The sequence below is a fragment of the Cuculus canorus genome, chromosome 5 (assembly GCF_017976375.1).
Source record: "Cuculus canorus isolate bCucCan1 chromosome 5, bCucCan1.pri, whole genome shotgun sequence".
NCBI classification, from domain to species: domain Eukaryota; kingdom Metazoa; phylum Chordata; class Aves; order Cuculiformes; family Cuculidae; genus Cuculus; species Cuculus canorus.
The window spans coordinates 7,578,931-7,866,828 of NC_071405.1; the positions used below are offsets into that span (position 1 = coordinate 7,578,931).

The 287,898-nt window shown below is 41.3% G+C and overlaps 2 protein-coding genes across 9 annotated transcripts; one reads left to right on the forward strand and one right to left on the reverse strand.

Moving 5' to 3' along the window:
• Window positions 1-38,523: 38,523 nt before the first annotated feature.
• ESR2 (estrogen receptor 2) lies at window positions 38,524-76,118 on the forward strand. 8 transcript variants are annotated; one of them, XM_054066772.1, is made up of 13 exons: window positions 38,524-38,757; window positions 40,209-40,403; window positions 42,429-42,537; window positions 43,016-43,488; window positions 49,422-49,597; window positions 52,349-52,465; window positions 59,768-60,067; window positions 62,504-62,642; window positions 64,958-65,091; window positions 66,744-66,918; window positions 67,810-71,433; window positions 72,037-72,234; window positions 75,982-76,118. In XM_054066772.1, exons 4-11 carry the CDS (start codon window positions 43,055-43,057, stop codon window positions 67,997-67,999), a joined length of 1,665 nt encoding a protein of 554 aa, XP_053922747.1. In that variant the 5' UTR covers window positions 38,524-38,757; window positions 40,209-40,403; window positions 42,429-42,537; window positions 43,016-43,054; the 3' UTR covers window positions 68,000-71,433; window positions 72,037-72,234; window positions 75,982-76,118. The 8 variants fall into 8 exon arrangements, with proteins under 8 accessions (XP_053922747.1, XP_053922743.1, XP_053922744.1 ...); XM_054066768.1 differs by lacking the exon at window positions 42,429-42,537 and having other exon boundaries at window positions 67,810-70,857; window positions 71,351-71,433; XM_054066769.1 differs by lacking the exon at window positions 42,429-42,537 and having other exon boundaries at window positions 67,810-70,216; window positions 70,460-71,433.
• Window positions 76,119-78,365: 2,247 nt separating this feature from the next.
• On the reverse strand, window positions 78,366-233,284 carry SYNE2 (spectrin repeat containing nuclear envelope protein 2). Its single transcript, XM_054066775.1, has 116 exons — window positions 233,191-233,284; window positions 225,311-225,372; window positions 224,254-224,349; window positions 223,907-223,984; window positions 223,722-223,814; window positions 223,113-223,294; window positions 221,394-221,590; window positions 220,838-220,938; window positions 219,962-220,063; window positions 219,327-219,464; window positions 218,367-218,531; window positions 216,409-216,521; window positions 215,562-215,718; window positions 213,756-213,852; window positions 213,413-213,600; window positions 213,083-213,247; window positions 211,616-211,789; window positions 209,558-209,716; window positions 209,111-209,284; window positions 208,087-208,230; window positions 207,773-207,928; window positions 206,275-206,486; window positions 205,919-205,994; window positions 204,915-205,027; window positions 204,209-204,332; window positions 203,188-203,345; window positions 202,578-202,725; window positions 200,994-201,592; window positions 200,063-200,242; window positions 198,946-199,096; window positions 196,383-196,541; window positions 195,525-195,686; window positions 193,073-193,174; window positions 191,534-191,734; window positions 190,189-190,354; window positions 189,303-189,415; window positions 188,340-188,542; window positions 187,850-187,969; window positions 187,464-187,752; window positions 186,509-186,678; window positions 184,481-184,793; window positions 183,580-183,744; window positions 182,359-182,715; window positions 181,662-181,823; window positions 180,699-180,860; window positions 179,189-179,335; window positions 178,680-178,835; window positions 178,042-178,307; window positions 174,706-176,815; window positions 173,208-173,530; window positions 172,090-172,234; window positions 171,145-171,360; window positions 170,523-170,788; window positions 169,591-169,747; window positions 167,063-167,218; window positions 164,135-164,275; window positions 163,530-163,712; window positions 162,882-163,019; window positions 161,584-161,769; window positions 161,074-161,196; window positions 159,599-159,781; window positions 155,594-155,719; window positions 153,044-153,238; window positions 152,389-152,463; window positions 150,898-151,017; window positions 149,844-149,951; window positions 148,923-149,147; window positions 146,456-146,623; window positions 144,808-144,920; window positions 144,011-144,152; window positions 142,970-143,101; window positions 142,253-142,405; window positions 141,793-142,002; window positions 140,736-140,837; window positions 139,958-140,077; window positions 139,591-139,791; window positions 138,703-138,876; window positions 138,001-138,132; window positions 136,427-136,623; window positions 135,283-135,415; window positions 134,201-134,383; window positions 133,606-133,752; window positions 131,737-131,913; window positions 129,830-129,985; window positions 128,531-128,680; window positions 126,036-126,206; window positions 124,016-124,149; window positions 123,509-123,713; window positions 121,369-121,548; window positions 120,921-121,049; window positions 120,200-120,354; window positions 119,715-119,862; window positions 118,819-118,913; window positions 117,260-117,494; window positions 115,631-115,825; window positions 114,740-114,865; window positions 112,621-112,776; window positions 108,704-108,862; window positions 107,513-107,679; window positions 96,586-96,748; window positions 93,100-93,287; window positions 92,794-92,944; window positions 92,151-92,333; window positions 90,733-90,870; window positions 90,009-90,203; window positions 88,877-89,159; window positions 88,481-88,549; window positions 87,530-87,666; window positions 86,474-86,603; window positions 85,459-85,670; window positions 82,517-82,717; window positions 82,012-82,140; window positions 81,321-81,509; window positions 80,550-80,639; window positions 80,294-80,340; window positions 78,366-78,591 (listed from the first exon to the last, which is right to left on the reverse strand). The coding sequence occupies exons 1-116, from the start codon at window positions 233,267-233,269 to the stop codon at window positions 78,366-78,368; spliced, it is 20,946 nt and encodes a 6,981-aa protein (XP_053922750.1). The 5' UTR covers window positions 233,270-233,284.
• Between the last annotated feature and the right edge of the window lie 54,614 nt (window positions 233,285-287,898).

Genomic DNA, 287,898 nt, shown 5'->3' on the forward strand with positions numbered 1-287,898 from the left:
ATAATGGTGTCTGCATGAAAATACGATTAGTTCTTCTGGCAAATGAGGCAGAAACCTTCAAATACAGCTGCTTGTGTCCTCGCTGTTTTAGATCACCTGCATTTCCAGTAACTCAACTCTTGTATTTGAAGGCAAGCCGTGACTCCTTCCTCCTGTTATATGTATTGCACCTGCTTACTTAAACAGTCAGATGCTTTATTTCCCCTTACGATTTTGGCTTTTCTGCAGTCTGGACATATTCTTGCTAGGTATGAAGCTACATCAAGATCAGATGGACAATTTCAGATCTTGTCTCCCAGATGAAGTTTGTGTATCATTGCTTATGTCAGAACTTTACTGATTTTCTTTCTGGCTAGCTGGTTGGCTCCTCTGTTAGATCAGCTTATTTTAAAAGATCAGGGGTAGCAGATTTGTTTTTGAAACTGAGAGCTTCTGTAATCTGAGAGACCAGTATAGCTCTTTAAGCCAATCGTTTGCAACTGCTCATTTTGCCCCTGGCAAGTGCTTCTTGAAAGATTTTATCAGAGTGGTTAAGGCTGGTGTGACTCAGCCAGACCGGATACATAAATAGTAATGACTTTAGGATACGTAGTAAATGATGAAAGCCACTCTGTTATGGTATGACACTAGTCAACTTCATCCAAAAAAGCAGCCAGGAAATAACTGGGAGTGACTGATTGGATCTTGGATTCAGTAATATGCTACAACAGACTAAAATTCCAAAATATTTGCAGTAGTGCTGGCAGATTCATACTACATGAGTTATAAAATAGATAAGAAGTAGTACTTTGTTACCTGGAGACTGCACGAAGCACAACAAACCTGCGTAGATTGAAACTCGTTATCTTTCACTCCGATGATTGCACCAAGAGGACAGCAAATAATTGATGGTAAGGAAAACATCTACCAAAGTTCATATTTAGAGAACTGGACAAGAAAGACACTCATGCCTGTACCTAATCATAGTTTCTCAAAGGACTTTTTAAAAATGAAGGTCTGTTTAGTCTAAAGTACCTACTTCTGACACCTGTTTCCATGAGAACAGGAGCAGCAGCTAGAAATCACGTCATTTGAGTTCTTGTTGGTTGCACAGACACAGGAATCTGCAGATATTGCATCTACAAGCGTTATGACCACTCAGCATACAGGAAGATTTTATGGTGCTTTAAAATCTCTTAATATATTTATAGGAACTCCTTACAGCTAATATTGCTGATATTTTTTATTTTTTTTTTAAAAAAGATTTTTAAAGGTAATTTCCAATTTAAAGCTAAAACAAATAGTAAAGTAAATTTTGTTTCGGAAAACTGCACCTCTCAAGCAGCTAATGACATGAGGCTTGAAAAGGAGAAACTAAGTGTCAATGCATTAATTTATTATTCTGTACCTGCAAAACTGCCTGTTAAGCACTTATTTGCCCTATATAATGGTATTCCATGACATCTAATTTTAATATATGCTAGCAAAACTTCTTTTAATGTATTGCTGAATCACATATTTTCTTGGAGAGAGTTATGAAGAGCAGTTCTAGTTTTCTGTGTGATTTGCCTAAATATTTCCTTGACCCAGAAGTGTTTCACAATGGAAAATTGAGGAACAAATTCCTACTTAGTTGGGCAATACTGTAAAATCTGGAAAGGAACATAACCAGCATGAGTACTACTGTACTTCTGTGAAAGTTGTCATTCAGGTGTATCTCATGTAAAATGCAGGTGTGGCCATTTGGGCACAGTTTATTATTCAGTCATGGGCAGAGGAAAACATAACCCTCTATGCAGTCAGGACCTCAGTGACTGCAGCTACAGGTACAAGTTCTGCATCAAACCATCAAAACTTACCTGATTTCAACTTTGATTATGAACTGCAAAATCTCTGAATGTTTGCAAAACCGCAGATTTGAGCAGCCTTGGACCAAGTGTGACAGCTTCCTACTTCTTTCCCAAGTTTCCTAAGAAATGCAGATAATTCCTGCATCCAGAAAGCATGTTAACCCCCCATAATTTATGATTTTCAATGACTCAACTCCTATGAATTAATGCACAGTTTAGAAATAATTTCTACTGACATCAATACCTTGTTTCTACTTCTGGTCAGTGGTTGATGTTCAGGAAAAAGTATAAGGAAAGGCTCATGTATGGAGTGATTCTTCCTTGATGTGACTACTTCTGGCAGTCAGTAATGTAAGTTTAAATTTTGTGTGAAGTTATAACCCCCCTTTTCCTGTATCTGGATACAGACACTGAATTGTGCAATCTGTTTTATTAAGCTCTTTATTCCATAAGCTGTTGCATGCCGTGTTCAACAGTATTTAGTTATGTGTGCTGAGCCTATCTAAAGGCAACTTTTCTTCCCAAAGGAAAAACTCAGAAGAAAACAAGGAACAAAGCTTGGAGCTGCAGGTAACCCATATGCATGTTGCTTTTTCAGGGAGAAGTTGAACAGCTTGTAATTGATGCAATTTCTTGCAATAACAAAATGTTCCTGACCTTTTGTTGATCACAAACCAAATGTACTTTTAGTATGTCAAGTAAAATCAAATATTGCTGCTATTCCTCTCCTGCTAGTTCTCAAGGATGGTGTTATATACTAGGCTGCTTAATAAGAAATTTGAACTAAGTAGATTAGAACAGAATGTTATATTTGAAAACCTTAATGGCCACCAAACAGCTACCTCAATTTTCCTATTTCAGTATTTCTCCTGTTTACATGCATGTATGTATGTGTGTGAGAGCAAGGTTGCTGTCAGCATGACATTAAAGAACATAACAATTTAATGTAGGAAGATATTTGCAGAATACAGACATAGGAAATGGTTCACCACCAATTCTTTTTGTCGACTGCCAGTCAGATCCCACAATAAATATTAGTGGCCCTGTCAAGAAACAATACTGCCGCTACAAGAATTAAATTCTTCATTCTGCTAATTAGCACCTGGGGATTCTTGTTAAGCAAAGCACAGCTTTACAAGATACAAAACCAGTGACAAGTCCTCAGCTTTAGCATAAAGGAGCTTGGCAAGGGGAAGAGGTCAAAGGAGGGAGGAGCAAGAAGGACATGGTACCTTATGGTAGATATCATTCCTACTCCATGCTGCCTTTTGACCTAAGGGTTCAACACAATTACAACCGTTATCAGAGAATTGTTCTTTTCTTCTTCAACTATGATATGTCTCCTGTGGACTCCTCACATGAAAAGGAGGATATAGCTGTGAGCAAGCTAAATCAGCTTTATTCCAAACATAAATTATTTAGCTTGAGCCAGAACCTGGGCAATGATTACATACAGAACTAAACAATTGATTAACCTGTATTTGTGGTGTGCTCTAAAATAGTTGCTACTTAAATTTGCCTACTTACATTTGGGAGCACCACACTATAATAGTGCTGCAGTGTTGGAGAGCCACTGAATATCTCAGTTTTGCCTACTGGTTCTTTCAGATCACCTTACTTGGCCAGTATAGAAGGTATTTTAAAAAGTACTGACTTTTGCAGCTGTCACATATAATTGGGGTATAATTTTCCTTCTGTTCTTTCAATTAGCATTACACAAGCATAGCAATATCCAACAGAAAACATTTATCAATTCTGAGTTGCCTTTTCTTTTCAGTTTACAGGTATTATGTGAAGTTGACTGTAAGATAGCTCAGCATTCTGTGTGAAGGGAACAAGGCAAACAGCAGGATGATAGCCCTGGACGTCAAAAAAAGCAGATTTTGGCCTCTTCAGGGGATTTACTTGGAAGGCTCCTATACCATATGATCAATCATCGAAAGAAGAAGAGCCCAGGAGACCTGGCTGATTTTCAAAGATCACAAAAATGATCCATCACCATATGCAGTGAATCAAGCAAAGGTGCAGGAGGCCAGCACAGATAAACAAGGAGCTTCTGAGTGAACTCAGATGTGGAAAGGTCATGTAAAGAGATGGAAGCAGGAATAAGCTACCTGGGAGAAATACAGAGACACTATCAAGTGTACAGAAATGGAGTTAGGAAAGCCATACCCCACATGGAATTGAATTTGACATAAGCAGAGCACAAGAAATCCAGGAGGTTCCTGCAATGTGCTAAGATAACTTCCTTCTCTAAGTGACAGAGAAGCCAACAAGGAGAGGTGCTATGCTAGATTTTTTTCTCACCGACACCAAGGGTGCTGGTGGGGAATTTGAAGCTCAAGTGGATCCTAGTGGACAGAAAGCTGGCCATGAGCTAGAAATGTTCTCCTGGCAGCAAAAAAGGCCAATAGGACTCTGGGCTGCCTTGGGAGAATTACTGCCAGCAAGGCAAGGAAGGTGATCCTTCCAGTCTCCTCAGCAATGGTGAAGCAACATCTCGAGTGCTGGGTCAGTGATGTTAACCCTAGCACAGGTGACATAAACACACTGGAGTGAGTCCATTGAAGGAACTGGAGCATCTGCCAAGTGAGGAAAGGCTGAGAGAGCTGGGACTGTTTAGCAGTGTCAAGGAAAGTGTTGGGAGGGATCTTATTAATGTATACCAATCACAGAACCTCATAATCATAGAATCATTTAGGCCCGAAAAGACCTTTGAGGTCATTAAGTGCAACTGTTAACGTAACACTGCCAAGTCCACCAGTAGACCTTGTCCCTAAGCACCACATCTACATATTTTTTAAATACCTCTAGGGATGGTGACTTCACCACTTCCCTGGGCAGCCTGTTCCAATCCTTGACAACGCTTTCAGTGAGGAAGATTTTCCCTAATATCCAATCTAAACCTCCTCTCCTGCAACTTGAAGCCATTTCCTCTCGTCCTATCCCTTGTTACTTGGTAGATGAGACCAACACCCACCTTGCTACAACCTTCTTTCAGGTAGTTGTAGACAGTGATAAGGTCTCCCCTCAACCTTCTTTTCTCCAGACTAAACAACCCTAGTTCCTTTAGCTGCTTCTCATAAGCCCTGTGCTCCAGCCCCTTCACGGACACACTCCAGCCTCTCAATGTCTTTCTTATAGTGAGGGTCCCAAAATTGAGAACAGGATTTGAGGTGCAGCCTCACCAGTGGTGAGTACAAGGGGGCAGTCACTTCCCTAGTCCTTCTGGCTGCACTGTTTCTGATACAAGCTGGGATGCTGTTGGCCTTCTTGGCCACTTGTGCAGACTGCTGGCTTGTATTCAGACAGCTATTGACTGGCACCTTCAGGTGTCGTTCCACTAGGCAGCTATCCAGCCACTGTTCCCCAAGCCTGTAGCACTGCATGGGATTCTTGTGACCCAAGTGCAGGACTTGGCATTTAGCCTTCTTGAACCCCATACAATTGGCTTCAGCCCATTGATCCAGCATGTGCAGATTCCTCTGCAGAGCCTCCGTACCCTCAGGCAGACCAACACTCCCACCCAACTTGGTGTCATCTGAAAGCTTACTGAGAATGAAGTGAATGCCCTTGTCCAGTTCATTTAATAAAGATATTAAACAGAATTGGATAATAAAAATAGTTACCTGATGGGAGAGTGTAAGGGCAGAACCAGGCTCTTCTTGCTGCTGCTCATTGAAGAGACGAAGCAATGAGCACAAACTGAAATACAGGAAATTCCACTTAAACATAAGAAGAACTTTTTTAACTGTGAGGGTGTTCAAACACAGAAAAAGGTTGCTCAGATGGGTTGTGCAGTCACCATCTCTCAAAACTCAACTGGAGTTTGCTCTGAGCAGCCTGCTCTTGCTGATCTTTGAGTAGGGGGTATGGGTTAGTTTATCTTCAGAGGTCTCTTCCAGCTTCAATCATTCTGTGATTCTGTCTCTTGCAAGTACAGGTACTTCTCTTTTTGTACAATTTTTTTCTGTGGTGTGGCTTCTCTCAAGCCAGCTGGTAACCAGAGTCACCTTTGCAAGGAATGAAGTCAGAATTAGGAGTCTACAAAAAAAAGAGATCATTCTTGGCAGTCATCTCACATTCAGTCCTTGAAAACTCATGTCAAGTAGCTGAAAGAAATTACTGCCTCTGGAACCACAGTAAAGTCAAATATCAGTATTTATACTCTCAGTGGGGAGAACTAAGTGAAAGAGTGTGAGAATTGAAAAAGTGTCTGAAGTAGCATTGCAAATCCTTTTCAAAAGTGTCAGTTTTACAGCTATTATCGTTGTTAACAATTTCACTGTGACAGTGGTGACAAGTGATGCTTTCAATGAGAGGAAGCCATGATAACCTATCTGGATCCAGCACACCCATGATGTACCTCTGTCAGGAGTTAGGAGAGAGTTCAGGCGTCCATCAGCCATAGCATATATGTTATGGGACTTTATAGAGTGGCTAAATGGTGTGCAGGATGATGGCATTTAGGATATTGTTACTCCAGAAGTAGCAAGATGTAGATTGTCCAGGCTTTCCCTGTGATTACTGGCTTGAATGCCATAAGTAAAAACTATAATCAGTGACATTTTTGTTCTTTCATGCTAGACCGCGACACAGTGTCACTAAGTAGATTTCAGAGTGGGTAGTGGTCATTGGAGGGTCTCTTTCAGTAGGAGTGTGGGGCTCTTCCTGAGGACTTCATTCTGCATTGGAGATTGCACTAGGTCTGGGGGCACTGAAACTCTTCCATTCTCCTCGTGGTACAGAATTCTTTACGTGATCACAACCTTCCTTGATGGCTTCCCTGCTCCTGGAGTGGTGGGTCGACACAAATAATGCTGGCATCCTCTGAACAGCAGGACACATGAAGAGACGTTATGACAAGGTAGTACTCATTAGAGTCAGGCTAAGCCATGCAAATTAGCACAGGTGGCATAAAAGAATACTCTTCCAAATGCTGTCGGAGTATGTTACATAATTTCTGTCATTGATTGCTATCATATGCATTTAAGAAGTATGATACTACCACAGTATCAGTGGGTTGCCTCTCACTAATAGTAGCGACTCAGGGAACAGTATATGAGCAATGTAATTTACGGCTTCCTCTGAGGAGATGCAATTTGAACAACAATGTTAAAATCTTGATACTACACTGAAGCTATATCCTAACATGCATTTTTGAATATTTCAATAGGAAAACAATCTGTAAGACTGTCATATATAGTCTTTGTGTCCAAAAAATAAGAGCATTCATTGTCTTTGTGAAAATCGGGTTGGAAAGATATTTAGCCCTCACATATAAACTATGCTGCAGCTCATTATAAACAGAAGTAACTATTCCTTGTGAAATTTAGTAGCTTAACTATCAATTAGGTAAGTTGTGATACGCAACTGTGAATGATGTTCTGGTAAAATCACAGGTGAATTTAAGGTCTCATGCTCCAGCTTTGTCCTAATGCTCAATAATCATATCCATAGTCAGTAACAGCTGCATGGTTAATAAATGAAATAAAAAGTAAAATAATTGCTCTTAATCATCTCTCAACTATTAGTACTGACTTCCACCTGAGACCAGTACTTTCTAAAAGTGCACAAGTGGATTTAGCTGTAGGCTAGCCTACCAATCCTTTGGTACGTGCATTGTAGCAGCAAATATGCTGTGTCTGGAACCGAGACCTCGGTGAATGTGATGAGAACCCTCTAAGGGAAAGAGTTTCTCCTCTAAGAGAAACCAGTAGTATCTCCTCAATAAAGTTGGAGCAGTTTGTTTCTCCATTCCTGCCTGAGGCGAACTTGAGCTAAAAAAGATAGAGCAGTGTTGGCAGAGCACAGACAGTACAATTTTTTGTGCTAAAAGAAAAAGTTCTAGGGAGACCGAGTGCTCTCTTTGAAGCATTGTGTACTTGGATTCCTCACTGTAACCAACGTAATCCTCTTCAGCAGTTTCCAACTGGTGAAATGTCCATAGAAGAACAATCCTCACCAGCTGCTCCAGGTCAGAGTAATCAATAACATATCAGAGGTTCAAAATAACTCCTTTGTAGACTTGCTGTTCATTTGGTATATCCACAAGCACATTAAAGGTTTATATAAATAATGAAAGGTGTTCGTTGTTGAATGACACTGGTGTTCACATCTTGCATTATGCTATGTTCACTATTACTTTCTTTCCCTGACTTGAGCCCTAAGTAGGATAGTAAAATATATTTGTTTGAGCATCTGCCTTTTCTAACTCCATCATTCACTATATCTTGGAAGAACATTCGCTGGGGAGGATCAGCACTGCAAAAGGCATTGACTGCTCAGGAACTTAAATTTAAAATTAGCAGGGAAGATAAAGGGACTTTGAGAAATGCAGTAAAGGAAACAAGCAGCAGCAGCTGGCTTCATTGAACAACAAGTGATACCAAGAGAAGGTAGGAAAATCTTATTTACCTCTCCTGTTAACTATCAGTTGGTTAGCATCACTGTGAAGAGCTGTGCTACTTAGCATTAAAGGAAAGCTAGATGCCCTTTTTACCTTATGACAAAAATAGCATTAGTTTATGGTACCTCTAAGTGATACCTGTTGATTCTAAAGGAAGTACTTGCCCAAGACATAGTACTTGCTGTTGTCAAGTTCAACAGTAGTTCCCTTTCCCTTTTTTACCTAGGCTTTAGTGCCTAGGTATTCCCTGGTTACAGTTATGGGGGTACTGAATGATGCAGGAAGCTCCTGAAACTAACTCTGCTGTAAAGAGCACAAAGTACATGCCTCAAGCACGAGCAAAACATTCTGCTTTTGTCCTATATATTAAAAAAAAGTCAGATGGTAGAGTTTTAATCTTTTTTGGAGATGTTTAACTTGCAAGGAAAGGGGTTATCTTCCTATGAAAATTGCATTATGGGAGTATTGGTGTATTTAGGCAACATAAAAAGATTTAGCAGCAGATGCAACAAAGTCACAATCTTTCTTATAAAACTGCAGTAATATACAATTAATAGGCAGGAGAAAATGATTGCTGTTTTCCTGAGTGAAGTTGGTGTGAGTTAATTGTGACTGTGAAGCAATGCCTTGATGTAATTTGTGTTTTGGGTTGAGAGACATGAGGCTCATGTCGGTGAGTAACACCGAAAGGAACAATAATATTTCCTAGAGACAGCCAAAATATTTGCCAAGGTCTAATTCCACAAACTTCCACATAAAGAGGGAAAAAAAAAGCATTGAGTTAAAACTCTGTTTGCCTCGAAGGACAAGAGTAAAGCTACCCGGAGCCTACCTCAGCTGGTTGCACTCCTGAGCAACAGCTCCATGACTGACCAAGACAAAACTAGCCAAAACCTGATATCATAAATCTGTGGCAATGAAGATTCCAGAAATGTGCAATTTAATTTAAATTGCCATCTCTTTTAGGATCTGTAGTAGATCTTCAAACATAGAGCTTTTTTCCTTCATTTTAACACCGAATACATTGCTTTTCTGGAATCCTGCAGTATAAATTATTTCTGATAGGAAGATTTGAAGTGCTGCAGTTTACATCACTTGGCAAAATATGGCATAGAGAACCGCATGTGTTTTTCCAAAAAAGTCCTTGTTTCTGTTTCCTGCTTTACTTCAGCATTATGAAAATCCACAAACTTTTGGGCATATTGAGGCTGCTTTTTAGCCCTGTGCTTTTGAGTAAATCTAAAGGGAAGGTTTGAGTAGAATATGTGAGGTTTAATTCAGTGAAGCTTTCTTCCTTTATTAGTCCTTTATTCCCTTATACTTGCTACAGCACTTCTGTTATTTACTTTTACTCCATGTGTGAGATTCAGATGGAACATAATGACTCTACATAGATGTGGCAGACGTCCCTGCTGCTTTTCAGACTTTCTGATAAAACTGAAAGCAATTATCCTGTATGATCCGTGATTCTGTTGAAAACTGCTTCGTCTCCAGATATCTGCTATATTAGTTTTTGGATTAACCCAGAGTGACAATGGGCTGAATTAGTCTATAGTGAAACTTAACGGGTTACGAAGACAAAGTAGTATGGATGAGTTTTCCCTGAAAATTTCTTGCTGAAATTATTACAATAAATCAGTGTGACTTGGACATATACCTCCACTATCTCTACTTTAGACAAAGCATAAAAGCTCTAACCAGTGTAATTTATAGCAAAGTATTAATACAAAATTTCCAAAGACACCTGTAGCCTCTACCAAATATTTTTGTGTAAGTTAGTTGTATTATGGGAAGAAGTCTTGTTTTAAAGATGTTCTCTTTTCATCAGTAGATACTTCCAGCAGAGAGAAGAGTGTGAGTTTTTTCTGAGCATAAGTATTTTTTTTTGATCTGCTCTGGAGATCTGTAGAATCCCTTTCTATTGTCTTTGATAACTGAGCCCAAATCTGACTATGAGTTCACAGAGCCAAAGAGTTCAAGCCATCTCTGTCCATTTTGTTTCTGTGCTCTCGTATCCACAGAGTTTTGATAGAAGTATGTCACACAACCCTGCTCTCCCACACAGCCACAACACCACCTCTTGGCAGGCTCTTCTTCCATGTGCACCATTTGCACGGGTAGTCCTTGCAAGCCTTATAACTCCTCCTTAAATTTGCTGTCCAAGCAAACTGCTTTGTCCCAATGGCAGAGACCAGACTTGGAGACACTCATTCTTGAGGGGTGAGGAAGTGGAGGGCTGAACATTTCCTTAGCCCTTACTCTTGCCTACTTCCCAGAGCAATACGGGTTTTCTGTCGGGAAGTATGCTTGCTCTTTTTCCCAGCATGACACGACAGGTACAACAGATCAGCTTCCTGAGAAAGAATAGGGATCACTGTGGCAGGTGCAGCAGCAAGATACATCACAAACTCAACCGATAATACATGTTCCTTCATGGTCCCACCTGTGATCTGAATTCCCTCAGTTTGCTCTTACGCAGGAAATTATTCTGTCTTCTTGCTTCTTCCAGGAAGGCAGGAAATGTACTTTCTCTCCCTTCATACCATTAATCTTTCCTCTTCTGTTGCATCCTCCAGAAAATACCTTATTCCCCTTCCCTGCATAATAGGTTTTCACTAAAAACAGTTTGTGGATGTGATCATAGGATCATTACATGGGATCCTGTGTTTAGTCACAAAACCCCATGTTTCTTACATAAAGGAAGGGATAAATATAAAGATGTAATGGGATCAGTTTACTTTAAATGATGAATGTGCTTCTAAAAAATATTTTACTTTGTGTCTAGAATAATAAATTTCACAGTAAAATGTCATTGATTTTATTTTAGTTCTATTAAACTGTGAAGAGATCCCTTTATTAATTATATTGTTCCTGAAAGTACTTAAATAACATTTTTCTCAATGCTTTGGGAGACTTTTTTCTCCTCTTCCCCACTGCACTATAAAAGAAGCAGATGAGTAATTATAGAATGTAATTTTCATGGAACCATACTAGAGTTAATAAGAGCTTTAGCAATATATTTGCCATTTAATCTATTGCATTTACTCTTGTTCTTAAAAAAATTTCAAATTAAAAACAAACTCATTGCCGGTTTTCTGTGAAATTTTAAAATAAAATGCACTCCTACACAAATTAACAGCATCTGCTGTCACTTAATAAAAAATAATTATGCAGCATTCAGAATTTACAATGTAAGTTGCTGGTAACCAGGAAGATATGAGCCATACTGTTTAATATTAGACACCTAGGCTGAAACATTATGGATGATTTTATTTTCCTCAGTGTTTGTCTACATTGCAGATGGCAGCTTCATATAGACCAATCTAATGTTACTACAGGGGATCCTGCTTTGAGCAGTGGAGTTGGACCAGATGATATGACTTATTCAGTTATCCTAAAAAATTCCATTGCTAACTTGTTCTTTGAGTAGTAGCACAATCCCTGCCGTGAGATTCTGAGGAAATCAGAGATGTACTTCAAAAATTTGGAACACTTGGAAAAGAAAGCTTGTGGAGGAAAATATGTATACAGAGAGAAGACGATTAAAAAGAAAGAATAGTGGACCTTGTTAAAGCCACTGTCTAATTCTTGCAGCTCCGACCTCCTGCTGACTAATTTTGACTGCATTTAGCCTTGATGAAGCGGCAACATTAGGTATAAAGCAGACCAGCCCTTAAAGCACTGGCAACCCTTATACTCCACAGGGCTTTTAAAACACTCAACACTTCCAGAGAGAAGTGGCAGATTTTGACAAGGTGAAAGAAGAGCCCAGTGAGGAAGGAACTGGAAACTCTGTTACATCTTCCCTTCACTGTCTCCAATTATATACATCCATTTCTTCTACCGTGTAACACGTGAATCTATGAGATGATAAGGGGTATATATATGTGGTAGTCCCGGTGATTTTAAGATCCTTCTGCCTGCATCCATCTTCTCTGTTCCCTTTGCTGCTGTGCAGAGTATAAAGGAACATCTGATTATATTCTTTGTGTGTAGGTACATCTCTTAACTCAATTTGACTGAGTAATCAAGTAGAATCAAGGTATTTCAATTTCTATAGTGGTACTTCAGGGTTAAGGCTTTGATGAGATTTCTTACAGATACAGTAGACTATGTCAGTGTCTTTGCATAAAATCTGTTTGAGAAAATACGCCTTAAAGACAAGGGGATTAAAAAAAGAAGGAAAATGCTAAACAGATTCCTAAAAGAGAATACTAACTGATTTCTTAGTAACCTCAGCTACAACAATGGTAAATTTAATGTTGGTTACTGTCATGTTTTTTGTATAACACACATGGAAGAAAGGTGATGGATGCTGATGATATGGGAGTTTAGTTTAACAGAGATCTTGATTCTTACTGAGCTCTTGGAGAAAGTGGAGCAGCTCAATGAAAAAGGCCGGTCTGCCTCTGTCAGTGCAAACTGCACATCTAACCTGCCAGGAAAGTCAGTCAATTTTCCATTTTACGTGCCAAATCCAGTCCAATTGATTCCCCCTGTCTTAGGGTGGTGAGTCAATATTACCAGGCTGTGCTAGTCTTGCATCTGTTGCTGTGATTCCACGGTAAAGCATGTAGCTACTGAACAAGATGAAACATAATACATTTAGGACTGGGTTATGAATCTAATGAATAGTCATTAGTTACAACAAAAAATAGAAAAATATATTCCCCTTTCAATTACAAGCCCTTCCTACAAGCTCCAGAAATCTGTAATTTCAGTCTGCAAGTAGTTCAGATACACTACTGGGTTCCAAAGTACTACTAAAAAGGCAACAATATGTTCTAAGTATTAAGGAAAGTTTTCTTGAAGCAAACTTCAGATTAAAAGTCTGATCAGTAGAGTTGAAAAAGGAACATCTCTTTGATAATCTTATTGGAGAGTAGGGAGGGAGTATATCACACATGGATCTCACACAGGGTTTTGGCAATATTTTTCCTGATGAGTCTCATCATGGAGGAAAGTTGAATCTTCTTTTGCACAAGAGGAACAGACTGCTTTTCTCCCTCAGAGACTGCTAGAGCAACAGGACATTTTCAGTGCTTAGAAACAATTCTAGTTTACTTCCCAAGTTTCATCTAAGCCATGAAACGTTACTAAACCAGTACATTCTTAAATGCATGAAAGCAGTTTGGAATAACATTATACCTATGTTGAGAAGCAACTGTGTCACCCTGTCCTTTCACTCAAACCTGCTCATCAGGTTGTCTTTGTTTTAGGAGAAAGTTGTCTAATGTTAACAGGAGGAGTTCAGGTTTTTCATAGCACATGCTGAATAAAAATAATTCTCATAATATGGGTAAGATTTCCAAGGGGGAAGACGAGAATAAATGTGCAGAACAGCAGATAAACAAATACAAGTTGAGGTTTAAGCAGCCTGAGAAAGATGAAGGGCAAGAAGTTTGTTTGAATGCTGAAAGTTTCTCAGAACCTCAAAACTCATGACTGCGCTGAGAAACTTCAGGAATAGCTCAGTGAAAAGAAAACGCCAAATCAACAGCTACAGTTTCAATTTACAACATTAAGTACAGCAATCCTATTTTACTGACCAGGCAGAGGACATTGCTGCAGATTACTTACACGGTAGCATCAACACAGACAATTTTAGGCAGCTCTTTTCAGATCAGATTACTGAGCACACTGTTACCCAAGTTACAGCAGTGAGCAAAAGTGATCAGCTGATGCATTTTTATCATTTTAACTCAAATCTGTATCAGCTGGAACAAGATATCTCCACTTGATCACAGCCGATTCAAGCAAATCAGTAGGTACGTGTCTGTTTCTTCTAGGACCTACATATTTCTTAAAATTTAGATAATCATTTGAAGATGTGCCTTGTCTTATTCTTCCACCTTAAACCACTTATTGGATTAATTACACCACAGATGTGTCTGATAAAGCTGCTAGTTTGGGGAGTTTGGCTCCTTGTTCACGGTTTGAATGCTTGAATACAATTTCAGATTTATTTTCTGTCTTTATGAAATCTATTTCATAGGAAAATAATCACAGAGCCCTAAATATTTTGGAAGAATTTCAGAAGACTAAAGAAGAAGAAGTATCTGGATAGGTGGTGAGTTTGAAAACAGAACAAGTCTCCAGAGTATGCAACAGAGAAGGATGAAGACAGCGTATGCTGGAAGGAGTCACTAATGAGCTGCACTCAGCCCAAAGAGCACTTGAAGAAATAACAAGATGAGAAAAAAAGAGCCAGGTACTTTATTTTCTCTATATTGCCATTAAAGCAAAGAATTAAGGTTTCTTAAAGAGACTCTTAAAAAGCTTATTAAACAGGTTTTGGGTGCTCTAATTAACGTAAGTTGACTCTCTGTTCGTATGCTGGTAGCTTAAGGAGTTTTTAAGAGACTTCTTCAGCAGCCTGAAAGAATGATTTTTTTTTTCACAAAGATATACAATACATCACAGAAGAAAAGTGTTGTTTGTAAGAGAAGAGTCACAAGAACTGTATTGTTCCTCTAAAGGCAATCAGGAGTTGGTTTATCCAAGTTTGCAAAAAATTAACAAATAACAATTTTTGAGGTTTAATTTAAAGCAATTGTGATCTTTTATCGTAAAAATCATTCTAATAGTCTGATTGCTTTCGTACTAGTACTATTATTAGCACATTGCTTTGAAAGTAATCACATTCACCGGTTCACTACAGCTTGCTGACTTCACAGGACAAGGTACAAAGATGGTATACATTGGTTGTATCAGCTGTAAACATTAGATAAGCAGAGTAGCTGCTGAAGTTACTTAAAGAATGAATGAGAACTTTCATAATGTTGTGTATTTTAGCACCAGAACAACCTGGATGTCAGGAAATACGTTGAATAAAATCAGAATTGAGATGATAGGAGCGCTAGTTTCAAGTGATCAAAATACGATACTGGAGTCCATACACAAGACACAGAGTAGCTTACTTTCCCATTCCCTTTCTATTTATTGAGATTGCAGATGTTTAAGATATCATGGACATTTTAAGCTAATGACAAAACAGGTTCTTTTCCTATGTAATATGGAGTGAAGACTAACCAAAGGTTCAGGTAATAGGTACACCTTATAAGTGGGATTATTAGAATGTTTCTATAAATTATGTTTGTCTATCTTAATCAACTCTCATCTCACTGTTCTGACTCAGTTCAGCCTTCAATTTTTCTATACCAACAATCATTACTATGACATCTTTCTAACATTCATCCTTCTCACAACGTATAGGGGAGTTAAAGATATCTTGTAAGTGTGGTCAAGAAAATAAACCTAGAGAAAAAAATATAATAAAATAAATAGGTGTAGTTGTGGATCTGATCAGAAAAAATGCTGTAGGGTATCAGACAAGGGAACTCAAAAGGAGAAGAAGTAATTGCACCATCTTTTTTTACTAAACTTTTCCTTCTGCCTGACTACCAAGATCTAATTTTTAAGAGAGAATTCAAACTGCAGGTACCAACAGCAACGGTACTATGATCCACATCAATGTCATCTCAAAGTCTACCAGCTTTCTTTAAAATTGCCAGGGAGTCAGTGAGGTTCATTCCTCTTGCTGTTGAGTCTGAATACCTTACAGAGGAAGAAAAAGAATATATCAATGGCTGCCAAGACTGAAAAAAATATATCTTAAAATCTTAGTGGTTAATTTCATCTCATATGTTTTCATTGTTCTTGCGTAAGCCTTTAAGAGAGGAATTATCATCAGGACCTCTGAATTCTAATTACATTCCAGTTAACTCTCTTGACACTATACTTCACTGATCAGTTATCTTGCAGAAAGCCTACAGTTCTGTTGCACTTCCATCTCAGAAACGTATTTTAGGTAGACTCCATGCTACTTTGAGTTCTGTGGTCTCTGACTCAAATATTTGGAGCAAATTAGGCATTTTTGAGGACTTAGGATTATATGTCTTCAATAGCTGCAGTGATGGGCAACACAGATCATAGCATAGAAGCTATTAGTTCTTCCGTATTTTTGTGATTAGATTATTTTGATACAGGGTACTACAAGCAAGTCAATGTCAAATTTCATGAAAGAACATATGGTTGCTAAGTTTTCCATCATTTAAATGGTGTAATGAATGGATAGCCTTTGGACTACTAGCAGTTCCTGGTGGACTTCAGTCCGGCAGGCCAGCTTAAAGTAATGTATTCATTAATAATTGCATTATTTCCACTTATGACTAATTAAAATTAGTCATAATTTTAAAATTAAAAAATATCAAATTCAAAGCATATTACCAAAACAAAATGTTTATTTTCCTTAAGCCATTTCAAATATAAAATGTGAGAAGGATGGTTGTTTGATAGCACTTTTAAAATCGCAATGCTTATCTCAGCTAGGGGTAGATTCAGAGATTTATTTTAAAGTCCTTTTACTTACTTGCTTATTGAATTTAGTCCCCTAATTGAGTTCTTACAATGCCATCCTTCCTTTGGGAGGCTGGATGTTAAAAATGCAAGCAGTACTCAGGAAAACCCCTTATCCTCTCGCCTATTTATCTGCAAATTTTCATGATTCCCGCTCCATTGTGTCTGAACAGGAGGCAGAAGAAGAAATTGTCAGAAGTGACCAGCTGCTGATCCAAAAGCTCTGAGAAACATCTAGCTGGATGTCTTTTATTTTGTTCTTGGAGAGCTATACTTAGAATGAAATATTGAACTATATGTAGAAGAAAGCAAAAAAAATACATATATATGTGTGTGTATATACATACATCTACACACATACATTTAATTTTATGCCTCAAGCAGCCTTATTGTTAAGTGGGGTTCATCTTCAGGTACAGGTGGATAATGATGATTCTAAGGAATTGATGCAAAGTAGTTCCAAATATTCAGGAGGAAAATTTTCTTTCCCATTATAAGAAATAAAACAATCAGTAACTCTCTCTTTTCTGCCTCACTGCTCTTCATGATAATTCTGGGAAAATACCTGTTTGGATTAAAAACCTCCAGGTACTGTAATTGTAAATGTACCAAAGAAGTTCAAATTTATCAGGAGAAGAAAGAAAAGATAGGAAGTATTAAACTAAGGACAGGTTCCCATGTATTACTGACAGCTATCATCTTCTTATCCACTGGAAAAGCATCTGTATTAAGGAACGTGCATCAGGCTTTTCATGAGAGAAACCTAGAGATTACAAATTAGGTGGAATATTTTAGGATCACTTACAAGGCAGGAAGCAAACACAATTTAGAAAGTCATCTAAACAAACTTGTGCCTAAATTAAACAGATCATAGAGGAAGTATTCAAAGTGTGCTTTTCCAGTTAAGGTTGTATAAATTGTCCTAGTAGTCTAATCCACTTTTCACAGTATGGGAAATTAGAAGCAACTAAAATGAAGTCAAAATCAAAATGAATGCAAGTGGAAGTCGGGAGATAATTAGGTTTCTTACACTTAGAGGTCTAATACATGTATTTTTTCTTCCTCAAAATCCAACTCACGAAAAGTAGGCAAGTCCAGCCTTACTGCATGCTTCATCATGGTAAAACAGTGTTTCCCCAAAGCTCTGAAACGTGACTTCTGGGGAAAAATATTTTGCCACCTTTGAATCACCTTTAAGCTGATATGTTTTTGATTACATGTTAGTAGTGCATCCCAGCTCTGGAATACATGTCTAATCAAGGCTGTTTCACTACTGAGAGTGGCATTGGGCATAACAGTGCTCCACGTGTGAGCTGCTTGCCCTCTGACACAAGCAGAACTTGTCAAGTGGGCGCAGTGAAGGGAAAGAAGATGGTTGGCACTGCTGGGATTACTTCTAGAAGCTCTCTAGCATCTCTGAGGTGATTTTAGTTTCCCTGAGGCACAGCAGTAGTCTACAAGCAGCCTTCAAATCAAAGTTTCTTATTTAAAACCTTACTTGTTTTAGTGAGCTCGGCTAACTGGCATCAGGACACTAGATGCCAGGAACCTGAATATGCTGTTTGTGCTTGCCCTTCTTTGGTTATTTTTGACACAGGATGCAAGTAAAGCCTAGTCAGTGAAGTGTGGGGATTATTCTGGATTTTGAATGCTAATTTTGCATGCTAATTTTGCTGCAGTTTAATCCCATATAGAAGTAGAGATTTTGGCCCCGGTGAATCCAACAGCATGACTTCCACTGACTTCAGCAAGGACAGAACTTCTCAGAGAGACCATGCCCTTCCACCAGAGACAGTTTCAGATAGCTAAGAATTTGGAGACAGGTCATAAAATTATCTAGAAAGGAGGTTGCATTCCCAGAAAGAAATCAGTGAAATAGTTTTGAAAATTATTTTCTAATGCTAATAAAGAAAATGTAATAGACCATTTTATGTTCCTGTCCTTAGGCTATGCCTTATACCACGATCAATATAAAAGAAAATTATATTTCCTTGATTACTCATTCAAGCAGAAAATGAGTTCTATTACCTGAAATTTTAGAAGTTCCCTGAGTAATTGGATAGCCTTTGTAGATCCTCAATTTTTGATGTTATTGGGTAGTTTATGTTATTTACTAAGATGTTTTAGCCTAATCATTTTTTTGACAGTATAAAATATCACTATTACAGTGGGAACATTCTCCTGACAGAGGAAACCATTTAACAAATTAGATGCTGAATATAATTCACTGGTCAGTGATGCAGAATATACAATGCATGTGCAAGAAGTAGTTTAAATATCAACCAGAAACTAACTATGTAAATTACTCAAAAGCATCCTTCATTGTCCTGGCTTTATCTTTTTTTCTAAGACTGTAGAAGGCGTTGGCAGAAATAATTTGAATGTCACAAATATGTTGTATAGAAATCTGTCTGCTTCAGGATTACAGGCTCTTCTTTTAGTGCTGAGCCCACTTCATCAAAAAAAATATCTAGTTTTAAGACTCAGAGGAGAGAAGATTAACCAGCAGTATTCACTCAATTCCTCATAGTACTTCTGCAATAATCATCAGCCTTGAGGGGGGGCTAACAATGATAGGCTCGTAACTTCCAAAGCATCCATAGGAAACATCTGCTGCCGTGGCCTGTGAGAGCTGGTGCCAAAGAAAGATCTTCTGGTTCTTGCACCTGCTAAAGTTTCAGTTGTGAGCACAGAGGCAAATCAGATCGGGAGTAAAGCACTTTTGTATTTGAATCTCAGCAACTGACTGAATGCCATGATCTTCCATCAAACACAGTGTTGGCTTGAAGTAGATATTCACACGGTAAAGATGCGACAGGACACAGATTACCGTTATTTCTAATTTTCACTTGTGGTCCTAGGAGATGGATGACTGTCACTGAGTCAGAGATATACAAGTAGCTGCAGCTAACTGCTCTTCAGTTCTATAACATGAAAAATGTGCTGGAAAGTATGAGAGAGAATAGTTTCCCTCCTGCCTCCCTCTTCTCTATAAATCCACTTCAGTTGTCCTAAATGCAATCACTATTAAAATTTTACGGCTCCTAGGAGCTTTGTTGAGACATTTTGAGCATATATACTTCCAAAAGTTAAAGGACCTAGTGTGTTCAAGTTTAATTTCTCAAAAAAACTCATGCATGCTGGTAAATATTGCTAGTTCGGCAATGCTGTTATAGATTGTGGCCCTCTCTTGTCATCCTGTGGGAGATGAAACTGAGGTGGAGATCATTAAATGCAGATCTCTACATGCCTTTTGCTTCTTGCTGGGAAGGTATAAAGTTTCCTTTGCTCTCATCTCGCATGGACTGCCCTTGCGAGAACTGACTGAAACTCTCTTCTGCTTCGTGGTGGGCTCTGCAAATGCGCAGGATCATTCTGCGTCAGTGGAGTAAAAAGTGGGCTGTGGAGAAGCCCAAATTTTTCTAATATTAAAAAGCTGGGATTATGTGGTAAATTCTAAGTAAAGAATCATAGAATCGCTAGGTTGGAAAAGACCTTTGAGATCATTGAGTCCAACCATACCTGTTCACTACTAATCCATATCCCTAAGCACTTAATCTACCAGTCTTTTAAATACCTCCAGGGATGGTGACTCCACCACCTCCCTGGGCAGCCTCTGCCAGTGCCTCATAACCCTTTCAGCGAAGAAATTTTTCCTGATGTCCAACCTGAACCTCCCCTGGTGCAACTTGATGCCGTTCCCTCTCATCCTGTCACTTGGGAGAAGAGACCAGCTCCTAGCTCCCTGCAGCCTCCAGTCAGACAGTTGTAAAGAGTGATAAGGTCTCTGCAGGTAGGGACAGGGGAGACAGGAGAAGTAAAGAGAGTTTTTTTCTCTAGTCCATGCAGAGAATCACAAAGAAAATGCAACCCCTCGAGTATCTATGCCTTTTAGCTGTATATTTCTTCTCCTAATCCATTTCTCATGTTTTACCTTCTTCTTCAGGCAGTGGTCTTTGGTATTGTCTTCTTGGCAGTTTCCCTCTTAGTCCTAGGCTGGATGCATTTTTATATGTTGTTTCTTTTAACTGCGTCTTTGTATATACACACTTCTGACTTTTTTCTCTAAATCTCTCAAAAGAGATGAACTAGCCAGATGTCTTTGGTTTGCATGTTACAAAGGTTTCGTCTGTATGGAATAATTGGACAGACCAATTATTTTATGTGTTAAATTTGTTCAGGCATGGACCTGTATTATAAGGTCTATTCTATTCCTTCCTAACTCCATAATGCTGCCCAGGCATAGACTAACAAGATAGGAAATTATTGGTGAAATGTCTCTAACATTCAGAAATTTTTTGACTGTTGAAGAAAAAATAACTTTGAGAGATATGTAGGAATGCTGTTTGCACTCAGGTAGAGCCGCTCTTGCTTGTCTCTAACACCACCTTTATTACATTCATAACTGGTGCAGCAGATGTAAATGACTGCAGTCTCTTCTGTTTTCAGTGTTCACAATCCTGTGGATTTTACAAACGTCCTTTCCTATATTTCTTCCTACCTCCTGGTTTTATATGAGGACCTCTCCATTCTGTGTCCTTCATCTTGTTGATACAGAAACCGACAGAAAAAGATTAAGGTTAAAATGTCAGGTTTCTTTCAATTTTGAGTGCTGGTTTTATGAGTCTGAGCCTTGATTCCTTCAAGTGCACGCTGCGTTATTGGGCTTTTAGATGGAAGCTGCCCTTTGAAAATGAACCATTGTTGCTTCTTGCTTTTCACATCCTTCAAGGCTGGCTAAAAATCTCCTTGAAGCTGATAGGTCTGCTAGCTGCTTTCCATTCTGGCTGAAAGTGGGAAAGACGATGAACCCATTTGTTTAACAATAATTGGAACATGGGAAGCTGCTTCTGAGTCCTCGCTGAATGCAAGTACAAGCTGGGAGGTTTTGATCTGCTTGTGGGAAGGTGTGTTCAAAAGTAAGCGACGAAAGAGGCAATTAGAAAGAGAAGGGCTTGTAGTACGATCTTGAAAGAAAACCAAAACCTGCTTTGGAGATATCTGGGCAGAATATTTCAGGAAGAGTGAAAACAACTTCTGGTTGATTGCTACCCTGATTGGAGAAGCAGTGGTTTGTGCCTTTCAGTACTTAAAGGAGGGCTACGGGAAAGCTGGGGAGGGGCTCTTTATCAAGGAGTGCATGGATAGGGTGAGGGCTAAAAGATTTAAGCTGAAAGAGGGGAAATTTAGAGTAGATGTTAAAAAGAAGTTTTTTTACCGTGAGCGTGGTGAGACACTGGCACAGATTGCCGCAAGAAGTCGTGGCTGCCCCATACCTGGAGGTATTCAAGACCAGGTTGGATGGGGCTATGAGTAACCTGATCCAGTGGAAAGTGTCACTTCCCATGGCAGGGGGGGTTGGAACTGGATGACCTTTAAGGTGCCTTCCAACCCAAACCATTCTATGATTCTATGAAATAAATAATCAATGAGAAATGCCTGCAGACTTCACACAGTATAAAAGCATGGACTTAGAAGTAAACACAACAAAATTGGTTAATGAGCACTTAGATTATGAACATTAGGTGTGTGGTAGTCTGGAAATCCTGCAGCCGAGTTCAGCAGGACAGTCTTCACTTAGGTGCTGTGTAACTTCTCTATTTAACTTCCTACTGCTGTACCGAACCACAAGGCCCTTTCCCTGAACTGTGTTCTGGGAATGAATACAGGAGGAGTGCTGAAAGATGCAGTTCCCTTGACTGTCTGGTCTCATATCTTACTGAGTTAATATGCTAAAGCGTAAGAAACAGGCTACTTCTGGAAAAAAGGATGAAGCAGTTAATAGAAATGACACTGAATATTAGATTTTATTTTGCCAATGTATTATGTAGCACTAAGCATCTTTTAAGACGGAGTCGTCCAGTTGCTTATCTGTTTCCATTCTCTTTCCCCATTGCTATCCCCGCTCTAGTAGGGAACCTAAGTTTAGTCCTTCCAGCTTTGAGAAACTAGGCAACAGGCAGGACAGAGTTTGACAAAGCAAGTGTGAAAGCACAGTCAGTCACACTCAGCTGATTATTCTTGCTGATCCCCTGAACTGGATAACCAGAAATTTTGAGATTATATCTTTTTGTTTCCGCTTGAAGGTTTGTAATGCAACAGTTCAAGCAAATCAGACTCTGCCACTTCCCTTTCCCCCATCACGTTTGCTTGAGCAAGGCAATAAGTGGAAAGAACTTGTTCTGTGCTAATACACAGCAAGCAGATTTTCTCTAACTTCTATTACATTTAAAGGCTATTTACATTTAAGATGTTGCCTAAATCCCTAGTGATTCTGGATAAAGAGGAAAGCTGGTTAGTCTTGGAGTATACTAGGTCCTCTGTCCCTCAAGAATTACCTTGGTTGAAAATCTGGATAAGATGCAGAAGTCATATCAGCACTGTAGGGATTTAACCCTTTCCAAGATGTTCTGTCTCTGCATCACAGCACCTCAGCTTTAGAGAGAACTTCTCAGTGAAACAACAATGTATGTAAGACGCTGTTGTTTCATGACTCCACAGACTATGTTTGTGTTTTATCTTTACATTTATTATGGAGAACTGTTTTACATTAGAATTCTTCTCTTTGTAGTTTTCTAGAGAAACTGATGGCTTTTTTCTTTCTTCATTTTGATTTTTTCCTACTATGTAAATTTTAATCTGGATCACTTCTCTGTGCTACTTGGCAATGGGAATAGAAGAAGGAAAACACTTCTTTCGGGATGGTGGATGGAGGTCATGGATAAGCTGGCTAGAAAGGAAAGGGATGTGGTTTGAGCCATGGAAAAGGCTGCTGTAGAGTGAAACTGAAGTGTAGTAAATGAAGGACTGCGCTGAGAAGAACAACCCACTGGCATCATATGGCAACAGGACCTTCAAGATCCAGAGAATACCCTAAAGCTGTTTTTGATGCACTTCATGCTGGCTTCTGCCGCCTGTCACGCTGCTCACTTGCTGAATCTTATTTGAAGCTTTACTTTTCTGGATGGCAAAAGAGGGTTTGCTTTGCTTGGGGAGCAAGGATAGGACAGATACCTGATAAGACACCTCAATGAGTCAGGGCAGGGGCTGACTCCTCCACAGTTTGAGATGAAGGGGGAAGAGGAGTGCATACAGGATGTGTGTCCTGCCTTGAATCTAATTTTATCCTCTAATTTTAGCCAGTCAGTGCCTCAGCCATAGCTAGAAGTCCTCCTTGCAGGAAGAAAGGAACTGATTGGATCTAACAGTTTGCAGTCAGGTAAAGGAGCAGTCTTCCCTCCCCTGCTGGTGCAGCCCTGCCTTTCTCTTGATTTGCTGTTTGTCTGACCTCTCAAGGAGCAGGTTCATCTTGTGAGCCCAGCAGCAAGGTGAAAAAAAAAGAGAGAAAAACTCTCTCTCCCTCTCTCTCCTTTTGCTGACATAGGTTTTTATGAAGTTTCCAAGCTGAAGTGACTTCTCCGTAGTCAGGTGAGCTCCAGAGCCAGCACGAGGGACACGGGGGGAACACATGATCCTACAGAAGAGAGACACAGCTGCTGGTGGTGGCAGTGAGCTGTCAGGCAAGAGAAGATGACCCAATCTGACCTCAGCCAGGAGCTGCTGCTATTGAAGACTGATGATTTTTGAAGGGGAAGTTGAACTAAACTGACTGCAAAATGAGGTCTGAATCAAAAAAATGGGTATTAAAAAGATATGTGAGAAGAGTCACCATTTTTTAATCTACTTCTTTGTGGTGACATTAAGAAGAGAAATAGGAGTTTTCACCACTATGGTGCTTGTAGTGGTTTGTTTTCTTTTTAAACAGACTCCTTAAAGGGTAAGTTGTTTTTGAGTGTCTGCATAGATCAAATAAAGCTCAGTTGCTTCAATTGTTCTAAGTACTTTGGGAATCTTTTGCTACTTCAGGTGGCTTTGTAACTCTCTTCTCCTGTTCTTCCACTGGCATTATCTTCTGCATCTTGAACTTTGCTTTTCTAGTTAGATTCAGGTTGTCTGCTGAGGAAAGAAAATATATTGCAGTTTGCTTGAGTATATTAGTTCTACGGTAAGAGGGACTCTGATTTATGAACAGGTGTTCTTGATGTCTGCTGAAAAACTGTTGAAGAGTAGTGGGTGTGACCAATGACATTTCATCCCCATATCAAAGCCACTCCATTAGTGATTGCTTTGAGCTGGCAAGCCTGCTTTATCTTGCTCAACCATTCTTCCCCCTTCCATTGCCTCCTTTCTTATAAAATCACAGCAAAAAAGGAGGTAGCAATCATTTGCTAGCTCAGATTGAGTACATCTAATAAACAGGTGTTTGAAATCAGTCATGACCTTCATACCGGTTGTTATCTTCATTAATTGCATGGTTCGCATTTTACATTACCTGCCCAGTATATGTAAGGTAGTTAACTCTGCTGATTCTTTGTGCCTTTCTGGAAAGCATCTTTCTCCAAGGACTCCTATGCTGTAATGATTAGATGGGGGGGGATTGGTTTTGTTTTTCTGAACTTGTTGAGTGAACTAAATGTAAATAGATTAAATGAAGAGGCATTGCTAAGGCAAAAGAGAGTTTCAGCTAGTGTAACTGTAGGGAGGGTAATGAATTCATTGCCTTTAGCCCTGCAGTGCATAGAGAGGAATTCCTTCAGGGAAGATTTAGCAAGTTGGGGCCCTAGAGAGCATAGAAAGTAGGTGAAAAGGAGGGGAGGAGATGGACATTTGTCTTCAAGACAGCAAGAAACAAAATCCTGCCCCCGTAACCTGCCTGTGGCTGTGTATTGGCAAGAAAGAGCTTGTGCTATGGAAAGAACTCTGTTTCTGTCATCTCTAGGGGCCAGCTTCTCTGGAAGCAGAAGGGCTGGAGAAATAAGGTCTATTTTTGGTTTTGGGGGAGCAGAGTTGCCTCCTTCATAATACCAGTCAATAAGCTAGGACCTCAGAAGGAAATTGATATTTATTTCTAATAATGTAATTGCTGCTTCAGGACATATGAGTCTTAACAGACATGTCCTACTATAGCAGTATATTCAAGGTCAAGGGGTCCAAGGGAAGATAATGAAATATGCTGCAAGACCACGAGCAATGGCTAGGAGCTGTACCTGGGAAAAAACAGGAGTAAAATGGAGTTTGAGCTGTGGCAGTAGGGGAAATCCTTTGGACCCAACAGACTGAACATCCTATTTAGTAATATCCTATACTCTAAGTGGGATATGGAGACTGCTTGCTTTTTTCATGTATGATTTATACTAAAGTTTTGAGTCCATGTTGAGTATGTGGAAACTCAGGTTTCCTACATTTAAAAACCAAGTTGAATTCAAAATCACCTATGTTGAACCCGTAAATCGGAGCAAGAGAGAATTCTGTTTTGCACAGAATAAAAAACCACAAGTTCCACGTGTTCAGCTAGTGACTTTCAGCCTTTGACCTCAGTTTTCTGCTGCCAAGGTGCAGATAATTGAAAAGATAATAAAATACCAGAGCAATCTTGAATAGTCACATATGTTGCAATAATTTAATTTGTAACATTTAAACCAGTAGGATTTTCTTTCTTCTTTCTTTCTAAAGGATGAACTTGGGGGCTCTATTTAAAGCTGGTAATTACTCAGAGAAGCTTTTCTGTATGTAATGCAAATAAGCCTTCCCTTGTGATATTGACTTTTCTTTTGGACATACTTAGGGAATGAAGTGTATGATGCTGGGGTGGAAGCTGTGGTAACAAAGCAAGGTATTCACCCACTGGATACTTGCAGGTCATGAGGAGAATATACCTTTGTCCAAGAGACGGGGGTCAGCAGAACTGCCACCTCGGACATTGGGAGGGCAGACTTTGGACTGTTTAGAAGGGTGGCTGATAAAGTTCCTTGGGAGACAGTCCTGAAGGGCAAAGGAGCCCAAGAGGACTGGGTGCTCTTCAAGAAGGTAATGCTGGCTGTGCAAGAGCAGGCCATCCCTGTGTGCTGGAAAATGAGCTGGCAGGGAAGACAACCGGCTTGGCTGAGAAGAGAGCTTTGGGTGGATCTCATTAAAAAGAGGAAAATATATGTTCTTCGGAAGAAGAAGCAGGCATCTTAAGGGGATTTCAAGGATGAAGTGAGATCGTGCAGAGAGAAAACCAGGAAGGCTGAAGCCCACGTAGAACTTAAATTGACCGATTCTGTGAAAGATAATAAAAATTGTTTCTACATTAATAACAGGAGGGCCAAGGAGTATCTCCATCCTGGATGCAGGGAGAACAATATTGACAAAGGATGATGATAAGTCTGGGGTACTTAATGCTTTCTTTGCCTCAGCCTTTAATAGTAAGGTAAGATGTTCTCTGGGTACTCCGCCTCCTGAGCCAGAAGACAGGGAGGGAGAGCAGAACAAAGCCTCACTGATCCAAGAGGAAATGGTTAGAGACCTGCTCGGCTGATTAGACATCCACAGGTCTATGGGGCTGGATGGGATCTGCCCAAGGATATTGAGGAAACTGGCAGAGGTCCGTGCCAAACCCCTTTCCATCATCTAGCAGTACTCCTGGCTGACTGGGGAAGTTCCACTTGACTGGAAGTTGGCAGATGATACACCAGTTTACAAAAAGAGTTGCAGGGAGAATCCAGGGAACTACAGGCTTGTTAGTCTGACCTCGGTGCTGAGGAAAGTCATGGAGCAGGGATATTGTTTAGTAGTGGACAGGTATGTTTGGACTCAATGATCTCAAAGGTCTTTTCCAACCAAGCAATTCTATGATAATACAGACGTGGGTAGTTTCCTTCAAATTATTTTAAGTATTGTTGTGGTATTTAATTCTGCAAATTTAATATTACATGCTTCTTTTCCTTAAAGTTTACTTCTTTTTATGGATATGTGAGATATTGTGATGAAATTATGTAGCTTTTTTTCCCACAGCTATCAGCATGTGTCCTTAAGGAGATTACCACAGCAATAAAATAATAGGCATGCAACAGCATGAAATCACTGATGAATACTGTCCAAAAAGATTCCTTCTGCCGTTCTGTTCTGGCCCTTTTTCTCCACTATTGCTTCAGTGTGATCCTTTTATTACAACACCTTTAAAACTTGTGGGAGGTGGGAAAAAGGTTCTTTGTTAGGTGATTCCTCAAGTCAAACCACTCTTCAAATTGCTTATATAGCATGGATTTGCCAGAAAGCTAAGTCGTGACTGTGAGGCCTGGGGGGCTAAATATAGTGGAATGCTGAGGAGAAAAGTTGGTGTTTTATTGGCAGAGGATACAGACAGTATCCAACATGCAATTGGTGTGGCGATTCCTGTGGTCCTAGGATCTGCGCAGCCTTGAATAATTTTAGGTAGCAATGATAATACGTAACTATTTGTGTCTGGGACAAAACAAACTTTATCTGGTCATCAGTGATGGGTCTGGGTTGCCAATTAGGTAAATTTATCCATTTTATTCTCTACAACACCTTTGTCTAAAGGAACTGCTTTTTGAATTTATTGACACTAATGCATTCCCCTTCATGCACTTCTATACACAGGGGAGTGTAACATCATGAGCTGAGTCTTATCTGGATTATTTTTGCCTGGTGTGTTGTCTCAAGGCTCCTTGTAACTCCTCCACAGGTCTACTAGACGAGTACTGCTCCAGTTACAAAACGCTGTAGCTCGGATCTAGTCATCCCTTTCTATGCATGGAACTTCCTGTCTTGATGCTCACCCCCCAAAAAACTTACAAGGAAAATACACGAGGAAAATACATTAATTAAAGTTCTTCCCATTTTATGTTTTTTTTTTTTTTTATATTAATATGTATTATATATATAAAAGAGAGAGAAAAAAGCTTGACTTATTTTTCTTTGTTGACTGCCAGCCTGTTCCTGATCACTTCTCTGGTTAATCTTTATTCCAACTGGTTATCTAACACTTAACATCCTTAATTAATTCATCTTAATTTGCTTTGTTTGAAGGTTTTTGCTTATATTACCCAAAATAGCTGTGGCTCCTAAGTAAGAGAATATTTGAATGGGAGGGAGAGGGGGAAGATGCAATTTTCAGGTAACTACTTAATGCTGCTCCTGGTGCTTATTGGGTGTCCATAGTCCTATTCACCTTCACCTCATTAGATCTTCATTTACGGACACTTCTGTAGAAGTGCACATGTATTATTCTAATCATAGCCAGGGCTGTCTGCCGAACAGAACACGTTCATTAGCTCTTAGATATGCCTGTGACAACACCTTTTGGAATTAGTGAAGGTACCCAAATAAAGAACAGTTTTCTTCTGCAGAAACCTAATGTGCTGCAATGTGACCGATGACAGGGACTGCTGTAGTTTCTGGTAGATTTAGCCCTGAAGATTCAGGTGTCTTTTACTGGATCTCATGAGGAGAAGTCGGTCATAAAGATCTCTTGGCCCCACTGTTATCCTCAAACATCTAACTTACAGTGACGACTATGGAAATCATGACTTTTGCCACTCCTGGTTTTGAAAGGTTTTTGCCATCCATTTGGAAAACAAGAGGCTCTTTTGCTTTGGAGTCTGGGGCTGTTTTGGGAAAGGGGCAGGGGGACAGCTGCTAAAAATAGAGGAGATCTTTGGCCGGGGGTAGGTATTTAGAATAAAGGGACTTGCACGATCAGAGTGTGGTATAGATGGTTTGGGGCAACGCCAGGACGTGAGGGGAAAGCAGTCATTATACACGTGAACAACTAAGGTGCTCTTCTGTAGTATTTAGCAGTAAACTTTTACATTCCTATCTCATTATTATTGAGGACAGTAGGGAGCATGACTTTGCTCTTAAACAAGTGCTTAAGCTTTACCACAAACATAAAAAGGATTGGGTAGACACAGGTCCACCTCCAAGTAAGAACTAATCATCAAAAATTCCTGGCAGCAGAAGTTTAAGCCACCCATAGCTTGCAAAAATCTCTATCTGTTCGAACAAAAGGAACTTCAGATTAAAAGCAGCTGTATTTGGACCTGCGAAATAGTAATGAGAGGAGATGGAGGGGCTTAGAACATAGAAACAAGGTAGAAAGGCAAATCTCATGCTGATAAAAATCGTATTAACATAAAGTAATTATGGGAATGGCTGATTGAGTGGATAGTAATACTGTCTTGGTTTGGTCCTGGCTGTGCATGCAGAGAAGCTGTTGAGAGCGAAGGGGGCAGGACTATTTCAGCTGCATGGGTCGACAACAGTCAAATCTCTTAATTCAGGCAAGAGATTTCAGAAGATTGTATAGACTTTGAGGTATTTTGGGATCTAAAATACAAGAATAAATAGCACGAAGCTTTATCCAAGCAAGTTCACAAGCAAGTCAGCTTCCCTAGAGTAAATTAGATTAATGCTGTGCAACTAATCAGGCATTTTAAAAGCAATACCAATGTATAATTGAGAATTGAACCTTGCTGAATGTCTTCAATTATTACTATTTATTAAATAAATGTTAACTCGGTAAAATAAAGATATTACCTTAAATAACTTCCAGTTAATTTGCTGTGTTTGAAAAAGAATTTAAAAAACCCCAAACCCCTCATCTGTGTTTATGCATCTGGTGTTTAACAACAATGCTGAAATAGTTCATTAATTGCGTTGCCAAAAATGTCTAAGAGGAGTACATTGCTGGTTCAAAGCAAATGTTAATTATGGTTCAGGTTTTCCTGTGACAGAGATATAAAAAGTTTGATTTAGCTAATTAAAATCTCGGTATTTGCTCCCAGAATTGCTGGTTACTTAATCATTCATATTTCTGTGCTAAATATGAGAATGCGTGTCTTATAAAATGATTCAGTTGTGTAAGAGCTTTAACTGCAGTGAACAACAAATTCAGAAGCTTGTTATGTCAGAAAGGAGGAGGAGGAACTTCTGTTTAGGTCTTGCCTTCACAGGGAAAGGAAACACTGATAGTATCTGTGTAATCTTGCACTGATGAGCGGGCATCACATTGCTTTGAAAAGATTGATATTTGAGATCTGATGACTAAGTGGTGGTGGGCACAGCTGCTTTACAATCAGAGATAAAGGAAAGAAGGAAAACAAATCCAGAATTGCTATGTGAAAACCTTGCTGACATATAGTGCTGTCAGAACGTTTATAAAGAGCAGAAACCTTTTTCAGTGTCAATCAGGTACGTGCTATATTGAATGAAATATTAATTATTTTAAGTATTGCCAAAGCTATGCAGTTGATAGCCTCTGGGTTTATGAACAATTACCTCTATAAGTGAAATGAGATAGTTAAATTATCAAGACATTGTGTTTTGATTCCAGTGCAAATTTTTCTTGAAGTCTAACAGTTTATGCAGATTAAATGATCTTTCAACAGGTTGGTGTTTTAAAAAATTCTTCAAGGATTCACAGAAAATTGTGGAAGTTTGCTATGTTTTTAGGGCTGTGGCTTATGAATCTAATTAGAATAGGATTGCTGCACTAAAAGTAGAAGGAGTATTTTTGAACAAACATTAAGGGTTTGTGATTTTTTTAAGGTTTTTGGAAAACAGCGTAAATGAATATGATAATAAAAGGCATAAGCCACTTCCTAGCATCCTAGTGGGGTTTTTTTTCAGTACCTGATCCAAAATAGATGGGAGTTATAGGAATTTTTCTGATTGACATCGAGGCTTTGGATCAGGCTTTTAAAATTCCAGGTCTCACACTGATAAATGTCTGAGGTTTTGTTCTTGCAGTTGCTGTGTCTACCTAATTAGTTTTCCCATAGTAAAGCTGGTGGTACAGGTTGACCTTCTTTTAAAGAAAACTTCAGTTTTGAAAAGGATCAACTTCTTATTTTCTTGTTTCTTAAGTTTGCTTTTGGCAGTGCACGTATATATGTTTAACAATAACTACAGATTGGACAGCACGTGTATAATTCTGCATCGAACCAATCAGAACCTCTGCTTGAACACTAGCTAAAACTTTTGGCTAGCAATGCTGAGAGTGATCTGATATTTTATCTGTGAGATTTTATAGGTGAGGTTTTATTAGGGAAAATAAAAATTTAATCTGGAAAGAGTATGGCATAAACAGCAAATTGTGCAATTTTGACCTTGTAATGACTTGTAAGGGTGCTATTTCTTTTTGGGAAACAGTTCAGCCTCGTCATATGGAGGATGATGCACAATTACCATTTATGTGCAGAGGAAGTTTCAGTGTGATTATAAGTTGCCTGAGAAGCCATTTTTGAACATAAAGTTATGTAGCATTTGATTCTAATGTGCTGAGTATTACCAGCAATCTGTTTCCTCATCCGTATCCTTGAAATTCCTTGCTCATCTGTTGTCGCCCCAAGAGGGAGTGAAATCTAAGACCAAGGTATGATGCCTTTACTGAAGAAACAAATACATTTTATATTTCTAACTTAAAGCTTTGGAACTTTTATTCTCTATTTCAGAACTTTATCAGAATTTCTCTTTATGTTTGTGAATAAAATTTAGACATGGAATCACCCCTCTGTCACTATCCTCCTTTTTTTTTTTCTTCCCTTTCTTAACTTTCCTGTATTGTTTAAAATAATATGTAACTTATGTTGTGCAGACACAGTGACTGTAACACAGTGTTAGGGAAAGACAGCAGTAGCGTCTCCATTCTCAGGCTGGTGACTCTGTGTGTGAGTGAACAGTTCAGCTTCCTCAGACTTTCAGAGAAGAACAATAAAAATAGACCTGAAGAAATGGAATAAACCTGAGGCTTCTTTATAGTAGATCTTCTGAGTGCTGTTTGTTATGTGAATCAGTAAACGGAGCTTCAAGTATTGCTGGAGAAAGTGGATTCAAAAAAATTATTTTATATCCCGATAAATTTGTATGTTGGTAACCTAAAAAGCTTAGAATATCACAGAAAGAAAATACCTGTAGTTTTAGAGATGATCTTAACATGTTGCAATTGCAGATTGCCTTCAATAACAGGCAGCCACTGTGAGTGCCTGTGATGATATTCTGGTAAAGAATGGGTTAAAAGGCATTAATTAAAACCACTGTAAAGCCTCATTAGTATATAATCTCTTTAAATACACTTACTTTTTAGTTCTGGTTCTTGAATATTGATTAAAAGGTAAAAGTAGCAAAGAGCTTACAGTGAAAAGGAATGGTGATCCAGGAAGCTGAATAGATTTTATATCCACTATGTTATTGTGCTCTTCTTTGCTCATCTGCGTCATGCCTTTGCTACCACCAAGGATTCTGGCTAACTCAGCTGAGACATGATTTTGCCCGCAGTAAAGGACAGGTTTTCACATCCAGGTTAACGATGAGAAAAATCTAGAATAGCTTTCTTTGCTTAAGGGACTAGAACATGTACACAAACTTTTGCTACTTGTAGATGATGTTAAATATACCTGACTGGGGGTTTCGTGTGGCATTATAAGAGTGTTTCATAGCTTGAAAGGCAAGAATAAGCAACACCATGGGTTTTGTGTCATTTCAGTGAATTGGTGATGGTGAGGGAAAAGTTACAGCATAATTACTAATTTGACAGGCAGTTGTAAGTCTTTCAAGTCATCAAAATTGGGTACAAATTAACTATCTTGCAAACTTTTTTTTTAAAGAAGTTAAAATAAAATTGCAGTACAAAAATATTTAGTCTTGACTTTTCTGTTAATGTGAAGATGCATAGCAAAATGAATAGAAGTGAAACAGTATTTTTCATAAATTCCAATAAGGAAACAAATTGACCTACAGCTGGATCCAGAAAAGCAGTTAAGACTGTACTGCCTTTCATACATATTCATACATAGATTTCGTGTCCATCCAATTGAAGAAAAGGTTATTTATTCGAGTTTATGACTAAACAAACAAAAGATTGCTATGTGCAGGAAACAATAAGGGATAGTAGATGAAGCAGTGAGGTATTTGTGAAGTGTGTTGTTTAGATACTGAGTAGGGCAAGATGCAAACCGGATACTCCTTGCTGTCATAGTCACACAAATGAAGAAATTCTCTCAGTGTGTCCCAAAGCACAGTTCAGCTCCACAGGTTTAGTGCCCGCCTGAGTGGCAGTGATGGACATGGTTTAGGGAGTGTTAGGAATGGTTGGACTCGATGATCCAATGGGTCCTTTCCAACCTTGTGATTCTGTGATTCTGTGATGGAAAGGGCATCTTGCATGAAGCATGTTTTTCTTGGACAGACACACTGGGTTGTCTTGAAAACAGTGTTGACAAGTGGTATTAGTTAAAGAGGGTTTGGTCTTGTTGCTTATTAGGACCACTAGTTGGTTAAACAGAGTCTTTCGTTACATGAATTAATCTGACAGTATACATAATTTAGATAGCAAAGACATTGTCTGGAAAAAATGCAGTAAATAAGGTAGTTTTATTTGGGGGAAAAGAGAGTGAAATAAGGGATATTGCACACTGGTCTGACAGGAAAAAAGTCTGCTGCTTTTTCTCCACCCTTCAGGTCATCTGTCTCTGAAAAAATGATTCCCTGACAGCATGCTTCTAAGGAGTTTTCTTATGCCAAACCAGCTATGGTTACCACTGTTTCTTCTTAGCCTCGTAAAGCAAGAGGTCATTTGAGGAGCCTAAGGCATGGCAAGCTCAAGGGAACAGCCAATTCACCATGTGTGCTTAGCCAGGAGGAACTAAATCCTGCATTCACTAACATACATGCCAAGCAGAAACTCCCCCTAATGTTTCAGAGCTACGGCAGGTCAGATCTTGCAGAAATATACAGCATGTCCTGCAGAAATAAATTAGTTTGTACTCTCTAGGGAGATACCCTGTTGGTCTACTCGTCCCTCTAATCTCGCTGTCTGTAGGTTGCCGGGAGCTGTAGGCTTTAGGGGCAGTTCTGACCTTACCTTATTGCCCATTGGCCAAAGGGCTCTTAATGTCATCACAAGATTTTACGCCTAGGGATGGGCAGCTGCTGCCAGGGGGGGAAATCTCCCATCTTTTCTTTCCTCAGAAAGCAAGACAGACAGTCTTTCCCTGAGAGAATAGGAAGTTTCAATTCCTGCTGTTCCTATTTCCCGATTTACTTGTTTTTCTTCAGATATTGACTTTTACCCCCTCCTTTTTCTCTCTTAAATTCCTGTCTGTTCTGAGCGCATTGCTGCCAGCACTGCTCTGTGTGTGTGTCTGCTGTGTACCCTCACAGACCTGCGTGGAGGAACTGCTGTGGGAACAGGGTTTAGAGCCAATATTATTTTCAGTCCCCAATTTATTTCTAATGCAGGAGGTGCTGAGTTGTTATAAGACTAAATAGAATTAATTTGACTTGAGTCGAAGAATCTCAGCCCCTGCGCCAGCTTGTGTCTTACCCCATGCCAATAACTAAGAGACATTATTCAGTCATCCTTCAAGCTGTGTGAAAGACCTTCTAGGCAAAATGAGGCTGTTTAACCATATATATTTGCCCTTTTTAATCTCAAATGTTAGAGCACTGCATTCTGTTTCTTATCAGAGTAATACAAATTAAAGATGTCCCTCAATACAGGCTTTTTAATGACTAGAAAGTAACGTGGTGGGGGATGGCGCCTATGTGCTCGTTTTAGGGCAATGTCATAGCTTCAGAAACTGTCAGCCTCTGGCCTGGACAGGCGCACACTCTCTTGGGCTGAAAACTGGTTGGATGGCCCAGAGAGTGGTGGTAAATGGAGTTAACTCCAGCTGGAGGCCAGTTACAAGTGGGGTTCCTCAGGGCTCGGTACTGGGTCCAGCCCTGTTCAATGTCTTTATCAATGACCTGAATGAAGGCATTGAGTGCACCCTTGGTGAGTTTGCAGATGACACTAAGCTGGGTGGAAGTGTGGATCTGCTGGAGGGTAGGGAGACTCTGCAAAGGGATCTGAACAGGCTGAGACCAATGGCATGAGGTTCAACAACGCCAAATGCCGGGTCCTGCACTTGGGGCACAACAACCCTGTGCAGTGCTACAGACTGGGGGAAGAGTGGCTGGAGAGCTGCACAGAGGAGAAGGCCCTGGGGGTAGTGGTTGACAGCCGACTGAACATGAGCCAGCAGTGTGCCCAGGTGGCCAAGAAGGCCAATGGCATCTTGGCTTGTATCAGAAACGGTGTGACCAGCAGGTCCAGGGAGGTTATTATCCCTCTGTACTCAGCACTGGTGAGACCGCACCTCGAGTACTGTGTTCAGTTCTGGGCCCCTCACCACAAGAAGGATGTTGAGGCTCTGGAGCATGTCCAGAGAAGAGCAACGAAGCTGGTGAGGGGCTGGAGAACAAGTCTTATGAGGAGGGGCTGAGAGAGCTGGGATTGTTTAGCCTGGAGAAGAGGAGGCTGAGGGGAGACCTTATTACTCTCTACAGCTACCTGAAAGGAGGTTGTGGAGAGGAGGGAGCTGGGCTCTTCTCCCAAGTGACAGAGGACAGGACAAGAGGGAATGACCTGAAGCTCCGCCAGGGGAGGTTCAGGCTGGATATCAGAAAAAAATTCTTCACAGAAAGAGTCATTGGGCACTGGCAGAGGCTGCCCAGGGAGGTGGTCGAGTCGCCTTCCCTGGAGGTGTTTAAGGGATGGATTGATGAAGTGCTTAGGGACATGGTTTAAGGGAGTGTTAGGAATGGTTGGACTCGATGATCCAGTGGGTCCTTTCCAACCTGGTGATTCTATGATTCTACGACTAAGGGAGAAATGGTGGTTGAAGGAGTTAATTCCTCCTGGATCCAAGGAACTGGTGTATTCCCTCTTGTTGCCACAGAGGGATGTTCTGATCATCAAACCAAGAATTAACTTCTCAGAATTAGCTTAAGAATTACCTTAATTAATTAATTAGCATGTGCTGAAAGACCCAAGTGTGCTGGATACAGATGCACATGCCAATCCCATGAAAATCTGAGTTCCAGGCATAGGCGAGCCTGTACCACTCTTCCATGCCCTTCCTTGCATCAGTGCAAGACGCTTTCTTTTAATAATTAAGTTCTTACCAGACAACACTGATATTCCATGGACTGATTTCTGCCACAGTACTGCAGTGGATTGAAGTGTGATTACAAACTCCTTGGCTAGATCCTAGCAATTGCTATTTGTGTAGTAGTTTTAATAGATATTTATTTTCTAATGGAATGTGCTAAAATCTCCATGCTGAAAATCATATATTCATTATGATTAAGTGTGCACTGAGCATCCACGGTGTACTTCAAAGTAATGACATGGAGCATAAAGGAGCTGAAATCTCTCAGTTTGCCTTTGTATTCTCGAGCAGGACAATGGCTCTTCATTTCTGGTCTCTGAATCCCTAAATCTATGAAACTTAACTAAGAAATGCAAATCAGAGAAAGCTTAAATTCATTCTGAGGGCTGACAACAATTTTAAAGGGCTACAAATTGAAAGGCTAAAAACAACCGCAGTCAAACTTAACTCTAGTTTGACTTGATATCTGAAAATATTTCCCAATTCTATGCATGCCTTCTAGTGCACTAATCCCATTGCAATATATGCAAGACAGCAGTCTTTGTGTACGATAAAGTATTGAATGCTGGCTGTCTTTGGGCAAGACCCACAGCTCTTACCTTCTTAAACAAAGGTGACAAGGAGGCCAATGTCTGGGCTAACTAACGATCTTTTGAAATGCTTTCACTTTATTCGAGCACAGGTAAAATCGAATTTCCTCTGCTATGAATACCTCCAGTAGTGGATGAACACAGTCATAAAAATATTCTGGTGGGAAGGGACATCTGGAGAGCAACTCCTCTGTCATCCTGCTCAGAGCAGGTCAGGCTGCTCAAGGGCCTTTTCAGTTATGTTTTTTTAATACCTCCAAGGATGGAGATTTCACAGCCTTTCTGGGTATCCTGTTCCTGCATTCAATTCTCACTGTGGAGAAGTTTTTCATATGTTCAGCTGGAATTTCCCTTGCACTGAAGTGTGACTATAATTTCTTCTCCTGTTTTCTGCACTTCTTCTGAGGATTCTGGCCTTGTTGCCTTTGTGACTGTGCTCCACGGAGTAGAAGGCTGCAGTTTGACCCTCCCGCATTCTCAAGTTCCTCTGGTGGAACAAACCCAATTCCCTTGGTGCCACAATGTAGGTTGTATCATTGATCCCTGAAATATATTTATGATTGTTTAGAATGACCTAGAAGTTGCCAGTGTCCTCAATAACACAAATAAGATAGGTCAGAAAGAGTGCTTCTTTTGCTTAAGCGTTTCAAAGTATTCTTGCCCGTGTGCTTTTTATCTGGAATATTTTCTTCAGAGGAGGTCTTGATCTCATTGAGAACAGGCTATTCGTTTCACAGGAATGAGTATATCATCTGAGGTCTGGTCAGATAGCTTTTTTTTTTTCATTTTGCTTCCCTATCTGTCCCCTACTTTTTGAATCTAGTCCTTCTCAGGTAATAATAAACTTGCTTACTTATATGCCTTTTGTTGGCAGTATCTGGCACTGCTGTGTTTAATGAGTAATAAGGTTTTCACAAAACTTGAAGCACAAGTGCTATTTTATGCATCAGGAATTACTTGCCTTTAATAATCAGGTTTTGAGAAAATGATTCAGTTTATTACTGCATTGAGTTGTATTTATTATTTAACTTAGCAGAATATTAATAGAATGTTCTGCAAGATGACTGAGGTGCTTAGGCTGTTGGGGTAGTGGAATGTATGCTTGCTGAATCACCCTTAGTAGAACAAAAGGAAGAATCATTGCACTTTAAATGTATCAGAGAAAAAGGTCCTTAATTCTCCACTGCAAAAAATGATTTTACACAAAATATATGACTTGTCTAGAAAATTCTAAGCATATTGTCAGGTATGCTGATGGAAATGTGCCTGAGGACAACCATCACTCTACTGGTTTTTGCAGACTGTTGTGTTTTTCTAGAAAAAGCTATTGTATCACGTTTCCAAGCAGACTCTAAACCATGGGAGCCTGCCCTCTCTACCTATTTTTTCCCCTTCCCAAAGCTAAAAACACTAAAATAGTTATTTCACCTAAAACTTTTAAAAATAATGTAATGTGCAATAACTGGCTTTTGAGTTTGTTCAAACAGGTCAGATGGCTTAATTATTTACCCGTGTATCTGTTTGACTATGACATCTAAATCAGTTCTTATGCCTGATCTGGCATGTCTTGCATGGTCACTCAAGATACTTTGAGTTTAGTATATAGAACAGTTTAAAGACAGGACAACTAAATTAATTGGGTTTTTTTTTTGGTGGAGAACATTCATACCATTACATTTTCCTGCATCCTCATGGATAGCGGTAATATCTTTCTGGTAATGGAGCCGATGGAACTGTTTTCTTTTATGCCAGACGTGAACCCTGCCAGTAGTGTCTTAGATTTGTGAATGGTAAGTGTTACTCAAGGAACTGTACAGAATGGCTGTTTACTTAATAATGGAATTTCAGTGGTTGAGTATCTTGTTAAGCTAAACTGACTTCAGTGGTCTGAAACATTTGCAGTCTCCCACAAGACTGTAGGATAAAAATAATGGGTACCTGTTTTATTTCTGTGTCTGATAAAGATCTACTGCAGAACTGATAGACAAGACCTAAATAATGTACTTTATAGTTGAATCTTGCTTTTTAAAATCTTTCTTCAGAGACTGAAGGAGTCTTGGGACAGGAATTCATTTTACATAGATTATTTCTGCTTAATGAATGGTGCTTAAGATATGAGGACATTATAGCAGGATAGAACAAATTTATCAGTCTGTTGCACTATGTGTTTTAATCCTCGGCTTAAATGTCGTTTTGCTTCTTTCTGAGCTATTGGTCTTAGTGGAGTTTGGTTTTTTTTAACCTTAAATATTAAGATCTGGTTCCCTTGATATGCTGTCCCTCTTAAGACTTAGAACTTCACAGTTCAGCAGTCAGATTTTAGGACCTTCTGGGAAATACTGGATAATTCCAGCAGCTTCACTTTATTTGTGAGGTTCAGGGTTTCCCATTCTAAATTCTCTGTGTATAAGGAAATGTGAACAACATGATCTTATATAGATCCATAGTCTACTGTGGCTGAACTATTTCTGCTAGCCAAGTTAATTATCTTAAGCCAATGTTGTTATTTTTTCACTATATTGCAGTCTGCTGAAGACCATGAGCACAGTTTTATTTAACCTTTTGGAACCCAAAGTCCTTTCTCTTGTAAACAAGTCATGAGCAGTCTGTTTTTGAGGAAGGCTCTGACTTTTCATGCTTGCGTGGACTCCTCCCTCTCAAACAAACTTCACTCTTGCTTCTCAGAAATTCTGTGTGTGTTTCTAAACATTGTGTGTTGCCTTGTGGAGACAATAGACTTCTACTAAATACGCAGTTATCCAGAAAAACATGACTTAAAGCTCAGCTGATTCCGTTAAATTGTGTAGTACCAGCTCTGTGTTCTCTCTGCTTCTACATTGTATGTGCATATATTTTCCAAATGTCCAAGGGAAACTACATAAGGAATTGCCTGCTTCAAAACTATCAAAGTATCAGAGCAGAATGTCTCTACCTGACTATAGCAGAGTTTAGGTTGGAAGTGGCCTTAAAGATCATCTAATTCCACCCACCCTGGTGTGGGCAGGAACACATCTCACCAGACCAGGCTGCCCAAGAGCCATCCAGCCTGGCCTGGAACCCCTCCAGGAAGGGGACAGCCACAACTGTCCTGCACAACCTGTTCCAGTGTTTTGCCACTCTTGTCATAAAGAATTTCTTCCTAATGTCTAATCTAAATCTGCCCCTCTCCAGTTTATAGCCATCCCCCCTTGTCCTATCAGTACAAGCCTTTGCAAACAGTCCCTCTCCAGCTTTCTTGCAGCCTCCTTTAGGTACTGGAAGGTCACTATAAGGTCTCCTTGGAGCCTTCTGTTCTCCAGGCTGAACAAGCCCAACTCACTCAGCCTGGGAGGTGCTCCAGCCCTCCGATCATCTTTGTAGCCCTCCTCTGGACCTGTTCCAACAACTCCATATCCTTCATATGTTGAAGATTCCAGAACTGGAGACAGTACTCCAGGTAGGTCTCACAAAAGTGGAGTAGAGGGGAGGAACATCTTCCTCACTCTCTTTTTTTGATGCAGCCCAGGACACGGTTTGCCTTCTGGACTACAAGCGCACATCGCCAGCTCATGTTGAGTTTCTCATAAATTAGCACCCCCAAGTCCTTCTCTGCAAGGCAGCTCTCCATGACATCATCCCCATCCTGTATTGGAACCATGGATTGCCCTGGTCCAGGTGTGGGACCTTGCATTTGGCCTTGTTGAACCTCATGAGGTTCTCACAAGCCCGCTTCTCCAGCTTGTCCAGGTCCCTCTGGGCGGCATCCAGTCCTTCTGGCATGACAACTGCACCGCTCAGCTTGGTTTCATCTGCAGACTTGCACGCGAGGGTGCACTCCATCTCACTGTCTGTATCATCGATGAAAATACTAAGCCGCACTGGTCTCAGTGCTGACCAGTACTGAGGGACACCACTTGTCATGGATCTCCATCTGGACTTCAAGCCATCGACCACTACTCTATGAATATGACCATCCAACCAATTCCTTATCCACCAAACAGTCCACCTATCAAATCCATGTCTCTCCAATTTAGAGAAAAGGATGTTGTGGGGGACCGTGGCAAAGGTTTTACAGAAGTCACATCCATCTCTTTCCTGCGTCCTCTGATGCGGTCACCCCCATCACAGAAAACCACTCAACTGGTCATACAGGACTTGCCCTTGGTGAAGCCATGCTGGCTGTCTCAAATCCCCTCCCTCTCCTCCACGTGCTTTAGCATAGTGTAGTTGTAATAATGCTTCTCAGGTCCACACCTCTGGAAATAGTGTTTAATATCATTTCATTGTTCCATCATTTACTGTTTAAAAATTATTCAGGCTATCCACCCCTTAACACGGGAGTGAAAGCACCTCTGGGATTTTCAGTGCCGTTTGCAGTGCAGATGATGCTTGGCTTCTCTCAGCGGTGGCTGTGAAGCATCTGGCTCAGACAAACGAAGCGTGTAGATTGTGTGAGGAGTGAAGTCAGATTCTCCTGCTTTGGCTGCAGTGGAGTTCCAGCGCAACAACTCCTGGACAAAAACAGCTGCAGAGATAGTTCATTTTCCTGTTTCCCACAAAGGAAAAAACAGCAGCTGGGTTTGCAGTGTCTGAGATTATTTAAATGAGTTCCTGGTTATTTCTACAGATGTCTTTAGTTTCATTGAGTGCAAAGTGAGAAGAAAGGACGGACCCTAAACTATCCATTTTACTTTAAAAAACATGTTTTTAACATATTTTTTTTGATGCTTCTGCCCTCCATCCTGGCCCTAGAGAAGAAAAATGCCCCAAGATGGCATACTAGAAATACCAGCTGGCTGAGAATTTTGGGGAGAGGGAGGTTGCTGTTAAGTCAGCAAATCTGTGCTTGAATCTTTCTCGTCTTGCTTTATGGTCATGTGAGATGAAAAAAGGTAAGACTATTTAGCAGCAATACTTTGGCCACTTCTGGGAAAGCAAAGCTATGGGTGACTTTTTAATTATCTTGTGATTTTTCATGTTAATATATTATTACCATCTGTAAAAAGTATAGTGCGATGTCAGTTCGGGGGGCTGGGACTTGCTGTTTTGGAAGCAGAATTGTTGTGGATTACAAGCTATAAGAGGGCTACATGTCTGTCTTCAAAGATGGAATGAATTGCAGATGAAACTCTTAGTGAAGAATAAAAAAGAAATATTTTTAAATGCTACTGTAGAACTAATGTGTCCAGGACAGGGGTTATGTCTCAGGAGGATGATCGTTGTGGGCTTACTTTATTTTTCTTTTCTATTATTTTTAACCTTTATTTAGGATTATCCAGAATATTAACTCTGGGCAAATTAAGGTCTCTGTTTTGATAGTTGATTCAGATGGAAGGAAGGATAAAGCGTAGTTGGAATGGGGATGAAGAGTTGCAGGAAATTTTTAAAGTTCTGTACCTTATAAAAATCCTTGATTTCTGTGTTGTCAGCTTTGGAAATATTTGCATTTTGTGACTTTTAGTTTAATAATGGCTCTGTTCAGAGGGGCCGTATTCAGGGACCTCTTGGTGATGAAGTTGCATTGCTTACTGCATCCATCACGTCTTCCACCTCTGTGAAGGGGTTGTGCAGTGGAGTTCTGGTTTTGGAAGGTAAAGGAGATGTGTGTGAGTGTGTTTTCAAAATATCTGCTGTTATATATTTGTGTTGATAAAGGGAACACTGAAGTAGTACACTTGCAGCAGGGGAGGGAGCTGGTGAGTTTTTACAAAAGGAAGTGGTTTCTCAGGGTACTCTCTCCATAGTTGTGGACCAGGGGACAATCTTCCCTCTGTCACAGAGTGGTTTTACCCTGGTTGTAATGAGTTACTTCTGTGAAGACCCAGGTTGTCACTCATACCATCGTTTCAGGCTTTAAGAGCTTAATTTTTTTAATTTGTTATTATTTTTTAAGGAGTCTGAACTCAACGTGTCGCCTGACTGTTTTAAGTGCATTTGGCATGTAATCTGCTTTAACAGGATATTTTTCATATTTTCAGTTTTACAGATACATTCCTGCTTTTATAGAAAAGACTTCATACAGAACTTCCTGACTTTTTAATTCTACTTTTTTATACTTTACTGTCTTAGGATGAATACTTAAACCCCAATCTTCAGTTGTGCTTCAAAATGTCCCTGTGTGCATCTTCTCACAAGGACTTTTCTCAGTTGCTGCCACTTCAAGATATTGGCTGCAATAAAACAGAAATTAAAAGCTCACCCGCTGGTATCATCTCTCCAGTTCCCAACAGCTGTAATCAGCCCACGTTGACAGCGGAACACAGTCCAGTCTATCTCCCTTCGTCTTACATGGAAAACAGACATGAATATTCTGCAATGGCATTCTACAGTCCCGCTGTGATGAATTACAATATTGCCAGCAATTTTGGTGATTCAGAGATTGCATCTGTGAGGCAAACATCAAGCCCCAGTGTTTTATGGTCTGCTCCTGGCCATCTCTCCCCTCTGACACTTCATTGTCAGTCGTCACTTCTGTATGCAGAGCAGCCAAAGAGTCCATGGTGTGAAGCAAGACCGATGGAGCCAGTGCTACCTGTGACCAGGTCAGTGCCGCTCATTTCTTTAAAACTTTGCTAAAAATTATTTGCAATATCTTTTTCTTTTTTTTTTTTTGCATTTGATTGCTGTGTGTTGGTCTCTCTGAAACACAAAACAAAGCAAAACAAAAACAAAAGCAAAAAAATCCCTATGAAACACCAAATCAGTCCTGATTTTCTTTTCTTTTTATTTTTAAAATTTAACTTCTGAAATAGGTTTTGGGTTTTTTTTTCAATAGCTCCTCAGAGGAATTTACACCAAAAGCACTACAAATGCCTTGAAAGTGGGCACTGTTTACTGCTATAAACAAGAGTGCAAGACTGCTAGGTACTACTTTGTGTAATAAAAATGAATTTTTCTCTAGCAAATTAAGTCATTTGAGTGAAAGAAGTAAAGGGTCATTCTTTTTCCTTCTTCATAAAATGTTGTTTGAATTCGATTTTATCTGGATTTTTTTTTTTAGCTGCATCTAGTAGTTGTGGAGGCTTTTAATGAACTTAGAATTTAAGGAAAATATATTCTTTGGGGTTTTCTTTTGTTTTAATATTAACAGTCATGCGGCAGCATGCATCATGTCAAAAGGGTGCTGCTACTGAAAAGGTCTGACACTGCTTCTTGTTGCTGTTCCCAACTAATACCATAAAGCTGTTGTGAAGAGCAGATTCACAGGCTAAAGTTTCACTTGTAAAAAAACTGTGTTTGCAAAAATGTGTTCCCGTTCTGCGTATTTGCTGATATTATGAACCATATGCAGGGTGTAGATCATCAGCTGATGGTATTATTCCACTTATGGGCACAACAGCTGTTGGCTGGATAAAGCACAGGGTCTTCCAGGGCTGTTCCTGTTTTACAGCTGTATGTTTAATCATAGGAATCCTTATTTAATTTCAGCAGTCGTTGTCAGTATGAAAAAGTGTGTCCTGGCAACAGTTTTAGTACAATTGTTAATAAAGGATTTGTGCTATTTTTGACATTACCCATGTTCCCTCTGCAATGTTGACTGCACAGGACTAAGGTGTGAGATCTAAATCTACTTCAGACTTGTAGGCTGCACAGATCTTCAGCCTGGCCACCTGACTTGTCTCTATCTGGAGTCAGCAGAGAGCAGCAGGTAGTTCTGGAGTGCAAATCCGCTTTAAGTGTAGATGTGTGGACTGGGAGAAACCATTTGGGTGACACTGATAGATAGAAGAATTCCCCACCCATGTCTGATGTGAATAGGGCTGACGTCCAAACTCTTCCCACCTCGGTTAAGGTTTCAAAACTTTGATAGCCCTGGGAAGGTTACTGTAGGTTGGTGTTTGAAGCTGTGCAGATGATGCGACAGCAGCTGGAACAACCCAAGAGCAAGAACATCCTATCTGATGCTCTGCATCATAGACAGAAGGGAAACCAAACCTGCTGCGCCGGAGTTAAGGTCAATAAGTCTTCTGCCATTTGTGTAGAGTCATGCAGACTATTGCCCGTGTAACTGGTGATGATCTGACTTGGAGGAGAAATCAATGAAATCTGCAGTCTAAATTTATATATCATCTTTGTTATACTGTGCTGCTTGGTAGCTGGACCTTCTCAGTGGTTTAATTGTCTCAGCATGATGCACTGTAACCCCTGTTTTGGTACAGAAGTTGTAAAAAGAAACAACTGTAAAGGAGCTGTAGTTCCCTTATTGTGGATATCTATCCTGAAATAAGAATGTAAAGAAAAGAAACCCTGTGTTTCCTTTTGCTTTATCCTTTGGCGAGGTCTGCAATTAATGTCATGAACATTGTATTAATTGCCCTGGGAACAATAACTGTGACGCTACAGATTCATAGATTATATCTTGAAGGAAGAGGTCTTGGGACTGAAATGTAAAGAAATAGCTCTGAAGGAAAGGCGAGACTACTGCTGTAAACTCTGAGTAATTTTAAACCGTGTTGTAATTTGAGCAAAGGGATTTTGTTTGAAAGATGGGTAAGAAAGCACTACTACATATTTAGACCTCTTACACAGTTTATTTTTAAAATAAAGCAAGATTCTCACTGTAAGAGGAATTACTTTCCTTGGGTGTAAATTTTCATTAAAATTCGCTCAACCAATGTGGTTCACTTTGCTAAAGCTGATCACTGAAATGTGAATCTGAAATATTCACATTGAAATTAGGAACCTGAATTCTTGGCATTCCCTTTCCTCAAAAATAGGTGCATTGTATGAATACAGAAGAAATTTAACTTTGTTGAATAGTTCAACAAAAAGGAATTGTATTCCATATAAAAATAGATGTGACCTTTTAGAGGTTTTTTTTTTTTTTATTAAATGGCAATAATTTGGTGATAATCTGCAAGAATTATTTGCATTATAGGTCCTGTACCTAGTGAAGACAATAGAAAGTCTCATAAATTTTATTGATGCAGAATCACTCAATTTACATTAAAATAACAGGAAGAGAAAAGGAATGCAACAGTGTAATTTTATTACATTTTAAAGTAATTTGATTTTTGTCTTCATCCCCTAAATAAAAGGATTTGAATTAAAGAAAAAAGATATATTTTCAAAATGAACAGATATATTGCTTTCTAAAGTGTATTAGAAAATGTTAATGAAGTTGCCAGAGTGATCTTTCTCGAACTTAATTTTTTCTTCTTTTCTATTATTTTCTTTGTGGTTCTGATAAATTGCAGGTGAAGACTGTAAGTAAAGGGGTTTGGATATACAGGCTGGCAACACTTGCTTAATTGAAAACTATTTAGTAGCTTTATCATATTTATACATTGCTGAAATTCTGCTCTAGAGCCGTAATTATTAGCATTATTCTATTTTTTTATTGTGCTCATTTTGCATTTTATACAGCGTTTTGTAGACATTAAGCAAAAATATATCTCCTAATTTTGAGAGATCTATGACATGATTTTCATCATAATAATCAATGTTTGGGGTGTAGCAAAACCCGTGCTTTAGAGATATAAATATCAACAGTTGTGTGGTATTAACAATTCCAGACTTTAGAGTGGAGAGAGTCTCTAGAAAATGAGGAAGACAAAGACTGAAAAGTATTCTTCATCTGATTATCCATCATCTTGCACACATTCTGGGAAAGAAAGGAAGAGCCTTCTTCATCCTGTAGTTTAGGCTCATATTGTATCGAATTATCTCCAGATACTGAATGAGCCGGTGGCCTGTGGGAGAGCAGGAAGAATTATAAGACATTATAAAATCTGGGCTATTAATTTTTAACATAATGTGGGTTTTCCTTAATTTTCTCTTTTTTTTTTTTTTCCCCCCCCCTCTTTGTAAAGTACAATAGTTTATGTTTTAAAAGACGTGACAACAAATAACGTGAACAAACCTTGCTACCGTCTAGGTCACCTTCTTGCCACCCATCTTCATACTTAATAAAAGGTTGAATTTAGGTTCAAGTTTTCTAGGTGTGGTGTATGCATCAAACACATGGTGGGGTAAAACTAGAGATAATTAGGAAACTCAATAGATACTGAATAATCTTAATAGTCTTATGAATTCTGTCTCCTTTAACGTAATCATCTTGTCGTTGTTCGTGCGTAGTAGGAAATCACTGACTTGTTACTTTCGAAAAAATCTCAATCCTTTTTATGGAAATATAATGTCTCTTTATAAAAACCATGGTCATAAAATAGAGAGGAGTAGTAGGAGGTGTAAAGTGATAAATCTTTGTCCATGTGGTTCCTGGGTAGCAGCAAGGATAGATCCCCCATTTTCCTGCATCCTTCTGTGCAGGAGCATTGTGGGCATCCAGCCAGCTGCTGCCAGTTCTTCTGAAGGACCTGGTAGTTCATTCATCTGCTGAACATGTTGGAGTACACCAGTCCCAAGAGTGCTGGGAGGTGACCTCTAACCACATGTGGGACTAACCTCTCCCCGTTTGCCGTTTGTGTGGATAAACTGTCTGATCACGAGGTCCTCAGGGTAACGAACGGATCTTTTAATACTCTTGACTCTTTCCTAGTCCTGTTGTCCTTAAAGACAACTCTAACTAAACGATTGGGTTTGAACCTCCTGCTGCACAGCTGCAGCTATCACAGATGAGCAGCTTTGTTGCCCGTTTGGCGTGCAGGAGGAATCCATTACAGATTGGTGCTCTGTGTGCAAGCTGTTTGCCAGTCTGTGGAAATCACACAGCTTGCATGTGTGTGTGGGGTGGCTGTCGTTAAATTTTTAAGCAAGGAAAGAAAAAGTGGTTTTTAAAAAACATTTGGCATGATTGGAATGAAAAAAACCAACACACCTGAGTGAGATGTTATGGTGTGTGCTTTTTCTTTATTTTCATCCATAATATCTCAGTGCTTTTGCGAGGGCAATAAACATCGCTCTCTACAGCTTATCAGTCAGTCAAGGAGGTGCTCTCCGTTGATTTTGATTCACTGCTGACTCGCACAAGTAGATCGTGATTCCCAAGCATAGCTCTGAAATATCTCTTCTACTAATGTGAAATGCCAAATTACTTTTTCTTCCAAATACAGAGAAACAGGGAAGAATAGCAATGCTTTTTCCTCCATGTGTTAGGAGCATACCAGGCATCTGTGATACAGTCCCTGTGTTCCAAGGGAGAGTTCCAACGCGCAGGTCTTCCCAGTATGGCAGAAGGGGAAATAATGCAGCTATCCAGCCACCATTAATGGAAGGGCTGAGTGTAATCAAAACCTGCTAAACATTTGAACGCCTTTGTGCCCTGCAATATCTGAATGAGTTAACATTTTTTTAACGCTTAGGGTAACTCAATTGTACAACAAATTCTTTAATTATTCTGTTTTGGTATTTGCTCCAAGAGCCTTCTGTTTTCCTTTCCAAATTTTCTGCTAGGAAGTCAGAGCAAGTTCTTCTCAAATACTTACAAACTTGATGGGTTTTAGTTGGCATGTGGGTGTGTTTTTCCTTACCTCCTGTCATGATACCAGTACAAAGTCTACTTTTAATATGTTTGATACAGCCTCTTTGACAGCACTTTCAAGCATGGTTCCACTGTTCTATTTCAACTCGCTCTTGTTCACCTCCTTAATCCTGCTGTAAGGTGGGATGAGAAAAATTCAGTGCTTAAAGAGTTCTGTGCTGAAGTTTATATGTATAAGTTGACTGCAAAGATTTCCTTTTGTCAAACTGCTGCTGAGAGTTTGCACGACACTGTTTTCTCTCTGTCTAAAAATTATACCTACCGTGAAGGTAAGACATGCTAAAACAACCAAGAAAATGAGGTCCAGAGAAAAAGTACACAACAAATGTGCTTCCTATACCTAAAAAACCACTTTACTGATAATCTAAGTTCCTTTTGTCTTGTTGTTTGTTTCCAGGATCTTGGTATCAGGAATTGGCTGTTATTTAATGGTTTCATCCTGTTCTAATTTTAACCCAGTCACTACAAATAGTTCCAGTAAGTTGGAACTATTTGCAGCGGTTCAGGAATGCATTTTTCTTGTTATTTTTTTATGGAGTAATAATTTTTTTTAATGTATGAATGTATTTTACTAATTGTGTTTCTCCACTCTTCTAGTATTCAGGCTTCCTTTAATTTAACATTAGTGTCAGTCTGAGCTGCCTGAGTTTGAATTTTCCATGCTAAGCTTCCCAAAGCCAAAGTCCACTTGGTTCACAAGGTCCTGAACTTGTACATTTCCAAGAATCCTTCGAGATCCATCAGCATTCCTTGTGATTTTCCAGGAATTCATGCGAACACATGTCAGCAGTCCATTTTTTTGCCTTGGAGTGTTTTAAAACCTGATAATTGTCATCGTTGAAAGGTCTGGGATTAGATTATATGCTTTAAATAACCTTGTCAGAAAAAGTCGCAGCAGTGTTTCATATTATTACTGCATTCAGTAATAAGAAGATTCTAGGGAGAAAGAATAGAAGACAAGGGAAAATAATGAAAATCTTCACAATGTAGATTAATTTTTCCTCTTTTATAACAGATACTTTTCTTTTCTATCAGAGAGACGTTAAAAAGAAAAACTAACGGCAGTGACTGTACAAGCCCAATTGCAAATAATCCTGGCTCAAAAAGGGATGCCCACTTCTGTGCAGTCTGCAGTGACTATGCTTCAGGATACCACTATGGGGTCTGGTCATGTGAAGGCTGCAAGGCGTTCTTTAAAAGAAGTATTCAAGGTAGGAGGATCAGCATTTGATAACTTTGCTCAAATAAGTTGTTTCTTATGATCCTGGGCTGCAACAGTTGATCTACTAATGGGTTGATCTAGAATCCTGGTGTATGGTGCTGCACGCCGAAAACAGAGCAACGCGTGATTTGATTTCTTTATCTTTTGACTGTTGTGTTATCAAGATCTGGAAACATTGCACAATGAGCAAATGGTTTTGTTAGCGAAGAGGTGGAATACATAGCATGGGAAGGCCCTGCAGCGGAGGCCTCAGTGGGATGGCACTGCAGACCTGTGAATGGGATTGCAGTTTGTGTCCCAGAGTAGACACAGTAAATGTGAATTTGTTATAACAGACACAGCTGGAGTAGTTAAATGTCTGGAGAATTAGCTTGCCAGGAACTGTGCTTGGCAAGAGGTATTGCCTGGAGCTGTTGAGTCATAGCATATAATATCTATACAGTATATAGCATATAAAAATACGTGCAGCAAGTTCTAGGTACAAACCTCATTATTACTATTATTATTATTTCTCAGCCTATCACCACCCCTACTTCCCTCTGCAACCTCTCCCCCCTGACCCCTGAACCTACGTTGCAGTATTTCTTACTCTGCCAGATCTCACTATCTAAGATTTCCACTGTGGTGTTTAAATTCTGAAATATTTGCTACCTAGTTCATAATTGCTGAGTGGCTGCAGTATGAAGTAAATGTAGGTCTTCATGCTTGCTATTGCAGCCTCTGAACAATAACCTGTGTACCATGTTGCAGCTTTGGACCACTTCATCTCTTTAACCTTGGCTCTATCATGTTCTTTGACCTCATCTGAGGACTCTTGGTGGATACCTAATTGGATTGACATTGAATACTACATGCAGATAGAAGCACAGAAATTCCTGTCATTTTTCTGTCCTCTTCAGCCTGCAAAGACTTTAGCAGTCTTTCCTTCTAGATCAATACGGCAGAGTTGGTGTCACCATTGAAATCAAATTTAATTCCAAACTTGTTGCCTTTTCAATTTAATGTGCAAGCCTTGCATGGGTGAATAACAATTTCTATAAACTGGTGCAAGTTATTTTGGTGTATAAAATAATTAAAAAGAATATTGTCTCCACTTTGTCACAAATGGAGACTGAATTGGATCTCAAAATGTTTCCTGTCAGGAAAATGCTCTGCATTGCTCACATGTGCTTTGGCTGTGAACAGGTTACCAATCGTGACCTGTTGTATACCTTAATGTACCCTTTCAGGTAACATTTTTTTTGTAATTCAAATAAATGAGAGTAAGCTCTTGGCATAAAACACTACCAAGAACTCAGTTGCAACTGCTGTTGTGGAAGATATTGCTTATAAAAATAAAAAGCTTCTGGGACTACCATACAGCAAAATGTTGGGCTGATGTACAATTAAAATTAGATAGTAGGACTGAGCAACCGTGTGTGGTCTCCTCTGCTTGTCCAAGTTTGTAGTGTAGTATATTCATCCCACATCTTTGAACATCTGCCTACAAGCTAAATTATCCCAAGGCCACAGTAGTTTTAAACTGCTTTATACTTCTGCGTGCTTGGGTTATAGTGCAACAGAGAGCTTCCTCCTCCTTCCCCCCCATGTTGTGTGAAGAGTGATAAACAGTAATTTGTTTTTCAGCCGTATCTGCCAGTAGGAAATGGAACAAACTGTAGCCTGATCTCTTCTCTTTAAAATTGTTGGTTCAAAAATTCAAGGTTAGAATTATTTTAATTTTGCAAGGAAATAGTCACAATGGTTTAGTTAAATAATTACTCTCGGGGACACGAACTTTTGGACTTGCATCAAGTAAAGAAAACTCTAGTAGCTGTATCTTTGTATCTTAAAGCTTGAAAAAATAACTTAAAAAAAACCCTGAGAGAAAATGCATGAAGAAATGTAAATGAATGAATATTTTTTACATCCTCTGGTAACTGCTTCACGAAAGATTTCCAGCATTTGACAGGAGATGATTTGACTGCATTTGTACCAAGAGTATACTCAAGTCTAGTTTTCAGTAATAAACCTTTGGACCCGATTATTGATTAATGAAATAATGTAAAATGGGTTGGGTGGGGGTGAGGTGGGAGAGAAGGAGACAAGAACAGAAGAGGTTGTAGTGGAAACTGGTGAAAATAAGATAAACAGTTGTACAGAATAACTAAAAGTTGCACCCTCTGCTGTGCTTTTCTTTGTACTATACAATATGCATTATTTGATACTAGTTGTCTTTCCCCCTTGGACAGCTTTTATTTTTATTAACTTTGGTCCAGGGTCAATCCTTCAAAGGCTTCTTCATTCCTGGGACACACCACGTCAGAGAGTTCAGTAAAGAGAGCTGTAGTTTACTTAAATCTTTGCAAGGTTGAAGCTGTGTGCACTGCTGTTTTCAACTCTGCTCAGGAAAAAAATAATTCTACTATCTTCCATCTGTAGAGTCCCAATATACAGTAAGAAGTTGGAGGTTGGGAGCAAATTTCCACAGGAGCATATGTCCCATTTTCAAAACTGGTTTGGGATTAGAAGGTGATTGGTTATCAAGCAGTCACAGCTAAAAGCTGGTCTATGTTGTCTGGACACTTTTTCAGCAACAGGTAAATGTTTTCAGTATAGGATAAATAGGCATTTTTACATCAGTTCAAATAATGGAGCTTATGAAAAAATTGAGATGTTTAAAATCGAGAAAGTTCTGGTTGGGAAATGACCAAGAAAGACTGCTGGAGATGTTGAATTTTCTCTTCTTACTCTGCTGCAGGACACAATGATTACATCTGCCCAGCTACCAATCAATGCACGATAGACAAAAACAGGCGCAAAAGCTGCCAGGCGTGCCGGCTACGGAAATGTTATGAAGTGGGAATGATGAAATGTGGTGAGTTTTGCATGTCTCTGTTGTTTGCTTGGGTTTTGCTGGCTTTTTTTTTCCCCCATTCAGTCAATTCTTTATAGATTTTTTTTTTTCTTCTTTTCCCTTGAGATCCTAAAAAGGTTCAACAGGGAATTAGAGCAAGGTTTAAGATGGTTTTATAGGAAGGAATATCAGAGAAAGGTTTGGGTTGGAAAGGACATTAAAGATCATCTAGTTCCAACTCGGCTTCCATGGGATGAGACATCTACCACAGGATCAGGTTACTCAAAGCCTTTATCCAACCTGGCCTTGAACACCTCCAGGGATGGGGCATCCATAATTTCTTAAGGCAACCTGTTTCTGTGTCTCACCATCCTCACAGTAAAAAAATTTCTTCCAGATATCTAATCTAAATCTACCCTCTTTCAGCTTAAAACCATTTCTTAAAGCAGAGGACTACTTTAACTTTCAAAAGAAAACCTGTGGGACAGAGTAAGGTGTAGGTTAAGCACGTGAAATCCATAGTACTTCCACAGAGTTCTGTGAAGTCAGTTTACTTGCATGCTGTGTTCTGCAGAATGGGAATCCAAGACCTGCTGATACTTGAGCCTCAAACCAAACAGAAATCCCTTCTAATATGGGTGAACGAGCCTGTACTCTTCTCTGCTGGTTGAATGTAATGGAAGAGCAGCAGTGCCCCATCAAAGCAGCGGTTAATTAACCCAGTATCCTGCTCCGACAGTGGCAGGAGTGAATGCCTCAGGAGGAGCATAAGAATGAGACTAACACCTAAGTGAAACTATTGCTGACAACAATCATCTTCCAAAAATTAGGAGTTGGGGACTTCTGATCTGGAAGAGGGTTCTTTTGTATTTAATAGGTCCTAATAGATTAAAAGAATGACAACTTTTCCATCGTCCCTCTTTTTAATCTTGTGAAGTCAGCATCTATGACATCCCACAGCATCTCAGCCACCTTTCACGTGAAGAAACTCCTCTCTGGAGGAGCCTTTTCTGTAGATCTTGGGTGGGGTAGTGAGGGGAAGGCAGTAGGCTGGCTGCTCTTTTTTTGAACAGGAGATTTTCACATGGTGCCTTCCAGCTTTTCTGTCAAAAGAAGCAGCTAACAGTCACTATTCATGTCTCCACCATTTGGAATTATCCAGCCTTTTCTCTTATTCCTATCTTGTACTTACAGTGATGTGACTTTACTGTAGTTATATATCTATAGAGGGTATTGTAGAGGTTACTTCTAAAAAAGAAAATAACATAAAAGATATTGAAATATCTAATGTATTTTCACAGAAGAGGTTTGTTGTTTCTTATAGATCCCCTAATGTACGTGATAGGAATAAGCTAGGAAAACATCACACAGGAACATTAGAGAGGAAAGAAGGAGGTCACTGTGCTTGGTCCTCTGTGATTTGCAGGCGTGCATCTCATTTCATCCATTTAATGTAGATGCCTGTTTCTATTTTAAGGCAAGGCAGCATTTTTATCCTTCCATTGATTTGATCTGAAGGCTGAATATTATTTCTTTCTTTAGGAACGTTCTTCAGAATTCCAGCTTGCAATTAGTGCAGGACAATTAATACCCATTTGTTCTTGTGGCAATATTTTCTTGTAGCTTAGAGGCTTCTCTTCTCTTTATTGTTTACAAGCTGTTTGTATTTAATCCCCTCACAGCCTTTAAACCAAATGGACAAAAAAAATCTCCTCGTCTTGCAAAATAAGAAAGAAAAAAAAGTAGAATCACAGAATCACCAGGTTGGAAAGGACCCATTGGATCATCGAGTCCAACCATTCCTAACACTCCCTTCAACCATGTCCCTAAGCACTTCATCCACCCTTTCCTTAAACACCTCCAGGGAAGGCGACTCGACCCCCTCCCTGGGCAGCCTCTGCCAGTGCCCAATGACTCTTTCTGTGAAGAATTTTTTTCTGATATCCAGCCTGAACCTCCCCTGACGGAGCTTCAGGCCATTCCCCCTTGTCCTGTCCCATGTCACTTGGGAGAAGAGCCCAGCTCCATCCTCTCCACAACCTCCTTTCAGGTAGTTGTAGAGAGCAATAAGGTCTCCCCTCAGGCTCCTCTTCTCCAGGCTAAACAACCCCAGCTCTCTCAGCCACTCCTCATAAGACTTGTTCTCCAGCCCCCTCACCAGCTTCATTGCTCTCCTCTGGACACGCTCCAGAGCCTCAACATCCTTCTTGTGGTGAGGGGCCCAGAACTGAACACAGTATTCGAGGTGCGGTCTCACCAGTGCCAGAATCTGGAAGTAGTCAAGGTAGCTTGTCCCTTGGTCTGCTCCAGGCTGAAATAATCCATTTTGTACTTAGAAGACCAGAATTGCGGACAGTATCCCTGTGAACTCTACCCAATGTAGTAGCATTAATACATACCTGTTTCTGTGGGAGCTTTTCTCTACATACAGCCAGGATCCTATTTTCCTCTTTCATGATTGCATCACGCCGGCAGTTCATAATCACCGTATGACCTGTGATGATTGCAGCTTTCTTGTTCATTTGTAGCTGATGAATCTTTTTATTCTATTTGTCCAGGAAGTCCTGGTTTGTGATCAGACCTTACAGGAACTATGGTATTGCAAGCAATAAGTAATGATAATATGTACTTGCGTCTTAGCCTGTATTCCTTTCACTCTTGTCATATATTCAAAAACTTCTTTTCTTACAATAAGGAATGTTTATAGAACATTAACGACTATGCCAGATCAAAACTGACACTTTGAAATTATAACAGGAAAAGATCAGGAACTGTGTTTTTAAAAGATTAATTTTTTTAAATAGTAGCACGGAAATTTGAGACTTGAGAATTTAATTTGAGAATCTTAACAATACATTTCCAGAAAAAGGAATATAAAAATTACTCAGAATTGTCTGAGTTGCCTGGTGAGTTAAGAGGCACCTGTGAGTAAAGCTGATGCATGGACACATGGTGACAGACATTTAAACAAGACAGATTTTAAGCCTTTATTTCTTGCATGAAACTTAAATGCCATTTCCTGCAGACCAGAGTGATTATATTTCAAAGTTTTCCTTGTTAGAGAGGTGCTTTAATACCAGTTTTTTAATGTATAAAGCCATAAAAGAGTATGTTTTCTTTTTAATGAAGGCCTTTCCCCATCTCTACACTTTTTCCAGGTCACTTATTGAATGCATTGATTCACATCTGCTAAAACCCTGGATAGTATAGAATGGTTTGTAAGTGCATTTTTTTTGGTGGAGACTTGTTGTCCAGCAGAATTGATAAAAGAACCTCAGTTACCACTTTGTAGTTTATGAAAGGTCCTCCTCATAAAAACTCCGCACAGTTTACATCAAATCTTTTGATCCTCAATTTTGCATATTGTCACTGGACAACTTGAGAAAAAAGTGCACACAATTGAGTGTATGATATAATACGTAATATACAATAATATATAATATACATTTCTGTGTGTAAATGAGATCAGGCAATACATATCATCTTTAAAAGAGCAGAAAGTAGTAGGAATGTGTTCTTTGGAGTTTCCTGGTCTGAAATTCTGTTGGGTATCATCACATTGACAGACTTCGAGAAGAGAACCCAACAAGCTCTGGGTGTTTCAGTGGAGGATACGTTGGGAGTGCTTCATGACAATGGATTAAGGAGACAATGGATTTTCATTGTCAAGATAGTATATCTTACAAGATATACTATCATTGCCAAAAGCACAACGGGGGGCTTAGTGCATCTGCAAATGTCTCCGTAGGAAGTCTGTGTTGTCTACTGTTCCAAACAAGAAAGCAACTGCAAACATTTGGCACTAGGACTACTAGCAATGGTAGAAAAATAACTGCAAAGCGCTGTCACCAGAAACAAAGAAAATAGGAATACTGCAGTAAAATGCCCACCAAATGCAAATAAAACAGATCAGGATAAAATAGATCTTCTCTTGGAGGTTTCCAGTGTTCACCTGGGGAGGCTGAAATGGACTGAGCTGTTTGCCAAAGGCAGTAAAAAAGAGGGGAGTTGCTTCATCACTTGGCTTTAGCCACTGTGGGAGCAGCTTTGCTCATACTTTTCTTTTTTTTGCTTCCTGAGGCTCAAATAGACTTTCTTCCACAAGATTTTTTTGGTTTCCCTATTGAAGTAGACTTACCTCTTATTCCCTCTGCCCTGCTCTCTTTCTCCCCATTTATCTGTTCTCCGTACGTTGAAAATGTTCCAGAGATAAAGCTCCTTTTTGCCCACTTCCCCCCCTGAGAGAGGAGGATGAAGGGCCATATGATGGAGGGCCACTGCCCTCGAACACTGGCATCATTCCACAAGATTGCAGAAAGAAAAATAGACTTGTCAGTGGGCTGATACAGTTCAGGATTTGGCTCTTTATTTCCTCCTGTGCTTGGCTGCTGCATGCAGTTTCTGGATAGCACTTGGAAATACAGCAAATTACTTCTCATAGAGAAAGTAAGTGGAGAAAAAATATTTCATGGCATTCTCTGGACATCAGATATATCAATTGTATTTTCACTGTTATAAAAACTACCGTATTTTCAGCTCATGTTCTCATATGCGTATGGCAGATGGTACCTTCTTTGTCAGTAGGACTGCTCTGTAAATACAGACATACTCACCAGAACATTTGCATTTTCTTTCAAAGGTGACTGGAGTGACAATGTATACTTGAGCAAGTTTTAAGCTCAAACACTTACAAAACCAGATTAATATATACTCAGTGGCAGAATCTGCTGTTGCTGCTGAACTGGTCGGTTACATCGGCAGCTGCCAAGGACCAAAATCAATATTAAGAGCAACTGCACGCCATATCGGACAATAGAGGCATTTGTAATTTTCAAATAATTTGTAAAGCAGAAGTTGCTTTAAATATAGCATATTTCACTGCCAGTAATACCTACTGTGGCTTGTTCACGGGTTGGTGTACAACAGGCTCATTTTAATGACTTTTTTTCCAGAGTGTCTTATTACTTATATTCTTGTGATCATTTACCCATGTGGTCTATGGTACTCTAGCTTGAAGTCTTGCCCTTGGTCCAGCATTCTCAGCTGAATACAGCTATTTCCTTGCCCAAAGAATAGCTCTAAATAAGGAGAGTGCTGTAGGAAGAACGAAGGATTTGATTATCTTGTACACTTCTCCAGTTGCCTAAATTACTTTTATATGAATTAATATTAGGTATGAAGTATAGTTAGGGAGTTTATGGTAAAGTCAGCAATAGTCCCTAATCTGGGAAGCTGTAAGTATTTTATTGCTGTGCCTTTACTCTGTTTGACCAACATCTCTGTATCTTGTTAAGTCAAATATTTAGATGGTCTATAATTATTTATAATACATACAACTTGATAAGAACTTGTAAATGTTTATTGGTTGCCAGTAGACGTACGGGTTGGCATAGTGACACAGTCAACCACGTATATCAGCACAGATATAGCCCTCATGAGAACACAGGCAGTGGGGAAATATCTGCATTTAAACAACATGGATCTTTCCAGTAGCTGGGTTTAGACTCTCAGGCTGTGGAATATTTGGCCTGTGGATCCCCATAGCTTGCCCTCTGACAGCCTCTGGGCCTGCAGCCTCACCTCAGTTGCCTGTGCTCAGACCTTCTCCAATACAAGCGGTCACAGAAACGCATATGTGCTCTGGATCCTTCCAGTAACTGGCTTTTGAAAGTCAATGTTAACCAGTAGCTGGCCCTTGGATCCTCTGTTCTTCCAGATACCTTGTGCACAAGCTGTCTTGCAAATGCACACATAAACAGACACAAATAGGTCTCTGGCAGTTCGTCAAACCTATGGTATATGACAGCAGCTCCTCTGTTCTTTATAGAAGAAGACTTGGAATGTCTGCTCTCTCCAGGTGAAAAGAAAACCCTTTCTTGTTGACTTGTCTTCTGGGTGTCATGCCCAGGACACAGGCTGGACATTCTCCTTTGATAGCCCTGAGAGTAACCCGGTCAGTCTGCTTGTTGTCACTGATTATTCGGTTCTTGGGCTTCTTCCATCTCCATTTTCCCCTGCTTCTTTGTTTTCACACACCCTACACAGCCTTTAATCAGACAATGAAGAAGAACCAGCATCTATGACTGTGGCAAGAAGTCTTTAGGTGACACATAAAAAAAGACTTCATTAATGTAGCAATGTCAAGAAAGTAGCAGAAAGGATGCTTTTGTCAAATTTGTTCTGGGACTGAAACCAAAAGAGACAACTTATTATGCTCTAGAACTCCATGGTCTCTATGTATGCAATATTAAATGTTGGTCTGGTATAGATTTATGCTAACACAGTCATTATTAGATCTTTGAAAATTCAACCTTCGAGTATAATATGTGAGTAGAAGTATGGATGACTAGCACAAAAGATTAAATTCTAAAAGATTCAGAGAACAACTCAGCTCTGCTATTAGAAATGTTAAGTGCTGCAGGGTTCCAGTCTAAGGATCTCTTAATGACTTAATATTTTTAAATATCCTGATTTTTAAGATGGTAAAATCTTGCACATTAGTTACTGCCAAGGATTATTTGTAATCCTTGTAGAAGGCGTGGCTGAATGTTCTAACAAATGTCCATACCAAGTTTTTGGAGACACCATTAGACCCTTTCCATGGTAGCTATGCAAGAACAGATAACTGTGGTTCCACCAGTAACACTGACAGAGAGTTGGAGATTGGTTGGTGTTGTCAGTATGAACAATAAATTAAATCCAGGAATTTATTACTGCTCTTTGCAACAAAAATGGTGTTCTGCATGCAGAACTCCAACCAGAGGGCTTTCTTCTCCTAGTTGTAGATATCTGAATTTGCTTTGGGGAAACACCTGCTGGCTTAATGGGATGTAGAGAGAAAATGAGGTGCAACTCAGTAAGTCCCAAACTGAACACCCACCTGGCAGTGAGGCCCAGCTGTGCGTCTGGCTCAACTATTTGCTCTGTATCATGGTCCAGACTTTCAGAAGTCTTTTCTTCTCCACTCTACATCTAAAATAGAATTTATAAACAGCTATTTTTATTTGCATTAAAGACCTGATTTATCTCTTTTTGATGTCAATGGAATTTTCCCATGGACTTTTAAAGTCAGTTAACTGAAGTTCAAAGAGAAATATTTTCTAACATTATTTTTTTGCTTAGTAGAATAAACAAAATCCTCAGCTGAAGTCAGTGGAAAGAAATGTAAGGTCGATGCTGAACACTCTAGATAATTCTGAAACTTGATGTTCAATATTAGAACATCCAAGAGAGGTTTTGCCCTTCTTCTTGAACATTTGGATTTACATAGTGCAACACTGAAAGAAAAAATACTTCAATTCAGTTGTGTTCCTCTCATACCAGGCTCCAGAAGAGAACGTTGTGGATATCGGATTCTGCGTCGCCATCGTAATTCAGAAGATCAGGTGCATTGCATTAGCAAAGCTAAGAAATACAGTGAGACAGCAACTCGCGTAAAAGAGATCCTGCTCAGCACAGTCAGTCCAGAGCAGTTTGTTTTAACCCTACTGGAAGCGGAGCCTCCAAATGTGTTGGTCAGTCGTCCCAGCAAACCATTCACGGAGGCTTCCATGATGATGTCCCTGACAAAACTGGCAGACAAAGAGCTGGTTCACATGATTGGTTGGGCCAAAAAAATTCCTGGTAAGAATTTCAATCTTCTTGTTTGTTGATTTTGTTCAATGTAGGAAGAGAATTGTGAAGGAAACCAGAAAACATCTTAGAAAATAACTTCATTTTAAGTAATATTTGAATGAGGAACACCCCCATGCACACCCCAAATAGTATTTGCTGTATTTTGATTGTTCAAAATGTCTATTTTTTTATACTATGTTAGTTTTTTTTAAAAAAAAACCCTAACCCAAGATCTCAGCCAGTTGAGATTAATCTTTAGATTTTTTATAAAAGGCCAGTTTCCCAACCAACCCCAATTTTGGCATTGATAACCTTTAGTTTATTTTCTGCATCTGTCAGAATGAAAAACTTTTTCTTTGCAAGAGAGAAGTGTATGAAGCAAATCCACTGAAGCAATCAAACCCCTTCAAAACTGTTCCACTTTATCTTACTTGTTTGTTTTTTCTGTTCACACCTGTTACACGGAACAGAAGTGAACACCATTTTAGAACAATGCCCAAAATAAATGCGATGTTTAATATGAGCCTTATTATAAATAATATTCCCATATTACATGGCAGATAAAGCATTTACTTGAATATGGATTTATTTATTTATTTTTTTCCATTATGATAACTGTGATGACTAGAGCTTAGGACATAGAATTTTGTTTTCAGGAATTCTTGCCTAAAGTTAATCATTCAGATCCGTGCTCTGCTTCCTGGAGGAAGTTAAAAAAAAGTAGAGTTCTTGAATAATGGACCAGTGAACAGTAATTTTATTTTATGTAAAGCTGAATATTTGCTTTTGTGTATCTGGCTAAGTCCATTTGCACCTCTAAATTATTATTACATGTTGTTTCAACACCAAAAGCGAAGGAAAATCTTTTTATTTTTCCTTATAGATGTTCATGTTAACAGTAACATTTTGCCTGAATAAGAAAGATAAATCTTTGGGTTGGTTGTTTTTATTTTTATTATGTTTAATGACCATCTTTTGTTACGAGGCTTGCTGTGTGACTGTATTTTTGTCTGTACTTTCAGCTTAATGGATTGTATTTTTGTTGTTGCTCAGTAAAATAGCAGCTGACGCCTGGATTTTTTCCTTCTGAATTCTAAGTATTTTAATTCTGAGTTGTCAGACAGCAGAACAGAACTTCCATAATTGCCTTTTACCTTGTTGACCTAGTCTAAGAGGGTTGAACATGGTTCAGTAATGAACTTATGTTGCTAATCAATAGGATGTTGTCATAATATTGAAATTTGGATTCATTATGCAATGTAGCGTGTGGCTACCAGAGCAGCATGGTTACTGCACATCCAGCGTGAGGGGTTTTTTGTCTGTCTTAGTAATTTATAATTAAATGATTAGGCAAAGCACACATGATTTAAAGGACATGTACTACAGCCATAGAAAAATAGGTAGTTTAATGTACTCTGCAGCAAATAAAATGGCCCTTCTGATACTGCAATAGAAGCTGCGGTGGTGATGTGCTGTCATTGATCTTTAAAGCATAAGACTTTTAGGAAAAGGAAAGGTACAGTCCTTCTAATAGCTCAATGGTCATAAACCATACTGCTGGTGCAGATAACGTGAATTTGGCAGATGACATTTGGAATAAATCTGGATCTCTATCTGTAGATCAAATGCCGGGACTCAGTCTGACATCCAGCTCAACTGAGGTGATGTTTAAAACCTGTAACTGCTCGGTCGTGCGGGAGCAATCAGCACGTGCCTGTGTAAATGTTTCTTGAAATATAAACTTCAGAAATGTCTTTGGGCCATTGTTTCCCAGGAAACTGCCACTCTCAGTTTATACTATTTGCTCTTACATGATTATTTTTCTAAAAGTACTTTTAAAACGATGAGTGCATCTCTGGCAGATAATCTGTTGTTGGCTGTGAATTCTGCAGTAAATTCTGTGACAGTGAAATCTAGGAGGGAAGGTACCACTCATAGGCTCCTATTACCCTTCTTATAACAAAAGGAGCAAGGCTATTGATTTTGTAAGGCAGCACTTTTAGCAGTGATAAGCAAGAGCGCATATTATTCCTTTTATATCAGCCTCGGGCTGTCACTGACTGTATTCCAGCCCAGCAGGTTATTAAGACTAAAAAATATGGAGCATTTGTATAAATTAGTGACAGCAGATTCTGCAAAAGCACAAACACACTTTGTGTATTTTAAGACCTCAGACAACTGGGAAGAGGTATAGGAAACCTGTCTCCCATGGCCAGGCACTTTACTCTATGCAGTCTCTGCTTTCTTTCAAAGGTTTGATAGGAACAAATATCTATGTTCCTATTTGACAGGGCAGCATGGTCCTTCTGATGTCAGTGCCCTGTTTTCTGGCTTTCTTCACAACCCGTGATTCTTTCTGTTTCTTTTTGTTGCTCAGGTACTCAGTCTTGTTTATCACAACAGAGAATTAGACAGATTTATTTTATGATCTTTTCATCATTTTAGGCTTCATTGATCTCAGCCTCTACGACCAAGTGAGACTCTTAGAGAGCTGCTGGATGGAAGTTTTAATGGTTGGTTTGATGTGGAGATCAATCGACCATCCTGGGAAACTAATTTTTGCACCAGACCTTGTACTAGACAGGTAAGAGAAAGAAACTTTTTGAGAACGTTTTGTATTGGCATGTTTGGAGGTAGGGTCAAAGGAAGAGAACCAAGTATGGAAGATGCTATCGATAATTTATCTAACAATATCCTTTACTCTTGTTTGTTAAAAATATCATCTTGTAATGTAAACCCATTACAGGGGTTTAAGGAATGCTTAGCATAAACAGTATTGTTGAACTTTCTAGTTCCTTAATTCCTGTAGCACAGGACAGTGTAAAGTTTCTCTGTATTTTTCACATCTTTTTTTGGTTTCGTTCTTTTTGGCTCTGATCTCTGGATGCTGAAACTGTAGACATGTCAACCCTATGCACTACATTGTCAAACAGTTTCTTCCAACTGATAGGTTTTCTGCCTCCACCCCTCAAAAAAAGCAGACACCGTGTCAGGCCATATTTTAATTATTTAAGTAGCTTTTCTACTTGTTTTTTTTTTCCTGCTCGTAATGCAGACTTCATAAATAGCTATATTAATGAACATTACAGCAGTAGCCAAAAGGGATTAAATAACCTCTAGGTTGCTTTTCAGTACTGAGTGGTTTTTTTCAAGGTACAGCAGCATGCTTGCAAGATTAAAAATTATTTCTCCGTAACATCATGTACCAACAGCATATGGATTAGTAAGGGTATTTTTCTACATGACCTAAGCAGGAACTGACCTGGGCTTCACATTGGTAAAAAGTCAGAGAAACAATCTACTCTCTTGGGTTGGCTTAAAATGTCTCAGCCTTTTCAACCTGGGGAAATTCAGCTCTGTACCAGTTCCATGACTTAAGCTCAATAACAATTATCATTTTAGAAACAGAAAGTGAAACAGGTTAGTAAGAGAAAGAAATTTAATTTATAAAAGGTATGAAATAAATTATTATCTGCTCATATAAATGCTATGCAAGGACACACTGCATTGTTCAATGCAATGATAGGAAATTGCTGAAAATGTATGATACATTTGGTTCCTTGGAACTAAAATGTGCTGAATAGAGTGAGCTTATTTGATGCACTCCTTAATCTCCACAAGATAAAGCAGAGTGGGAGCTAACAAGCATCTGGTCATGCTGTGATTTTATTTTTTTAAGGCACGTGTATATGAAACTGGTCTGTAATTTGATTGTTTTTAACTTAGCTCAGCTTCAGATGCATTTCCCATATAATCTTTGTAGACAAGTACTTCTCTGATGCTTGTCTATTGGTTTCGAACCTTGTAGCTGCCTGTCCTTCTCCAAAGCTAAAAATTCTTCTTTGCTACGAGGAACACAGGAAAATAGGCAGTATTCATGCAGCTGTCTTTCTGGAAGCAGTACTCACTGTGCCTGGTTGGTGTTTTCTGGCTGTGCCTGCCTCTCAGCCCAAAGGCTCACCACCTTCCTTGAGGGATCCAGTGGAGGAGTAAAGGTCTTTAATTCTCCTGCACTGCTATGCTTAAATCTGTTTTAAAAGCATTAAAGAAGAAAAAAAAAAGTCTCATTTTACAGACAGTATAAGAAGCACTGAATACTGTGACCTTAACTGCTCTTTCAGTCCAGTTCATTCGAAAAAGCTAATCAGAAAAGTGGAACAGTAACTTCAGTTACTGTTCAGTGGCTTTGAAATTTGCTGCTGCTTAATTTTGAACCCATTGAAATGGCTTAGAGTTGTTTGGTTGTTTTTTTTTTTTTTCACATCAGAAGATGGGACTATTTCTAATATCCAAAATAGAGAAACTTACATTCAGCAAACACTTGCAAACATAAAAATAACAGACCCAAACACTCCATAACTCTATCTACATTTAAACACCTTCAAAGAAGAAGGTGCTGGAGGATGGGAGTAGAGGCCGTTTTGTTCTTTAAAAATGCCTTATTGCTACAAAAAACTTATTTTAATGAGTCTACCTTATTCACCAAGTCCTGAGGCCTCCATCAGGTACAAATAGTGATGTCACCAGCTGCGTTATTAATTCCTTGTGAAACGAATCTGGAAGATGATTTAAAGTGGTACTGCACCCCACGCTTCAGTTTCAAACTGATTATTGTGAATTATAAGGGCTGTGACACTAAAGCCTCTTACAGAAATACGGTCATGCTTAACTGCAGTCAGTCCTGCATGTGCTTTAAAGAGGAGATCAGTTTCTTAGAGGTGCTGACCTTTTATATCACTGTAATTCTCAATTTAGATTTCATGATAGAACCTTCTGAATTCTCCCAGAGATGAGCTGGTAAGTCTTTTGTAGAATCCTTCATGCTCTGACTTTTATCTGGCTGAGTCAGACTTCCTTAATTCTACTTCTTTTGGTAATGTTTTAAATGTGTTTCCATAGGGATGAGGGGAAATGCGTAGAGGGAATTTTGGAGATCTTTGATATGCTCCTGGCCATGACCTCAAGGTTCCGAGAGCTGAAACTGCAGCACAAGGAGTATTTGTGTGTCAAGGCGATGATCCTCCTCAATTCCAGTGAGTATGCAGTTGACTCTCACACTCACCCAATTGTACATTTTATTTCGAGGGTGGCTGGGAAATCGGCCTCTAAAAATGGTGGAAATATCAAATGAACTAAAGCTGCTGAAAGAGAGCAAGGGGAAAGGACTTCTAACTGTCGGATTGTATGGATTTTTGCTGAAGAAACTTCTGAGCTGCATAGTTTGTGGATTTAGAGTTTATGTCCTATTGTAAGATCTACACGAATAGCCCAAAGTCTGAAAGCTTCTCACAAGTTAGGGCTCATGGCCCAGGCTGTCCAGGATATATTCTTTTTAATGAGAACTTTTGCTCATTTCTCCGCGGATCCTGGTCATGTGTAGAGTTGCTGTACAGCTCTACAAAACTGTACTTCATTCTTTATTCTAGTAAAACTAGATGCTCAACTGAGTGATGATTAATTCAGCTTAAATGATCCTATTTAATGGTAATTAATTGATAGAAATGATTGAAAGTGCTGAACAGTTCTGCAAGTTTAATTTCAAGATAGGAGCTTTGCCTTGCAGCCTTTTACACAGGACAAATAAGAGTGTGTGTTTGCTAGTTTAGAGTAGTCGCCAGTAAATTAAGATTATTCCCAAGAACGCTTTGTAATTAATGTTGTCACCGAAAAAAAAAAACCCTAACAACAAAGTAACAGCTACGTATCTTTACTCTTTTCAGCAAGGACCTGCTGGTAATTCTCAGCCCAGTTCTGAAAGGGCTACTGTTACCCTACTCGTTTGTAAATGGATAAAATTATTCCAATAGACAAAAAAAGTTGTTTCTGTTTTCTTAAAAATAAACCAACCAGCCAGCCAAGCAAAAGAAACCAACAAAACACCGTGTTCATCAACTGTATTTTCTTCAAACCCTCACCTCCGAGAAAAACCTCTCCTTTTGTCCCTCCCTGCTCTTCTTTCTTGTCCAAGTTTATCTTTTACTCCTAATCTTTGAGTTTTTCTGGATCTCTGTCCTTCCATAAATATATTTGGAAGGATTTCTCGCTTGCCCCACCCCATCTCTTCTGTTCTGTCAGTAATGTCACTGTGTGTTTCCAGACCTTCCTAGTGGTGATTTCTTCCCTCTCCATAATCCCAACCTCATTTTTTTTGGCTTTTGCTTACTTTTAAGGTTTCCCAATGTAGAGAAGTCCTCTTTTATGGCACCCTCTGAGCTACAGGGAGGCCAGGACAGTGTCAGCCTATGAGCAGTGTCTCTCACCATCTTCTTCTCCCTTCCTAGGATATACTCAGAGAAAAAAGGAAGGGAAGGGATTAGAGCAATTACGTAATTCATAATTGTTACTGAACTACAAAGTGCGGAGTCATTCAAAGGAAAAATGCTCTGGTTAATGGAGAGCATGTCCGTTCTCTTTACTGAAGGGTCTATGTTCAACATGTTGTCTTGGGAGGATTTGGGAGAATTACTCAGTTTGCCAATGATGCAGTCAGCAAATTTTGGCAAACAAATGTATGTTGAAGCGTCGCGCGACAGATGGAGCATCATTTGTACAGTCTTAAGCTGAGGTGTCAGGAAATGCATCTTTTCTAATCCTATTGAAATATTACATCAGAAAAAAAATGTACAGTCATAGCTTTTCTTTCTTCCTTATGGGCAGGGAGTAATTTTTTTTCTTCTCTGTTTAGGCATGTTTCCCTTGTCAGCAGAAGAACCTGAAAGCAACAGGAAATTGCATCACCTGCTTAATGTAGTCACAGATGCACTGGTGTGGGTTATTGCAAAAAGCGGAATCCCCTCACAGCAGCAGACAACTCGTCTGGCCAATTTGTTGATGCTCCTTTCTCACGTCAGACACGCAAGGTAAATCTGTGTGTGCAACACATAAGGTTTGTTTATTATGGCGACTAAACAAGTGTTGATCTCTGGAGGACTCCTGAGAGAATACGGCTCTTCATCTCTGTTCATTGTAAGGCTTTCCATCCTAGCACGACTAAATAAGCATTATACTCGAGTGCTTGCTGGCACTCAAAAATGTGTTGATATTAAAATGCCGTCTCAACTGGATTATATTAAATTGTTGGTTTTACATCTGCCTGAAATGTTTAACAACAAGAACACAAAGTTGGCACCAAAAACTTGAGTGCGTCTGAAATGCACATATGTGTAACTGCAATGGCAGTAGCCATCTCCTGTTAGTCCCAATCGTGGTACTGCCACAGAGCACTCAAGTTAACAAGGTGTCATTGTATCTTACTGTATAACAAAAAAAAAAAAAAGACTTTCAATGCCTGTAGCCAACTGCAAGATCTGACAACGGACATGCAGAGAGGAAACAAACTGTTTGATGTCAGCCAGGGTAGTTTGGTCTTCCTAGTTAACCATGTAGGAGAGGTTAGTCACTAGAGCTATAAACTGTAAATTCCCCTTTTGTACAAAGCACCCATATTTCCAGCATCAAAGAGATTTTTCTTTTTGATTTCAATAAGGTCAGTACATCTGAATTATTTTTGAAGCCAGTTCGTATGGTGTAAAACAAATCTCAGTTCTCTAAATGCTAAAACACTTGGCCCATAAGTATGTTGGGATGTTGTTACTGTTGATAGTGGTAAGTAGTCTGATGGACTTCAGCAGTTAAATCCTCTTAATTCCTAATAAAAAAAAAAAAAAGGACTTTCTTGAAGTCATGAGTGTGTTTTCCTCTCTGCATTGTTGGACCCTGACTGCTGACTTATTTTCTGTTCTCCTTCACAGCAACAAAGGAATGGAGCATCTCCTGAGCATGAAGTGTAAAAATGTGGTCCCAGTGTATGATTTGCTGCTGGAGATGTTGAATGCACACACTCTCCGAGGGCAAAGGAAGTCCCCAGTCACACATCCCGAATTTGGCTCGTTAGAACAAATGGAGATTGGAGACAGTCTGCGAAATGGGGCAGCCCAGTAATTCTGCTGAAACACAGAAATGTGAAGCTTCATAAAGCTATGGGAGACAACAAAAGTACTGTGATGGGACTGCTGGAGCGGAACCAAGTGTGAGTCCTCATCTCTTCTAGATTTGCACGTGGCTATCTTGGGAAAGGCCTGTGGGACACACACCTCTGGTTTTCTGACATTACAATACCTGCACTTTTACAGTGCCTTTTCTGAGACTCTTCAAAAGCACCTTAAGAAATTAAGCCTCCGAATAGTACTATGAGAGAGGGAATTACTGCCTCTCCTGAGACAGAGATAAATTAATTACTGAGACAGAGGGATAAGAGTCCTGGTTTAAGATGACAAAAGTCTGTGTCAGGGCCAGGAGTGAGCACCTAGCTCTGCATCTCCCAGACCAAGGCTTTTAAGCACTGAGTAGACAATCTCTTCTTTCAGCATGAGAATGTATGAAATGTAGAGCAGCATCATTTGGGACAGATTCACTTACCTGTGTCCGCTGGTCCCTGGGGAATACCTGCTTTGCAGCTGATCTAGATAAAGTGCCGAGATATGTACAGTGTAAAGAGTTTCTTCTATTCTTAAATATGCAATGGCTGCAAGGGCCTTCATTTGAAGGTCATTCAGAATAGCTTCTAGGCTGGTTCAGAGCCTCTTCAGAAATGTTAAACCAAGCTGGAGATTATATTGTGTGAGCCTGTTCTTAACTTTCGTGTTATTATCCATGTATAATTCTTCAGTGCTTTAAACAATGACCAAATTGCCTGGATATTTCAGTTAATGCTGATCTTCTAAATGTGTTTTTGTCTGTGAAATTAACATGTTGTTTTATATATTTATTAATGATGTTAAATCTATTACAATATTTAGGTACAAGAGGTTGCTCTTAATATTAACTGTTTGCAGTTGTATATGATCTGTTAATCGGGGCTTGTGAAAGCAGCTGGAAACAAAACATCTTCCCTCTCGTTTTGACTCCCGTGTGGAATCCTGTCCACCTGAAACCTCTTGCAGGTGATGAGGCAGTGGATGGGAGCTGCTTGCTGCCTGCAGGATTGCTGCTTGCTTGTTTTCAAAGTGCATGGCACCTTATGCAGTTGTTTTTATATCTTGTATGGGGTCCCTCCAAGAGCAGGGGAGGGCAGGGGGTGATGATGATGATGATGATGATGATGATGATGGTGATGTTTCTGGCTATTATTTTGCCTTGCAAGTGTGATGACTTGTTTGAATTTCACCAAAGATGTGGATTTAAACTTCCCTGTCGTGCTGGTTCCTGGGGGCGTTTAAAACAAGCAGAGGAACTAGCCTGGCCGATGACTTCAGTGAAGAGCAGGATGGCATCATTTGTTCTGGCAACTGCCCTTATCTCATGTTGCTGTGAGCTAAAATTGCAGTCACTCTAAATGGATGTATTTAAATGTAATGCATGTATATTCTGGGCATTTCGGGTATGGTGGAATTTAATTGGGATTACACCAGAAGTCTGTTTTGAGGCACAAAATGTTCTGGATTAGGGACTTGAATCATGATGTCATTTACGTACTTTCAGTATTAGTCAAGCCTTCGATCTTGGTGGTTTTTCAAAGCCAAGGAGAATATTTTTTATAGGAGATGCATAAAGAGTTTTCAGTGAGTTAAACAAATCTATTGTCTTGTTTTACCAGATGCTGCTGATTGTCCATATTTTTACTAGCTACCTTTTTATTGTCTTTAAGAAACTGTAATATATAGTAGTGCCCTTCTAAATAAGTGAATATTTACTGCAAGAAAAGGGAAAACATATGAGTGCAGTCTGGAATTCATTGGTACTTTCATTTGGAAGAAACTTTTCTGTGAAACAGATGTGTTTCAGTGCTTCTTGAGCTTGAACACCTTTTGGCCTCAATGCCTGTTGTATTATTCTTCTGATTTTCCTTATCCTGTGCAATTGTTTTGTTTAATACAGTTTTTTCAAAGAAATGTGTAAGTGATATTTTGTTTTGGTTGGTTGGTTTGCTTTAGAAGTGGCAAACTTATAAGCAAGTTTGAAACAAACGTCTTAAAAGGAAAATGGGAAAGAGCATGTAAAAATCGTAAAATTAACTTCTCCTTGGAAATATGCTCCTGACTGACTTTGTAAAAGAACAATGCCGCAGACCTGTGCTACATTTTGTGATCTATATGTGCTGTTACTAGCACAGTGCAACCAGGAAAATGATGTGATTTTTGCAGATACTTTTTGTCGCAGGTAATAATTTGTTGAATATCATTTTATTAAAAATTACTACTGATGTTTTAAAATGGGCAAAAGCCAATAGCTATCGGCTCTCTGGATTAATGTAGCTGTATTCCTCTTTGGATAAGGGGAGGGCGCACATCTCTAAAACAGCTGAGTTTATTAAACAGGGAGGTATGAGACAAAATGACTAAAAAAGGGTGTCTTCATCTCTTGAACGAAATTTTGGGCTTATCATGGGTTTGTATCCCACAGACTCTCTCTGATGCTGCATTCCTGGTGTGAAGCAAGTCCATGTAGCCGTGAAGAGAGTTACTTGGGTCTGTTGGTGAATAAGAATCTCGACATGAGCTGACAGTGTGTGCTTGCATCTCAGAAAGCCGATCGTATCCCAGGCTGCATCAAAAGAAGTGTGAGCAGCAGGTCAGGGGAGGCGATTCTGCTCCTCTTCTCTGCTCCCTTGAGACCCTGTGTGGAGTCCTGTGTTCATTCTGGAGTCCTCAACACAGTAAGAACATGGATCTGTTAAAGCGAGTCCAGAAGAGGCCATGAAGATGATCCAAGGGCTGAAGCACCTCCCATGAGAAGACAGACTGAGAGGTTTGGGGCTGTTCAGCCTGGAGAAGAGAATGCTGCAGGGAGACCTTGGAGCAGTACTGAAAGGGAGCCAACGGGAAAGCTGGGGAGGGGATCTTTATCAGGGAGAGCAGTGGCAGGACCAGAGGCAACAATTTAAGGTTGAAAGAGGGAAGATTTAGAGTAGATATTAGAAAGAAGTTTTTCTTCCTGTGAGGGTGATGAGGCTCTGGCACAGGTTGCCCTGAGAAGTTGTGGCTGCCCCATCCCTGGAGGAGTTCAAGGCCAGGTTGGATGAGGCTTTGAGCGACCTGATCCAGTGGGATGTCCCTACCTGTGCCAGGGGGGTTGGAACTGGATGGTCTTTATGGTCCCTTCCAACTCAAACCATTCTATGATTCTATGTTCCTGCCAGGCTTGAGCAGAGCTGCCGCGCTGCTTTTCAGTTTAGAACTTGGGGGGCTTTTCCAGTTTGAGCATGAATGAATGAATGAATGCTGAGGAGCTGTGAGGAGGGGAGGAGAGCATGGCTGGTTCATGGCTTTCCTTCACTGCCCTGCTGTACCTCAGCTTCTGCTGCTGAGCTGGGACTTGACCAGAGGTGGCTGTTTCTCCTGGACGAAATTATGCTGCAGTCTGGAATATTCACAGAGGTGAGCAAACCTTGCTTATGCAAGAGTGCCCGTTGCCATGGATTTAAAAGGGAGAGGGAGGAAGGAAGGATGGAAAGAAGGAAAAGGAAGGAAGGAAGGAGAAGGAAGGAAGGAAGGAAAAGAAAGAAAAAGAAAGAAAGAGAGAAAGAGAGAAAGAAAGAAAGAAAGAAAGAGCGAAAGAAAGACAAACCCCCAATGTATTCCTTATGTATGCTGCTAAAAATATGCTGAGGCTCCCCTCAAGTCTGGAACTTGAACCAAATGTTAAAACAGCCTTAATATTTTTTTTAAGAAGTGTGGTGCATCTTGGAGCATTTCAGGTAGGTAAAATGTTTCGTCTCCAGGAACATTAGAACTTTTCCACACCGCTGTCTTCTTGCAAATTACCTGGTTTTAATGCTGTCATATTGCCAGAGAAGAGAAAATGGGGAAAATATGTATTGGAACATTCTCCCTTGAGACGGTGCCTGACAGGCTGGGTGCTGCTATCAAATGTGTAGCAACCTCAGGCAGGTAGCACTTTTAAGATCTTTTTTTTTCGGTAAATATGCATATCTCCATAATATGTTAATTCCTTGCTGACTGAATAATGAATCTACACAGGGATCATTGTGATGAAAGGAGGACATCCTTTTAAATGCTGGAACTTCTTTTCCTCGTGATGACTTGTGAAGTATTGAAGACAGTTGCTGTATTTGCATCATTACAGTGGTTTAACAGAGCCTAAAAATGAAGAAAGCCCCAAGAAAGCTGCCGATTAGTTCTATTCAAGCTGCCACCAGGGATCAGCCCTCTTCTGAGGTAAGAATTTTTGTCTTGTTTTGTCATTGTTTAGCCTCACACAGCTAAATTCCAGAAACTAAAAAACGTGCAGCTCAGTTTCCTAAAAACCTTCACCCTACCTCCAACCCTCATTGAAAAGAGAGAGGGAAATGAGAAGAAAAAGTCTCATGGGTTGGAAACTAAAACTGCAGCTTCAATGAAATGATAATGATAATAATGAAAATAGTTAGAAAGTAATAAAAATATACAAACATCTGAGATCACTCCCCCGGCCTATCCTTCGATGGCTATACATCACCATAAATACTTCAGAGCAGACACGAGGGAGTGGGTCCATGGCTAGGAGGGAGCTGGACTTGGGTACTGGATTCAGAATCTCACAGATCTGGGATCAGAAGCAACCAGACAGATGAGGGCCTCACTGGATGTCAGCCATCACAGCGGAGAGCGAGACACTCGTGATCTCTCAGTGTCATATTGAGTATGACATATATGGGATGGAATACACTGTTGGTCAGTTTAGGGTCACCTCCCCTCTTCACCCCTCTTCCCAGGTTCAGCCCCTTTCATGCCAGCTTGAGGAAGGCGTTGGTTAAATATAAGCATTGGCCTTTTTGCATCAATGCCCTGTGTTACCATTTTAGAGGAGAACACTGTCTCAAAAAAACGCAGTTAGTTTTCAGAGAGATGAAATTACTTACAGCAACTCAGTCACAAAACTGACTCTAACTTATGCCAAACTACAACATGTTTAAACTTTATAGGATGGTTTAGTTTGGAAGGAACCTTAATGACCATCCAGTTCCACCCCTCCTGCCATGGGCAGGGACATCTTCCACTGGATCAGGTTGCTCAAAGTCCCATCCAATCTGGCCTTGAACACCTCCAGGGATGGGGCAGCCTCGGCTTCTCAGGGCAACCTGGGCCACTGCCTCACCACCCTCACAGTAAAAAACTTATTTCTAATATCTACTCTAAATCTTTCCTCTCTCAGCTGAAAACCATTGGCACCAGTCCTATCCCTGCACTCCCTGATAAAGAGCCCCTCCCCAGCTTTCCTGGAGCCCCCTTTAAGTACTGGAAGGCTGCTATAAAGTCTCCCTGGAGCCTTCTCTTCTCCAGGCTGAATTGCCCCAGCTCTCTCAGCCTGGGAGATGCTCCAGCCCTCAGATCATCTTCATGGCCTCTTCTGGACTCGCTTTAACAGATCCACCAGGCTGCGTGATCACTGCAGCCCAGGCTACCTGCAATCTTAACCTCTCCAATTAGTTCTTCTGCGCTAGTGACAACAGGTCCAGCAGTGCCTCTCCTCTGGTCGGGCTCTCCACCATCTGTACTTGCACTGCTTGTGGTTCGCTGTGCTGCTTTTCTAGCAGATGTTTGGGTGGTTGAAGTTCCCCTATAAGGATCAGGTCCTGCACATGTAATTTAGACTTGCTTGCAGAAGATTCATAATACATATGTTTAAAAGGGCACAAAAGTGTGACATGGAAGCTCAGCCTGAGCATGCTGACTATCTAATGGCCATGGCCATGACCAAGGTCTTGCAAAGGACAATGCTGCTGCTGCCCCCCAGAGACTGCTTTTATGTATCCGAGGTTGTTCCTTTGTCTGAACAGTAGAAAATAGTTGTGCACTTATGAAATAGCTGCTCTTCCCTAGAATGTGCTTTAACCCACATATATCAAAGATAGGATCATGATTATGGATCTATTTTGATCCTAGGACAACGAGCACACGGCAAAAACAGACAGCACTCTTCCCCTTCCCTGCACTTCCCCACCAAGATAAGCACCTGCGGGAGACCGGTTGCTCTTACCTTGAGACCCGAGATTAAAAAAAGAGAATGGATTTGCATGGCGTCGTCTGAAGTGCCCTAAAGCATGCACAGCCTAAGGCCCTGTCACAGGAATTACTGTTTTATCAGGCTGAGTACCAAACCCATATATGTTCAATATATACATATACATCTCGATAGATTCTGTCCCGGGTGGCAGGGTAGCTGATAACTCCTGACTGCTGTGAGCTAGAACAGCTGAGGGCAGTCACCACCATGGCAGCTTTTAGTGTCAGTCCAGCTGTAGGCTGCACCATTTCTTTGAGTAGTGCACTGTCTGGTGACCCTTCCATGCACTCAGCTGGAAGCCATGGAAATGCCTTTGCCATCATCACCACTCTTCTCAAATTAAATCATTTGATGTTATTTATGTCCTGTGAAATCATGATTCAGCAAAACAGTTAAGGATGTGCTGATCCACTGCCTAAGCTAATTCTAAAGAAGATGATGTAAGCAGGAATAGGAAAAGCAAGCGGATTACTAAAATATAGAAAACAGCTATTATTTACATTCATTTTTCCCGGTGTTTTACTACTGAAGTGAAATGTGTTGAGTTAAATGGCAGTTTCATAGTTAAAGCTTTGTCTTACTTATGATCATGATGCTTTTTAACTCCTTCCATCTTCACATGTGTCACCTATACTCCTTCTGGGTTGTTGAGTGCCAGTCAATTTCAGTTTAAGTGCATGTAAAAAAAGAAGATTGCTTTGCCATAGAAATGCCAGCCTCTGCCACTACTGCCTGAACAGACAAAACCTCCTTCACTCCCCACATGTACCAAGGAGCTGGCATAGCCATTAACAGTGGCTACTGCACTTTTCCCATGTCCATTTTCCCCAGAATTTTCTGAGTTCTACTTTATATGTGGTTCTAGTGTCAATGTTTCACCCTCACTGCAAATGTGTGATGGAAATGTCTGAAGATGGTGCCTTTTAAAGGACTATATATGTTATACCAATATGAAAAAAACCCCAACCCCTCCTTTTCCCTGAGCTGCTTTTCAGTTCTGTGGACTTGCAGTATTTGTCTAGCGATATGCACTTCATTCAGGTGTAGATTTTTGTGGCTGAAAAACAGGTATCATGAAACCTATACACCTTTTTCATCACTTCTTTCCTGTAGCTGAGCTCCGCCTGGTTTCACGAGTGCATGATCATGATGTCTGCAAGTAAGCGTCTCATCCTTACCACCACAGTCACTCCACAACACGTAGGTTGATTTCCTTTGCCAGGTACTTGAGTTCTTGGGATGTTTCCAAGCACCTGGTGACTACACAAGTTGCAGGTTGTGACCTAGTGTTTCAGAGACCAACAAATTTAACTGGAGCAGGGGAGGAAGTCGTAGGAACAGCACAGTTCTCTTCCCCATGCTAGCAGAATTGTTGCCGACTCTGGGGGTGTGGTGACCAGATTAACAGATTGAGGCCCCCCTCTCCTCACCAAATAGGACTTCACCTCAAATTAGTTCTAGCCTGGTTTCCCTCCTACATACAATGCACGTGCAAAACCATGCGCACGTCTGCATGCTCTCGCTATTGCTCTTGCCTACCTGCTTTAATCCTATTTTTGTCCCCATCACTGAACATGAACAACCCAGTCTTGAGCGAGAAGACACCACTAAGAAATCGGTGGTTATACAAGACTTGTTTGAAGCAGGCTTCAGTGTCAGCCTACAGCGCAATGGTCATAATCACCTTGAAGTAAAACTATTTAAAATAGATTTTGGGAAAAAAGGATGTAAGTTACTTTCCCAGACTTTTTTTTTTTTTTTTTGGTGACAATTTGAGATAATTTCATAAAAGCTCTTCATTTTATAGATTACATCAGCTCAACAATTTGATATAACTGTACATAATGAAAGGAAATTGCAGGCTATGAAATTTTCTTTCGAACTTTGACATTGTTCATTTCCTCTCTTCTCCTGCACAGGTTCTTTAATGGCAGAAGGACTGAATATCATGTCAGCAGCTGACTATTATTTTTTGGCAGAAAGGTTTGCATGGGCACTTGTGACAACCTGGCAATGAAATAATGGTTAGAGTTGGCCGACTTCTACACAGACAGAAACTTAAATGAGCTCCATCTGAAAGTAACTGCTTTCAAAACCCAAAATACCGATGGCAGAGGAAGAGAGCGTTTGTCTGTCTGTGCGAGGTGAGGAGGATTCATCATTGATCTCTGGATACAGTACGAGTGTGAGAGCTGTATCTGTTTAATTGGTAGCTGTAGCTCAAGTCTGGCCCCACAGCCACAGAGCAGCTTGCTGGTTTAGAGGCTCTGACTGCTGTCAGGTTTGGAAGCACTGCTAGATCCTCGTCTTCAGCAGGATGTAGCCTGGGCATTGCTACTCGAGAATGAACTTGACACATCACTCTGGAGCTGGTGTGTCTTGAGCCATACGTGAGCACAGAGGGTGGGTGTAAAGTACTGTACAGTACCACTACTAAAAGTGCCAAATCATAAACTTTGACTTTCCTGAACCACATTGGAAACTTTGCAATATTAACTGCATCACAGCTAATGTATTAGTCTAGCTTAACATCCTGCAAATAAACCATACTATTTTTAGCCACCGTGGTTGGGAAAAAGGCTGTTGGTTTTCTCTAGGAACCATCTTTGAACATAAGAACACAAAGCAACTTGCTTCATAAATCCCCGCCAGACAACGGGGAATATGCAACTACCAGTGGTGGCAAGCGTAGAAAAGGTGGGACAATTCTTACAGGCTGATCACAAATCCCATTTCCTCTAGGTAAGCATTGCAGAAACGGGCTCACTGCCCAATGATTTTCCCCTGTAACCAAACACAAAAATTCTTAATGCTCAGCCAAACTCCATGTGATTGCACTGAGCTCTCCTCGACCTGCACTTCCCCCTCCCCGGCATTGCCACAACTCCCAGGTTAGAAAATCAGTTCCAAGGTGGGGAAACATTTCAATCCGGCAACGAGCACTGGCTGGATCAGCTTTGTGTTCTTCCTTTTAGAAATTACAGGCAGTTGCAAAGGAAAGAATTTGTGCCGCTGAACACAAGGCTCCACTTCTGAATTTGTAAATGCCTGCTCTGGCGAGTGGTTACACTGCTCCCAACACTGCTGTGTTAGCAGGCAATACGGTGACCCATACAGGAGTGGAAGGGTCAGCACTCTTGGAACAGGGGAGGTTTACATTGGATGTAAGAAAAAATTTCTCCACTGATAGACTGCTGAGGCATTGGAGCAGGCTGCCCAGGTCAGTGCTGGGCTCACCACCCCTGGAGGCGTTCAAAAACCACATCGATGTGGCTCTTTGGAACACGGTTTAGTAGGCATGTTGGTATTGGGCTGATAGTTGGACTGGATGATCTTGGAGGTCTTTCCCAACCCTAATGATTCCATGATTCTACATGGATGGTTGCCCTCCCTCAACTCCCAACACCCCGACAGTACCTGCAGACATTGGCAAAATTTTAATGACAGCACTCGCACTGTACAGTCAAGAAGCAGCGGCGACGCTGACTGTACACAGTGTTTCCCAGCCCTTGCCCAAGTGTCAGTTTCATTTTAAAGACAAACTTATAAAAACGCACAATTTTCTTCCAAGATACTGTACATTATTCAGCAGGTTAAAAACTGAAAAAGTCTTTCATTAAAAAAGTCCTTACATTATCTGTATACACCAGGGACAGTCTACATAACCATGTTCATCTAGAAAATATGCGCATTATACACCGTTTCCATGCAATGCAGCAACTTCTTATCTCAAAAGTGGTATAAAAAGACAACACAGCAGTCCTAACCACTAGAACACCTCATGGAAAACAAAACAAATGTGCATCCTGTTACTCAATGTGGTGGATGAATAACATACAATGACAACGATTCAAAAATACATAGTTGTTTTTTTTTTTCCATCATGTGACTACAGAAGCAAAAGCTACAGGTAATGTGAAGGGTGTGCAGTGATTTCAGGCCAAGTGCCTCTTCAACTGCTTGTTTGTCGTGCTAACCTGAGACAGACTGCTGTGTTTAAGAAGACTGTGATGTAGTTTCTATATCTAATAACTCAGCATTCAATCTCCTTGCAAGCTTAAGAGCACTGTCCCTATAAAACAGTGCATCTATTGCATCAGAGTATAAGGTGTGCTGCTGCTTACAGTTTAAAAATCTATAGAAAAAGTTTTCCGTACAAAAATGTTGAATTTTGTCAAGATATATACTTTGAGATGTGAAATCTAACACATTCCCTGCCACAGAGAAAGGAGGCTATTAAAAAGCATGAAAAAGCACCACAGAGTGTGTGTTTTGGTATATTTGAAGATCCCTGGGCTGCTTTCTAAGTTGGTGGAGGCCCGTTGGGGTATTGCAGCATGAGATGGAAAGAATGCATGACGTTGTTTTTCTTGGTGCAGCTGTAGTCTTCCTCACAAGATGGAACCATGCAAGCCAGAAGTAAAAGCAGTAGAAAGAACAACTGAAATGGTAAAGCTGCTCGTAATACACGTCGGAAGAAGGGGGGAGATTGAGATGTTGCTCGATTAGGTTGTAGACAGCTTTCACCTCTGAAATAGAGAAAAAAGAAAAACAAAATAAGAAAAAGGCACTTCGGAGTTTGAAGTAAACAAGTCATTTTAACTCCCTTTCTAGGGTTCCCTAGAACATTAAGGTGCTGGAGCATGTCCAGAGAAGAGCAAAGACAAGCTGAAGTTGCACATCGGAGCAGAGGCCTAGGAGCCAGAGTGCTAAAGGAAAACCATTCACTAAGGTGCAACACAGAGCTGGCAGAGAAAGGAGACACTATAGGCAGGCAGAAATCACATCCACCTGCATGTCACCCAGAGGAACAGCTGCTCAGGTTACTGCTGGCACTCAGCTCGCCTCTGCTGTTTTCACTGTCCTTCAAGAGTTCAGGCTAACAAAAGTAGAATCATAGAATCATAGAATAGTTTAGGTGGAAGGGACCTTAAAGACCATTTAGTTCCAACCCTCCTGCCATGGGCAGGGACACCTCCCACCAGCCCAGGCTGTCCAAGGCCCCAACCAACCTGGTCTTGAACACCTCCAATGTGGCCACAGCTTCCCTGGGCAACCTGTGCCAGTGTCTCACCACTCTCATGGTGAAGAAATTCTTCTTTATGTCTAGTCTAAATCTGCCCCTCTCCAGTTTATACCCACTGCCCCTCCTCCTATCACTACAAGCCTTTGTAAACAAATAGTCCCTCCCCAGCTTTCTTGCAGCTCCCCCAGTGCATGATCACTGCAGCCCAGGCTGTCTCCGATCCTAATGTCACTGATGAGTTCACTTGTATTAGTGACCATCAGGTTCCCTCGGGTGGGGGGGGGTCTCTATTAGCTGGATTAAGAAATTATCTTCAATGCTCTCCAGGAGTCTCTTGGATTGCCTACAGCTTGCCGTGCTACTTTTCCAGCATATGTCAGAGTGGTTGAAGTCCTCGAGTAGGATGAGAGCTTGCAAGCATGAAGCCTCCTGTAGCTGGAGGAAGCTTCACTGGTTGGCACTCCTTGATCAAGTGGCCTGTAGTATACACCAACCACAAGGTTCCCATTGGTTCCTCTGTCTTCAATTCTGACCCACGAGCTTTCAACCTGTTCATGGCTACTCTTCAACAACACCTCTTCACATTCTAGTCCTTTCCTGAGATACAGGGCAACACCTCCACCTCTCCTTCCCGGTCTGTCCCTTCTGAACAACCTGTAGCCATCGATAGTCACACCAAGTTTCTGTGATGGCAACTAGATCATAGCTTTCTAGCAGCACAGTAGCTTCCAGCTCCTTCTGCTTGTGGCCCAAGCTTCGTGTGTTGTATAGAGGCACTTCAGCTGGGCTGCTGGTTGCACCACCTTCTTAGCAGACCCTTTAATACCTATAAGGTGTTTCAGAGAAGTATCCTCCCTGATACCTACTAACTCAGGAGCTTCCCACTCATCTCCACAGGACTTCAGCCGCATCACGGCATCCCCAGCATGCCCCTTGACAGCAAGAGGAGGGCCCAGACCAGTACTCCATTCCTCCAACCCTTGGCTGTCCTCCCACCACTTGTCATAGGCTAGCCTGATATTATCCCCCTCGCCCTTCACATCTACTTTAAAGCCCTATCTACAAGCTCTGCAAGCTCCTGGGCAAAGACTCTCCTCCCGCTCTGAGAAAGGTGGCTCCCATCGGATACTTGTAATCCTGGTGCCATGTAGGCCATCCCATTGTTGAAAAATTCTAGGTTGTTGCGGTGACACCAGCCACAATACCTTGTGCTGCTGCTGTTGCTGCCATCTGTGGTTCCCCTTTCGGTGATCTGTTGAGAGAAACAGGTTTTAGTACCCAGGCTGCAGAATCTAAAAGGAATTTCTCTTTCTCTGAAAACACAGTTGTAGATTTCAAAGTCCTGTTGTGAATTCTGTAATAAGGTATACATGCATATATATTACATTTGAGGAACTTTCAGGCTAGATATGTTAAAATATGCTATATGCAAACAGCAAAATATTAGAAAAAAATCCTTGCCTTCTTTACAGCAGGGCTGGATTTCTCTGCGGCTGGATTATAAGCTCCTGAGTCCAAGTCATCTGGAACTAGCAGGAATCTTCTGCTATCCTAAAACGTAACCACACCTTTCGCTTTAAAATGCGTATTTAAAACTCAAACAGATGAAGCGCAAAAAGCCATCTTTCATTGCCCCTCTGTAGGTGCACAGCCCATTGCCTCTTTAGATGTGCATAACCAGCGGCAGATGGATGTTGCAGTTCTCCAGCTTAAAGAAATGTTTCACTATGCACAATCCAAAGGAATTATGATGGAACAGGTGCAAACAGGTATTTGCTTGAAAATACCTTTGTCTGACAGCTCTCATTGAGTTTCAACGTATTGCTGTGTACTCCTGTGCATTCGTTACACGCTCCTAGCCTGCTCCTTGCTACAAATCATAAAATAATTCAGGTTGGCAGGGACTTCAGAAAGTTCACCTAGTTCAACCTCCTGCTCAGAGTAAGGTCAGCTATAAGACCACACCAAAAGCCTTACTCGAGGCTTTATCCTGTCTACTCTTCAAACCCTTCAAGGATGGAGACTGCACAAACCCTCTGGGCCATCTCTTTCCATGCTGTACTAGCCTCACGGTGCAAAAGTTTTTTCCTACAGACAGACTTAATTATTCTTTTTTTCAGCTTATGAGGTACTTAAGTTTTAAGTCAGTCTTCTATAAATACCTTTACTCTTAATACATTATTACTTTTCAGCAAGAAAGACCCATGAACAAGTATGTAAACTCCAACTCACCAGATTTCTTTGCATTGTTTTTAAGTCACAGGAAACTTGTTCAATAAGCTGTTTCAGTTTCCTTGCAGTTATGTGGACCTTCTCATCAACTTCACTGAAATCACCAGGTGATTTAAGAAGCAGGTGAGCAGTGAGTTCTTGAAGTGAGTTCACCTTAAGCTGTTGTTCCAGCAGCTCTTTCTCCAGTTGCTTAGAACGCGCAAATAAAAAACACAACAGACTGTTACTCTCAACTTGAAGGATGTTCTCATAAAAGGAGGAACTCTGGAAGGCTTTAAAGAGCAGCTCAACCTGCCTGAGAATCTGCAGGACGTAGGAATGGCTATTACAGCCACATACCAAAGGAAGTTCTCTTGAAGAGACTGGTTGTACCTCCTTGAACTAACATCTAGAAATAGTTCTAGCAGTAATTAATCTACATGGAAGAGACATTATATCTTGGAAACAGGAAGTTCTACTCCAGCATAAAGACTGCTCATGAGGAACTTAATTCTGATGCATAATTACAGAAAAAATGCCTCATATAGGCAATCTCTTAGTCTATTTCAGAAAGCAGCCATGTGCCTGCATACAGCAGGTTTGAGGACAGGTTGCAAACATCTTGAGAAATAAAGATACTGCTCTTCATTTTGTGGTAAGAGCTACTGACTCGCTGGAAGACCTGAGGTGCTGTGGTTAAGACTACACTTACCATTAACTCCTTTTGGCATTCCTGTATTGTACTGAGGTCAGCATTTGGATCTGTGACTTGCGCTGCTTTCCTTCGGCTATCAGCACTTGCTACCCACAGGATTAGCTTTTGGCTCTGATCATGGAAGTCCTAGAGAAACAGAAGAATCACATGTAAGAGAAAAAAAAAAACCACTTTTGCAGTGTTTTCACCTGGCTTTGCCTACAAACAAAATGACCAGCCCACGTTACACAGAGCCAACAATAAACTGATGATTAGTGAGGCTACAGCAACCTAGTTAAACTACGCCATGATGTAATAAGAGGGTATTATCCAGCTCACAGATGTTTTACCAAACCTTTTAAACTCAACAGAGTCAAGTTCATGAGAAAATTGAATGTCTTGGATTCAGAGCAACCACTCCACTAACGTGCAGGAATTACCCCTTTGCTCTCTCCCATTATCTATCCCCCTAGTAGCGCTCTAAAGAGGGATTTTCTCGTATAAGCTGGCATGTGGTATGCACCTGGCAATGCAGTAGGGCTTGTTGCAACTTTTTCCTCCAGTTGTTCAGTGCATGAGTTGCTTTGTCCCAATGCAAGTCCACCTTCCAAAGCCTGTTCTGAAGCTCTTTGAACTCTGTGCTATCTGCTTTCTGGAATTCCTTGCTGTTCAGGTTAATGGAAAGGACCACTGTCTTGTAGTTATCAAATGCTTTAAGCAAGTCCTAGGAGGAAAAAAGGATTAGGAGCTTCTAGGAATGATGAAAACCATGTTATTTATAAGAAAACCATGCCCTCAAAAGAGCCACAGGCACTGGGGAAAGCTGTTCGAGTCTGGTGGCTGTTCAGATACTGCTAAGGAACATATTGAGACAGGTGGCCTTTTTGCATAGAATCATGGAATCCCTGGCTTGGAAAGGACTTTTGAGATCATCAAGTCCAACCGTACCGTTTGGCGTTTTTTTAAAGCAAAACACTTCACTTTGAAGAAAACAAATGTGGTTGGGCCTGTGCTAAGTTACAAGCATTACAGCTTAATCCACATCTGCTCTTCACTCCTCTGCCATGTCTCCGTCCTTGGCACTTGGACAAACATTTCCATACGTCATCACGGTATTTCCTCTTGATTTATAAAGACTTTGCAGCTTCAGAATCCTAAAAAAATGCTGAAAGGAACATCTGGACATCTCTACTCCATCCTCCTGCTTCAAGGAGAGACAACTTTAAATGCAGAGCAGGCAGCTCAGGGCCTCACCCAGTCAAATCTCGAGTACCTTGTGGGATGGGGATTCTCCTTCCTCTCTGAGCCACTGGTCCTGCATCAGGCTGCCCTGTTGTGATAAGTTCTTTTCCTTCTCTCTATTCAGAGTTTCCGTCAGCCCATTTCTCTTACTTGTCAAGGTCCTTCCTGAATGGCATTCCTGCCTGCTTTCCTCCTCTCCCTTATAACTGCAGGGGGAATTAGTATGGAATCTGCAAAGTCCTGGCTGTGTCATCTAACCACCTTTACGTGAAGGCAGAGCCTCTATTTTTGAAGGAGTTTTAAAAAATTGAATGCCGAACAGTATCTTGCGTGCTCAAGAACTTTCTAGATTCGATCAAGGATACTCAGTCTTTTTCAAGTTGTGGGCTCTTACGACAGAAAAGTAAGAGCTGCAAGATGAGTCCTGCAATCAACACAGCTCAGAATGCTTTTCTTTGCAGCCTTTGTAACAACGAGTGTCAGTTTATATAGTCTCAAGATCTGTGTCCCACTCATCGGAAAATGCTGGTCTAAATTACATTTTGCCCAAAGAAACTTGTCTCCCTCCTTCAAGCAACAAAGTTTCTTTCAATATCAGACAATGCAAACTGTTTAGAACAGATTTCTAAACACCAGTAAGCCAGTCTGCAGCCAGACTGGCTTTATCCTTATGCAGGGCAATTGGGATGTCCTGGCATCTCATGAAATACACATCTTAGTGTGTGCTGGCTCTTTTAGAAACCCATAGAAAGCCAAACTGTCTGAAAAGGGGAATTTCAGCCAGGTGGACCCTACTTGAGAAAATGCAGAAGAGAGAAGTAGTTAAGCTCTGCTCCTTCAAGAAGTCAGACACTCCAGCCTGTACAGGAGTGTGTCCTACCACTTGCAAGGCATCACTGAACCCTTCCTAGCGCTTGGTCCCTAAGCCAGGATGGCTAATGGAATCAGAATCGTTCTTACTGGAGTCACACCATGAAGCTGAGTCATTCTCCCTGGCCTAGTGGACTACTCGAGGACACTTAGTCTTGAATATACTCTCAGCATCCCTAAGAAATCCCTCCTCTGTCCCGCAGCATGTCTTGTTTGTGAGAATCATCCTGAGTGTGACATCAAACTGGTCAGTAACCTTGAGATCTGGCAGACTCCATGCAAGGCTGCTGGCAGAACGGTGAGCACACAGGGATTCTGCACTCCCCCGAGTGTTAGGAACACTTGCTCTTTCAGAGTTCAACCTGATGCATTTTGTTACATAGGTCCTAAGGATCTAGCACTTATCTGTAACCCTGGCAACCTTCTGGTTCAATTGCAGGCCTGCCTTGGCCCTAATTTAGGGAAGCTGAGAGTCATAGCACGCAACATAACACGACCTCACATGCTGACAGGTGTTCATGTTACTGTCTCTCTAAGTGGTCTATTATTTGACTGCAGATTAGCAAGGACAATTTATTTTGTTTCTCATTTTTAACTAATACATTCTATTTGATGAGAAGTCTGTGTTTGCTAAGTGAAAAAATGCAACTGCACGTTTTGAAATGCTATGTCCCTCACCTAAAGGTGAGGTGCTATTTATAACAGATTTTTTGGAAAACACTATACTGCTAAAACCCACAGCTTTAGAGCAGACCTTTCTCCGTCTCTGTTGGAGCTACAAATGCCCCTCTCTTCTGCCTCTTGCCATTAATTCAATTAAAAGACAGCCTAGATTTTGCAGCCCATAAAGCCAGATAATTTTCCATCTACTTGTGGTTGGCATAGGAGGGAATGGCAAAGAACAAGACAAAAATGCAGGTATCACTGCTCAGGAGACCCAGCCTCCACGACAGGGCCTGACCCTACATGTCTGCAGAGTCTAAGATTTCAATATTTAGCTTCGTTCTGTGTTTGTTTTCTAAATGAAAAGGCCTAAAAAGAGAAATGTAGGGCTGAATGTTTTATATGAGAGAAAATGAAATGTCTCTGCAAGAAAACAGAAAAGGAGAGGTTTTTATTTCAGCCTGGCTGCCTGTTGGAGCCACACCTATTGCCTGCCTTCTGCACCTGAAGACAGAAGCACCTTGCTTAACTACCCCCTCTTTAGTCTTCTTAACTGAACAGCTTAACTCCTTTGCAGCATATCCACATGGTAATTAGCACTCACGGTGCCAGCAGATCCTAGGAGCACAGAGACAATGATAAAGACCACGAGCATCTTGAAAACCCACATTGCAACATGCCGTAACTTACTTTCAATTTCTTGACGCTTTGTTCCAATGCCTCCATGCTGGGTGGAGGTTTCACTTTTTGCAGCTCTTCCAGTTCTTTCTCAGTTTTATCAAGCCAAGCAGAGATGTCACTAAGATCCGAGTTCAGCTGCTGCCACTGCTGCAATTTCTGTTTCATTCTGAGTTTGTTTCTGAGGTCTTGAGCTTGGATGAGCTCCCACCTTTCCATAATTCCTACGATAGAACAACAGACACTTGAATCTTCTGTAAGGTGAAGAGTATGTAAAACAGATGCAAGGAGTTTTACAAGTAAATTACTCCCCAATTTGCTCAAGGCCAAATAATTGCTACTATGTAGTGCTGTTACCCAAATACATTTTCTTCTTGAGATTCTGCAGTCTGTAACTGGCCACACTATCCACATAGTAACACTACAGAGGATTTTAATTACATTAATTGCAGACATTTTAATTCACCTGTGAGAACAGAGCAAATCTAAGAAGATGAAATGCAATGAATCCAGTTGTGATTTGGTCAACATGAAAATTCATTGTGGGATAAAGTATGATCCAGCAGTTAGGACCTGGGTTTATGTTTCATCAATTCACTTCTAAAGGAGAATGGAGATGCCATCTGTGTGATCACTAACACTATTTTTGAAAGCACACCAAAGCCCTTCTCAGCAGCTTTCCCATTCATCCCATGTATGGGAGTCAGCCCTCATCTAGCTGTGAGATCAGAGACATAAACTAAGTAAGCTGGTGAAGTCTTCTTTTTATCACGATTCAGTTTTGCAACTGCAGCACAGCTGTATTCTTATGACAATCTCAAACACCTGGTAAACAGGAATGAGGTCCTAAAAGGTTAAGAGAACTGGTTTGTTGGCCTCTTTGGAAGAAAGGACCACAGTGAACACAGTGAAGAACAGAATACACTACCAGCGCTGATAAAATATTTCTGTAAATGGGAGCTATAGCATCTTGTTATATGTTGAAAACAAACACCACAGAACTAAAGTCACTCCCAGTGCTCTGTACCTGACTGCTTCTCTGCAGCTGCTATATTCACAAGCTCTTGGTCATCTTGCGGTTCTTCATCGCTCATGGTAGCAGATGTACTTTTCTCCTTGTTGACGCTGCTGCTGCTTGCAGAGCTGAGCTGCTTCATCTGCAATGACATTTCGGTGGGTGAGCTCTGCACAGTTAACAAGCCATCAGAGGTCAGATTTCATTTGTGTTAGTTTGGGGTGGTTGGGCTGCTACTGAGCTCTTGCACATCAGCACTGGGGTTCTGCATCTTTCCTAACAGTTCATACTGTCTCTCTGCACCTTCTCAGTAAACAAACTCATACCACAGTGACGCTAATTATTACAAGAGTGGACATGGCAATTTAATTGCTTCTGCACCACATGCACCAGACAACGTACATTTGCAGACGGTCTTTGCAGGATGCTGGGTATTGGCAATATTGACTCTAAGGCTCTATGACTCGATTAATGATGACAAAAGCAGGCAGACACCAGCAGCATCTTGTGCTGAGAAGACAGCTGAAAACCGGTTGAGATCCACGGAGCCTGGCAGCTGCAGGGGAAGGCATGGCTGGCGACCAGCCACCAAGGTGGAGGTATCAATGCACAAAAGCTGTTTTGGCACATTTTTTTAGTGCCCAGAAGCAGATTAAGTAGCCACTTACATGCTAGAAAAGTACCTTTCAAATCTTAGGAGAGGGAGATATGCCAGTAAGTATCAAGGGAGGGTATTCACACCCTCTCCCTTGGTGGGGTGTGGAGTTAAATTCCCCAAGACTTCTCCTATGACAACAGAGGAAGTATGGTCCTCCAGACACTGCTGCTGATCAGGAGCCTAACAGGGTTGTTGCCAATTGGTTTAAAGAAGCTTTTCTAGTGAGTGGATGGAGACTCTCACTGGCTACCTGAGCCACCAGAAATAATGTCTAAGTTTGCATAAAGTCAACATTCTCCCCATGACTAATCTTTTTCTTCTTCCAGGAGGAGGGAAGAGGATGGAATTATGGACGGATAGCAAACAGTCTATGTAGTACAAGTTCTGTGCCCATAGAGACTCCAACTCACATAGTCTGGCTTATAGGGAGTACTTGTCTCTGGACCAGACAACGCATTTCCATCCATCTCTGCCTGTTTGCTTGGGTGTTTCCTGCAGACCGGGCTACCTGGAGAATGCCAAGGATGACCTTCTGAAGCAGACTTTCCTAAAAAAAATAAAACCAAACCAATATGCCATGAGTGCAAAATCCCACCTCCATAAGGAAGCTGTTGCTTTGTATTCGGTTAGAAAGCACTCTGAATAAAATGGCATCAAGTTATGGCATAAAAATGACAGTTTTGCAGCTTTCCTTGCAAAGCATGCATATTTGCAAAACACCAACAGTGTTTCAAAGGTAATGAAATGAGAGCCATGCAGTTATGAGACATTCTGTTTTCTTCTTCTGGAAAATGCTTGAATACAGGAATGAGTATTCAGGGAAAAAAAAAAAAAGGAAAGAAAGAAAAGGCTGCATCACTGTGCTTTTGGAAAGTTTGCATCCCAACACTAATATCACACATCCACAATGCATTTCAGTAGGGACAAGTGTAGACATGTCCTGATTTGGAGACTGTCTGTTCTGGATTTAACAGACAGGACACAGACACTTCTGTGATGCACCAAAAAAATACAGAGTTGGAACTGCTGCCTTCGGTAATTGTGCAATCAAAATGGGAAACGACTGAAAAAGTGATACTACCCAGAGCAAACCACCAAGCAAGTACCAAAAGACTTTCAGTCAATACAACGAAATGCACATTAACCACCTTGGCATTTACCAGGCAAAATTTAAACGGTATGTTCTTGACTGCTTTGTAATGTACATGTGAATACTGCGGCGTAAGAACACCATGACAGGGTGAGACATGGTGCCCGCACAAGGCAGGCAGGCAGACAGTACATATGAGAGAGGCTGAGGAATATAGCGTGCAGTGCAGGGAGATTGCCATGTTCAGACACATGCACTAGCAGGTGCCTACCAGAAGATGCTTTCAAAGTTTTTGTGGTCATTTTAAGATATGCCTCAGGATTTTCAGTGATTTCTACATCTGGAAAAAGAATAATGTCATTTTCCTCGCTCTTCAATGTTTTCCAACTATTAAAAACAACTGAAACAATTAGGGACAGCAAAAGCAAAGAAAAAGTTACTAGCACTATTTTCATCAAACATTCTTAAAAATCTTATGTTTCTGAAAATATAAGCTTGATTTAAACAATACCATTCCCTTCCTCATGACATCCAAGAGATGAGACTGCTCACATCTATTATTAGCACTTCAAAACCAACCGGCAACATGGGAGCAAGACTTCAATCCCCCTCCCTTCCCACACAGGGACATACTGCAGTTGTCCATGTCTGAACAAATAGTTCTCACCTGAAAGTGCACTGTAGTATGTTGCTTCTTCTTCGTCTTCATGAGAGGAAGAACCTCCCACATCACCTGTGTGATCCCACTCAAGCGGGATGGAGTCAACACTGACAGGGGTTTCACAGCCTGATCTTTCATGGCGTTGAGTAGGGGGCACAAGGTGGCAAAGAGACTGGGTTGAAGAGGGCCCATCGTTGATGGCCTTCTTATGCCAAGGATCATTCTGGATTTCTCTGGAGTCTTCTGGATCTGTCTCATTTTCAGAGGTCTCTTTTTCATCATCCAATCCCTAAAAATAAATAATAATTATTGCATATTAATAAGATTTACGAGAGATCTACACTGCTTAATGAGCTAATCATTAAGCCACAAAGTACTACTGGGGACTGTTTTGTGGTCAGCTGCAGTAATCAAAGACCATGTGCCCCAAATTAAAGGGAAGCATCATTTCTGCCTCCTTCCTCTTCTGCCAAAAAAATTCTCATAGCGGCAGCCTCCTCCCTTCTTTTCAAGACACTCAACCACCACCATAACATCTCTCTCTAGTTTGCAGGGAGGGGTGGCCTGTTCAAAATAGACTGCACAGGTTAGCAATGAAATGATGCTCAGGCAGAGGTGAAGAGCCAATTGTAGATGTTCATTTTATATTCTCTAGCTGGCTTTTTATACATATTCTTTCTTTATCATCCAAAGCAAACTGAGAATCATCTCACTGTTCACAGTGAAAGGTAAAGAATTACTGTTCCCTATTCAGGCTTCTCACAAGAAAGTGGAGAGATGGAGCCTCACAAACAAATCCATAAAGAAATATTATAACCATATTATTGAAATCTAAAGAAAACAAAGTGATATTAAAAACACCAGAAAAGCTTTTGAAGCCCTCAAACTGCTGATATCTAACTATTAACCCTGTGAAATACTTCCATGCTATTATCCCAATTCCACAGACGGAATCCCAACGAAAGAGGTATGAGATGACTGGCCACAAAGGTTTAGCAAAGCTGGCACAACTACTGAGGACCTCCTGACCTCTCTGAGTCAAACCACTCAGTCAGGCTACTACTAGAGATATGGAATGAGCACTGCAGTTCCAACAGCAAAATGCTGCCAAAGCATCAAAACAACTGTTGCTTCTTACAGGATGTCTCGAAGTCAGTCGTTGATGGAACCGGGCGACTCGCCCAAACACTTCCTGACAGTATCGATGAAGTTCTTCCAATTCGTCTTCAATCAGGATAGCATCTAAAGGCTCACTCTTCTGAATCAACTGCTCCCCAAAAACGATTAACTGATCAATCTTATTGGTGTTTAGTGTTATTTCCTGCTGGAAACCCTACAAGAACATACAAGAAAAATAACTACTTCTGCAACGCAAGGTAGCAGGTAGCAAAGTAGTACTAAGGTTTTAGAAACATTGCTTACGCCTGTACACCTGCTGTCTTAGTTCTGTTTCAAAGTCCCAGCTACAAACAATGCACTCAGAGGAAAGATGTCACCCATTTTTTTCAGAAAAATTATCAGCAGACAAATTAAGCCTGAATTTAGGAATGTAGCTTTATACTGTTAACCTGCATATGCTCCTTTCCAGCCCAGGTATCAATGTCACTGAGACTCAGTGTTAGAAGAAAACGGCAGGATAGAACTGAGCTGGAACGCTGAATCTGAATTTAAATATTCTACAGTTTAGTCTTGATTCAGAGGATAAGTCTGGACAATTTACTGGTGTCTTAAAACAAATATAGCCCTACAGACATCTGCTGGCTTTTGTGAAGTTCCACAAAAGCTGGTGATTCTGTCAAGAGAGGGCAGCCTAACACGATCTGCCAGTGTATAATAATTAACTGCTTTACAAGGATACGTACGTTTAACTGGCGCATTTTGTCATCAAAGTTACTTTTTGAGAAGTGCTCCACATTGGTCAGCTGGAGGTCCATTTCTGTGAGCCAAACAACAATGCTTTCCCTCGTCCCCTCGAACTCATCTCTCCTGTTGGTGAAGTGCTGCATAGGAAGAAGGAAACCAAAGTGTTACAAGACTTCAGCTACTAAAAAAAATGGTCACAGGAGCCCTCTGAAAACAGTGTTTTCTTTCAGAACTGCTGTTCACCTTAAAGGCCTTCAGGGCACAAATGGCAGCATGCCATGTATAAAAAATGTCCCTTTCCTGTAGCAATGCTGGAACAAAGTGTCATATGTTAGTACACTACTCGTATGGGAGAGGGAATAAAACTTCAGCACTGCCAGATGCTTCAATAAAATTCTATTCTTGCTTCCACACTGCATGCCTTCTCCCACGTCACACCACTGCAACAGTTACTGAGGTTTAACACCTAACTTGTTCTAAATTTAGGAGACAGACAGACAAAGGAAGCAAGCACCATCTCTAATCAAAGTAATTAAAACTACAACATTAAAATCAGTAAATAATGCAGAAGCTGGATCATGGATGACCACAACAGTGTAATTAGTGCATGATTTTGGATGGAAGCCTAGAGGAGCTCTCTCTGCTGTCATTTCCAGCAGATGATGCTAACAGACACACAGCTTGCCATGCCCCTCTTCTCCTAAACAGATTTAGTGTTCAGAAAGTGGATCACATAACATTCCAAACACAACACCTCCTAACTTTTGGGATCTGATAACTTTCCCTGTCAACTGCCTGCAGCACTACTGTATTAAAAACTGGGCAGTGACAAGTTTTCTCCAGGGCACAGCACAGACTATCTGCCCAGAGATCAGTTTAATTTGATAAGCAGGACACTTTTTTGTGAGTCACAAATACACTCTCTGACAATATTTCCTTATCAGGCAGAGAGCACTGCAGGAGCTGGTGACAGCAGCATATCTCTCCATCATGTCTCCGCATTTTAAGCCTTACAAGATGAACCCTAATTTGGCATAAAGCAGGGCTTTGTTCTGAACTCCAAGACACTGCCCTGGGGCCCTTTTGTCTCTCTACCTCTTATTTACGAAAACAAGCAAGTACACATCCACCCATGGCGAGACTGGGTAAGAGAGGGAGACAGGAGCAGTAAGGTCTGCAACACACCTTCCAAAATTTGCACCCATTCTTCCCTTCTGCTTCTTCAGCTACCAAGAACTCATCTACCAAGGACGTGTTTATACCATGCACGTCATGTCCTTTCCAGAGCTGTTCCCCTTCACTGGTAAGTCAAGACACAAAGCAATACAACATAGTAGCTCCAGTATGTTTTGCTCTTGGGTAATTCCTACAGAAACTTGAAACTGCTTCTCACTCTCTTGCCCCATCGTGCAATTACCTTGAGTCTCCTCAAAATGGCAGCAACTCGCTTCTGCAGATTATCCCAGCGCTGGTTGCCTTCATGTACCATCTGCTTCAATTTGCTGGCTGAGTCGGTGCGGTTTTCGCGGGCAAGGCGCCTGTACTGCTTATTGATCAGCTCCAACTGAGTGAGTCGTTCATGAATGTGCCGTTGGAATGCCTGCAAGGCAGATCAAGGAAGTCAGTTTCTTTGCCAATAAGAAGGAAGATCTGGATGACATAGTCCATCAAGAGAGATGACGTTGCCCTCCTTAAAATTAGACCTCCCAGCTGCAAAATTAAATTCAGAGGACTGATATTTGAATTGTCTGCCGAAACTTAAATCATTAGGAAAAGAAAGGACAAAAAAAAAAATCAACCCACAAAGATCTGCTGCCTACAAGAAGCTAAGTGTTGATTCAGTTCAGACCATTGGATTCTCCACATTAAAAAACAAATCCAGTCAAAAAATCAGATACCTAGCAGCCATCTAATGGCCAAATTATTTATGTACTCTATACCGCCACTGCCAACCTGGTGTTTTGCAGTGATCCAGGCATTTCACACAGACAAGAAGTATTTAGCAGTCTGACCATTTAGCCGACTGCTGAGCATAAAAAAAATGAATTTAAAAAATTCACCTCAAATTTCTTCAACTCCTCCTTTGCGTGTGTGTACAAAACCTCTGAAGAATTAGGCCTAGCTGCAATGATTTCAGATGATTTTAACCAATCTTCAAAGCGAGAATAGTCGTCCAAAAACCTCTGCCACAAGCGCCAGGTTTCCTCGATTCTGAAAAGGAGGTGCAAAAATGGAAAGGTTTTATCACAAACTAACTATCCATTTTGGATTTTTTTTTTTTTCAAAGTTCAGCTGGTGGCAAAAGCTACAGCATTTCTTTAAAATGCTGCCACAGGCTTCCTTAGGAGGAGTAAAGAGAGACTTACTTCATTCGCCTTTCCATAGACATGGCACAAATGTTTCTCCACCGTCTGTCCAAACTCCTTCTAGTTTGCTGGATGGAATCACACTCTGTCTCATTAGCACACGCATCCGAGTCGTGGAGCAGGACTTCACAAATATTAAACACTGATTCCACCCGTTCCGTTTGCTGCTCTATGTCTCGTTGTAGATCCTGCCATTGGCAAAAGAATAGCTTGAGTAGAAGGAAACGTGTGGCTGGACTTCAGACATACCCTTTGCAGAGGATGTTGCAGAGTTGCAGAGGATGGGGAAAGAGCAATTTGTATGTCAGGAAAAGGTTATTTAGCTTTAGAAAACAGACTGGCAAGATGAGCTGTGCAGATGACAGGCTGACAGGTCAGGACAGAACTGTCAACACAAAAAAAGGACTGTCCAGCTTTAGTTTTCAATGAAACCTCAAACTTCTCATTAACAGCCTGGACAATTATAATATGCACTCAAAATCCAAGCCTTACACATACCATAAACACTTACTAATTCTGACAGTAGAAGATGACGGTGTCACTCCTACTGCACTATAACACTTAACACAGAACTCGTAGTGCAGTTCATGTACTTTAGTGACTGTGTGATTACAGGCTGATCTTACCAAACACAGAAACACAGCACACAGGTAGCTGGTGTTACACTACATGTCTTATTCCTTCCTGCAGAGCTCCTGTTTTGGCACATTATTTTAATGGGTCTGGCAAAGTCCCTTTGTCTAATCTATACTACGTGTTTTACCTCCAGAGCCTGCATCTCCTTTATAGTCTGGCGCCTCATTCAGTACCTATAACCGCTCCTAAAGTCAACATAACTGAATAACAGAAAACGAAAGCCTCATCTAAATAGTTCTCATTGAAAAGGCAGCTCTGTACAGTGCTACCAACAGGAAATGTTAATGAAATGACAATGTGCACTACACTCGCACTTTTTCAACCCATTTCTGGCTTTCCTAATGAAAGATACAGAGACTTTTGCTTGAATAACACTACAATAACAACAAACACAAATATTTTACTGACAATAGAAAGGGGAACTCCCATTAAATGGTATTACTGATTTTAGTGAACAAATCAAGCAGAACTGGTTTTGCTCTAGACTTACAGAGCCAAAATCAAAGAAAAGAAACAAAAAAGCCCCCAAAGAGACAGCTTGTAGCAAATCCAAAAGGAGGTGAAGGAAGATCTTCCCAGAAGTCAACAACTGGCAAGGAGCCGTGTGTCACCCAGTTGCAGTCTTCAATAGTGCCGTATGCGCATCTGAAAGGGCTGAGCCATAAATGGTCAACATTTGGCTTGTGGGATTTGTGGTAATGTGCAACATTAAGGATTGCAAGAAGCCAAACCTTTACATAGCTGACAGACTGCCAGAAGCAGACCCAACATAATTTCTGACAGCTTGTTAATGATTCAAAGCTGTTTTCTGAGCAAGAGGCAGCAGTGTCTCTTTAACATAGGCTTTACACTTGAGAGTAGGCTCTGCCCATCGACTGGTACTTGGAGGAACTCTTCTGCATTCCTTAAATTACACTGGATTTACTGCTGTATTAGTGAGAATGAGAACTACAGATTACAAATCCATTCTACTTGCACTACGGAAATGTTGCTGATGCGATCTCATTACTTTCAGTCATGCCATGCAATAATCCTAGACAGAATCCTTGCTGTTTTCCAAGCTGTTATTCAAAATGACCTGCCTGCATTATGGCGAGAGAAACACAACAATATAAGTAATGGGGCCAAGAACATACACGAAGCCCCAAAAGTACTTTTAGGTTCTTTTCTTCCAACTCTGCGCAGCATTGCCCAGAGAGCTTAAACAGACTACGTGCTGTTAGACTTCTGCACTAGTGAAACAGTTTGTTCTTGATTTTCTTTTACTGTGGCTCTTTTAGTCAGCATGGTCTTCACACTAAATTTACAGCAGAAACAGTCTAGACTTGCCCAGAGGTCTGCGTTTGAAACAGAATCCAAACAACAAAGCGATAAGTAGCTCTGAAGAGCAAGTGATGGCTCTTAAAGTGGGATGAAGCTTGAATGCTTATCATAAAAATTAATCAGTTTGGACACAATTCCTTCGTGTCCTATGTTCTTCTCGGGCCAGCAATTTATCACAGCATTTAAGAATGGAAAAGTCTGGATGCGGAGAAAATGTTTCCTTGTTGTTTAGATGACCATTCACAATGCAGATGAGACCATTAGAGGCAGTGGCCAGTGCTTCTGGTGTTTGACCAACTCCTGCAGTGGAGCAGGTGAGGGCCATTCCCAGTTCTATGGCAGGGTAGCTGACCCTTCCCGCAACATCTGGGACATGAGTGGATGGAGAGACATATCGACCAGCAGAGAATGCTCCCCAGGTGTGAGTCACTCAGGATCTTCCGTTGGACATGAAAGCAACAGTCAGAGAGAGAGAAGATGAGAAGGATGGTAAGAGACCTATAAGTGTTCTTAAAGGCAGATGCCATAAAGCTTCCGCGCTTGACAGCTTAATTCTTGATCTTCACTTTTAGGGCAAATATTATCACAAAGGCCAGATAATGACAGCCATGGTCATTCTCAGCCTTCCCAGAAAGGGAGGCACTTTGAACCTGGTCAGACTTATAACACAGCCATCAGCAAACGCTGACTCCACCAGCAAGTCCGTTGCTTTGGAGAGGTCCCTCTACCTTCCCTGGCTGCTGGAGACCGAAATTTACTCTAGGACTATGCAACTCACATCACACTTCCCCTTGGCTGGGATAGCTGGCATGTTCAGCTGTGCCCAATCCTTGCCACCTCCAGCACTTAAAACTAGCACAGAACTTTACGCTCCCCCTGGCAAGCCACTGTCTCAGATAAATGCCTACACGCACGCAACCAACATCCAATGGTGCATCCTCAGCAGGTTTCACACACCACCTCACCCAGCCCTGAGGGGATCTTCAGAACCGGCCTACTGGATCAGGCCTTGGTCAAAGGTGTGTTTGCCCAAGCCCACCCTCCCCTGGGAGGGTTCAAACAACCTTCGTGCCGAGCTTGCTCTGTTGTCTGCAAGAAGGGGAACAGAACCGAGTAGTGAGGGCAATACATCAAATCCCAGCACTCAAAACTGCCTCAGCCAGTTTGCAGGATACTTGGCAGCCTAAGCCATCCTCATGGATTTCGCCCATGGTCTGTGCCCTGCCTTGCCCTTAGGAAGCCTCTGTTTGACCAAGCAAACTAGTAAACGCAAAAATGCTTTTGTTTGCATTGTGCGTGTTCTCCTTGGGTGCAGTGAGGAAAGGAGAAGTGAAGGTAAGTCAACACAATATTGAAAACACAGCAAGCAAATAAAAATTTCTATGTAACACATCTTGGCAGGAACAAGCCAGAAAAGCAAACAGTTAGAAGGCCTTGCTAAAGAAAAGAAATCGGTCATTTTAAAGCAGGACTAATTGTAATCAGCAGCCTTTTAGCTCATTTACTCTGGCTGCTGCTCTTTCCCACCTGCTGCTCTGCCAGTCTCTTCTGGATTTCCTGGTCATCGCAGATGTCATATACAACAGGCTTAGAAAGCTCAGACTCAATCCGGGCCAACCAGGTGCGAAGGTTACTCATGTTTTTGTCCAAAAGTTGTATAAAAGCCAGTGTTTCCTTCAGTTTCTTCACCCTAAGCAAACCAGGAAGAATATTTTGTTACCAAGATCTGCAATCAGTGGAAATGATGTTAGCACAAGGTGATGACAAGCGTGGCTTTAAGAAGTGCTTGCTGTCACATCAAGCTGTTGCTTGTAAATCAGAGCCATGTTTTAGTTAAATACTACCTAAATAGCCTCAGCAGGCGCCTGCTCTACAGCTACAGGAAGGTCTTGTGTGAATTCTTTAATGAAACTATATGAGCAGAGGGAATTTTTGTACCCTCATTCATCTGCTAGTGAGGTCTTCAGTCAGTTCTTGGATGTTTGTCTAAGTGGGAGTTTGTACCACAACATGCTGCAGCTGAACTAAAATGGGTATCTATGGTTTGAGTTCTCTGCTGCAAATTACATTCAGTGTTGTCTTCAGCAACCAACAGGCTCACCCTTATCAGCAAGACACCGCTCTGCCAGTGGAAGTAGAATGTGCCCAAAGCACAGGTTCAACAGCCCAGGCAAATGCATGCTGACAGGAGAGGAGAAGAGGTTTCAACAACGGCCACTGTAGATCCCACAGTGCTCCGACACTAAAAGCTCTTCTAAACAACACGCTGAAATGTGCGGAGATGGGCCAGACCCCCTGGTGGGTGAAAATGGAAAAAACAGCCCTGAAGAGGGAGAATATCTGACAGCTAGAGTTGTGCAGCAGACAAACCATCGAGACCATTTACTTTTCTTATAGCTGTTTGCAGCACAACTCTCAAACTGCAGACAACCTTTTCTTTATTTCCAGCCTTTACAGTGTATTGCCATGTCAAAACCCTTACCAGTCCCTCAAGTTATCCAAGTGGCATGTTTATACATTTTGGCTAATCTGTCCCCATGTGCTACAGGAGCACCTGTTGAACTACCTCAATGCTCTTAATTTTTTCTTGAAATTCTCTTTTATTGCAATTCTCAACAAAAATTACTAAAAAGCGCAACACTGGAGCAACACTAATCTCTTCTGATTTCAGACTGATATCAGAGCTTACCAGATAGACCTTGGTAGTCATTGAAGAAGAAAAAAAGCCAGCTAGATCGTGATTTCCATCAGACTCATCTTAAGCATCCAGATCACAAGGTAAGATGAACTGTACCAAAACGTACGTATTTCTCTCCATGACCTGCAATGGTCTGCCCTGTAGTACTATAAACATCCACACTGCAGATGTTAAAGTCATGTGAAATTTCTCCAACCCTGTAGCAGTGCAAACCCACTTCCTAGCCAGCACTGCTTCCCTGTGCTGTGTTCCTGGCAGTTTCCATCCCTCTGATGTCTAGTTCTGTCCCTGTGCCTTTGGATGAATTTTTGGAGCCTGCATGTTAACTTTAAAATGCAAATTTATTAATTAAACCCTAAGTTACTGCCTAGTCCAGCAACTGCCCAGATGAGCCTCATTAGCTAAGTCAAGCGTAGTAACAAAAGTTTAAGTATGCATTGTGAAAAGGCCAAAACATTCCCCACTCATGAGCCACCATGACTGGAAACTGTCACCAGCTAAACAAAACCAGCAGCTGAGACTGGAAGGACAACTTATACGAAGGGATCACTGCATGTCCCAAAATGCAGGGGACTGTCGAAAGGTCTGAGATGAACCCTATTGTACTTGGCAACACCAGCACTGTGCAAGTTAGGACAGGGGCAAGGTAGGGGGGGGGATGTAATTTCACCTAGTACAGGCAGGGACAGATTACAGCAAGACAGAAGTGCCCTGACAGGGTACCTGGATGCTGGCTTCGTTCAAAGGATCTGCCCTTCCATACAAGAAAAAGGAGGAGTTCCAGACTTTCCTGGCCCACCATCCCACCTGCTGCCAAACTATCCTAATCGGTTTTAGAGTAGAGAGTCCAAACTGCCTGTAACTCAGTGGCTTTTGTAGTTGCCTGTTGCAGCATAGGATAAAATGAAGGAAGATATTCAGGACAGCTAATCCATAATGAATATAACACTCTCTAAGCAACAACTGATCTTATTAGCAAACCTCAGGCAATCATATCATATCAGAGGATATGTATGTCAGCTAGACACTTGATTTAAGGTAAAGTACTTATGGAGGAGATGTGGGAATGATCTTGCTGCATTTGTTCAGACTTATTGGTTACTGTGAAGGTACAGAGTAAAGTCAGCAAATTTGCGAGTCATATGGATTAGCAACATGACAAGCACCTTCTCCTACCTCTTGCTCCCAAAAGAACCAGGCAGTACTTTCAGCTCTTTTACACAGAGGGCAAGAAAAGCATAGCCCTACACTAGGACTCCAGGCAGGCAGTTGCAACTCTGCACTCTCCAAAATGTAAGATTAGTAGTCTTGCCTGGTTGATGCAACCCTGCAAGTCAGCGTGAAAGATTTGGCCCAAGTCCATGGTCCGCCTTGCACCCACAAAGCCATGGATACTGGTGTCAGGTGCGAAGGAGCTGCCTCTGCCACTTTGCACTGACACTGCTTTCACCTGCCGCAGCTGACAGAGAGAAAGCCAGCGGATGACAAAAGCATTTACCTACTCCCGCTTTCCTTAACAAGCCCTTTTCAGAGCTCTGCTCCTAAGTGCAACCCTGGATGCAGAAGGCACTTGGCTCCCAAGCAAAAATCTTCCTGCTCCCGATTCTACTCCTATTAAGTGGTACTCAATGAATGTCATACTCTGGTAACTGTATAGCATTTTCTTGCCATCATGGGCTGGCAGTAATTTACCCAGGAGACCTAATTCTCCCTTCATCCTATCCCCAGCTTTTATCCCACCACTCAATCTGGATCCAGTTGGTTATGATGCTCAGCAGGGCCTGTGACTCCCCAAAATGTGTGGCCCCTCAAAGACAGGTGACTCAGGTCCCTTCTCCCTGGAGAGATGGGATGATACAGGCTCTGTGTCGAGCACCAAAGGGAAGAATCACTAAAAAAGCCAGGCTGTAGGAAAAGTCTATGCCAAACATCTATGCTGTTGCATTGTTAACTCTGTATGACTTCAGGCCAGTCAGGAGGAAAGCAAAGCTCAATTGCTGCACTGTCACTGACTGTATCTCCATTGGTCATTTCTTCTCTACGTATTCTATGACTTTTCCTACCAGTGTTTTGGAAATGCATCTCTGGCAACTTAGAATAGAATTGTAGAATGACAGAATAGTTTGGATTGGAAGGGACCATAAAGATCTTCTAGTTCCAACCCTCTGCCATGGACAGGGACATCCCACTAGATTAGGCTGTCCAAGGCCCCATCCAACCTGGCCTTGAAGACCTCCAGGGATGGGGCAGCCACAACTTCCCTGGGCAACCTGTGCCAGTGCCTCACCACTCTCATGGTGAAGAAATTCTCCCTATATCAGGCCTAAATTTGCCCCTGTCCAGTTTGTACCCGTTTCCCCTTCTCCTATCACCACGAGCCTTTATGAGTAGTCCCTCTCCAGCTTTCCTGTAGGCCCCTTCCAGGTACTGGAAGGCAGCTATGAGGTCTCCTCGGAGCCTTCTCTTCTCCAGGCTGAATAACCCCAACTCTCTCAGCCTGTCCTCATAGGGAAGGTGCTCCAGCCCTCTCATCATCTTTGTAGCCCTCCTCTGGACCCGTTCCAACAGTTCTGTATCCTTCTTATGTTGAGGATCCCAGAACTGGACACAACACTCCAGATGAGGTCTCACAAGAGAGGAACAGAGGGGCAGAATCACCTCCCTCGCCCTGCTGGCCACACTGCTTTTGATGCAGCCCAGGATATGTTTGGCCTTCTGGGCTGTCAGCACAGAAGAAGTGCTCTTGTTGGGACCATCAATGTCGTACTGCAAGTTTGTATTTACTTTCTAGCAATTGCCATCACAGGCAAACCATTATAATTAAGTAATTTAATCTGTTGCATATTCTGGATAGAATATGGCATTTGTCAGACGCTTAATTACTCTTAATACTCTAAATAATTTATCTCAAGCTTGAGCTAAGCAGTCAGAGAAGTTTAAAAACCAAACAGAAGTTCACGCTAGTGCAGGGTGTAAATAGGAAAGCAGCCTTGTCCAGATGCTCACATTGGCTAATCTGTTCCTGTTGCAGTCAGCAGACACAGAGCCCAAGGTAAAGGGTAGGGTCCAATATTGCAGCAACAGGGGAAACGATGAAAAACTTGAGAATACTCCTTGAGCACCCTCAGCTTGCACAGAAGTCACTGGGATCTGCCATTTCTCTGGCTACAGCTCACAGAAAAAAGTAAAATAGACTATTACAACCACAGAAGTCTGACATTTGCAACAACTATTTTCAGATGCATTCCTGCACACTGCAAGTATTCTTGCAAATTATCTGCTCTTTCCATGAAAGTAACCTCAAGAATTCTTTTGAAAAGCATCCTGAAGGGACTATTTGTCCTGGAAATCAGGCCTAGGCCTCCTGGGAGCTGGGTGGAGGGCACAGTGCAAGCCACGAAGCCTGGGGGCAATTGCTCCCCCTATGTCCAGGTGACCAATCAACCAACACAGAGTGAATTGACAGCAATAAAAGTTCAAGTGCAGGAGGGGGAATGAGCTCCTCCCAGTTACCCAGAAAGTGGAAGAGGCTGCCACTACTGTTGACTGACTTCTTCTTCTACAAAGTCCAATTCTCAAGTTATTTGGTCAAACAGGGGAAACTTACTGTTTACTGAATAAATGCCTACCTATCCACAATTCACTTCTGAATGAGAACCCACCTGCCACCATTTAACATGCCCCCAAAAGCATAAAAAATAGTAATAATTTTAAAATCCCACAAATATCATAGTTAATCTAAAAAAATCCCAACAAACTCAAACATCTTTTCTTCTTTGCAGTTGGCCCAGCTTAAAAGATATACGGATTCAAAACAGCACTCAGACAGAGGCATAAGATGCCTGGGATAGGACAAACCAAGCCAAAACAGAATGGCAGAAAAAGAACAAAAGTAGTAGATTATAACTAAAAGCTGGCTGGAAATGTGAACAGAAGGACTAACTGACCTGACTCGAGATTGGATTTAGGTCTTAATACCCTCAAAGTAGTTGCCAGCATTGGGTTACAAAAGAAATGCTTTAAGCTGTTTCAGGCTGAATCATTGCACAGCCCCACATATACAGAGAATATTTTGTAGTAACTACTCAGGAAACCTCTAGCAGTAGAAAGCACTTCTAGGTTGCTGAGACGTATTCACACAAAGAATTGCAAAATGCCTGCCAGTTGCATTGCATTAGCTGTCAAAAAGCTACAAGGAAAGGTACAGGGAAGCTCAAATAAGGTCAAAAGTAAGGTTTAAATTTTAGTGTCTGAACGAACATCCTGACATATATTTGGAATTCTCCTTCACAAGCACAAATGTCATCAGAAAAAGATACCAGATACAGTAATTTCTAACCGATGAGGAGCTGACATCACCCTGCCAGCTGATAGGATCATTTACCACTCTGTAAAGCAAATGAGATGCACAGCCCAGGAAACCTTTGTTCAGTAAGCACAGGGTGAGCTTAACCATGTGAGGGACGAAAGACTCGATTTAGAGAGGTGTTGTCAAAGGCAAATTTTAGGCCTCTGTATAAAAGGCCAGGACATTTCTCTGTACAGCGCCCAGCCCTGGCACAATGACAGGAACCCTGTGTTGGTGGGCAGAGCACAGGGCGGGTGCGCCGGAGGAGGCTTTTCTCATATTACCCTACTGGTGACTCCGAAAGGTTGTTGTTGCAGATCTCCACCGTCTTGGGTGCAAAGCCTCAAACCCCAGCTGAATTTAATTGAGAGAACCCTGAGCACTATGCCTCCTGCTACCGTGCTGCGTCTCCCACCCATCCACTCGTCCAAGGCAAATCGCAGGGAGCCACTGCTGCGGCGGTGCCCTTCCCCCCCTTGCCGCCTCGGCTGGACCCGCTGCGCCAGCGATGCCTGCGCCAGCAAAACCCACCACCACCAAACCCACAGCCGCTTACCAACATGGCACTTACGGTTCACAAGACAAAACCATTCCTCAGCTTGCAAATCCCAAGCTGCGACCACGGCAGGCATGGAAAGGGAAACCCCTCCTCCACAGATGCCCTATTTATTCGCTGCTTTAGCATCCTGCATAGCGGGGGGTGAGCTTTGCCCGTCTTCCGTCCTCCTCTCCAACCCCAACCCCGGGCTGAGGAGCCACTACAGCTCTCCCCAGTTTTAATCTCTATGTTTTGAATAGCTATTTTACCTGGCAAACGGCCGCATCCCTCCTCAAAACAAAATCACGAGAGCTTTATTCTGACACAAGAGAATTAGCACGCGAAGAAGCACACGGTGAGCGGCTGCCGGTGCCTGGTGACAAAAAGGTTGCAGGGTGGTGGCTTCAGCATGGAAAAAGGTAGATGCATAGCTCGTTCCTTGTGCAAAAAAAGGACTGGAGGCTCAGCCCCAGATGATTTGCAGCAGAGTCAATTTGAAGTGAATCCAAAAAAAAAAAAAAAAAAAGGAGAAAATGTACATCCACGCACCATGCACACAGATGTATCCTTACTTTCCCTGCATTCTTCTTTCTCGCCTTTACCATTATGTCCTAGGTATTTAAGTACGAATTAAATCTCCCACACACTAACCTGTCCTCTCTTTAACCTTTCAGTGCAGGCGGAAGGCCTTCAATGTTACACTGGACGACAAAATAACCCCTAATCTTCATTCCTGGTATCATTCCTTTGTGGAAAAATACAGTATCATGGTTTCTGTGTGTTACGGCTGCCAGAGATCACAGGGTGAGAAAAGAAGGCGGAATTAAAAGTCATTCCCCACCCAGCCAATATCAGGACAAAAATAAAGTTATGATAATCCTACCAAAAATGCAAGGAATGGTTTTGAAATTAATTTTTTTTTTCAGTATTCAGGTAATCTCCTGCAGACTTGTATTGGCTTGCCAATTGCTCACATTCAATACATGGCAAGATAAAAGTGCCTGGGAAGACAGCGCTCACCATCAGAGGGCTTCAGACACTTGCAGGGGTAAATCACGCCCAGTCACTGCGACAGCTCAACCTGGTTACAGTCCAAGAGGGGTTCACAAATGCATTTGAAACGGTAGGTCTGAGAAAATGAGGAAATTTAGCCTCCCAGCTTGACAGGCAGACAATGGGAATAGCAACAGCATACAGAAGATAGAGACTCCCCTTGCACTGCCAGCTCCTCCCCACTCCCAGCACACCGTGGCACATATTGCATAACCAAACTAAGCCCAACCATCCTGCCTGATACGATAATGAACTCTGTCACAGCTTTTGCACCAAAGAGAAGCGTAATCCCTAAAGGACAGGGTACCCAGAGAACAGGGAAAGAAAGCAGGCACTTTGCGAGTGACATTTCAACTGTCCAGATTGGTTTTTGCATCAAAGTCATTACAGAGAAAGAGATTTTACAGTGATACTGCCACAAACCAGTATAATTCTGCTGAAATTGGCTCTACCGTTTACACAGGCGCCTCACTGCGGCATACTTTGCTTCCTTTGCCACGCAATACCAATCCACAGCAATTTAAAAAGACCTTTGAACTCGAAGTGCACTCACGCTGACTGTGGGCTGCTCGGCCACAGCTGCAACAGGGTAGGACAGCACACCAGCGCCTGGTGCCTGATGGTCTGCCCTGCCAAAGGGCAAGCAACGTGGTGGAAAATAAACAGAGACCAGCTGAGAGGCGATATGAACTCACTTGCTCCCCATATCTACCAAGCTGCAGACACTCAGCTGCAGCGAGGATTCAGGGAGAAAGGGGAAGCACAGACCAGTGGCTCACTTGGAGCTCCACAATAAAACCTCCACGGAGTCCCTGCAGAGCACAAGGTGGTGTCACCGGAGGGTTTCAACTCCCTCGTGTTTTACTGCTACCTGAGCAGTTTTGGGGTGTTTGGGAATTTCACCCAGGATATGCAGGAAATCAGCTGGAAGCACCTTGAACCTCCCAAGTCTGATGTGGGAAGGAAGGAGCTCACTTTGGCTGTGGGAGTTTAAGATTCCTGGACCCCACAATAAGGGCTGTCACCTTGCAAAAGCAGGTAAAAGATCTAGTTGCCAAGGTTTCAATTTAAAAGAATGAGATTGCACATTTGGCCTTGCTAGCTCACCTGTATTTTCTTGTTCACAATCAAGAGTCATTTGAACCCATTCCTGCTACATGCATGAAAAATGTGCCTTTCTCCACAAGGCTGAAAACACGGACCAGACCCACCAAGTAAGGAAACAGATCACAGTGTGTCCTCAGCCAGGGATGCTAGCATCCCCCTTCCGCAGCCTAGCAGCAGTGAGAAAGGCTGCAGGATGCCCAGAGGTATGGAAATGCAACATTTGTTATTGTAGGCACAAGACTGCAGACTAAAACTCCCAGAGGCAGCTCCTGATGAAGCTGCTGGCTTAAATGAAGGCTCAAGCACCATCCTAACACTTTGCACAACCCCAGGCAGCACAGACACCCTCCCAGGACACTAGGGTGCTCCTTCAGTCTGTCAGCAGACACTTTGCAAACAGCAGTGCAGAAGGCAGACACTTTCCCGCTGGGCTGGGAAGCAAAGCATGGAGTTAATATCAGTGGTGGATGGGCCAGGAAGGACACTGAGGAACATGACTGTGCACAACACAGTTCTTGAGCAATTATTGCCAGTTAGTACATGGCTGGGGAGTGCTGTTCTAGAGTGTGCCATAGATGCAAATCCCACTCCACAGATTTTTGGCTGTCTACCACCTGTGTGCAGCCTGTGCACTCCTCCGACCCTTTCAGGCCTTCCCTTGGGTGTATGTGCAAGAATGCAATGGTTTCGCCTGGCAGACTGCAGCTTTGAGGCTGGTGACAAGAGAGTAAAAGCAAGAGACGTTCCATGTCCATTTCTACAGTCAGCACAACGCTCCCTTTCTGCCTGCTAGCATGTTTGCATTCCCCCCTCTATCAGCACGAAAACCTCCACTGGTAAGACTATCTTCAAGGTGAACAGAAATTCACTTGTTCTTTCCAGGCATTCTAATCTCTTGATGGTTACGTTGTCCCATGAGAATTAACATTTTGAGACTTTTCCAAGTTTACACCAGGCCACTGTCCAGCTGCAACGTAAGCACCAAAGCTTTTGTCACCACACAAGCCAAGCAGAGGACCATAATCAAACTGTTAAATCCTACAAGTGCAGCCATATGGCAGATCTGAGCTTGTCACCACGAAGTAAGAGAATCACTTCAAGGACTAACTGGAGAGCTCACCTAATTTGCCCATCTGTCCCAGGACGCTTATTGGTTTAAAAATGTGAAATAAGCTATCAGGAGCAATGCTCCGTGTGATACACTGGCTCGAGACCGGTTTGATTTCATGTTGGTATAACACAGACATACACTGCACTACAGAAAAGATAAAACATTGCAGGGTCAGCCACGGAGACATTAGAAACCACAGAACTGATACTGCCTATAAATATTGATTAGACTCCCCTTTGGATACAAGTTACTTTATAGTCTTTAACCACATGACCATAAAGTGCTTGCCTACTAGAAAGATTCAGTGCCCAGAATGCAGGATTGGCTTCAAATATTTTAATCTGCAATCAAAACTTGCTGCAATTCAAAACTGACACACAGCAGAACACCAATGATCACACGTGCTTTAAAAATGGCTTTCTGCCATAGGAAAGAAACAGATAAAAATGCTGTTCTAAAAGTGAAGCTTTCTTTCCTACACCAAATCAAATACAGAGACATCTGGAGACGAACCACTGCAAGACTATCTGCAAAGCCTTAGACCTTAAGAAGGCAGCTTCTGCTTAATTATCCAGGGCTCGTGTGTCACTGTTAATTCAGACCTCACTCCTGATTAAGGTCCAGCACACTTAGCGCTACACTTTCACAGCACAACCACCGCCTTATCTGTCCCAAATGTTGGCTGAGGAGGAGAGCTTCTGCAGGCCCAGAGAGGGGTGAAACAAAACCTTGGGAGAGAAGTTTAGATCCAGACTAATTTGGTGTTAGCCTTATTATTTCTGGATTACTAATAAACATGGGCAAACGGTGGGGCCAGTCCAGCACCCTCCTTCCAAGCTATGGCAGAAACTCAAGAGATAATAGTGAAATGGGATCATCTCAATAAGGCTAATACTAAAATGATCCTGATGTTCTTAACTCTGTCAAGTATAATAAAGGTGTTTAATCCACTAAGAAGAGGTCATCGCCTAGATTTTGCAAGTTTTTGGGTTTTTTTAAATTTTAACCATCACCATTTCACCATCATGCAGAAGATCTTGAATATCAAAAATAAACTCATGATATGGTCTTCCATTTGTTTTAAGGGAAGAGACAGAGTAAAGAAATACTGCTAGTATTAAATGAAATTTCACACACTTTTGAAAGTAAAAAAGGAACACTATCATTATATATATGTGACTGCCTACAGAGACAGGCCAGGAATCTCTTCTCAAATTCTATGCATTCAGACACATAGTGAAATAGAGGATTGTCTTAAAAGAGGAGGCTTTCTGGAAGAGCCCAAATTAGCTCCCATCACGCTGCCTTAAAATTAGCTTGTAATTCAACACATACAACAGAAACATTACCTTGACTCTTACCTAGTTCCCAGGATTAAAATTGTATTTTACATTAATTCCTACACCCTGCCCTCTGTCACTAGGTAAACTGAGACATTTGATACAGCAAAAAGTCATAACAAAAAAGGATTAACTTCAGTTTGACTCTCAACACTAGATTTCCACAGAACTGAAAACTCATGTCAGTCTGTTCTCGACTGACAAGGACACTAGCCTCTGACTTTTATGTCACATAAAACTTTGAAAGTCATTTTCTTACCGTGCTCCAATGGCATCCAAGAGATGTTGCCAGCGATCATTGATTTTGTTGAGTTTATCATCTATTTCGGCAACTCGGCTCTCGTTGCTAGCTTTTCTTAGCTGATCACCCATTTGCTTCAAGTGAAGCTTATTTTCACTAAATAGGTTTATTTCTTCCATGCAATCCTGATAAATATACACAAACATTGTTAATTCCTGGGCAAACCAAATGAAAACAAAAACAAGAAACCCAAAACAAAACTATCTGTTTCTTTTCCCGTGTGTGTGTGTGTGTGTGACGTGACATCAGGTTTGGTTTGTGATTGCTGATGTTTCTGCATTAGCGTGTAGAACTCTCACTCAAAACAAAACAAAAAAACCTCAGTGGAAAAGCAGACTCACGATGAAGCCACTATGAAAAAAATAAGCAGCTTAAAGACTTGCAAATGCCATGAGTAAGTACTCCTAAAAATAGCAGTTTAATGTCCTAATTTTATCTCTGCTTTCGCAATTTAATATAGTTTTTCAATCAGGCTACCTCAAAAGAACCCAAATTCAAGCCCAGGATGGCTTTATTTTGGTGGTATTCTTATCCAGAGGAGATCTGGGATTAGATATCAAGACCTTTAAGCCTCGGGAGCAACGCTGCAGCAAAATAATGGTCCTGTGTAAAAACAAGCTAATACAGAAGGATTAGAAAGCTCTAACTGCATTGGCTACCAAGGAGAAGAAGTAAAATTAGGTTCTATTTTTCATTATGGTAACTTCTTGTTTACCTGGCATAAGACCTACCCTGCCCTCCAATCTTTCTCTGTCCTCTGATTACCAGTTTTGCATCTACTGACATGACTGGAGGTGGTGAGAGCAGTGAGATGCTCCCAAGACACCACTGATTCCCAGCAGGGAAAGCTCTGAGCGGTGCTGCATGTGCGCCCAACAAGGCAGACCCCCATCACTGCAGCTCACATACGTCACGTTCCATGCCTCGATGCAGGCAGGTGGCATTTCTGGTTTGCAATGTGCTCCAAGTCTGACCACCAAGAAGAAGACAAAAGCTGACACTCGAAAAGCTCAACTTCTCACAAAAGCCTCCCGTACGTGTTCATTTCACAACACATATTACTTCCGAGACGCGAGGAAGAAACGAGGAATGGTGTCCCTATAACGACCTATCAGACTGCGATTGAAAAGAAGTGGCGTTACTACTTACCTTCTGCAATTTGTCTATCATGTCTTCGACGCTAACATCTGCAGTCTGTAATACTTTGCTTTCCATTTGCACCAGCCAGGAACACAGGTCCTTATTCTTCGCATCGAACGCAACCCAGGCATTGAGTCTCTCCTCGATCTCCTGCTTACGCAGAGACACCTATGGATAAGCACGCACATTAACCGCTGGCAACATCTTTCTCAGGAAAGAAACTAGCCATTAAGAGCCCTCTAATTTCTAGCCTGCATTTGATCATATTCCATCTTGCAGGAGCAGTTATTAAATATCTCTAGCTTTCTTTTCAAAGCCAGCAAGCAGATTGCTATTATGTCTTATTTCAGATAGCAGGGCCAAAAGTTGACTAGCGAACACCAGATTCTCTCCCTCAGAAGAATTAAACTGACAGCTTTATAAATAATGGGCTTATATAACAATTCAAATGTTACTCAGTGAAAGTCTGAGAAAGCCAAACAAATAAGGAATATAAAAGATATAGTTACTACATCCTGTTCAGGAGGGTCTCACATAGTACATGAGAGAAATAACACCTAGGTAAGTTCTTTTTCTACGACTCTTAAGAGAAACTCTGCAACTACTGACAGTAATTATTTTATCTCCATAAAAACCTCCCTCTTTTCATTTGCTCACCAGTTCTTGAAGAACTTGCAGGAAAATCAGCATCGAGAATCTATCCTTTTTATTGAAAACTATAGACTTTTTCCTCAAAACTACATTTGCCAGGATGGATAAACAAATTGCTTAGACAGGGGAATTAAGTTCTGATGCTGCCTGAACGAGTGAAGCTGATATCACTGCTCCAACCTCTCAGGAAGAAGCAGGGTCACTCTTCTACTCACAAATAATACTTATTATACTTAATATATATTATAATATACTTAATATATATTATATATTATACTTAAATATATATATTTAAGATCCCTAGGCTACTCACAAATAATACTTATTTGTGAGTAGCCTAGGGATCTTAAATATATATATTTGTATTCATTTACCTACTTTGATGGATTCCTGTACTAAGATGAAAGGACCAAAGAAAGTGAAAAATGGTACAAATGCTACTAAAACAAAACAAGACAAACAACTGACCCTTCAGCCTCACCAATAAACTTTGTGTTAAGGCTGAGCATAGCATTTTGCTTGCCTTGGCTGCAAATGGCCACTCAAAATATCATCCCATGGCATGAAACGTTCCCTCTTCACATCTAACATGCACCTTATATAGCATATGACTCCTCAGAATGCCATTACTGATTCTCCTAGACTAATCTCTAACACTGCTTTGTACCTCAGAGAGAAGCTTCAGCATGTAGTGCAGAAGCAAAACCAGACTAAGGTCAAAATAGTAGGCACCAAGTGATCTCCCACTATATTGTTTTTGTCCTTTAAATTCTGACTTATTTAAAGGAGGGGATGGGAGGTGAAAGTGATTTAGAAATCCTTCATGCTGATGTAAGCAAAGAGATGAGGCTGAAAGTACTCTCTTGGGACACAAGGAAACAACCTCCAAAATACTCAATGGCAAGAAGTCTCCTGGAGACCTCAGTCTCCCTAAGAGGGCCTCTGGTCTGGGATGCTCCTTATACCATCAGCCTCAGAGACATGGAGGGTAAATCTGTCATGCTCCCTCTACCACTTCCAGCACCTCCTGTGTGCAGAGACGAGTTAACTTGGTCAGTGGAAGAAGAGGCTATACATTTCAGCAAAACCATCCATAATCCCGAAATGATCTGGACTCCATTTTTGCCAGCTAAGCACAGGGTAAGTCAGGATTTTAAGAGCAGGAAGCACCTTGTAGCTGGCTAAACAATACAGATTTGGGGTAAAACACGAATGAGATGAAAAATCCCAGACAACCTTCTAGGAAAATGACCCCTTAAAGCCATTGCTTTGAGCACTATCTCCTTAGACCAACTGCCCTGGCACCAGCTTCATTTTGCATCCACGATGCACGAGCCATCTGAACATTCTCAAGGGAATATCAAAAGAATAGCAAGGCCCACACATCCAACCCACATGGTAGCATTCATTAGGACAGGATACTCTCTGATATGGATAGTTCCATCTTTGACCTACATCTACCTTGCAAAGACAGCTATGTAAACGCTAATCCCTTGAGTGCATCTGCTTACTGAGTGTGTTTGTATCCCTGCCCCTTCCAGCACAGGCATCTGGCTGCCTTGCTCCCATGGCCGTGACAGCTGCAGCCGCGTCTCGCTCCTAAAAGGCTTTCACCTCTCTGCATTTATACTGAAGATTCTTTCATTCCAAACAATACATCTTAACTCCTCTAATTTGTTAGCCAAAATAAAGCAGCTGGGCGAGCAGCTGATCAAGTCTGCTCTCCTACCCCATGACCAGCGCTGAGCATCAGTGCGGGGCTTTCTGGGGGCCGAGGGGTGCTGTGTAAACACTGCAACGTGCGTGTCCCTCCCTGCAGCGCTGAACACATTCCTCCCTCCACAGACTTGTAACAGTCACATTAATGTCACCCCTTCCTTCTCTCCAAAACAGACTCACCTAAACTTTCCTCCCTGAGGAAACTACAGTAGAAATTTTGAATAAAATCTGAACTTGGAGGGAATTACTACTTGGAGAGACTGTAGTGGAGCACATACAAAGGATAGCTTAATTCTCAGAGCTTGAAACAGCAGTTGAAACAGCAGCCATCAGCAGTTCACCAAAAAACTAAAACCAACAATGTTCTCTCATTTAGAGGCTTAACTGCAGATTTCCATTGGGAAAAGGGTTCAGGCATTCTGATTTAAAAAGAATGGCCTGTATTTCTCAGGAGGGGGGAGGGTGTCTCTGGAATTATTTTCAGAGTTTGGAAACAATAACAGAGAAAATGCTGGTTGTAGATTAACCATTCAGTTTAAAGCAAAGATACTAAATTCTTCTTTCTTGTAAGAGTGCAAAAAATAAACCCAAATAACTATTTCATCACACCAAAGTTTGTAAAATAAGCACAGCTGTTCATTACTTTGGCAATCTTCCCACCAGGATGGCTTTACCTTTGCCTGAGTAAGGGATAGACACAAAATACTAACTTGCCTCAATACTTCTTTACAAACTGTAAAATAAAAGCTATTGACCTGTGAGTAAAGAGAGGCAAGAGCTTGGCTTGCTGGCACATAGAGCCATCCAGAGTAACTTAGGACCCCCAAGTATTTTACTTCTCCCAATCCTGTTAGCAGGGCAAAGTAAACACACACTCAAAATGCACAAAAAAACCCAAGTGAATCAAGTTCATGTGACTTTGACGGTAAATGCTCCCCTGCTATTTTACAGGCAGCAGTGAATTAAGCGTAATATAGCAACGAGCCACAAAGAATGCAAATGCTTCTCAGTCTTTTACTGCTGCAGGAAAGATAAGTCAGTTCTTAATGTGTTTAAACCCAAGGGAGTCAGTATTTAAAGGCATGTAACTTTTCTTTATCTTTTAACATCAGACTGCAAAGGCCTCCTCCTTCTTCCTTTCCCTACTTTGTGCCCTCAGGCAGCTCCTGTATTGATCCCTTCCCTTTGCCCACCCTTGGCAGCTCTGAGCAAAGCCACCTATTTCAGTACAGAGCTGCGTTGCAGTACAGAGCTGCACTGCTGCCCACAGCTGCATTTCAGGACACAGCTGCATTTCAGTCCACAGCTGCATTTCTGTCCACAGCTGCATTTCAGCTTCGTGCTGAAGTTTGGGCACTCACCAGTTACAACGGGGTTGCAAAACACCCCACAGCCGGCTGTGTCCAAAAGGCAAACTGCTCCCCTGCACTGGGAGAAGCCCCATCCCCACGTAAGGCTGGAAAAGTGACAAATCCCACCTGCTAACCCGCTCCCCTTTATCTGCCAGGCCAGAGGAATATCCCGCTATAAAAACCCAGAGGAGGCGGAACACTTACTCGCAAGCAGAGCTCTTCCCACTGTCTGTGCAGATGTTCAACTTGTTCCTGGAGCACCATCATGTCCTCCGCAAGGATGTAGTGAGCCACCTCCACCTTCATGGCCTGCAGCTCCTTCATGCTGTGAGCCCAGTCTGCCAGCGACTGCTCCAGCTCCTGCATGGAAACGCACCCACAACAAGCCTTGGCACTAAGCTCCTCTGGTTTCCAAACCTGCTCGTTAATCCCCGGCTTGGCCTGTGGGGGAGGAGAGGAAGGGAATGCGTGGCCACTTGTGTGGCGCTCTCTGGCTGGACGGCACTGGGTTCCTGGCTCAGGGCCTGACTGGGAGCCCACTGGAGCCGAGGGCAGAGCTGCTGCTCGTTTACTGTTTCTCCAGTGCATCCCAAAGTGTCGAAATGCTGCCCGACCCCCTGCTGCTCCCACGCTCCAGGGCAGCGCTTGAGCTTTCATATCCGGGAAGAAACCTGCCAAATTCTTTGGCTTTTCTTTTTTTTTTTTTAATTATTTTGGCCAAACTGCTTTCCACCAGCATTTGTTCCATTTGCAGGTTAGTTGTTTAAATGCTAAAAAGAAATAAAATCTGTTCCCTTCTCTAATGAACTGTTTTGCAGGCACCTCAGAAACCTGGAGCCTTTAAACTGCTCATTCACAGGAACACGGTCTCTCTCTGCTGCTCCATTCCTCCATCTCCCTTTGGCCTTTATAACAAGTTTAGGCATTTTCCTTCTCGGTGCTAAAATTATGACCTAAAGAACAGACACCACTGCATGCAGCTGGGAAACAAAATACTCCACACACGAGGAACCAGGTCCCATTTTGCAAGGCTGTTGCTGGGAAGTGTCATGGGCTTCTCTAACAAAGAAAGCTCTTACAGGGGATCCAATATATCTCATTTTAAAGGGAAAAACACTGTGAATGTTTGTCAGAAGTGTACTAGGTCGGAGCCCTGCAAGCATTTTCACTGGTCTTTTGATTCAGTCACTTATCTAAAACATTAAAAAAAAAATCTTACCTGCTTCAACACTGGAGGAAAGAAACCTAAACAATTTACCTGAGCTCACCACAAATTGCTCCCTACAGATATGCAAATATGCATTTACCTATCTTAACAGTGGTTGAATCCCTGCATTAATGGAGCTAACAATGGAATTGCATGGGATTTTGCTAACCTTGTATAAGGTCCCAGCCTGACAGAAAAATAAATTTATTCTATAGAGGAGTGAAATGCAGGGAGAGGAAAGAAAGTCCCTTCTCTTCTCCCCCATGCCATTCTGGTCCTTTATTTTGTTATACAGTGACACCAAAAGCAGCATCTGCACTGGCACTGTCTGACCCTGATTCAGCCTTTGGGGCTGAATTTCCCTTAATGCAATACGAGGCAGGAGCTATGGACTGTCATCTCACAAATAATTCAGGGCTACAGCAAGACTGCTGCCATAGGAAAGGCAGCCAGCACTCACAAAGAAGATTTCAGACAGCTGATCATGAGTTCAAAGGCTTTGCCTGTTAATAAGCTTATTTGTTCCCACTACACAGGTCAACAATACACTTCATAAAAGGATGATGAAAGACTGACCAGTCCAGACAAAATGTCTCCTATCCTTTGGAAATGCTTTCCTTGCTAGTTAATTTTCATGGTGCACTATGGGCTGCAAGGGCTTTTGCCACTCCCTTACTCTTAATTTTCCTTCTCTTTAATTATTCTCGGATCCCATAGGTGTGTGTTGTGCTTTGCAGACTTACAAGGTGTCTCGCCTGAGGAGCTCCCTGTACAAAATGGATTGGAAAAAAAAAAAAAAAGAGAGATTCAGCCGCTAGGACAGAGGCCAGTTTAGCTGAGACCAGGGAAATTTTCCCTTTTGTTTGAGGAACCGCTTATTTCATAAAGTCAGACTGTGGAAAGGGAGCAGAAGCAGGAAAAATAAATCCAAATGTTTCTACTCTTCCTGTAATCTTCTTGGTCAGCTGGACTCTGCAGACTGACAGCAATGAGGATGGTATAAAGGACAGAAATTTGGTGTCACTGAAGAGCAGGTGAGAAGGAAAATTGATTTCACAGGGATCAGGTGTTGTGCAAAGACTACATCTATTTAAATGCAGTATGGCTGTTCAATACCTTAATGCGTTCCTTAGCTTTATAGAGCTCTTCATGTTCAACTGGAAGTGGATCTTTTACTTTCTCCTTCAGCTCTCGTAGCCTGCTTTCCAATTCCTTGATTTGCTTTTCACAGCAGTCCCAAGTCTGCTCAAGGACACCCAAGAAAGATATAAAAGTTTAAGATATTTTACCGTGACATATTGAACCTTATGGACGTGCTAGAAAATAGCAGCTTCAACCCACTGCAATAAATAATCATGTGCTCTGGTTACTTGGATTTTCCCACCAACAAGAACCGGGTGCATGGATTTACAGAACTTGAACCCTCTCTTGTGTTTAAGGTTTGCCTTACAGAACATTTCGGCTCCTTTTGTTTTGTCCAATCCGAGAGTCTTTAAGCATTGTTTATGGGCTGGAGACTGTATTGATGACACTATTCAATTTTAAGACACACCTTATGTGCTCTCCAGCCATGAAAGAAAATTCATTGCTCTAAGGAAAGAAACATAACCTACCCGTCTGTTTAGAGGTGCAACACAAGCAGAGCAACACTACCTCCCCTCTGAGCTAAATATCGCCTAAGCCCTCACAGCCCAAAACAGAAGAATGCTCCAGGCCATGGGGAGCATGAGGATAACCTGAACAGGAAAATATTCATTGTAGCAACAAGTGGATGCTCACTCCTTCTTCCATTGAAGAATCAGGGGACCACAGTCTTAGCTTCTCACAAGCCCTGATGGCACAAGACAAGCACTTCCCTCAGAGCCCTTCTGCCGTGAGCAGACGCTCAGCACCTGCCTTGTTGCTACAGAGCTCAGACTTGGGGACAGTGAGGTGGGGAAGCTCTGCTCTTGAGACCCAGCACCAGAGAAGCAGAAGCTGCTTCTGCCTGGCAAGGGCAGCACCTACCTGTAGTGCATTGCTGAGTTGCGTCTTTGTCTTCTCCAGCAGGACCCAGGTGTCCCCCCAACTCTGCTCTAACTGTCTGAGGTCCTCCTGGAGAACGGCGCTGGTCTCAGGATTGGAGACAGTGCGTAACTTGCCTCCAACGTCAATGGTTAAGGAGTATGTGGCTTGCCACCTCTGAAGAATCACCGCCTTACTCTTTAAAAGAAAAATAATATGCTTCTAACGTGTTCTTAGCGAGCTTTAGCGTTTCACTAGGAAACATTCCTAGCGTTTCACTAGGAAACAAGTCACAACCCACAAAGGGAGTTACAAAGCACTAGTTTGTTCACACCCATGAAAGAATAATGAATAGGTCTTCTCCCATCTGCCTTTTTAATTTCAGGAAAATCAGTTTCTTTCTGCTCTATAAAACTCTACAATAACTTTTTACAGGCTGAATCTACAGATAGACTGAAAGTACAGCAGGTACAAAAAGATGGAATTCAGTTGTCTGAGATATTCTGAATAATAAAAAAAAACAGTTTAAGTTTTCCTAGCACCTCTAGCATCAACAACTAAGAGAAATTTTTCAGAGATAACAGTTCTGTCTATCGTGACATACTCCAAGCAAAGTAAACCATCAGCAATAATTTGCCTACAACACAAATTGACCTATAACACAAGCAGATACAATCATTGTTTCTTTCTTTAAAACAACAGCAGGAGGGAAGGGCAATTTGGAGTAGGAGGGAGAAGACTTTCTGGCTTTTCTCACCAAGGAAAAGCATGAGCACTAACTCGTAAAATCTACGGAAAAATCATCTTTACACAGCAGGTAAAAATAAAGACGGAATAAATTGGGCAAGCGCCAAATGCAATACTGGTGATGTGTTAATCCACCAACATCAGCTGGGTGAGAATACAGTAAATATTGGACTGTGCAAATAGAATTCAGTCATGTATTCTTGAAAGGTTTTACACTGCCTGAAGCAACCATCAAGTTTCCTGCTTGTTTTTACTGTCTTATAAAACAAAGAGATGCATAATTAAATGGGAAACCCAGATTTCTCAAATTAACATAGGACAGTATTTTTTTCCACTGCACATAAAATGTGGAACTCGGTGCCCTGAAGAATTGCTGCCCAGGTGTGGCAGCTCCAAGGACAGACCTCCTTGCAAGTGCTTTATCCTCTGTTCTTGGCATCTCCTGCCCTTCCCTGCACACATGAGGTCCACATCACCTGCCTTCCTACATATGTGCCTCCTTCCTTCAGGCAAACTGCAAGGCCTGCATTCAGCAGCCATGTCAGTAAGATGCATGCAGACCTAGAGGGTACCCGTCGGCCAGGATTCTTGCCTGATGTCCCTGGCACCTGGCATTTCCATGTTCATATCAACAATATATTTAAAGCATACAAAGCTATTGAATGACAGTGATGTCCAGGAAGTTTCCTGGTATAATGTGCCTTACACAATGTCATTGGTTTCTCATCTGTACTCAGCTTTATGAAAAAGAGTCAGTTTTTCCCCAAAAAATTGTTTTCCCCCAAAAAGCAGGTGATTTTAAAGCATTTTTTCTTATGGACAGTACTTGTTTCAGTCTGAGAAGAAACCCACAGATTTTACATTTAGGAATAATAGGTACAGTACCTTGAAATCATGAATTAGATTTCTAAGCTGGGAAACGCTATTGCAGTCCTGGCTTCTCACAGCTACGAGGAAGCTGTTTGTATCAGCAAGCAAACTGAAGAGACTCTGCAGGGAACTCCTAAAGAGCCGCCACTGGCTCACAAGTCCATCAATATCTTTCTTCCTCTGCTGAACCATTCGTGTAACATTCTGCCACTGCTCTTTCAGCAAAGTGAGCTTGGAAATAAAGTCTTTTCTGAAAATGACAAGTGTTGACTGTTAATGTATTTTGACCTCAAGGCAGCTTTTTACAATAATCGTGATGGATGTGTATTTGCAATATTGTATTCCAATTACAATACCGAACTATACAAAAAGCTCTATGCAGCCCTAAGCTCAGCCCTGCTCTCTGTATTCCATCTTTTAAGCAATCATAAAACCTTTTGCACAATACAAGAATGGATGATGCAAGTCGTTCTTGCTATTGTGGTATAGCAACATGTATAACACAGCCATCACAGAAATGCGCTAAACGCTTCTCTGAAGAACAAGGAGGTGAATGTGAGACAAAGGTCTCTAATTATGCTTAAAAACTGATCTGTGCTTTTACCAGGCTGTAAGTGGGAGTTCAACTATTGTTTTGTCCTAGAGCATCGGGACCTAACTGCAAAGTGAAAAGGCTCTGTGTTGTTACTGAACCTGTTCAAGCAGGGTTTTTGGCCTCTCCTACAACATGGTTAGATGATCCAGCAGATCTAGCTGGAGTGGTTAAGAGAACCCTCACCTATCAATTCTGCTCCTCTGTGGGAGGCCACGACCCCCTGATCAGCTCTTATAAAAACACTTGTGTTTGAGGGGCTACCTTCAACACAAAAATCCAGCAGCTTTGCTTAGCTTAGGCTTGCCTTCCCTGGCAGCTTTAAGCCAAGCTATGAACTTCATCCTGAAGTGGCTGAGGCAAGTACACGCACTGTCCTGCCAACCCTCTGGAAGCAGCAAGCTCTAGAAGAGAGTGGTAACATCTTCACAGCAAAAACACCTGAGGCAGGTGAACCTCTGCTCACAAACATTACTTGCTGCTTCTCACTCTATGTTGACTAAGAGAAAAGCATAAGATCATAGTGATAAAAAACAGGTTTAGCTACCGTATATTTTGGGTTGATTGGCCAATGACCTACCATGTGTGCCAGGGGCAACCTGGATAGTCTCACATCTCTGCCCTTTGAAAAGCAGAGAGGTCTAGGAAGTGAGGAAGGATCCTTCGTATGCAGGATCCTGATTACCCACTCTGAGAAGGTAGCTTCTCAGCCACAGATACGGTTCAAACAACTGCAGGGTACCAGTAGACAAGGAAGCCTCCTGCCCAGGAGCAATGACTTTTGTTAGCCACAACATCCAGTTATTATCCAAAATGCAGGCTGGCCAAGGCGCCTGTGTTTCTCCTTATTGCACTCCTCACACTTCTGCAAAATGTGTCAAGGGGTACTGAAAGAGTGAACCTAGTCAAGAATTACCAGCTCAAGGAAGAGAGCACATTCGCTCTCTTACCAAGATCTTAGGGATCAAAACAAATAGATTACCTTTGCTCTGCTTCTCCAGATTCGAAGGAGAGTAGAACTTTTGCTATAATAGAGTTAAATGTCTGCTGATTTATGGAAATCTCAGTTTGCAGCATCTGAAAAAAACCAAGAGAGCAACAGTTTTAACCATTCACTGAACAACCTTCACCGTAAAAGCTGGTTCTGCTCCTCCTGACTGTCAGCATTTATTCAGTTTTAAATGCTGAAAGCTCTATTATTTTCAAGGGCTAGTGTGAAATGCAACCTAAAAGATTCCACATCTTTTGGATACCAGGAAGAATTTGCACATATGTCACATCAGAACCCACCAGGAGCTGTATGTAATACACAATCTGAAGCCTGAAGTTTGTGGGACTCATTCCAGAGAAATGCGATCTAGACATACACCCACAGGAAAGCAATAAAAAAGCTCTCTATCACAACAAGCACAAGTTTGTTCTGTACATAAGTTCATTGCAATGAAGGAATTGGAGAGTTCTAAGTGAAAATGAGAAACTAAAATTCTGTGGATCCTAATGAACATCACTTAGCATGCAGAAACCTAACACCCCACGAAAGTTGGTGGGGTCCCGAGTCCTGAGTTGGAAGAGGCCTACAAGGATCATCAAGAACAACTCCTGCCCCTGCACAGGACAACCCCCAAATCTATACCACACAACACTTGAGGATGCACTCCTAAACATCTTTTCCCTACAAAAAGCAATCCATTCATTTTGGAAAAGGATTTTCACATTTCCAGGTTTTCCTCTGAATAAATACAAGGCCACATTTCAAAAGAGTGAAAAGCTCTGTAAAACTCTTTCCAGATCTAATTTCAAAAAACATAGTATTTTCTAGTCATTTCTCCCCTCTTTCACTATTCAAGAAGATGCTTCTATTTTTAGAGATAGCTTTACCTCATATACTCTCTGCTGATCCTGCAGTTCTTCCAACTGTCCTGCAATATCTGCTTTTAACGCTTCTTTCATTTTTTCTAGGAATTTCATCCAGTTTTCACATTTCTGAAAGAATTTCTTTTCATCGTTCTGATTTCCCTGCAACTCACTGGAAAACAAAAGAAATCATCAGAAACTACAGTGCTGGTCGTTGTTTTCCTGGATAAGTTTGCATACGGTGTAACGTGGCCATTAGTAACACTAACATAGCAGGGTATTGCTCGGCATTTTGCTACCTTCTTCACCTATGAACATCCAGATTTCTGCTTCAAGTGACTTGGTATACAAATAGTCACTGAATAATCTGGAGTAAGTTGAAAGGGCAAGAATTCAACATGAAAAGCCGCTGAGAACAGATTGCAAGGCTTCCCATGCTTTAATCTGATATTCAGTTTCCTCGCAGAAAAGGAAATGGTTAGTGGTAACGTTTTGTTTGCATTACAGACCTGCAGCGTTCCAGAGCAGCTGCTGTTTTCTGACTCCACTGCCAAGTCAGGGTCTGAATTTTCTTCAGGGCAAAGTCACTGAGTGGCACCTTAACGCTTGCTTCATTCAAACTCTCTATGCTTGGAGAAAGTGCAGCAAGCTCCAGTGTGTAAGCCTGGAAGTAAAAAAAAAAATAAATTAACTGAAAAAAAATACAGCCTTTCTTTCATTTACAAGAAATATAGATACCTCTTCTGTAGGAAGCCTCTGAACATTATGCATCCAAAATGCTAACTGGACACCGCCCCCCCCCCCCCCCCCAACATTTCTGTGTCAACTTCAAAGAATATAAGAAGCAGAAAAGTCACAATTCCCTTACACGGGGCCCTTTTTCCAACAGTACTGAACAGACACTCAAGAGCTCTACTAGCAAAATTACTTTGTACCCTACATTGAGGGCAACTGGGTAGCTCCAAAGCAAAGCCGGGGAAAAAGATCTCCCCTCAACCCCAAATCTATGTGATTTTCCTCCCCTCCATGCAACCATTTGGCCTGCAATGTGTACCTAGAGATTTTATGAACTTAAATCATTGGGGTTTATGAGATTATAGCTACTCTGATGGAAGCATTGTAACTACAATACTTAGGACAGAAAGAGTTTCTTGAAGTAGACAAGAGCTGGTATCCTACAGACACAAAACCTGAGTATGTATCTTTTTGTACTTGGGAAACCAAACATACCACAAGCAATTCTGAGTTGTCTGTTTCTCCTTCTAGGCAGCAACTATCGAAGTTGTCAGTGCAGTTCTTGACACGACCCTCCAGCACTTCAAGGGAGCTCTGGAAATCCTCCAGTTGTAAAAGATTGCACTAGGGTGAATATTGCATACTTATGTTAATTATTATTTAATATAAATAGTCAGTATACAAAACAGAGCAATAAGCTGTATCATCAGGAAAACAACAGTTGTTAAATGCAAACTGCAGGCTTGCTAGAGCAACACAAACAGGTAGGAAGGTTGAAACCCTTCCTTCCCCTGTCCCTCTGGCCTCATGTATTACTTCCTTACATAGTTGATCAGACTGTCAAGCTTCATTTTCTGAAATTTCATTTCAATTCAACAACTCCAGGGCCCTAGTGAAGAAGCCACCTCAAACTGACAGCTAATTTAATATTAAAAAAAAATACCTCAAATTCATTTATCTTCCTCTGCAACATCTCTTTCAAATAGGATGCTTTCTGGAGTGGCTGGAGCTTCTCCAACAGAAAGGACCACGCAGCTGTCCCAGCCTGCTGTTTTATGCAATCAGCCTGTGAAGAAATCTCAGTACGAAATACTAGTGTGTCTACAAGGCCATGCTGTAAATTCTGACGAGAGAAGGGGAAAGAAAAAAAGTCAGCAAATGAACCAGATCATAGTTCTTGTGCCACTTTCATTTAATAGCTTTTGTTGCTGTAACTAAGCTCAGCTATAGTGAAAGCTTTGGTCTTTTACTTGGAGGATAATGGGAACTGGATCCATTGACTCCAGTGCTGAGAAAAGCACACTGCAAAGTTCAGTGGAGCACCCATGACTTCATGCAGTAGGATAGTACTGCTACAGAGGAGATTAGGGAGAGAAATCTCACTATCTCTGTCTATGGAACAGATTTACACTAGCAGATGGAGAAACTGGCCCGTGCTGCAGTTGAGAAATGAAATTATGCTACAAACATACCACTTAGTGACTGAGAACTATGGTTTTGTTTTCATTTGTTCCCCTTTACTGCAGAAATGATGCTATAAAATTAAACTCTGGAGGCAGTACAAGAACAAGAGAGTAATTTTATACTCGTTCAGTATACCTGTTTTTTTTCTTATTTTTGACCTGAACAAGGCACAGCAAGATGTCATCTTGAATGGTAGCTATTTCTAGAACGGTCATCTACTTTTAGCCATGAAACGCCCTGAAATTTGCTGTTGTATATTGTCTGTGAGTAATGAACAAAGACTTCTGATTAGGAGAAGTTTCCCTAAAAAGTAAAATGGATCTTAGTTCCGGATCCTCGTCTTTGGAAGGTATCGTACTGTAAACTGCCTCTTCAGTCACTGAGTAAATAACCCATTTAGATTTCTTACTCTCTATAGGGGACTCTATTTTTATTTATTGTGGTGACAGAGTTCCGTAAGCCTATAAAATTTCCTAATACACACTAGAGGAAAAGATTAGAGAGGTTAAAATACAGGTTAAAATACATAATGCAAATGTATCTTCAGACACATGTAACTCATATACCCTGTCACTGATCCTCATTCTTCTAACTCACTGCTTTCAAAAAACACATTAAATTTCACATGTCCTATACACACCCACCAGGACAGGATCTACAGTGCCAACAGCACTCTAGTGGTCATGTCTTGCTTAGTAGGTGCAAAGCTCTTCCCCAAAAAATTCCAGAAAATGTGATGCTTTTTTGCTGACATACTGATGAATTTATGCTATAGCCATTAAGAGTTCAGAAGAAAGTGAAAATGTTCTGGTGTAAGTTTTGCTGTTAGTTTTTCTGACATGGGAAGAAAAATATATGAGTTCTCTTTCCCATAATGTAAAGTTTCTTAATTGGCCACATGCATACTGTGGACTTCTTCCAACACGTGGCTAGAGGTTCATAAAGCGTGATGAATCTTTGCTCTGGCCTGAAAGAAGGATTATTATATTTCTTTACTACAGACTGAAGAAACCAAAAACGACAGAACCTAATGACAGCTTTGCTGCCGAGAGTCAAATGTACCCTGTGGCCCCAGCATGAGATCTCATTTGCCTAATGTCAGAAGTATTTAGAATAACCTAATGAGCTCAAAAGTGTGTGAACTTATCGGGCCAGGCCAAAAAAAGTACCAAACCCAAATAAAATCAATTTGAGGACCATAGAAGACCTTGAGACGGTCCTGTGTTCTGGGAAACTGGTCTTTTTCCCACAGCTATTTTTCTTGTAGATATTACCTCTCCCTCGAAGCAGTGCCCCATGAAGTATATAGTTTTTGGTTTAACAGTTCCTCCCAGAACAGGCCTGATTCTCTGTATAGAGCAGAAAGGGGCAGAGATGGAATACGATTGCTCCCTTGTGCTCTTTTCTCCTCCTGTGCTAACTCTAGCTTGGTTTGGTCTCAGGACCTGGTCAAAGTATTTAAAGGAAATACAAAGGTTTCTGTTAATGGAAGAAAAACACAGATCTCATGTTTTCCACTGACTGGTTTGGGGGAGAGGAGAGGGAGAAGGCATTCTTTTGATTTGTTCCTCAACAATAAATCTTGATTTGTACCAGGCAGCAGAAAGGTATTCATTTACCTTTAGATCCTGTATCCTCCGTTTCAGGGTTTCTATAGTGTCTTCCTGAGGCACACGAGCATCCAAGAGCCGAGTGCATTGCTCTTCGAGCTGTCTTAACTTGGCTGCTGCCTCAGTGCATGAAGTATCAAGGGGCTCCAAAAGCTGTAGGGTTGCTTGGGCTGCCCGCAGTTGATCTGTGAGATCTTCATTTACCAAGTTCCACCTGCCAGCATATCAAGGGATAGAAACATTTTCCTTGTAGATTCTCCTCCAGAATATGATTTCATGTAGCATTCCTCTGGTAGTTTCTTTGTGTTCATACACATGTTAGTGAAATCCCACTGGCACAGCACCATTTTGTGCTCCACAATCATCACAAAACAGGTAGCATCAGCTACTCCTCACACGGGCGAGGTGTATTAATAATTAATACCGATTGAAAAGCGTGACAGACTTTCAAGTCCTGCCTCAGCAACATCTTTTTTTAAATACTAATAACTGGGGGCCTTTTTTTTGCAAGCTTACCTAGCGTGTGCCTCTGTGCACTTCTGTTGAATAATCTCTGCAAAGGAGGGTGAGCAGTTCTTCTTCAGCTTACTGGCAGCAGCATGGAGTTTGGCCCAACTTTCTTCACTGACCTCAGATTCATCTTGAAGAGACTGCAAAATAGATTACGGCAATTGGGTGTGGAGATGAATGACCTAAGTACAGCTTCCCCTATAGACTGGTAGGGAGAGGGTAGCAAGAATGCAGTACAGATTAAAATGTTTGTGAATAATGCAACACCTGATCTTAAAAATTTGGAAGCTAAAAGAGAGGAGAAACGGCCCAAGTTAAAAAAAACCATTCAAGAGGCCCATTTTAAACTGAGGTCATTTATTTGTTCTTAAAGAAACATTACATTTAACCAACCCATAGCCTCAAACTGTTTAAACTAGTTCACTAGAAACCAAAAATGTGTTCATTTTAAGTCACTGATTCAGGCACATTTCTACTGGCAGCAAAGCTGGCTTGACAACTCCTGTCTCTGGCTGAGCGTCCTTCCTCCCAATACAGGCAGAACTGCAGAACCCTGCCATGGATCATATCTATGAACTGATCCAGATTAAAAATAAACAGGGTGATGGAAGGAGGGAGGTAAAAGGTGCTCCAGTTCCTTCCATTTATTACGTGTCCCCATGTGAGGGTGCAAAGCGCTTACTCAGGCTTTACTGCTGAGAAATACGTAGCTGGCAATCACAGCCTCAGTCTGGCCTGTACCATTAGCAATAAAACTTGAAAATAAACCAAAATAGACCTTATTTAAACTGAAACAGGGAGTGTTTACACCGCATTCAACACTTGCTTACAATCAGGTAAAGCGATTTTAGGTGTATCTGTGAAACATTCAGACCTAGGGCCAGCCTGCCTACTCTAGATGCTCCACTTAAACTCTGTAATAGCCAAGCAGGGTAGCAGGACAATCCAGAGCTTTTATGCCATAGATTTATGCCCAGCCTCACTCTGAGGCTGTGCAGGAAACTCCAGCTCTCCGGAGGGCGACTGTACAGCTGACTTTGCATTGGAGCAATTGGAAACGTCAGCCTCAGGGATCCCTCTGCTCTGACCTAGGGCTGCCGCACTCATCCAACCCAAGCCACAGCTTTTGGGAAGGGCTATCCTGGGTCCTGGACCTTCTCTTCCATGCTCTTTGGAGATGGAAAGATGCTTTAATGCAAATAAGACTTAAATGCAAGACACATCAGTGGTCACTGGCACAGCGGCTGGGCCATAGTACCCCAAGTGGAGCATTTGCATCACAGGTCTGGAGACATGATCCCTTCGTTAATTTTCTCCCAGGTCTCATTCATTTCTGCATTCAGTCCCAGAATCGATGCACTGTCATCTCCTTCCAGGTTATGCTACAGCATTTCCCTGGGAAGCAGAAGTGAAGGGTCAAAAGGAAATTTGCTCAACAAGTCACGAACCAGTCTTTCACCTGAACAGTGAGTAACCTTTAGCAAACACATACAGCGACGGCATTAGCTTTTCCTTTGCCAGCTGCATTTTCAGCCCAAATTCCTGCCATCCACGTGGATTAGACACGAACTGAGTAGACATTAGCACAAGGCATGGTGGTGGAGTGCAGGTGCCCATCTGGACTCAGTAGTGCAAGGGAGCACGAGGACCTGCTCATTCATATGGCGATGCCTTCCAGCACGTGCAGAAGAGTAAAAGGTCAAAGGATTTTTGTGATCCAAAATGAGGGGCCTGCTAGTCCGCACTAAGGCAGACATGGTAGCAGCTGACCTGTGCTTCTCTCTTGAACCTAGGTACCTAAATTGCACAAAAGAACTTATGTGCCAAATTAAGAAAGAAGTTTAACAACAGTCCTCAGTACCTCTGCAGACTGGAAAAAATTCCCATTCCACTGACTTCAGTGGCACTATAATGAAGAGGAAGTTGCTGAAATAAATTATTCTGTTATTTTTTTTCATTGGAGTTTGTTTGTTTGCTTAAAAGCGCAGGAGGAAGTACACAAAAAAGACCACTTCAGTAGACTTACCTGAAGAGTTTTGACCTGGTTTTTCAAAGTGTCCACTGACACCACAGAAGGTTTGCACTGCTCTATGCAGTACAAATACCTTGTTGTCATCAGGCTGACTTCCATATAAATTTCATCATACGCTCTCCATTGCTCCAGTATTGACTGCATTGATGTCTTTAATTGTGCAACCTGCAAACAAACCACATAATTCACCTTTAAAATTGACTTCAAAATCAGAGCTCAATGCTCACTCCATGACAATCCACAAGAATTTCACAAGTTGGGAGTATTTTGCTGTTTGGTAAGGAATTACGCAGGTTTCAATTCAAGCCATAAACAGTATTTAGAGTGAAGTACAAGAATTTGCTTGAAATAAAAATGTAACCAGAACTCCAGGTAGCACTGTTCTGTCAGCCACAACTCCAGAACCTCCCTAAAAGTAAGAAGTACTGAAATAATGAACTGCTAACTCCTTCCTGCCAAAATCAATCTGAAATGGGAGAAAGTTGAGAGACTTAATCTTCTTAGGAAGCAGACAGTTTGATCCAGAGACTACCTTTCCTTTTAATGAAAATCTGAACAGAAATCATTTTGTATGGAAGAAGATGCCACCACAATACTCTGGAGGAGCTATCATCCTCCTTATAACATCGTGCCCTAATAATGCAGGTCCACCTGAATCGCAGTCAAGGAACTTCATGATTGTCATATAAAATTAAATGACGGATATCCTCTTTGATTTCTACATTTCTTTCACTATTACAGTTGTTCAATCTATCCTGGGGCAAGCACAGTTCCCATTTGTCACACGCCCCTACACATCACAAATACATAACCACGGTCCTCCTTTGTGGGAGATGTCATTTGTATCCTTCTGTATCAGATAGTACCTAAGGTCTGTCCTGGGTTAAACAAAACATTAATCTACTTCAGTATCTATTTTCAGTCATGCCAGTACCAGATGCTTTGAGAAGAGCATGAAAACCAGGCAGGCAAACAAGCACGTCTCCATGGCACCTGGTACAACCAAAAGCCAGGTCTCAGTTCCGACTGTGTTTCCACACAGTGGAAGATGAAGGCTTTTCTACACCATGGTGCATGCTAAAGACACTGCATGGATAATTGTATCCTTGTATCCTAGTTCCAGGCATGCAGCAGTAGAAGGATTAGTCATCCCTATTCTTAGTTGAGTCATGGTATAGGTGGGAGGAATCTCTAATTGCATTTTGCAGCCTGTGGCTAATTACCGCCCACACAAGGAAGATGGAAAGACATTGTGCTTGTGAAAAGTTTCTCGGCCACAGACTCACAGCCTTGAGATCAACCTACGGACAATATACTCAAAGATTCACATCTCCTTAGACCTGTATTTGAAATCACAGCCTGGCTCTGCTGACAGGAGTCACCCACGGGAGGAAAGCTGCGTTTGGTGTTTCATTGCACATGCAGACAACCAGGCTCAAAGAACATTCTGCTGCTCCCAAGTTCCATACTTAAGTCACAAAAATACTAAAACTAATGTGATCCATGGCACGGTGCCTGCAAGAAGAAAAAAGCACTAGGCTGTCAATCCTGCCAACTTAAATCTTCAGCTCCACAGTGGAAGGAAAACCTCTCATCCTGTACACACATAAAAATGCCTCTGCTTTCTTAGAAACGGCCGCATTGTTTCTGTTGAAACCTAAACCAAGAAGCAGCAGACCCATCCTGGACCCACACCTAGTGTGGAAGAGTGCAAGCAAAAGGGTGCAGGTTTCACAAACTTCTGAGGAACAAAAGCAAGGTGTTTATAATAGAAAGTGTAAGGGAATCTTAATTATAAAAACAATCACTGTATCACGTACAATCCTCTACGATATATGGCTACTTATTACCACAAATTCAAATCCATAAATGTACTCATTACTATATCTTCTGCACCTATCACTTATGTCGAGATAAAAAAGATCAAGATAATTTAACTATATATGCAATCTCCCGGGGAGCCAATTTGCATGAGAAACCAATCTACCAGACTCTCCTGGAAGCAATTAGAAACTACATAGGATTTCAGGACAGTGAAAGCCATACAGGTGTGGGGACTAAAAAGTAATTGGGAGATGGAAAATATACAGTGAGAAAAGGGCAGGAATAGGCAGCTTCCATCAGTGTACTATAGGGGAGAAAGACCAGTGCAGGAAAGAGAAGCACATCGAGTAAAATAGTTTCCATTTGCAGCTTGACAGAGTAGCAGCGCTCGTTCTTTATTTCCTAAACTGCAGATGGGGGACTGTTCCTCCTCCCCTTCAAACTACTTTGACATTAGACCGTGTTTTCTCTCTCAACCTTGGAAATACATTAATTTACATTATGGTACAGACTTAAAAGGTAAGTTCTTGGGAAGGTTAAGATTAAGAGTAAGGAATACTTTGCATCATTCTTGTACTGGTTCCTGCCATCCCAAGAAGAGAATTAATAACACTTCTGGTAAGAATAGGGACTGGAGGAAATCTGAATGCAAACTAAGCTTTTACCTGGCTTACAGTGCTGTCCATCATCTCACACAGCTCAGCTATCCTGGGAGGCAGAGCTTCTGGCGTTTGTTCCGCACTAACATTCAAAGCCAAACTCTGTTTGAGCTCATCAAGAGTTTTGGATTTAGCGGTGAGTTGATTTTCTAGCTCCTAAATGAAAAAAAAGTAAAAAAAAAAAAAATAAGATAAATAAGAGATTTTAATGAAACCACAGAAATAAAACTGTGTGAGGAGCTTAAAACCAATTCTGTGTAATTCTTAAGCCTTGCAACACCACCATCTCAACTCTGATACAGAACAGCTGTTTTATATGAGCTCAAAACGACAGTGGCTGCTTTAGACAGTCTCCTGCAGGGAGAGATAGAATCAGTCCATTTAGTGTCAGCACGAGCACTGGACATTGCGCTTGGGAAGGAAATCATCAGGGGCTAATTCCTCAGCCACCATGTACCTCTCCAGCTACAAAAAGTTCTACTAATGCAGCTGAACTTTTCCTTGGGTGGGTTAGCGTTCGAGTCCACCTTTGCCCCAGCAGACAACAGTAAGACAGGAACTGGTTTTGCAACACGAGAGTCCCTGACATCCTAACTAACTCTAGAAACTTCTGCAACTTGGTGTGTAACAGAGCACTCTAGGCAATAAAAGCAGAGTCCTACAGGAGAGGGCTTATAATCATGGCAATAAAAGAACAAATATTCCATGTTAAAAAATCGAGAGGGAACACCGTACTGAATGAAAACGGCAGACTGTCAGAGTAATAGAAGCTGATTATTAGCTGTCTGCACCTGTACTAATTTTGAGGGAGCTGATGCCTACAAAAGCACAACAAAGCCAAAGTACACCCAGATTCTAGAGGCTGGTGCACGGAGAATACATTCTAGGGCACAAGTATATTGCAGATGCTATTTTTCCAATTTGCACCACATGGCCAGCACAGAGCTCTTCACACTAATAGAACTGATAGCTTTTGCCATGGCTCTGCTGAACTGAGAACTACTTTTGGAGGCATCTCAGAATAAAATCTACAATACTGCTGCACAATACTCTAAATACCACAGAACAACAGCAGTTGCATCTTCAGTTGGATGAAAAATCATAAAATGGCAATTCACATTAGAGGCGATCTAGCTCTTTATCACTTGAACCTAACATGCTTTAACTGAAATTACACTGTAGTATTTTTCTATGAAATGGCAAATTCCTTTACTTTTTTTTCCTGTTAAAAATCAGTGTAGTTCTTCAGTCTGGATTCAGCAAGGTGCTAAATATGTTTTGTACGAAAATATCACAATGCTTTACCTTGCAATCATCTAATGTGTTCTGTGCAGAGATCAGACTTGCCGGGGTTTGTAGAGGTCTCAGTCGATCACTCTGAGCTTCCAACCAGTTGCATAGAGTCTGTGCTTTGTTCTCATTTTCAGTAATATCCTCAAAAATGTGTTCCAGGTCTTGTATCTGAAAGTTACAGAACTATTTTAACTTATTTAAACCTAGAGGTGGGCAGAAACAGGGCTCCTCTTTCCACAACAAAATCTGAGATTACGAGATTTACATTGAAACTATTATTTAGAGAAAATACTTCTAGAGGAAAAGCTAAGGATTTACTAGCTCTTTAGGATCTGACCTTTCTCTGGGAAAGAAACAAGGCAGTGGGGGTTCTGGAGCAGGCAAACTGCAGACCTGACAGTGTGGGGGACTCTAGGCTACATGAGCACATTCATTTGGAGTCTGAAAACCTCATTCTCCCTAAAACCTACCAACAAAATTACTAATAAGAAAGGGACGTCAAGTCACCTATCTTCCATTTCAGCCCTGGGGATCCATTACATCCTAGAATATGGTTTCTTGAAAATGGTTAGAAAAGACAACTTTTTTCCCCCATAAAGCTGAAATTTCGTAATAATAGAAATTTCCAGTTGCGTAGGAAGGGAATTTTCTGCTTGAAAACATTTCTAGAAGACTTTCTGAGTCAGAAAATTTGGGAATTTTCCATTTGATCAGTGGTCTTCGTATCTGGATTCAGAGAGGGCAGCTTCTCTCAATGCCCTGTAAGTTTGGGAGAGGAACAATGAAGGAGGAATGTTCTAGTGGAAGGATTCATTGCAGCAATCCTGTAGTTGCATTTTGGGAGGCTAACCTTTCACCGGTCTTTTCCATATCATGAGTCACACTAGCTATTGCGGGCAAGCACCAGCATCTAAATCTGGATGCATGGATTATTTCTAGTCTCACTAAAGTAACTCTGAGGCACTGCCCAAAACACGTTTTATACACAGAAAAACAGAAGATGTCCTGGTCTAGTTCGTCTACATGTACAATTTGCCAGTCAGCTGCTGATCTCCAAAGCACTCCACTGAGAAAGGAGATTTCGTTACTGTAGAAGGAGGATGCAGAGACAGAGTAACTTATTTCCAGTGACCCAGGAGGGCTGGAGCAGGGCTGGGAATGGAATCCTGCTATGCATTTTTCAGCAGGGTCATACATCCCCATCTGAATACGGCTGTCAACACTACGTACTTAATAACTGCATTTTTGGCAAATCCAACTGCTACAACAGGAAAATGTTTGGAGGCCGGATATGTCCCTCTTTCTCATTCCCATCATGTACCACGTGGAGGGGCTCTTTGTTTTATTCGTACTCTGCTTGCTGAGCAGGGCCAGACTGTTTGTACCAAGCAGTGTAGCACCTCTCCTTTCCACAATGCATTCAGTGTTTTCTCCCATTAAGTTTTAAATGCTTAAACTTTCACAGTACCCCAAAGCTTCAAAAGATTTCACTAACAGGTTCTCCTGCAGACACTACCCTGAATTCTTCTTCTTTCACAGGTCTTTGGTGACATGTCACTGACTGTATTTATTTCATACAAGGATTTACCTACTACAGTCAATTAGGGTAAATCCCGGGCTGTCATGAAGAGCAGATTTTGCCTGTTTTCCCTCCCTGCAAGTTACAGGAGAGTTTACGCTCCCAGAACTTGCTGAGCTTTGGGTGCTTGCCCACCACCTGATATCTGATGTGCTACAAGACCTGTCCACAGGCTGCCCACGAGACAGCAGGATGGACAGACAGCACAGAGCACAGGGAGTCTCATTGCTGTGTTCAGTGGTGTTTTCAGACTCGAGGAGAAAGGCTGCTTGCAAAATACAGAGAACTGTCACAGGTAAGATCAAAGTTGTGAGAGACAGTAATAAGGACTCAATCAAACCTTTCTGTTCAGAGATGCCTGCAGTCTGTGCCATCGCAGGTTCATCTCTCCAAGACACTCGGCAAATTCTGTCCTTTCGTAACGCTTGCTTTCCACATCACAAGTGCTCATCTGCAAGAGTGACTGGTTAACAAAATCTACCATCGTCTGTTTAAAGTTCATTTCCATCATATATTCCTGGAAGGGAGGAGGGGAACAAAAAAAGAAGAAAACATAAACCCATTAGTTTGGCAGTTTTAATCTGATCAGTTTCAGTGACACTTCAAGGCAGAGTTATGGGCCATTCACAGCATATTCAGAACCATCTGAAAGAGACCTGGCTGTAGCAATAATTCTCAAGTTTTTACCCTTTTATATCTGTGGAACTACTTCTATCCACTGAAACTTTTGCAGAAAATCACTATCATTCCGTGGGTAGCCCAAGGTAAGAACAGGCTAGTGCCAGAGCAGGGAATAAAACCTAGGGCTACCAGACCTTGTATTTTATCCGTTGGACAATACCACCACACTGCCGTGAGCCCGGAGCAGGCTTCCACCAAGGCCTTCCAACACTCCTGCGACTCACAGAGAAGCACAGACAAGAGCTTGTGCTCCTTCATCAAAATTGCTGCCATCAGAACAGAAAATCAGAATACGTGGGAGGAAAAAAGTGTCCTCTAGCACAAATGTTCTTGCCCACAGACAGGAGGGAGAAGCTACACATAAGAGAATGCCTTATTGCTTTAGAAGGTCATAGAAGAAGAGGGGAGGAAAGGGATTTTCAATGTATCTTGTAGTGCCCAGAAAAAAAAACATCAGGGCATACCACAGTAGAGGTCCCAAAGGCTAGCTGCATCCCCGTAGGAATTCATGACCCTCATCCCGGCTTTCTTCTCAACATAAACAGCTGGTGCTGCTGGCAAGCACACAGGGCACACGTACAAACTAATCTCTAAAGATCCGAAGGGTTAAAAATAGCACCTCACCTACATGTTCCAACTTCCAAATCCAACTGATATAGATCAACATGTTATAGACCTGCTTTACTAAGGCACTCTGAAAGGAATGCTTATGTTGACACTTCCCTGACATGCAGTACCGAAGTGCCTGAGAAGCGCAGCTGCAGACTGAGAACTGTTGTCCTGTCTGAGCCCAGAGCACTGTTCGGTAGCTCTGCAATGGTAAAGCAAAATATGACTCTGCATATGATTCGTGCCCTGAGGTTGGGCTCCCTGGAATCTACAGAGGTATGAGCATGGCTTGAATCCTTCCTGTGGCTGGGACAATCGGCCTTTGCCATTGGCGCTTCAGCCACTGAAGAGAGGCAACAGTCTACTGCAGCCTCTCTTTCTGCAGGGACATTCATCTTGTCCCTCCCTCCTAGCAGGTTATCTCTTTTGGTGAATCACAACATTGAAAAGCCCCGTTTTCTAGTTAAATGGATCCTGCCTACGGAGCTCCAAAATTCCTTGTTGAGAAAGCTGACTAAAACCAAGCACAAACACAGAGTCTATCTACTTAAGGAAGTAAAGCTTTCCTGCTCAACACATTTTATAATTTCAAAGAATCACAGAATCACCAGGTTGGAAAAGACCTCTGAGATCATCGAATCCAATTTGAATGTAGGAGAGAGAGAGAGCACAAGTGAGACAGACAGGACAACATGAGCAAAAGCAGATTACAGCAGAGCAAGGAGTGGCGGTATTGCAGGACAGGCAGTGTGTTCTGAGGCATGGGAGCAAAAGGTTTTTATAAAGGAAGATATTAAGGCATCTTTGAGAAACACTCTTGAGAGCAAGGAGAACAAAATGACAGTGCCTGTGAGGCTCTTCCATCCTTGCTGCAGCCAAACACCTCACAGAAGGCATGGACTTACAGCTTTCCATTTACCTTGTACTTCTCAAGGAGGCTCCTGACTTGGGCAGCACTACATTGTGGATTTATCGGCTCCTCATGTCCATGCTGTTGTTCCACATGGTCCAGCCAGGTCAGTAGTTCAGCAATAGCTTCCCGTGATGAAAGTTTTTCCATCTGAAGCTGTGGGTAAAGCACATAATGAATCCTCTACACTCTGCTTGTTAGAAATACCAAGGTAGATGACATCTTTGTTTTTAGAAAGGCTCAGGCACTATAACTGCAATTACTGGAGTACGAACTTGAAAGCGCGTCCTGTGCTCCAGGGGACTGTGTAACTTAAATTAAGAAAAGTTCAAGGATTCAGAAATTTGAAATAAAATCATCTCTAATTGCAACAAACTTCGATATAAAATTGTAAAGCTTATAGTTATGTGCAAAACAGCCAGGAAGAACACCGCAATAATTAACTGCAGTACAATACTGGAGATATTCTGAAAGCAAGACGGACAGCTAATTAGGAAAGAAGTGTTTTGGGAGCATTATGGAGCAGCCAACTGAATCCCAGTAGCAACATTTTAAAATAATTATTTAGCTTGGACCGAGAGATGGCAGCAGAGGTTCTCCTCACCTGATGAAGTTTTTCTTGGATGGCTGGGAGCTGTGTAATCAGCTCTCCCCATTTTTGTTCAATCTTTGCCAAGGATGACCTAAGTGCTGCGGTATCAGCTCGCTTCACGTGAAAGAGCTGGTTGGCAGTGCTCACCACAGATGACTTCAAGGAAGATTTTTCATCAGCTTCCTTACAAAATGTCTGAGGTGCATGGCAGAAATGTAAGAAAGGGTAAATATATATCTCCTTCAATAAAGAAGGCAAACCAGATTCTAATCACAGGCTGTAACACCCCAACAAACAAATTTTAGCGAGTTGGTAAAGTTCAGAAAACCTAAACTCAACGTGTTTATACAATGCTGAATACCAGCTTTTGCTCCACAAAGATCAGGAATATCCTCATCCCCACTTTGCGCAGTGGTCCAAGGAGCAACCCCAATCCTTAATTCTCTGGCCAGCTCACATCTACCAGTCCAATTTCATGATGCTTTGTTTTCCCCTCTCTGCAAGACTCCTTCCCTCTGCCAGGCCTCACACTGGGGCTGAACCTCCTGGCTAGTCATGCAAGGGGTGATGCAAGGGGTGCACAGCACCCAGAGCAGGCAAAGACATGAAGCGCAATTCAGCAGGTTTCTCTTCCCTCTTCTCTGGCTCACCATCTTCACAGCCCCACTGTCTTCACCTCTGCTCCCTGAGCCCACGTTCCAGATTCAGTTGGTAAGTGGCCCATCAGCTGGGCTGAACTGCTCTACTTAGTACTTGGCATCAGGAGCAAGACAGAAACCATGCTATTACGCTGTAGGTGCATAAGAGATCGTGACTGGGCTGTGATGTGTTGCAGTTGGGAGCTCGTTACAAGAGGATTCCACTCTGATTGATTCACTCTGACTGGCCTCACGATCTGAAGGAAGGTCTTTGGTGGCCTCCCATCCTCATGGCTCCCCACAGAGGTTGTAGTGTGCCTTTGCAGCACACACCCATTCAGTCTTATATTATGTGGGCAGATTTTGGGTCATGGCAAACACAGAAATGGCTCAAAGGGGTCATTCTCACTGTTAGTCACAATGTCTTATCAAATCCTGGCAGAAGAAATGACTTACAAACAAACTGTTAATGTTATCCCTGATGGTGGGAAGATCCTGTGATACATTGAGAGACTGCTCCTTCCAAAAGTTCATTCTCTGCCGAGCAGAATCCAGCCATTTCATTAATTCCTCTGAGTCTCTCTTGTAGCTACAAAGAGAAAACAAAACACACAAATCTACATCTCCTAGCTGTGCCCAGGATATGTTTCTCACCTCCCCAGTTGTCCGTGAGGAGGCATGTGCTATTCTGGCACCTTTGCTTCTCCATAACCCTGCAGAAGCATGGCTACACCACAGATCGATGTGCACACAAGACTGCTCCTGTCAGCTCTTTTCAGCTGCTCTGCTCTCCCTGAAAACATCCTCTTCCTGTATCCACCCAGCACTTGCCTGGACAAGCTGACATGGGTGAAAAAGAGCTTTGCTGGAGGTCAAAACCACCAGAGCAGGTTGTGCACAGTGAGAGATACAACACAGAATGCACAGCAGAGGTAAATAACTCTGAAACAACTGGCATGGCTCTGTCCACACTTACTGGTCCAAAGAGCCTGAGCTCAGACCGCACAGACCATGTGCAGGGAGAGCTGAGCTTCCTCCATCAGCTGGTGGAATGGGCCCCAAACTGCATCTGCCTGACTGCCAGGACAGCATTGACAGTTGCCTTGAGGCACGTGAAAGCATTGAGCATCCTTGGGTCCTCCCCCTTTGGAGAGCTCCAAAACACAATTTGAGGTGGCACGTCAGCCTTGCACGTTTGTAAGGTGAGCAGTGCATGTGCCCAGACAGGAGTATTATGCCTTTGCATGGCAATCGAGGCTAGCTTGCATTTGTACCAGGCCAAAACGCTCGGGGCAGCAGGATCAGAGCTTCTGGTAACACTGCCAACACGATGCAGCTAACGCTCACCTAGATGGTTTTTGCAATAGCAGCAATCAAAATACTTTTCCTGCAAAAGTAAGCGGGAAGTGAAGTCTATGCAGTAGGAGAAGATCAGCTGCATAGTAAAGGCACACTTTACCACTACTTTATTTCCTTTTTCTCATTTCTAAGTTAAGGGACCTATGTTTTTTATTAATTAACGGTCATATCTCAGAAAATACATTGATAGGGAGTGTAATTGCTAGCTGATATCTCTAATTGCTTTCTGAGTTATACCCACCTGACCAAGAGTTTCAGTAAGGTCTGAAGTCGGTGTAGTTCATGGCCAACCTTTTTGGTTAAAGACAACCACTGCTCTTCTAGCTTCCCAATCTGGCTTCTTATTTCTGGACAGCTCACAGCAGTCAGCAATTTCTTCCCTTCTTTCACCATCTGGTACAGCCTGGCATGCTTTTCATCAACACTGCTTTTCATTTGCTATGAGAGTATGGGAAGTTTGCAAAATAAGAATACTTTAAAAACCGAGAACACAGCTAGAAAAATGCATGTTATTTGTCATAACTTCTTGATCTCACATTTCCTCTGTCATGCTTTTCCTTTTTCAAACAGAAGGAACTTGTACTTCATTACATGCAAAGGCAACAGAGGTTATTGTTTTTGTTTCCTCTGGAAAGCTCAAGACAGATCGATCCCAATATAATTTATACATTATCAGAGTGACGGGTTATGATTTATGGGCTTTTTTGACACATGTAACCTCAAGCAGTGGACAAACACCCTCTATCAGACCTGGCTGCACTGTCCAAACCTATGATTGTCCCCAGCAGAAAGTCAGAATCATAGAATGGTTTGGGTTGGAAGGAACCTTAAAGATCATCCAGTTCCAACTGTCCTGCCCTATCCAAGAGATACCTTGCACTGGATCAGGTTGCTCAAAGACCCATCCAAACTGGCTTTGAACACCTCCAGGCATGGGGCATCCACAACTTTTCTGGGCAACCTCACAGTAAAAAAAAAAATCTTCCTAATATCTCAGGCACATCTGCCCTCTTTTAGCTTAAAATCATTACCCCTCATCCTATTGCTGCACTCCCTGATAAAGAGACCCTCCCCAGCTTTCCCATAGGCCCCCTCTAAGGACTGGAAGGCTGCTAGAAGGTCTCCCCAGAGCCTTCACTTCTTCACAGGTCAAACCTGTGAGGAATGCAGAGCACTCTCTGACAATACATAATGAAGTTAATTGAACAGTATTTCTTCTAAATTTTATATAGAACAACCATAAAGGCTGTTTCATGTCCTAATATACAAATGTGTTGTAAACATACATAAAATGGTGAAGCTCTGCCATCAGATGCAGCTGGGAACAAACCAGGAGCATATTTGCCATTCTGTACAAAAGGAATTCTCTCCTCTTTGGTCAGACAGAAATCAGACCATCTTATTTTGAATTCTCAGAATTTTGAAAGGAGCTGATAAACCTTCAGACTTCCTATTGCAGCCAGCGGTTCAAATATTTGAAGGTGCTGGGTTGATTCTCCTCTTCCACAGGGTTTTAATTCATGGCATCAAAATCATTCCTGAGTTACAGAGAAGTAGCTCTGTGTTCACTCCAAGGCTTCTTGGGATGCAGGCAGCCTGCACACTACCTTCTCTCAAATATTTGTATTTGAAGACGAAGTTCTGAAGTAGCTATTGTCATTACTATAAATGAATTTATAGCCCTTGGCTGAGATCAGCTATCATTAGCTGAAATGATTACTCTTAAAAGTGTTCAGCTTGCATCCACACACAGACAAGGACTCAAAGCTTTACAGACTCACAAAGAAAACCAGTCAGAGAGACAGACAGAAATACCTGTAGAACTGCAATCCTATCCACTAATCGGTCTTCAGTTTCTTCAACCAAATTCACAGAAGGCAATGAAGAGGCAAGTGCCTCTAACTCCTTATTGAAAACCAGACATTCATCATCAAATTCCATCCATCCCTGAAAAATATATTCTATCATTAACATAGCACACAGCTACCTACAGTTTTGATACACCAGAATGAGGTCTTAATATTTATTCTAGCATCAGCAGCTGTTACTTTAACAAAACAGAACATGAAAATAGGTGAATAATACAGAAATATTAAAGCAAGACATGGTTTCACCACAGGTGAATGCATTAATTTCTTTCCTCATAACTTCAAGGTTTCCTATTTTAAAGTAGTATACTTAACTTTTTATTCTCTAGGAGTCTTTTAAAGTTTTAGGTTTTATTTTAAAGTGTTACTGGTATTTTTGTGCCTCAAATGGCTCTTCTGTCAGTCCAGGCACTCCAAAATTACAGCAAAAAGTCATAAATTCCCACCCATGTCAGAGTCATGCGTTGAAATGTACACTTCCAGGGGGTTTCAAGGAAGAAAGACGGTTTACTGACACACACAGACCAAGTAATAGACTGTTACTGTCCAATGGAGACAGAAAAGGATATCTACTAGCCAAAGAATCACTAGTGTGGAAACTATTCTTCTTCCCTCTAGCTTTTACTCTGGGTTTCTTTTGTCTCATTACCTGTAACAGGCTCTCTAAGTGAAAACCATACTGGCAGGCCTTCTGCTCCAGCAACTTGACTTCATTCACCAGCTCTGTCCAGAATTCCTCTCTTTTTTGCAGGATGGAGGGGGCCACTTTCTTGGAAATCGCTTGCATGAAAACCATGTGGGCCATGAGGTTGTGGAAAAAGGCCTGAAAAATGAAGTTAAAGCTTGGTCTCTAAGAGAGATCACACACTTACAGCAGGAATATGAAGAAGACAGATAAGACTCACTGAGAAGAGCAGCCAGTTTCAGGGTCCCTCAAAGCTGGATTCAGGAATCTTCTACCCAAATTCTGCATTATCCCGAGATGCACACTTATTGATGTGATGGCAGGACAGTGAGGATGCAGTGGCATTCTCAGCCATCTCCCATCAAGCATGTAGCAGCTGGGTACAGGGGAAACTGGGCTGCCTAAGGGAGGATCTAAATTATTCTCCCTTTGGAAAAGGAGCTGGTAGGGGTAAGTTACCTCCAGCAGATTACAGCGGCACAGAACTCTGAAAGCAAAGGCTCAACTCCCAATTGCTAGGCAGCACCTTCAGGAACCTCACTGCTGATTTATTACCACTAATTAGAAGGATGTGCTTTTCTCACATATCAATATGTTCTGAGGTGAGCCAAAGTAGAGCTAGACTGACAAATCTGAAATCCTGACCTTAATTTATCACCAAAACTGTAATAACAACTTCTCTTCCATATTTTAGTGGGTCCTATGGAAAAACTCTGCTCTGTTTTCTGCACGTACTCCAGTCCCTCCACTACGCTATGAGCTGATCATCCTTCTCCACAATACCAGGGAGAAACCAGTTACAGAAAACAGTGCTATGCTGATCTCAGCAGTGCTGTTATAAGCATCTTATACCTTGTGATTTTCCAGGTGAGACTGTAGGCCTGCTCTGCTTTTTGTTAGCTCCTTTGGATCTTGTGCAACCTTCTCTTGTCCAATAGCTACCAGCTCTGCAAATCCACGAAGTAAGTCCTCGTACTGGTTCTCACTGATGGAAGGAGAGTTCAGCTCCATGTACTTTGCTTTCAGAATACCCCACATGTCATCCAAAACATCCTATAATATGAATGCAGTCCAGTGACTCATGGATAGAAATGACTCCTACAAGAACACATGCACATTCCCAGGACCCAAAATAACCATCAGCCTTTTGATTCTAAAAATCCCTTGCTTAGAAGAAACAAACCTTGCTAAGTAAGCAGGAATTGTATTGTGCTCTTACCTCTAATTTATAAGCTTGCTGGATTAAAGTGGTAGGTAACTGAAATCTTTCCCCATGTCCTCTCAATTTTGCTACTTGGTTTTCAAAGTCTTGTAGCTCCAAAGCACAGGCATCTGTTTTCTGAATTAAGGACAAAATAAGCTATTAGGAAGAGTTCTGTTCCATTAAACTTTCGATTTTCACTAGTACTGCAGCAGGGCCAGGATGCACTAGTACTGCCTAAGTTCACAACGAGACCCTGAGATCCGATGAGCTTACAAGCATTCTTTGCTTCACCAACAAGTAGATGGCCAATGACCATTCTGGTGAGGATATCTGGCAGTCTATTAATTTTTACGTCTCCAGTAATCCCTAAGAAGGTCAAAGAAAATAGCTTATCTGGTCAAATGTCATATGATAAAGTACTTCTAAAACATGAAGGATGAGATATAAATACTGGAATCTTATTCCCACTAAGAAGTTATTTTTCTGTATCAAAAGATGTAATGTGTGAAGCACTGTACTTTGGGTAGCTCTTTCTCTTCCCTGCCATACTGTAGGGTCTATCTGCTCTGACTGGTTGTGGAGAGACTGGTTCCTCCACGCCACTTACTGAAAGGACTGGAATTAGGTCTGACTATGGACTGGGGTGGCAAATATTGAACTCTCTCTTTCCCCCATTCTGCAAACCTAAGTGAGACTCAAACTTTAGAAAACTGGAACATAATAGATTGCAGAAAACTGGAAATAATAACTAATGCTGAGAGTTTTTCCTCTCCTTTCCTTCAAATGAAATCACCTGATACTGTTCAGAGACGTTATATCCACATATTGCATTCAAGCATTGTTGCAGAGTAGCTTTTTTCTTAGTTAACTGATCATAGAGCAGCCTGATTTCATTCTGCAAAAGAACCAAACATCAGAAGTATTTCACGTGTCAGGAACATAGTAATGACCAGACAAAATTACACAGCAAACAAAATGGTTACCTCCTGCAGCAAAACCACTGTTTTCCTCTTTAAAAAAACAAAATACAGCATGTGCATTATGGGCTCAAAGCAGTAATTTAGAGAGGGAAATTCTGTAGTCTGTGTAGCGTAAAAAAGATTATACTGGTCAGAAAGGATTATTGTGACAGGGATGGCTGTAAAACTTACAGAGAAACAAATTCTTCTCTTCCAAAAATGAGCCCACTCCTGGTGACTGATGAGGCTCCATGGATTCTGTTTAAGTAAATGCTGCAACACTAGTCTTTCTACTGTTTCAAGACAACATCCCAGTGTTCTTCAAAGGAACTGTTTTATTATTCAGCAGTAAAGAGCAATGCTGACTTGCAGCTGATGACCACACCAGGGTTTTACTGGACATTGGAAACTGTATTTCAAAGACTACGCTCCTCTTTCCTTACCGCAGCCTATGTACCCAATCTGAATATTTTCCAGCAAGAGCTACCACATTTAGCCCATCACAAGACCCTATAGAAAAGTTCCTCACTATCTGCTTTACTGTAAATGAATAAAAAAATGTAGATTTGCAAAACTCCATCTTCTGCTACTGTGGGATAAAATCTAAAGGAACAGAAAAATTAAAGGTTCAAATCAACCACGAATACGTATCAAAATGGAGCCCAGTGCCAGACATGAAAGCCTCCTTGGAGTAATCCGTACACACAGAAACTTCTACTGTGATCAAGGCCTCTAAGGTAGTCAGCATGGAAAACAGCACTATAAACAACAGCAAAATTAATTCACTTCTTGAGAGCCCATGCTAGATTGCTCACCTGTAACCCAAACGCATTAACACTGACAAGTCTAACAGATGCTGTGAAGCAAAGTGTGCCTTTGGCAGTGGAGTACCTGATAATTGGTATTATGATCCAGCTCAGCTTTCATTGAGCTGCTCCTTGAAGCAGTGGCAGCCTGAGTTTGTTCCAGCCGTGCCTGCAAGTTGTTAAAGCACTCGCAGAACACATCTGTGCTCCCACCAGCACAGCTAATAGACTTTAGAAGATCATCCTTTTTATCACTCAGATAAGTGTGAAGATTTTGCAGCTCCAGTGAAAATGTCTAAAGGGTTGAAAGAAAGATAACATGAGTAAAAATGCTCTATAGCCAGGGATTCTTGTTTGTAACTGGCAGCAGGATTCAAGTAGACAATTGTTAAAGGCAGTAAGCCCAAATCCGTGCAACACCAAATAGTTTGATGGTGTTATTCCTGAATAATACCAGCAAAACAGAGAGGAAATATAGGCCTTATATATATTGTAACAGAAATCCACCGGGGTGTCTCCTTCTCCACATGCTTTAAAACAGTTACCTTATAAAGAGCCTGCTGCACGGCTGCCTCTTCAGTGGACAGGACTGAGGTGTTTAACATCTCCTCCATGTTATTCAAACATCTGCTGATTGCCAGAAGCAGCTCAAACAGTTTTCTCATCAGATTGGAAGAGACTTCCTCTGCCACATTATCCTGGGTAAAGGCAAGCGAGAACTTTTCAGTACTTTCACTCAAGGCAGGGCGAAGGTGTATTCACTTGTATAAGGGAAGAGATTCAGTCACATAACAATAAAATTGAATTAATGAAGCACTGAGGGAAAGACTTGGATGAGACAGCTGTATGCATTTAATATGCAGAGCTGTCAAGGCCAAAGATGAGACGATGATCCTTTATGTCTTGGGACTAGCTGTGCTCTTACAGGTCTCTAATCTCAGGATGGGCAGAACACAATTTATCTTGATACTGCAGTTTACTGAAATTACTCATGGGGTCTTTGCTTTATACAGTTAAGAGGAATTATAAGCATAGTAGAAAATCTTTGGATTCAGGTAGCAGAAATACCATAGCGGAAACTTGAAATGTTTCCTCTCAAAGTCCTAAGCTGATGTCTACATCAGAGTCCATATCTGATGTAAAACGTATGTTACAGTGAATGACATTTGCAACGATACAATTATTGGCTGTTTCCCAGTGCCCAGTGTCTTGCGTCTACAATCCCTGATATTCTTTGCAATGCTAGTATATGTCATTTTTACCTCTGCGTGCACCACATTTGCTTCTTGGCTTAGGTCTCCCAGTTGGACAGTGTAAGTTTTCAGTTCCTCCACAGTTGGGGTTCCTGTTCTAGCAAACGTGCCCCGGGACAGCATGTTCATCTTGGTTATAATCTGACATTTGAAAAAAGAATATTGCAAGTAGGTGAAGAGCTGAAAGGAAGATGGGGCTATGGATAACTAGATAACGCTCCTCTGAAAAAGCATGAAAAGGAAAGTTTCAAGACATTAATATAAAGTACCTGGACAGTAGGGTTCCCTTTTTACAGGCAAAAATTGGTTGGATAAGCTATGCCCTGATGGGAGATTGACTGAAAAAGAAGCCTCTGATCCCCAGCTTTAAGGACTGCAGGCTGTAGTTTGTGTTAAGGCAGCTCTGCCGCCCACTGCCGCGCTAAGTCTTGCCTGAGAAAGAGCTGACATTCATCCTCTTACATGACTGATATTCTTCCATGTGATGCGGTAATTTTGGAAAACAGTGGATCTAGGCGTTCTAATTTAATCTGAACAAAAATGTTAATAACAGCAATTATAGTTTTGTCCAAGCAGTAAAATTGTGCAGTCTGATTAGAATAGCGTGCGCTTGTTACAGTCCAAACTCTACATTTGATTCACGAGAAACAAAGAATACAATGGCAAATGGCAGAACAAAATCTAAGCCAGAGGGTTTTTTTGACCAAAATGTTCTCACTTGCAAGAACTGAGATTTAACCCACATCCACAAAAATCAGCTGGGAGCTTGCTGGCTAACTCTCCTGGTTCTCTTGAAACAATTAAGGAGACAACAAGTGGTCTGAATGTTAACCCCAAGGATGATCACTACTTCAGAGATATTATTTACCTCAAAGCAAAATCAAAAGACAACCATGAAAACAGTATGCAATAACAATTTTCTCTGGAGAACACTTGCACAGATTTCAGTTATCCGATGAAGAAGCAAGCTATGATGACACAGGAAAATACACTAATTGCTATCACAACCAACAGCATGCAGAAAGAGTGTTTTACTGAACTTATACAGACCTGAGGTTCCACGAGCTGGCAGAGAGGAGATTTCATCTTAGAGGACAGCTCTTGTTGTAAATATTGCCATTTATTACCCGTCTGGTCCTTTGGAGCTAAGGCAACATCAGTCTGCTTGATCTTTGGATCAGATTCTCCATTGCTGAGTTCAGAAAACATTGTTAGAATGGCAAACAGCGAAGCAGGATAAGCAAAACTAGATTTGTAAGACTTCTTGGCTAAGATTAGTTTTGATTGCTCCTGCCCCAAAACCAGAGTTAAAGCAAGTATGGATGATCTCTAATCCAAGCGCTGATACACTTCTTTGGACTTTTCCCTTCACGTAAGACACCTTAAGGGCCTACTGGCACCCTCTGTCTCTGAAATGACAAAGCGGGGAGCACCGTCCTGCAGCACGTCTTAGTTCTACGCTGGAAGGTGCATGATCCCAATGTCACCTGTTCAAAGATGCTGCCTTTAAACCTGGCTGAGTACCTCTGCGCATGTGTACAGCAAAGGCTGTGAACATAGATACCCAACTTGCCTCCAGACAGGTCTGCTTTAGTTTATGGCAAGTCTAACACCTGCCTGATATCAACATTGACTCTGAACACTGAACACAGCCCAGTATCAGAGGCTGTCACAGAAATGAAACTCCATTTCTCTAGGCTGTAGATGGTAGAAATCTCCCAGCTTCTGCAATTTTTCTTCTAAAGGCAGACATCCCAGCACGGAACCAATAGTGCCACTGCAAAGTTTCAGCAGGTTTAGGCAGTTCTACATCATTGAATCTGGTAACTGATTTTGTTATTTTGTACCTTGATTCTAATTTCTGAGTCTCGCTGTCCTCAAACTGCAGCTGCATTTTTTCCACGCACGACTCGATGAAGTCAACAAGGCTTTTCTGTTCAGTTGCTTTCACTTTCAGATCCTGTGCACAAAGAATAGCATAAACAGTACGGTCATATTAATCTCAAATCATGATTGTGCTTTTCCAATCAAATTTTCCACTAATTCATTGAGCATAGAAAATAAGACTACATCTTTCAGAATAAAATGCAGTTGATGTGCAAACATGAGTTTAAAAAATAAACCGTTGTCTGAAAACATGTATTATTATGGGATTAATTTCTTCCTGAGCTGAAGTTTTTAAAGCAAAAACAAGCAGTCAGAAACAAATTATGCACGTATGGAAATCTAAAAGCCATTGGATGCCATTCTTATATAGAGAAAAGTCAAGGGAAAATGGGCATTTATAGAATCATACAATGCCTTTAATTGGAAGGAACCCACGAGGATCATCGAGTCCAGCTCCTGTCCCTGCATAGACAACCCCAACATTCACACCATGTGCTTGAGGGCGTTGTCCAAGTGCTTCTTGGATATAGTCCAGCTTAGTGCTGTGACTTAATTCCCTGGGGAGCCTGTTCCAGTGCTCCACCATCTTCTGAGTGAAGAATCTTTTAGCCAACCTAAACCTCCCTTGGCACAGCTTCCTGCCATTCCCTCGGGTCCTATCATTGGCGCCAGAAGGAAGAGATCAGCTCCTCCCACTTCCCTTGTGAGGAAGCTGTAAACTGCAATGATTTCTGTACAGTTCCGTTTACTGAAAGTTTGATCCATTTTAAGCTGCTGAATTCTTCGCAATTCTCTCCCATACAGCTACAAAGCTTGTTTCAATTTTCTTGTTAGCAAATTAATTGATAGTAACTCTCCATTCTTATTGTTGCACCAAGCCATACGGATGCACAATTTATGCTTATACATTTGCTCATGAACCTGAATTTTCTTTCTCTCTGCGCTCATACAGATATTTCAACAGGATTCTTTATCAGCGCTAATTATCTCCTGGGCCATGCAAGCTCCCTTTTAGACTGTGCTCCTCCAGCACCAGGGAGACTGTGGCTGCTCTTACACAAACAGATCATCTGGGCTCCTCTGGCCCCTTGTGCAACAGAGTGGGGATTCCCTCTGAGGCTGGGAGAGTGTCTCACCTATTGGGAAACTCAGCAAAGAACGCACAGCAGTGGCACAGGAGAGTGGGGAGAGTCAATGCCCTTGCCATTTATACATTCTTCAAAGACAAAGTTACCCCTTCAAGGCCTCTCTGCTGTGACACTCTCACAGACAAACAGCATGGCATTTTAAAGTTATTTTAAAAAACAACCTAAAAAACTGCAGTTTTACCCTTTTCCTGTACTCCTCACAAAATCTTGATCTCTGCTTTTGAGCACTTAAAGCCAAAACAATGTTGTTCAGAGACCCACTAAAAATCTACTACGTGCTTGCAAGGTACAAATAATGACACAGCACAGTAAAGCAGAATAATACAAGTAGGGCGTTTCTGATTGACTTTTCTTCCTTGCTTGCTTCACATGGTGAGCTCTAACTGTTCTCCTCCAACTGCAGCACATTAAAACACCGTGACTCTCTCACTCTTGCTCTGCATAGCATTCATATGCTTACCTGTTCTGCGTTGCCTTTTTCCTGCAACATCATCTGGACTTCCTCCAAAATGCACTTCACTTCCTTCAGCCTCAAGGAAGTAGCCTCTGACTCTTCTTGGTAGTCTATATCATCTCCACAATCTTCCATTAAAGAAACGATCTTTTGTTCAATCTCTGACAACACCGCCTAGAAGGGACAGCAGTCAATTATTCATTCTTAGAAGTACAACACTCCTTTCACAATAACATTCTGAAGTCAGTGCTCACACTTGCCCTGTCTGCAAAGAATAGAAACATACAGGCAGAAGGAGAAATTGCTGTAAACTCTCTAGATCTTCTCCAATATAATCTCTTCTTTATTCTGAACAAGTAAAGAAAACTTATAGAGAGCAAGTCTTAAAACTGTTCCAAACAACAGCCTTTGCAGGAAGTTATATTAACTCAGATATGGAGTAATGAAAGTGGAGAGCAGAAATGGAAAGACTCCATTGGGATACAACCAAGAAGAAAATACACTCTCCATTGTGGGGAGAAGGAGCAGTGCACAGACTAATCACGTCACTTTTTGGAAGGAATGATGCTGAATTACCAAAACATTGCAGCATTGCCATTACTCAGACAGGCCATTGTAAAATCTCTGGGTCTGGTCTTTGATTCAAGCTCCTGTGAATCAAAGGGCATCTCTGCAATGCTTTAAACTCATGTATTGAACTTGACTGTGGAGACAGGTACCGTGGCTCAGCTGCAAATAATCAACTGCAATAATTTAACTGCTCTCCATCATGCGTTCATATCTCGGGAATGCTTCTGCTTTGTGCTACGTGTACTTTTCTGTGCAGGTCTTGACTAGGTTCGACAAACCTCCCTCCCCACCAAATTCGTGTCTTAACATTGAGCCAAACTCAATGTTTCTGTTGAAAGCCAACAGAAATTCAGCAGCACTTACAGCTGCCTGACGTCTGCTTGGTTTTATGGGTTGGAACTGCCTTGTTGAAGGCTATGCTGACAAGAACCTGAATGGGACCCAGACACAGCCTGTTAACTTAGGTGCATTCAGGATCCTAATTATCACAGAGTTTGGCACCTGAGCTCTTGGTTGAATCACAGTCTAAACCCAGAAGGGCTCTTTCTCCTGGGCTCACTTGCTATTAAAACACCCCCACTCAACAATGAAACAGCTGGAAACATCTACTAGCAATTTAAAACGGGGACATTTTAGTGCAGGCTCCTTCGAGGTGAGAAGCCCACACTTCGTTCTTTTAGGTAGATTCAGTGCTTGAAGCAACCTGGTACACCAGACTGGTGCTGCAGGGAACTTCAAAGCAGCATGTCTGCATATTTGGTTTTGATCTGCACACCCAAGGAAAAAACTGCATGCCAGGACTCTCGCCCAACACAGCCCCGCATGCCAGTCCCGTTTTCCTCCAGAAAACAGGGGCCACCCACTCCTTTCTATCCGCTGCTATCTGGGGAAAGAGGCTGCCCTTGAATATGGCAGTAGGTCCAAGTATCACCACTGTTCACAGATGACTGGGGAAAAGCCCCATCTTTCTACCTATGCTGGCAGATTTTTGAAAAAAAATCTCTTAAATCATCTCGACAGAAAGTGAAAATGTAAAAAGAAAGATTCCTTTTTTCCTAGCTCATTTAGCATGACTGATGATGATTGACACCAATGAAAAACTGCCTTTTAATAGAGGATTTAAACTCTACTGAGCCATATTTCCGAAAATCACAGAATTACAGAGCGGTTGGGGTTGGAAGGGACCTCTGGAGTTCATGCAGTCCAAATCCCTGCTAAGGCACGTTCACCTACAGGAGTTGTAAAGGAATGTTTTCCATATTTCCAGAGGAGAGTCCACAGCCTCCCTGGGCAGCCTCTTCCAGTGCTCCATTACCCTCACAGTGAAGATGTTTTTCCTCACGTTTAGGTGGAATTTCCTGTGTTCCAGTTTGTGCCCTGTGCCCTTTGCCCTTCGCCCTGTCAGTGGGCACCACTGAACAGAGCCTGGCCCCATCTTCTTGACATCTGCCCTTTCGATATTTATAAGCATTGATACGATCTCCTCTCAGTCTTCTCTTCTGCACACTAAACAGAACCAGGTCTCTCAGCCTTTCCTCCTAAGGCAGACGCTCCAGTCCCCTCATCATCTTTGTGGCCCTCTGCTGGATACTCTCTAATAGTTCCTTGTCTAAACAGTAAAATAATCCAAGAAAACAAAGCTTTAAAAATACTCAAGAATTCTCCCTAAATCCTCTGGATGCCTAAAGAATCCAACCCTAAAAGTAGGTATTTTAACTAAGCCCTTGGAAAGCTGCACCTGAAGCTGAAGCCAAGTGGTTACCTGGTGTTTGCCCAGTGCAATGAAGCCGATGCAAGCAGAGAGAGCAGAAGCAGTAAGCATAGTTTTTCTGCAGACACACACCCGCCCCAGGAAAGGGCATCTTGTTTGGAAGGCAGCAGTAAACTGACCGCTCCACTTTACCTGGCAATCAGCAAGCTCCAGTTCCACCACTTGCATTTCAGAGGTCTGCCGGACTGACGCCAGGGACACCTTAGTTTTGGCTAGCCTTTGTTCCAGCTCGGCAACCTGGGCCTGGAACATCTGGAGGATTGTTTCTGGCCTACCACAATCCACTGCTTCCTCTGACTGTCCTACTTCTCCTGGAGAGCCTTGTATGGTGCTGGGAGCAGGAGGTAGCTTCTCACTCTGAAGTAAAGCACATAAAAGAAATAAGGTTATCTGTCCGGGTTGTCCTTTCTTTCCCCTCTCCGTACCAGTGGGAAATGTTTAACTTCAACACTCACAGAGCTCCCAAAACACTCTGCCAACTTGTTCACAGATTAAAAATAATTAAAAAAAAAAAAAAAACCAAAAAAAAAAAAGAGAGAGAGAAGTTAAAAAGAAAAAGAAAGAGAAACTCAGCAGCCAGTCTGCTGGGACATGGCCTAACAGGTTTCCAGGCAGCGACTTGCATTTGCACAGGGATACCTGAGCTCACAGGAGGTGGGATGAATCACCAAGCATCAATATACAGGAGTGTTGATCTCCTTAATTTCTCTTTTAGCTGCCGCTTAAAAATCTCATAGTAGATGTATGTTTACATCACTTCAATACCTCCATTCATCCCTCTATGAATGCCAGCATCTTACTTTCTGAAAATACTCCATTTTGTTCCCTAGCAAAATGCATTTTAAAGGAGTAAATCAAAATGTGTTTATTATCACCCAAAGCACCAATATGAATAGGTCTACAGAGGGTTGAAGGTATTTTACCATATCATAAATAGTGCAACAAACTTTAGTAGCATAATCACAATGAAACAAGACCTCTGCCTGAGAGGTAGGTTATACAACAAGCGCAGAAGGTCACGTTGCTGAGCCTAATTTGGGCCTTCAAACTTACCATAGCCTGACTGCCATCACCAATGCCAGGCCCTTCAGTGCTCTGCAAAGTCTGCGCAGATGTTTCTTCATCATGTTTACTCTGTGATTCCATTATCTCATCAGCATCCTGCAGACACAGGGGCAACAGTGGAAGTATGGATATCATTATTAGTATAGATGTGTAGTAGTGGAGATGTGGCACTTATGGACATAGTTTAGCGGTGGACTTCATAGTGTAAGGTTTACAACCGGACTCAATGATCTTAAAGGTCTTTTCCTTAATGATTCCATGATTCTATGATTACTGCCTTGTTGTGCTAGAGAAGCTTCAAAGGGCAGCAATCACTTAACCTATCATCGTCCCGGCCCAAGATATTCACAGTGAGAAATTCTCTTTTGCTTGTAACAGTGATATATGGAAATATATCATATATATATCATATATATGATATACGTATATCATATATATATCATATATATGATATACGTATATCATATATATGATATATATATGATATACGTATATCATATATATATGATACATGTAACAGTGATATATGGAAATCGATAATTGCAGCTATCACAACACTATCAAGACACCATGAAGAAGAGTGGAATGCCACCAAAATTGTAACCAACTGGGTGTCTTAGATGCTGATCTTCTCATGTACAAAGAGAATGTCCACAAATCATTCCCCAACAAAATATACATTTTACAGCCTTCCCAGGAACTGGAATCATAGAGTAGAATCACTATTGAAACAAATTGCTGCTACCAAATAGGTATTTCTATCTTTGGGGTTTCTGTCAGGCTAGAAGAAATTAAAATAGACTCAAAGAATCATTCAGGTTAGGAAAAGAACCCTTAAGGTCATTGAATCCAACCAATATGCAACAGGAAAATAGATTTTAAATGGTAAGATTTTGTGTGATATGGAAGATAGACAATCTGAATAAGGTCATCATGCCTTGCATTTCTACAGTTCTCTTGCTTTGCAGACCTTAGGACTGGAGTAGATGTTTTCCACAAAAATGGATTTCCACCCCCATGGAGATAAACCTGAAAGCATTACCTGAATGATGCCATCCGACAAGGTACCAGAAGACCAGGAGGTTGCACTGTCTTCTTTGTGTCTTTCATCATGTCTTTCTGAAGGCCAAAACCCTGCATCTTTCTCTGCAGCTGTACTTCCCTTTGAAAGCAGTAAGAGCTCAGCATTAGCTTGTGAAAAGGAAGATCAGATATTCCTTCAGGCAACATAAATTACTACAAATCTTTAGTTACACTTTGCTCTATTTCTGCCTTGTTTATCTGTCTTCATTGTGTTTCCCAATCCCACCACTCCCTTGGCTCTATAGTTCTGCTGCAAGATGAAAGGCACCCAGACGACACTGATAGTTGCCTCTAAAGAGCTCAGAGTAGCCTCATTTTCCATATTAATTTTTTTTCATTTTTTCCATTTTTTAATTTAAAAAAAAAAAAAGAAAAAAAAACAACAAGAAACAATCTTTCTTCAGCTCTTTCCCCTAAAAAGTCCTGTATGTAAAGAGAATAGCACCAATGCAGGTGCAGAATCAGAAATGTTCAAATTGAAGCGCTTGGACCAGAGTAGTAAGATATAAACTCTATCCAAGCTGTTTGGACTTCTTTGTATTGTCTAGTCATGGAGTTTCATCCTTGCCTAGACTAGAGCAACTGCTCCAATACTGTCACCTGTTCTCCACATTTTCCTTTTGATCTTCCTGCAAGTACGTAGCAAAAAGGCTAATTAATATCCATAGCAAGGACTGCAGAGAAAGGGTGATTCTTCAAGAAGGCTGCAGTCCCTCCCAGGAGATGCAGAAGACAGTAGCTGGTCGCTACCAGGCTAGGCAGTCTGCAAACTGCTGTGCAAGTGGGTAGCTAGCCTACAAGCTCACCTTCCGCACATTGCTAATTTCATTCAAATACATCTTGTTTATTCCCTAGGGTGCAGGAAAACGTGCAAAAAGTTCCATGTTTGGATTTTTTCACTTTTCCAAAAGCTATTAACTTTATCATGAAACTTTACTCCCAGCTTCGCTCATCTGCAACCTGGGCATTCAGACTCCCCATTCAGAGTAGCCTTTTGAGCTTCTCCCCTGCTCCCAGAAATCTCTCCAAACTTAACTTCATTCCCAGTAGTCTGTTCAGGCCCCTGTTTATTTTAAACTCAAGCATACAGATAATATTGGTTGTTTCTTTTAAGTTTTAGCACTTCAGAGGCTATCCGATTCTATCTGAACTCCACCCCCACATATTAACACTGGTATTTAGGCCCATATTTTGCCGCTAACGCTTCCATAAAGAGTGTACTACTGTATAGGTAATCCCACCAAAAGCAGGATCACACATCACAGAGTGAGGTGCTGTGTAATATTAGTAGGCCGGATTGAGTGCAATTTCTTAGTATTCTGGAATGATAACAGATATTTCAATTTGTTCTGCAGTATTTCGGATTCACACATTTTTCATCATTTTTCCTGTATCAAAATCTTATATCTTACATATACAGCTGTATATATAAGATAAAGACTGAACTGACCTTGCTGTGGAAAGAATAGTCTTCTGATTCTTCATCTAAGGAAGGCAGAAGAGGCATCATTCCTCTTTTTTTCAACTACAAAAACACACATAAAGAGACAGCCCAATTATTCATCACAAGTATATTAAAAGCCACTTCTCTTCTGCCTGTAAACCAAAGCAAAGTTACCATTTGGGGTCTACTTTTGGAGAAGCACCGAACACCTGCCACTCTGTGTTAAGGTAATGGAAAGCTGCAGGTGTTAAGGACCTCTGAAAACTGGGGCTCTTCTCTATGCTATAACGTCTCAATATCACAGCTATAATCAGGACAAATTTCATTTGGCTCCATGAAAACAAATTACCAAAAATCCCAGAGCAACCTATTATCAACAAAACCACACATCAAGCATTTTGCTGTTGATTGCATGATGCAAACTTCATCCTGGAACTGCTCATGCTAAAAAACAACTAGAGGCACACCTCTCTCCCACCTTCTACATATGCATCATACTCAGTCTCAGCTTCTGAGACCATTTGGAAGCACAATACCAGTACTGATTCACAGCTGCAGGGGTGCTCCTCTCTCATACGCCACTCCTCCTGGAGGAAGAAGGCTTATTTGTCTTCTCTCTTCAACGCTCAGGTACGTGATCACAACGTGGTGCTCCACTTACCTGCTGACCAGAAACATCAGTCCAAATCAAGTCAGTTTGTGCTAATACAGAGGCTGTGGGTTCATCTCCTGATTCAGGCACTTCTTGCTGTAAGCGCTGGTGAAGCTCAGACATTGAATTCTTCATGCCAGTAAGGATATCTTCCTTTTTTTGGCACAGCTTTAGAATTTCTTCTTTTACAGCTTCTATTTCCCCCTAAGGAGCAACAACACCTGTAAGCATCCATTTTTTTTACTCAACCAAACAGTAATGTAACAGATGACACCAGTGATGCATCTTACTGGGACTGAGGCTATTTCCCGTTTTTCCTTTTTTATGGTATTAGGACAGTTGCCCATTGTCACTGCAGGAGATGTCCAGACACATGCAAAACAGCAGTAACAGATTCAGCACAGGACAACACTTGCTGCCTCTAATGCAGAAGTTGGTAGTCTGGAAGGAAACATGAAAGGCTGGATAACTAGTTCTAACTAGGTGCTGCATAGCCATGGGAATATGAGTTTCCTTCGGGACAGACGGAATGTAGTTGGGTTACATTACTCTGTGGGTCATAGCAGGTGATGTTACTTCCAACTACCTTCTCTGGAAACCTGACACAAAACACTTGGAATAGACTTGATGAGGACACTGACAGCAATAAGGGTGAGCTCAAGACTGAGTCATCTTTGCTGACGCTGATCTAAATAAAGGAAACCAACCATTTGGTGGCTTTCAGTAATGTGGTCAGGGCCAACATTATCCCATGCCATTGAATGTGATATTGGGAGCAATCGTCCCCAACAAGGTACAAAGAAAATATTTAACGTTCTGCAGGGATTAAGCTATAATCCAAGTAACTCTGCTCTAACAAAGAGGGACATGAATCTGTCCCAGATTCCTCCCTAGCTAAAACTATTACTCTAGGGGGTGATCTGTCCTTAGATCTTTCTGCTAGGGCGTTTCCCTACCATTCACTCTCCAGGGAAGCAAAGAAACTACAACAAACAGCACTGTAACACAGGGCAAGGGATAAAATGCCCTATTTCCCTCATCACTGAAAGTGCTAAAGCTCTTTGAAGCATTGTCACTTGCTTGGAAAACTGCAACATGGCTAAATATCCCATTGCACACCGGGCTCTGTCCACCAAAGGAAGCTTTAAAACTAGGCTTGAAATAAAAACAGCATTGATTCCACCCCGTGCTCTCTCACGGTGTGAATAACGCTATGCAAGTAATAATCTGTGACAGATGAAAGCAATAAGACTATTGGTTCTCTCGATTACAGCTTCTCCCGTTAATAACGGTAGTGTGGCTGCAGGACAGGGAAGGTGGAGACAGGAACCCCATCAAGTCTTTGAAGACACAGTAACTTTGCCCAGTTAAGGATGGGTTTTTTTTTTCCCTTTAAGTAGACTGAAAAGCACGAGGAACGATCTCACAAAGCCAAATGCAAGAAAAAGTAATTGGAATGAAGAAACAGCCATCTATGATAATCTGGCATATTTTATATATGTCCACTAAGAGCAGTACTTGTTTCACTGCAGAAGGGGTCTGTTTTGCAAACTAAACTAGCCAAAAACCTCCTCAGAATTAAATCTTTATCAACATGGCTTCTTCATCTGAAACCCCTCAACAAGATGGGCAATTCCATTGCCCACTTCAGTTCACAAAATGCTACAATTATGAAACAGGTTTTCTTCTATAATAAAACAAAAGCTGTTAAACAAAGTTCTGCACTCAATGACAAAACCAAGTAGTGATCAGGAAATGAGTCATGCTTGGGACTAGCATCGAGCCTCCAACATCCAACCACCTGGAAACAGAGCAGCTATGTACTTAGGAGCCTACTGAGTAATTATAGTTATTAGTTAACTACAATGTACATGTTTTAACTTTATTGTGATTGACTGCAAAACCCTGAGCATTTCAGAGTCACTCTATAAATAGTTATTACATCTAATTAGCCATTTCCTGACTTCTGCAGCGCTGTCTTTAAACCGCTCCTTATTTTTGCATTAAATAATCAATTCATCCCCTACAGACAGCAGCTGACTGCAGGGAGAAAAGCAATACGTGTTTATCAGTTGACGAAACCAAAGTGTGGCAGTGAGGATGAGGAAAGAAGTCTAAAGAATCTAACCCTAACCAGAATCACCAGAGTATCATTGCACTGTCAGTGATCAGAAATTGACTCAGTTCTCTCCTGATGCACTATCCCAAGCTGCTACATCAACAACATCAGCAGGAAAATAAGCACAGGGAAGCTATCAGTGCTGCATATTGTCTCACCAAAATAGCTGCCAGCTGTCATGAAAACAGCACTGCAAATTTTCCTTAGAAGTTGCTACAGGTCCAAATGACAACAAAGTCAATAAGGAGTATATTATGAAAGATATACCCAAACTGCAAACTAATATTAACTCTAATATCTCTTGATATATGTCAACTCATGGCACTCAGTTGCCCGCTTGTCTGTGGTGGGGAAGCACACTGCTGTTTCTCAGTGCTCTACGTTATTATCATCAGTGTTAGTCAAGTAACAGACTGTGGAGAGAAAACAATTAAACTGACCTCTGCACAATTAACCTTCTGAGACAGTGGTTGATCTTCTTGTGATTTTTCAGCCATGTGGTTCTTTAAGAATTGTTTCAACTTTTCGATTTCTTGCTCACATTCTTCTGTTTGCTTTACAGCTTCCTACAAAAAAAGTAACTCTCATAAATAATACTCAATTACAATTAACTATAAATAGAAAAACTAGTCAGCAATGCAACAAAGTTGTGCTGAACAGTACTGAAGCCTCCTTTGCATCTGAGGTTACACAAAACACTGTTCGCTTTGCTAACTTTGCACAAGCCCGTCCTCACAAAGTTCACTTGCTAAAGACAAACTGCTCTACCTATATCTAGAAGTAGAGTGGGGTATTCTGCCTCGGAGTAGATCTTTGCTTACTCTGGAGCAGAACTATGAATTTGGCTATAAAAAGAAAATTAAGCATGTTTAATCACGTTCACTTCAATTTAGAACAGGTTGACAAAAAAAAAATAAAGAAAAAAAAGAGAAATTGCAGGGTTTTATATCAATTTAGAAAGCCTACCTGTTTTTTATTGGTGCTCAGGTTTTTACGGCCAGCTAATTCTGCACTGACCAAAAATGAACTGTGCTGTTCACCAGGCAAACATTGCAGCTCAGAGGATAACCCAACTGCAATATCTGAAAACTTGAATATTTCCTATAAAAATGGTAAGTATTTCCACTTCGTGTGAGCTTCCTCTTATTTTAGGACTTATAGGTAAACATACTATATATTACAACAGCCAAATTCACTTTTACTCATTTGACAGTGACAGCAAAATCTCATCAACCGCCACACTACTGTTTGTGCAGAAACAACCAACAATCTGCACATACACACTGCTCACCTTTTCATCATGTCTCAGGTAGTTAAGAATTTCTAACGTCTACAAACCAGAATACTTTGTGAAAACATACAATTTGCAGAACATTTGGTGGCTCTATGTTTTCTGACCCATAGGCTGAGAATTAAAGAATATCTCTGGACTGTTCCTCAGGCATTTGTAAAAGGTAACAAAGACAGTGCAGCCTATTGTCACCAGGCTTGAACTCATACTGCCGACAGAAGCACCTGCACAGCCTGACGAGTCAAAATCTCTCTGCAAAGCGTGGACAGATTCACACTTGCAGAGTAAAGAGTCTTTCCTGACAGTAACAACGCAGTTTCTTCTCTCACTTCTTCACAATAGCACTCCCTCTCAATAAAATGCAAACTAATAAAGTTCTAAATACCGCTTTTTTTACTTACAGGTTTTGAAAGGAAAAAAAAACTATATTAAAAAAAAATGAAAGGAAAAAAAACTATATATAAAAAAATGAAACAGCAATTTGTTGAGGAAGATAATTAATTGTGGCCTGTAATCTTCATGCCATAGCTAAAGAATCAGAGGATGAAAAAAAGAGGAGGTTGTCTTCTGCTCAGTTTTAAGGAGAAACTAAAAGTCCTTCTAAAAGGGAGATTCTCTCATCCATACCTTCACTTCCACATGAACAGGACTGTTTAGTAATAGATAAAATGCATACTACCTCAAACTTCCTTGACTAACTAAAGAATACAAATACTTTGTCTACAGATTCCAGTGTTTTCAATCACAGGCTGATACATGAACACAGCCACTTGCCTGAAAATAACTCCTCTGTTCCCTGCCTTCCATTACGGGGCAAAAAAAAAAATCTTATTTTATCCTTTTCCTAATATAACATGAATTATACCATATATGTGGGACTGAATCTCTTCCCAGAAGCGTTGCTTCTCTTTTAAGTTATTTCCTGCTCAGTATTTGCTATTTACTTTTTCATATTGTGGTAACACCAGAAGATGTACCCATGAAAAAAGCCTGCCTGTAGGGCACATGCAGCAGGCGTTGTATTTCTTATGGAAAAGCTTAGTAGAAATGAGCACAGTAAATCATCAGATATGCAAATGTTGCCACTCTCTTGCACAGAAAACCGTTAACGGCAGCTATGGCTTCCAACTCCTCCTCCTGATGACATTATTCAGGGAGTGACAGGTGTGGCACTTGAGAGGCCATAATAAAAATCAGAGGGCAATACTGAATGCAGATTTAAGTTGCCTAAAATCCTGCCCCAAAGCATTTACACTACCTGTTACAGATTTTATATCTGTTAGGCTTTTATGGGTGTCAAACTGCAACTTAATTATACAAGAGTTTGCAATACCCTACTGCATCACTGATAGCAAAATAGGGGCAAACACATCCAACCACTAACATGTCAAAACTAATCCTCAGGCAAAAAATAACTATGTACGTATTTGTGCAGGAAACTTGCCTCTCATTTGCTTTCCTCTCTTTTAGGATACTTATTACCTTTCTAACACAGCACTCAACATGTCATCCTTTAGTAGCTTTATCCTATGTCATGTCTTAGCAGGTCCTAGACATTGTGTTGTATTGCTGCTTTCAACCCATTCAACAGAACCCAAAAGTCTTTTTTGCACAGTTTGATGTCCTGGCTGCCAAGAATTGCAATTTTTCCAACCTCTTTTCTCACAAAGAAATTTCACTCAGCTACAGATTGTGGGACGCCCAGAAGAAAAAGGCAAATTCTGAGCAAAAAAAAGATTACTGCTGCTTCAAAAAGGAGAAATATCTAAACCTTGACCTAACGCTCCACTTAAACCAGTTAGAAGTCTCCTGATAACACTTCATAATTGCAAAGTGCCCTGTTTCTGACAGTTTTAAAGTGTTAAAAAAATTCTCAATTATTTAATCCAGTAACTCTCTGAAAAAGGTACATTTTACCACATCCATATTTCAGACATAAGAAATTATATGGACAAAAGAAAAAAAAAAAGAGATCATAAGGATCATATGGATCTCATATAGTCAGTGCTTTTTCCTGAACTCCAAGCATGCATTAGTCATGTAGTATTTTTGAGTTTTTCTTTTGGTGTGGTGCTCTTAATTTCATAAACAGAAAATCTAAGATGGACATTCATGGTTTAGCTGCCACTTGTGTCTGCCTGGCCTCCAAAATGCCCAGTGAGAAGTCAGATGTTCTAAAGCATCTGCTATAGTGTAATAGATTTGGAAAAACAAATCAGCAAAGACATTGCATAATTTTTCCAGGTGCTGCTATCATCCTGCTGAGGAATGGATGGGTCAGGTAAGAATTTTCATACCTCTGACGATGTGGGAATATGTATAACCAAACTCCAGGTTGCCTCCAAGTATATCTGCCCTGGGCAATGGGGTGTGATGCAGATACCTCTGAATTAAAACCTTCCTGAGCTGCTACAACCGCACCACCCAGTGAAATGCTCCAGAGATATGACTTTAAGTTGAAAGGCAGCATAACTGTTTTATAACCCTTACTGAACACGAGTTCATGCTCACTGACTCACTCACACTGCCTTCTCCTACAGCTGTGTGTCACACAGATGTTGTTATATCAGTTCTGTTCCCAAACCTGGTCTGGCCAACAGCATCTCCAAGCCCCCTCTCACATCCTTGCAAGTGACCTTCAGAGGGGAGGAGCTGACCTGCCTCAAAAGAATGAATTAACCAAGCAAGAGTGGAAGGAAATGGTCACTTTGCTGGCACACTGATTTGGGAAGATCATCTTTAGTAAAAGGCTTTCCACTACCAATTTTCTGCAATATCTATTGAGTGGCTGTCAACAAAGAATTTCCACGTTCAAGATAAGTTTAAGGACTTGAGCATTGCAGATGTGAGCATCTGCATATAACACTGGACTTCAATCATGAGTCATGCAAACCTGAGTCATAAGATAGCTGGGCCTTCATTTCTTCTATAATACGCTAAAACACACTGTGTCAGTTGTGACTGAATTGGAAAACTGAAAAGAATTTCAGGACTATCCAGTGTGCCTTGCTGTACTTTCAAATTACACAGGGAAAAAAGAAAACAGAACAAAAAAAAAAATCCCCAAACCACCACATTGTAGGTGTACTATACGACTGTAAAAACAACACTGTCTAATGATCAAAATTATATGAAATAAAAAAAAATCAGTTACCTCTAGCAGGTCATTTTGTTCCTTAGTAATTTTTTCTAATCTCTTCAATTCTCTCAAGAGTTGTCTTGCTCTTTGGAACACTGAAAAAGGTTGCATTTTCACCCCTGGTAGCTGAAGTGCTTCTTCATAAGACTGTATACGAACAATGGTCTTCTGCATGGGGCCGACATGGTCAAGTATAACCTATTAGGATATAGGATAGACAATGGATGTGATACTAGAGTTGGAAAAATCCCCACTAATCCATACTAATTTCATGATGTGCAAAAGTTCTCTTTGGTAAGTTTCCATTTAAGAAGAAAGACCATTTTAATCTTTGAACAAATAAGTGCAAAATCCATGGTGAGGTTGCCTAAAGCAAGAGGCAGACACAAGTTACATTTACAATTCTGCTTTTTTGCCTATACGTAAAGAGTTTGCCAAGTGTCAAAAAAAAAGAGTCACATTCAGATTAATTATTATTTACTAAGCGTGTCATTTCAAAGTAGCATCTTAACCAAGAAGGCTCCAAGGAGACCTTATAGCAACCTTCCAGTACCTGAAGGGCGCCTACAAGAAAGCTAGGAAGGGACTTTCTATAAAGGCTTGTAAAGATAGGACTAGGGACAGTGGGTATAAACTGGAGAGGGGCAGACTTAGACTAGACACAAGGAGGAATTCCTTCACGATGAGGGTGGTGAGGCACCGGCACAGGTTGCCCAGGGAAGTTGGGGATGCCCCATCCCTGGAGGTGTTCAAGGCCAGGTTGGATGGGGCCTTGAGCAGCCTAAGCCAGTGGGACATATCCCTGGCCCATGGCAGAGGCGGTGGTATTAGATGGTCTTTAAGACCCCTTCCAACTCAAACTATTCTATGACTCTATGAAACTAATTAGAGTGATCTGCAGGAAGCATCTCTGAAAGCCAGGCTATAAGCTTACCAAAAATGGAGACACTCAAATACGTCTGACAACATGTGCTTAAGTGGCACACTTAAGTTCTCTATGGGCATGTTCTCAATATCACTTTAATTTCAAATGTTTTCCTTCAAACCATGACTTTGCTTCTTAAACAGTCTCACCTTAGAGTTTACATCGAGCAGCTGTCTTAACCAATGCAAACTGGATTTCTTTCAAACAAAACTGAAGCAGAAGAGCCTCTAAAGACACCCAGCTACTAACGGATGCCCGTTCTACAGAACCAGTCAAAAGTAACCCCCCTCAAGACACATGCAGCAGGTATCAGGTCCTCTGCACTGACTGTTTTGCCCTACCAATGTTTTCTCTTGGGACTACTTGCTGCTGTAGAAACATGTTGCTGAAGTCATGCCTGAAATAATATTTTTGATCTCCGACCCAAGAATTAGAATTATGTGATGCTAACATTTCCAAGTCATGTTCTAAACATTTGTTCGTGGTAGTTTGCAGTCATAAAAATCTATGTTAACTTATGCATAAAGGTATAGGGAAAGAAGCTTATAAGGGAGTTTTCACAGACCTGTCCATGTTTAAGTTGGTCTTTAGGAGAAAATTCTAACAGATCTTCTGATGACAGGATTGTCTTCATTTTGGCCATGTCCTTCTCAAACACTCTCATGCGAGATTCAATGGCATCCAATTCCTAAATTTTTGGGAACAAAGAGGGTATTACTAGATAGTAGAAATACCAAAGCCAGCTAGCATTTCTGCTTTTCATTTAAAGTTAGAATGAAATGTGCTTCTGAACAGGAGCCCTGCCATCCAGCAAAATAAGCCCTGTTAATTTGCCAGTCAACAAGCTCTGCATTTCTCCTCCTAAATCAGGAGTTTGATCAACACTCCTGAACTTTACGGCTTAATTAGATACCAAGCACTTTCTGATGGTTTGTTTCCAAACAATTCATTTCCTTGCTTGGCACACTTGCTAAAACCAACACACCTTTTTTTTTCTGTGCAGGCAATATCAATTATATTTCATAAGATATGATGAAGCTCTGATAAAAGGCACTTATGGATGACCCAAACTTACATCAGCCACATGCTGGATCTGTGGAAGAATCTCTGCTATCTCATGTTGTAAAGTTGCTACTTGATCATCTATTTCATTTAGCTGTTGCATTATATTGTCTGTTTCAAAGATTGGTGTTAGTTCTTCCAGCTCCAAGTAAACACTGTGCAAAAGATTTTGCTTTTGCTCCGAGTCTTCCAAAGCCATCTGAAGACAAAATAAGAGTTTAGTTTGATCCATCAATGGTGAACTTAAAAGTTTCACAGAGGGTAGGACCAGAAGGAATCACATTTTATTTCCTATATGTCACTGACCACTGAATATATTCCCAAATGCTTAGACTAATGCTTCACTCCTAAGGGAACCAAACTGTTTCATCCTGCAGGCAGGAAACTAAGAGGCTGATGCCATGATTTTAAGGGACTCTGTTAGACGAAGTAAGTCTACATGAGCATGACAAAAGGCATGAAAAGGAAGACTTCAAACCCATGCCCAAAAAAAAGACATGAGATACTAGAGAAGATCCTTCTCCATCTCCTGCGCCACAGTTAGGCTCATCCCAAGTACCTCAAGAAGACACCTGATAAGAGTTTTCTGCACATCAGCCTGAAAATTCACAGATTTTGGAAATCACAAGCTCCCTGTTGTGGCTACATGCTCTGTAACACATCAGTCCAGAACAGTCAGCTACTTCTTGTAAGGAATTTTTTTAGTTTTTATATAAAAATCTATGTTCAGAGCACCAAATTTCTCTCTTTCTAAGCCAAGAAGTGGATGAATAGAAAAAAAATGAATTTCAAGCATGAAACTGCCAGAAATCCTCTTGGCACTTACCTGGTCCCAATCTTCCTTGTAATACTACAAACATTATATTCTTGAAATTATAAATAGGTATTACCTTCAAGATACAGTGAGAACTGCCTTCCAAACCACAGCTCACTTCAAAGTGACATCTAACCATTTTCCATCAAACACACAGACATCAAAATAGCACTTTACCCTTTTTAGATCGCATACACACAGTACAGCAAGAATAACCATGGCACTAAAAAATTATTATAGCCACAGAGTAGGGTAACAGAAGGTAATCGTGCATTTCTGGAAGATAGAAGTACTACAGTTCAACACTTTCACAAGACAGGTATGTCCAACACCAAAAAGTAGTTATCTATATCTCATGAGTGTCAACTATAACTATTTTGCACTTGAAAGGTTTACTGAGAACAGTAACTTATTGTCAGTAAGACTTAGCAATGCAAATTTGTATTTGTACAGAGCAACTAGTTCTAACAAGACCATATATCTGCCTTAATACTTACCTGAAGTTCATCAGTGTATTTGCGTAAGCTTTTTGCAGAGTCATTTTGAGCATCTGCTCTTAGCAAGCACTTGGTGTTTTCTATCCAAACTTTGACATTCTTCACGAGTTCATCATATTCTTCCATCTTGTTGGCAGCCTAGGAAATGACAGGATTTTTACAAAAAGGTACAAATGAATTTATAGTATAGGGTAAATGCATTATAGAGAAGATTAAATGAAAATGCGATGCATTTTCATCAGTCAGTTAAATAAGCACGGCAAAAATCAAGATTATAATTTTTCTGAAACAGTTCCATGATTTCAAGTTATCTCCTCTAGTCAAAAGAAATTTTGTGGCTTACATGCTTACATTCCATGAGGGCATTATTTCAATTTATATGGCAATGTTACTTTAATAGATAGCCCATTAGCAGAGTCATAGAGAATGAACTCACCACTCATCCAGGGGCATGAATACCCCATGCTAACCCCTACCAACAGCTGGAGGTGGTGTTTGCCACCCCAGAAACTCTTAGCTACAATAAGCCAATGCACTTCCAGCAAGCATTTTTACTCATTTGACAGTCCTACGTGATGTTTTATGCAAAGCCTTCATTTTGGTTTTTATAAGATGTGATTTTTCTAAAACTCCTGCATTTGCATCTACCTTGTTTAAAATGGCAGTTCTGCGCTCAGCAAGTCGTGAGACCTGTTGGTACTGCTGAAGGGGGGTCATTAAGATATCCATCAACTCCTGTGCGTGGCAGGAATCCCGCTCTACTATATCATGCACTTCCGCATCCAGCTCATTGAGTTTGTAATGCCAAAGGTCCAGCATATCCCAGATTTGCTGCACGTGGAGAGAGGGGAAATGAAATATAAGGTCAGGCTCAAATACAACAGCAGAGTTGTTCGGTCTTCATGCAGGCATGTGGAATTGAAAAGATTTCAGAACGGATATGACAAGAACATGGTTTAGGGAGTGTTAGGAATGGTTGGACTCGATGATCCAGTGGGTCCTTTCCAACCTGGTGATTCTGTGATTCTGTAACAGAACACTTTGCATCTGCCGATGTGATTCACAGTTGAAAAAATCATGTATTTTCCTGTGAGAAAGAATTGGTAAATATTCACCAGCTAAATGCGTGCTTGTAGTTCTCCTTTTACAGACATAAAATGAATGGAGGTCTATTTTATGCTCCTGCTAAACCAGGCTCTGTAGAAACAACCAAAAGTCTGTTAACACCCCCAAAAATTCTTTGGCAAGTTTACCTTCTGAACTTCTTTGGCTTTTGCAATGTTTTCACTCTTCTGTTGTAACATCTTTTCAATAGCTTGGAGGCCATTGTTAATATTTTCTGCTTTGCTTTTCAGCACATACTGAGGAGAGCTCTGCAAGATTTCAAAGCTAACCTGTCAGAGTAAAGAGAAAACGAAATTGGAGATTGCAAAGACCTGCTTGCTTCTGTGCACCACCTCACCAAAAATATCCCAATTCTTTTTTTTATGTTTCCCTTGATGAACCACTTAAAAGCACAGGAATAGAATTACATTTGCAGGGAGGAGTATTAACAAGAGTTCAATCTTTACACGTCGTTCAATAATTTCCTCTCACTTCAAAAAGACTGGTCGAGAAAGGCCATCCATGAAGAAACAAAGTGCAACATGCTGCAGCTCCCTGGGTGCTTCCCTTCAGCTGCCACTGTTCTAACCTGTATGTAACAGAGGCAAATCACATTGCATTGGGGAGAAGGTCACATTTTGATTTGTGCTGTAAGAAACCCAGGATGACACCTTTATGTCTCAGCTGATGTATGAAATACATCGTGTATGAAATACGGGAATATGGAAGCGCATCAACATACAGTGATTTTCCAAATATAAATTTAGAGATGTATTTACTAAAATAAGAAACTCTGAGGCCCATAAAGTACGTGGAACTTAATTTTATCCTGCTGAACTCCACAGAAATGAAAAATCCGTCCACTGGAGGGCCTGGTTTTCGATGTAAAGCGAAAAACACTCTCAAGTAAACTATAGCTGAGCAATTGTCTGAGCACAGAACCAAGCGACACAGTAAGGTACCAAGATCTTACAGACCAAATGAAGTGCAGGCAGTGAGAAAGTCCTTGCTTTTAGCCCAAAGTGACAGATTTTCTTAATAAAACACGCTGGCTGTTAGGGTCAGCCACACACTAAGAAACTGCTAAATCATGGTAAACTGTGTGCTTCAGCTCTAGGATTTACAAGGCAGAGAGAGCTTTATGCTGCATTGATGCAAAGGATTTCTAATTTAGTAATTATTTGGGTTTGAAGCTCCTTATATTGAAATACTCTATGTGGAAGACTAATTGAGATCATTATTTAGTTAATGAATTATTTATCTATTTTTATTTCTTTATTTTATTATTTATAGATTCCAACATATAGCGTCAGACCAATAGAATAATGCACTTGCATTGATAAAATTGCACTAATCAAAATAAATATATAGTGAAAAGACCTACTGTGCTCCACTCAAACACTCATCCTTGTACAAAGAACTATGAAGTCCAGTCTCTACTTAGCGCCTAAGACTCCTTGGAAAAAGGAACTCGGAGTGTAATCACTAAACACTTGACCATTACTACTATTTTGAAATATACCAAACATGAAAAATTACTGATGTTTCCAGTGCCACTTTCCAAACACAGATGTGAATCACGTATGAATGATGTGACACAGCTGGAAATGTGAAAGCAGGCCAAGCACTGACTTCCTATCTTTCCTCAGAAAAAAAGAAAAGCTGCATCCATCAATGTTCTGGTCATTGGTAGGGCAGGATTTTAATTTCAAGACTTCCTATGGGGAAAAATTTATTACATGTTTCACATAAAAGCGCATGGCATCAAAAGTACAATTTGTTTTTATTTTTAGGTTAGCAGATTTAGAAGAAAGCATAATGCTCTCAAAATATGACAAGTTAATTATATTTAACATATGCCAGTCCCTCCTAGTATGTAATTAAACTGATCTCCAGTTCCACTTGGATTTATTTTGTTTCCTAAGTGCATTTAAAAAAAAAATCCAAGGTAGTTTATATTGTTTTTCAGTACCTAAATGTGAAAAGCAAATGTTATTTAGTTTCTAGGACCATCTATCTCATTCCAACGTAATGTGTGTATTGGGATAATGTTTTATCTCAGCAAATGAAGTAGTGAACAATAACCCCCCCCAACCACAAATACTGTTTTACTTCCCTTCTCCTTCTCTCTCCTACCCAGTTTTTGGTTCTAAAGAAATTTTGAAATAGAAACTACAAAGTTAACCGAATTAAAACTAATAAGCTGTAATGAGTACATCTCTAAATATTAAATGAAACATAAAATGAATGAATAATCTGATAGACACTAACAAGTAACTGGATTTCAAAATCGCTTCATTAAGCTTAGAAGTTTTATCAGCTTTACTGAGATTTAGCCTTTAAAATTAGCATTAACCATTATTATTTCTGAAATAAGATAAATGAAAGATTTTTTTTTGTTTTTAAAAGTAATACAAATAAAAAAAAAAATTACTATAATTATACCAGGCTAAAATCTGACCCCAAACTTACAGTATTACTCCACTGTCTTCTAATTTTGCTTTCAGTTACCTGTTTATACCCACTGTAGATAGACAACATTGCAAAAAGCCAAGGCAATGTTATTTAGTTATTTAAATTCCCTGTCTGCTTTTAAAGGAATGCAACCACCTCCCAAGGGGTGGTACAAAGAACCATGCTGTGATAACCTACAATTTGTGTAAATTGGATAAAAAAAATCCAGTTTCAAAGTCCTCTTTTAACTCAGTTTCAAAAATATCTTCTCAGTTCAGCAACACAAACTTTCCAATCACCTTTGACTACTGGTTCAGTCTAAGAACCAGACTGGATAGAAGACAAGATCCATATCACATCTAAGACTTTATTGCCAGTGGTTCTGCATGTCCTCTATTAAGGAAAAATATTATATCCACACTGCTTACAATAAGGTTATTCTAAACAGAGACAGTTAAGATGAGGAATCTTTCCTCACACGTATGTTTACACTGAGAGGAAAATGCAAATGAAAATAATAAACGTTTCAAGTTGAAATCTATAGTTACAAAATTCATGAAATCTCGCTGTACTTCCTTACACATTACAAAAAAAGTAAACACGAAAATTACATCAACAGTTACCTTCTCTTCCAGGTCTTCCAATACTTTCTTGCAGTCCTCCAACTGTGTTTCAATCTCTGCAGGAACTAGTGTAGGCATTTCAGCATACTTGATCTGAAGTTTCTCTTTTATAGCCTTTAAAGTTTGACTTTCTTTATCAATCACACTCTGAACCTCCTATAAAAATTAAGAATAACTTCAGTGGCTTTACCCAGCTTTTACTGAGAGCACGTGCACTTGTGTGTACATACATGTGTATATATCCACATACATACATATCATGTTTTATATTTCCTACCATGATTATGGTTTGGAAAAGTTGCTTTTGTGGTATCAAACCTAACTGACTACCTCTGCAAGCAGACTAACCTTGAGAAATACTCACTCATTCAATCAAAAGATGCTTTTCCACCTGTTAGAATTAAACTTAACACTACTCGATGTCAGGTAACTGACATACTGATGTTTATTTAGAGGTATAGCAATGCAACCGCTTGAAGTGCTCCTATGATTAAATGTTAACCTTTGTGCTCTCTCTTTTCCTAGAAGTGCATTTTCTCTTTAGAAGGCATTTAATAGCCAACGTTCACTCCTTCATTGTTATAAACAACACAAAGACCACAAAAAGCAGCAGGTTTCAAGCTGAAGTGTCTGCTTTCAGGCAATTATGCAGAGCGGCACAGAGGGCCCTTTTGAAACAGTAGTTTCCACTTCTGAAGGAAGAATGTGGCTTTTATGAGAGAAAAGAAACCTGAACAGCTGTCCACAGCCTGTGGCCTAGAAATAAAATCCTATCCCAAGTCCTCTTGCAGAAAGAATGAAAAAACTTGTTTGTTTTGAAGGTTTTTCTAGAATTTCAAGTTGGAAAATTCTGTTTGTTTGCTTTATGGTTCTTTTTCCCAATGCTCAGCTGTCTGAGAAACTCAAATGTTAATTCAGGTTACTGGGGAAAATGACCTAAAGCTCCTACGATAAGCCATTAATATTAACATCCCTTTCTTCTTCAGTCAGGGGTAATGATAATCCATTAACTCCTAGTCTTCACTTGGGAATCTTTTCCCTTACACAAACACAGTGCAGAGAAGAGAAACGCGAGCCTTAAGACTGATTTATTTCCTGTCATCCCACAACAACTGGTCTGATATTAAAAAAAATCAAACCCATGAAACAGCTGTGTTCCTCATTCTACCAGAAAGAAGGTTGGTGGTGTCAAATGGCCCAGTTAAGACTGTGCCAACATTTACGGGAGTTTATAGAGTCCCTGACTTGAATTTGAAAGAATCACTTACAATATTATTCTCCAAACAAAGCACGTCTCTGCAAATTGGTTTCTCTACATAAATGCACAGTCATATTTCACAGAGTATTTAGCTGGAAAGCAGATGCCTGTTGCACATGTCCCAGTTTTCTTCCCAGGGAACTAGATGATATCACTACCCATTTGCATACTCATCTATGCTAGTGAGTTAAAACTAATTTTGCCACTTAACTAACCTAGACTTGTGATCTGGAGGTGAAACAGGCATTTCCATTCAATAAACACAATGGGTTCCTGGATAATACTATGGATTCTAAAGAAATCAGCTTTTCTTTATATATGAGTACAAACTGGAGAGGGGCAGATTTAGACTAGACATTAGGAGGAATTTCTAAACCATGAGTGGTGAGGCACTGGCACAGGTTGCCCAGGGAAGCTGTGGCTGTCCCACCCCTGGAGGTGTTCAAGGCCAGGTTGGATGGGTCTTGGGCAGCCTGAGCCAGTGGGATGTGCCCACCCATTGCAGGGGGGTTGGAACTAGATGATCTTTAAGGTCCCTTCCAATCCAAACTATTCTATGATTCTTTGGAAGTAGGGATGAAGTTGTCCTGCAGATTTTTTGCGTTAGGTAAAATTACAGAATTTTTCAAACCTTTCAGCTGAATTGTCTGAAAATGAACAGTCCCACTGTGACGTACTGCTACAAAGAAATCACTTGATGGCACTGCTGCTAATATTTGCTTGTGCTGATTCCATCAGGAACAGGAACCAGGTCTAAACTGACTTTTAGGAGAGTTTTAGGTGTTTCAGAGTAGCACAGTTTGGATATGAGGGAGAAGAGTAGGCATCACACACCTGCAATGGCAACATTTCCTCCCAGATACAAAGAAGCAAAAGAGCAGTGCCCAAGTCTAAATGCTAATTCTAAATAATTTTAAATAAAAAAACAGCCCTTTGAGGCAAATCCACAAGGTTTCACCACAGTAATGCTGGTTCATTTTTCAGGAATTCCTCAAGATACAGTTAACATTTCTCTCTCATTCTAACCCCTAGGAAAATGCTCCTATCTGCCACCATGGTCTTTGGCTTCTGTACTTTTCCTAGGTCTTTGCCAGCTTTAAGCATCCGCTTTCTAAAGAAAATACATGGTTGGGACCTCCAACCAGAAGCAGCAAAGAACATCCAAGAATGTAACAGATTGGCACTAATTTGATTTAGAGCAAATTCAAACCCCAGCATAAAAAAGAACGTATTCTGAATGTCCCCACACTATAACAGAGCCATTACCTACCTCCAGTTGTCCTGCTTTTCCAGTAGCATCTTGTAATAACAGAGATGCAGCATTCTGTAATGCGTTTGTTACAGCACTTAATTCTTCAGTGATCTTATTCCTCTCTCGAATCTCAGCTTGTACAGAATCCTTATGCTCTTGAGTCTTTTCATACAACCTATGAGAGATTTCCAGCAAGAACATATTAAGTCTTAAACTCTGCACTAACAAGGAGTAATCAAAGAGTGTGCTTAATACAGATCTTTTTAAAATATATATCCAGAACCTGTATTTTAACACTAGTTTCTGTAACTAAATCTCTGAGATTCTGCCCTTCATTGTCTCAGTTTCTTCAAAAATGAGTCTTCAGATGTTGTTAAACAAAATGTGTTTGGTAGACCAAGTCAGATAGAGTGCATATTTAAACAGCAAACAGTTTCTCAGAGTCCTAAAAACGCTGGCAGAGCAAAAAATGTTCACAAAGACTTCCTGTCAAAAAGCAGGCATGGAGAAGGGCGAGTACAATCACAGATTTGCTAAAATATTTGAGGCAAATTTTAAACAGTGCCATTAATTTACTAAGGCAAAAGTTGCACTGTTGCAAAAAGAACAAGGTCTGCTTTTCATAAGAGTGGAAGACCCAAACACCTCATTGAAGTCCACAAGAGCTTGGAGCCTCCAAAATTGACTATCATACCTTCTGATTCCTTCTACATTTGAACACAAATTGCAGCCTACATGCAATATGGCCAGGCTCAGATCTCCTCCCTATTACCTCCCAATGCCCACGCTGGAGGCAGCAGATGGGTTATCTGAAGTATCGGTCTGACCCAGTAGGGCATTCTCTTTCTTTCTAAGTGCATTGCAGCATATATTCTTTAATACCCAATAAAGTGCTCTGTGCTTATAAGTAGTCCTATGTCATATCTTCAGTAGACATTCACACCACTTACTTTTTACAGCGATCCTGCATTGCCTTTATCTCACGTAAGGCAGGAAGGGCAGCTTCTGCCTCAGAATCTTCGGATGTATTCAGGATGTTTCTTATTCGGTGAAGAAGTAAGAGTAAGAGGAGCTCTTGCTGGCTGATATTTTCCTCAAATGAGTTCAAAAAATCTAGTAACTCCACCAGTTCCTCTCTGGTTGCCTTTTCTTTTTCTTTAAGACTTTCTGGCTGTTCCTCCTGAAGCTTATCAAGAATTATTGTTTCTCGTTCCAGCTAAGTAAACAGCATATCAAAGTATGAGATAAAGTGCTTCTTTATTCCACCACCTTAACTTACATTATTCATTTACACATCACTAAGTACTGGGAATTACATAGCCAGAGAGCTTGAATCTCTGAAGTGGGCCAAAACATTTGAGTTTGCTCCAGAAATGTTCTGGGTTCAGAGAATTTGGACCGTAAACATCCCCACCATTTTTCATCCCAGGTTCAAGGAAGACTGGGAAAAACTGGCTGATCAGTGGGTGGGAAACAATGTTCTACCCTGATCTCAGCCTTTTACATGCCATTTTACTGAGGGCTTTGTCCCTACCACATTCCCCAGAACTTACAGCTTCTTGATTAGCTCACCTCTTCATTGATGAACTTCCATTCCTGCTTTAATTCTTCACAGGTAATTTCCAGCCCTTTCGCTGCCTCAAGCAAACCCAGCCAGTTTTCCCACAGCACTGCTACAATCCTGCCCAGTGCCCTGTCCCTCCTCTTGCACAGTCGCATCAGCTCTCCAGAGACCTGTCTCAGCTTCACAAGATCATCTTCAGCCAAGTCAATGTTGGAGACTAAAATCTTACAGGGAAAATAAACAAGGAAATAAATAAAACAATACAGTCAGAAGTATTAATGAAGCATTCAGTGACACTATTAGGATCCTCTAATAACATGGCAATCACTTCACTGAGCTGCTTAAATATGATTGTAATGAGAGAATTCTGTTGGCTAAGACAGCAAAGAAAGATCGGTTAAATAAGCCAAACAAAACGAAACAGAAGAACAGTACACGCAGGCAATTAGGTTGTTCTTACTTCATTCTTGTCATTTGGAAGGGAAGAGAAATGAGCAGGAGTTACAGATATATAAAATAACAAGCCTGTAATACGAGTACTAAAAGAGAAGGCAGCAAAGAGGTTGATTATAGCAGAGGGCTGGTGTGGAGGCAGCAAAAGTCCTGGATTGGGGAAACTGGAAATGCTCTGATTTTCACTTCTAAGGAAAACCAACAGCAGTGTCAGAAATCTGATCAGCCCGGGTCCTGCAAAGCAGCATGAGGGATCTGAACAGAAATGCAGCACTATTAAGCACAGATAATATTTGATTTCTACAGCAATAAGATGTACTCAGTTTACATGGCCTATTATAATCTGGCCTTTCTATAGGCATATAAATACATTCTGTGGTTTTCGATATTTATAGATAAAGGATTAAGAATTTCACTCCTTTCTACTACGACATCAGTGTGCATAGCTGCTACATCATAGTTTTGCATGAGCTTTTCAAGTTCTACAGAGCCTATCTTACCTTGCTTTCTTCTAAGTGCTCCAAAGCTTCTTTATAAGACGTTGGTATTTGAGACAAAGACTGTTTAAGCATCTTTTCCAGTTTGTTAAGGTTATCACACACCTTATCTTTGGTTTCTGTGTAGCTTTTGTATTTTTCAAAATACCTGTAGGAAACAATTAGTAGACCAACTAAAATTTGTTGTGGTTGCTCCTCTCTTCAACCATAATGCTTATTAGGATAAAGGAAAAAAAAATCTTACCATTTTGCAGGTTATGTTGAACTAGCATTTGTTATACATTTCACATCTGATATCTGAGGTATTTTAGAGATGTAGGCACAAATGCCCCAGAGGAAAAGAAACATGGGAGTCTATATCCATGTGTCAGCCATGGAGCTACTCAAAAGAATTGTATGTCTTGATCTGTCTCCACCCTCCTCAGACATTCCCAAAAATTAGTTTCCAGTTTGTAACATACATTCTATTTGTCTCTATATTGTGTGGTCTGTATATTTCTAATTTCTTATTTCTATATTTTATCATCTCTTCTCTATCACCAAAGCCTTTAAATTAATCCAATTTTTTTTATTACAAAAGCAGATTTTAAGGCCAATAGAACCAGAAGGAATGGATCACGAGCAAGCAATTTAAAAATCCTTTACTTTATTCTCCCAGACTTTTCCTGTACAACTGTTTGATGGCCCTTCAGATCTCTTCTGTACCCATATTTCAGGGAAAGAAAATATGGCCAGTATCTTGCTCGGTCTTTACTTTTGCAAGCCATCAAAACAGCCTATGGAGGACGCGAATTAGGGCCCCTCTGAAAACCTGCACCAGCATTGAACTAGAGATTGTGGAAATGTGCTTTCTTCTGATTCTGGCACCATATGACACTCAGTCGAGCCCCATACATACTTTTTGGAACATACTAAAAATTAGTCCATTGTAAATTACTAGCTGTATGTTTATTGTCTGGTAATTTCCCTGCCATTACAGTCACAACTGGGACCAACAGAAATGCTTACAGTTCTTTCTGCTGAATTACCTGTTTCTAACAGAGCAGAAGCGACGTTGCATTTACTGTCAGTCAAATTTCTAACAATAGGGAGTAAAATCTAGGAAGATCTCTTAAACTTACCTTTGTTCATCAGCTTCCTTTCTTTGAGCCTTTTTCCTTAAGGCCAAACTCTTATTGGCTAATTCTGTTAAAGTATTTTCCAGACATATGTTGTCTTCTGGTTTCACTAGGCTTTTCAGCTTGGAGTACAGGGTTTCTATGTTAGCCTTTGCAGAGTTGAACTCTTCTTGTTTCCATTGTGCAGTCTGACAGACCTCCTCTGAGCTACTGAGCTCTGCTTTGGCAGACTTGACTCGAGCTTCATAGTCCTCAAGGAACATGGCAGCTTTCTGAACAGCCTCGGTATAAAGCTCACAAGTCTTACATGCCTCTTCCAGGGCACTCTGAAAGTGTTAAAACAAAGGAACAGTCAAGAAAGACCTCTGTGCTCCTCTGGATCACCAGATGGTCTCTCAAGAATTTCACACCTGGTTGTCTTTGAGACCAGTGCTCCCAGAACTGGCTTGAGAAGATGGAGGACGACCATGGCAAATGCACTCTGCTACCTAGATGGTCACAGGGTAGGGTTTTAACTTTTGGATTGATTGCCTTTGACCGTAGGAAAAGAGGTTATGAAGGAATTGCCAATACTGCAAAAGTCCAGAGAGAAAGATGACAGGACAAGAGCCCTAAGATCCGTTATGCACACGGCAGTATACGTCCTGTTCAGACAAGGAAAGCTCACATATCAATGTTATAACCTGCTCCAGGGGATGTCTCCACTACGACTTGCCAAGCTACTTCTTCCTAAACCCTCTTCTCATATGTATTTATAGGAAGAATGATAGGTAATTTTGCCAGCTCTTAGATTTCTCCACACTACTGAAGCAGTGAAGATCAAGTACAGCAAACCAGGAACTCTGGCAGCAGGACCATATACAGGACCATACATCAGGGGTGCTGAGTACTTCACCCGTTGGTAGCTACTACTACCTCATATTTCTTGATCTACTGGGCAGCCTGATCTAGTGGGAGGTGTCCCTGCCCATGGCAGGGGGGTTGGAACTAGGGGATCTTGAAGGTCCCTTCCAACCCTAACTATTCTATGATTCTATGATTCACATTGGTTTGACCTGTGCATTACTCTCCTTGATCATTCCCAACTGGCAAGCTTTTTCTTTATAGCTGAAATGAGGATTTCTGGTTTTCTTTATCACTGTCAGTACTGAAAAAATTACATAAACTCAGATTCAAGAATAATCCCAGCACAACTGCACTTAGTCTCTTCTTCAGCTTAATGTTTCAACACACCCTCTTCCTTTCTTCCCTTTACCATTCTTTTCTTTGGATAATCTGCACTGCTTGATTATAATCAAACTCAATACAACTAACGTCTTTGTATCTTTACTTTCTAATCATGATTCCCATCATTTCCACCAATGTAGAGATGATGATGGGACAACTCTACTAGAATAAAAGGAGGATATAAAGAAAATATAAGCACTATAGTCACAGGCATCTAATCTAATTAGTGAGAAAATACATATAGCCATACATAACTTTTATTAAATATACTTACAACACGGGCAGCAATGTCTGTCTTCAGTTGTATTTCATAATCTTGCAGCGCCTCTAGTTTTGCTTCTTTAACAGCAGCAAAAGATTTTTGTTCTTGATTTTCCTTCTCTTTTCCCTTTATACATTTAATAGCAGAAAACTTTGCTTGCATCATATTCTGAATTGCTTCCCATCGCATCTTTTCATATTGCATGATTTTTATGTCTGTCATAAGTGGCTGCTGGAGCTTTAATTGAATATGCTCTATGAAGTGGAATATATGTTCTATTTCATTCTGGATAACTTCCTTGTTTACACACTGGAGACCAGAGACCAGGTTTTGAAGAAACTGATTCAATTCCTCAATGTCTTTCTCTAGGCTCTCTATTTCTTTCTTCTTAGATTCTTTGAATGCTGTATCAAAGCCTTCATTTTTGTTTATTTGATTTGCTACCTCCTGGGTTAAGTACAAGATCTGTTGAACTGTCTGAAATAGAATCTGTGCAGATATAAGATTCTCAGCAGGAGAAGAGCTAGGGCTATCTTTTAGGATGCAAGCTTCTTTTCTTACAGTGGATGTCACAGTCTGGATTTCATTTAGCAATGCTTGAATCTTTTCACATTCCCTAACAACATTATCAAAACGTATTGTCTTCTCTTTTATTCTATTTTTAATTTTAAAAAATGTAGTTTGCAATTCATCCAGCTGCAGTGAGTCCCATTTTAGACCTAGGCATTCAAAAATTTCTTTGTACTTTATTATTTGTGACAAATTGGATTGGAAAGCTAACATTTTTTCTTTAAATGCTTTGCATTTATCCTTCACTTCCCGCTTGGCACCTAATAACTCCTCTTCTTCCAGGTTCATTTCATCGTCCTGTAGATCATTAAGATCTTTCTGCAATGAAGTTATTCCTTCAGCAAACTCTCTGTAGACAGCTATCTTTTTTTCTAATTCATCAAGCTTACTCTGAATTTGCCTCTGTGTCTTCCGTGCTCTGTTCTTCAGATTTCTTAATTGATCAGTCAAAAACAGCTGTTCGGACAGACTCAGCTCCCCAGCTGTGACCTGACTCTCTTTACAGTGGGATGAGATAAGCCCTTCTATTTCCTGTATGTCCTTTAAAATCTGCTTTAAAATGGCCTGTTGATCGATTAATTCTGAGCATGTGCTGGTTTGGTTCACGTCAGGGCTGGAAAGCTTCTCAGCATTTCGAAGCTGACAGTGAACTTTTTCTACTTCTGCAAGAAGCCTTTGCCTTTCCTCCAGCTGGAGCTCTAGGTACTGTAATCTTTGAGCCAATTTCAACACCAGAGCCTTGTAAGAATTCTGCAATGCTTGTAAAAGGAAGGTCATGTCAGAGATCTCCTCTGGCTTCAAGTTGGGAGCAATGTGCTGGAGCCCATAATCCAGTGATGCAATCACGGGCTCTCTGTTTAGAACTTCCGTATTGATAAGCTGACAATTTCTGATCTGTGATTTAACATTGCTGGGGAAAAGTGCTGCTTTCTGATCGAGAGAGGATAGCGAATCCTTGATCCATGATATGTTTTCTTTCAGCCTCTTCATCATTTCGTCTTTCGCAAGAGCGGGACCAATGATCTGAATATCCTCTTGAGGAGCTTGTTCCGCTGATAATCCTTCCAATTTGCTCTGCAAATCATGTACAGAGTTCTCCAAAGCTACCTTCTCCTGATCACTCCAAATTCTTTTCATCTGCAGTTCAATCCTTCTTTTTAATAGAGAAAGACTCTGTTTAATATCCTGTAGCTCTGTGGTCCAAAGTACAGGGTATTTGGCTTTTCCTTTGCCTGAGGAATATAGCTCTGCTTGTAAATGCTGTTGTTGTATCAGTCTCTGAATATCCTGTGCTTTATTCATAAGAAGGTTATATTCATCGATTTCTGCCACAACTTGATCGTGTTTCTTTTGCACTGTTTGTTCCATGTGTTGCCACCACTGCTCCAGTTGCCTCATCTGGCTTTCAGTTAACACTTTATCCATGCACGTTAAATGCTGAGCTAAACTTTCTTGCTGAGTTTTCAAGTGGGTTAAGACATCTCTTTCTTTTCGTAAGGACTCTATGCACACCTTAATTTTCTCCAGAAGAACTGTGTTGTTCATAGGACCCCTGCCAAAAATATGAGTAGAATTTAAAAAAAAACCAAAAAATTTCTCATAAAACATGGATTAGATAAATTCTAAAAAGAGAATTTCAGCCTTTAGACAATGACTCGCTCACTTCATCCACTTAATCACATGTATCAATGTTCTCTCACAAATCTCCTAACAGCTGTTGCAGTATCATTATTTCTTGCTTATCTGTATAGCATTAGCTATTTCTAGATATCTCTGCAGGAAAGGAGTATTCTAATGTACCTTCTCTAAAACCACAATATATACTATCATAGAATGTGCCATTTTCTAAATGAAAGCAGCCACCTTTGAAGTTACAATAAATAAAATTTTGAAACTCAACAACAGTGTTAAGTCAACTCTAAGTGAATTAATAGCATTTAATAGTAATTTCTGATTTACAGTGAAGATAAAACTTAGCTACAAGTAATATCTCAAAAATTCCCATTCATCATTCAAGATCAAGTGGAGAGATTTATCTACTCATCTTTTGTTTCCAGGACTATTTTGAAATTGCCATCTAAAATACATTTAGCAGCTAGACTTTTATTCAATTTTATTAACCTCTTTGCTGTCAGTCAATATTTTTTAAAAATATTTTAAAGATTTTCAAATTATTGTGATACTTTATTGTGACCGGTAGGCTAGTTCCATGTTTTGAAGGCTAATTCACAAAAGGCACTAAATATTTTGCGAGCAAAAGAGGTGTGTTACCTCTGACTTGGTACTGTATTTATTGCCACAGAATTCTTCCTGTCAAATAAGGTGAATTTTCAGAGCAATGACATATTTCACCGAGGAAAAAAAAAATTAGAATTGTTGAATCCTTACAAAAAAATTAATATTTCACATTTGCTATATTTTTGCAAAAATATTTTGACATGGCTTTTATGTAGGTTTTAGCACAGCAACCATTTCTTTGTTTTGCCTAAAAATAAAAAACAGTAGGTGTTTCTAAAGAATAGCAGAGAAATGCCAGAAATGCTTCTGTTTAAGGCTGTTTAAAAGCCAATAAGACTTCTGCTACTTAACAATAATGAGATCGATAAAAGGCTGTATTCTTGTCTGAGCATTATTGAAGTATGGCATAAAATCCAGTCCAGGACTATATTCGTTCTGTACTCTTTTCCTGGTTTTGGCTGAGGTAAGGGTTAGTTTTCTTCCTGGAACTAGGGCTAAAGTAAGACAAACCTATGAAGGGAAAGCCTCAACTATACTTACATTTTTATGTTATCTTTCTCTGTTGATAAATTTTTCATTGAGGACTGCGCAGCAGAAAGATTTTTCTGGTACTCATTAATTAAACAGTACTGTTGTTGCTTCAGGGCCTTCACAGCATTTAGTTCTTGAAGCAGCCTGTCCCAGCAGGGCACCACAGGCTCTGTGGTTTGCAGCTCTGCTTGGTTTGATCCTCTTGCATTAGGAAATGCTTCTTGACTGTGACACAAAGATTTTGTTTTCCATGTTTCCAGTTCAGTTTGTAAATTCTGCAATCAAGCCCATCACAGAGAGAAGATTCAAAGAGGATCTCAAACACTTTCATCTTTCAGCACAAAATACAGTTAATACTTAGATATCTAAAAACATATGTGTGCTCAGTCTCATGCAAACGAGCACACATGCCTGTGCGCTCCATGGAAGCATTCGTGCAATCCTAACTGTGGCTGCTACTGCACTTACACGGACATATTTGCATTAAGGCACAGTGTTTATGGTTTACCTGGTGGACAAACTGACTAATCATGCAGTCAAACCTTAGATAAGACTATATGCAACAATTTTGCCTTGTCCAAGTGAATCATTATTCTGTAAGCATATCACTACATTAACAACGGCGAATGGTTGTGCAATTTCCATACCTCCAGCTCTTTTAGTTGTTCATTTATGAGCACGATATCCAGTTCAGCCACTTCATTTTTCAGCTCATTGACCTTTTGTTCCTCTTCAAAATATTCAGTGTTTACCTGCAGTTCAGGGAACAGTTCCTTCTGGACAACCACTTCTGCACCTGTGTTCTACAACACAAACCAGATATTTCCTGTGATGGCAAAGACTATCACAGCTAACTATTACAACATGGAAAGAAGTTGTACTAATTAACAACTTAATGTGAAACTCTAAATATCATACAATGAAGACTGATTGCAGTGGCTCTGAAAGGCAGAATTGCTCTTTTGAATAGGTACACTGAAAAACAATGTGGCTGGCACTTCAGATAAAGTTCAAAACTACTATGGATGGACACAAAGCAGAACATGATTTTGACACAACATTAATGTCTCTTCAGCTGAACTTCAGCTGAAACCCACGTGGACACAAAATATCAGTGACTGACAAATGCAGCCTGAAATAACAGAATGCAGATTACCTCATGTACAGAAACCAGGGGCTTTGATTCCAGACCATCTTTCTCAGCTGCCGCAGATATCATGACTTGACTTTTTCTGCACATCCTCTGTTGAACTTGCTCCACATCTTCTCTATATAACTGATTCTTGACATCACTAGGTTTCTCCTTTTAGTATAAGAAAAATAAAAGAAATGAATAATGATAAAGCCCTGATCAAACCTGTTGAGTAGTAGTTACAGTGCTTTAGATGACAAAGTTAAGCCCATAATTATAGGTAAGAAGGAAAACCATGATTACATCTCATAATTTATTGTGGGCAAGGTTATGGCAAAGGAAACCATTTATTATAGAAGAAGCAGTGCTATAATTTTGCTATAAAGGTTTTGAAAAATTGCCGATTGCAAGTGTTCTTCCTCTGACCTTCGCTGTTCATGTTTCATTTTTCTCTGCATGGACCTGGAGCTGTGTACCCTGGGATACAATTTTGAATGCATTTAAAAGGTTTAGCTTTTTCCTGAGGCTCCAAGATGGTACGTGTATTGTAGGCAGAGGGTCTGTGGTTAGATGCCCAGGCAACTACCACGTGGGATATTCCTATTGTAGCCCTGGAATTTGCTCTATGTACATGCTGAGGTATTTGCTGACTCCAAGTTCTGCCTGAGTTTATTTATCATTTGGGAACTGATGAAAGAAAAGAGTCACCTACACAAAATAAAGAATGGCAAATCCTTATAGCATGACTATGGTGGAGAGCACAGCATGGGGAACCCATCTGTGCCGCAGGGATAGCTGAGCTAGCAGCTGCGAGTCAGATAGCATAACCACCAAAATTAGCCCACCCACAACCCAGACTGAACAAAATTACCCCAGTTCTCAGCAAGCTCATGAGTGCACACTGTGCTCCATCTTGTCACAAGCACACTGCTTTCAGCATGTCACACAGTTTGTTAAAACCGAAGGTCTGAGAAACGTCTGGCTCTGTCTTCCCTAAAACACTCCTTCAGGGAGGGGATGACAGCAATGAGACCTCTGTTGACCTTTTCATCTCCAACAAAAACTTAGCCTCTCCCCACTCATAGCTTCAGCTCCTTGACACTGATCTTATTTGTTAAAATTGGCCTTGTACCAGGCTGCACCAACAACATTTCAAATGCAGGCTCATACATTCAAAATAAATACGTAAATAAGAAATCTAAATAAATAAAAGAGTCTCGAGCAAAATAACAATAGTCAGGCAAAACAGTAAGAAGACTTCACAATATGTCCAGGTGATTTGGAATGCAACATCCTCAGCAGTGGATGTTCATAGTAATGAATAAAAAATATCCTTCCATACCAGTTGTAAACATACAGTAAAAGATTCAGAGACTTATTGCATACTAAGTATACAGCACAACAGACAAAAATAGCTCTGTTTAACTTAAACGTTTTATTATTTTTTTATTAGTAGTATCATCCCCACCACAACTAAACTGTATACAAATAGCCTCAAATTCAATCACTTTCGTGTAATCTCATGTCCAGTTACCTCTGCTGGATGGGTTTCCTTTCTTGTTTCATCATCTTCTATACCAAGACCATCCCGATACCTTTCCAGTTCTGCTTCAGCACTGTGAACCGCACTGTCTAGAAAGTCCTCTTGGACCCTATCATGTTCGTCCATACCTGGATTCTCTTTATCAGCCTCACCCTGATTAGAAAAATACAAAACATTTAAAACCAGGAAAAGTCACGGTTCAAAAATCTAAGTTTACTAAGGAACATCCCGCTCCACAAGCTGCCTACTCTATCTTTAGTTTAGCTTAGTGAATGAAGGAAAGGACTGAGCTAAGCCGAACTCAAGAGTGTCTTGGAAACGCCTGCTCAAATCAGTTTGCCATACTGGGACCTTAATCCCTATGACACAGTTTCCTGACAAATCAAGCAGGAGTGACTGCTCACATGATTTTTAATACTGTCATAGAAGTATCTGCTTAGACACATTTGGCAACTCTTAACTACTGATCTTGCTCCTTCTCCAGAAATTCCAGTACAGATGGTTTCTGCTACGATATTTTGATGGTCATCTCTCCCAGCTACTGTTATCACTCACTGGTGAGGTCAATGAGGGAGTTGTCCAAATCATTCCCTTAGCTTTGCACACATGAAATCATTTACAATGTCAATGTCCCAAGGTTCCCTAAAGATCGGCAGTTCCAGGTTAGTGACCTCACGTTACCTACTTTGTGCATGCAGGTGACAAAAAGCCTGCTGAAATCACAGGTACGTTACAGGTTTTACACCATGGAGAAAGTGGGTCCAAGCCCTGGGCGGTTACAGAGACCATCACATTGATCTCTTGCACACTTGACACGTGATAGGCTGAGGGGATGACTGGGAGAGCATAATTTATCACTCCATTAATCAGATAAGGAAAATATGTCTCTGGTAAAAATTTTAAGGAATTACAGATTCAATTCTAGTGAACAGATACACACACTGAGACACTGACATGTATTAGAACACAGTGGTCAGGCACCTGAACAGTCTGCCCCAGTGTGTCCTTGCTTTGACGGATATCCTGTAATGGGCTGTCTGACAATACACTGCTCTCCTCCAGAAGTGGATTGTTTTGCTTCTCTTTCTCTGATATATTTCCATTTACATCTTGACCCTAAGAGAAATGATATGAAAGAAAATCTGGCTGTGTGACCAGAAACATCGTATTCTAACATTAAATCTCTCATTAAATGGTGCAAATTATTATCTACAAAAAAAACCCAGGGCAAATATTGAGCTGCAGTTCTAAACAAATTTTACTGGTTTTAATGAAGCTCTCCAAGTTCTTTGGCAGAGGTGTATGTGCAATTTTTTTCATGTATACATGAGAAAATACATTCCTTTTGTGACCTGAGCAAGGATACTGGCTCTAATTATGTGCAAGAGAAAGCCATATGCAGGTCACGTTTAAATGAAACCTGCAGTTTTGGACAGACATTAGAGGCTTGTTACAGACTTGTCATAACAAGTTAAGAGAGTTGTTCTTCACATCTTTGATTTATACACATATATTTACAGAAGGCTTGATTTCCATAAAAAAAAGGCTTGATTTCCATAAAAAAAAGGATGCAATATACAAAAGGCATTTGAGAGACAGATGTCTCTTAAACCAGTCTTCCACTGTCATTACTGTCAACAAATATACTCACATTATGCATTTCCAAAGGCTCCTTTAACTCCACTGCTGTGGGGCTCTCTTCCGCAGCAACAAGAGTATCAGAAGTGATCTCTCTCTCTTTCTTTAGCATTGTCTCTGCCTTATCTTCCATTTGTATTTCATTACCAAACTCATCTTTCAACTCAAGAGCTTCACTAGAAGTATTTTCCTCCTTTTGCTTGAGATTTTCAAGGCTTTCTTCCACACTCCTGTGTTCACTCTGAAGTGTTTCAATCTCATCCTTAATAAACTTCTGTCTCGATGAAGAGGTGTTCTGCTTAATAGTTTCTGCTAAAATCAAGATCTTGTTTAACGTGTCTTTGCATTGACTAAGAGATGCCTGTTGTTCCTATAACAAGAAGAAAACATTTCATTGAAAAATATCTTCACTCAATATACTTAATGCTGTGATCTAAAGGAAATCAATAAAATCGTAAGTATTTGTTGTGAACAACAAACTATGCTGAAAAGTACATGCAGACCCATTTGCCACAGAAAGTCAAATACCAAACCACTAACTTCAGTTAGTCATTTTTATGAACAAGGAACACCTGAAGCTATCAGCATTATGACAACAATAAAATAATCGGTATGCTCTGAGGTGCATGGTGATCTTACCAAGTCCTAAGCAGACAAACCTCTCCCTTTCCTATTCCTTTTTACTTATTAGAACTATAGAAAATTCTGGAGGAAGGAGAATTGCAATGATCCATATCCGAGCTATGGTTTCAGCTTTCAGTAGCTCTCTACGCTCTCAGCTACAAATCCATTCTGCCAAAGTACTAAAGAATGTCTACTTACAAATGAAGAATACTTCTTAGCACTGAACTTGACTCATTGACATTTTCCTAAGGTTTCCAGGTTTCCACTCTGGCTAATTTAAAGGCGCTTACCAACACCAGATTTCATGATCCCCTTCCCCACTGTACCCAGACAGTGGAAAAACTAAAACAACCAGCCAAACTGAAGAAGCCTATGTGCTTGAGCTACAACAATTTTACCTTCAGTTCAGCTGGCAGTGAAGGTCCATTCAGTTCATTAAGAATGGTTTTAGGCCTACAATTATCTTGATAAAAGGAACACCACGTATGCTTTCTATTTTAGCAAAGTTTCTTAGTTTATCAGTTCGACACCATTAGCAGTTCTCCTTTATGGTGATGGTATCAACAAGTCCATAGGGCATGGACCCACTTTCTCCAAACCTTCAACATACCTGTGATTTCAACACATTTTGCTCAGCTGACACTTGTTCCCTTGCTGGACCTTCACAATCAGCCGTCTTCTCAGAGAGAGTTCTCAGCTCAGTGCTCAGGCCTGCTACCATATCCTGAAACTCCTGGTGCTCCTGAACATGACCTTCCAATGTCTGCACTGTGGTCTAGAAACGAAGAAGTTTCTATTATCAGTACATTAGCTCAAACCACTATAACACATCCACAGACTGTCACACCTTTTCTAGGACGTCAGCAGCGCACAAAAAAATTTATTTTCCATAATATATCCAGCTAACCACATGAGGACAGAAAATATCTTGCCCTGTCCCAAGCACCTCATGGACTCGGCCATGAACAAAATCTTCATTAGTAGCAGGAAACCAAAGAGTTTCCATTCCATAAGGACATGCCTCTAAAAGGAATGTTTTCTATTCAAAATGCATGAAAGATTAGATGCAGAATGCCACACAGTGTGCAAAAGCAATTAGCACTAAACTGGGTGGAAGTAATAACAAAATAGACTCTGAAAAAGCCATTCAAACTTACAAAAAGCGGAAAATAACCAAACCTACTATGGTTTGGAGATTATAGGAACAAATACTTCATATAATACCTGTTTATACAAGTATAAAATGTTATTCTTCACACTTCCCTTGGTCTCATATGTTTAAACAATTATCCCTCTGCAAAGTACAAGGCAGTAAAAAATGTGGGCTTCTGGCGCTCTTTTTCCAACAGCAAGAGAGAAAGAAGAATTCTCTGCCCTTCTACAGATGAACTTTCACCACTCATAGATTTACTCATAAACTTGCAAGCTGAATGTCACTACAGGCAAACAGCGAGAACAGCAATCAACAAACATACCAATAACCTCGCAAGGAAAAAGACTGAGGTTCCAACCTGTAACTGCCTGAGCAGGTTTTCATGTTGGTGCTTTAATTCCAACCATTCCGCATCTGAGAAGCAGGGATCCTCAGTGTGACCCCGTAAGTGATCCTCCTGGCTTTTCAATTCATTAAATCGTGAAGTTAAGTCTTCTGCTTTCTGTAGGAGGTCGGCAAGGTTTGCCAGCTGAGCTTGCTTCTCCTGCAAACTAGGCTGAAGGGCAAAACCCGTCTCCTGTTGTTGTTTCTCCAGTTCAGTTAGAGTCAGTCTCAGATGTTCTTTGCTTTGCTCATACTGCTCCCTGTTGAACTTAGGTTGCTCTTGAGGACTAAGAAGAAATATTGTGTTCAGTAGTAGCAAAACTTTTTTTTATTCATTACCCAGAAAATGTCAAATTGTGAACAAGGCAACCATTAGAATGAACTTAGGCATACTGAATACCTCTCTTCAGGTTCTAAATTACTGATCAGCTTTAGACTGGAGTTTTCAAGGTGATGAAAATAAAAAAACACTGAAGTTATTGCTGTGAACTGGACATAAATGCAGGACAAATGACTAGGTTTCTTAAACCTTAACCTATAGACCCACAGTTTCTAGCATCTGAGATATGATGCTCACGCTCTGTATTTTTTTGCTTCTCTTTACAGCAGAAGTTCTGTTTAAAAATTCCAATACAGCTATGAATCTATTTTCCTTGACAACTTCTTTATAAGCATGCATGCTGATCTGCTGCAGGTGGACAGGTTGCATTTGTCCAAAGGAAATATGCAACTATGATCACTGACACAAAAATGCAACTATGATCACTGACACAAAACTAACATTTGTTGTTCACATTTAGCGATGAAGCTCAGATATTTTCCAGACGGAACTTAAATGTCAACATCTGAAAATACAATCCCACACAAACAAATCCAAATAAATAAAGTCTGGTTATAATTCTGTAAAGTACAGCAGGATAAATAAGGACAAAAGCAAAGCTTAAGTGTTTTGGCTTTTTCCCCCTCAAGATTTGTATGTTTTGGCAAATGACAAATAAAGCACTGTCTCACATACATTAAGCACTCCTGTTCAAGTTCAATATTCCAGCTTGACACTGCTGCTGTTACTGTGTGGCATGTGTTATTCACAGGCCTGATCCTGCAAGGTCCTGACCATCTCTTCAGATGTGCTGAGCACCCTACCTCCCGTCTCCAACCTACTGTGAAGAAGGTGCTCTGCATTCTGCTGTGTTGGAGCCAATACAGCCAATGCTCTATTCCTTCTGAACGCCACTTGCACTGCTTGTATTGAATGTTCAGTAAGAAGAGAAGGCAACGGAACATTCTCAAACATGCTCAATTCCAATAAGTCATTAATAAATTAATAAATCAGTTCCTACTGATTTTACTGAAAGACAGTTCAAGGACATCGTACCAGATAAATATCTTGAAAGTATCCCCATGTGCAAAATCAGAACTTCAGTTTATGTTTATACGACACACCTGGAATCATTTGACATGTTTTAAAGGATCAGTTTGGCTTTCAGACACTCTTGCCACAGTGTCAGCAACACTAAAGTGTCTCTGCTGACTTGACAATACCAGCTGCCACAGCCAAGAAAGCCTCTCATTGAGTCAGAATAGACCAGGCTTTAAAAATTCTACTTTGAATAAATTCCAGCCTCCTGGATTTATCCTAAACTCTCTTCTGAAGCACTACGAATCTGTGCAAAGGTTGATCTCACTTCTGCTGGGGGACCATGCACACCGTGCTGTTAAATCAGTGCACCCTGACTGCACAGTCTAATGAAACAAGGGGCAATCAGTGCACATATATATATATATATATATGTATATTTAACAAGAGTGGCTGAGCTACTTTAGTATCAAAAGGGAATTTGAGGTGAGGTGGGCAGACTCCATCAGCTGTCCTGCCACTCCATTTACAACTCTTGGCTACACACCAGTCTCGACCATCCAAGCCGAACCGTGACCTGCCCCTCCACAGCACTGCAGAGATACAAGTACTTTTGTAGGTAAAAGAAAAGAAATTCCACATTACCTTCTACATTCAATGGCTAACTGACAGGCACTTTCCCACTGGTCCTGGAGCTCAGAAATAGTCTGTTGAACCACTGGCTTCTTATTTTTCTCATTTCTCATTAAAGTTTCTCCTAGAGCTACCATGTTCTGTACTTTGGCCTCTCCTGTATCTTTGAGAGCTGTGATTTCCTGTATTAAACAAGAAGCAGAAGCAGTATACATATAACTATTTTGATTACAGAATAAAAGGTATTACAAATTATTTTATTCATTTTTTTGTACTCTGCTCTTCAAGACAAAAGAATTCTCTATCCAATATACCACATAAAGATCACCCAGTTTTAGAAAGTCTGGGATAATGAAGCTGAGATTTATTAATTACTCTTTACATAATGAAAGCAATATTGTGCTGACAAAAAAAAAATACTTCAAATCTTGGGAAGAGATATTTGTCACAATCCTATCCCTTCTGCAGAATGAAACATGTAAATCCCAGGATCCTCATTTCCGGCTACTCTGTTAAAAGGTGTTCTAAGCAGTTAGAGAGGAGACTCCAAAGATAACTTTGGGGCCTGAGAGACCCTTCCAGGCACTGGAGCAGCACAAAAGCACTGCAGGACACCCCAAGATCCCCACGCTTTTCAGGGGCTCTCCAGATGCCCCAGCTACATTACTGACCTCCCTCTCTACCTCCAAAGTAGGCTACCATAGGACGGTGCATGGCCACCAGCACCTTGTGAGTTTAGTGCTGCTCCACCCAGAGATGCAACACAGAATCTCACCTTATATATGTAATAAATTATGCTGAAACAAACCAATAAAGAGATATAACCCTCCCCCAAACAGGCCACAAAACCATAGGCAATTAGCGGTGACATTATCGTTTACGAGGTGCTGACTTATCAATCATTTCCTTCTATATCTGCCGATAGAGGAATTGTGAAGTGGAAAAAGAAATACATTTAACAGAATACCTTTATCTGATTAATCCTTTCATCTGGTGGCAACTCGCCTTCCTTTAAACTCAGGTTACTAACAGCCTCCTCAAGCCTTTTGATACAGCAAGAAACATCCTGGGCAAGTTCTTCAAAATTTTGTCCATCCACTGGAACTCTCCCGATATTCTCTGCTGCTTCACTAATGTGCGTTATCAGTGTCTGGAATCTACTGATAAGATCACTGGCTTCCAAAATAGTTTCATCTTCTGTCAGCCCAGCCTCCCTCAAGGAATTTGCTAGCTGAGCCATGGAGTCAAATGGTTTTCTGAAAAACACAAAAAATTAATAAACATCTACTTGTTGTAACAACATGGAGCAATCTTCTTTAGAAGACAGTTCTTAGAGACCAAAGAAAACAATACCTCTGCATTAATAATGTCTTACAGAAGTTTTCAAGTTTTGTTTCATCTTTTTTAATTTCTTCTAGTCTTTCTTCCTGAGCAGCAAGCCATTCTTCCAAGGCAGTGCTGCTTTCTTCAAGGCTAAAGGGAGTGTAAATACAGATACAGGTCAAAATGAGAGGGATTACAAGACTCTAATCTGCTGACAGCAGTATTTTGCTGATGAAATAACATAGATATCATGCACCCGATCAAGCAAATTATAAGCTTTATTTTAAGCATCTCAGTTCATGTCAATGAAACTATCCATAAACACATACTCCCATATAACACTGACCCTGCTATAAAGTGAAAAAACACATGAAGCGTACAACAAAACAACCATTACCCTTTATCAAACTACCATCTTTAATAAAAATCAGGGTTGTTTGCCTTTCACTATAGCTGTTTAGTAATGAATCATTTTATATCGCTTGTGATTAAAATGTCAGAAGATGTATTAGTTCCCCACCTGCTGAGTTGCTGGAGAGAACCATCAAGTTCTTTTTCTCGTTTCTGACATTTGGAGATCAATCTTTGTAGTTCAGCTTCTTGATCTCTCACACGGCTGTTAAGGTGGTTAATGCTTGCTTTGGGCAAGTAATGCTTCACTTTATTCAATAAAGTTTTAACCTCTTGGATATCTCTGTCTTTGCCTTCGGATATTAAGAAGTGCTGAATATGAGCACAAACACAATATGCATTTGTCAAATTTGCTGTTCTATAATAGATAATAATATTAGAAGAGTTCTTCAACTACTGTTACCTCCACCAACTTTTTCTATGGTAATTTCAGTTCCCGAAAAGGAATACGTGTTAATTCACAGTTTGCTTACTATCTCACTTGCAAGTGGAAAAGTTGCTGTTTATAGAATAAGGAGAAAGTAAAGACGACTACTTGGATTTTCTTCCTTACAACACAAATACACAGAGAAGGAACAGGCAAGCAGCGTTCCAACCTAGCACTGACATCACTATGTCGTCTTATGCCGCTTAAACATGATTGCTTGTAGCAGATCTTGTGGCTTTTCCATCCCTTTCCTGTTGACTCTGCCTGGCTTAGAGTGAAAACCTGGCTACAACATAGTGAACGCAAATTTTCCACTCTTAGTCCTGTAGGGGCCAGAATTTCATTTCACTCTCTACATATTTGACTTTCTGCATCTTTGCATACTAAAGTACTTGGCCAAAGTCCCTTGGCTTCCACTAACTACTGTCCTGTCTCGCACTCGCCCAACTATGTATGAACTTGAACAGTGATACTCCATTTTAACTCTTATTTGCATTTCACTCCTTGTCCTGATATGGAATGTTCATTCAGCCCCAAGTTACAAAACCACTGTAGGTGAATTCACTGCCATAATAGACTCCTGTGTAAAAAAGTAAAACTCCAAGAAGAATCAGCTTTAGAAACTTAAACATTTTTATCCTTTACCTTTAGCCTCTGAAGTTTTTCTTCCAGTATTGGTTTTGTTTCCGAGGGGTCAAAGCAGTCCTTCAAAGACAGCTGAGTGCTGCTAAACCAGTCATTAAAATTTTTGCACTGACCTGCAAAAAAAGATACATTCCAATTTTCTTCGTTAACTGTGTTCTGGAAAAGAAAATCCTATTTGACATGAAGGTTTCAGACAATTTATAATTACGTTATAAATTAACGTAATTATAATTACACTACTGTCAAAGGCTGTTTCTCACTACGCACCATGTGACAGAAAACGCTGCAGTTCATGTCAATAGATGTTGGGTAAGAAAAAATAATAAACATAGTTGTTCACTTGGGAGGGACAGTCAGCGGCACAGACCAGTTACAGTAAACAAGACCTGGACTGGTAACTTTTCTCATTTCTACGCAAAAAAAATATTACCCAAAAACTACCTGAAGATGAGACTACCTTTGGGCCAAATTCTACACCTGCACCATTCTGTGTCTGCATAAACCAAAAATTAACTATTAATGCTATTCATTCTCACAACTAAGCTTAAATAAAAATGATTGGGGGAAAAAAGAAAACATCTGATTTCTGTATTTTTAAATTAGATGTTCTGACATTTATTCCTGAATTACGCTTTATACTTCTTTTACCTATTTTTTTAAATGTAAAAATAAGAAACAAAACACTTTGATTCAGATTGAGTTGTTTGGTGGAATCAAACCCCATTTTTATCCAAACCTTTAAATAGTTCGGAACCTTGAAGCAGTCTGAGATACTGAAGTAGTTTCAGACACCAAAACAATAATAAACTAATTGTACAACCTTTAAATGATTATGATTTTCAATATAGACCTATAAGCTACATAAATGTGAAATGTGTTTGCTTACGGTTCATAACACCAATAAAGTGATCTTGAAACACATGTTTCTTCTTATTAAATAAATCAGTTACACATTTAAGCTGCTTATTTAATTCATCCACACCAGGGCAGTCCGTCTCCTCCTGGAGTAATGTCACATCGTGTTCTTGTTGCAGAATTTTCTGGTGTATCTCCTAAAGTTAAAAATAAAAGGACAACCGTTAAAAAGAAAAATCTGAAGTGCAAGCAGAAGTTCACTGTACAGAGCTGCTTTAGTACAAAGAAGAGTTTTGCTAAAGGGTTTAGTCCTGCCTACGTGTCCAAATAACTTCTTAACCTACATTAACACGGCAATCAATAGGTAGATATAACAGGTAGGTATATGTGTCAACAGGTTGACAAAGCACTGGAACAGACTGGCCAGGGAGGTTGTGTAATCTCCTTCTCTCGAGATACTCAAAACCTGCCTGGAAACATTCCTGTGTAACCTGTTGTAGGTGAATCTCCTTTAGCAGGGGAGTTGGACTGGATAATCTCCAGAAGTCCCTTCCAACCCTGACCATTCCGTGATTTGGCGATAAATACTAAATTCTTCTAGAGCAGTGTGTATGCATCTGTATGCATACATAATCACATGTAGATTAACTCATGCACATTTTGTCATCACAGAAAACAGATATTTGAAGTGCACAGTAATACAGTATGCTCCAGTGCATCCTACACCTAGAAGCTATAATGCCCTGGCTGCCATAGGCAGCCTAAATGGCTTATCATGTATGTCAGATCCCTGCAGGTTGAAAGAGAACTTAGAGGGAGCTGGAAGAATTAATTAAAAGTTATACCTTTCCCACAATGCCTGTGAGTTCACTGCCCCAAGCACCAGAGGTCTGACATCCAGAATGTGCATAATTCACTTGCAGCACAATAGGAGGTTTTAATCTTGCCAGCCTTGAGCCCTCAAGCAGGAAGCAGCTCTTCACCTCTCTCCCTCTTGCAAAGAAGAGGGAAAGTTGGCTGAAATTGCCTGCTGGGAGCTCCCCTTGCAGGCAGGCTCAGGCGGCACAAAGACAACCTCTGTATATTACCCAGTCTTGGAAAAGACACAACCCAGGACCTTCAACTCCTGCTTCAACATCTCTTGGGTGGTATTGTGTTGTTGTGCCTACCACTATCCATATCCAATAGCTGCAAGGGTTAACAAACTACACTTGCTAACAGCCAGTGAAAACAGGCTTTTCATGTATGCCACTCTTTTGACAGCTTAAGGAAATATTCCAGTAGTTTACAACATACACAGGTGAAGCACTTATGAAGACTTGACTAGGAGAGAAATTAATAAAATTATAAAAGGTGCATCATTTGTGGCGTTCTACCTCTAATTTAGTAAAGATCTCTAAGGTGTCAGAAGGAGATAAAGCTTTCAAAAGTGATTCAGTCATTCCAATCTGTGTCTTGGCCAGATCAAGGTCTCCTTTCAGTTCTGCTGTATTCACGCTGAGTTCACTGGTCCCCTGCTTCGTCGACAACAGCTCTTTTACTAGCTCCATTTTTTGCACAACAGATGTTCTAATGACCTTAAAATTGGAAATAAACATGAGTAAGAAATTATACTGTATCAATTTTCTAGAATATTACAGAACTCCATGCTAGACATACAAAACAATGAAATTATCTGAAGCCCAGATGCTTCAATCACAGTTTGTTCCAGTTTCTTTACCTCCACGAGTTGAAAAATAACAGTATTTAAGCCCTGCTCTTCTGAGTAAAAATTATCTCAGCTCAGCTTTATTAGCAATGCTTTTGCTGGTGCTGCTTTACTAACAAGTTGTCTTGTCAGTCTGCTCCAGTGTCTACTCTCAGCTGGATAAATGCCTTACATGTGCTGCAGCTATCAGGCAAAAGAGGGTGCCAGCTCTCTGTGTGACACTTCTGCCTGTAATGATCTCACCAAAGCAAATTCCCCACACCGATCCAAAGAGAGGCAGCAAGGTCAGCAGAGAATTAGGGAGCTCTGGCTCAAGACTAGTCACTAAGGAACAATGGGTCCCTAACCTTATCGTTAAAGCTTCCACAGATTTGCATGAGACAGCAGCTCAGTCGGATCATGATCACATAGTGAACCATCACCACAGAGGACTCACGTGTCTGGTGCTCCCAAGGAGCACAGCGTTCACAGTAGAAGGTCGCTGAGTCCTTTCCTAAGCTCCTTAGAACACTTTACCCAGTGAAACTCCTCTGAGTTCACTGCCTGCTGAGGATAAACACACAAAATAGCCAAACCAGGTCAAGCTCAAGGTGCATCTGACAGACACTGGGAGTGGATGCTTAGGGAACCGGTATAGGATCAAGGCAGGCTAACATGGTCTCAAACAGTGGAGAAGGATTTATTTCTTGCTGTGCGAAGTTAATACAAAAAGATAAAGATCTTTGTGATATCCCAAAGGAAAACATCACAATAAACACTACTCTATGCAAATAGCTGCATGCTACCAAGCTACATTACACCATACCCGGGTGAAGGTACAATTTAAAACTGACAGTCACGTGCTGAGTTGCTGGAATCCCCAAAGGGATGACGAGGTTCACTGTGCCTTGTCCTTTGCCAGTAGCTAAGATCTAGATATCACTGATAATGTCCTCCTTGAGCAGGACTGCAGAACAGCTGCATCAGATCTAAGTCCCTAAAAGACACAGGACTGAGAGAGGCCTCTGCATTTAAAATGACAGGCTTGGTTCTAACAGCATGAGCAAGACAACAAACAAAATATCTCTGCTAATAGCCAAAAATATACCTCCAATTTTCTTTGAGCAGACTTACATCAAACCAAGAAATGATAGTGGCAAAGACAAGGGCAGAAGTAAGGCTGTAGTAATAAGTACTGCCATTATCAGCTGTAAAAGCCTTTTCATACCTGTAGCTCCAGTGGAGTTTCATTACTGTTCAGAAGTTCTTCTATCTCAGCTACTGTGTTGTCAAATTTCTGGAGCTTCTGCTCTTGAACTCGTAAGCATGCCTAAAGGTGGAAAAAACACATTCGTAACTGTGTTTACCCCACATTAAATTTCTCTGTGACAAAATTGTACTACTTGTGTTTTGGTTCTGCATTTTGGCATATATAGGTCCCACAACTGGACTATTTTCTAATTTTTACTTTAGCAATTTAGACTTCTATTTTGTATTACAGTCTGAAACGCTCTATGTTTCTCAGGCAAAGCAGCTGTTAATGCCAATCTAGCATAAACATAATGATCTTGATTATTTTAGTTCTATATTAACCCAAGTAAATTTGCAGGAAAATAATCTTAATCTTGTATTTATTTCTTGCTGTTTCTATTAAAAAGGAATTCTCTCAGATATTATAGAGTTAAAGTCAAGAACTGGCAACCTGATGTTCACATCCCCCTCAGGAGGGATGTGATAAAATACAACAGACGTGGTATCCACTTTTTAAATGTAAATCATCTGTATGAGACGCCTACTCATTTTAATGCATTTAACAGGCCAGTAATGTGAAAGTAAAATATCAGCTTCAACTGAGGAAACATCAAAATAAGTCATATTGTCTCATGTTCCCAAATCAATATTCCAAACTCCTCCAGGACAAGGTATTCCTCTGTAGTCTCTGCAAAAACCAAAACTCATTCATCCACTGCAGCCCTTAAAAAAGTCCATACTGATTACTGGGGAAAGTAGAACTTCTCTCACGCTACTGATACTGAAACCATCTCTAAATGGACAGTGAAATGATCGATTACTCAGTTCATCTGCGACAGGGTTCTGGAAACCCCAGGCACTGGTGCTTAGCTGGGTGGACACAAAGGTTTCAACTCGATGTGATGATGCATATATTACAATAGTTGGGGGGGGTGTTGTGTAATTAACATTAATGTAGAGATAATAAATTGATAAATTAAATTAAATCTGACACCCTCTGCACATTAAATCATTTTACAAACATACCAACTCACTGAGTTCAGTTTTCTCTCCTCCTATTCCACTTTTATAGTAGCTTGTGGGAAAGAGAATTTGTCTCTCCTTTACCCTCTCCTCCTTTCCCTGTCGATAATTACCCTCTCATGTGGAAGCAGTGGAGTAACCTTAGTACAGTCATCTCCAAAACACAATTAGAGAGGCTTGTTGGGGGTATGGTCACATTACACCAGGATTGAGCAGTTTCCAGGTAACTAAATGGCTCTTAAGATAAGGTTGCCAGCTGGCACATTTTTACTGGAGCCCTCGCTCCAGGTAAATTCTAGTAATAAAGGCAATAATAAAATATCCACCATTGCAGAGTGTGCGTACTGCTGTCTCAGTGGAAAGATCTGTCTTCAAGGAACACCCTGGCTTTTTACATCTCTACGAATTAAAACAAATAAGCAATGCCAATAGTAACAGTAAAGCTGCAAATAAGGACAATAAAAATTAGGGCACTTAAGGCATGTTAAGCAGTGAGAAAAAAAAAATGCTTGCGTATCTTCAAACAAGTAGATATGAGATATATTTATGTCTCAAATCCACTGAAGAAGGAAATTATTTTTGTTTAGTAGGCACTGGCTGTAACTACAATGAATCATAGAATTATTAAGAAGCAGCCCAGCTGATAGATATGGACCTAAGACTAGAAATGAAAACATTTACCCTTGTATGTGAAGTTCCTCAAAAGGATAGAGCCAGTATATGTGTTTTTATACTCTACTGAGAGTCAATGCTACAATCTGTGAGAAAAGGGCACAGGCAGCCCAAGCTCTGCTGACGTCTGCCTGCATGCAGCCCCTGGAGACCCTTCCCACTCAGCTACTATTGAGGCTCCATTAAGTTACGCTGGGGAGCACACCGGGACAAGGACTGCAGGAGTAAATTAGCCACTTCTGCAACCTCTTCTTGAACTGTGCATTGCCAAACCACTCCTGCAGCCCCACTATCTTTACTGATACAAAATTCCTAACTAGAACTAATCAATAGCCTATTCACACTCTTTTCTTTATTCTCTCGAGGCACAAAGAAATACACGCAACACTGTACCTTAGACTACACACTTTCCAGGCCTTCTCTTTGCTATATGTTTGTACAGCACAAAGAAGTGAGGAGGCTTTTGTTGTCTAAAGCAGCATTTGCAGTGTCATATTAATTTAAAACAATTTAGTACACATACAGGCCACCTATTTATTAGTTTCCAAGACCCGTATCCCTAATACATTATGCTATACCTTAAGCGAAACTATCTATGCAGATGCAATTGCAAATGCTACAACTTCACCTGCTTTTGCGGTGCTGATATTCCTATGTGATACGTGTGTTTATCGCCCAAAGTCCATACCACTACAGTATAAGTTAAGGGCAAAAAAAATTCCATTCAAATTTACCTTCAGCTGCATAAGGTCCTCTTCAGTCCGACAATGGTTCTCTGCATTCTTAAGTTCTGCACTTGCCCAAGCGTCAATTGTGTCAGATAAACTAAGAAGTTTGTCCCACAGCGCCTGAGCTCTTCCCAAATTATCACAGTAGTTTTCAGTCTTTTCATTTATCTACCACGAGATTCAAATACAGAACACACACACGGATTTCAAAAACCTTGAATTATATTCCAAAAGCAAATGCAGCAGAATAAAATCTGAGCGAGATGAAACCACCCACAAAAACAACAAGTGCGGCAAGGGGGAAAAAAAAAATCTCATGTCTCTTCACAGTGAACTGGTCACGGAGAAGATATTTAAATCCCTGTCACACATGTCGCCAAACATACCAATCACAACAGCAGCTTGCCAGTTTTAAGGCAGGTTTAGGAAGGAGCCTTGCTCATTAATGTTTATCTACTCGAAGTAAATACCATCTAATCTCAGTATTGATGCACTGTTTAGATCGGCAGTGGCAAACATTTCCCAACAAAAGCACCAACACAGTAATTCTCCAGATTGTCTCCAAAGTGTAAATCCACAGAAGTTGCTACAGAAGCTTACAGAACTACGCAGAAAGCACAAATATTGCCTTTCTGCATTTCCTAGAACTATTTACTGTCTAGGAATATCCATAATATAAACTACCTGAGAGAAATCAGAAACAATACACCATAGACATTCTGCAATCTTTGCTCCCGTAAACGCTTCTCTTAAAAATCTTTGCCGTATTGCACTTAATTTATTCCAAATATTATACAAGCGTCAGAATCAATTACTACAATGCATAACAGACAAGACCACACTGATAATTTACTTTTTACATACATCCAGCCATCTGTCCACAATAATGTTTGCCTCATTCTCGAATGGAGGCTCCTCAAAGCTTCTCATTTTATTGAGCTGGAACTGAAGGTTTTTACAGATCTGATTTATTTTGTCTACATCTTCAGAGTGATCATTAAATTCCTCTTTTGCTTCTTCAATCTGTGAAAAAGACCAAAAGGATATTTATAAGTATGTTTACTTATGACTGTTTATCCAACAAAATATTTTTAAGCGATGTGCTGTCCTTTTCAGTTTAGAGAAACAACAGCATCACACAAAATAGTCTATTTTATGTAATATGATGAGACTAGGAATATATCTTGTGTTGTTATATCCCTGTCATGCTGATGGCAACATTTCCCTGTTAGAAATCCATATCATTCTGTCACTGGCTGCAAAAACAGCTGAGTGGGAACCATGGATAACATATTTCTAAGCAAGAGAGTCAAAACCAGTTTACTTTAAAAATCGTAAATGTAAGATCGAAGGGGATTGTATGTCCTTGGTTACAGAAATAAACAATGCACAATTTAATAATCATCTGAGACACTGTTACAACTCTAAAGCATAAGACTTGGCATTCTGATCCCTGCGTTTTGAAACGCTGAAATGTCTCGTTTTCCTACTTGCTCGTTAAACAATAGACTGTTTCTTTGTGCTTAACTGTAATGCCAGTGTTTACAAACAACACAGAAGCTCCCTGGAAAAGAAACACTGACCTCTAGTGTTAAGCAGTTTGATATTAAAAGCTCTCCTTACCTCCCAGAGACAAGCATTACATCTTTTTGTCATGTAGGTACTGCCAGCCACTGAAATAAGGGGAGGGATGGCAGAGCAGCACTCGCAAACCAGAACAAGGCAGACGATCCTCTCCGTTATTATTTTATATCATCATAAATATCATATCACCAGCACTCAAGGATATGCTTCCTACCGTGCCGCAGCTACTGCAGACCACAATTCTGAGAAAGTCACAAAACTCAAGGTGAAGAGGAAGGGTTGCTACAAGTGAGGGGTCTCCATACAAGCAGGGGCCAGGGTACGCAGACAATTTACCTGCACCCGGAGACTGACTGATGCGAGGTGCCAGAGATTTTACTGGTGAAACCAAAGAAAGACCCTGTCTCAGCTGGAGAGGGGTAGCACACAAGGACACAGTCCCATTGCACGAGAGAAGAAACCACTAACATCTGTTCTTAAATTTAATCATCCCAGGCACTTCCCTAAGAGCAAATGTTCCTGAACGATACGGGTGATGCTTCGTTGGAAATCCTAAATAGGATCTGAATGACCTGTCACATCACCTAGCCAGGAAATGTGAAACCTGTATGGTAAAAAAAATCACAGTAGATACACTGCTGTTCGCTAATCCGTTAGCTGTGGACAACCATGTCCAGTGGTTGTATTCATTTAGCCAAGAAGGATGTATCTGGCTGTCAAATTTTTGGCTGAAAAAGGGATAAACTTTAGACTAAATGAGGGCTTGTCCTGCAGCTCCTGTTTGTTCAGCCTCATCAGCTAAAGTAGAAGCTACTGGAAATGCTTAACTCCCACAGCATGGAGCAAACGTTGGTTACAGAGGCCATGGCTCTTACACAGAGGGTCTGTTCTCTGAGTAGGCTTGTAACAGAGAAGAAATACCAAACTATGTTGCTATCACTTCTAACTGCTACGTAGTTTGGTCAGCAAAGTCAGCGTGAGGGTAGAGGGCAAATGCAACCAGCTCAAGGACATAGTGTCTCATCAGCCCAGTCAAAACCATTTAGGCTTCCAGAAGCCCACACCTCAAGTCAGCATCATGCTGCCAATCCCCAAGCCACCTCTGAGCATGGTGGCAGTGACATACAGTGAGGTACACAAGCTGCAGCCTGTGAGGCAGATTGTCATGGTCCAGTCTCTAAGCAGATGTTTCATGCTGACGCAGCCTTACGGCTCCTGTTCCTCATCCTTCTGGCTCGGGGCTAGGCGAAGATCTTGACACTGCACAGCGCAGACAAACCCTGCAGCCCTGACTGGAACCCAGTGACACGAGCAAGGAAGGATACGGTTCTAAATTCTTGGTTATAAGCTACAGTGACAGCAGAGAAACAAGCAGCCCCAAAAAGTTCCATTATTTTTGATTACAATTTTAAAATATCTTCTTAGTTACAAATGAATTTTCTATTTTTGCATATTTACAAACTACCCACTTTAACATTTTTAACTCAGTAGGAAATATAGACATATGGTAAAGGGTACGGGTGAATATAGCTAATTTCAACATTTGGTTTTGGTAGGACAGGATTTCACCTTATTTTGAAACTAGATCACAGTTTTCCTTTGTGTATTTTTTTCTTTTTTTTTGTTTAATCCCTCCCCTTTAACAAGACCTCGATTCACGAAGCAAAGCAAGGTATCAACAAAAAACAAAACCAGGGTATGGTCCCTAAATGTATTTTGGAAGCCAAAATGAAAGCAAGGTCTTAACTTTTGCCCCGAAGGCTGTGTGTGCAAGGGCAACCCTACACCCAAACACTTCCAGTTAAGGCTCTTCTTTCCTTTTCAGCAAGTTCTTATTACTCACCTTTTTTATTAGTCTGTTCAAATTCTCCTTCCCCATGTAAGAAGTTTGTTGTGAAAGCACAATCTCCTGTTTCTGGATGATGCTGGTCAGACTAGTTTTGCAGCTTTGATATTGCTTCAGGAGCTCCAGAGCCCTTGCACACTGCTCCTGGCTATTAAAAAGAGATGCATTATTTATGGCCTAAGCATTAAGCAGCAGCCTCAACCTCTTGCCTGCTTCCTTCTCCTATATTCAAACATGTAGGGAGTTTGATTACTTATGTTTAGAAGAGAGACAAGGGGGGATAAACTGTGATAGTCATAAACCCTGCAATACTGAGTGATATCTAGTGTGGTATTTGGACAGGTTTTGGAAGCAGAAATGCCCTTCACTATCCTATGCCTCTGATTCACATTTAGCCATGATGTGACCTGAGCAGCTCACGTTTATACGATACTCCTCCCATGAAAGATGAGCTCAGTCACCAGCTAACTGAAATACAACGTGCAGCAGGTACCACAACAGGTTGAGTCGTGGACAGTGGGTAATACCACCTTAGCCCAGTCTGCAGTGGGATACAAAACCAGATTACTCCCTCCGACTCCTAGGAGGATTAACCAGAACTATGCCAGGCCATGCAAAGCATAAGGGCACCTTTAAAACCCATAAGAGAAGGATGGATGGGTCATCAACCATAGCCTTTCCCAGCCTTCATTCTCTCAGGCTTATCAAACCAAGCTCCTTTAGTCTTTTCCTGCATAACAGACTCTCTTTTTACCCAGCTGTCTTCTTCCATTTATTTCAGTTTGACTTTTCTTTTTGAATGTGCTGGCATGAGATTAACAGCAAATGTAGAAGACACATCATTCCCAGCAGCAGACACGCTTTTCTTTTTGATACCAATGAAGTCCAACACATCACTACATACCTGCTAGAGGATGGGACTGTGATGTCCTAAAATACACAAAATTCATGAGCTTTGTCTGCAAACTTCTACGTGCAATTCTTGGCTTTACGATACTTTATACCATCTCAACAGCAACTTTAACGTACGGTCTAAGGCTTTTTTACTGTTTCATTTCACAAGCAAACTTCTTACTCGTACAATATCACTTTAGAATGTAGTTTTTCTCCTTACCATTCAGCAAGCAAGAGTTTTGTATCCTCCCATAATGTCTCTGTATGTTTGCATTGTTCATTTGCTTCCTCTGCTTTCTCCTCTTTGATGTGTGGGAGCTTATTAGCAATCTCTCGCATAGGTTTCATTTCAACAGCAGCACAATCCAATTCCTTTTCCAATTCTGTCAATGATTTTATCCTTTATTAGAAAAAAAAAAAAAAAGAAAAGAAAACCAGCCTTGTATTAAAGTCTTTGATTTTCTTCCCCGGTGCAATTATTAAGTTTCCTAGAAATTCACCCTGACTACACTAAATGACATAATTAAAAGTTTAATTTGCTATTCAGTTTGTGTAATTTGACACAGTCCTTCAGACGAGCTATGCTCACCTAAGCCCTTTCAGAAAGTAATCCAAATTCCTAAACACTAATAGAGTCCGTATGAACACAGTGAGTCATTTTGTATTAAGAAGTAACTGCATTCTGTCTATCTTAAAATATGGTCCAAGAAAGGAAGCTATGCCATAGCGTGGGATTTCACAACTTAAAAAATGGTCGCAGCTTATAAGCTCCTCTACCCTCTCCTTTTCCTCTAGAAAAACAGCAGTGAATTGTTTATTTATCCTTTGCAAGGCTGCAGAGAGCTCGTCTGAAACAGTATCAGAGACGTATAAATCACGTTAGTGGCTTTCTCAAGAGGCAATAAAATAACACAAGGCTTCTACACTGCAGGTGTGAAACTCTATTTGAAACTGAAACTCTATTTCTTACTGAAAACTAAGATCATAATAATCAATCTCCTGGCAAACAAAATGTAAGTTTGCAACTTCTTTCAGTGCTCCACAGATACTTCAAGATACACGCAGGTTTCAGTGCTCTGCTGAGAAGGGACCACAAGGCCTCTGAGTTCACTGGCATGATGAAATTAAAAGAGCTTTAAAAGAGAATTCACCTTTGTTGAATAGCTGGAATTGTTGGATCTTTCAAGCCTATTTTGTTAATTCTGTCACGTAGATCCTGAATGTTTTTAAGGAGTTCACCATTTTTTGTGGAAAAAATCTTGTATAAGTCCTTTTCTTCTGTAAGCATCTGTTCACTTGAGGGCTCATAAGTCACATTTAGCTCTTCAGATAAAGTTCGAACAACTTTTTCACAGGAAGTCTTCCTCCCACATTCAGCATCTTCTAAACAGATATCAACTGTTTTCAAGCGTTCATCCAAACATTTAGCCTCCTCTGCCATATGAGCGACCTCTTGCACAACCTCTCTCAACGCATTTCCCTGTATTTCAGGTTGACCTGGGGGATCTGACAGACATTTGATTGAAGACTGAATCTTCCTCAATGAGGCCATAAAAGCTTCCAGATCTTTAAGGACTGTCTCGCGTATCTGCATTTTATGGCTCATTTCTTCAAATTGATTTTGATAGTAAATCCTAATTTTACTCGCAGCTTGCAGATCTAATGGATTAAATTCATCTCTTGCTGAACCATCCAGGTGTTCCAATTGTTTACATACTTCAATCTGATTTAATATGGATCTTTGTAGCTCCTGAAATTAAGAGAACAACCAACAGGGTTGGCAAGTGAAAGAAAACCTGTACTCTCCACTCAAGTGGAACCTCTGATTGAAAAACAAGTTATACTAACAACAAAATAAGTATGGACAGAAACCAGCAGGCTCTCACAGTGGTAGATCACCCAGAGCACAGGCAGGCACATAGATGTTTGTTACTCTGCCGTCTTTTAAGTTCTTTATGCTATACTTTTGGAGGAGTCTTACAGGCATTTAAATATCTCTTGGTGAAGCCTGCACGCTATCAGGCTGCAGTCCTCATACAAACAGCAGTGTGTCAGAGCTGTGAAACTCCAAACATGCAGAGAGCTGGGAAAAAAACATCAGGGTCCTTCTAACCAGAGTCACCTCAGACAGAGAGTGCGCATGCTCTACAGCTTGAGAGATCTAAACCGTACTTCATTCGAGAGCCAAAGGCAGACAAGTGCAAACTTTCAGTTTTGTGTAACTGTCAGCTTCTTCAGCTCAGAGCGCATGCCAAGAGCAAAACGATATTCACCCTGTCTAATGGACAGACCTGAGCCGAGGTATAAGACACTAATAGTAAATGAATAAGTTATTGCATACATGCAGAGCTTCAAAAGATATCCTGGGGTGTTCTCAGATACTTCAGCAGATGTGACACAAGGCAGCTTAGCTTAGCTCACAACTTAACACCACATTATGTTATGACTCTACAAAGTGATATAAAGCCAGGTGGAATCAGACAATCTGGATCAAAGTCAAGTCCTAACCTAAGATGAAGTATTCACAACCATGTTTTTTACAGTAGAGACTGAGGGTCTCTGGCTGGCTCTACAGAAACAATGACATTAAAAGCAAAGGGAAAATGCTGTTAGAAGGTCTTGGAAACTTTGTGAGTGGTCCCAAACTCCTGAGAGAAAATTGCATGAAGTTCTCTAGTCCCTAGGCATATTAAAAACTATTTTGGCTAAGGTGTGGTCTCTGCATTTCCCCTTACCTTTAGTTCCCTATAAGCAAGATCACTATTCATCAGATTAAACTGCTGGATGTCCTTTTTCTTCAGCCGCTGATCTAATTCACATAGAAGATTGGATTCATTTTCTATTGGCAAAACGATTTCCAAAGCAGTCCTTAAAGAATTTGTTCTACAAGAAAGGTAAAAAAACATGAATAGGGAAAGCAAGTAAAAAAAGACACTCAACTTTTTACAGGACAAAATGCCACAAAGATAAGGTAACTGACTGTTTAACAAATCTAATTCTCCTCCTCCTAAGGTCAAAGGATTTTTTCCATTGATTAATACGAAAAGCCATGTGAATTGTAGTAAATATAAACAACAGGTTGAAGGAAATAACAGTAAACTCGGGGATACTGCACAGTGATGTTATGTTATAAAGATCTGACTCTGTGCTTTTTGGAGAGATTCACACTATCTGCAACGTGTATAATGAACCAACTACAATTAAGAAAAGCTTAATTTTATGCAACTTTTCAATAAACGTGAAAACCGTGCAGGTATTTTCAGTAGCACATAATTTCCTTCACAATAAACACATTAATTATGAAGATATATACCTTAGCTAATACTATGAAGTTCTACTTTATACCTGGTACTTATAATATCCTGAAGTTCTTTCCATTCTCCTTTTAGTTTGCTTCTCGTCTCAGAGATAGCAGCTTGCTGAACTTCATCCACAAGATTTTCTAAGGTAGATGCAATGTTTTCCAATTGTGTCCAACCAGAATTGCTTTCACTCTCTATCACCTAAAAGATACACAGTATTTAATTGCATTAATATCATACTGTATTTCCCAATGGACTGGGCAGTTCATAAAATTACAGTCATAAGAGTTTCTGCAGAAAAAGCGAAAACATCACCTGAAATTACAATATCTATTGCTTTCTTTTTCTTTAAGGCTCCATTTTTAGCTTCATGCAAATCTCTACCAACTTTTTATGATAAAAATTTCCATGTCTGATACATGCCTTGGTTACATTCTATAAAAAGTTCATTAAATATGGTTCAGCCACTTTTAGTAGAAGAATGAATGGAGAATATCTCAACTTAGCTATGTTCAAAAGGCAAAAAAAACAAAAGTAGAACAAGAAGCAAGTTCTGAGATGTTAGATAAACCTTTGCACTCCTTTCAAGCAAGGGCTTGAAAAATTGCAGTAATATATTCCCCAACATCAATTATGTGCCTTTTATCACCCCCTTAAGGCTCACACAGCCTAACCAAGTTGTTACTCCTGCAACAGTTTTGTTCTGCATATGCCAATGCCATCTGATGGTTCAAGCTGACTCCTCCAGCCCTGAACACAGTTCACCTACCACTCCTGCTGACAGAAAGAAAAGCTGCTTTCCTTAGTTTTTTTTTCCATTAGACCTACTTTAGACTGCAGATCACAAACTGAGAGCCACCAATTTCTTCTTTCAGCAACAGCTGCAAAATTCCACTAAGTTCTGCTTAATGCTAAACCCTTGATTTCCCTTCTACTTCTAACAAACTCGATGGTAAGGATTGCCCTTATCCTCTGGCAATACACATGACACAGAGAGGTGAGGGCTCTACACAAGAAAATAACAATTTATGCACCAAGTACGCTTTTAAGAGATGAATACTCACCTGAAGTTCAAGCAGCTTATTCTGAAGGCATGAAGTGCCTTTTATTTCATCAGTAAAGCCAGATGCTACTTTCTCTCTGCTGATTTGAAGAAGTTCCTCCAGGTTACTTTTTTGTGTGTCGTAGCTAAAGAAAGATGCAATCACTTTCAGAGAACATATTACTTCTAATTCAGCGGAACACGGCAGAAGTTGGGACTTGCTGACCAACAGATTACCAAATAAGTACAGTCTACTGCTAAAGCATATTTTTACATAAATTCCAAATGAAAAGGCACGAATGAGCAACATATAAAAGAGCTGAGAAATTGGACACCTGGCTAATTTGCAAGTATGAATGCCTGTCTGCATTCTCTAAATTCAGTTTTATGATTGTTAAAAAGTCAGTTTTGAAAACTTGGCAATTATTTTTTTTTTATTTTGCAATATCTGAAGTAATTTGTAAGGCAGATATAGATTTTTCTGGCCCAAAAAGAAACAGGTTTATAGCTCTAAGTTTTCTTCCTACAAAATTCTAGCTTTTGAAGCATTTAGCTACTATAGTGCTTCCTTATCAATTACAGAGCAATACTGCACAAACTGTAGCAGAACACAAACAGAGTTCTGCACCGCAAAAGTGCACACTATGTTTGATATATTCAATTAACATATGAACGCCTAGCATAGTATCATCTCTTAATACAGATGCATTTTAAAGTTTAAAAATTACCTCTCTAATAAAGCTGGTATATGCAAATCACTGCTTTCCTCAAATTTCTTTGCATAGCTTTCTCCATTATGATGTTTCACATCTGGTTCCAAAACTGCAGTAGGTGTTGAGGTCTAAATTAAAATTTAAAAAATCATAGAATTGTTAAGGTTGGAAAAGACTTCTAAGATCATGGAGTTCAACCATCAGCATAACAACAATGTGCCTGATAAATCATGTCCTAAAGTGACACTTCTACAGGTTTTAAGAACCCTTCCAGGCATCTACACGTTTTATGAACACCTCTAGGAGTGGCGACTCCACCACTTTCTTGGGTAGCCTGTTCCAATTCTCCACCACTCTTTCAGTAAACATCCATGAGAGAACAGATTTCATTATTGTATCAGGGACGATATTAGTAGCCTTACAAGAGATCTCTCTTCATAACAGCTAATTCCTACATATTTTCAAACAATGCAATGGTTCCCTTCCTATAAACCGCGAGTCTCGTGGCTCTCTGCTGAGCTATCTGCAGCCTTACTTACAAGAACATTTATACTGAATGGGACACCTTCTGTGGCATCCAAATGATGAAGTGCAGTATCTTCTCTCTAAGATTATTACGATGAAGTATGTGTGTTCTGGTTTTCCCTGTATTTTTCTAAAGCAAATGCCTCCCATCTCTTCACTGTTTTTCCTCTCTCTGTTCTCTGAAATTTGCTCAAATTACGGGCAATTTGCACTCGAACACAGATTCACACGACTCTTCCATCTGAAAACTACTCTTTAGCAAAATATAATGCAAGGCTGGAGACTCACACCTCCTCGGGATGCCTAGTGCTGTTCATTGCACGCTACTTTTTAATATTTACTTAGCCTACATTCCCAATAAGTTTTCAACGTCTGAGCAGAGGCCTGAAGTCTTACCACAGTAAGAATAGTGACAGAAATAATCAGTTTTTTCTTTTGGCAATGACCTCCCCTAGATAAAGCACTGTTTATAACAGAAAGTATGGACTTCTTACCTCCTGTACTGAAAGGATATTTATTTGTTGAGGAAAAACATGCTTTTCTCCATTCTCAGAAGGAACAATGGAGCTCCTACGGTTTAAAAGACATTTCAGCTTTAAGAGCAAAATATGAAATACAAAGGGAAAAAAAGAAATCCCAGCTAATGATTAAAAACAGTGCAGCTGTAATGAAGGGCAATCAGACATTGTACTTGCTAGCTTATGAAACTTAATACTAAATGTTTAAATGTACAGTTGCCCACAGTAATGTATATAGTAAAATATTTGGTAGTAGATTTACAATATCACAAAACCTATCCGTATATCTGATTTCTATGAAGCTACCACACATCACACACTCAGCCACCTACTCTTTCTCAGATGATTGTCCTTTTCCAGCACGAGCCATCAGGGCCATGTAAGTATCTGCCACAATTTGTTGAAGCCTTTCTAGCCTTTGTTCACAGTCTGCAGTCAGTGTCTGTATATCTGGGATAGTCTCTTCTGATAGTCTTCCCAATATTTTAAGGTTTTCTAATGACGTGCTAAGATCCTTCAGGCTGCCTTCATGTGAAAAAAAGGCCTAAACAACGACAAATAATATAATAAAGTCATGTTAAGTCATAAGGATATCCAACTTTTTTCAGATATTTTTTCCTATTTCCATTGACTGCTCCGATGAGTTCACTTAAATCGCAAGCTGCCAAACTAGGAACGAAACAGTTCTTTTTCCTCAATTCTTTTTCAAATAGAGCCAGGAACGAAATAAGGATTTCTGGCAACATTCACAGAACTATACTCACTCTTGCTTGATTTTGAAATTCATTATGTTACTACACTTTTAGCTACTTTGGTCCTAAGTCCTCTTCAAACGGACATCAGCTATATATGTCCCATTGACTATAGGGAAAGGAGAATTGAAAATCTGATTTAAAAAATTCCCCATCAATAATTACACTTCCTAAGGCAAAATTTAAAAAAAAATCTAATAAAAATATGAACAGAAGGAATGCATTTGAGAATGCTGATTTCTCTTTACTCTTGCATATGCAACATTTGCCTAATGTGAACCCATGAGAAGTAAAGACTAAAACTCCACTGAATTCAGTAAAGACTGGAATGTCATCAGGAGAGCATTTTTTCACCTTTACAAGTGGTAAATTGACCACATCAATGTGTCTCAAAGAGGACGATGAAGGAAAATACTAGAAACAATGAAGCATAAAAGCTATTGCTTATGGAATATGTAAGATTCACCATGACTTACTCTGGCAAGTGAAACATGAAAGTCTTATAGAATCATAGAATCATAGAATAGTTTGGGTTGGGAGAGAACTAAAAGATCATCTAGTTGCAAACCCCTGCCATGGGCAGGGACATGTCCCACTAGATGTCTAATCAGTGTCTAACACTGATTAATTTATATAGAATATAAACACAGAGGTGAAGTGTGGCTACTGCATAGTGAAGATACTCTTGTCTGAAGGCAAATAACACCATCTATGCAACTGTAACAAACCAAGGAAGTCACAAAACATGTAATAATTCCATATTTCATATTCTACAGAGCTAAATTGGTTTTAATGCTCCAAGGCTGTCTTTAAAAAAAAAAAAAAAAACCCAGAAAAAATATACCACTATATCACCCATGTATCAAGGAGGTAATTCTAAACGTCTGCACAGAAGCTAATATCTGCAGTCAAAAAAGGTAAAGAAATAATTATGGTGGCCTCTATTTTTCTACATTTACATAAGATAGAGCACAGGGGCCCTGTTCCACAAACACAGGATGCAATAACGTAGCTAAAGAGGAGCAAAAAGGACAGACAAAGCATTCACAGGTGAGCAGAAAAGGAGTGTGTGAGGTACCTCATGTTCCTTGATGAGCCCTTTGGTTTTATCCATACTTAGGAGTTTCTTCTCTTTGCCCAACTGCTTATTGATTTTTTTTAAAGTTGCATTAAATTTCTTTTTTTCCCTTTCTACTATGAGCTGGATATAGGATACTATTTCATGACGAGCTGCCTGCAAAATTGAAAACACATTGTCCCTGTGAGATGGTGTGACAGTAACACAAAGTAAATAAAAACCTCAGAACATATTGTGACAAAAAAAAAATGTTTTCCAGAGATGCCAGGCCTAATGAGAACAGACAGCAGATTCTCCCTCCTATATCATCTCACCTCCCATCTTTTACGAACATCTTGAACATCTTTATTCTTTTCTTCCACTGCCAGCTTTCCATGGGCAGATGAAATATTTTTCAGTTGTTCAGCGGCTTTCAAAAATTTGTCAAGAACTTTACTGTTCAGAGCATTAAAAGCTTCCTGCAAGACAAGCATCGTAATGAAAAATAAACTGAACCGAATGTAGTTTATTTACCTAATAAAATGACATTAGTAGCATACAAAAACCATGCATAAAGCACATACACATTGCATTTATGGCTGTGGTGGCCTTTGCATGACTGAGTGTAAGGGCATTCTCCACCCTTGCATATCTGCAAAAGGCTGCAGACTGATATTCGGTTTATGCTATCTCGAGAAAAGTAGATGTAGTTCTTCTAACTCCTCTTTTAGGGGCAAATTTGGCACCAATGAAGAAAGATTAAGATCCCTGAACTCCATCTCATTGCTAGGGACTATATGTGGCCATGATCCATGCTTGTCAGAGAACAGCTGAAAGGTCTGCACCAGTGGGATGGACCCTATGAGGTGGCCTGGAACCAGGCTCCGCACCGCTCTTGGCCCATGGCCATCCAGTCCTCCCTGTGCAAGATGAGGCAACACAGATTTTAGGCACTTCCATTTTTGATACGTCAGTAAGTGCCCCTTTAAGAGGCCCAGATTTTGAGATCAGACACATCCTTTACCAGTTATCCACTGGGAAAAAGACGAGATTTTGTATCACGCTGTCCAAGAATTCAGGCATGTGATTCTTGATGGGAATTTGATTTATTAATCAAGCAAAAAAAATTGCTGCCACTCAGAACACAATGAGTTCTGATGAGATGATGGAGTAATTTAAGATAAGGCACCAAATAAACTGCCATACAGATTTACATCTGAGAAAAAAAAAGAAAAAATCTGAGAAAAGCATTAATAGCTATTAAAGAAAAAAATTTGATTACTTTTCTAACTTAGACTTCTAGAGACCAAATAGCACTAAGAAATACTCAAATTTGGCTGGCTCAGAGAACAAACCCACCTCATATCTTGAAATACATTCTTCAGGACTTGATTTTTGTTTGACAAGTTGCACAGCCTTTGAAATGGAGGCCTCAAGTTCTTTCTGTGACTCTTCAAAACTGAGCAAAGCCTCCTTCTCTGCAGGTGTCTTCTCAGATTTGGACAAGATGTTGCTCATATCACTCGTAAGAACCTTGGAAGAAAGAGTCTCTTATCAGAATGTGTCCGAGTGTCAGTAATTACATAAAGCTATTGCTTCATAACATCACTCAAATTTTTCAAGCTGGGACATTGATCTTTGAAATGTTCTATTTTTTTTTGGCCTGGCAAGAGTCTGGGAGACAGATTCCAAGAGTATAAATCCTTTTTTATTTTACATGAAAGAAAAAAGTCTTCCTAATCGTATAATGCTAAAATTTGAAATGCCTGTGTGTCTAAAGTAAAACAACAATAAAAAAAGGATTACCTCTATCTTCTTGCCAGCTTCTTTAATTCGTGCCTGCAGCCCGGTAGTGTGAGAATGCTGTTGGGATATCTGACTTGAAACATTTTGCATCAGGGACTGCAATATCTCTTCTGCCGCCACAACTTGTTCTTGGCATGTGGTTGCCCTTGCAGCCAAGCTCTGGTTGAATGAAAAGCATTATAAGCCTGTAGAGTATATATGTCTTTTTGTTTAAAGGAACTGAAGGAAAAAGCCAGCCTTGATCATGTATGGTCAATATTTGGTCAAGGAAAAAAATCTTACATTTACATTACTGTCAGTGTACTACACTGCAAAAACTCTGTGTAGAAAGAAATCTGCTGCCATCCACAGGGGATTCTGTTTGTTGAAATAGTCTTTCTGTCAATGTGATACCTCCCATGTCTTTGCCTCGGAGCCAATTAGAAGTATTTTCTAAGCATGCTCTCCAATCAAAACAGCTTCTCAAATGAATACACAAACCGCACATTTGGATATGCATCATCTGATGATGAAGTCATCCAAAAGTAAGCTCAGATTTTCTTGCGGTATTCAGTACAAAAAGGCAGGAAGCAGCTGGGCATTTTCCATGCAAAAGTGGCGTGCCACATTTGAATATTTATCATGAAACATCCTTATTAGAGTTGTTTTGATCTATGAATATTCAACACATTTTCCTGTCTGAAGTTGTCAGTTAGCATTCTTCTAATAATAATCAGTGCTTTGTTCTGAATCTCGACCTATTGTACCACAGGTAACACACAATCTGATCTCTGCTCACAGAGAAGGAGATACAGTCACATTTTTGGAGGCTGTATTTCAGGGTGTCTTTTGTTACTTCACTGGTTTTAACCAGCAAGTGTCGCACTGCAAAATGTGGCTTATTTTATAAACATATCCACAATTACTAAAAGATGAATAGATTCATTTCATAGGCTCCCACTCCTAACTCTGTCAACTAAACACAGTGCAAGAAGGCCCCCAGGGAGGTGGTCGAGTCGCCTTCCCTGGAGGTGTTTAAGGAACGGGTGGATGAAGTGCTGAGGGACATGGTTTAAGGGAGTGTTAGGAATGGTTGGACTCGATGATCCAGTGGGTCCTTTCCAACCTGGTGATTCTGTGATTCTGTGAAGGCCCAAACCAAAAGTAACCTAACACTAAATCTGGTTCACAGTTACTGTAGGTGGATTGATTTAATGTACCCAAGAAGCAATATGTTTAATTTTAGCACTTGGACAGAGGAGCTTCAGTGAAAACCTCCTTCTGGTGGTGACCTTCCTACCAATGAGCTTATACTTGCCCTGTTGCAGGAATAGCAAGAGGAAACATAAAACAGTGCTTCAGCTTCTCCAGTGAAAAGCTTATCTTCTTTGTCCAGCCTCACCTTCACTGGCAGGTGAAGAAACTAAAACAGACTTCATACTGAAGCTGCCGATTTATATATACATATTTCCACCTGTCATCTGCTGAGGGAGGAAACAGTGATCCCATGCAGAGAGATGTGGAATGAAACAGACACTAGTGGAAGTAACAAGAAATTCATTAGTGTTCATTGTGGATGTTTAGAGTAATTGCCTATAAACTGAAATGCACAAATTACCCAGAATACAGCTGAAAATACTTCAACTATTTAAGGTTTTTACAGGTAAGCTTTGAATACAGCTGAGTCCTCAGGGTAGATAATAGAATGTATGCCCAGCAGAAATTCTCTACATGGCACCTTGTAAACTTTTAGTCTGCTGCAAATGCTGGGCTGGACAGGGAGTAATTAATACCACTCAAGCAAGCTGCTGATCAGTGGCAACATAGCACTTCACTGGCACATGCTTGTCATCTGGACACACTGGTGTCGGAAGAGTCATTTATAGCTTACCAGGGACTGATCCTGCGAAATAACATCGAAACACTAGCATTGCCTTGACATTTTACCAGTGTTGCAGCACAAAATCCACACTCTATTCTGCTTCACCGATAATGGCTCATTTTACCCCACCATGAATCCGTGTTGAAAGATGAGAATCTAATAAACAAGAACGTTAAGCAACACATTTCCGTTTTCACCTGCAAATGTTCCTCCATCTCAGGTTCCACAGGATTTTCATGACTGATCTTGCCAAGCAGGTGTCCAACCTCTGCTGCCCAGCTGTCCACCCCTGCAAGGAGCTCTTCAATTTTCTCCGCGCTCCCTGGAAGCTCTTTGGTCTTTTCAGCAGCATTTGTGCCCTCTTCGCCAATCTACAACAAAAAAGCAGGGTAAGACATTTACACCCATCATCAGTTCATGAGTCTCTCTGCTATGGTCCTGCAATACACAGTCACTACTTCAGCTACTTTCCAGTCTTTGCATCCAACAGGGATCAAAGGAGAAATATATACCAAATATACTCATAAATAAACCACGTGAGGCTCAATTCCTCAACCTTGAAAGCAGATCGGACAGCACAACCTGTGCCCTCATGGCCTGCCCCCTCCCCTACAAGCAAGCAGCCACAGCCTCACTACTACAAAGAGTAAGTCCTAGGCTGCACTATCACTTAGGCTATACCAGGGAATTGTCCAAGGGAACAACAGCTGGTGTTGCGCAAATCCAGACCAGGGAACATGCTAATACTTTAATGGTATTGGTAGACACAGGTCAGAGCTCAACCCTTTGCCTTTTTACTTACAAAAATAAATACAATAAATAAATATAATACATATTATAGCCATAATGTTCAAAGCACTGCCAGAAAAATAACTCCCGAAGTCCTTAAGCCTTTGTAAGAGGCCTCTTTATCTCCTTTTTCTGAATATATTTCCTAAAAGCACTTCTCACTACAGGTTTTACCAGGAAACTCCAGATTTCCCTCACTCCTGGCAACACATTCTTTTGATCTTCTTGCATTCTCATTAGGCTCATCTCATATAAAAATGTTGTCATTTTTTGCCACCGTTTATTGTCACAGCAGTACCTTTTATAAATGTCAATGAAAGGCTCCATTTAGAAAATTAAGAGGTCTAATACTACCATGCAGAGTAAAAGCATCATTCTTGTGAAAGCACTCTAGGAAATATAAGTAACATTAAGCAGGTTGTACAGGAATTCACAGCAGTCTAAAAACCTATCAAGAGAGCTGATGTAAAGTTGCACAACCCTAGAAATATCTATGCAGCAATAATTACTTTCTGCTAGCTGAGGCAGAAATCACACAATTTAGCAGAGGCTCACAAGCTCTTAACAAACTGATTACTTTCATCTCTAGAACTGAATAAGAGCTTTATTCTGCAATAAGATTTCTTTTTGTAAGTGGATTTAAAATTTCCATTTCAAAAACCGAACATTTTCCATCGTGTTATAAAGAGCATTTAACTAAGTCACAAAGACTTAAGAAAGGGATGCCTCTGCGCATCCTCTGCTCCTCTTGTTTTAAAACTGACAATACTGAGTTGACTGAAAGATTTAATAACCTCTGATTAGCAAGGTGGTAAGTCTACAAAGCATGATTTTGAAGGCTACATAGCAAGTGTCATACGAAACTAATAACTCACAAAGTGTGTCCTCTTGATGAACTTAGCCCATCTCTTGTTGAGTTTCTTCAGCTCTTTGGCAATATTTGATCCAACTTGCTCTTTGCTGACTTCAATGAGATAGTTGCCAGCTTCATTTAAGGAACCATGAACTGAATTCCACTTTGCCAGGGTCTCAGCAGGGATCTAGAAAGAGGCATCAAAATCATTTAAATGAGAACCCTGTCAAAAGTTTTTTTTTCCAAAATGAGGAGCAGAAAAGCAAAAAACAATGCCGTGTATAATGCTTCCCTTCCAGGAGGCTTCCAAGTATCTGTGTCTGTTGCTACAGAGAGAAATTGAACCACATACCTCCTTCGGATGCTCATTCCGTATTTCTTCCAGCCATGACTTTAGCAAGCGGATGTTTTCTGTATAGTTACTCCAGGAAGACAGGACTTTCTGTAGAGTGGTATTTACATTGGAAATATAGTCTCTGCACATAGAAATCTTTGACTCCACTGTCTTAGAAAGTCTGCAAATTTCTTCAGGATCTCCAGCTAGGACATCAAACCAGGAATATTGTTATACATTTGGAAACAGGGAGTCTAATTACATAGGAGCAGTTTTTTACACAAAAGGGGGAGTTAAAAATGGTGACAGCAATTCAGTTCAAAATAGAGGTCTTCATATCAGTTTACGTGCATAAACTTACCCAAGCCAGGACCACTTATGGTTTTGATTTTCAGATCTTCACAGATGTGAGTAGCAGTTTCTAGTAGTGCTTCAAGCCTCTTTTCTTCAATGAAATTCTGCCCAAAGTGAAAAGTAATTGGCATGGGTATCACTAACTGACATAAAACGAGGTAGGAAATGCAGCTTGGGATACATTTTTTTTAAATGAGTCTATAACCTGCAGGTTAAATGTTAACTTAGAAAAGCCTATCAAGCAACAAATCTGCTCCCTCTAGTCTGAAACAGACCTGTTCTTTTTTCTGCTTCTGCAGAGAGTAACTTAAACGCAAATATTAATTCCTGAATGCCACCGCCTGAGTCACAGCCGAAGTGTGAGTCACAGCCCTGAGATCCAGCACTGCTTATTTCAGAAAACAGCCCTAGGGCAATACTGAGGAATGGCATCTAGAGCAAGCCAGGCAGAATTTAGTCACATAGGTCTAAAAAGTGATGAAAGTGAAAGGTGTGTTTCCCTGCATGCACAGTAATATTGATAGCTCCTGTCACAGATCAAGTAAGATACAAACTGGGGATGAAAAGGGTGAGAGAAGAAAGAAATAGAAGCAGAGGAGACTTGTGCTTTGAACGTTCAAACAGGGAATGAGAGGGTTGATCCTCAGCCCCACTCTTGTCTGAGATGCATCTCACGTCAGGGCTCCCCACTCCTACAAACATCTTAGCTAGCATGCTACAAAACCACCTCTCCTGTGGCCACGACCAACCTGAGCCACCATGCCACTACTCAGCTGAGATTGCATATCATGGGAACAGGAGAGTCAGCCACAAGCCGTAAAACTCCTAGGGAAAGCTCTATATTCTATCAGCTTGAGAAAGACCATGAATCACAACAGTAGAGATAACATCATAGTGAGTATTTACGAAGCCAAGTGAATCAAGAAACTCAGCACAGATTAACTCTGTAATCTCATCTCACAACAGGGTAAGGTTAATACTGCTCAGGAAAACTGATATTCTATACAGCCTCTTGTTGCCTCCTTCCACAGTCCTGATACTGGCGAAATTCCCACTAACTTAATCGGGGACTTGCCAGTCTGAAGAGCTTCTGAGAAATTATTTATAAACTCCACTAACATGGAATTCACAAGGAGTCCCATTAACTGGAGATCGGGCAAAATTTATGGCATCAGCACTTTCATCCCTCTGCCTGTGTTCCTGAAATAATGATGTATTCTTTGTCGGTACCTGGGGTAGGGTAACACACCTCCTCCCACACATCTACACGTGGCACCATTTTAATAACTTCAGCCCAGAAGCTGAGCTAAGCACAAAACGTAACAAGACAATTCATATTCATCATGAAGCATAAGGAGGTAAGGAAGCTGGGAAAAGAAGAGGCAACAGCAAAAGGCAGATTAGCCAGCACCATGGTTTTGAAAACACCAACTATGGAACTCCTCCAGATAGGTTTGTGTGGATTTGAGCCACAGAAGGGCTGCTGCTGCTGGCTCTATAGTTTAGAAAGAAAAAAATCTTCCCAATAAAGAATAAAAAAAAAGAGTAGAGAGAAAATTACAAACAGTTCCACCGTGCTCTATTTCTCCAAATGGAAAAAGAATCCTTATTCAGAGCAAAACAGGAAGACATGGCGTGGAAGGAGAGCTCCTGTGGAAGTCTACCTGTCCTGCTTGGCATAAATCTCAGATCTCACAAGTCTACCACGCTTCTGCCAACGATTGTAGTATCTTCCGAGGACAGACACAAACTTGAGTCAAACAGGTGGGGAAGAAGATTACTACCAGGGTGTGACACAGATATTTAGACTTACATTCCAATTTTCCAGCAGAGATTCCACAGACTCTTTTGTCCCATATTTCATATCCCAGATATTTAGCTTTAACATCACCTCATCGGCAACAGCTGTGCAAAGTCCATAGTGGTATTCAAGAAAGGTGCTGGAGTTTGTGAATAGAATATTGCTGAATCTGCAAACAGTGAAACGTTGTAAAAGTTGACTCAAAACCCCTGGATGTAGTAAGTATTAATGTATAAGGGTTTTAGCATGAAAACTCAGAATTGCATATATTGTATGTAAAGGTTATTTTGTTATGACAGGAGTTAAATTTAAAGATAACAACAAAATTTTACGTAGCAACAATTTAGAGTCAATATTGACAGCTCAATTTATGAAAAAACTTTAATGCCCAGAAAAGAGGCATTTGCCATCTATAGCCAAAGCTTCTCAGGTTACAAACATAGATTCACTGGTCATTTCTGAAAATATTCTCCAGCAGATATATGGGGTTGAACAATCTGTAGATCTCAGTGATTTTAAAAGGTGGAAACTAAAAATCAGAGAATCCTCACCTCCAGAGAAACTTTTACATTCAAAGCATTCACATTTCCTACCCCTAAGGGGGTGTTTCCTACACATACTACCAAAAGGCATCTGAAAAGGTCCTGTGAATGAGCTCAACTTTGAGCATGTGATTAGACATTCACTGGACCAAGTGAATCGCCTGCTTCTTTGGACAGTCAGTCTTTGCTCAGGTGGAAAATGCTCTTTTTCTATAAGGCATGAATAAATTAAGCGCTTTGTTCAGAACAGCCGAGCATGTCAGTAGCAGAGCTAGAATAAAACATAGTCAAAGTAGAGGGAATTTGAGTATTGCAACCTTCTTTTCATTTCCTCTAACTTTTCAGGCAAGACTAGTGGCATATTCTTCCCATCCTCATTCTTAAATGATTGAAGGGTGTCCCAGTGAGAATCAAAATGATCCATCAAGCCCTGGGGAGAAAAAGACACAGTAAGTCTTTCATTTCACCTGGGAATCTACAAGTCATCTGCCACTAGAGTGACAGCTACTAGGAACTAGTCAGCACAAGACAATCTTCCAGCATCCTCATTCATGAAAGTGCAAAGAAAGTATTTATCTCATCCCTTCCAAAGCGCATATTTAGTGCAGCACTACCTGATTTCTCTTATCACTGTGCCTCTAGTTAAATATAAGGAATATGAATCTACATTATGCATGTGATCATTTTTTTCTGCACTTTCACTATGTTCTTTAGGACAATAAAGTGTCATTGCAACAGTTTCAGGATATCAAGGGGCATTCGGCCTCCTCTTAGTAAAGACTGTCAGCAAAACCTGCTGAATAAACCTATTACGTCACACTTGCTTAATACTTCACTTGACTGCTCAATAAATTGTCACCTAACAGCACACTGAGAGCATATCACATTAACCCTCTGATTGCTTGTATCACATGACTGGGGAATACTTTATGGGCATGTGCCTCAGCACCAAATTCCCTATGGAAAAATAAAATATAAAATGCACTGCACAGAACATAAGCACATTCATAAGTGAATCTAGAGAAATATGCTAAAAGTTCGTTTCTAGGTAATAAATCCTGCAACAAAGCATATTAATGGAAATGATTAAATCCTGGGGCACCCCTCAACCCCTAAAATAGTCCATAAATTTTAAACACTAGATTTTGCACCCTTAATACTACTCCAATCAGACATTTATGAACATTGGTGCGTAAACTTCCTGGATCTTAAGAGAAAGTAAAATTTCCATCATAAGGCACCACTTTGGTAACAAGATCACTACTGAACACACACTAAAAGGACTGACTAGAGGAAGGTGGGGGAAAAAATTCTCATTAGAATGTCTTTCCATCAGGAAAAGTGGATTATGAAAGAAATAAAGTACCTTGAGTTTCTTTTTAAAGAACTTAATGATTATATCTACATGTTCAATGGGAAAAAAAGAGAAACTTAGACTGACAACACCTCTCCGTCTCATTCTTAGAAATGATTTAACTACTTTTGCTGAACAAAATCATAGATCAAATGGCTAAAGTCTTGCAAAGCTGTTAAAAAGCCATCTCTCATATCGGGAAATGACTAGCACTAGTATAAAATGTGGTGTTATCAAGCCACTCACAAGCACCTCTGTTTCTCATTCTTTCAAATTCTCTTTAAGGACATGTCACAAAAACATTCAACTTGTCCTTTGTTCAGAAAAAAACAAGTACAGCATTATGATATCAGCCAGACATCACTTCATCTTTTCAAGGTTTTCAAATTCAAAACGACATTTAAACTATTGTCAGTGTAAAAATTCAAGATCAGAATAAATAACTTGCATGGTACCAAGGTATCAAAATACCTCCCACTGCATCAAATGGAATTACCAAGTGATTCAGCAAATACTTAACTTCAAACAAATGTGAACTCACTGGAATGTAACCCTGAGCCCAAGTGCTTCTCTGAATAGGTATGTATTAAGCTTAGATGTAAAGATAAGGATGCAATTACCCTGTGTTAGTACTTAACACACAAACAAGGTGCAGGAACCACATAAAAAGAACACCATAATTTACTCATCCAGATAGTACTTATATTTAATCTCACTCCAGTGAAGTCAGAAACCTTCCCCATAGACCCATGCAGTTATTTAACTACACTCATCATCGTTCAAAGGTATGCTTAGAAGAGCTTTTCATCTTCAGAAGATAAACACATACCACTGCCCTACACAAAATGTTAAATAGCAATTCCATAACAAGTGCTTTGCTCGGTCAGACCGAAGCAGAATATTCCTTTGTGATCAGCATACCTTAAATACTACAATAATTTCTCTGAAGGCAAACATTGCTTTAAATGGGTCCTGCAAATCAGGCAAATCTTCTGCCTGCAGATGTTCTACCTCCTGAAGCCAAGCCTCAATGTTACCCAGAGGGGAGGGCAACATCTGGTCCAGCTTCATTTTCCATTTGTTAATCTTAAAAAGGAAAAACAGAGATTAAATTTCTCACTGTTATTTATTTCCCCATCCCAAGTTACTGATAAAACCTGCATAAGCTGATGCTTTAGGCATCCTAGAACAAAACCAAACACCACTTGTCATCATTGAAAAAAGGAGCTTCCAGTAAAGTCAGCTGCAAATCAGCCGTGTTTACCCAAGACCCAGGCTTGTTCCCCAGCCCGTAACCTCTGCAACACTCAGAGAATTTAGCAGTTACTGTCCTTGGCTGGTGCCCATCTCAAGGCCCAGCAACAGGAAAATTTACAGAAAACTAGTTGCAAAATAGAGGGGAAATGGGGATGCTCTGGACAGCTTTCCATCACCCACCAACCAGATCTCACTGTATCACTACCCGTGCCAAGGGAAAGAATGTATTAATACACTTCTCCCAGTTGCATCATCGTCTGAGCAACAATTATGTCCCAAAAGACCCTTTTAAGCACAAATAGTCCAAAAACTTTGATCAGAAGAGGGCTCAAAGACAACCAGATGCAGGCCATTCTTCACAGACCCCTCTCAGCCCCGAGGTTTGGGAGGCACAAGGGTAATAAATATCGAGTCACCTTCTGCCTCCTCTTGGTTGGTAGGACCACAAACTGAGTACACTACTCAGTTTGTGTGGACTTCAAGTTCAGGGTCAACACCTCTTTTATCAATTCAAATAAAGTATCAACTCCCCACTTTTCCCTTTACAAGTTCCTGGGGTAGACTTAGGTTTCGTCATAAAACATGCTCACGCTGATAACGAGGCGAGCTAGAAATGCCTCTGACCTGTGAGATCAGCTTATCCCACTCTTCTCTCATCTGCTGCTGGCCTCCACTCAGCTCAGCTTCACTTCTTTTTGATGACAACACAGGCATAAAGGGTTTTTTTTCCTCGTTAAATGATTCCATAAATGACATCATTTCCTAGGGATAAAAAGAAAGAATAATTCATAGAAGAATACTTCAGAGGGAGTCTCATGGAGCCCTGTACTGCCCTTGAATGCTTCCATTAACTTCAAAGGGTGTAATGCACAGAAAAGCAAGAGAGCAGGGAGGAGGCACACGTGTCTCCAGGCACTATTTGCGTATTTGCTGAAGGTGACCCTGTCAAGGGCCCATGCGCTTAAAATTTATCCAAGTCTTCAGCTATGTCAATTAATTAAAAGACTATTTCACTTTCTCAAAAAAACCTTGTTCTGCTCAGAAACCAACCCATATGTGTTTGCTAAGAGAAAAGATTTAATCCGATCCTTCCCTCAATCATTTCAGGTCATTTCCCAAACTCATTGTCAGATTTCCAACTCTTATTTAAAAGTTTATTTAACACTTCAGTTTAAGAAATGAACATGAAAAGCTATGTTTCTGGAAATAGTTTTAGCATTTCTTTTTACAAATGCAGTTAAATAAGAAATACAACTTACTTTGCACTTCTGATAATATGTTTCATTCTCTGTGTCAACCAGCAACTTTGCTAACTTCTCCTCCTGTGCAGCCAACCAGCTCACAGCCTCTTTTACTTTCTCCTGGGAATTAGAGCAGAAAATTTCATTTTTCCATTTTGCAAGCCTTGTTCTTAATTTACATTGTGCCATAAAACACTACACACTGAGTATATGATAAACCTCATTTCAAAGCTATTGAAAAACAAACAGTAATTCCTTGGGACTCTAATGAGTTTTGGGTCAAGCACTATTAGAGAGCAAGGCCAAAGCTTTAAACCTGGCACCTGGATATATGGAGGCATCTTAAAAGAAGAGCCCAACTGCCCTCTGACTGAAAGGAGATTATCAGTTCAGAGATATGGGACTAAGCAATTAATACATAACCTCTCAAAGGAGAATGTAGAGAATAGAAAACTTGATTTTCCAACCAGCACGATCTAAGAGTGACAAATTCTGTCCATTTTACACGTGAGCTATTAAATTTAAAGCTGGGTTGTTCTGCACATTTGCAAATCTGTCTGTCTCTACTCCATTATTTACATAGAGACTTCAGAGCACACATGAAGACAACCGGGATTGAAAACGTCCTCTGTAACAGTTAAATGAAAAAACAAGACAACCTGCACAGCAATTCTAACTGCATCATGAAAACTCTGTCACCCTGAGTCTTGACTACCACACAGGAGCACTAGAAGGTTCAAGCCAATGCAGCCCTGTCAGTAGCTGAATCAGAAGATCTGATCTAATTAGATCTGATCTAACTGTTACTGAGTCAGGTTATAAATCAGACAAAGAAAGTGCTGATATTCTTGGCAACCACGATGCACGTTCATTTAAAAACGCCACATGACATACCTGCATGTCTCCTTCAGACTCACACAAATTCCTGGAGTACTGCAAAAACTGAGCCACGTAAGTCATGATTGATTTTTCATCTGGATTCACAACATCAACATCTACAAGAGCCAAGACATCATTTACACAATTATGCAGCCTTCTGGGCCTGATCACATAATTACATGCTATACTGCAGTTATTAAAACACATTACCATAAACATGTTGATTTTGCAGCAGCTCAGTTAACATATCATTGACAGAAATTAATATGTAATGAACATTTTTCTCCTTGTGAATATTTTAATATAACATGATTAACTAATGAAAAAGTTTCTCCCATGAACAGCAAAGTTTTATATCCTTTTTTCCCTGCATATTGCTGCCAATTCAAAAATCCTACAAATCCTAAGTAGGGTCACTGTCATAAAAATAACCCCTCAGCTTTGAGCTTTCAAGATCAATGATCCATTTCAAACTTAGGCATGGTCTTACCATGACTACAAGTCAACACACACAGGATGATTTTTATCTCAATCCTGATAACAAAGGTAAAAAAAAAGGCAGATCATCTACCTTCAGGTTCAAGAAGCCGTGGAATATTCAGCTCTAGTTCTGCAATCTTGAAAGCCTCTTTCAGGTTTTCCTTGTTGCTTCGAGCTTTTGCCTTCTCCAGATCAACTAGACCTGGTCGTAAGGTCTGGATGACAGCTAAAAAAGGCAGTCCGCTTCGCCAGCTTGACTTGAAATCAGTCACGTTGATAGAGCCGTGCCTATGCCCCAAATGGTTAGAAACAAAGTGTTATGCCCCGATTCCTCAGGTGTCCCGAGTACAAATAAAACACCTATTGTGCAAAACAACTCAATGTTTCTATGTTATGTTGCATTCTGAAGATAAAGCCTTGCCGATCCAATATCCTTTCAGAATAACACTTTTCTGTTCAATATCTATGTGTTCCATGGGATGGAAAAATGACAAGTAAAGCACTGAAGAACACGTAGGTATTTGTCTGTAAGGGCACCAAGTACTGAAATCACTGCTGGCGCTTTTGAAAATCCAGACCTTAGAGGTGATTTATTAACGCAGAAAAAAAATTTCTTTTTCTCTTTTTTAGCTTATCGTCTTTAAAATATGTTCTGTTAAGTGGTGCCTGGACAGTGCTGCACAGTGCCCAGTTCTCCAAGCCGAAGTGAATTCTGGGAAAACTTCCAGAAGCAGCCTGTACATAAGGAGTATGTCAAAGCGAGGAAAAAATGTGAAGTTTCAGGTGATCAAATTTAGTTACAGACAAATGGATCAGGACTTAAAAGTCTTCTTTTACCAAAAACTATAGGATCCACTGCTAACAAAAATCATTCTGTGTAATCATAGCTCAGAGAGGATGCTACAAAACCGAATGCAATATAAAAAAGAAAAACAAGGAAAAGAAAGAGGAACATTAAATGGACAGAGAGCTGTTTTTTACATGCCAATCACTCTTGTCCTGATAAAACACAATTAAAAAAACCTTCAGTGCCTGAAAACATTCTCCCCCAGCAGAAAGCGTCTGATGTGCTGATGATGGCCTCTCACACCAACAACACGGAACATTAGTAGAATGTTATTAGAACATAAAGCAACCAAAAAGCTGGAGAAAAAGCACTGGTATTATTGTAAAATGTACTTGAAATGTCCTGGAGTAAAGCAATAGCCCTTGAAGAAAATGTGAAGCCTGTTTTTTGCAAGAAATACCTGTATCTGTTCTAGATAGTGCACTGTGAATATTCCCACTGAAATCAACAGAGCTATCTGTACACCAAGCATAAAGAAACATCCTGGTAGAATTGGGGACTTTCAGGACTAGGGTCCTTCTCGGTAGTGTTTTGACAGAAAAACACGAGATGTAGAAATCCTAGAAGTCCTACATTTTTCTGTTAAAAATAGAAATTAATTATTGGAAATTTATTAACCAGTGCCAACCATGAGGACTAAAACTAGCGAATCATGTAAACATTCCCCCAGACTTTTCACGCATGAGCTGCTAAAAGAGAAAAGCCAAACAAGTCAATTTACATTGTTGTATTCCATTAGTAGGTGTAGCTTCACATTAGTATTTTTAAAGGGCTCATGTAAAAACATATATGGCCTGGTTGATACCAGAAGTACTGGTGGTGACAAAATCTGACATCTAAAGGATTTTCTGCTAAGCTGTCTACTAAGTAATGTTAACAAAACAGGGAAATATCACCACATTTAGACAAAAGCAGTAAACACAACACGTAACATACTAATTACAAGTCGTGGATGGAACTTACAGTGAACACTGTTCTTTTGCCCATAGCAAAAGAGCATTTGTAGCAGACACCTTCCACCGTTCCTTAATTTTAGCACTTTTTTTAGCTGATCGGCTTGCCTTTGGAGAGGAGTCAACAGCACCTGAACCATCACGTGAAGGCTGATTGTAAGCACAAGCAAGTGTCCCAGCAAGTTCTTCAATCTATCAGAGATGATGGGAGAGTTAATCAGGCTTTAGGGAAAAATTACCAAGACATCAATGGCAGAAAACCACAGAGAATTAGAAAGGACTTGGTTACAGCTGCAAGACTAGTTCCCTGCCCTTAATGGTCAGATCAGGTTTTATCTGTTCAACCTGAGCTATTTTTTGCTGAATTCCTGTCTTCAGGTGATGTTTTGGCAAGAAATATTCACCCAAAGACTTTCATGTCATGCTGTGGGTACCAGCAATGGCATCAAGGGATCTTCTCACACAATGCGCTTTTCCACTCCTCCTACCAAAAAATCTACCAAAAATACCTCCTTTCAAAAAATCACCTTCTGTTTTGTACTAATTCATCTCGTTTGGCAACACATTTTTGTGCTTTTTTTCCTCTACTAAACCTCTCTTACATTGCTGAAATACTTACATGAAAATGAAATATAATTGTCCAAATTAGGCCAAGCACAATGGAAGGTTTTCCTTCAATAATGTCAGCAACATGAATATTTATGAGCTTGAGCTAGCGGGAAAAAAAATAGGATCATTGTTAACAAAGATAATGTTCCACCAGCTAAACTGGCTTTGGTTGTGAATTTTTACGTTAATACTCACTGATCTGCTCTTTAAAAATGTCAAAGCATTTTCTATGTTGCTTCTGCACTGGAAGGTATTAAATCCTTTTTCCCGTGGCTGTGAAGCAAAACCAACAGGTTATATCCTCAGCGGTAAAAATTAATTCTATTTTATATTTTGGTTAGTATCCTCCCGTAAAGATTCACAAATTACTTCAGATCAACTTATTTCAGTTTGTTTCAGTGTCAGTGGTGTAAGAATAAATTACTTGCAAATAGCTCTATGCTTCCAAAGGGATCATCCATATGCTTACTATTAAGCTTATCCAGAAATCTTTGATCGATATAACAAAGGACTGAGGTAATATTTTTATTATTCTGTCTTACCAGACGTTCACCTGAAAGCGCTTCCAACAGATCCAAAAGCAAATGTCCTTGCCTTATGTCTGTATACAGGTCTGAGACAACTGAAGGAGGTGTATGCTGCAAAACAAATTTCAGTGCTTGTTATACCATCTTTTGTCATTTTGAATTCAACACACTACACAACATCACAGATGGTTCTGCTGTAAAATAAAAAAATGTTTAGCATCCTTTATTTTTTCAACAAGTTGAAAGATAAATTCTGCTTCTAATCAGCCATAGCTTGCTTCTTCCAAACCATTATCTTGTTTGCCTCTTATTCCCCATCGCCCGGACTCTGAGCTTTATAAGGGTTATTTTAGGCCCCATTTTGAAGTATTTATACTTTTTAAGGAGGTATGTGGCAAAAGACCCCAAAACTCTGAGAATGGGAAACTGAAGATAAGCAATTACTTTATACTGTGACTTTTTAATCAATGTAACCTCATTTCAAATTTGAATACAGAGCTGAATAACTAAACTCTTACTCTTTTCATCTACTTTTGAACAACACAAATCTACCATGAGCTCAGCAGCTTCCGCTCAAGGAAGGACCAAAACAGGATTTGATTTTTTTACCTGAGCAAGCAGTACATGCTGTAAGAGCTGCTGTGTGAAAGTTTAAGGAGCATCTACATTACTATGTGGTTTGTCCTAACACTCACAAGTCATTCAGGTCATCCCAACTAAACTCATGTTCTTGGATTGCAACTACAAACCTAAACATGGTAAAACTAATCATAAATACAGCACCACATAAAATCCTGAGACGCGCTACGACCCAGCACAAGTATGTTTTACCACATCAGCAAGAAAGATACAGTCATCTACTTACAAACTATCTGGTACAAATGTCCTTGGGTGGTCATTAACACAATGCTGTTACACTTATTAAACAAATGCTTTCCAGGGCCCATGTTTTCCAGCCAGGACCTAAAATCTGTATTAATATTTTAATTCCCAAAAATAATTAATCTACATATACCTACAACTGAATCAAAAAGGCAAAAAGCATGTCTTTCCTAAAGAACCCCCTTCTTACCTTTGCCAATATTGAATTTATCCAGCTAGTGAAGGTTTTCTTCTGTGTAGACTCTCGCTGCACTGGGAAAAGAAAAGAAAAAAAATGGCTAATGGAAAAAAATGATCTGGTTATATTTCTTAAAAAGATAAATGGCATCCATTTCAAACCTAAGGTCCGTTCTTCCACATATTAAGATATAATTTTATATTTGTCTTTCTCAACTCTATATTAGAGCTGATATTTTTTTTCACACAGGGATGATGCTGTAAGGACCTCTACTACCATTGAGAATACTTCTACCTGATGCAGTGAAGAGCAATTAATGAAGGTTTTCTCTAAGCTCAGTAAATGCAAACAGCAATGTTAATACATTATCCTACAGAGTAATGTGTCTGGAATAACTCCATCCATTCCTAAATGTTCCTTGAAAGACTCAGGGCCATTGTCAGCATCAGATCCACTCTTGAAATTTGGGAAAGTCCGTGCATGAAAATAAGTGCAAATGTGCCACACACACCAATCAACATCGCAATGCTGACAAGGAGGACATAAATAGCATGAGAGATACTGGCTTCATGTCAGCACAGGACCCAACCACACCCTTTGGTTGAATACCAATGCAGAGCCGTTTCAGTTACCTAACAAGAGATTATTCAGGAGCTGCACTCAGTTTTATCAGGCAGGCGAGGCTGGTATTGTTGGCACTTGAAAAGAGACGGAAAGTAAACATTAACCACTCTGTCTGACGCCAGTGACTCTTCCAGCTGTAGCTCTTGCCAAACACACACCACTGCTACTGATACGGAGAACTTGCTATTGGAGTTGGTTACAGAAAGATGGTTGAGATGAGGACATTTGGTCATGTTGTAGTTGAATCTTTCCATATTAATGTGCAGAAGAATTATGCAATGTGGACTTGATACTGCAAGTATTGATTCACATGGGCAGCTCTCGGCCAAACACCTCATCAAGCCAAATGACAAGGTAGTTACTTCACCGCACACACCTAAGAACATCTTACACCCTCCTCAAGCTACAGCCGCTGCCTACTGTGATCCACCAGGCTGCCTTCCAAGCAGCCGCAGCCCCAGCTACCATGTGGCTTATTTTCCTATCCAAATAAATTAAGATAATAAAAAAAAAAACCCTCATTGTGAATCAATAACAAAACTCCATTCCTGCCAGTATCTCCCTGGACTGTAGTGCAGCAGTTATCCTGTTCCATCTGGGCCACACAACACACAGCTCAGTACAGATGTGCTTCTGGCACCGTGGCAGGCAGCTGTATTGCAATTTTCAAGCCAAGAGTGTGTTTTCCCTCCCTTCCCCCTCCCCATTCCCCCCTTCCTTCCCCCCTCCCGCTCAGAAGCGCTAATGATTTAATCAAGCTCTCAAATTCTTATCTCTACCACGTGGTTAATTAATACGGATTTTTATTTTTATGAGGATGAATGGATTCTTTGTTAGGACTTTTTATAGGGCTCTAAGTGACCTTGCTTTTCTCTTGCCCTAGTTTTCAAAATGTCAGTGACCCAGAATAAAAAAGCTATCGAAAAAAACCTGATCATTTCCTCCACTTTGGGACAAAACTCAACAAACCAAAACAGTGGATCAGAGAAAACAAGAAGAGAAGAACTTGCTAATCTGAAAACACCCAAAATCCACCATATTTCATCCTGTGTTTTAGAGCTGATTTTCAGAACAAGTCTCTAGGGCAGAACACGTAGAAGCGGGGTGTCACGTAGGCTAGCCAAAAATCAATACACGCTGCTGGACAATGACTGTTTCATCCAGTAATGAGCTATCAACAAGTGCTACAAACCAGATTAATCATTAAGGGATGGAGCATGGGCACACGGCAGCGACCATGGCAGTGCTGAACTCTCCAAGGAGGGGAGGGCAGGAGCGCCACCAGCCATGGTTTTACTCCCAACCTTCTTTTAACAGCAACACAGAAAAGCCAGCTTAAAATTAATCTCCTCTCTTCTGTTATCTTTTGTGCCTCCCTTCCCAAGGTCGGAGACGGCAGCTCACAGGAAAGCATCATCTTCTCCCTCCACAGGGAGTTGGGGGAAGCAAATTGTGGCAGAACAGATGTAGCCTGTCTGTCCGTGCTCATCAAACTACGTCAACAAACAGCTAAGAGGTTTTCTTGCGTGGCGGGCACCGGCGCTCCACTGTCAGTGAACCATTTACAACTGTGTAGCTTTTTCTTTTTTTTAAATAAAAACAAACCACTTTTTTAAACAATTATTTGACAATAATGAGCACAAGCCTATCTGTTGTCTTCCCAACTCTGTTTTGTCAGAATTACCTTTCACGTATGATGTCTTTATATCTTCCTTTCACGGTTCAGGTCAGCTGAGGCTGCGTCTACAGCAGCAAGCAGTGCAGCTCAACAGAAGCAGATCAGGAGATGGAAAGAGTTGGTGTTTAGGATGTAGCATACTCGCCATGGGTGCAGGGAAGAAAAGGTGTGTTGGACTAACTCTAGGCTGAGTGCCCACAAACAGCCACAGTACCTTCTTGGAGCATTCATTTCACTTTCATCCAAAATAATCACTTCCACGCTGCCCGACAGCTCAGTAAAAGGAACCAGAGCACAGTCAGCTGCGATAACTGGGAGAGCTCCTTCAAGACACCACTGCTGATAAGAACTAAAACATGAGGCAGGTACATGCTGTAAATGATAGGAATTTGCCAATCCAGGGAAAGGGTGAGCAGTTCACCCCGAGCCTTTTGTATAGTCCCTTCCCTTCCAGCCAGTAACAGAGTTTTCTTTTCTGCAGGCAGGAAAGCTGGGGAAAATAGTTATTTCCAGCATTTATGTTCAGCAGCACAGTGTTAAGTAATTAAAAGCACAGTATTTGTTGTAAAGGTTAAGAAGTTTATTCAAAAGCCAACGAAGGATAAGAATATTTCTACAGGACTGGGTCTTCTGAAATCTAAATATCGCATAAATATTAACTACTACCCTGTCTGCCCAGTAAGTGGCAACTTTACTTTCTACACTACTCCTTTCAATCAACTTTTCCTCCTGGTTTTCTGAAATACTTTTATTCTCCTTATTGCCAGGATCCTGGAGCAGCTCTAAACCAGCACAGCCTTCACTGCCACAACAGCCCAGGAAGTGCGGCACCACAGTACTTAGGGGCACAGACAAAGGCTGCAGGTTAAATCCTTAAGGGTACTAAGTCACATCATTTAGATATCAGCATACTTTTTTAAAGATAAGAGCTTAATTGGCTTTTATAACATTTTAGAGAAAACCCACAGTGAAGCAGGGATGAACCCTATGTTCCCTATGCAGGTGCCCCAGAAGCTATCCATGCCTTCAGCATTTTAGTGACAGTTTTTAACCAGTTGTGCATCTGATAATGCCTTTAACAAACTGAAATTTATCTAGCAGGGAACACATTTATGCAACTAGACAATCCATTCTTTTTGATTAGGCATAAGAAACAGACAAAAATACTCATGACTGATTTTTTTATAGGCAGTCTCATGTTTCAGTTGCCTCTCCAGTGCCGTCAGCCCCGTCACATGCCACAAAGCCATGGCCATGCAGTTACAAAAACTGCAGACCAGCTCCTCACTGGGCAGCAAGCAGCATAAACAGGGCATAAATTTCATTGCAGCTCCTATGGGAGCTCTTCCATCTGTAAAAGTCATCCTTGAAAAATCATAATAAACGATTAATGGACTTTTTCAATCATTCTGGTAAAGAAAACAAAAAAGTGTAGCTGTAGTAACACTCTGGCCCCAACAGATGAGGCGTACAACTAGGACAAAAAAAAATTGCTGGGTAAGAATTAGTAATCTACCTGAACTCGGGATGAATTAAGCAAGTCTCAGAGAGATATCCTCCTTTACTACAAACTGCACAATAAAAATCTATCCACACACATCAGCGTATTTTCTATTTTAGTTGAAATCATTCATAAAGGATTAGACATAACTGCATCAAAACAGCATAATTCATTTATATCATTCAACTCTTCAAAAACAGTCTTAACAGCCACATTCGTATATGCTCATCCTTAGGGTTACAGTCATAAACAGGAATATGCACAGGGATATGTAAGCAGAGCCAAAAATTACGACTACTGTAGTTAATTAGTGAAAGAATAAGTACATGCCTCAAACTCCGAGAGGTAAAACACACTCTCTTGTGTTTGAAATAGCTCAGAAGGCATGTAAAGAAAAGGGAAAAGAGAGTTCTGCACAGACTTGGTAGGAAATGTCACACACAAGGTCTGTTTGCTGCCCTAGAGAAGTAAGGGGAAGGATTCATGAATGAGAAGAAAAGTGGAGGTTGGATCCTCCCACAGGTAAACAGATTCACATCCCAAAAGTAAAAAAAAAAAACTTCTGGCTCCAGAGCATCACAATTCCTGTTCAATTTCTGCAGTAGCCATCCATTCCGCAAGCAGCTGCTCATTCCTCTCGCTGCAATCCTGCACTTGGGCTCATCCACAGAGAGTAGTGAGATCTCCAACAGTTGCACAAACATTGCCACGAAGTCCTTCTCTTACCAAAGAAGGGGAGATGGAAAGGGACAACTCTTCACAGTGGGCAACAACTGGTTGGGACAACTCTCTGCAGGGAGCCCCGAGTGCCTGGCAAGAGCCTCGCTGATGTTCAAAGGCTGTGAAGAGCTCAGTGTGTGCCAGGGGGAAAGGACCAGCAGCATCTGCCAGACTGCTCACTGCCATCTGCTTGGGGCTTCCTGCGCAGAATTGTCCCCATGTTGGCAGTGGAGAATTGTCCTAGACCCAAGAGGTGCTGGAGGAAAGGGCACAGACAATTTTGATCTTAATCTGGTCTAGTTTTATTATAACATTTCAAGTAGAGGGAACAGGAAAGAAGGAGCCCGAGCGCTCACATCATGCGATCTCATAGCATTTTCAATTTTATTGGCAGGGAAGGTGGTAACTATTACTCTTTTCTCTGTGGAGATCAGCTTGAAAGCTGGAAATGGTTAAAGAGCAATATATATAAATCTAAAAACATACATATTTAAGGGCTTATATTCTTGCAGCTTTTTAGTTCACCCTCATGATTTTGTGACTAGCTTAATTTGAAAATGTCTGAAGGTGGGAACGTTAGAAACAATATTGCTTTCATTTCTTTACTAATTTTCTTCATGCTTTCAGGCTTCATTAAAGATCCTTAAAATATTGAGCTCTAGAGAAAAATACACTGAATACAATAATTACATTTTTACCTATTTTCCAGTGACTTTCTTTTCTGTACCTTCTAGGCCAAACGTTATCAAAGAAAGCAAATGATCACCTTTAAACATTCTTCTAGCTAAAAACCACTAACAGAAAATCCACTAAAGCAGGTTTTTAAAATATTAAGCCACTGGCATTAATTTAATAGGATTTCTATAACAGTTACAGCTATTAAGTAGTAACCTCTTCACTAATGATTTTAAGGAAATTCTTCTTCCCTTTTTCTTTCCAAATCACTGTTTTCCTCACAGAAGACTGTGACTTGAATCACAGTCAAACACACCTATAATGAGTGTTTGGTTTTACACGTGGTAGTGAAGTAAAACAAGGCGAACCATTTTGTAATGTTTTTTATGCATACAACTTCAGAAAGTAATGTACCCTTTAGTTTGGTCATAAAAAGTTCTTCTTGTCCTAATTAACCAGACTAGGCAAGTGCTCTATCACCACTGGATGTCTTTCAGGAAAAAAAACCAAAACGGAAGATTGGATCACAAAGAATTTAAATATAGAATAAAATATGAGCAATCCAGACTAGATCTGACTCCTACTTTTTTCTTCTGCACCCATTACTTATGCCTATGTCCTGTTATGCTCTGTATTATGCAACACTGGACAGATTCTTTGAAGCTATACCTTACCAATCCAAAAAGCAGATCATAACCAGTTTTACATCCATCTTAAGCGACCAAGAAGTAAGTTCTCTCATAGTTACAAGCAGCCATTCCTTGTATCTGAGATTTCTCTAAAACTTCTACAGGAGAACTGATGATTTAAAGTAATCAATGTCTTTGGCTGCAATGCCCATCTCATCCCAAAATTCCTATTATTGAAAAAAAATGTTTCCTTGAGCGATCCTATTATTCTTATTTCATCTTTGCCACCACAGATCTACAGGTAATAATTAATGGTTTTTATACTTCATGTCAGGGAACATCACAACTTCATCACAGCTGTGTCACTATTTGGTTGTTTGACCCAGAGCAGACGCTGCAGCATAAACAGCTCCATACGTACAACATGTCTGTATAATTTGTTGCATCTTTAATCATTACAAAATTGCTTATGTAATGTCTAAGGGATGTCTCTGGATGCTTTACAACAGGCAGGCACATACAGATTGGTCAAAGGTTTGCAGCGTGTTCATTTCAGCGTAATCTAGGAGCTCAAATTACCACAGCAAAGAAATATAGTCATTTCAATTTTAATAAGAAGGGCTCTTTCACTGAGACATTGACCAAAAAGCCCTACTGTTAGTCAACACATAAACACCAATTTGACTCAGAAGAAAACAGCTCAAGTATTATTTCAAACTAAAACCCTATTCTAAAATCACATGTAATTTCATTTCAGTACCCTCTGCCTTAAAGCTAAACAGTGCTTTCCAAACCTTTTTCATGACAACAGTCACCTCAGTCTTTGGTGGAAACACCAAAGGCTGAGTGTGACTGGCACAATAAATGCGTGTCTGACAAGCAGTGCTTGGTGCAACACTCCAACCAGCTCCTGGCTTCCAGGACTTTTTACTTGCTCTGCTGAAAATGTAATACCGAAGCAAAACGGGAGAAAGTTCACCGTTAAAGACGTCTGGCTTTAGACCACTGCTAACACTCACTTGTCAAACCACAAGGCTGCAATGACAACACCAGTGCAAATATGGATCATAAAAGTGACTTGCCAGAATATCCTTTTGCACCACCTGTTTTAAACATATTTTCTCTCAACTAAGCATGATGGTTCATTGCAAGTGGGCTAAAAGGAAATAGCTCTGTAGAAACACAACTTAGTCCATCCATCCTAGAATAACTAGGGTCTAAACACATCAGAAATGGGCTTTCCAGCAGTGCTAGTCCTGTTGCCTGGGTTAGCCTCCGTGATAACCACCATAAATGTCTCCATGAATATGTTTAGAGTAAAATCAGCCTTCCTAGGAAATTCTTATAGAAGAAAACTCAACACATGATTAAGGAAAATCCAGAAAGCCCATCTGAGAGGCCAGCTCTGGCGCACTTACTAGCACTTAGCCATTCAGGTACATGCCATTAAAATGGAACAATTAAAAAACAGTCAGCAAGTGCTTCCTTAACAAGCTCTAACTCATTGCAAGTAAGGATTAAAGACTCTGACCTACAAGAAATTTGTTTGGAAGCCACAAAAATTTTCTGCTTGTTTTGGCCACAAGCTATCTTTCTACACATACAACGGGTATAGCAGCAAGAATAGAAAAACAAATAAAATAAAATAAAATAGTACTGTAGTTAATAGCCTCATTAAGACAGCTTAATGCAATCAACTAATTGTCAGCAAACAGAAAATGAGGAAACTAATGAAATGGTGTAAATGTTCTCATGCTGGTGGTTCCCTTGAAAAGAGGTTACACTAACATCCACAGTGCATAGCAAAGCACAAGAACCACTGAGCACATCTGTACCAAAAAAGGCAACAGCTCTGAAAGCACCACAAGAAAGTACTAAAAGGGCTGTTATCTTTCATTCCACTGCTGAAACATCTCTCATGAAACACAGAAACATCTGCAAAGAAGCACAGACACCAACTATTGTAACACTGGTTTTAACAGGTTTCTCAGAGTTCCCTTCAATTTGTGCACAGTCACAGATTTTTCCAAAAATCTACATTAAAAAGAAAACTACGGTAACTTACCTTGCAGTGATAGACAGAGATCATCTATTTCGGAGGAAGCCTGATCCTCTGTTGATGGAGATGACTGCTGTGATGCCATATTAAATTCTATGGAGATCCTTCAATCAATTTCCAAACTGAAATTATATATATATAAAAAAAAAAAAGAAGAAAATCAGTACAGTTTTACATTAAAATTAATGATAGCAAAGATGTTCAGAGTGTGCAGCATTGAAATACATGTTTTGTTTGGGGTTTCTTCCCTTGGTAGGATGTTTCTTTAGCTCGTAGAAAATGCAGCAAATGTTCCTACTGCGTGAATCCAGGTTTTGGTTCCTTGTCTCTCTTCTAACAGCAGCCAGCAGTACTCTACAACACAAACCATGGATCCCAGTATGTCTTGCTACAAAACCAGAAACTCTAGGATTAAGAAACTTCACACACAGTTGCTTTCTTTGAGAAAGCCATGTTGACAAAGGCTCACAGTGCCTTCTGCAGATTTGTTGCTGCTTCAAAGGCTTTCTTTACATCTTTGTGCTTTTCAGATATGTCCTCCTGTCCAGATAATCGTTGCAGAATGGAAAAAATTAAGGCAGAATCTGCAAAGATTAAGATGAAATGAAAAGCAGCGGTTATTGAAGGAGAATCCTCACAACTGCTGTTTCTGTTTGGTGCCTTTGTTACTCCTCATCCCCCAGGAAGGAGTTTCTCTCTCCAGCACCTCCACCTTCCTCTCACTGGACGCCTCCCCTATCTCTAAAGCAATTTTAATGAACGATTTGCTCTGTCTTCTTTAAAAAGAAGTCTTACGCTGTTTCTGGTACTGCAGTAGCTATATTGTTCAATTTCCCACTGAAAGAAAAACTGGATACACAGACTCATTTTAATCAAGAAGTTAAACAAGTTCAGAAAGAAATAAACCTGAAAAGTAAATAAGAGTTCACTTCAACAAGCTCTGTTCTCTAAATAACTCTAACTTATCAACAGAAGCACTAGGACTTCCACAACTCATATTAGTACCTCATCCACCGAGTATACGTCAAAAGAAAGAGCGTGAAGAGACGAGTAAGAATATACAACATTTTAGATTTCCAGAGAAATTTTTACCTTCAGTCTCCTGAGCATATGAATCACGAGGCAGCCTGTTTCCCTCACTATATACTATTTTTCCTCTCTCCCTGTCTCACTCACTGCACACAAAGGACAACACGAGTTTAATGAGAAGCTATTCAATATTTTGTTTCCCTCACCCTGAACAATGTGTGTCCTTGTGCCTTATCCAAGAGCTGCTCTGACGACAGGATTATTAAGTTCCTCACAAGATTTTCTATGGCACTCATCACCCCGGCATCTGAACGCTTCACAAACATCAATCAAAGCACATTCACGGTATCTACGTGAGATCAGGGGTTATTGACCACACTGAGAATCACAAGATGGCTTGAGTTGCAAGGGGTTTTTAAGATAGTCTGTTCCAATTCTCCTGCCATGGAACATCCTTTTACCAATGACAAGCAAAGGCACAAAGAGGAAAAAAGAGGTTGCTAAGTTGACTCTGCTTTTGTACAGAAATAGAAAACATGAAGTGATTGCCTTTATTAAAGGACACTTGGACTTCCAGCCCTGGACATCTCTCAGTTCTCGGTTCCCAAGCCAGAACTTGGATTCTCAAGTCAGACAGTCAGAACATAAACACGCAGTTAGCTAGCACTGATGGAAATTGGGGGTTAAATGCCAGGGCCAGCATCTCACAGGAACCGAGCACGAGCAAGGGCTGAGCAAGAATCCAGTTCTCCCAGCAGCACTGCCTATACCCAAGGCGATGCAGTCTTTCCTGGGAAACTCCTCCCTTTTTATCTCAAGATCAAGACATACAAAACCAAAGTCTTCAAATGCAAAATGTCAGTTGGCCTTAATATCTTTTAGGTATCACTCTACGGCTTGAATGTGATTTTGTGATTACCACCTTGAAAGCTACTAAGCAGCAAGACCCAAACCAGGGGGTATGTAAGCAAAATCCAAACCACATCATCAGATCTGTTCAGTTTTGCTCCCAGGACAGAAGAAGAGCTAGTTGCGTTCCCTCCACACCGAATGTTCCAGTGGCCAACCAAAGATCTTCAGAGATATTTAAGAAATAGTATATACTGGGCAACAATAAATCCGCAGGTGAAATCAATGAGCCCGCCTGAATGTGAACCTGAGGTTGGTTGCCCGTGTGAAGGAAGAGTGATAGGACTACAAGCACACTTGTACACATCCACCAATGCCACAATAAGCATAACCTAGGAGCAAGGTGTCCCCAAAACTATGTATGTGTTGGTGCTTCTGGACCATGCAGTCAACATCACTGGCAATGCATGCTTTTTTTCTCTTTAATACAAGTTCATTCTCTTTTTTTTCATTTTAATTCAAAATAAATGCTATTTAAGAATTTCCTTTTAAAGGCAGAAAAGCAGCACAAAATCTTCTAACAGTGAAAACACACATATCTGTTAGACTTCAACGCATCCAGAGTTGAGATGGTGACATAGGTGGAGCCTGACTTGCACGATGCTAAAGTCATTGGGAGCATAGTGCAGAGAAAGGGAACAGGATCCGGCCTTAAAATTCCGCTATAATAACAGGAAAATATGCAAGAGTCACAAACAGCACTAATGGAAGTTTCATAAACTAAATGCATTTTCAACCTCTCCATTATTGTTCCTTCTCTGTCCCCACCCCTTGCCAGCTACCGCAACCACTAGGTACAGAGCATTCATTGGCTTTTAAGTGCATGTACTGACCTTCATGTGATGGGACCCCAGCCTCAGTCCAGATCTCTAAGCATGAAAGCAGCTGAAGTTAATAAACCTTTCAGGATTTTAAAGCAGAAAGTATGCTAAGCTTTAAAACATTAATTGACTTTTAATTAAGTTACTCAGTCTATTAATTAATTTACTTCAGTTATGGCACATGACCATAGAACATGTATCAATGAAAAAAGCATATGTGCTTGTTTTCTTTTAAGGTCAAATTAAGGTCTCTTTCCCAAAAGGATGGGATATTTTAAATATATTATTTTAATCCAGAAACCCATTCAACAAATCCACAGTGCAGGTTATAAAAACGCATAGCTAACACAAGATGAATTTATGTCAAAGCTTTCACAACCCTGAAACCCTCCACCCACTCTCTAACACGGCACAGACATTTTTCCTTGCCTCTGATTCCTGCCCTGCTCCAACAGAAGACTCCACAGCTGCTTTGAAAGGGAGACACACACGCTCCTGGCGGGTGCACCTGCAAGGATTAGTACTCTTTCAAAGGTACAAGGTACAGATTGTCTGAGAAAGGATTATACAGGGACAGTATGCTAGTCCCTTTGCCCTCCTCCCCTGAATTGCATTCCAACAAAGCATACTAAGTGTAACCTCTTCATATCAACCTCTGAAGAGTCTAAAACCATGAAGCTATTGGTAAGACTGCTTAGTAGTTCTTTTCAAAAGCACTAGGAACAAAACCTTTTCTACTTTTTCATATTTAAGTCTATTCTTTTGTTTCAGCACAACTCAAGGAATGACAGACCTGAACCAAATCCTTTGTTTCCATGAAACACTGGACAGCTAGGAAATATACGCCCACGGTGTTGAAAGTAAATCAAATGCTTTCAAATGACACCATGCCTTTTCAGTGAGGATAAAAACACAGGTGATGAGAATGACCTTGTCTTCCCTCTTTCTGGAAGGTCTAACACTAACTCAGGAAAGCATTAACTGCTTACACTCTGGGATAACCCATCACGGGGTGGGGGTTGAAACTAGATGATCTTTAAGTATCACAAAGCCAAATAGACTCTCCAGGAACACTGGGACCATGTTTCTAATGGATTTGTTTCCTGTTGATTAACTTACATGAATTGCAGCAGAGCTGTCGTGTGAGCTCACCTGGTCTTAAGCATAAGAGAAGTCACCCAAGAAAGGAGCATTGCGAACGTTCTCCTCAAGAGAAAAGCTTTCTATGGTGTTCTCCAAAGAACTAAATTCTTGACTACCTGGGCTCAACCTGCAGCTCAAATAGCTCAAACATCAACAAAAGTGCTTAGGGACATGGTTTAAGAGAGTATTAGGAATGGTTGGACTCGATGATCCAGTGGGTCCTTTCCAACCTGGTGATTCTATGTTTCCATGATTCTATGAAAAGTTTTTCCTGTTCTAACTGCACTCAAACCCAGGCTTTCCTCTACTGGGTATTGGTACAGTACTTCTTCCCTTACCTGTTCAGATGTTCCCACAACAGGCATCTGAAAACACAGGTGGAAATTAGATCAGCACATTTGTATCCCATAATTTCAACTTAACTTCCTTGCAATCTCACTTCCTTTCCCAAGTTCAGCTGAAAATAGCCAGCAGAGCGAAAAAGAAAAAACAACTGGGTATTAACATACAGACCCAGGAACACTGACAGAGAGAAACCTAAGAGCAGGCAGCAGACTGGAAATATCAAGGAACTAACCTGATAATAATCATACCTCAGCTTTACATTTCATTATCATAAGAACAGACAACACTGATTTAAATACCAAGCCTCCAGTGAGGCTTAAGTCCCAATGAGATCTAAGAGATCCTCTTCTTAAGCAGGGTCTTTATAAGGACATTCTTGTCTCAGAAGAAAGGGGAAAGAAAGTTTCAGATGGATTTAGAGGACTCGTTAGCAATGATTTCATAGCCTTAACGTTAGATCTGATCAGAGTGGTTTGCAAACCTTGTCTTTCAGCTGTTTCAAGTACCAAGCACAGTAAAATTTCATTGTAGGAAAAAATAGCAGTTGTACAGCAAGCTGCTCTATGGTGAAACCGCTGTGATTTTTTCAAAACAATGGATGTAACTACAGTTAAAATGCAAAATGTGCATTTCATTATTTCATAGAATCATAAAGATTGGAAAACAGCTCAAAGATCATCCAGTTCAACCATCAGCCCAATACCAACGTGCCTACGAAACCGTGTCGCAAAGTCCCACATCTACATGTTTTCAAACACCTCCAAAGATGGTGACTCCACCACTTCCCTGGGCAGCCTGCTCTAATGCATCACCACTCCCACGGTAAAGAAATTTTTCCAAATATCCAATCTAAACCTCTCCTGGAGCAGCTTGAGGCCATGGAGATACCTTCTGGGACACTCAATGCAGCATGCCTCTGTCTGCAGCAGGAGTGAAGGAAACCTTTATTTCACCTCCTATAGATGAAGCTTTTCACAAGTGTTTCCTCTCAAACAATGTGCACACTAACTAGGAAGCAAGGCAAACTATCTGGCATGACTTCCATACTGTCCCAGATGCACAGATGTACCCTCAGATCCTTTCCCATGAGCCAGTCTTGAAAAATGATATGGCATGAAACTAGCTCAGATGTGCACTCCTTAGAGCTGAAAGCAGAGCCTTACAGACCATCTCAGCTAGAGGTAGCCGAATGTTATAATCCACTGCTAGTAAACCAAACCTCTGCTTTGTTGGTTTCATAGACACATGGCCCATATTTTCCCAATTATGTTGGCTACATGCTTTCCACTGGTGTTGCAATAGGAACAACAGACATCTTTGCATGGCATCTCCAACCACTTGGTTTTATTTCTCCTCCTTTGAAGCGCCACTGATTATTTATGACCCCCTGGGGACTCAAAGACTTTCCCTCCATAGAGGCCTCTACATGTAAACTAAAGTCTGCTCCTAGCAACAGATTATTATTACTCATGTGTTCAGCCGAGCCAACGTCACAAACAGAAACAGCAGATTTTTATCTTTGGGGAACTAGTCCAAAGGAAGTAGAGCTCCACAATGCAGACTCACTGAAGACTCTTTTCCTTTTTGGTAACAAACAAAGACATCAGTTTATTTTACATCCAGAGAGAAGCAATAACACTTAGAACTGCAAGCCTTGAGCCTTGCAAAATGCTGCTGAGCCACCTTCTTTTGGTAAACGGTTTTTCTGTAAGACTGTCGCTGTCTCCTTGAAAGCAAATCGTTGGAATACAAATCAGGATAATATGACCAAAAGCGTTATCTCTCGAAAGGGATCTGAACAGGCTGGACCACTGGGCTGAGACCAATGGCATGAGGTTTAACAAGGCCAAACGCCGAGTCCTGTACTTGGGGCATAACAACCCTGTGCAGTGCTACAGACTGGGGGAAGAGTGGCTGGAGAGCTGCACGGAGGAGAAGGACCTGGGGGTAATGGTTGACAGTGACTGAACACGAGCCAGCAGTGTGCCCAGGTGGCCAACAAGGCCAATGGCATCTTGGCTTGGATCAGAAACAGTGTGGCCAGCAGGTCCAGGGAGGTTATTCGGCCCCTGTACTCGGCCAACTGAGACCCGCACCTTGAATACTGTGTTCAGTTCTGGGCCCCTCACCACAAGAAGGATGTTGAGGCTCTGGAGTGTGTCCAGAGAAGAGCAACGAAGCTGGTGAGGGGGCTGGAGAACAAGTCTTACGGGGAGAGGCTGAGAGAGCTGGGGTTGTTTAGCCTGGAGAAGAGGAGGCTGAGGGGAGACCTTATTGCTCTCTACAACTACCTGAAAGGAGGTTGTAGAGAGGAGGGAGCTGGGGTCTTCTCCCAAGTGACAGGGGACAGGACAAGGGGGAATGGCCTCAAGCTCCACCATGGGAGGTTCAGGCTGGACATGGGAAAAAAACTTTTCACAGAAAGGGTCATTGGGCACTGCAGAGGCTGCCCAGGGAGATGGTGAAATCACCATCCCTGGTGGTATTTAAAAGGCAGGTAGATAAGGTGCTCAAGGACATGGTTTAGTGGTTGATAGGAATGGTTGGACTCAATGATCCAAGAGGTCTTTTCCAACCTAGTCATTCTATGATTCTATCTCAGAAAATCCTTTATGTTAAGTTCTTTGTTTGTTCTCTCTTCAATATTTTCCTTTCTCCTCTCACTTCCAATGTACACACCCATCTGCTAAGTCAGAGAGGTTCTCACAGAACTGAAGTTTGATGGTCATGCTTTCTCCTCAGCACTTCATTTACAATGGCTTCATCAATTTTTCACCCAATGATGGGTGTGGGGAAGATTTATTTAAATAATGTATTTTACAAGATTTTTAGACCAATCCACTCTCTTTTCTTTAAGTCCTACTCCAGACTGAAGTTCATCCCTTACACTTTTAAAACGCTCACCAACATTGCTCTTGCAGGCAATCTCGGATTGTATACAGGACCATAGCTGGAATAGGATCACACAGCAAACATATTGATCCCCTTCCCTTCACAGCAAAAATCAAGGCAGCACCATTAACAGATCTACCCTGGCTTCCCCGACTTGTAGGGCTGACAACTTCTCCCTGTCTGGCAGGAAAAAATATTTCTCATCATCCAGGAAGCATAAATGCCATTATTTCCTGGAGGAAGGAAAGGACTTCCATTAGGCTTCCATCATTTTGAAGGTGATAGGGAAAAGAGGCTATAGCCTTCTGATCCTACATAATACCCTACAGCAGTCAGATGGGTATCAGACAGTCCTTTAATAAGTGGTATTACAGTATATGACATTAGAGAGGCTCTATGCTGTCTGGGATAAATGCTGAAACAAGTCTGGCATTGGGTCTTCCTAGGCCAGCAGTAGCTGGAAATGAAGGAATCAGAAAAATAACAGCTTGGAAAAGGCTGAACAACTCTGCTGAGAAACAACCAAGCCCAGGGAGCGTGAGATCTGCAGGAGGTACAGAGATGGACGCAAAGCTACATCCATTGCCACAGAAAGAGTCTTGCCTCGTGTGAACTAACAGACTGAAACTACATCCACAAGACTCCTCCAAAGAATAAGACCTATGAGACCAAGACATCTCTTATTAGTTTATTTATGGCAACAGTACATTTTTGTTGTCCAGGGGCTTCCCAGTGATCTATTTATAGTTTTTGAAAACATGCCAGGACAAGCATATGAGTATACAAAAGCCACAGCACTTTTTAAGGCCAGCAAATGTTGCTGGTTTGTCTTTGATTTACACATCAGTAATACTCCTCATTCCAGAAGCACAATGGATCTTCTCATTGCCTTAATCAATTTTAAAAAGTGGTTAGGAAAGTGTCTTCTATGACCTTTTATTTTTCAGGGCGGGGTAATATATCAGCCACCTTGGTACAATTGCACAGTTTGAAAACTGCATTAACTCCATGCTGTTGTTAACACACACAATTGTTTTTTATTAACAGAGCTAATCCTTGTCTGCACGTTCACGAAAGTCGACTGGTGAAGGTGCACAATGCATTTACTTGCCCCCAGAACACGAGCTTCTCTCACACTGAATCTATTCCCCAAGTGGAAATGCAGTGTCAAGGCATACTTACTGAAGTTGGAGAAAACACTGACTTTTCAACTGGTTTCCAAGTTTTCCCACAACATTAATAAAACCAAGAATTGCTCAGAACTCAGAACCACAATTGTTAATGTAAAAAGGGAGAGTGATGAATGCCTGGAGGCTTGGAAAGCTGATGCCATGCCCCTTAATCGCCCCAGGGCACAGTGCTGTGAAGGAAGCCAAAAACACCGTGGTGACTTCATGGCTCCACCAAAGTCAAGGATCTGAGTGACAACTCAGTCCCTAAAACAAACAGCCCATAAGCACATTCCAGCCTAAATCTACCTGTGCAATGCCCAGAAGCTTCCAATTACATGCAAAAAAAGCCATTTCATTTGTATGGTGTGTTGCCGCAGGGCCAGAATGGAAGAGCTTTTCCAAAGCAGAGCTGGTTCACACGCCTCCCTGCTGCCCAGTGCGCCAGCTGCGCCGCAGCCCTAAGGCCACTTCCCACAGGTAACAAGGCTGCAGGGAAGGGTTATCATGAAAACAACACGGGAAACACAAGCTGGCTCAAGATTTGCACTGTACCTGGGAAGTACTTCCAGTGCATAAACGCAGCCTCTTCCTATCCACTTGGTTTATTACGAAAGCAGGCAACAAGATGACATTGCTGCGATTACACTCCTAGAAGCCCCTCTCCATTTTCACATGAAAGCCATCCCTGTCTGACTCCCACGTCCTGGCTTGTCCTGGCTTTCTGGCTCGGGTGAGGCTGGTAGCCAGGCACTAAGTAGCCACGCTCTGCCTGGCTTCCTTTTGGAAAGTGGAGAGGGTGCAGTGCGGCCAGAGCAGTCCTGGCACCGCAGGGTGCAGACAGACCTCTGACCTTTATAAGCACGGTTCCCGTCGCAAAAGCGAAGGGCTGTGCACAGCTCGTCATACCCTTTCCTCTGTGCTTCCTGGCCCAGAGTCAGCTTTTGCAATTGAGAAGGAAAGGGAAGGGGGAGGGAATCGCCTGCAATCAGAGCAAGGTTAAGTTTCACGCAGGGGACTGCCTGATCAGAACAAACTGGACAATGCTGCCTGCTTTAACCAAATTAGAAGCATTTCAAGAAGTTCTTCCTTTTATTTACAAATGTTTCTTTCTTTCCCTTGGATTACAACTGAAATTCTTTGGTTAGTTAATATAGACTCTCAGCCAGCTTCCCGCTAATGCCGCAGCCACTCTACATGGTGTAAAAGGTATTTAAACTAGCAGTATGCAATAACTACACCTGCTTTGAATCAACATTGTGTTAAGGAGAAGCAGGCTCCTAGTAATATTCTTCCCTTTGAAGGAATACAAACATTTCCTTTCCACTACCTAACTCCATTTTTCCCCAAATAAAGGAAATAGTCAGATGGTTAAGAAACAGATTATTCTGTGGAGCAAAGCCCACCAAAGCAATAAAAGGCCTGGAGTTTCTCAAGGAAATCATAAGGCTGTTCTTCATGGAATCATAGAATCACCAGGTCGGAAAGGACCCACTGGATCATCGAGTCCAACCATTCCTAACACTCCCTTAAACCATGTCCCTAAGCACTTCATCCACCCGTTCCTTAAACACCTCCAGGGAAGGTGACTCGACCCCCTCCCTGGGCAGCCTCTGCCAGTGCCCAATGACTCTTTCCATGAAGAATTTTCTTCTGATATCCAGCCTGAGCCTCCCCTGGCCGAGCTTCAGGCCATTCCCCCTTGTCCTGTCCTCTGTCACTTGTTCAGAAAGATCTTCCTGAAGAGCAGTAATCTCCTCTTTCAGGAAATTAAGAAAGGGGGAAGGTAGGGACAGCATCAATCCAAACACAGGAGTTCTCACTAGAGCGGGAACTTGTTCTTACAAAGCAAAAAAACACTGGAAGCGCAGCGCAATGTTTGCACAACAGACCTCAGACAGAGCCATCCACAGTGTGGAAAGTGAAATGCAACATGTATCTGGGAGCCAAATGAGAAAGGGTATGTCTCATGCTAAACCTATCTGCTTTGGCAGCATTCCTGTAAAGATCACAAACTTGTTTTGATCGCTAAATATAGCGGAGAAAGAGTCTACTGCAAGTAGCGCTCTGCAGCAGCGCTTGCTGTTTACGCGGGCAGGAGGACACAGAAAGCAGATTTGTCAAGCAAATGGCAAATAAAGCCTGCCAAAATTTGAAGGGCAAATTACAATTTAAATTATAGGTCCTGGCCTTGCAGCTGTGAATTGATCAGGTTGTCTCTCAAGCATGTCCAGCTGAGGCTACAGCAATGCAAACTACTGCTCTTCCCCTCTCGCATCACTCTGACCCGGAGAGGCTGTCTCTCCAAAGAGTAAGTTTTTCATAACCGTATCATTCTTCTAGCTGAAAATTCCCCACCTCGAGTGCTAGTAAGAGTCTTATTTTGTTGGTCTTACACCTTCTGTCCCATGCATTTCCAGGTTTATCAGAAAAGCAGCCTTTTCATGAGTGCAGCCAGCCCATTCGCATGTCTGTGTTGGTTTTCCACACAGGAAAAGGGCCTTTGGATGGTATTGCCTCCCACGCCGACCGTGCGGGATCTCCACTGGGGGAGGAAAAACTGTTCTTTGCTCAGGGAATTCAGCTGAATCTCTCCAGAGCTCAGCAAAGTGGAGCACTTTTGTTTAAAGCTTAAGACAAATAAACACTCTTTCCTTTTGCTTTCAAAGAATTTGTTGCTTTAGGAACAAAAAACAAAAAACCACACAAACCTAAATCTCTGATTTATAGCACAGTTTCAAGCCTGCGGAATAACTTTCTGCGTGTAGTGAAAACCAGGCCAAATGCTGTTATTCTTACCAGTATTATTGCCAGAAGGGACCAAACAGCCAAACTGCACATAGGCAACCCAAGAGAAAGAACTTGGTGCCACGCGGTAACCTGCTCCAAGAAACCATTCTCACCATACAAAATAAAAAAAAAAGACAGTTGAAATTGCAAAACCAAGGACTCCAAGTGAGAAGTAGCTGAGACTAAAGGATGGCTTCCTTATGTCATGCATTTCCTTCTACACATGCAGTATGACAGAGTCTCCTCATCAATGTCTGAATCTACAGAGTTGTCCAGGCTCCTTTGTTTGGATTTCTTGCAACAGAGACCAGACAGGACAAATGCCCACGAGCCCCATGCATCTCCCTGGCTGAAAGGCAGCAATATTAGTAACGCAAAAAGTACTTATGGGCAAGTTCAGTCAGGCAACAGAAGGCACAGGTTGTGCAAGCAGCACTGCCACACTGTTGTCTCCCGGGCCCGGCAGCCGCAGCGAGGCCGCGGCCAAGCAGGTGAGGTGACCCACGAGCCATGTCTGGCCACCCCAGCCAACTGCAGCGCACTGAGGTCATTTCTGTATTGTTTGCACAGACACGCCTCTCGTCCAGGGCGAAACTCCAGCAAGGAGCTGGCGTGACTGCCAATGACCGCAACTCCTTGGAACAGGATATGCCTCAATTTCCTTACAATCCACGCGTTGGCTTTCAGTACAGTAAACTCCTGGGCTGGCTTTTCTGAGAACCTTTGCAAGAAGAAACATGTTTGGAGTCATCCCCAAGCTTTTCAAAGGTAAAGCTTTCACTCACAAACAGTACCTGTAAGGCCATTCCAAGTCTGCCTACACATAAAGTAAGGCACAACTGCTCTTCAGAACAGTTTTTGCTCACACCTACACTGCACAAGTATCTGCTTCCTCCTCCTTAGGAACTAACGACGTGCCCTCAGCACACCCCTGGAAAGATAATTCAGATTTTTCACTCCCCTAAAATGAAGTCAGCTCTGCTGTTACCTCCCTCTTGCAGTAACAGGCTCTGCTTTCTCCATCCCAGGGGTATTTCATCACCAACATCCCACCCAGTTCTGCGTAAGAAACAACACTGGCAACACTCTATCAGATCCTTTTCCTTCTTTAAAACAAACAACAAACCCTAAACCTGTCAGTCTGCTAACTGTGAAACCACTCATTACAGTCCAATTGCTCGATGAAGCAGGATGACAATACCAGGAAATACCTGGAATTGATCTTCAATGTTTATTTTTGGAGATTGGCTTCTCTCCTAGCTCTCATTTAATAGTTTACTTTTTCCCTGCTCTCTCCAGTTCTCTCTGGGATCAAATTGCATTTTCTTTCACCTCCTGGAGTTCACCCACGGACCCCCTAAGCAGAACTTAGGAATCAAATCCTGGCTCAGACAACACTTTCTTTCTATTTCACTGCTATCATTTTCTTTCTCTCATATCAAGAAAGATAGGAGAACGGTATTTGTCTGAAATCAGAAGCACACGATCCATTTAACACTAGCTACTTGTCAGTACTTTGCATCTCAGCTATACAAGCAAATTCCTTTAAAAAATTCTCTTCAGAAACACTTGGCTCATTCAGCAAAGGGAGCCTTTCTGATGTAAACTAGTTTTCCACATGGGATGAATTTTGTCATTAACCTGCCAGGTTTACCTGTGCAGATCAGTTAGGCTTTTCCCAGAAAAGCTACTGATTTTTTTCCATGCCACTAAATAACACAGCAGCAGCACCGACACTCCAAGACAGAACAGGTCAGAGCTCCTTGCGCAGATCCAAGGCTCCCTGAGCTTTACATTTGGATATGTCTTGCAGGTTTTAGATACGTCAGCTTAAGGAGTTTCCACGCATCAGCTGAAAACCACCAAAAAAATCACACATGCTGTTTTCTGCCACTATAAGCCTGAAGTGAAGGACATTCACTTCTTCCAGGTTTAGCCCTTTGCCGCAGATTGAAAGAACACGCACAATCACCTACACCAGCCCAGCGAATGCACAATAATTCAACTATGTACCTGAACTACAGATTTTTGGAAGTGAAAGGAGGATGAGTAATAACCTACATAACTTTGCAACAAGTTTTAACAAAAAGAAACTGAGTACCTGCCATCCACTACCCAGTGCCAGGCAGTCGGTCTCAACCTCAGGAGAGCAGTGGATCGCTAGACAGCTACAAGGAGCATGGCCAGGGGAAGGAACACACCTCTGGAAACCTGCTGTTGTCCTCACTGCTTCCACCTCTGCCACCAACTTGATGTGCAATCTTGGGAAAGCCACTCAGCAAATCCCCTCTGGCCTCTTATTGATAGCAGGAGATTGGCTGGTGCTGTGGGTCCAGCCTGAAGCTTTCCTGAATCCAGTAACTGACCGGGGCAAAAAAAATCTTTGAACTGGACACTGCTGTCTGCTCTGCCAACTTGGGTAAAGCTCCCCACCCCACTCTGCCTTACACTGCGCAACCTACACAGATGCCAAGTCTGGTCAAAATGAGGACACAACAAGCCCTCTTAGAATCTCTGCTGGGATATGAGAATCTCTGCTGGGATATGAGAATCTCTGCTGGGATATGAGACACTTTGGCGGAGATTCAGCTCTCCTGACATTAAACAGCTACAAGAGTGATGCCTCCGTGTGCATTCATTGTTTGAACTCCGCAGAAACAATGGAGAGAAAGAGGGATTTGGGGCTGTTTGTCCAATGCAGTGTGGATGAATCACGGTCCTAAAGTGTCTTCTCCTCTTTAGTGACTATGAAAGGAGTGTGGACAACTGTTTCTCATGCAGATAGTTATGCTGTAGTTTGGCAAGATTAATCTCAGTCTTTTAAGTTGGGGGAAAGGACGTAAACAAAAAAGCATCCCTTTTGGTTTACACTGAAGTGAGGAAGAATGCCTCCACCAGAGATACACAGCGCAAGCAATCTGTGCTTCCATCCCTCATAAACATCTTGCAACTAGGCAATATGCAACCACCTTCACCAAGAGGGCTTGGCTTTGCTAGAAGAGCTCCCTTTAGTCATTGAACTTGAAGCTGTTACCAAATATTTCTACAGCGAATGCTCCACAATGCCCACTACACAAGAGCCTCCAAGAAGCAGGACATGCTGCTTGTGGGGCCACTTTCATTTCTCTCCCTGCATCCTGTAGCTGGTTATTAAAAAAAAAAAAAAACACCAATGCAACATGAAACAGAGGTATCACTAATGCAAACTGAACCGAAACTTTTACTGAAGTATCTTTCCTTCATGGCCAGCCACACATAGGCCACATGTCACACACCAACACGGCAGGTTCAGCGGTGAATTCAGTCTCCTCTTTGCCTTACCCTTTCACTCTATCATTCACCATTTACTTGTCTTTCTCCTGGTAACCAACAGGCCAAAAGATTCAGAAGCAAAACTTCTTCCTGTAAAACCCACACTTCTGCCTCGTCCCTACACTTCCACAGAAGTAATTAAAGTGCCTTGTTTTCCATCTTAATTGTCATTTCCTTTGATAGAACTTCCAGCCTGAGCCTTAAAGCTCAAATAACTATTACCATACTTTTCTCTTCTTCCCTATCTCCAGCCACAAACAGTACTGCTTGTACCAGGGTCGGCAATTCCTGACAAACCTCTTGAGCTAATGCGTGAGGCTGTATTGTGTCAGGAGTTACCAGCAGGCTGCAAAAAGGTTAGAAAGCAAACATGCCTCCCTACGAGAAACCAGAGACCGAAGTTAAACCCACAGTCAAAGCTCTGCCCTGTTTCCCCTCCTGTGGAGACGTAACAACCTGTTCCTTTCCCCAGCCCAGCTTTCTGCTCCCTTCCTGTTGAGCTTAGCCCAACACTAGGGTTTTTTCCCACACCCCCTCTTCTGTCCCTGTCCTGGCCCTTTAGCGTCTCCCTTGAAGCAGCAAGCTCGGTTTGCTTCATCTCCTGCTGTGAACACTGTGATTTCAGAGACCTATAAAGGCTATCTTCTTTCTATTGTCGCTAACACAGGGACTCGTGTGCCAACCATGAAGGTTGAAGGAAGCTGGCCAGGAATCAGAGACACTGTTTAGCCTTCCCATCTCCAATCTGGAATCCCTTTGCAGACAAAACGCCCCAGACTTTGGAGGTCTTTCCCCTCTACACATTTGTCCAAGCCAAATCATATTCAGCCTTTACAGTGACTGCTTGCTGCTGACACTCTTCATGCAGCACAGGACACAAGTCTGTCCAGGAAGGGCAGTCAAATCCATGTCCTATAGGGTAGCATCCACTGTATTTTTTGATCCATCATCCAGTAGGTATAATCTGCTGCTCTTCCTAGGAAAGCTGCAGGACTGCACAGGAGGGAGTGGGGTCAACATGGCCCATCCCTTAGTATGGACTACCACTTGTACTCCCAGAGGTGTATTTATACTCCAGACCAATTCAGACATATCAGCTGAAGTGAAAAACTCTTCCAGACTCAAGCCTGGTCTCGATCTCCTTCACAGAGCACAGTCAGCAAAAGTCAGATCAACTTGATCTCCCAGCGGCTACGTGGCCACCTGTGTCTCAGTGACAGGAGTCTTCCACACACATCAGCCAGAGCTGGAATTCAGGCAAAGGAAGATTAGGTGAGAGCTGGATGAAATGTCACCTTCTCTTTAATCACAGCTTATGGATCCGCTGTTACTCATACAGTGCTCCACACGTATAATCCCACCACCTAATCTGACTTACTTGTTCAAGCAGGCACATTGCCAGGAGCAGGTTCTTGCCATCACTGTCTAGATTTCCAGCGTTCCTCCAAGACCACATCCTCTCCCACATCTAAAAAGTCCCCTAACAGTTCAAAACAATCTGTGGGCAAAGCTGGGGCAAGCATGGTACACATGGCTCATTCCTTCAATACAAGAAATGACACGGCCCGAGCAACCTGACGGGTGCTCTCCCACGCCTCCAGATCCCGTTGGGAAAACACTTCAATTGTGGAAAGTATTAGATAAGCATCTCTTTGCACATACACAGAAAAAGCATCTCAGCTGGCAGACTTTTAAAACCGGTATTTGTTGTGCCACAGGGAAGAAAAGGAATTGGCTAAAATGGCTGAAAGGCACAGCCTTGCTAGGAAGAGTTTGGATTGTCTCTTCACATCTCCCTGTACAAACCCGGCCATTGAGAGTCCAGATGTAAAACAGAGCAGCAGTTGCTAAGAAAACAGCGCCACAAACAGATGTCAGAAGATGATTCATAGAGTAAGGGCATATCCCTGTACTACAGATAAGTCAAAATGAATGAGGCTCTTTTATACCTGATCTTCCAAGCTGGGCTTCTTCATGCTCTCTTAGGGATTTTTCTTTAATTCACTTCTATATTCAGATGGCAAGGAAAGCGAGCGGAGCTAAATTCACTGTTTATGGAATTAATTACTGGTAAACGGATTTTACAACCCTTACAATGAACTCAGTAAAAGGGCTAAACTGTGGCCTATTTTTCCCCCAAGATAAGGCATTTTTCTCCTAAAACAAGAAGCCACTTTGCCCAAAAACCTATCAGAAGTAGTAACACAAATCCCACAGTGAAAGAACGTAACAGAATGAACAGTAACAATGTTTTTTGTTACTTTCCTTTATACCATAAAACTTAAAATTAATGGCTAGGGAGATAAAGCATTTTCAGCCTATTAGATCATTAGCCAGTAATGCATGCTGCTTCTTGAATTACTTCATTGTGTCTATGCTTAAAATCTTTGCCTGACAGAGAAATAAAAAAATATCTAGCACACTATGGGTCTAGCAGAGTGCTACTGACACCAACGAAGTTCTCATTTATTTTAATGAACTTCTGATCAGATTTTGTTGGAGGGAAAAGTTCCTTTGCCTCTCTTAAACCATCATGCCCAATTCTTAATATGGTACGATATGACTTAAAATACAATTTCCTGAGGTTATTTGTAAAGAACTGTTTCAATAAAGGAACTTTGATTTATGTTTTTATAGATAACTAGATATATAGATAACTAAAAAAGGCAATAATTATTCATTACCCTTTATTACAAATAAGGTAAGAACAAACATCATTCAGACTCAAGAAGTGTTCATACATCATCTCACACAAGGGGGGTCCAGACATTGCCATGGGTACCAGCAGTACAGGGCAATATGTTTATTGCCATCGCCGCTGATTTCCCATCACCCCTCCAACCTCCCGTGTGTCACTGTCCAACCCTCGCAGCTTCAACTCATCCCCATCGCTCTCACTGGAGGTGCCGGGATCTCTGCTGCCCTGCCACCACACACCCACTTCACACCACCCCTTCCTCTCCCACTATGACATGCCACCTTCTGCCTTGGAAATCAATTATTTAGGCTGCCCTTACTTCAACACAAGGTGGCTGTGTGTGTGCCTGTGGGCTGGAGGACACTGTTAGTGTGGGCAGCATTAACAGCCGACACCGCGCTCCTTCTCCGAGCTATGAAACCACCCCAGGAGTGGCTGAAGTTATCCATGACTCAGTTAACCAGGCGCCAGAGGCCACGTGCGTCCCTTCTGCAGGAATTGCATTTCACACAGAGGTATAAACAGACGTGCCCGCCAAGCTACAATTTTGTTCGCTTGGCCAACAGTTGCTCTAACTGCCAAGATCCTGCACATGGCACTTACATCTTTGTCTATCCCGTGACGGGAGATCACCCTGAAAGCGGAGAGGGAGGAAAAAGAGGGAACGATGAAAAGAGAGGGAAGAAGAGGGATGGGTGTTCTGATTTGAACTAAAGTAGAATCGGTTTTCTAACTTCAGCTAAGTCTCAGCTAAGTAACTTCATTTTCTGAAAGTTAACTGCATGTTTTCCAGACAGTGTTCCTCTCTAGAAGTGATAACACAGGGCACTGTGTGTTCTTATTTCTACAGAAACAAGGCTACCATCGAGCTGGTGGAAAGCTGTAAGCCAAAGAGGCGAAAAAGGGTCGTACCTGCAGGGAGGAGCAGACAGGACAGGTGACCCCAAACTGACCAACAGAGTATTCCATTCAATGTACATTATATTCGGTATAAAAGTCAGGGATAACGAGGGTCACACTCTCTTCTTCGATGGCCAATATCTAGTGAGGAACTCGTCTGTCTTTTTGACCCTGGCCCGAGATCCTGAATCCAGTTCCTGAGTTCAATTCCTTCTTGCCACTGATCTTTCCCCTGTGCCTGCTCTGAAGCATCTGCAGTGAAGTAGTCAATTTCATATATTTGTATACAGTTTATTAGTTTCTTACTAATACTATTTCCTTCATTATTAATAGTGTTTCATTAAAGCTGTGTTAGTTTCCAGCCCGCAAGTCTTTTTCCTGTCATTTCCCTTTGCCCTATCCCTGGCGGAGGGGAGAGAATTGAGAGCCCAACCGCTTGCGTTTCAGCTGCCGGTTACGCTGGTGCTAAACTGTGACAACGGGACACAGAGACACCCCGAAAGAGGGAAGCAGCGGCACGAAGAACACACAACTGCTGACCCGACAAAGCTGGTGACAAACCTTCAAACAAACTTACTCAAAGTTTTTTCTCTGTACATTCTGAGCCATCTGAGGAGCGTGCACCTGCTCCATCCCCGACTTCATAGAATCATAGAACGGTTTGGGTTGGAAGGGACCTCAAAGCCCATCCAGCTCCAACCGCTGCCATGGGCAGGGATACCTCCCGCTGGACCAGGGCGCTCTGAGCCTCATCCAACCCGGCCTCAACCACCTCCAGGGATGGGGCGCCCACAAGGTGGGTTCCTCCAGCAGCTCTCATGCAACGACAGAAGAAAGTAAACCCACCCGGTTTGGAGGGGACAGGGAGAGGACTGAGGTGGAAGGAGGACAGAGAGCCTTCCCTCAGGCACACGCAGCACCAAGTCGGTGCCCCACGTCCCGCACCCCATGGGCCACAGCAACACAGATCTGTACTAACCGCTCCGAGAGGAAACGGGAGGCTGCCAGGAGTCCTGGAAAGCCGGGAGGGAGGGAGAGAGGGAGGGAGGATGGCATGCAAGGCGGGGAAGAGAAAGGAGCGGGGAGAAAGCGCGAGTCCTTTATCCCGGGCAGCAGCAGCCACCGGGCACCCATAAAGAAACGCCCTCGCAGGGAAGCAGCGACTCCTTTTCCCGCTGGCGAGAACTTTGCCTGAATACCCGGCGGCCACCGGTCCCCAAAGCCGCAGCCCGAGGGACGGGGACCGTCCCCGCGGTTCCCCCCCGGCGCTCGCTCCCCGCCGCCCCGAAGCACCGCGTCCCGGCCGGGAAAACTCTGCCGGAGCGACATCCCGGAGGGAGCGGGGTCTGTGCAGCGGGCGGCACCGAGGGAACAAAGGGAACAAAGAGCCGGGCAGAGCCGCCGCTCCTCTACAAAGGCGCGGGCAGAGACTCACCGCGGGCGCAGCCCCGGCATCGGCGGCGGAGAGGAGGAGGAGGAGGAGGAGGAGAAAGGAGGAGGAAAGAGGAGGAGGCTGCAGCCCCGCCCCGCAGCCCAGCCCCGCCTGCCCCGGGCGCTCCCCGAGCCGCGGAGCCGAGCCAGAGAAGTTTGTTTGGATGCTGCGGGTCGTGTTTGCTGTGTCGTCTGCCAGAGCAAACCTTTAGCCCGGTGACCCTCCTTTGTCCCCTGCGTGCTATGCCCTGTGCCGAGATGGAGCGGGGTGTGTGCAGGAGCTGTTGGAACGGGTCCAGAGGAGGCTACAACAATGATGGGAGGGCTGAAGCGTCTCCCGTATGAGCACAGGCTGAGAGAGTTGGGGTTGTTCAGCCTGGAGAAGAGAAGGCTTCGAGGAGACCTTATAGCGACCTTCCAGTACCTGAAGGGGCTACAGGAAAGCTGGAGAGGGGCTGTTCATAAAGGCTTGTGGGGATGGGACCAGGGGAATGGGTATAAACTGGAGAGGGACAGATTTAGACTAGACATTAGGAAGAATTTCTTCACCATGAGAGTGGTGAGACACTGGCACAGGTTGTCCCGGGAAGCTGTGGCTGCCCCATCCCTGGAGGTGTTCAAGGCCAGGTTGGATGGGGCCTTGGGCAGCCTGAGCCAGTGGGATGTTCCTGTCCATGGCAGGGGGGTTGGAAATGGATGAGCTTTAAGATCCCTTCCAACCCAACTATTCTATGATTCAATGAGCTGGGAGCCAGGTGAAAATCAGCCCAGAAGAAGAATACTTTGTTTTCAGCTGTATTGCTCCCAGGATTTGATTATAGATTATATTATAGATAGAATCAGAAAATCGCAGAATTCGTAGAAAGAGAAATCATAGAACCTAGTGATTCTATGATTCTATGACGAGCAGCATGCCAGGAACCTCAGCCTCTGTACCCAGCTGCTCTCTGCTCAGGAGAGAGGATTGGGAAAGAAGAGGGAGACATGAGAGCAAAAACTCACCTTTGAACTTCCCTACCTCCCACCCTGCTGGCAAAGCAATGCTGAGGAAATAAGGCTATGGTTTTGCAGACATCGTTTCTGCTAGCAGCACTTCGATGGAGCAGTTTGGTTACACTCCCTTCATAGTGCTGGTGCAGCTCTTTGTGTAGTTGTGTCGTCAATCAGACAAGGAGACTACTTAAAAATAGCAGCATCCTCCCCACCTCACATATTTTTACCCTGATTCATTTCCCAGGCACAATTCAACTCATCTCCACCAAGGTGCAGCTAGAGGATGAGCATTGGAGTGGGAAAATGTAGCCAGAAGCAGGCAAATAGGGATCTGCCTAAATTCACAGTGCCCCTCAAAAAATGCCCATGGCCCCCAGTGCCTGGAGGAGAGTTTCTCTTGATCAGTAAGGGAGAACTTGTTTGTCAGAATGAGGATGATCAAAAAAGAGGAAAGAAACGTTGAATCCGTATAAACACGTGCAGCATTTGCATACTATTTTCCTCTGCAAAACATAAAAGGAAATCTGACTGTAATCATGTTAGAAATGCTCCCTTTTCCCCTCCCATTTAATCTAAACACTTATGTATGACGAGGTCCCTAGCGTGTAAGAGGGCAATCCAGCAGACTGCTTAGGTGTGGATGCTGCCTTTAACACCTGATTGTTCCTGCTGAAGTCAGTGGAAACACGTAGATGGTTAAAGCTGCACACGCTTAAATGCTTTGTAAGGTCACAAGCTAACTTAAGGACAGAGTAGCACAGCTCCAGAAAAGAAAAACAGGTTAATAACGCTGAAGTCACAGCAAATCTGTAGGAAATCTCATTTAATAAGTTCATCATTAGTAAATCTACACTTCTCAAAGTAAATATCCTCACCTTGTCTTCAGTTCCCTTTGTCCCCTGATTTTGCCTGTGGACTCTGGTTCCTGGCTAAAGACAGGACAAACTGAAGACTTCTACACTTGCAAAGTAATGCCTGAAGTTTATAGCAGTATCCAGGAGCCTGCACCGTGCATTTACCTCTTCCCATGCTCCTAAATTTTTCAGAGTAGAGGCACAAGACTCCACTCTTCCAGAGGCACAGCCCAAGGTAGTCTCCTGAGGACAGGTACCTGCAATCTGAACTGAGCAGGGCTGATTTTGCTCCATTTGTAATGCAGGTGCTGTGCATGGATAAAGGTTTCCAGTTTGTTTTCCCACCTCCCAAAGTGCTCCAGCTCCATGGCTACAGCTGAAGTGGGTTTGTTACGCAATGAGACATAACTTCAGATTCCACCCTCAAAATTAAAATTCAGAGCTGAACACTTGCAGCCCTCAATGCCGGTTGAGTGAAGTCTCTTGGATCACAGGCTTCACTGACGTACCTCCAACCTGTCCAAGTCCTGCTTCAGTTAAAGTGCCTTTTGGGTTCCCACTTGAGGCCTTGCATTCCTTATGGGCTTAGGGAGCTTAGCAGACTGTATTTTAGGAGTCTGTTACACTCATAATAAGATCAGACCAAGGTCTTACAGACTTGTGGAAGTCTGTAAGACCTTGACCCAATCCTTTCAGTAAACTCAGACAAGGTTTTGGGCTCAGAATCCCTATATCTTAAACCCAAAATTTTATCCACTTTTTCACTTATATTAGTTGGTATAATAAAAAAAATGTGACCTTCTTTATCCTTAGACTGTTGCTGCTGCATCACTTGTACTACAGTATATTTTTAAGAGCGTTGTAGCAAACCTGTAGTTGAGACCACACCGGTCCGATCATCTTCACCCTCACGCTCCAAGGTCAGCTGGTGCCTCCCAAGCACCCTGCATCCCACCAGCAGTTTGGCATCTTAGTTATAGCTCTATTTTTTAGAAGCTGGGAGAGAGAAAGCTGTCAAGAAACACTGTAGTCAGCCAACCCTACAAGGAGAAACAGTGTAGTGGACAAATGCCAGGTCTGGATTCAGGAACCTGCAGGATGTACAAGGAAATAACAGTGGCTGAGCAATTAGCTGGTTTGCAAAATAGCTCCAATGGGCCATCTGCAAGCTCCAGGTGCTTATAAAGCAAAACTGGGCAGCAGAAGGCACCCAAGGGCTTACGCATTTTTCATTTGATGGCTTCTTCTCACCCCTGAAGCCCTTTCTCTGAGGGTCCAACAATACCTGCAGTAGTTTCACTTCAAGCAGCAACTGTTTTAATCTCTTGGCAGCTTCTCTTTTCCTTGCCACCTCCAGGAAAAGGTTCTTTCTCCACAGTTATAGGTCTTGATAGTTCTAGAATACACCTGAGCTGAGGACTCCAGAAACACTGTTGGCACTTGCCTCCTGCTCATGCTATACCGGGCGCCCTTCTCACCCTTCCATCATCAGGGTAAGGGCACCCCTTTCAGACGGCAGCAGTTCAATTTGCCTCCGCTTCCACTGCAACACCTACATGTCTTGGGTGCCTACAGCCCATTTTTAACTATTATTCAATGTGGAACAAAGAAGCTCTCAAGAGAAGGAAGTAGAGCTAAGGCTTTTTTTGGAAGTGGAATTTCGTAATCCAAATCACCACCTTTAAAAATCAGCGCCCTTGGGCCCCAGCCAGCCCTCAGTTCTGTCAACATCTTTACTGCCAACTTTACCAACAGTCACACAAATGTAAATCTAGTGTGAGAAGAGGATTAAGCCCATTCTGCTTTTATGGCCTATGAAATGTCCACTGCTCTGCTGCTGCTGTGCAGTGCTACTTAACACAGAAAAGGGGAATTCAGGCTGCTCTTGCATCTTCAAAATGTTAAAGGAAAAAATACAATCTCGGAAACTTTACCAGCCCATGAAAGTGTATATGCATACATGGTTTTCTCTAAGTCAGAAGTTAAAAGCCTGTACCTCGCCAGATGCTGATTGAAGTACATTAATTTTTTTCCTGCAAAATAAGATTAGCAACAGCAATTTTCCATCCATTCAAGTTCAGGATTTTGTCTGCAAGGGGATTAAAGCTCAGGCAAACATGAGCCTGCCTGGATACTGCCCTACTCCATGTATTGCTCTGACTTGGGATGAAACCTGTGCAGGGGGCTATGTAGGAATCCCACTAAAATGATTATTTCTTCACTGATGACTCAGTTGGCTGAGATTTGCAGGAAGGACTGAGGGAGTTAGATTTATGGTTTCTAAAAACCTCGATTTGATGTGGGTTCCTGACTCCTTTACACTGATGTTCTCATACGTGCATAAAGACTAGAAGGGTTGAGAGCTTTTTTACTGTAACATTTAAGATTGGATTTCAGCTTTTAGGCTGGGAATACACTTTGGTTCCAGGTTTCTATAATCTTAAGGCATGGCTCAGATCTCTTATCATGATCACAGTGCAAATACCACTGATTAATTGTTATCATTATTAACAGTGTAACTCCACTGAGCTGTCATCAGAAAAACAGCTGAGCTGAATAAGTATTTCAGTTAAAAATGCAGGATTATGCAAATTTAGTCACAAGCCTGAAAAGCAGACAATATTTAAAATGGACTTCAGGGCAAGAGATAAAATTAACATTTCATTACCTTTATTATTTTCCAATTTATCTTGGTCTCTAGCTTGAAAGTCTTGTTTGGTGTTTACCTGTGTAAAGTTGCCATTGTCTGTAGCGTGAGGTTTTCAGGGCAACTGTTACTTTTTTGGTCAGGAGGGTAGGTAGAGACTATAATGAGATATTGCACTGACCCTTGAAGGCGCAACTGATGGTGTTTGCCAAAATGGGAATCTATTCCCTGGCAGATGCTTGCATATATGCTACCTCTCTGCTTCATCTTTCAGTCCTCTTGGCAAAAATCTCTTGCAGATCAGGAATAAAAGTGTCACTTCGAAAACAGACTGTAGTGACCCCTTATTTTGGTATTTGTTGCTGTTTGTTTTGGCATTGTGGATATATTTAGTAAACTAGCCTCTGTTACAATTTGTGTGGGGACAGCTCCCATGTTTTGAGAAATGTTTGCTGTCCTACATCACCCGGAGTCCTTACATTGCTCTTTCATTTACACACTGCTCTATTTTAAAAGCAGTTTTAGGGGCCATGTCCTCTCCCTTAAACCCACAGGGCGGATCCTGAGCTGCCAGACACTTGTGCAGCAGCATGGCAAGTTTTTAGCCGAGTCCTCTTCTCCTGAGCAAGCAATTTGGTATATATTTGTAAATAGTTTTCCTTAAACCAAGGGAAATGCATGCTAAATAAGACATTGTTGTCTTTTTTCTGACAGTGTGATGGACGAGCCCTTGAAGGCAGCCCCAGCTCCCTGGTGGTATTGTCCTCCCTATGACAGACTCAGCTATTTTTGGCCATCAAGGCTTCAGTGCCAGGCGCTGGGGAACGTCCTGCTCCGTGGGAGCATGTGTTCCACCATCACATCATGTGCAGACAGCCACCAGCCATGCATTAGTAGTACTGGTAAAGGGTTTGCTTGTTGATCCACTGCTGGGGGCTGACCGCAGAGCAACACCTTGGTTGCAATTAGTGAGTGGAAAAAAAAAAGAACTTGTTGTTTTGTGTTTAGCTCAAACATCAAGCTGTTGGCAACAAGCAGTCACCCTCACACCTCAAAGAAAGGAAAGGGAAAAAAAACCCAAAAATAGCCCTTATAAGCACAAAGTTATTGTTATATCAGTAGGACTGGTACTTCTGTCATGCCACCCTAGCCCCTACAGGGCCCTACAAGTGGGGCCACGACTGCTGTTCTCCCCACACCTTCCCACAGCCTTTCAACCTGCCATCCACCCCTTAGGGATGTTTCACCCAACAGCCAACCCGTTAGGACCAGCTTCCCACAGCCAGCTTTAGGCTTCCTCAGCTTTGGAAGGCAGTGATATCTTAAGGAGATCTAAATTGCCTCTGACATAGGCTTGTCCGGTAGCAAGTCCTGGACCTCTTACACAGATACACACCACCAGCACTGGGTCTCGGTGTGCAACGAGGAGCTGAGCTGCCCCCTCCAGTTCTGAGCACCAGAGGAAGCTGTTGGTCACCTCCCAGCACGGTGAATCCCTGACCCCTATTCTGCAGAAATAAAGTAAGTGCTTTTTCTGAATTTTAATTTCTGGAGAATATCTACTTCTACATAGGCCACTGCAATATATTATTATGTATCGTATACTGCTTGCCTTGGAAAAAGCAAGGTCAAAGAAGTATACCTTGCAGGAACAGCAAAAGTTTTGTGATGATTGCAGTTCGTCTGGAGCTATTAGGGTTTGTAGTGCATAAAATACAGGACTCTCCTGTGGCTAAGGGGCATATTGCTGCTACTGACGGAAAAAAGGTAAGAGGAGCCTGTGCATGGCTCTGGAGGAGTCAGAGGTCATGGAGTCATTATGGGTGCCCGTGCAGGATCTTGTTCCCAATGGAGGCAGGCAGAGGTTGGACCTGTTCAAGACTGAGTTGGTTGAACTGATGCTTGAGCCTCCTTAGGGTTTGGTGGCAGAGAGTAAAATGGTCCTGGTGAGCATCCAGAGAAAACAGGAGCAGAGTAGTCTCTGGCAGAGCAGTAGCTCCTGGAGGTGAGAGAAGAGCAGGACAAAGAGGGGGAAAGCATGGGCGTGAAGAGCAATGAAGTCCTGGCAGGGCCAGTGCTTGGGTGGAGGGTGGCTGATGCAAAACTCCAGTGCTGCTCCAGAGGTGTTTCTGTCCTTCCCCACCACCTCCAGCCAGTTTGTCTTCAAATCTCCTCTGCATCAGGACTGGGGCTTGTGGGAGCCATAAATACTAGCTTAAATGAGCCGATGCAGCTGCAGAACAGTTTGGAAAAAGGCATGTAGTTAGTTTCTAGTTGGCTGGCTGGAGCCAACTTAGGGATCCATGGATGATGGATCAGAGAAGGGGGGAGCAGTCAGGGCACAGGCTGCAGCTTTGCCCACATGGGTGAGCATAAGCTAGCTTTTTGTTTAAACTGATCTAAGCGGGGCGGTCACAGTAGGGTGATCCTATCCTGAGCTGCCCCAGCCATGCCCTCCCCTTCTGTCCTACACCAGATTTAGTGACAAGAGGCCACCAAGGTGAGCCAGGTCAATTAGTAGATCTAACAGAAAACTACTAGGAAGCCTTTCTTTACAGAGAGGATGGTCAAACACTAGAACAGGCTTCCTAGAGAAGGTCTAGGACAACTCTCTGTAGGATAACCCTCCATGGGGGCAACTCTGCGTGGGGACAACTCTAACCCCTAACCCTATGCCTCACCCTAAGCCTAAGCCCAAACCAAAGACTAAGACTAAGACTAAACCTAGCCCTACCTGTAATGGCTCCCTGTGGATAGTTGTCCCCACAGACAGTTATCCCCATGGAGAGTTATCCCTGTGGAGACCTGGCTCCCAAGCTGGCCCTTCCCCCCTGTCGGCGTCTCTCCAGAATTGTCAGGGTCTGGGGGTCTCTTAACCACGTGAGGACGGACGGCACAACACCAATATGATGATACATGCACACCACTTCATTGTAGTTTGACTTACATATTTATAGTGTGTTTTATCATTCAATGCATAGCATAGTTGGATACAACCGTTGTTCACACATTTTTCATGTCTTCTAGTGACTATTTGATTAGTTAACTTGTTGCTATTACATGTTAGCTTTGAATACCGTTTGTCTAGCAAGCATTCTGCTTTGCTTACTTATTTCCTTACTGTTGCTTATATTGTTTCTTTAAGAAGTACATTGTGTTAGCGCTATCAGCCCAAGAATGTCCTTCATACTGTGCTTGTTGTCACATAAACCAGCTTCATATAATAATTGAATATAACAATTATTCATATAACAAGCTGAATCAAGGTAAAAGACCTCACTTCATGTTACAACTTAATAGCAGAGTCAAGGTAAAAGGCCTCCACACCACCCACAGAGGTGGTCGATGTCCCAAGCCTGTCCGTGTTTAAGAGGCATTTGGACTATGCCTTTCATAACATGCTTCATCTTTTAGTCAGCCCTGAAGTGGTCAGGCAGTTGGACTTGATAATCATTGTAGGTCCCTTCCAACTGAAATATTCTATCCCAGTCTACTTTTTCATGGAGGTACTTTATGGGATGCTTCTGAGGTACTTAATGCCTTGTTTGCCTCAGTCTTTTATAGTAAGGGATGTTGTTCCCCCTGTGTACAAACCCAGCAGTTAGAGGAGCAGAATGTGGCTCCCATGATCCAAGAGGAGGTGGTTAGAGACTTGCTTGCCCAGCTAGACACCCACAAGTCTATGGGGACAGATGGGATCTACCCAAGAGTATTGAAGGAGCTGGTGGATGTGCTTTCCAAACCCCTTTCCATCATCTTCCAGCGGTCCTGGCTGACTGGGGAAGTTCCACTGAACTGGAGACTGGCTGATGTTGTGCCCATCTACAAGAAGGGTTGCAGGGAGGATCCAGGGAACTACAGGCCTGTCAGTCTGACCTCAGTGCCGGGGAAAGTCATGGAACAGGTGATCTTGAGTGCTATCATGAAGCACATGCAAGAGAACCGGGTGATCACGCCCAGCCAACATGGGTTCATGAAAGGCAGGTCTTGCCAAACTAACCTGATCGCCTTCTATGACAAAGTGACTCGACTACTGGATGGGAGAAAGGCTGTGGATGTAGTCTTCTTGGACTTCAGTAAAGCCTTTGACACAGTTTCTCACAGCATTCTGCTTGGGAAACTGTCAGCCTCTGGCCTGGACAGATGCACACTCTCCTGGGTTGAAAACTGGTTGGATGGCCCAGAGAGTGGTGGTCAATGGAGTTAACTCCAGCTGGAGGCCAGTTAAAAGTGGGGTTCCCCAGGGCTGGGTACTGAGTCTGGTCCTGTTCAATGTCTTTATCAATGACCTGGATGAAGGCATTGAGTGCACCCTTAGCAAGTTTGCAGATGACACTAAGCTGGGAGGAAGTGTGGATCTGCTGGAGGGTAGGGAGGCTCTGCAAAGGGATCTGAACAGGCTGGACCGCTGGGCTGAGACCAATGGCATGAGGTTTAACAAGGCCAAACGCCGGGTCCTGCACATGGAGTCAACAACCCTATGCAGTGCTACAGACTAGGAGAAGTCTGGCTAGAAACCTGCATGGAGGAGAAGGACCTGGGGGTGTTGGTTGACAGCCGAATGAACATGAGCCAGCAGTGTGCCCAGGTGGCCAACAAGGCCAATGGCATCTTGGCTTGGATCAGAAACGGTGTGACCAGCAGGTCCAGGGAGGTGATTCTCCCTCTGTACTCAGCACTGGTGAGACCCCACCTTGAATATTGTGTTCAGTTCTGGGCCTCTCACCACAAGAAGGATGTTGAGGCTCTGGAGAGTGTCCAGAGAAGAGCAACGAAGCTGGTGAGGGGGCTGGAGAACAAGTCTTACGAGGAGCGGCTGAGAGAGCTGAGGTTGTTTAGCCTGGAGAAGAGAAGGCTGAGGGGAGACCTTATTACTCTCTACAACTACCTGAAAGGAGGTTGTGGAGAGGAGGGGGCTGGGGTCTTCTCCCAAGTGACAGGGGACAGGACAAGGGGGAATGGCCTCAAGCTCCACCATGGGAGGTTCAGGCTTGACATCAGGAAATAATTTTTCATGGAAAGGGTCTTTGGGCACTGGAACAGCTGCCCAGGGAGGTGGTCGAGTCACCTTCCCTGGAGGTGTTTAAGGGACGGGTAGACAAGGTGCTGAGGAGCATGGATTAGGGAGTGTTAGGAATGGTTGGACTCGATGACCCAGTGGGTCCCTTCCAATGCAGTGATTCTATGATTCTATGATCAATCAGACCATCTTACTGGACATATTCATCCTATGGTCATATCATCTCTAGAAGCAAGGCAAAGAGAGCAATCTAAAGCGTGTGGTTTTGTGATATGGCTGAGCCTGTTTATCTACCCACAGCCCCTGAGGGGCACGTTTGGGTCCCCGTTCCCCTCTACATCACACTTGTGGCTAGGCAGAACTGCAATGCTCGCACTGGTACCCACTGACCACACAGCAATCTTGCCCTTCAGGAAGCTGCGCGAACCAACAGCTCATTGCACAAAATAAAAATAGGTTCTGTCTGGGCTGGTGAAGCACCTGACTCACCGTGCAGTGAGCACTGAAGTGAGGGATCAGAGGAACTAGATTTGCTGGCAGTTTGATGAGCTGACCTGTACCCTAATGTCTCCCTTCAGCAAGACCTTGCAGTAGAGTCAGCCCACAGCAAGACTTGCAGTGCCAGCCAGCAGGCAGGAACTGATGCTCCCAAGCTGATCTGCTCCCAAGCAGATCCAACTGATGCTCCCAAGCAGTGAACTGCCCTGCCAGGTGACAGTGTCCCCTTCCATAGCAAGACGCAGCACTGGGCTCTAGATGTTTCACCAACCTGGAATGAAAAGCTAGGATAAAGTCTCTCCAGACAATGCAAACCAAACTTCAGGCACAAGTGCATGACTATATTTCTCTAAAAGAACACATCTTTTAGGACAAAACTCAACTCCTGCTACTGACAGCAAAGGTCAGGTGGATGTGGGAGAGCACATGCTTATGCTTGGGGTCCCCGTTGCTTGGAGCAATGAAACAGCTCATCTGCAGGTGCCAGATGGGCCCCCAGAAAGCCCTATGTGACACAGAGATGTTGTTATTCTACTGCCACAGAGGACTAGAACAAAATGTAAATCTCTCTCAAGTTCAGCTGCTTTAATAACAAAGTTCACTGCATAATTTGGCTTTGTGCTCCTCATGCACTTCAGGCAAGTCCAAAAATGAAATGAGAATGGGGTAAGAGGCCAGAGCTGAAACACAAAGAGAAGTTGCTCATGGCTGATATTTAGTTCATGCCATTAAACTTCCATTTTCAGTGCTACTAATCCTTCATTTTCACGACAACTTTGAAGATCCATTATAATCATAATTATAATTTAATGAAAAAGTTGAATCCAGATGTGTAGCTACAAAGGGATAATTGCCTACTGTGCATTGTATTTAGAAGAGACAATTAGCTGTATATTCCAGGGATGGATTGAAAAGATGAATTTTAATAATGACAGAGTTCAACAATCAGGAAATCTTGATTTTAAAAATCTATCTCGTATTTTTATTTTTTTTTTCATTGGGTCTCCAAAGTTATTTCAATTTATGTAGAATGATTTGTTTCAGTGACTGTTAGAATTAATTAGATGTGACTAATAAAGAGGAGGGTACCTGTAGCGTTTACTTATTCAAGTTTCTATCTTATATGCTTTGATTCAGATTCCTAATTATCTTTTAAGTAAAACTATTAGAAAGGGTGAATGCTGATTTTTTTTTAAAAACAAGCTTATTTTTCACTTAAGTCAGACTGGATGGAGCTTGGGTTGCGGTTCAAAATGAGTAAAGAAGTGCCTCATACCTGGAGGTGTTTTAGGCCAGGTTGGATGAGGATTTTAGCAACCTGATCCAGTGGGAAGTGTCTCCGCCCATGGCAGGGGAGGTTGAATCTGGATGGGCTTTAAGGTCCCTTCCAACCCAAACGGTGGAAACCTCCCACCAGCGTGGTGAAGGCCCATTTAAATGAGGCACCTTCATTAAGTGCTTTTAATCAAACCCCATGTGATTTGCAGAAGCAACGATGACATCTAGTGGGGAAGAGCATCCTCCGCTAAGGATGGTGCAGGTCAGCAGGTAATGAAGAGTTTGGGAGGGGTCTTACCCAGGAGGAATTATTACTGCTGTTGTTAGTGGGTGGAAAGGCACCAGCAACGTCTGTCCCAATGCTTTGTGAATGTTACGTGACCCCAAGTTTCTAGAGGAGAGCTGGTCCCCATCCCCGTTGTTCTTCATTCTGTTTAAGCGTCGTGCAATGAAACCCGTTCCAGACTTTAGACAGAAGGGTTAAAGCAGTATAAAGAAGGGATCTCGCTGTTGAGCTTAACTCTGTGTTTTGCTACAGAGATTAATGTTGTGTGCTTATGTAAACACCAAACAGAGACACACATTATGTATTGCTCTTCCGCGATCTTATCTGGCGCTAACTGTGAGAAAACTGACAAATTGGAATTTTCATGCCTGTAGTCTGTGCCTCTCTGTGCTTTAACGGACTGTTTGCCAACAAGCTGGATCAGGAGGGAAGTAAAAGGAGGAGGTGTTTCCCTAGAAACTTGAAAAGGCAATAGCCAGCTTTATAGTGCTGATTAGAAGAAAGATATCGAAGGGAATGATAAGCCTCCCCCGACTTAGAAAGGAGTGTGAGACTGAAGTGGGAGAGCCCAGGGCAAGCTGCCCGGAAAACCTGCTGCCACCAAAGCCAGCAAGGAGAGGATGAAAAGCAGGGAGAACATTGTGTGTTTAGGGTTTATTTTGCTTTTTCAACTCTAAGTGTATGAGGTCTACCCATTAGCATCCTGTTTGGAAAATGCTATTGCAAGACAGGCTGCAAAGCCTTTAGACTGTGCAAGTTAAATTTCCTCCAAGATCCAGCTTTTCTATAGGAAACATGGAGACAGAAGCGGCTTCCAAGGGCTTTCATGGGAGAGGTGGCAGCAGGACAGTATTGGCAGGGCTGCCCAGGTGCACAAACTGTGCAGAACATGTCCCAGGAACCTGAGAAAACTCTCCTTTTTCAGCCTTGACTCATAACAGATCTGTAATCAAATCTCAGGCAGTATATATAAAAGAATGTCTAGTTTTAATTTTGTAAGAAAGAGGGATTCCTATGGCCACAAAGAAAATTTACACAACACACACTGGGTTTTGACTAAAAAAATTCATCAAGACCTTCAACAATGAGTTCAGTTACACAGAGCTGAATTATTCCTCATTTTAGGCTTGTTCATTAAAAACCTAACACTAACAGACAACTCTGGGATTGTCCAGGATTACTGTAGTGCTCAGCCTAAATCTCAAGGTAAATATTTGACTCATGTTTTCTGCTCTGGGAGTGTATTAAATAGGCAATAAAGCTTCTCCCTGAATAAAGGGTCTTATGTCTTACAATTCCCCTTCCAGCTACTGCAGAAAGCTTGGGGACCCTGCATGGCTCCCCGCCTGACTTGGCAGGAGCGGCAGAACGTGGATGCACAGGGATGCTGAATCCTCCTCATCCACCCAGACAGCCTGCAGAAACACAGGAAAGAGAGACGGCTTCCCTAGAGTTATTTCCAGTGCAATAGCTTCTTTTGAAGCAAACTGTTCTCAGAAGCAGTTCCCAATGCCCAACATTGTTGCAACTGTAGAGCACAATTTTACTCATTAGGTTCCCGTGTCTTTTTTTTTTCTTTTGTTTGCCTTTTCAGTTCGGTGTTTTGTTAAAGCTTTATTGGGACCCTAACTTGAAACTTGGCAAAGCCACTCACAGACACAGCAAAGATGCAGCTGCTGGAAGCAGACAAAAAGCAATCCCTGCCAGCACCGAGTTGTGTTTGCTTGTAGCAGAGCAAAGAGGACACGCATGGATAGAGCAGAGAATATCAAACAGGCAACCATGTCTGTATTTCAGCGCTGTGTAGTATTCCCTTCTAGTCTCAAACGCCAGATCTAGAGACCATTTCCCAGCACTGACCCTTTGGCCAGAACAGTATCATTATTTCAGGCTCACCATATGTGATTATGTGTTTTTTTCTCTGTTCAGACGCTCAGACGAGGCACAGCAGTACCCACCTTAGGGCTTACGGATAAATGCACAGCAGCACTGCCCTCTACCTAGCCTGTGTATGGAGGTTGTAAAGCTGTGGTCATCTTACATGCACAAAGTCATGAGCTCCCAGCAGCTTACCTGGAACCTTGAATGTTACTGACCCAAAGGCCTTCCAGTCACACCTCTCTTTTTCCATTAATATTATCGCTCAGCATGCAAACTCAGGGCTCCCCTTTCCTGCACAAAATGTGAACTGCCCACACAGATAACCGAACTCATTGCTGAGACTTGGGAAATATCTGCTCTCCGCTCAAGGTGACTAAGCAGCGGTGTTCCTTTTTTACTTATTTACCAAGTGTGACTCATTTTCGTCCCCAGAGTGTGCCCATAAAGCACAAGCCAGTGCACAAGGAGTAGGAAAGCGATGAAAACAGAAGGGTTGATTTCCCAGTTCAGGGCTGTACAGAAATGGCAGACGTGCAGCTCCCAAGATATGAGTCCCCTTTAACCTATCTTTACTCAAGGCTTGCAGTAGTTTGCTATGGATCAGTAATTTTTTGTAGCCTATGTGTGCATTCTTGCTATCCTTGTCAAGCAGCACTTTACTCCAGGATTAGCCCAATTGATTTCAACAGGCTCGTTTGCGACCTTTTGAAACTCCCCACAAATTGTGAGTAATGCGATGCTGAAGTACCATGTGGAATTTGCTGGCCTGTGTTACGCAGGTTGGTAGAGGAGATAACTGGGAGAGGATTTGAAAGCTGTGAGTCTTCATGTAACTGAGGAGAACTGCAGATGAGAACCTGGTGTAAATCGTTGGGGAAATTGCTCACCTGAAGGGCAGCAAAGAAACTTGATTGAAAAAAAAACAGTGGGATGGTAATAGCTTGGTGTAGGAGATGAGGTTTTGGTTTCTTTCCCCTCCTTGAGGAATCTGCACCAGGGGAAGAACTGGGAATGTGAGCATACCAGAAAAATCTTTTCATCACAGTGTTTGCTCATGCCATTTCCAAGTTTCTCTTTACAGTCACCAAAGCGAATGGAGTGCAAATGAGTGAATTCCCCACGTCTTTCTAAGGTCTTTATTAAAGGCTGGAAATGGGTGACAGATGAGGTTGTTTTGCCTGTGCAGTCTTACTTAGGGATTCTAGTGTCATGTGGGGTCTCTTGCGTGACTGTGGTGCCCACATGGGTGAGAATTACTCATAAATCCCCTGGTTTTGGGGGGGATTTATGCATCAGATTGTATCAAGCAGTTTGACTGAATGTACCTGCAGTGGCTGAGGTTTTCCGGAGAAGGAAGGACCCACAGCACATGCATGTGTGGCACAGCACACAGGTTCTACAGTCACGCAGGATGATGTCTTGACCCATGGGAAGTGCTCATGGAGACAGTCCACCAAGACTTCGGCTACTGCACCCCTGGAAATATTCAGTAAACAGAAAGGACTTAGGCAGAGAAAAAGAGCAAATGTGTGGGAGCCTTCAGCCAGTCTTTAAATGTTTGCACTTCCAGGTACTTCAAGACCCCGTCACACACCCAACCCTTAATTTAGCCTCAATTCTAATTAGCTCTAGTGACCATGGAAAGCCAAAAGTGAGTGTCCTGGGAGGCTCATATGTGCCTTCTCACACTTACCTTTAATGTTTCTCTTTACCTTCCCTGGAAAGCTGACTAATCTACTCCAAGCTGTGTGTAATGTTTGTGCACACGAGCTGGGAATGCTGCTCGTCACCACCCTAGAAATGGGGCACATTTCCAGAACTTCTTTCCCAGGTCCCTTTTCCTTTTTTTTGCCACAGATTTCCATCCTCCTGATTTAGATTTCTCTTTGCCCCTAGCATACAAGGCTCAAGGATGCCTAAATAGCTTCTGGTGGCCAAGTCCCACAGAAAGAAGAAATAACTTAGTGTCTTCAGAGCAACACCCCATGACTTGGAGCAGGACTCAGTGTGCACAAGCCAGTTGTTGGATTAGTTGTCCTTGCTCCTCACTCCCACATCCTGACCTCCCTGGGTACCAAGCTCCATGCCAGCCAGGGCAATGCCAGTATTTCTGGATATTTTCCTACACGTCTTCCCTCCTCCTTTAGATCAGCAGATGCAGTTCTGTAGGTGGACATTCATAGATATTGTAATTTATTTGATGCACAGATGGGCACATTTATACGCTTACTACATGTAGTAAACCTCAGGCCTGTGTGTGGGGTGTGTGTAATTTCTGTAATTAAACATTTAGGGGTAATTACTCTAATTGCCTAGCTTGACTTGTTAAGTTTCCCATTCTGAAAATGAAATTAATTTACCTAAAGAGGCTCCGTCTTCATTCATATCTGTCCCTTATTAGCTGAGGGCTCTGCCATGCCCCGTTTCTCACATTGTCACTCCTCAGGTTAGAGGCAGGCAGTGACTAGGGCTGCTTAATCCACAGAGCTGTATGCACGTGCCACATTTGCTTGCACAGTTCCATGGTTTCTAGCAGATATATCACCCAGCTGTATCTTGGCATAGTGTCCCTTTCTCCCTCCTTCCACCCCCACTCAGTGACCAGCACAGGCTGAGGAATCCTGCAAGGTCTGGCTGTTGGTTATCCGCGTACGTGGATGAGCTAATCCCTCCGTGTTTGCAAAACTCCTTGATCTGTGTGTTCACAGATGAATCTGCAAATGAGAAAACACCACAGTTTGAGCACAAAGCTGCAAAGACCTTGACGTTATGGAACACAAGCCTCCAGCACTAGTTGTAACTTTACGTTTGGACTATTTAGATAAGGACAAGCCGCCTATTCCATTACACTTTACAAAGGCTCAGGTTTAATCATTGATGTGCAGAAAGAAGGTGCCTTCATTCTTGCAATAACTCTCCACCGCTTGTGCTGAGGTGAAGGGTCCTGAAGGAATGGAGCTGTTGTAATCATTCACCAGCTCCTCTCAGCCTTTCTTAAGAGGCAGACACTCACATACCGATCACGCGCTGTCCTGATCTGCCTCACCCAGCAGCATTTTGCTAGTGGGGTGTGAATCTTTGTTTTCCCTATGGAAAGTATGGCTTTCCCGATCCTTTTCAGCAGATGTAGAATTTCGCCTCGAAAAAAACAACCAGTGGGATCCAGAATGGAGATACAGCTTTGAACCAGTGCTCTTCTTTAGCTCTGCAAATGCACTATATGTTCTGCTTTAAAACCAGGGCATAATGAAGATTATTTAAAATAAATGGTGTGAATGCTTTATGGGTTTTCTGCTCTTTCTGGGGTCTGGACAGCTGGACTTACAGCAACTACTGCATTTATTTGGACAGGTGGAAAGAAAAATGGGGCAAACTCATTCATGCTCTTTTAATTCTCTGAAACAGCTCTAAACGATATTTTAGTGTTTACACAGTATATATAAAACAGGCAATGATCCAACGTAAAGTTTTGCGGTGCTGACCTTCAGAAAATTTATTTAATATGTTTGTGGGCTTTCTGCCTGTGTGTAATACACATTCTAGACTCCCATGAGAAATACCAAAGAGCTTCTGTTGCACGTCACAGCTATGGAATGGCCCAGTGTGAGAACAAATCTTTCCATGAGATTCAGAAGTACTTGCTCCTGCCTGGCACCATTTCTCCATACCACTAGGTGGCTTTTTAACCCGATATATCCTCTCTCTTTCTTCAAAGTCACTACAAATACAAGGAATCTGCTCCTAAGTGCAACCATCAAACTGGTGGAAAAGAGAGAACAAAGCTAAGGCATCCTTCAGCAGATGAATTCTTAAATTCCCCACACTCTTACAGAGGAATCTTTACCCATCTCTTGCCTGCCCTTCTACGGTTTTGTTCCAAGTTAGATACAGCTAGCTAGTTAAATTCTAGATTTTGAGTAGCTAAGGTATCTGCTCAAATATATTTTGGTACAGGTATGAAATTTTGCAAAGCAGTGCATGTGTAATTTTATGATACACATTTTGTAGTTCATCAGAGTAAAACAATTAGTAACACAGAAATGGGATGTGTACTACTTAATGAAATGCATTGTCTCACCATATTCTCAGGAAGAATAAATCCAGCTTTGCCTTTTCGGATATTTTACTTTGTTTTTAAAGTTAACTTCAACTTTTTAACTACAGATTCTTACTCTGCACCTAAACGCTGCAAATGTCTGGCTACTGACAGTACATTTTTCAAGTAGCATTCAATGTCTCAAATTCTTTCCAAAAAGAAAAGCACTGAGGGATTTGTTGACTACAGTCTAGAATAGGGGGAAGGATGGGGGTCACAAATCATAGAATCATAGAATCATAGAATAGTTTGGGTTGGAAGGGATCTTAAAGCTCATCCAGTTCCAACCCCCCTGCCATGGGCAGGGACACCCCACTACCTCGGGCTGCCCAAGGCCCCATCCAACCTGGCCTTGAACACCTCCAGGGATGGGGCAGCCACAACCTCCCTGGGCAACCTGTGCCAGTGTCTCACCACTCTCATGATGAAGAAATTCTTCCTAATGTCTCGTCTAAATCTGCCCCTCTCCAGTTTGTACTCATTCTCCCTTGTCCTATCACCACAAGCCTTTATGAATAGCCCCTCTCCAGCTTTCCTGTAGCCCCTTTCAGGTACTGGAAGGTCGCTATAAGATCCATTGCTGTGTTTAAAAAAATGCCCTCCTCTCTCACAGTTTTTCTTTAAGTTTGGCCATGTTGAGTAGCAAGTATTTTTTTGAAGCTCGGTGCAGCTTAGTTGGGGAGACAGACTGAGAAACATTAAAACCTTGGCAGATAAACTCAGGATTTGCATTTTTCATTCATTTCAGACATTTTTTGCCTTTCACATATTTATTTAAATTTTTTTTTTCTATTATAGATATGGCCATATATATTTAGTGGAGAGAAACCATGGAGCACTCTCCTAACGGGTACCCTTCAGCAGCATGAAAAGCGGCATCAATAGCTCTTTCAGGCAGAACAGTGACACACAAGGCATTCTCACATACATTTTAGATGGGCTAATCCTACAACAAATTCTACACACATTGGATAAGACTTCAAAAAAGGAAAGACAACTGTTGCTGAGAAGTCTGGAGAAAGTTCCTGCTTTAGAAAACAGCAGAGAGCCATTCGGATTTGATTACCTGTGCAAAAGCTGGTTCCCACCTGCAGATAATCAGCAAAGATGGACCCAAGCTGGCAAGAGGATGAGAAAAACACATGCAGAGCTGCATTGCATTGATGCAGCACTACTCACTTTGGGTTGCCATGTGTCAGTTTGCATCATTTTGATCCAGGTCTCTGCCCGGATCATAAGAGTCAGCTTTTTACACCAACTAGTTTGGATATGCAGCTTTCCCAGAGGCCCTAACTAACAGATTTCTGAGGGAAGAGGAGGATAATAGTTAAATTTATTGGAGCAAACTGGCGCTCAGTAAAACAGGGTAGTAAATAGCTGAATAAATAAAGCAATGAGGAATAGGTGGTGCTTTTTTTCATTGCACAAATACCTTTCAAGCAGCCTTTATATAGCGTTACCGTCCATGGTATCATCCCCTCAGAGCAAAGCGAGCTCTGCCTGAGTCACCAACTAAAAGACATTACCCATTAGCCCGGTGCTGATTCAAAGTCAATACACTCTGCTCTCATGGGGCTTTTCTGATGAAGCTTAGCACCATGCGAACGCAGACACGCAGCTTTTGGTGGGCATGGAACAGAGCAAGAGCTGTCTGCAGTATCTCAGTGCACACCACACCGACATACCCAGAGCTACCTGCAAGACACCACACAGGTGCATGTCTAGAGTGACCTTTAAGTAACAATAATCCTAGCAAAAAAAAATTATTTGGCAGTTAAGGTTTGTCCTGCTCGAGTCCTTTCACCATAATCTGTGCCTTTGTTTTGGTCTGGCACAGCTGAAACCACCCGCATGAAGGTGAAGTCCTGCCAGTCTGTGCCAGCAGTATTTCGCCGCAGGATGTGGCTTCACCAGCTGAAAGGACTGGATGACTGGTAAAGCTCTGGACAACCTCTGATCTCTTGGCTGTCCCTCAAGAGGTATTATCTCTGCAAACATGTGCCTCCCTTAATCTCTATATAATCTTCCCCCAGACAGAGTAATTAAAAAACAGTTCCACCTCTTTTCCCCGGCTTCTTTTAGCTGAAGATTCTGCAGCCTCTCCACTTGGACCGACAGTCCAGAAATTTTGTTCTGTGATAATTTTTTTAATCAAACTTTATACTCTTCAGTCAGCTCTGCTCTTTATACTGAACTTTTTTCAGGTGAAACGCTCTTTTTTCCACTCTTCACCTTGTGGAGTTTTATTCACAGGCGCTGCATGGTTTCTCAACCCTTCCCTCCATGACATGGGGGCTGGAAGTGGATGATCTTTAAGGTCCATTCCAACTCAAACCGTTCTATGATTCTATGAATTTCCTTTATCTGCTTTTAACTCATGATGCCCACAAGCTGGATCAGAGACCTGCAGCACCAGAGGAACGAGAGGCGGGGTCTCCATTCTACGGTTGTTCCTTGACTCGCAGCAGGCAGGGGTGTGCGAAGGGATTTTGGTATGACAGCTGTCAGAGACTGTAAGCCCTGGTAGAGGAGGCATCATCCGGATAGCGACACCAGCCAGACTGGGGCCAGGGTGACCTCCTGCACACATGGGACCTGCCCTTTGCCCGGTTCTCAGAGAAAGCCACCGCAGAAGATGTGGCTCTTGTATGCTTTCTGTAGGGTTGGTATTTCTGTTAGATATTCCTCTTGAAAGCTTCTCTCTTGTCATCTTCAGTATTATCTTCTTTGGTTTTACACTTTTGTGAAATAGTTTTATGCTAAACATGGGACATGTGCACGTTTTTACTCTTTTGGCATAGTTGGAGGACATGTACAGGACTTCATAGAATCATTGAATCACTGAATATTTTGGGTTGGAAGGGACCTTAAAGATCACTCAGTTCCAACCCCCCTGCCATGGGCAGGGACATCCCACTGGCTCAGGCTGCCCAAGGGCCCATCCAACCTGGCCTTGAACACCTCCAGGGATGGGGCAGCCACAACTTCCCTGGGCAACCTGTTCCAATGTCTCACCATTCTCATGGTGAAGAAATTCTTCCCTACATCTAGCCTAAATCTGCCCAGTTTATACCCATTACATCACTTTGACATCACTTTTCCAGTACAATAAACAAATATTGTTATATACCTAGTCTCAATTATTTTCTTTTGAGTGTGATTAGACCACACAGGGAAGAGTGTGAAAACAGCTTTTGCAAGGTATCAGTTTTATTATAGCAAGGACTATGCTGGCAGGTTATATCTCATATTTTAATCATTACAGTAAGGAAAGAGCAGTGGATTCAATGTAATAATTATTTTGCTAAATGGATGCCAAGGTTCGACATCTGAAAGGCTACATGAAAATTATTTTCAGATGCAGGTATTCATTGATTCATTGATAATAGTTTTCCTGGCACTTTTCATCAGTTGATCCACAAAGACAAGCAGTGTCCTTATTTCCCAGTTATTGCTATAGAAGCACAAACTGGAAAAAGATCTCGATAAGGTTTACACCTGCTGACAAAACAATGGTTTACAGAGACGTGAAAGGCTTCTGGCTCCCCTTGACTTTCTTTGGAATTAAGAGAGTCCTGGAGGCCCATTAAGCAACTATCAACATTGGCCTAAAAATTTCTTTACATTTCAATTTATTCATTGCCCTTACAGAGAATATTTAAACACCGTGAAAGGAAGTTGCATCTTAATTCTATTAGCAGTAGTCTCACAGGCTTCTCAAAACTAATTTCAAACATTTTATGACTTTGCCAAAACTGAGCTATGTTCAACTTTCAGCACTGAGTGCAACACCCATGACTCCAAAAGGATGTGTGAGCACAACGCATAAAGATAAGTCCTTGTAGAATCACAGCACTGGGCAGTAACTTCCCTGGAAATTAAACATTTCATGGTGAATGATTACAAAGAGGTTATTCTTTGTAATTACACATTTGGGACAATAGTGTGGCTGCTTTAATTTGGAGATCATTTTGTATGAAAAACCTACACAGACTGCCTTGTAAGAAATAACCAGTAAAGTGAAAGATGACATTTTGTAAGATTTTCTTTAAGTGCCACCCATGTTCATACATACAAGCTTCCTCAACCTCTGCATGAAAAGACTACTTATATTCGTAACTGTATGTGGCCAAAAAAGCAGTTGAAACCAGGCGGCTATAAATGACTATATACATACAAATTTTTTGAACTACAATTTTTAAACTATTTAAGCCAAAATATACGAAAAAATCCAGATTCGTTGAACCCATGGCTCAGGTTCAGTGATACAGATCATACAACTTAGACAGGTTCACACAGAATCTGACCAGAGCTTCAAATTTGTGATTTACACTGGCTTCAGGTTTTCTTGCAAGAATTTTGCTCGCTCTAACGAATACAACTGCATTTTAGTTTTCACAGTGTCACAGTCCTTTGTGCACCACCACACTATGCAACCTCTTTCCCCTGCTCCAAGGGCTTTTGTGCCCATGTTCAGAGGCAACTCTGTAATTTGGAACAAGACTGCAGGGAAAAGAACTGTGAAAAGTCTTCTCCAGGCTGGTGTATGCCTTCTAACTGATCCTGCCCTGGCCTCCTGGACTCACCTTCCTGGCTTCAACAAGTCTCTACCTCCTCGCTGTAGCTTTGCACAGCCGCCACTGGGCTGCAGCTGATCCCAAATGCTATCACTGGCGCTGCTTTGCTCAGCTTGTTGGAGCGCTTCAAGGCTGCGCCCCAACAGACACTGAGCTCATATTAAGAGAGCTTTTCCAATTTGAAAAATCAAACCAGCTTGTTAAGTTACAGAAAAAAAACCTACAGCATCTTCATTAAAAATCTTGCAGGCAATTGTCATTTAGTTAAACAATAACATCTGCCACTTGGGTGAAGCACTATTCGCCTTCACTGAATGTGATATGGAAGAGCAGGATGACAAACAGCTTATTATTGCTCCATCTAGACACCACGCCTTTCTGGGCAGAGAAGTCCTGGTCCCAGTTTAGTGAGAGTTTTGCTGGAAAGCAGTAGTTTTGTTGAGCTAAGAAGGTGTTCTTATTAAATCTGCACCTGAAATAGGGCTGTTAGTTGTTGCTATGCTGTGTTTGTCTTATTCTCTCCGTTATTCTTTGGACACAACACATAAGAATATGCTGCTAGCATGAATGCCAAATCTTTTGGACTCAGAGGCTGGAAATTTCCCTGGGACAGAAGGATAAACTCTATTTACATACTGGAATATACACAGGAACTTGTGATTCTGTCTATGAAGCTTTGCTATTTTATTTAGGCTTTGTTTATGATTTGATTGTGTAAACAATATTGGATATTTATTTTAATCATAGAATCATAGAACCATAGAATCACCAGGTTGGAAAGGAATCACTGGATCATTGAGTCCAACCATTCCTAACACTCCCTTAAACCATGTCCCTAAGCACTTCATCCACCCGTTCCTTAAACACCTTCAGGGAAGGCGACTCGACCACCTCCCTGGGCAGCCTCTGCCAGTGCCCGATGACTCTTTCCGTGAAAAGCTCCCTCCTCTCCACAACCTCCTTTCAGGTAGTTGGAGAGAGCAATAAGGTCTCCCCTCAGTCTCCTCTTCTCCAGGCTAAACAACCCCAGCTCTCTCAGCCGCTCCTCCTAAGACTTGTTCTCCAGCCCCCTCACCAGCTTTGTTGCTCTTCTCTGGACACACTCCAGAGCCTCAACATCCTTCTTGTGGTGAGGGGCCCAGAACTGAACACAGTACTCAAGGTGCGGTCTCACCAGTGCTGAGTACAGAGGGAGAATAACCTCTCTGGACCTGCTGGTCACACCGTTTCTGATCCAAGCCAAGATGCCATTGGCCTTGTTGGCCACCTGGGCACACTGCTGGCTCACGTTCAGTCGGCTGTCAACCAGCACCCCCAGGTCCTTCTCCTCCGTGCAGCTCTCCAGCCACTCTTCCCCCAGTCTGTAGCACTGCATAGAGTTGTTGTGCCATCCAAGGACTGAGCAACTGAGTCCCACTGACTTTGTGTCCCCAGTCTCTTAACAATTCCAAGTTCCCTGGGAAAAATGAGGAAGAGTCCTGTCCTAGGGTAGTCCTTAGAAGCCACATCCCACAAAGAAATGGCTCTACTTTTTTTTCCCAGAACAACAAAATTTTGCCCTTGCTACTGTCATTGTCAGGACCCCCAGTGTTTTTCTTCAGTTGGCACTTAAAGAGTGAGAAAAATGCGGTGAAATAGTAAAACGGCCCTGGTACTACCATGTAACCAAAAGTGTGAGCAGTCCCACAGTGTTGGTAGGATTAAGGAGTAGCACAGACCTGTTTGTACAGTTTGTGGTTGCAAAAGCTCTGCCAGAAACACTACATACAAAACCAAAGCGAGTTTTAAGAGTTATTCTGATTGCACACATGGGTTGAGTATCCACCAAACAAATGCAGAGGAGAAAACAGATAGAGCTAATGATAACAAGGCATATTAAAAAAGGTGCACACGCATACATATATATCTATAGATAGGCAGAGATGGGCAGCAGGACAGTCTTAAGGCAAAACCACATCACAGAAAGTGAGCATTTTCAGCCTACGATAAGGAGAAAACCACCTGATTAGCCAGAAAATCTGCAAAATTCAAGATGAGGTGACTGCGACAGCTCCAGCCTCTTCATGAAGAGTGTTTTGTCTTCCTTTGTTGTCTGGCTGAGCTGGTTTCGAAAGCTCCTTCATCAACAGTATGTAGTTTCTGGTATAAAAGTGGTGCAAAACTAAACAATCTTTAAAACACTCAGGCTCTTAACTGATGAACCTATATTGCAAGTTCCTTCACTCATGCTTAGTTATAAATATTTGTTTTCTAAAATATAGTGATAAAAAAGATATGAAATCTCCTATTGTCTCCAAAATTAACAACTTATTAAAAAAAATGCTTCTCTTACTGTACATATTTAATTTCTTGCTTTTTAGGAGCTGTAGCAGATCACGAGGCTGTATCAGAGAATGTACGGGCAAACTAACACAGAGCTCCTGCATCCTAAAGTGATGCTTTCAGCTCGGTTGCACCACAGCTCTGTGAATCAGCAGTCTTATGTTCTTGGCCAACTTCTACCATTTACATACCCGAACTCCGAATCTACAGCTGCTTAATTTTTGTTGCACAACCAATCTCAATGACGTCCAAGGGAAGCACTTAGGGTCCTCCAACGCCAGTATTGCAACTCCCTACCCCTGCTGATTCAGTTCACCTAACCAAGTGTCTCTGCTCTCTTTTCAGCCAAAGGAGTTGAGCTCCATAAAATACAGATCTCCAATATCCCAAACACAAATCCAAGCACTGCCTTGCTAGATCCTTTTTAGCCCTCTGTGTTTTACAAACAGCAGTCTACATTCAGGAGGAGGGATGGATGATGCAATGCTCTGGATTATGGCATAACTTAGCATCTACAGCAGTTTTTTGTGTCGTGAGTGGGTTGCATCCCATCAGGCTAAGGTGGAACTGAACTTACATTTCCCACTCCCTAGCTGACTACATTCACTAAGCCGTTTAGGAGGAGGACAAGCTCTGGTGCTTCTCCTCCCTCATCTTTTTCACGGAGCCCTGTGGTTTCTCTGTGAACAGTGCTGGACTCACCACTATGAGGTTTTGAGCATGCATAGCAGAGTGGGCTTTCATGAGTGTTCAGGTGGAATATAGACACGTCTTTGCTGTGTTTCTGAGCTGTCACGGCAGGATTCAGCCAACAGCCTGGCTCTACCTGTCACTGTCACCTGTGCAGCCATAGGCACTCCCGTTTAGTGACCTGGGAAAGTGCCAGGATAAATTTTTACATACCTCCAGGGTCAGACAGCTGCCACAGCAGGGGATTTATGGGTAGTTTTCTTGAACTTGACCAAATGAATCCAAGTCCCATTTCTGGTGTCCAAAGTAAATATTGTAGCACTGTGAAAATGCATTTCTTTAAGGACTTGGATGTCTGAGGACAAGTCATGTAACCCTCTTTATTTTAACTAACCAACCCCTCAAATTTTAAAACTTATATCATGATGATACTTTAAGGCTTAATTTACATTTGAGGAAATATCTCAGACGCCCACATAATTCTGAGCACTTTCTGCATAATTAAGAAAAATAGCAATGTTCACGTTACCCTGAGAGTGAGAGCCTGCAGAACTACTGGTTACGCTCCAAATACTTGTCATACAGGTTCTGAATTGCCCTGGGATGCATTAGCTGGGAAAGGGCACAGTGGTAAGGCAAGCAAGTTGTTCCATGTATCATCATGTGTGTTGAGCACACTTGGCCTTCCCCTGAGACCTTTCCCAGGACTTGGAGCACATAACATTCCAGAGATGGAAGACTGAGAGAGGTGGCTCACTGGCATTTTCAGCAGATTGTAAGGAGAAGGCTCTTGGTGATGACATAGATGTTCTCAATTCACCTGCCAAAAAACAGGAGCAGAGCGAGAGTGAATCAATATTGATTATCACATTGTTAAAGGGCTTTGGAAGATCCTTCCAGGAAAGAGCTCTAACTACCAAGCCATTACATCGAAACTGGGCATCCTATCCTGTAAAAAAGTCAGATTGACCCAATTATTTCTAAAAACACTCCTAACTGACTACCATCAATACATCCCGTATCACATATAATTCAAGATATCTCACTGGCAGCCCTGCCTGAGGTGTGGGATGGGGTTTCAGAGCCATCCTTGTGTTTGGTTTGCTATCAGCTAACTCCAAACAGCTCTCTCATCAGTATGTAGACTTGCTGGTCTCTCTGTCACGGTATCTGCCTTTTCCATTGAATTGCAGAGGGAGCATAAGGGCTTAATTTTGGCCTCTAGATGTTAATCTGAAAGTTAAGAGCTAAAATTAAAATAGTACGCTGTTTAACATGCTCACACATATTTTTTACTGGCTGCGGATCAGTTCTTCGTTTTAATACAGATGACCTCATTTGTAATAACAGCTATGGTTACAAACAATGCTCCTGAAACACAAGAGAATTCATAATTAGTATGAATTACAAACATATTCCCCAAATTTTGGCTTCTTTTCCACCTCTGAATGGAAAATGAACAAATGTTGTCAGTAATAACCCCAGGGAAGCTTTCACTCTTCCTCTAATGATGAGTAACTTGACACACCCTTGAACATGAATGGGCTCCATTTTATCATCTTGGCAATCTGGGATTTTCCAACAAAAAACTCCAGAACTGACTAAAACATGCATCTCTGCATGCTATTGCAAACTTCCGTCCGCTGTATATCTTACACTTTGCATTCTGATTCTTTTATCATATCAAATCAGTCTTTCCTAATGATTCATTTGGCATGCACATGCCTCACCTAGTTTCCCACACATGAACTTTCGAGCTTGATCGTAGGATTGAACGCGCTTCCTTTCTTCTCTCTTTCATATCCTGGGATGCTATGTGGTAAACTCCCTACTCCTGCTATTCAGGTTCATTCCCATGATTCCCTTCCAGTCAGTGTAGTGTGGGGTGCATCCCTTAGATGAGTTTGCGTAATCGGAATGGCTCCAGCCTCTTGAAAGGCACTTCTTTTCCTTTCTTTTCAATGAAGCTCCTAGAATGTGATCACCACTTTATCTGTGACGGGAGCCTTAGGTACCCCCTAACTCTAAAATGCCCTACAAAGAGCCTTGTTTTCATCCTTGATCTGGGGAAATGTTCTTTGAACCGGCTCACCAGCAAACATGTTCTGCAGTTGAGGGATTGGGAGCTGGGATCCCTATCCCTGCTGCTTGGCATGTTCCAACAAGAATCTTCCTGCTGCCAAGGGCTCTCAGCAGTTGTTTGCCCCTGCAGCACAGCTGGCTTGCAGATACTGGTGTAACTCCCACTCCTGCACGCAGAATCTGATCCAATGTGCAATAACTTCATGCTAACTTGCATAAACTGCAAGGACTTATTCCTTTCTTAAAGGATAAATAAGGGATTTGGAGAAATTACAGTGCTAGAAGGGCTGCAAGTATTGTCTAATGACAAAAGTTCAGATGAAGTGTGAAAGACGGAACCCTCTCATTCTGGGCTTTACGTTGATTAAGAGCTATGCACAAGTTTTAGGGTATTTTTATTCCATCCTTCCTCTGTTGCCTTGCTAGAAATAAAATACAGCTATAAAATAGTGCAGTGGTGGTACCCAAACAGGTGCACGCACCAGGTTAGTAACTTGCTTCTTCCACAGGCAAACGGTGCGGATAATAAAGGAGAACATGGGATTGAAAGCACAGTCAGCTGTCCCTAGTAAAACCAAGGAATTATACAATTTAATCTCTGGTAGCCAGAGTGAAGAAACACCTTCCAGAAAAAGGAGTTTCACACACACACAACTACACATTATTAACCCAAGCTTTCGGAAAAGCAGGAATGTAAACCTCCTCCTCTTTTTGATTTCTTTTTTATGAAAAAAAAAGCAAACCAACCCCATCCACCCACAAAGCAACCAACCCCCCCACCCCCCACCCCAGCCTTCCCAAATTTAATTTAATTTAATTTAATTTAATTAATTCCAAACCCTGGGAGGAAGAGGGAAAAAGACCTTGGAATTGTTATTGCTTTAGAGTGTGCCAGTCTCTTTGAGGAAACAAAATCCCCATTTTCTCACCATACAGTCAGTAGATTACAAAATTAAAAAAACAAAATTACAGGAACCAGGAAAAACAGAATAAATGGAAGGATAACAAAATATTTACCAAACCTGTATCTCTTTCCCAGTGAAAAAATGAAAGAGATGGGAATGACACACTCCCTCAGAGTGACCAATTAATGACTGTGAGATATTCTCATGCTATAATTGAGGGCACATATTAATTTGAGATAATGTAAAAAATGGAATAATCTAATTTTTAACATAATAAAAACACTCATTAAATTATCTCATGTTATCTGAATGATGTTTGAAATGGAATGTGGCATTCCACTAACACACCTAAATGCTACAGCAATTTAATAGTCCCTGAGGAGTTTAACAAATTTACAAAAGCAAACAGGGAAAGAGTTATAAGACCAAACAAAAAAAAATAAAAAGGAACTCTTACGTATGGAACTTTGAGCATTATCCTGCAGGAATAAATTCAGTGGACTGCAGCAAGTCGTTGGACTCATTTTTTATTAGTAAACATTTTAGCATAGCAATCAGAATACCAGCAAGAATGAGACAATAACCAAACCTTATTCTTTCTAAAATACTTAACTTCTTTTTGCCCATGGAGATAAACAAAGTTGTTAGGCCTGCTTTAAGATAATCGTTACTTTGGCTCATTAAATAGATTTTTACTAAAGATAGCTAATTTTTTAAAGTTCTGTTGAAAAATCTATCACTGGAATTCTGTAGTAGTAAATTGTGCAGAGATAAGCTATATTTTAATACCCCAAACTGCTTACTAAGAAAGTTCTTTGCAGAACTCAGCAGTGACCAAGAACAGCATAAGCAAGCTGATACCCCTTCAATACATCCTTTCTGTCACTGCTGTAATGCAACATTAGCACTTCGTCAGAGCTCCTTCACTGAACTATTGTAATAGCTCATACTCAAGAACAAATTAAAGCACTTTCTGGGTTGTTTTGGTTTTGTTTGGTTGGTTTTTTCTTACAGTAATATATATTAATTAGGAATAATATATATTTTCTTATTCTCCCATCTATTTTTCAAAACTAAATCTTATAATAAATACACTCCTGCGTTCTCAAATCTGTGTATTCAACTCACCAATTTCTTAAAAAGCTTAAAATAAACCTGGTATGAACAGCACATTTGATTCATGTGCATTCAAAATCATCTAAAATGAAGTATTCCCCTGACTCTAGGCACTTGAACATCATTAATAATATAACAAGACCCTAGCAGCATTAGAATAATTATTTCAACAGGAAACAAAACATCTGGTCCTTTACAGATACTCCTTTCCATCCTTCATCCTGCTGGGAAATAATTTTACTTCTCTTCACAAAATGTTATCAAACAGATGCCTTCTGCACAAAAAGATGACCAGATCCAAGCTACTTCAGATGATGACAGAAAACATTTCCACAATCCCAGAGAATGCCCTGCCACCTGCTCCTTCAGTTATATTAGGAGAGAAAAACAGTTGGCTGCCAGTGACTCAGATAAGCTGGTCTCCAACTGTTTGAAGCTTTACACGGCAGAACCAGTACCTTAAATACACTCAGTAACTGGTGGCCATCCAGATGGATGCCAAGCAAGATGTTCTGCTTCAAAGAGAAACTTCTGGTTCTGTTCCTATCACTTGGGCAGGGTGGTCACAGCGGCAGCTGTAAGCATGATGTATTCTGCACTTCATCTGCCATCGATTCTCACAGCTGTCTTGTCAAATATAGCCTGCGGGAGCTTGGCTCTGAGTACGATGGTTTGCTGGATGTCACGGTTTAGCCCCATCTCAGCCAATTTTGGCAGCTAAACCTGAGCAGTTGGCCTCCCAACTCCCCCCCACTGCCCCTGGGGAAAGGGAAATGAGAGGAAAAGACTTGCAGGTTGGAAACTAAAAGTACAGTTTTAATGAAATAGTAGTAGTAATGATATTAATAAGAATAGTAATAATATTAATAAGAATAGTAATAATAAAGTAATAAGATATATACAAATATATGAAATCACATCCCCACCCCTCAATGACCGTACGTCACCACAAATGCTGCAGAGCAGACACGAGGGAAAGGGTCCAGCTAGGAGGGAGCTGAACTCAGGAACTGGATTCAAGAACTGAGACCAGGGGTAAAAAGACAGACAAGGTCTTCGATGCATGTTGGCCATCAAAGAAGAGAGAGAGTCTCTCATGATCTCTCAGTTTTATATCAAGTATGACGTATATGGGATGGAACACTCTGTTGGTCAGTTTGGGGTCACCTGTCCTGTCTGCCCCTCCCTGCAGCTTCAATCTCTTCCACCTCTTTGGCTTACACCTTTCCATCAGCTCAAGGATGGCCTTCGTTACTATAGGAATAAGTATAAGCAGTGGCCTTTCTACAGACCAATGTCCCGTGTTATCTCTTCTAGAGAGAAACATCGATAGAAAAACATGCAGTTAACTTTCAGAAAATTAAGTTACTTAGATGAGATTTAGCTAATGTCAGAAAATAGATTCTACTTTAGCTCAAGCCACAACGCCAGGCACCCTCGAAAAGGCATGTGTCACTGGTGTCACACTCAGACAGTACTCATGCGGCATCCTCAAATGTATTCCGAAAAGCTTTGGGGCCATCTACTGCAGACAGCAAAAAGGAACACATTCTCTGGAAAAGTTAATTTATGAGGTGCACTCCACACCCCTCTTGGAGGCCCCACTGCAATGGTTATTTACTGCAAGTGCGCCAAGGGAATTTAAAAGCTACTTCAGTTTTAATGTTATGCAATATTCACACTAATAGTTCAAAGTCAAATTAACAAAGTTTTAACCACACACACCAACACTTTCTGCTTTTTTAAGAGTCGCCAGGTGCCTACCCCAAAGACAAGTCTCACTTTATCCTTTGTAATTACTGTGATTTTTTTTTAACCTGTACAACCATTCAGATCTAGTCCAGAATTCATCATCAAGTTAATTAGCAGATTTCAGTTTGTTCTGTGTTTAAGGGGAGGTTGTTTGTGGCTTGACTCTGGGCAAATGCACAAAAGAAGGAGGCAGCTTGTTTTTCAGCTCCTGCCTTTGCCTTTTCTGCTTAAAAGACAGAAAAACAAGGAAGCTTCTAAATTAGAAAGCACATATATCTTGCTGGATCATACATGTCTCTGAAGGCAGAAAAATGACAGCACACCTTCCATTCTCAAGACAGAAAAATTGATCATGTACCATTTCGGGGGGGTGTTTATCATGTTTCTTAGCCAAGCTGCTGACCTGAAATCTCATTTATATTTCATTCATCTCTCTTTCAGAAACAGCAGCTCCTCCACTGGCAATATAATTCTTTATATTATGGTAATGCCTTGATTGAGGTTAAGACTGTATGATGCAAACATATGCAACACATAAATATATAAAAAGTACAAGGCAGCAAATCTATCAGGATTCATTTGGTGCACTCTGATTCTCTTTGCCTTGAGGCAATATTACATAACTGATGTTCATGTTGTGAAATATTTTTTGGGGGATTATTATCTAGTCTTTATAAGAAATTTTCTTGTAAGGATCTTCCTTTAGAAATTTAAATGGAAACATAGAGAAATTTTTCCAAGCGATCCCAAGAGTGTAAATTTAGTCAGCAAGAGGCCAAAACCTTTAAATATTGCCTGAGTAAGTATATTCTGCAGACAAAAGCTTAATTCATATTAGTTTTTTTATGGAGTGTAAGTATTGCAAGGCAAAAAAAAATAAATTGATTCTAATGTTCATGTGTTCATGTGTAATGTTCATTTAATGTTCATGTTATTAATGAAATGTCTGCTTCTGGCATTTAAAATTTAAATCATGATGCTCTCACAAGATTAACCTGACCCTACGTGTATCATGGACTATCAGATTTCAACCTGTGTTCACCTGATAACATAAAGCATAACTTCTGCTTGGCTAAAAAATAATTTTCAGAAACACACCTAATCTTCAACAGAAGACATAAAATGATAGAAAATCATCAGCTTCTCTTGGGAATGTGTTCTGGTGGTTAACCATGTAAAAATGTGTGCCTTATTTCCTATTTGAATTTGGCTGGCTTTTGCCTCTGGCCATTACTTCTTATGTCTTTCTTCAATAGATTAAAGAGCCCTTTAATATCCTGTATTTTCCCTCAGGAATGTTCCTATACACTACAATCAAGTCACTTCCCAATCCTTTTTTAGATAATTTGTAACATCCTGAGCTCTGAAAGCCTCCCAATATAATATATTTTCTCCAACCATCAGCACATTTTGCTTCACTCTTTTGCTTTCTCTTATTTTCCAAGTGCTACTTAAAATCCGAAAACCAGAACTGTATGCACTATCCCATGGGTGGTATCGTTGAGCCCAAACATGAGAAGTAAAATCTTTTTTTATTCCTTTGTTTATACATTGATTAATCCTCTTCCACCAAAGCAGCATATGGGAAAGCCCTTATCTGATTGCTTAGTTATTCTGACCCTTAAATCCTTCTCAAAGTCATTACCTTTCCAGGCTGTAGTCTTCTATTCTCCAGTTACAACCTCCACACTTGGTTCTCAAGACAGACAACTTTATAGTTGGCTGGATTAAAATTCACTGGGACTGAACATGCTGATTCTACCAACCATTCTGATCAGTGGCCCATACTCATCCTTAATCAAGAAGCTGAATTTTTTTCAGCAGCAGGTTTAGATCTTCTTCCAGATCACTGCTAAAAATGAGGTACGACACAGAACCTACTACTGAAATCTCTTAAGACACCATCTCTTTCAACTAAGTTCTCCTACGGGCTTCCTATTCTTGAGATCTGGAAGCAAATTCCCTTTGCACGGTTTATTAGCGCTGCATGCATCCAACGTTAATATCGTGCAGTACCGAGTCTGAGTCAAGTACCTCCTCAAACTAGTACTTAAAGCAATTTTTACTAAAAAATTGTGCGGACTTGCATTATATTCCAACTTTTTATTATTTGAATCCAAATCAGATTTTCTATTTTGGTCAGGACAGTTGTTACACTAACAAGTCATTCGGGTAACATAGGTCACCTTTTTAAAAAATGGCACAAACCAGCACATCTATTGCTTGTTTAATCTCCCAATTTTAAGGCGAGACACAAATACATCAGAGTATCTGCAAGTGGTAGAGCAGCAGACAGGCAGAAGTACCAGAGAGCACTGGTGACCAAAGCTCACATTTCTCATGGCATTTCCACATAGAAACCCCAGCAACTGTGGACTTGAAGTACCCGACAGCAAATTTTTTGGTCCCACTGAACTATAAAACCTCCTCAGGTGTGGAACGTCCTCCCAACTACAGAGAGATGGGATAACAGTCCCTTTCCTCACACCCATCTGAAACCCTCCTGAGCAGCTTCTGCCCCGCGTCCCTGCAGGTAACCCACTGCTTTCACCACTTCACAAGCCTGACTGCCGGCACTAAAACCTCCCATAGTCTCTGCTCAAAATCAGCTTTTCCCTTTATGTTTACACCACCAGATTTAGGCTTCTGGAGTTGAACCAGGCAGAGAAGGAAGGTGAGGAGAGCAGACAGCTGGGGGTGCTGATGCTAGGCAGTGGCTGAGGCTGTCACCCAAGGGGATAAAGAGAATGGATTTTGCACCTTCTTTACTTTGTTTGTTTACTACAAACATCCTGATTCCAGAGATACAGACACTCAATATAATCTACAAACATTCCAATATCTGCCCAGAGATACAGACACTTAATATCGTCTATAAACATCCTGGCCTCTACTCAGGGATGTAGGCACTTAATCTTGAGAAAATTATGAACTTTGTGGTTAATTGACTCCAAGCTGAAAACATGTGATGAAACAAGGAAAGGGATATCAGACAGGGAGAACTTGTGATTGATTGAGGATTACTTGAAGGACATTCTTCTCAGTGGATGCAGGAAAAGCAATGGCTGTAATCAATCTAAACTTCTGGCACTAAGTCTAACAATATTGAAGAATTTGGACAATGCACTCAGACACATGGTGTAAATTTGGGGGTTGTCCTATGCAGGGATAGGATTGGAACTAGATGATCCTTGTAGGTCCCTTCCACCTCGCGTCATTCCGTGATTCCGTAAAGCCTTTGACATGGTCCTCTATGATATCCTTCTCTCTATACAGGAGAGAGATGGATTTGATGGGTAGACTGTTCAGTGTATACGGAATTGGTTGGATGGTCACATTCACAGACTATCCGTTAACAGGTTAATGTCCAGAAAGATCCATGATGAGTGGTGTCCCTGAGGGGTCCATACTAGGATCAGTACTGTTTAATATTTGCATCAAGGATATAGACTGAGAGATTGAGTGCACCCTGAGCAAGTTTGCAGATGACACCAAGCTGAGTGGTGCAGTTGCCACATCGAAGGGATGGGATGTCATCCAGAGGGACCTGGACAGGCTGGAGAAGTGGAGCTGTGTGAAACTCCTGAGGTTCAACAAGGCCAAGGGCAAAATCCTAAACTTGGGTCAGGGTAATCCCTGATTTCAATACAGGATCGGGAGTGACGTGATTGAGAGCAGCCCTGCAGAGAAGGATTTGGGGGTGTTGGTCAATGAGAAGCTCGGCACGAGCCGGCAATATGTGCTCTCAGCCCAGAAGGCCAACCGTGTCCTGGGCTGCATCCAAAGCAGCGTGGCCAGCAGGGCGAGGGAGGGGATTCTGCCCCTCTGTTCCTCTCTTGTGAGACCTCAGCTGGAATACTGTGTCCAGGTCTGGAATCCTCAGCGTAAGAATGATATGGAGCTGTTGGAACGGGTCCAGAGGGGGCTACAAAGATCAGAGGGCTGGAGAACCTCCCATATGAGGACAGGCTGAGAGAGTTGGGGTTGTTCAGCAAGGAGAAGAGAAGGCTCCGAGGAGACCTTATAGTGACCTTCCAGTACCTGAAGGGGCTACAAGAAAGCTGGAGAGGGACTGTTTACGAAGGCATGGAGTGTTTGGACAAGGGAGAATAACTTTAAATTGGAAGGGGGAAGATTTAGATTATCCATTATGAAGAATTTCTTCACCATGAGAGTGGTGAGACACTGGCACAGGTTGCCCAGGGAAGTTGTGGCTGCCCCATCCCTGGAGGTGTTCAAGGCCAGGTTGGATGGGCCTTGGGCAGCCTGAGCCAGTGG

What these genes read in the sequence shown, in the direction of transcription:
- ESR2 (XM_054066766.1), top strand. Translation starts at nt 40,368, where the DNA reads ATGTTGAAGATTCCAGAACTGGAGACAGTACTCCAG. An exon ending in TTGGGCCAAAAAAATTCCTG is followed by an intron (nt 60,068 to 62,503) that starts GTAAGAATTTCA and finishes TCATCATTTTAG; the next exon opens with GCTTCATTGATCTCAGCCTC. An exon ending in GATGATCCTCCTCAATTCCA is followed by an intron (nt 65,092 to 66,743) that starts GTGAGTATGCAG and finishes TTCTCTGTTTAG; the next exon opens with GCATGTTTCCCTTGTCAGCA.
- SYNE2 (XM_054066775.1), bottom strand. Translation starts at nt 233,269, where the DNA reads ATGGCATCACAGCAGTCATCTCCATCAACAGAGGATCAGGCTTCCTCC. An exon ending in TTGCTTATAGGGAACTAAAG is followed by an intron (nt 201,593 to 202,577) that starts GTAAGGGGAAAT and finishes TCTTAATTTCAG; the next exon opens with GAGCTACAAAGATCCATATT. An exon ending in GAGAAAGATAACATAAAAAT is followed by an intron (nt 176,816 to 178,041) that starts GTAAGTATAGTT and finishes TATTTTTGGCAG; the next exon opens with GGGTCCTATGAACAACACAG.